This window comes from Numenius arquata, chromosome 8, assembly GCF_964106895.1.
Source record: "Numenius arquata chromosome 8, bNumArq3.hap1.1, whole genome shotgun sequence".
Lineage (NCBI taxonomy): Eukaryota > Metazoa > Chordata > Aves > Charadriiformes > Scolopacidae > Numenius > Numenius arquata.
The window spans coordinates 48,689,534-48,938,100 of record NC_133583.1 but is presented as its reverse complement, the minus strand read 5'-3'; the positions used below and the strand labels follow the sequence as shown (position 1 = coordinate 48,938,100).

The 248,567-nt window shown below is 37.9% G+C and overlaps 6 protein-coding genes across 28 annotated transcripts; 4 read left to right on the top strand and 2 right to left on the bottom strand.

Annotated features, from left to right (window-relative positions):
• Positions 1 to 26,770: 26,770 nt before the first annotated feature.
• Positions 26,771 to 64,529, bottom strand: USP33 (ubiquitin specific peptidase 33). 4 transcript variants are annotated; one of them, XM_074151936.1, is made up of 23 exons: positions 64,449 to 64,529; positions 63,333 to 63,386; positions 60,276 to 60,338; positions 57,582 to 57,734; positions 55,188 to 55,287; positions 52,593 to 52,662; positions 51,149 to 51,262; positions 50,293 to 50,371; positions 47,702 to 48,122; positions 47,158 to 47,298; positions 44,252 to 44,364; positions 42,739 to 42,911; positions 42,533 to 42,627; positions 41,924 to 41,957; positions 41,038 to 41,083; positions 40,137 to 40,317; positions 38,774 to 38,900; positions 36,582 to 36,751; positions 34,783 to 34,864; positions 32,961 to 33,069; positions 30,944 to 31,046; positions 30,108 to 30,176; positions 26,771 to 27,985 (listed from the first exon to the last, which is right to left on the bottom strand). In XM_074151936.1, the coding sequence occupies exons 1-23, from the start codon at positions 64,527 to 64,529 to the stop codon at positions 27,828 to 27,830; spliced, it is 2,736 nt and encodes a 911-aa protein (XP_074008037.1). In that variant the 3' UTR covers positions 26,771 to 27,827. The 4 variants fall into 4 exon arrangements, with proteins under 4 accessions (XP_074008037.1, XP_074008038.1, XP_074008040.1 ...); XM_074151937.1 differs by having other exon boundaries at positions 42,533 to 42,603; XM_074151939.1 differs by lacking the exons at positions 36,582 to 36,751; positions 38,774 to 38,900.
• Positions 64,530 to 71,993: 7,464 nt separating this feature from the next.
• On the top strand, positions 71,994 to 111,932 carry MIGA1 (mitoguardin 1). Of its 2 annotated transcripts, none has more exons than XM_074152643.1 (15): positions 71,994 to 72,008; positions 74,842 to 75,019; positions 75,541 to 75,677; positions 75,911 to 76,037; positions 76,501 to 76,637; positions 77,223 to 77,346; positions 95,238 to 95,338; positions 104,918 to 105,036; positions 105,220 to 105,292; positions 105,625 to 105,711; positions 105,835 to 105,933; positions 106,259 to 106,393; positions 107,837 to 107,890; positions 109,185 to 109,301; positions 109,623 to 111,932. In XM_074152643.1, the coding sequence occupies exons 1-15, from the start codon at positions 71,994 to 71,996 to the stop codon at positions 109,839 to 109,841; spliced, it is 1,722 nt and encodes a 573-aa protein (XP_074008744.1). In that variant the 3' UTR covers positions 109,842 to 111,932. The 2 variants fall into 2 exon arrangements, with proteins under 2 accessions (XP_074008744.1, XP_074008742.1); XM_074152641.1 differs by having other exon boundaries at positions 71,994 to 72,092.
• Positions 111,933 to 114,330: 2,398 nt separating this feature from the next.
• Positions 114,331 to 139,521, top strand: NEXN (nexilin F-actin binding protein). 12 transcript variants are annotated; one of them, XM_074152629.1, is made up of 14 exons: positions 114,331 to 114,392; positions 122,864 to 122,946; positions 124,115 to 124,306; positions 124,448 to 124,529; positions 124,621 to 124,769; positions 126,121 to 126,162; positions 127,300 to 127,494; positions 127,573 to 127,746; positions 130,075 to 130,260; positions 134,344 to 134,541; positions 135,885 to 136,106; positions 137,213 to 137,398; positions 137,851 to 138,211; positions 138,315 to 139,521. In XM_074152629.1, the coding sequence occupies exons 2-14, from the start codon at positions 122,920 to 122,922 to the stop codon at positions 138,326 to 138,328; spliced, it is 2,028 nt and encodes a 675-aa protein (XP_074008730.1). In that variant the 5' UTR covers positions 114,331 to 114,392; positions 122,864 to 122,919; the 3' UTR covers positions 138,329 to 139,521. The 12 variants fall into 12 exon arrangements, with proteins under 12 accessions (XP_074008730.1, XP_074008732.1, XP_074008739.1 ...); XM_074152628.1 differs by lacking the exon at positions 114,331 to 114,392 and adding an exon at positions 114,701 to 114,912; XM_074152633.1 differs by lacking the exons at positions 114,331 to 114,392; positions 127,300 to 127,494 and adding exons at positions 114,889 to 114,912; positions 120,549 to 120,610 and having other exon boundaries at positions 134,341 to 134,541.
• A 127-nt stretch (positions 139,522 to 139,648) lies between these two features.
• FUBP1 (far upstream element binding protein 1) lies at positions 139,649 to 164,836 on the bottom strand. Of its 8 annotated transcripts, none has more exons than XM_074152621.1 (22): positions 164,621 to 164,786; positions 163,423 to 163,513; positions 162,378 to 162,440; positions 161,510 to 161,548; positions 161,114 to 161,156; positions 160,251 to 160,300; positions 160,087 to 160,158; positions 159,750 to 159,807; positions 158,018 to 158,180; positions 157,838 to 157,936; positions 157,653 to 157,754; positions 156,915 to 157,017; positions 156,731 to 156,831; positions 155,982 to 156,123; positions 154,633 to 154,793; positions 153,858 to 154,012; positions 153,692 to 153,771; positions 150,679 to 150,807; positions 149,941 to 150,015; positions 144,788 to 144,933; positions 142,225 to 142,272; positions 139,655 to 141,290 (listed from the first exon to the last, which is right to left on the bottom strand). In XM_074152621.1, the coding sequence occupies exons 1-22, from the start codon at positions 164,732 to 164,734 to the stop codon at positions 141,285 to 141,287; spliced, it is 2,040 nt and encodes a 679-aa protein (XP_074008722.1). In that variant the 5' UTR covers positions 164,735 to 164,786; the 3' UTR covers positions 139,655 to 141,284. The 8 variants fall into 8 exon arrangements, with proteins under 8 accessions (XP_074008724.1, XP_074008722.1, XP_074008721.1 ...); XM_074152620.1 differs by having other exon boundaries at positions 141,260 to 141,298; positions 142,234 to 142,272; XM_074152623.1 differs by lacking the exon at positions 162,378 to 162,440 and having other exon boundaries at positions 139,649 to 141,290; positions 164,621 to 164,824.
• A 231-nt stretch (positions 164,837 to 165,067) lies between these two features.
• Positions 165,068 to 193,526, top strand: DNAJB4 (DnaJ heat shock protein family (Hsp40) member B4). The gene is made up of 4 exons (XM_074151433.1): positions 165,068 to 165,269; positions 184,234 to 184,519; positions 187,334 to 187,908; positions 189,556 to 193,526. Exons 2-4 carry the CDS (start codon positions 184,309 to 184,311, stop codon positions 189,787 to 189,789), a joined length of 1,020 nt encoding a protein of 339 aa, XP_074007534.1. The 5' UTR covers positions 165,068 to 165,269; positions 184,234 to 184,308; the 3' UTR covers positions 189,790 to 193,526.
• Positions 193,527 to 200,425: 6,899 nt separating this feature from the next.
• Positions 200,426 to 226,475, top strand: GIPC2 (GIPC PDZ domain containing family member 2). Its single transcript, XM_074152149.1, has 6 exons — positions 200,426 to 200,712; positions 208,659 to 208,844; positions 212,463 to 212,643; positions 215,935 to 216,044; positions 216,788 to 216,869; positions 225,196 to 226,475. Exons 1-6 carry the CDS (start codon positions 200,467 to 200,469, stop codon positions 225,348 to 225,350), a joined length of 960 nt encoding a protein of 319 aa, XP_074008250.1. The 5' UTR covers positions 200,426 to 200,466; the 3' UTR covers positions 225,351 to 226,475.
• The last annotated feature ends 22,092 nt before the right edge of the window (positions 226,476 to 248,567 follow it).

The following is a 248,567-nucleotide window of genomic DNA, read 5'->3' as shown; positions in this document are numbered from 1 at the left end:
CCATAAGCAAATGGCTAGGGAAGAGCTGCTGTACACAATACCTTTCCAGCTTCCAACGTATTTTTAGCTCAGGGTCCTCTGAAGTCATATGTGACTTCTGTCTATTTACTAAACTTCAACGGATTTCTCTTCCATTAATTTTCCCCGTCTTCCCTTGAGCTCCCATAAATTTTTAGCATAGAAGCTATCCCACTGATGTGTTTAAAAAAGAGAATTCTAAGTTTTTAATTTTACAAATGGGTATAAAGATCCATAACCTGGCAAAAAGGAAAGGCTTCGAGGTTAGATAGCCAATGCAACTCTCACAGCAACTTCAGTTTTAACTCTTTATCCTTACTGCTTTCAATTGTTGTTTTTTTTTCCGGCAGAATAAAATTTTTGTGTTTTACTCAGAGCTCCCCCTTCTGCTTCAGTTTTTATGACTTTGCCTATGTACATTTTTCTGGGAAAAGAAAAAAAAAAAATCCATGGTACTATCAATGATGGAAACCTATTGCATAAACAAAGTATGCCTATTCAACTATAATGTCAAATGTTTCAAAGGGATACAGTCAGTACTAGTAATCTACGTATATGATTGCAGTTTTATCTACCCTAATACAACATATGAGACTTCAAGGTTTTAAATAGCATCTTGCCTTTTCTCATTTTAATTTTCTGAAACTGAAGTAATTTCTGACAATTTTGAATTTCACCCTTTGTCTCAAGACAATAGGCCTTACTACAGTAATATTTCACTGATTTTATATCAGTTATTAATTCAATAATAGCGTAAACTATGACCACATTTTAATAAAATAAACATTAGAGCATTTAACCTTTTATATAAAAATATGTCTGTCTACGGTATCTAAAATTCTTAATAATAATTATTTCCAAAAATAAACCGAGATGCTCATTCTATCACTCCTTGCAATTACCCTGTAACAGCAGGTAAAAGGACTGAAGAAACATAAAAAGGCTATTCAAGTTCCAGGTTCAGCCACTAGAGAATTTCTCAAAGCACAAGAACAAAGGAAAAGAGAGCTACTGTCTACCTTCAGCACATTTTATCACAGATTCAGGCAACAGGAAGGAGCTGCCAGAAGCTGGGTCAGAGAGTGTGAATTATATAATTTCCATACCTATCCTAAGCAAGTATGAGCAGATTGCCAGAGTTCAGACAGTCTCCTCAGTGGCTAACCCACCGCAGCAGTACAAAATCTACACTTGCAGTTAAACTCTCGCTCTCCACAGGCACGGGCTTTGCCTCTGAAATGCACACCAATTGCCCACACACTGTATCAAGTGACAACACATTTAAAAACTTCTAATTTGAAGAAATTACATAAAGCTTAGACTATACGGCTAAGTTATTTATTATGGACTTACATACTGACTTACATAAATATAATGTAAAATGGATTATTTTTTTTCTGATTTTTATCTCTCGTTTGGTTATACATATACAAACATTCACTTATAGAGATCTGATTACTCCAAATGCTTATTTCGTAAAAGTTCAAAAACAATTTGACCCGCAGCTTTCTGAGTTTGCCACAGATACAGTTTGGAATATTTATATTTCTCTTGAATTTGAAAATAATCAATAAAAGCAGTTACAAAGTTAGAAATCACATTCATTCACTTTGACAGTCATAAGCACATTTGCATTTATAAAGACATCAAGCAGAAGACCCTACATAGCTTTTTAAAATAATAAATCATTTAGAGTTTGCTAGTGATGTCCTAAAAAGCCTTACTGACCCTAAGGTGCAGGTTTTTTCAAACTATTCTAAGGAATTTAACAGTGCTGTGTCAAACCAAGTGCTATGCTTATTCCTTTAGACCACTGAAGAGCTGACATCAAGTATTAAGTAAGGATTAACTTGACAAATGTAATTTACATGCCATCTATAAAACTGCTTAACCTTTTTTTAAAATATTATAAAAAAAATAACCAATTGTTAGTTCTCTTGGAGAACATCAAAGATTTCTGTATAAAAATATGAAATTATTCAGCTACGAACAACTCTATTACCCACAGCATAATGCTGTACCTATAAAAGAAAAAAAAAAATACAATAAGAATATAGAACCTAAACAGCCTTCACTCTATCTTGGATATACAAAGCCCTCATAACTCAATGATATATTCTCTCTCCTAGAGCAATAAGCAATTAAGCACATTCCTTTCTATCAAGAAAAAAGGAGTAAACAAATACATAAACCCCCCGTATCTTCCAAAATTAGTTTCACTGTATCTAGAAACACAGAAAGCACTGAAATACACTGACCATGTATGGCATGGCAGACCTGAGGACATACCTTTGCCGTACAATCCCAGAATTAATGGATATTTTATTTCCCTTATCTCCTTGGTGTTACGCACAGAGAAGCTATACCAAACCTTTGATTATTCTTGCCTGTTTCTGTACGAAGTCTAGCAGAAAGATCAGTGTTGGATAATCAAATTCCAAGCATGGCCTATGTATGTCATGGATTTTTACCATAGAATAGTAATGTTTTATGTTATGACCCCTTTCTAATAATACTCAACACTATTTACTTTTTTTGACAGCTAGTGAAAACCGAATTGATGTTTTTACAGAAATGTCTGTCAGAACACTTTCCTGAGCTGTAACAGCTGATTTGAAGTCAAGGTTGGTTTTTTTCTGCATAAAGTTATTTTATTCTCATGAGTTACTTCACATTTCTGACAATGAGTTTCTGCTTCTATTTTATCACCCATTCATTCAGTTTTGTGAGATCCTTCTACAACTCCGACACAAGACAGTGGTGAAATCAAGAGTCATCAATTTGTATCACCTCTAGACTATTATCAGAGTAGAGGGGTATTTTTTTCTGCAATCACTGAAATATTTTTATTAAAATATCACTACTCTGTAAGTATTTGACCGAAATTAACAACTCTGACCATGTTCTAACGTTTAAAATACCTGCTAATTTCACCTGAAAATCCCCCTCTTAAATCATGTGCCAGCTAAGGTGCGCACTACTTCCTTTCTGGAATTCTGTGTGCATACAGTTTGGATTATCCTTGCTCAGTTGAGGAAAACATTAAAAACAATTTTTTTTGTTCACTCCTAGTGGTGAGGAAGAACAACTCTACAATGTCTGTGTATTTAAACAGCCACTAAGGAAATAAAACTGTAAAACCATGTGTGAGCAGAATCTTAATTAAAAGTATGTTGTGCCATTCCAGGAGCCCACGTTAAAAGTTACACATTCACGGACAATGACAGTTATGAAGATCCAATGGCAAACACCTTTTTCAGTGACTGAACCCTCTTTCAGCAGCTGGCTTGATTTAGAAAGGTTTCCACTGTTACCCCAAGTGGGTAAATCTCAGGAGGATCTTGTCATTTTGTGTCCTAATTACTGCAATGCTGTTTTCTCTACGCCTACACCACTCATAGCCATTTAGATCATTCTCCAAAGAGCACTTCCTTAGTCTATTGCTTTGTCCAAGGCACCACTTTCCCTATATCTGACACAGGAAACAGCCACACCCATCTATCATCTCACTCCTTATCAACAGGGTTGATTCCCACTCTGGTGAGCCTTCAATCATTCTCTCTTTAATTTTGCAACAGGACTTCCCAGGTGAGGTTTCATTTTACCCTTAAGTGATTTAATCGACAAAAAGGAGCAATCCCACTCCCTTGTAACTCTCAGGCACATGCACCATCCTGATTTTTCCCATGCATTTCCTTTAGTATTCAATCCGATCTCACAATGAGCTGATTTAGAAAACACAAACCCCTACAAAAGAGCCATTATTTTCCTGCTGGTTTAGCTCCCTAACCAGGCTTACTGTAGTGATCAAATGAGCACAGGTGCATATTTTGGTGACAGATAGCCATTGGATCAGGTTAGCTGGAATGAGAAGCTTTTCTCAGGCTCTCCCTTATGTTTTGTATATTACTTCTTTTAACTTGGGACTCTAATCTTCCATGATGAGTATAAAAATATTTATTAACTGATGCACAGGAAATAATTCAACCATCTGACTGTTTCCATCTATCTGTATATTCTACTGGAATTGTGAACTTCTTGCAGGCAACGTTCCTCATGTCTGCTTCTGCAAAGCAGGGGTCATAGCATCATCTGTTTTACTTTATTTTCATTCTGGTTTACTTCTACTTTTTTATATTTTCACTCAAATAGAAAACTGTTAAAATTCTATTGAAAATTTAACTGAAACCCAGTTGATGCAAGTCTTCACTGACAGAATCTGAGGCAGAAAAAGAGGCATCAGAGATAAAAAAACCTATATTCTGATTTGTTAGTGATTCAAACCCTTGGGCTCTTTTTGACATCTTCTCATTATGGAAAATATAGTCAGTGAAGGTCAAAAAGAAACAGTCGTCCAGACTTCAACCAAAACTAATTTCTAAGAAAAGCAAACTTTTGTTTCAAAGCAGTAGGATAACCAACTCGGGAACCTGTAACTTACAGCCCATGTGTAGTAAAGGACACAGTTAAGGGAAAACAAGCAAACAACTTAAATTCTAGCTCATGTCACTTCTGCAAATCAGGACTACTGACAACAGATAGGATGAGAAGAAATATCCACGATTATCTGGTACAAGTCATGTAACAAAGCTGTAGTGACACATGAATCAAAACTGAAAATGGTACCAAGAATATTACACAGTGAGCCTCTCCAAAGGTCTCCTGTTTCTCATGGAGAATCTCCTGACCTTTGGAGATGGCTTCTTGAGGAGAATTTCTTGGGCTAAGTAAATACAGACAGAAAACAATCTAACAAGGGGTTTTTTAAAAGGCAGTTGATCTAACTGCAGCTAAATTCAATTACGAGCTATACCCTAAAAGCATGACACAAAGGTCTGATCACCAGCTACCTCTCAAGTGGAAAATCAATGAGACATGAGTCGCACTGGATGAAATGACATCAACTCACCCGTCTTTACCTCTATATCCCTGCAAAAGATTTCCTCTCTACATTCAGAATTTCAGTAGGAGAAAAATAATAACCCTTCATGCAACATAGGAAGTTTCAATAAAATAATTTCTGGGCTGTAATTAACCAGGGATATTTTCAGATCATGAGTGACATAACTGAAATTCACAAATATTAACAAGAAATGAGTTACCTATGTTGTTGTTGTGGGGTTTTTTTGAGGGGTAGTCAGAAAACAACAACAGAAAAAGACTGTCTAGATCTTAACATCAAGAAATCCGTTCCTTCACACTTAGACACTCGGATAATTTGAATGGTCGTGACAGCAAACCGTACTCCATAAAGCAATCCATTTATCAGAATAAAATATAGAGGATTCTTGAGGATTTGCAGAATTCTCTTTGGTTCAACAACTAAGACCTTCAAGCTACATATCAAGAACCAAACTGAAATAGGACTTAGCATCTAAAGAGTCTTGAAATGAAGTGTAAAGTAGCAAAAGAAATCTGAAAGAGACAGATTTCACTTTGGGGCTGAGGGGTGAGGAGGGGAAGCTTTATTTGCACTAGGACATCACACAAAGAATAAATGTTTCTCATTGTCCTTTTCAGCACTGGCTGTGAGGTGGCAGTTATGTGAAGAACCTTTTCCATCTGAAGTATCTTAGGAATCCTCTTAACAAAGGATCAGTGGATTCCCAATTATATGATCCAGAGAAATTCTCAGCTGACCTCCCTGAAGAGAAATGAGATAACTACACTTTGTTCTGTTAGAAACCACTTCTTTACAGACAGATTTAAAACCACGCAAGCATATATGAAAAGTAATTGCATTACTGCAGCCTCTGCAATGATACTGTGAATAATGATTTTTTTCAGCCTCTCTGCATTTTTTGCAATGTACTGAATATAGCAGAAATTCTAGAAAACTGACGCAATAAACACCATGATTCTGATAAAAATAGAAAACTAGTTTAAAAAGAAATAAAACATAATCTGCGGTGGCTTTCTATTTTGCCTAGTTTTCCAGAGCAGAATAAATTTATAAAACAAAACAAAATAAACCAAACCCCAAAGTTGCAGACTGAGAACTTCTGGTTAGCTTCCTTCTTCCTGAAGCCTAGCTTTTGAGGAAATACCCAAAGAACAGTGCTGGCAGGATAGCAAACCACAGAAATGTTATCAAATCTTTAAAAGTGACAATTTAGACAGAGCAGTTACTAACAAATGCAATACAATCCTGTATACCTAACCAGTAAAAGTCACTGCTAGTTATACTCTGAGTTTCAGACATGTACAGAGAAAGTGCAAGTAAATTAAGAGAAGGTAGTGGGTGGAAGAAAAAGCATGTACCAATATATTCTAACTTTAGAACAATTAATAAAATACAATTTTTAAAGTTGCTAAAGAAATTTTATACGCTTGGAAACAGAAAAAAAACAAGCAAACAAATCCCAGCATCTGTTGCAATGTTATTACATTCCCACTCCAAGTCTTTTAGTCAGTCACTGTCTATATACTCCCCCAGTCCACTCTGCAGGAAATACCTTTCGAAACGCCAGGTTAAAAGAGCCTTTTTCAGGCAGTTCTGTCTGACAGTTTCTTCTCAGTTACAGCTCTTCAGGTGGAGCTTAGGAAATAGGTGCATCTGTCTCTGCCTAAGACTTAAGCCTTTGTGCTCTTGCTGCACGAGATACTGTGACCCCTTTATAATACTCTACAAAAAAGCCTCTGTGCTGCAGTGATACACATAAGGGAAATCCCTGAAGACTTAAAACACTTGAGGAAAGGAACAAATTTCTTTTCTGACATTATTCTACAAACAGTGTATGCTTTCTTCCTTTATTGATTTTTAGAAAAAAGATTTTCATTAACAGCTTTGAGATCACATTTATTTAACCGAAATGATGTATAAGAAACCTTTAGAAGTAACTTTCACCACATCCTACTGCATTTGCACCTACATGCAAGCAAACATTGCATCAGGATCTAAAACCAGTACCATGTCAGTTACGAACACTTTGTTTCTCAATGGTTTACTGACCAATTTCCCATCAATTACAACAAAAGAAGTGATGATACCCTGTGAAGTTAAAAGTTTAATCCATATCATTGGTCAGATGGAAAAATACTCTAAAAGCCAAATTACAATTAGGCAGTAATAGACTGAAAGCATTATTTTAACCTGAGTCCTCTACACTCCTTTTAAATGTCGAGAATGTGATAGAATTTGTTTCACTTTAACCCTTTTCCTAATTACAGAGCACATACATACGTGACACAGAGCCTATCCTTCATTCATCATTAAGCCCAAGGCAGCTGGGTCAAATTTCAAAAATCAAAAATGTGAACAAGGTCACATGGAATGTAGGCAGTTGATTTTGAATAGAAAAAGTGCAGAATAATTCATTAAACTGAATTTGGTTCTTAACGCAGTTTTATCAAATTGCCCGGTACTTCTAATCCTAAAAAGCTTCAACAACTCATTTGTGTCAAGGTTAGTTCTTCCAATTTAATCACATATTTTTACATCACCTAAAATAATCTCAAAGGAGAAACTTGGTTTAAAACTAGCATATGTAGCAGAACACATACATTTCTCTTCAGGCTTTTCCATCTTGTGACTACTACACAGCAATGGGCATGGAAGACTGAAATCTCTAACTCACAGAACACAAAGCAACTTTAAATAACATCATATTTATATAACAAACTCTTCAGGAACCTGAAGATACTTTATAAGTGATGATTTTCCTTCAAAATACATCTCAGATAATAACTGTTATCTCTATTTTACAGAAAGAAGGTGAAGTTTCATGATTTGCTGTGTTTCAAAGCCTGGGATGCACCCAATTCCCTGGCTCCCTAGACTTAATCTTTTGAACTTTGCTTCTCTTCAATGAAGTCCTCTGAAAGACTTTGACTCTAGCTCAGTTTATTTCTACTGGATCATAAAAAATACACAAAGGTAAGTCAAAGATATTAAATCTACATGGAAGACTCTAATTAAGTTATTTTCAATACTACATTATGGAAGGCTTTAATAAATGCTTCATTAAAAAACATTTCATGAATATGTTTGATGATTTTTTTTTTTTAAATTAAACCTTGAAAACTGTCATATCACTATTTTTTTTTGCTCCACCATGAAGTTTTGTTGTTTTTTTTTAAATCATGGCCAGCAAAATTACAAAAATCATAAAAAGGTGGTAGAGCTCATGCTAACAAGTCATCCTACCTCCTGTGCCAAGGACAGATCAACTATACCAAAATCAATTCTGAAAGGAGGTTATTTAACCTTTTCTAGAGAACTTTCAGCAATAGATATCCCATTACCTCCCTCAGATATTTAACCCTGTAATTATCTATGCATAGAACTGAAAACTTTTTCGTGACATCAAAATCTCCTTTTCTACTCTTTAGGACCGTTATTTCTTATCCTACCAAGAGAGAACAATTTATTACATTCTTCTCTGTAGAAATCTTTATCATATTTGAAGCCTATTATTATGTCTCCCCATCTCTGCTATGGACTAAACAAATGCAATTCTTTCAGTCCTTTCGCAAAGGTCATTATTGCAACTCTTCTCTAAATATTCTTCAATCAGTCCAAATCTGTTTGAAGGAGAGTAACAAAAAAATGGAGACAGACATCATCTGACCCCTTACACTGAGTACTGCAGAAGAATTTCATATCTTACATGCAACAACAATCCTGTTCATATATCACAGTGACTCTTGTTTTTTTATAGAACTGTCATGATTCCTTTGTGTTCATTTTGTGATACAGCTGCTTATTTGCAGAACTGTCACCTAGCCAGTTGTTTCTCATATTTAAGTTTATTGCTGCTACCCAAATATATTACTTTGTGTTTCTCTTTACTGAACTGCATCCCATACAGTTCAGATCATTCATCCACTTTGTCAAGACCATTTCACACTCTAATGCTTGTATTACCTCCAAGATTTGTACGGTCCAGGCAGTTAGTAAATCTGCTTTGTTCTATCATCCAGGTCACAAACTGAAAGACTAAACAGGATTAAATTCGGAAAATACACCTCCACAATTCCACTCGATGCATGCCTTCAATTTGAAACTGTCCTTAGAGCATTTAATTAGTAAGTAACTATCCAGCATGGCAAATCTTCTCTGACAGTATCTATTTTTGGTCTAAGATTATTTAGCTGTGGAGATAAAATCCCTAACTTTAACAGTACTGTACAAGCAGAGTATCTTTCAAACAGAAATATACAGGGGAGGCCCTACCACGCTCCACCCCCACTAATATATTTCTATGCGGCACAGTAACCCAGTTGCATAGCTCTTCCGATTTTGCATTTGGGCTGTATCCCTGGTTTTCTTTTCTATACTAGAGATACTACAGAGACACTTCAATTCACAAAAAAACCCCAAACCTAGCTCTGAAAAATTCAGATCTTATGTACATACATATGCACCAATAAAACAAAAACAACAACAAAAAGTAGGATGTTACCATTTATGTACCAACAGGCAAATCCTCAAGAACACTCATTTCCCTTTTGACTTTCAAATTTTCTAACTAAAATAAGTGTTTTAAACAAAGGTCAAAACACTATATTTTAGGGACACGATTCAGGTATTTCTCATGACAAAACTATAAAAGACTGACAAAATCCTACTGTGTTACTACTGACGTATTCCCTAAAAGGTAAGCTTTTACCCTTCTTACCACTAGTTTGTCTGGCACTGGTGTACCCACTAATCAAAACAAGTATTTGTGTTTAAATACTCTATTTATATCTGAACTAGTAAAAACATCTTTAAAATCTTGGACAATCAAATTGTCTATCTTGCCAACATTCGTTCCTATGTCCTATGATGAAGTTCAGCAGACGAGAAAAAATGGAGACCAGCTAACGGCCATCTAATACATAAACCATCACTACAAGGAGAATCAGCTGTTTTCCTAAGCAACAAGACACAAAGCAATCAGCTTAATGCAAAGCAAAACTATTTAAATTGCGTATCAGGTAAAACTTTAACCATGGGGTGATGAGCTGCTGAAACAAGCAACACAAAGAGGAACTTGGTCATCAGAGGGCATGATCTCGGTACACTGCCAAAGGGCAGAGGATTGGACTAGCTGATCTTTCTGCATTTCTACATTTAAGTGAATTAATTATAATCCTCAAAACATTACAGTATCTTTAAAGAACATTTTTTGTAAGTTAAACTACTAAGCTTTTTGACTGAAGATATAAAAAACTCTTGTACAACAAACTGTCTGTATAAGGGAAAGTAGTTAAATGCAAACTTCTAACAAATACACAAATTTTGAACACAAACTGTAAAAAAGTATCAACCTATTATGCTACAAAATCAAAACTGAGTATTTTGATTACAAAGCTGCACCTTTTTAGAAGTCTTTTTGTTTGAAAAACAGTGTTCAATAAGAACGAGAACACACTATTTAATGTCCAGCTCTGCATTTCTTAAGTGTTTTATGAGTTACTCAAACAGAAAGGTGGTCTTCACAAAACTAAAATAAACTCTCATGACGGTTCTTCTCCAACCAAGGCAGTTTTCAAAGCAGAAACCATATTTACAATGTTCTTACAACTAGAACAGTATACCCTTAAGTGTTAAAGTTTACCAGAAGCAAGTTCCTATAATAAGCAGCTTGATTTCCAGCAAAGAACACTTAATTTGGAAACCAAAAAAAAAAAAAACAACAAAAAAACCCAAAACCAAAACCCAAACTTCCTCACTACAGAAGTGACAAAGTTTCTCACTTTCTGCAACTTCACTCCCACCTACACAGGCGGCAGAATTTTTCTTGTTCAAGGTTTTTAAGGACAAGTTCTACAAATATCTGTCTGGAATAATTTAAGCACGTTTAAACCAAACCTAAAGAAAGGGAAAAATAGGTCCTACAGTACTGCAGTCCTAGAACTGTAAGTGCAATGTAAATCTATGGATATAAGCAAGTGCTGCATACTTGAAAAATAAGTTATCTCTTACAAATCTGGTTCTTTATGACCGGAGAAACCTGTATCATCAGTTCCAATACAATGCATTCCCATTTTTGGGAAAAACAAAACAAAGCAAACCCCAACAGATTAGCCCTAAAGACTTTAAAGAAAGCTTTTCAAATGTGAAAGACTAATTTAAAAAACAAAAAAACCCAACCACCACAACTGGAAGTAGGACAGACTGCAACGGCTTCTGTATCAACTTTCCGAGCACTTTTAGAAACATTAAGAAAACATTTCTTATTTCCCTTATCCAACAAAGTGGTAAAAGAGCAGAGTAGAAGTCTTTTCACCTTGTAACTAACAGACGACTCTTACTGACCAGAAGTCAACCTACTCAAAGAATCTAGAATGATCTGGAAGAACCAGAAACAAAAAAAATCTTTAAGTCTCTTGAAAATATTGGGAGAGTAAAGCCTTCATCCTGTATGAGACTCTGGACAGCAGACTGGAATCTCACTATACAAGTACGTTAGAAACACGGATAAATATCTGAGCAGTCACATGCTGTTCAGCTGTAGAACAGAAGCTCATACTAGGACATATTCCCAAATTTTGTGAAATAGACACCTAGTTATTTTTCCACATTAGAAGTGTAATAACACTGAGCTCAAAAATTCTATTCTCTATTTCTCTTTTTCCAGAAATGTTAAAAATTATGAGGCAAAATATATGACTGAACAGCTTAGTAACTTATCTATTTAATATAGCCTATCTCTTAGTAATTATACACTTGGAGTATGCAATGCAAAGGAAAAATCGTTTCAGTTAATAGTGGTACAACTGAGATTTGCAACAATTACCTATACTGGACTAAATAACTACACACATAAATTATCAACAGTATTGTAATTTAAGGTCATAACTGCTGCTGCTTACTGACACACACAGCTGTACGATGTAAGAGCCCTTCACAAAAACCCTTACTGTAAATTCAAGACATAGAATGTTTTTACGAAATAAGTACGACAGTGCTGGAGAAACCCTGTGACCATGGGAGTTTCATGAGTGATTTCAATTGGGTGAAAATTTCACCTTAAAGCTATGGCTTGAACATTTTACCACATACTCTTTACTATAAAAGGACTGCATTTTTCTCCCCTGCTATTTAACACACACCATCTTTTTCCCTTAAATAAAATTTTTTCCTACTTCTTAATAAGCAAATACTATTATTAATCCAAAAGGCAGTACAGTAAGATTAAAAGATACTTGAAAACAAACTGCAACAGTAACTCGTCAACTTCTTTTCTGAAAAGTTATACTTGCTTATGAAAACAACCAAATTTTGCTAACCCAAATCTACCAAGGACTGGGTCACCACCAGTCCTTGGAAGCAGCGAGGATGCGAGGGAAAGCATCATATGTAACAATATATTATGCATATACCCAAAAAGCATATTTTCAAAAGGTTGCACAAATTAGTATTTAATATGAGATAGAGGACACTTAGGGCTTCACTTGAAAAGCCTCAGTAACTGACCACTGTGCTATGTGTACAGAAATAACGACAGTATCAATGGAAAACACGGAAATGTATGTTCAGCAACTAATGAGCTACTAAAATTTGTTTGATAACTGAAAGCATATTTCCAAAATAAAGCTTGGAACTTCAAAGCCTGAAGAACATATTCCTTTACAAAAAATTAGTATCAGTTATGTGCCAGCCTAAAACTAGATTAGTAAAATGAAGAGTTATACTCCAATACTACAAAAACTGCCAGCGTTCCTGGGTAATCAGGGACAGAACACAAGACACCATAAGGAAGAAACAGAACCATATGCTCTCCTTTAAGGGAGATCAGGACTAGGAGACAAAAGGGGATATTGCTGAGCTGGGATACTTAGGTACTACTGGAATTATTTTTCCAAATACAAGAGAAAATAGAAATATAGTTTACAAGTTTGGGATGTAATGGGACATATAGCCTCAAGAGATCGGATTTGTTATGTTAAGTATCTCTCTTTTTGGACCCCTGCATCCTTAAACAGCATTCACACAGGGTAGGAGCAGTGTGGGTTCAGCAGCAGAAACCAGAGCGAGTACAGAAGCAAGAACATGGGACAGGTGTGAAAAGCGCGCTGAGACAGCAAAAACACTATGAAGTGCTTGTGGGGACCAAAGGCATGGCCCAAGGCTGCACCTCGGTCGAGGAAGGGCCAAAGGACCTCTGGCTCCTAACACAGACTGGAAGCTGCGAGAGCTCGTCAGAGGCAAGGCAAGTCAGCTCTGTGAAGTTGGGCACCTTGTCCAGCAGGTGACACGGCAGGACAGCGGCGGACGATCAGGGGACACACCTGGTGTGGCCCTCCCCGGGACGGCGCCAGCGGCACTGCCCCCAAGCCCGGCACCCCTGGCTGGAGGGCCCCGGGGGGAACGGCAGCGACGGTGGGGGGAGAAACGGGGAGCAAGCGATGGGACGCGGTCCGGGCCACGACGCTGCAGCCTGCGCTCCTCCGGAGAGCCTGAGGCGGCGGGGGCGGGGGGGAGGCACTGCGTGAGGTGAGGTGAGCTGAGGTGAGGTGAGGCGGGGCAGGGCCGGGGCGGGGGGAGGAGGGCGCGGAGCGGGGCCAGTCGCGCTTCCCCGGGGCGCCCAACCCCGCCTCGCTCTCCGTGTGGCCCGGGGCACGATGGCGGGGAGGAGGCTGGTCCCAGGGTCCCCGCCCCCCGGGCCCCCGTTACCATTACCCAGCACGCCCAGCGCTGCGCCGCCATCCCGCAGCCGGCTCCGCTCCCGTGGGGACCGCGACAACTCGCGAGATTTCCTTCCCCCTCTCTCGCCTCCCCCCCCCCCCGCTCTCGCCTCGGCCCCGGGCCACACGCACGCGCACCGCCCGCCCTCCGCTCAGATCCAACATGGCGGCCGCGGCGCCGCGCACGTGTCCCCCCCGGCCCCCGCCGCGTCGGGCCGGGCGCGCGCGCGCGTGCCCACACGCACGCGCACACGTAACGCTCGTGGACGAGAGGGAGGCGGGGCCGCCGCGCAGGCGCGCGAGGCGCCGCTGCGGGCCAGCTGATTCGAACCGGGCGGGCGCGCGCGAGAGCCGCCACCTCCTCCCCGCACGCGCTGGTCACGTGGGGGCTTCCCCCCTTCTCGTTCCCTCCTCCTCCTCCTCCTTCCCCCTCCCCTCGCGGGTTCCGAACTCGGCACCATCCGGGTCCCCCCTTCCCCCGGGGCCGGGCCCGCGCCCGAGCCCTCACCTGGCGCCCGCTCCTCGGCGCGGCCGGCCCGCGCAGCCCCCGGCGCCGCTCGCTCCCTCCGTCCTGCCCGCACCAGGCGGCGGCGGCGGCGGCTCCGCACAGCGCCTGCTCCCCTCAGCGCGGCGGCGGCTCCTTCCGCTTCCTTCCCCTCCCCCTCCAGCCGCTGCGGCGGGGACCCGCTCCCTGCAGCTCCGCCTGCTGGCAGAGGGCGGAGGAGGCGGCCGGCCCGGCATGCCCGCCGCCAACGGGCGGCCCTCCGCCCCCGGGCGGGGGTGGGTGGGGGGTGAGGCGACGCCGCGCTCCGGCATCCCCCTAGGGGAGGGAGGGTTGGCTGGGGGGAACGAGAGGTGCCGCCGGGACGGGTGTCTGGCGGCGCGCCCTGAGGGACGGGGCTCTGCGTCCCCGGCCAGGGCTAAGGAGGAGGGCGAGGCGGCCCGGAGCGGTGTGGGTGCTCCCGCCGCGGCCGTGCCGCCTGCTGCCCCCTCCGGCGGGCCGCCCTGGCGCCGGGCCGCGCCGGCAGCGGGAGCAGGCGGCCAGCGGCGGGTGACTTGCAGGTTTGCTGCGGTCGGGAGGGGGAACGGGGCGGCGTGCGGCTGAGGGGAACCGCCGCTTCCCGGGACGCGCCGGGCCCTTCCTGCCCCGGGAAAGCCCCGCGCCCGCCGCCGCAGCAGGGCTGTGACCCCAGGGCGGCTCCCGAAGGATTTCCAGCGCGCTCGCCCGGCTTCCTCGCCTCAGGAGCGGGCACGTGGGGTGCTCCAACCCTCTAGATTATGGCTGAAAATTAACCGATCGTGCTTTCAAATATTTTATTTTTGGTAGCCGCCTCGTTCTCTGCTATGGTGTATGTGATCACCCAGAGTTACTATTTAACACACGCGATCTGCTCGAATAGATTATTTACCTCTGTACAGAGGGAGGAGGAACTACTGTGTATCTTTTTCCTATCCTTGTCATCTCTGGTTTTTTTTCTGATGTACTATGGTTATAATGCATCTGGAAGAGCTTCGTGTAGCCAAGAAACACAAAAGACTCGATTTTTCTGTTAAATGGTTACGAAATTCAAGACCCTTTACATTAAGACCAATTTACAGATTACCAAATTGCTAGAAAATCCTAAAACAGTTTTCTGTAACAGAAGACTAAGTACTGAAGAGTATTTTCAGTTGCTTTTAAAAGTAGCTACTGAGTGGATGGTGATTAAACTGACTGATACTTTTTGTAAAGAAAGCAGATTTAATAAATTCCTAATTGCCCAAACTGCAAGTGTGGTCATAAGGACTCATTCTGCAATGCCAGGGTCTGCAGAAAAACCTCAGGAGCTTTTCCACTTTCCCAAGCAGTTCTCACTTTCTCCTGCTTCTTGCTGACTTGGATCTCTGCTGTGATCGGACTCAAGAGAGCTGAAATCCCACAAGAGAGGGAAGGAAATTTTTTTCTTGAACCTCTGCCACTGTTCTCACGCAGTCTCCTGTCTGCGTGCCCGGATCCGAGAGAGGAGCGGAGCTTTCTGCGTTGCTGCAGGAGCACCTGTGAGCTCTGAAATGTGGCAAATTGCAATCCGGTTAGAAATACGTTCTCTTGGCGAAACAGCTGCTGCGGCTGAAGGTATTACTGCATTTCAGATAAGTGCTGGTGCTAGAACTGAGCTTTCTCAGCTGCTTCAGTACAAGATCAATTGGGGTTTTTTTATATTTTTTTTTCCAAATTCCCTGGTGGTTTCAGGGTGCAGTTGAGTAACAGAGCTGACCTAACCCGATGGCCTGCTGGCACATGGGGCAGCACCCTTCCCCCCCCATCTTCCCTGCCCCCCACTCTGGCGCTCATCTGCACACACGCTAAACCCGTCGGACTTCCTAAACCACCAAGAAGCTGCTCCTGTTTCTGGTAGGGTGGTGTTTAGTTAGAAAATACGCCGCCTTGGCTCACCGCGGAGCCTGACATAAGAGCCAGGGGTGAGAGTTGCCAGTAGAGAGGAGGACCAAGGCAATCCTCTTTTGGCAGCAGTAACTTTTGGCAACAAGATTAAACCAGTCAAACAATGTTGTCCAACCACACCTTACACCAGGATTTGCCTTGAATTCACAGAGGAGGACTTAAATATTATGTTCTGCCATCTTGCCTAAGAAGCAATAATGTCTAGTGATGGGATGATAACAAAGAGCAACTGTTGTTAATGGTGTGATGTTTCAGGTAATGGTTCCTGCTTATGAAAGGGATCCTCCCGAGGCTCTCGCCCCACCTCTGCATGCCCCCAGCTTTTCCCTGGACCGAATCCAGCCATTGTGTATCTAGAGGGCAGTTTGGCTGAGCTAATCTTCCAGAGCAATATTTACAATATGCAAAGAAGAAAAAAGCACTCCATGGGTAGTAAGGACTGAGATCAAGCAAGTTTACTAACACCTCCGCCTGAGAGAATTTACATTTAAACCTGGAGAAACCGGCTTCGTTCGAAGCTGGCTGGGGCTCTACATCCACTTTGTTGTCCCCACAGTTCAAAATCTTTTTTTCATCCACTCATGCTATGCTGCAGCCCCTTTCCCACAGTGTCCTACAGCACCTCTTAAGGAATTCCTACGTATCAAGGAATATGCTCCCGCCTAGCAGCACCACGGTGCTTTCTCCAATGCATGTTCACTTCCAGTCAGTCCCCCTTGCTCCCCGTACACCCTGCCCAAACTACATCACATCCCCGAATCTTGCGGTGGCAGTTTCCTCTGTGCTACAGCATCCATCTTGTACCAATAACTGGTAGCTGTATTTATTATGGGCAGTCTTGCAGTAACAATTTCTCTGGCCTCATCAATGTAGGTAGTAAAAAAAAAACCAACAACCAACCAACCAAATGATCCCACAAGTCTGATCAAGGGAAGATGGTGTTAATGACAGCTTTTCAGCATCTTACAGTGGGACAAGCTAAAAAATACTAGATCAGCTCCTCCTCCCCCAATTCAATACCTTCTACAAATTCAGGAGCTGAGATGTTTTCTATCTTTCCGCATCTCTGAAACCTCAGCTCATGTTTGTGCTTTCAGAACTTCCCGAGACCACGAGGTCCAGCTTTGATGAAGCTGTGACATGGCTCATGCTCTCAGGTAGAAACAGCAATGCTGCTGCTATCTCAATCCATGAAATAGCTTAATTGCTTCTCCTATTACTAGAGCAAATTAAATGTGATTGTCTTCTGATTAACAAAGAGGAGTTAAAAGACTAACAAAGTTCACTCTTCACAATTCAGCACAATGGAGAAGCTGAGGCTAAGGACATCTAGGTTAGTTTTGTGACAGCTGCTCTGGTATTTTCACACCCTGCCCCAAGATCAGCGTTAGCAGCTATTACTGCTTCCTACCCAGTCCTGAGCTTCAAACAGGGCTGATGTTCTTGGCTACAGATCTCACAGATCTTGGTTCTTAAAAAGGACATGCAGGGAGGAGGATTATAGCTGAATTTATCTCCAGAGTTCAGCTCCGGCTTATTTGTTCTGACTCAAGGGCAGCCGTGTTGGCCGGGCTGGTTGTGTGGAATTACCTGGGTGCTGCACGGGAAGCCCTGGACGAGAGCAGAGAGACTTTGCCTAAAGCCAGCTTAGGTTCAGTGGGGTCAGCTTCCACAGCGTGGCCCAAACCTAATAAACCCTCCTGGGCTGGATGGGAGTTGGGTCAGCACACCACTCAGAAATCTCTGCACGAATTACTTTTTACCATCTCAATAATTTTTTTTGTAGGTACTTCATAGATGGCCTTTTGGATTTTGTATTTACACATTTCTGAAAGAAAAAAAGCATTTGCATTCTCGAGAAGAAAATTCCAACAACAGTTGCAGAAAATAACCTGAAGTTATAAAAGGGAAGTGTTTGTTGAGCTAAAAGAAAAAAAAAAAATTAACAGCATTAAGACAATATTCTGCTTAAATATGTATCCTTACACAGAATTACTTCATGTTTCCTTTGCTATAGGTCGTCTGTTTCGCTGCTCAGTTCTGCCTGCTGTATTCCCTGGAGAGCCCATTTTTTCCATTCACGTTTCCATATGTAAAGAACAAATCTGAAAAAGGCTAGATTTCCCTTAGTATCAGCAACAACAAGAAACCATTTTCAGTGTTTTTACCTGAAGCAAAATGTTTTAGATAAACAAAATTGTTTGGTGTCTAAACTTCAAAAAAACCCAAATTTTGCCTGAAGACATACCCTCCTGACTCATTTAGGTGTGGCTTCAGTAGTTTACATCAGCGTTCACAGGCTTTTTGCCACAACTTTTATTAAATTTATGATATTATCAATTCAGTAATATAGTAACAGAATGAATGGGTTTAATATTTCCATTACTTCAAATACTACTTGGACAAGGACTACAGTAGTTACGGAAGTCAGCATGTCAAAAATAATAATTAAAAAAATGCAATTGTGGAAATTGCACAGGATTATAAGTGGTCATCTGGTCTAGTATCTCCTCAAAATAAATTCACTCCAGCCATAAATTTAGAATGCCTGGGTTTATGACACTTTTTTTTTTTTTTTGGTGGGAACAAGGCAGAGGGAAATCAAAGTTTTAGCTCTTCATTAAACAGAACAACCTCCAGTCACTGATAAAGGATATGTACATTAGACAATTTAGGAGTCTTACAACCTGCACAGACTCTTGCAGAGTTGACTCTGGTTATGGAAAGAAGTCGTATTCCATGTTGAAAAAGCAAGTTGCCGATTACAAAAGCTAAACGCATTTAGGAAGTTATTAGATTATTTCCATTTTATGCCCATATATATAAAGTAGGAGCAATCTGAGCCAAATTGGTCTAAAAAGTTGCAGTTAAGTAAGCAGAACTGATACTTATTTTTAATAATTAAATTCATTAAACTATATTCAGTACAATGTATAACCACTTCTTGCTCATGACGTATTCCCATTCAAATGGCTATTTCTCATTTCAGTAGAGGCTTCAAAGTCAGGCAGATATGAAATGATAGCTAGACTGTAGTACATTATTAGAAAAAATATTCCAGATTGGAATTCATTAAACATAAAAGCAGCATACCAAGAAGGAAGCTCCCTGTTTTTCAAAATGTATTCTACTTCTTAGTTTTTTTAATGCTGAAGAGTGACTTTTTACATTTCAAAACTGAAATACTGGTGTCTAAAATATTTCTCTTTTTTTTTTTTTTTTCTTTCTTTCAGTTTCTTTGAGCATGTTATTATTCTAGTGTCTAAACTTTGACTCAGGCTTCAATAAAACAACAGTCCAGAGACTTCCAGTTTCTGGAAGATTTCATGTATGTGAGAGAGGGAAGTTTTGACTAAGTGGGATTAGAATGGGAGCTGGACCTATATGGGCACAGGTGTTTTTGCCTAAGGCTCCTGAAAAACTGAAGTCCATATTAATAGTTACCTTACTGGAGCATTCACATCAGCACTAAGAGTTCATTAGCTTACTCTAGGAGTCTTACCCCTTACAGATGTTAGGAACTCCTATCCAAGCCATCACTTTTATGTTTCCCCTCTCCTTTAGGAGCTTCCCTTTGTTACATGTACGGAGCACTCTCAGGTATTAGTAGTTTTGCGTTAATACTTTGAATTATGTACAACCTACATAAGGATGTGTCAGGTCATGGAATATCCCTGTTACTGTTTCAACTTCCTTACACATTCCTTCAGGTCCTAGACCACAATAAAGGGCTCTGTTGTTACTTAAACTCAACAGCATGTAGTATGTTCAATGTAAAACCAGATTATAAGTTTTCAAGTAAGATGTAGATGCCTAAATCTCCAAAGAATCGGACCTGGCACACTTCTGCCTAGCCTTTGGGCACTTTTTTTTTTCCAAACAAAAGTTTTTTTAAAGACAATCACAGCTTGTGATTAGGGCCCTCTTATACAGGATGTGAAAGATTGAATTTTTATTTAAACCTAATTGCCATCATAAAGGAGTGGACACCAGCACCACTGACAGTTTAAAAATGAGAGATCCCTGCTCAGGGCTCAAATCCAGAGAGGAGGGAGGGTAGGTACTTTCAAATTTAAGTTAACAGTGTGATCAGGAAACTTAACATCTTCTGGAGGAGACATGCAGAGCTGAAGCCTAGAAAGTGCCTTCATAACCTGTATCTTCTTTAGTATCTACAGAAAGATCCCAGGAAGACTCGCCTCTGCACTGGAGCGTGTAACTACTGATCCAGTTTAAGAGACAAATTACCCCCACTACCTTGCTTGATTGGAAAACAAATTAATTTTACTACAAACAAACAAGGTAAAAGAGAATATATTTTTCTTACTAAAATTATTCAGAAGATGGGACACCAAAGAAGAGCTCATAGCTAAATAAATGTCTTCTTGTTTCTACAGCTAAATTGTAAAGGCAGGCTACATATAAAAGCCTCAGTACTAGACTAGAAATTTAATTGAAAATATTGTCTAACTGAATTAATAGCTGCCAATGAATTAGCATTTTGGCATGTATGAGTGCATTTCTTTTGTTACAGCTGAGACTCTCAAAGTAATCTTCCTTAGGGTCCTAACGAGAAGGTGCGTGCACTGGTGGAAACAAACACATATTCCCAGCATGAGCAAGTGCTGCATCTCTGTTCGTTTGGGTTTGGCATTTTAACAGACACCCGGGGGAAAGGGGAGGTGGAGGGAGAAAGCAATGGATCACCATGGTAACCAGGACATCTTGTTTTAGTGTGTACGTTAAAAAACACACAGGACAGAACAAAATTAGTCACCTAGAAAATACTCATTTCTGGGCAAAACTATTCACAAACAATGAAAACAAAAAGGTCTTGGCACTGTCCTGTGAGATAAGAGATGAAAATTGCTATTTTTCATTTTTGACAGCCGACAATTTATTTTAAGCTAAGCTTTTTCTTACTTGTAAGAATCAAATGCCTTCTCTCCTCTGCCCTCTTTATTCTTTAAGATTTACTTTCCCATGTGGGAAGTTATTCCAAAATTGAATCTTGCTAAAGTTGTTAATGTATAATAAGTTCTTTGTGAGTTCCAAGTGAGAAAGGAGGAACATATCTGGAAATGAAACTTTCTCAACTTCATTTATATTATGAAAACATTTTGTGGATGGTGACTGCTTTATTTTTGCACTTCTCATGCTGCTGAACAAATGACTAGTAAGAAAAATAAGTTAATTGAGATTCAGTAGCATTGCATATCAAAACTGCATAAAAAACCAGTGTGTTCCTATTACTCAAACTTTTTTACTGACAATTCATTTCATAATGGTATATAATCAGTAAGTCAAGTGTCAACTATATTTCCTCATGTCCGCTCATTTCAACAACCAGAACTTGTATTTTATGCTTTTAGCTAATCAACTCAATATTGAACAAGTCAGAAAATGGAATTTCTTGCTTATCCATCTTATAAACATCCTATTTGAGTGATCGGGTTCCTATTGCATTTTCGTAAGGCCACATAGAATCGTCTAGGTTGGAAGGGACCTCTCATATCATCTAGTACTCTTACAACATATACCCAGTTATGACCCCTATAAGGAACCTTGTTACCTAGTGACTTGGCGTGTCACTAACAATCCATAAAAACTATCAGACACATCAGTGATAATGTTTCTCACAAATGGACCTTCTTTTTCTAGTCACGTGTCTCAGCCGACACACTTTTAGAAGAAAGAAAAATTTTGTGATAAATAATACCAGCTTTCTATGAAAAACACAACTCTGCTATTGTGAGCAAACATCTGTAATATTAAATGTATTATAAACAGATGACAGTTTATCTTACCGTGTGGCAGCGTTCACACTGGTTTTTATGGAGAAGCAGCCTTGTTGAATGACTGAAAGATAGTCTGAAGCTATTCTTAATTTCAAGTCACGTTTTAAACAGCTATATATAAATATTATAGAATATATTCAAGAAAACAAGTTGTACTTTTCACTGTGAGAACAGCCCTTTTAAAAATTTGTACTGAACAAGGCTATTTTCTATTCTGCTAAGATTTTAAAGGCTAATACAAACCAAGTTTGTTTGCAGCCAGATAATTTCTGTGAAATAATGCTGAAAGTAATTTGTCTTTCTTTGTAACACTTCAGAAATCTAGAACTCTTATTTTGCTTCCTGCTACTAATTGTTAGCGCTGGATGGCTTAAGTATAGCGGGAAGCCAGAAAAGCCATCTGTTTGGAAGAATGAAAAAGCCTAGTTGTTTTACTCATTTCCTGGGCAAAATGAAGAGCTGAAAGGTTTTCAGTGAGAAAACTGCTTAGACTGCACTAAGCCAGATGTATATAGGGAATTCAAAAGGAATAAATGGAACAGAATTTTCTTAGTTCAGTATAAAATAGTTGTATGGCAAATACAAAGAAAGCACTTGCTCTTTAAGCAGATAATCTGTAAGTTTTCCTGCAAATTTTCCACATCTCAGGTTTGCATTTCCAAATAAGCTTGTATGATTAATAACAGGATAATCTATCAATCAAAAAAAAAAAACCTATCAAACATTAGCAGTATCATTATAAATAAATGTCTATAATACTAATTAGGGAGTAACTCCTTGGCTTTAGCCCTTTTAATAAAACCTAGGATATCTTATGTTAGAAAAAGCCAATCGCTATTTAAGTTTTGAATCTGAGAAGCAGGATTCTTACATAATGCATTAGCATAGCACATCAAATTATACCAGATTTCATAAGAAAATTTCAGGCCTAGATGGGCATATTTAACTTTTGCTCCACAAATGACAACTGCTTCACTCACATAATATGTTTTATAGCCAAACATATTTCTAACACTTTATGCTGGTATCCCACTGTCAGCGGGACATACCGCTATCTCAGCAGATATTTATATGAAATTACCCTGCTCTGGGGCTCTCTTTACCAAAATATGGGACCATATGAATTTACAAAAAACTCTAAACGTAATTTTTTTCACCAAGCGTTGCACTCTGCTGGGAGGACAGATTTTTAAGAGTACATTTTCATCTAGCCTCCAGAGTAGGGACTAACATGCTACAACTTGTTGGTTCCAATCTTTTGAAATCTCCACTTTGACAGCTTGGTCAGAAGTTAATTCCTATCAGCATAGCTGTGTCAACAGAACGGTTAGCATTCCCACATGACTATGTGACTCCCAAGCAAAGCTAAACAGACTAGAACTTCCACATCAAATATGCTATCGTCGAGGAGAAGAAATAGATTATTTAAATAAAAACCCCCTAAATAAATTAGCTTCCATTGACCCAGCTGCATACAGTAGGTTTTCAAGTCATAGTAAGGTATCTAGACAGAGCAGTAAAATGCAAATGCAAGATCACTCTACCACTGTCAGGGACATGTGGCCACAGCGGGTGTGGCTGTTCTTCCTTAAATTCACATCTGGCAAGCTTGTAGTGTCTCACCACAGAGACCTTACCCTACAGCAGTTTTTGTCAAATAGATATTAGAAGATACCTTAAAAAAAAAAATGTTTTACCTGCATTCAGGCAGCTCAACAGCTGACAATGACAATAGCATTCAAATAAAATATGCAGAGTTATCACAATGGTTCTGAGTTTGTCTGGTAACAATTAATAAAAATAGCTTTTGCCCTTTTTCATCTTATCTTGATACAGCTTTTGCACAATGTATGACGTCTCTAACTTACCTAGAAAACTTTCAGACTGATGGGAAGGCTGACACCCATTACAGCAGTCAATTGAGTGTCATTTATCTATTTGAAAACAAAACCCAACCTTTATTGGACATATCTTCTCAAGATCACTATTCCAACATAGAACCAAAAATAATTACTATAGTGCCTCCAGCCACAGTTCAATTAAGAGAGTGGAGAAATAGATTATGTGCATTTATATATATCTATATATATCTATCCCTAGACACAGCACTAATTTAGATTATACCTGCAGAAACAGCTTTCTGGACTACCCAAGTTAAACAAGGAATTTGGATCACAGAATTGTCTTCAGAACTTCCTTAATTTCCTAATGTTCCAGTCACGGAAAGGAAGAGACTGGCCTTTAAGTCAGTAAAAGTACAACATGGGATAATTTACAGCTAACAAACAGGTAATTTTTATTTGCTTTATTAAGCAGATAGGCTACTTAGCTCTCACTTCTGAAGCATATTATAAAAGTGCCTTATTTTACTACTAAGTAATTCAATAGCTCTTCTGCTAATCTTTTTTCCTCCAATTATACTGTTCAGCTGTATGACACAGTATCTGAAGCACTCTCCTCGATGTTGGAGGTTCGGATGAACAATTAGCTACACTACTTGCAAAAAAGCTTCAAAAAATTAGAGAAATCAAGCTTTGAGCTGGTAATTCCCCCACACCCTTTCCCATGCAGTTTTCTTCAGAAGAGAAGTATTAAAGTTCCCAGACTGAACAGCAGGCTTTTAACAACTGAAATCTAGATTCCCAGGCCTAAAACAAGGACTCCACTGGATTTTTCCCTTCTTGAAATGACAGCTTCCCTGGCACCCGAACACATTGCTGTGTTTCCTCAACTGGAAACAAATGAACAAAGAATCCAAATAGTCTGGTGAAAGGCTTATGGAAAAAAAATAATTTCCACAGCCCCTTCCTAAGATGCATTCTTTCTTTGCTGCAAATCAGACAGCTTTTCACAGTAAAGGCTTCTCCTTTACCTATACTCTCAAGTGTTGCCTTCTCTCCAGCACGCACAAGCCATCCATCTGGAGTTCTCCCACAATGTCTTGGTTTAAAAGGCTACTTCCATTTCTGTGGCATAAAATCCTTTGTAGAGCTCTCAAAGGACTAAAAGCTAGACAGTCATCCTTTTGGAACTGTCTGTCTGGAGCACAAACACATACATTTCGTTTCTGCCAACTCTGGAATTTCTTTTTTTTTTTCAAGCATGACAAACAGTTGTGTGAAGATGCCTTTTACTGTGGTGACAGAGGCATTTCACAAACTCTGCTAGTTCAAAGTATCTCGTTACTGATCTATGTGCATCACAATTTAAGATTATGCTTGACTACGGATTCCCAGACACCCAGTGGAAAAGACTGACAAAACCGCTGGAAGATTTCTAGATTTCTAACAGGCTACCTAAACCCAGCACAAGTCATCATTGCTAAAACTGGAGGCAAATACTCCTACTCATCTAGGAAAAATTGTTCACTATTAGCAGGCAATTATTTCCACATTGGCAGCCTTGCATCTTCAGCATTCTTTTAAGCAAGAGAACAACTTGATTTTCAACACTGAGTCTTGTTGCTCTTCTCTAAAATAACCTCTCCTCAACCCGTATTTATTATCATATAACATCCAAAATTGGGAACGCTACAGATGAGATCTCACAAGCAGCACAGCACCAAGTAGAGCAGAATAATTACCTCCTGTGCCTCACATCTGATGCTTTTGTTACTATTACCCAGAACAGGTTTTGTTTTCATATCACTGGATTTTAACTCTTAGTCTGATCTGCTATAATATTCACAACACTTAGCACAGAACTGCTTCATTCCCCCGACAACCTGATGCCCCTAACACTCAATCCATTTTTCTCTTGCAAGTTTTACACGGGCAGTCTGTTCCACCATCCAGATTATTAATGAAAATATTGAATAAATTGGTAAACCTGTTACTGTAGAGTGATTTAACTAAGAAAATATTTCCCAAGTTTCCAACTAAGAACTTCATGTAGGAAAAATTCTTCCTGAAGTACGTGGACCTATTAATTGTTATTTAGCAGTAGTATGTTAGAGAACCTTAAGAACAGCTTAAATGAGATAAAACCCTAAGGGGAAAAAAAGGAGTTAAAAAGACACTATAAATCCCATGTTTAATTTAGTCACCCTAATATGAAAAAAGGACCAAAAAATGGAGGTGAGAAGTTAGAGCAGCCTTCCACAGGCCAAGGTCAGCAAGTTACTATTGACTGTTCATAAGCAAGTTAATGTTACTTTAATCAGTAAGACAAGGCCATAGTAGTAACTTTACCTTGTACAGGCAGGAGTAATTTGATATTAACTTCAAGTTGCCTTACCCACTAATATAAAACTGTCCAAATGCACTGTCAGACAGTCTCTGCTCAGTGTTTACATTTACACCTATGTATACGCAAGGCTTTTCAGCTGCTGGATGTCCCATTACCTTGTCTGGAATTTAAAGAACATTTACATACAAGTTCAGAAACTTAACAGGCCAAGAGTTACCTGCGATACAGTTTAGAACTGAAAAAAATGTTTTCCTTATGTACCAGCCATATAATCATTGGCTTCATACTGCTGTCCATTTGCCCCTCTCACTTGCACTGCTGTGTTTTTAGCTCTAGTTCTTCTCAGGTAGGCTGAGGAAAATACTGGGATTTACACTCAGACAGAACTGACAACTCCTACACACCACATTAGCAAGTACTTAACGATAGAGGGCACTTTCTCTAGGACTCATAGGTAGCTTTTTAACCAGAATGGCTGTAAATGCTTTACAAAGTTCAAAACCAGTTTGATTTTATACTAGATATAAAATTTTCCAGAAGAATGTTATGTCAGCATTTTCTTACTTTCGAGTTACAACTGTCAACATCATTCTCTAAACAAAAGTGGTCAAGGAATATAGTTATATGGGTGTGAGAGCAGTACCATGGCATTACTTCAAAATTTTTTGTATTGATGTAATAAATGAAAAACGTTTAAGAAAGCTTTCCCCCCCTCTTCTTCCATAGTTTATTTTTTTTTAATTGGTCCAGCCTTGAATAATGCTGCTTATTTGGTAACAGTATCAGGCAAAAACAAGAGCAAGTGCCATTCTGCATTCCAATATGAATCATTCAGTAAAGTTTTGCAATATATACATTTTATCCAGCTTCTGACATTATAGGTCATCATGCCAATGAAAATTTTTAACAATACAATAAAATCCTTCAAATGGAACTGTTTATCAATGTAATTCAAGAGACCAGACAATTTAATTTCTGAAATTTATATCACTCATGTCCATAATCATTTTACATTTCACACTTCATGCTCTCAAACATTACCCTAGAGAAGACTAAATCTTTTTGACACGTATACTATTAAAGACACTAGCCAGGTTTATAGAGTTACAGAAGACTATAATAAGATGTAAAATTTAGTAGGTAATAAGTTATGACATTTGCTGACTAAAACAATATTCAATCTACACTAATGTTTGAGCCATTCAAATACAGTAAGTATTTGGATGTTATCTACTACCCATTTCATATACTTACAGTGCAAAATAAGTGAGATTTTTTTTTTCCTGAGCCATTTAGGAAATTGAAATCCTTTTTCTTTATCATTGATTGCAGTCCATTTAAAATATACTCCGCATATACCTAGGCTTGTCAAGACTGTACAATTAAGACAGGCAAAAGTTTGTAGATACCAGAAGCCCAATCAGGAATCAGAAGGGTTATTGAACATCTCTAAAATTTGTTCCCATTTTTCAAGTCTAAGGATTTAACAGGATTTTGACTTATACCAAAAAGTTCAGAAATTACGGTTTGTTTTCCATTGACCAAACACTCCAAACTGTACAAACCACATGCCTTCCAAAACAGAGAATCAGCCTCTATTTAAACAAATTGTAATACCTATTTCAACTTACTATTCTGTAGTTAATGTCATGCCCAGTGAGCTGTGCCTACAACAGACATAAGAGAGTAAAACTTATAGGAATGTATTTTGGGCATTTTGTAAGGAAGCTGGATTCCTTACAAATTCATCTTTTTCTCAATAGCTACAGACCATGAGTTTCTAATTCAATCTTCTCCTCTGCTTGCAAGATATCAGGTTCTACTGGAGGAACAGGTGGTCTGAGTATAATCTCTGGACCTCCACCATAGATTGACTGAAGAAAATTCCATGTTTCTTCAGATATTTGTCCAGAATCTGCACCTGAAAACATTTTTAAAATTTTAATTACTATTTAGAATAATTCTTTCATGATTTCTTTGAAGTCCATAACAGATACAAAAAGAAAAAAAGAATATAGATTCAAATTTAAAACACTAAGCTGAATTTGTGCTTCATCTTGCACCAACTGCCAAACCAAATGACATATTTTGTGTTAACTTTGTACTTTTTGATTCTTACAACTACCTGCTCTAAGCTATCCAGTACTTAACATACTTCAAACATAAAACATGAAAGTTCTATGATAAACATCTTATCTGATAATTATCAATCAAGTTGACAACTGGTAGCTCTTGGTACACAGGAAACAATGATCCATACTACTAATGCAAGGACATACAGTCCCATCAATTACACAGTAAAGTTCAAGGACTCAAGATTCTTGTTTCAAAGAAATTAGTATCGATAGTAAAGAATAAAAGTGTGAGAACCACAGTGAAATTCTCAGAACTCCAGGGAGAAACCGCTATTAGGACATTAATAGCCCCCACTAATTCTCCTTGTACTTAGCACTGATGGGTCAGCCTGATTTTTTTTCATTCACTGATTAAAGTCTTTGCTTGTGATTCCATTCCTCTGGCTAAAGGTCCCTCTCCTGTCTCAGGTCAGCATCCAACAATAATTTCTGATTTTCTGTAATCTTTTATGGTGGCAAAGGGCAAGGGAGCATCAGCACTTTTCTGTCCTCACCACCTGCTCCAGTGAGCCTACTACTGTACTTTATCTATAAAAAGTTTCCAAAGAGGAAGGGTACAAAAAGCTGCACATTTGTTTACCTACACTAACTCAACCACGCAAAGCTTCATCTGGAAGTCATGGTGCAGATCCTGTAACAGTACCAATGACGTTATGCCTCAGTTTTACTCATTTAGGTTCAGGTACTCAGAAAACAACTCCATCTCTGTAGGCACAGGAGTAGATCTCCACTCCCATATCCAGATTCCAACTCTTCTCAGGTTTAACAGAACAGGCACAGTGAGCTAATTCACTGGGATCAGGACCATTGGACCACAGAACTATGTAATACTGTACAGTATTTAGTGGCGCTCCCACCTTTTCTCTCATGACAGATTTTCCACAGCCTATTCATCTTCATTTCTACCCAAGTTCTAATTTGAATTAATGTAGCTGAAGTTAAGTCAGCAAATTGGCCAATTTGCTATCAATTATTGATTCTAAAATGATTTTATTTCTTTTTGCTACAAGTCAGTCAGGTGCTTTATACCTTGTACTTGAATTCTACAGTACAGCTTAAATCAATAAGATGTACTACAAAACTCATGAGTGCAAGAACTCATTCTTTTTTAAGTACGCTCTTGACATTTTACAGTTGGTGAGGTTAATGCAGGGCCTAGTGGTATCCAGTGAACTGTGATTGGGAAGTCCACTGAATACTGCAGCATTAAGTTAAACTGGGAAAAAATCCAGTTAAATAAAGGTTAATCTTAATACTGGATTTTTTTTTTTTAAGCTGACCTACAATGAATTTAAATATTCATAGGAAGTCTAAAGTCTTCACAAAGCAGGCCACATTATTTTTTTCTGTACCCACAAATTTTAGATAAAAGGTATTAAGCATCTGACTCTGAAGAACAACAAAGAAATCTGTTTCTTTGCATGCTAGAAAAATCTAGATAAATTTTTGCAATGTACAGTGGTAAATAACTTGCAGGAAAATGAGCAACAGCATTTACTTACTGTGGTTTATTTCCCTCTGCCAGAACTAGCTCTCAATTCAAATTAGGTTTCAAGATTCAAATAACTACATACAGATACATGACACAGTCTAAAAGCCAAGCATCTCCCAATTCACGTTAAGACAACCAAAATCAAACTAAGTGATACAAAGCCAAAGGACATTTTCACCATTTTAAAGTTACTCTGCACCTCCTGTTACAGTCATCTGTACTTGCATCAGTCTATTACAGATACTAATTCTTTACTTTAAGAATAAGCTGGTCGCCCCCAAAATGGGCACAACACAGATGCACTAGGAATTGCCATTTTATGGTAACAGTTAAAAAAAGAATTCACCATAAATTTTTCCAAACTTCAGCAAATACATCATAAGGAACCCGAAGTTGCAGCAATATTGGACACCTACCTTGTTTTAGCACAGCATTTCCACATTTTGTTACTGCAATCTTAGCATTATCAATAGGACCAGGAGGATCTAGTGTGACAGAAAGAAAATTGGAAGAGCTGAAAACAAACGGCAGGTTGGAGGTTCTGTTTTCAAATGGAAGGAGAAATAGCTTTTTTGTTTGCTGCTTGTTCTTGTACTGCTTAACAGTATATTCTAAGTTGTTAAAAACTAACCAGAATTTTAATTAAGAGCAAGTTTTTCAAAGCACTCACGATTACACCAAGCCTTCAAGCAATATAAAACACAAATTAATCCTAATTCTTACCCCTAGCAAAGTTGTCCTAGAGCAGACTCAGACCCGTTTGTAGCACATTTTATCAGTGTTTCCATTTTAAAAAATTTAGAAGCGCCTGAAGTAGGCTAAAGTAACATTATTATAGTTGTTACTCAGTTATCTATGAGTTTAGGTTGTGACAGTGAGGTCACCTTTCCTCCAGCAGCTGTAGCATTATCCATCAGTTTGCACAGCAAAATCCATCCCCCCTTGTATGTAGATCCAATTTTCCTGCTGCTGGTAACAGCAACTCCCCTGCAAACAAGCACCAATCTCTCCACAACTATCCCATTATCTATTCTTGTGAATTATTTGATTATAGTCTGTATTTGGTTCCTGGATATATTTGTAACCGGTAAAACCCATGTCTTAGATGTTCATTTTAAGAGCTTTTGTTGCCTTCTCTATCTGTTCTTCCTACAGCCTTCTATCAAAGCAGAAACAATTTACTTAAACACTACCACACCATGACAACATAAAAGAAATGATTACCCATATTTTGAAATGGAGCACAACTTACCACTGTCTTTACCCTTTACAAATCCTTCCCATTCTCTAAACCATTGCATACTGATGCAGTAAAATGTTGATGGAGATTCTTCTTCTTGGAATGCTCTATTAAGCTGAAAAGAAAAAGAATCTGTGTTTTTCTGCTTTTTTTTCTCCTTTAAACTACTGAATTTTTTTAACCACTGTAATTATTAAGAGCATAATATTACACTGCTACAGAACATTTTAAAGATCTACTGACCACCAGAACAGTAAACACTTGGCAAATTCCCGAGGTGGGATTTTGATGTAGCGGTAGCCTTCATATTAGAAGATGAGTTATTCTTTACTTCAGAATTTATTTGTTTATTTTTTTTCCCCTGAAGACAGCAACAAGTTCTTTTTAAGCACAAGTGCTTGGCCATCAAACACTACTGGATAATTACTGCAAATGCTGAACTTTCAAGCAGCAGAAGAAAGCAGAAAACTTATTTTTGTAAAATAAAACAAAACCAAAACCAGCATTTTGAAAGATTTGCTCCATAATTTCATGGGAGGTTCTTTGCGTGATGAACTATATCTTCATCTAGGTTTGTTTTTTCCCCTAATACTTTGACCAGATGCCAGTACCATTCCAAGCAAGGCACAGTGAACTAATGCACAAGGACTTTTCAAGACTTTTCTTTGCTTCAGTTTAAAAAAAACATGAAATATTTTTCTTTCCTACAATTTTGAAATAAATAAAAAAATAAAAAACCCCACATCCTTGTTTTCTGAGTTTCTGCTGCAAGGCAATGTAAGTGAATGTATAAATTACAAAAAACCAGCTGACTAAAGTGTCTCAGTTGCATTTAACTAGATTTGTTTCTACCATTGTAAAAAATTTTTTTTTATAATTAAGTTTTTAGGAAGTTTTAACATTTTATTCTTTTTCAGACACTAAAGATCTTTTCACAATGTTAGTAAGAAATATGCAAAAAGTCACTTAAACCTTTACAACCGTTATCTTTTAGCTCTGTAATAATATAGCTATATTTCCCTCTTGAAGCCATGAACCTAAAGCATCAACACAACTTCTTACGGTTTCATATAGAGTAAGTTTTGCAATCATTCTCTAAAGCAGCCTTTCCAGATGATAACAGAATTTTCTGTTTGCTAACCAGTAACAATACTTGCGCAACAGTGCACATATAATCATTATTTATACTGGAAAAATACTGATCGCTAAAGCAAATGAGGTTGACTCAATAATAATTACTATCTGGTGGTAACCCAGACTAAGGAAAAATCAGTTACTAAAGAGTTCAAGTAGCAGTTACAATATGGAAAAGCTGACACAATCTCTGAATTAAAGCACAGACAGAACTGATAGAACAGCTGCAATTCTGTTTTTCTCCCTCTCAGGAATTAAGATAGCAGAAATGGGACTCCACTGTCTCTGCATTTATTTTCACTGAAAACTTCAAAACACATTTTTGGTTTAAGAATTACAAAATCATTACTACTAGTCATTTTACCATTCAGACTCATGCCCATAATCTCTAACTCATGGAAAATACAGTAGCTGCTTGATATTAATTTTACGGACCCATTACAATACTAAGTTATTTACTACATACTGAATTGTTTATGTTTATGTCTCTAATGATATTTTTAAATTAGAGCCAAAGATAAAGATTATGATTAACTTTTTGCTGGCACAGTATTATTGCACTTAAGTCTATCAGATTGCCCAGAACAGATCACCAGCAGGGTATAAAGAACAACTGCTCATGTGACTGCACTCTGTTTCCATACTATAAAAAAGCAATTTAAGAAACACATTAAATATTTACTCTAAGTACATTTACATATAAATAGTTATCTGGGATAGCACAAGAACATTACTGCTGCCAACAAGAAAGAAGGGATTCTGGATAGGTATACAGATATTTAATACAGTCCATTTGTTCCAGGAATCACCTATGCACTTCTGGTAACCCCTTGGGTCAAGTCATGAATACCAGGTGACGTCAAAAAGCAGAATGAATAAGTGTTTACTTTTTTACCCGAATAAACATTTCCAATTCGTTTTTCCTTCTTTTTTCAATTCTTTCAGACTCTATTTGGCAGGTGTGACACACATACAGATGGTTAACAGCTGGTCCTCCTCCATACCTGCAGTAAAAGCAAAGCACCATCAACCTTGTGGAAAATACCATGTAAGGAGGTGATGCACCTGTAGACATCGCAAGTGTCAGCTTCTTATAATATGCAACAGAAGTCTGATACCTTTGCCAGTCACGCTGATCCACAAATGCCATCATTTATTTTCATAGTAATATTTTGTACACCATCCTAAGACACAACCATCTTCCAAGTTCTGACTGCCTAAAGCCAGTACAAACCATCTTAAACTCTGCTGTATCACATACTGAAAATTAAAGCATTATTTCAGTACAACAGCACTTGTACATATAAGTTTGTTTGGTATATACTCAATCATCCCAACTTAACGAATATAGAAGTTTCAAAAAATGGTCACCTACCACTTAAATTGTACCTCTGAAGCTGACACTTTGTCTTTAGACTGCATGGATCAGTTCACAAGTTTTTAACTGAAAGAGGTCAAGTCTGGATTATACTGTATCATCTTGAAGCAACTCTGACCCCAGCACATGTGGAATTGAATAGTAGTGTCAGATGGCCAGCAAAATAAATGGGTTTGGAACTTAACATGGACTGGCAACTGGCATCCTAGATGAATATCTCCTTTTCCTTAATAATATCTCAGTAGAAGTCAGCTGCCACCATATTTGGCTTCCTCATCCTAAGTTCTTAGCCACAGTACTCTCCCATAATTCCCAGATAACAGCAAGACAAAAAGCAAAACACGGTTGCTTCAGAGCTACTCTGTGTTGAAGGGTGCACATGCCAGTCAAGAAGCCAGACAGAACAGACAGATGTTTAGCACTAACAATTCATCCCCCTTCTCCACCTAGTAGAGGACCCTCAAAATCTGGAGGACCCTATCATCTCTGGGACTTCTACCTTTCTATCAAATGAATGAAGTTTGATTCCTTGTTAAAAAGTTTTATAGAGGAAGGGAAATTAATTAGAAGTTTAAAAACTTTTTCCTCCAGATTTAAGGAATATTTCTGCATACAGAAAATGGATAATGCCTTTGTCAGCTGGTTGGAAGAAAAATTCAGAACATCTAGGAAACTGGAAATAAGCTGGAAAAAGTATTGTTTCTATTTCAGCCCTTTAGCTATATTGCTTAAGTAGCAGACAATTAACAGCTAAAAATATTTATAAAAATACAGAGTCCTTAAGGTCATCAGCGAAGCTCTTCTACAGCTTTTTTTAACTTTAAAAGGAGACACATCTTCTAACAATCCCTCCTTTATAAACAAGCACTTAAAGCTGACCTACATTAAAAAGTGTGGAGTAGTTATACAGAACCCTTCGATATAAGTTATTTTGAAGCAGCACCGGCAGCTGAGGCTATGGATTCAAAGCCAACATAAAAGAAAAGCTGTCTCCAGCCAACAAGAGAACAGGAAGCTGATACAGAGAGCTCTTTCAAAATATCTCTTGCAAAGTGTACTTTTGCTGACCTACTTTGTGTCATTTTGTACATACCATACATGTTTATTGGTTTAATACTCAAGTATTATCCCAGTAACATACTACTTTATGTAGGCTTTTAGCATTACTTTGCACAAACAAATTATATAAATCGTCCATTTGCAATCCCTTCACTTAAGCCTAGAGTGGATATATATTTTTTTCTGAGCCACTAATTCTAAAGTCTGATGTTGCTGCTTGGCACATACTTGCTCTCAAACTGTATCACTGGATTTTTTCCAGTTACAGTACAAAACTTACCTGCTATATAGATTATCCCATATATTTTGAGGTAGCATTACAACTAGGTCCTCTATGAAGTTTGCTTTGTGTGGAGGAACACCTGCAGAAGCAACAAAAAATAAATTAAAAAAAGAGAGAGAGACTTAGAGATTTTATTTAGGGGATCGGAGGTAGGGGGGGAGAAGACTATGCTAGAGGTCTCTAAATAAAACAAAAATACAACCTTTCAATGAATTCAGAGAAATCACGTGAAACAAGTTTTACTACAGTAAATTTTTAATTAAAATAATATTACTGTATTTAAAGAGACCACTCAAATTTTATTCTGAGACTGAAAAGTTTATAAAAAGCAGAAGCAAGCTACACGAAATACTAAAATTAAAGGGCTAGAATCCCTTTTTAGATACTGATTGCAAAATGCTTAAGGTATACAATTAAAACCTTAAACAGTGATTAAATATTTTGTTTATGCATATAAACACATTAGCAAGCCGTTGGTTCAAAATTCACTTATTTGCTGTAGACCTTTTTGAATTACTTCAAACAACATGAATGCTTGGAAGCAGCGAAATTTTGAAGGAGGCAGAAATAGAGGGCCTTGCAGAGTTAGAAGGCTGAGTTGAAGCACACGGTAAGCAGCCACGTGCTATGCAGGAATTCTTTTGATGAGGGAAAAATCTCTTGGTTCAGGCGCTCATTCAACAAGACTCATCTGCTGTAACCCCACAAAAAGGAAGTCACAGCCACAGGGGCTCACACAAACACACTCTGCGAATTGCTACAGGGGCACAATATTTTTGTGTTAAGTTTAGTTCAGCAACAGGAGCAGCACCTTTAACTGCTATCTAACACAGCTGTATTTTTTATTAGAAAATAGGTATAAGAACACTACATAGTAATGATTTCTTGGAATGCTGACACTGAAATATGGCTATTTCCCCAAACATGTTTTGCTTAATGTAATTCTCTCATTTTTATTAACATTTAGCACAAAGTAAAATTTTTATGCTCCTATACAAAATATACAGAATTACTCTTCTATTTTCACACTGCTATGCACTCAATACTCTGGATCACACCAATTTCTTGTTCTGCAGCTTTCAAAACTTCTTGTTGCTTCTAGCACTTAGTTGAGAAAAAGATTTAGATTGGTAGACCAAAGTATTAAGGATGATTATAAAGTGACAGGATTTTTAAAAATGGGAATATACATGTTTAGTAAGCAAGCAGATAAGCCAAACTATTCCTCTTTAAAAATCAAGAAACCTTATAAACAAAATCAAATGTACTAAGAACAAAAAATTAGAATCAAAGAATTGTAGGGGTTGGAAGGGACCTTCAGAGATCATCTAGTCCAACCCCCCTGCCAAAGCAGGTCACCTAGAGCGGGCTGGACAGGAACGCATCCAGGCAGGTTTTGAATATCTCCAGAGAAGGAGATTCCACAACCTCTCTGGGCAGCCTGGTCCAGGACTCTGTCACCCTTGAAGTAAGGAAGCTTTTCCACATGTTCAGACAGAACTTCCTGTCTTCCAGCTTGTGTCCGTTGCCCCTTGTCCCGTCACCAGGCTCCACTGAGAAGAGCCTGACCCCATCCTCTTGACACCCACCCTTATAACTTCACAGAGTATAACTTCCAACTAGTCAGCTACTAAAATAAGAGAAATAATTTACTTAGAAGTTATAGTTCCAATTTACCTAAGAAGTTATAGTATGAACTTACTATATTCAAATTCCTTTAATTAAAACAAGTGTACACCCCTGTATAGCTGCAAATCGACAAATTCTTCTTAAACGATACTCAGTTACAGTCTCACCTCCATGCATACAGAGAAAGTCATTATTTGAAATTGGTCCTGGCTCTGCAAAAGTCTTGAATTTATTTAACCACTGTCTGGAAACATAGAACTGCAGAAGACTTGGTTCCATCATATTCAGTAGACTTGATATCCTCCGTCTCTCCCTCTGTGCTTCTTCACTGCTCTTTCTATTACCAAAACAGAAATCATTATACAAATATATATCCTTGTGTACAGTGCAAATAATTTACTTTGTGAAAAGAAAGCTGTACTTTCACATAATTTACATGGGCCATATCTATACTTCAAAGCTCTACTAGCATGAAGCAGTCGACTTAGCGTGTGAAAACTTGCGCTTTTTATGCACAGCCAAAGCCACCATCTAAATGTGTGGCAGGAACGTAGGCTGTCACGTTACAGAACCATGTGTCACAAGAGTCACTACAGTTAGTAGAGAGCGGGAAGGGCAGGAAAGACCATTTGCCCTGTTAAATCTATGCTTGTCCTTTGTTCTGACAAGCCATGGCACAGCTGTTATCATACCTACAAGAAAGCTTTTGCCTGCTTAGATTAACAACTCAAAGACCCCCGGCAGCTCCCATTCAACGTACCAGCCTGAGAAAGCAAATAGCTGGACTGCAACAGAGACAGCAGACTGTACTGCAGAGATGATTACTACCACCAGAGAAGGAGATAAGGCTCTGCCCATTTTCTCTATGGATCTTTTGAGCTAAAGCTTTGGCAAGCTGTACTCTTTGGGCAGAAGTTCCCTTCTTATCCCCAGAAGTAGGGTTCAACAGTAAGTAGATGCTACAATTTCCCTACTTTTCCTGTATCCCCCTACTTTTCTCATTGAGGCTGCTCCTGCTGTCCAACTGGAAGTACCTCTGCTCTCCTGTTTTTAGATTGAATAGAACCTCTCTTCAAAAGCAAGTTTGAACCATTCATTCCATCCTCCAAAACACTGACCTGAAACTTGACTCCGCATCACACAAAAGCTGGGCCCCCTCAGTTAATTTACAGAGTCAAAGCTGAGTCAAAGTTGACTCAAAGAGCTGATAGAAAAGCTTTAAGTAGACCTAATGGCTAGAGCAGCTAGGCTATTTATAGCGTAGCAAAACAAGACTAAAAGAGTACAACCTCCCCCCCCCCGCTATGAACCCAATTAAAACATATTACCTGCTTAAATTCAGATTAAAACTATTTAACAAAAATCTTGAAAGTCTGAAAATGAAATTCAAGCAGATAAGTTTACTTTCTAGCTGTAACTTAAAAATGCATACACATCTCCACTAAGCTTTCTAAAATGTGCTGAAAGAACATCTTATTTGTGTGCGTGGTAGTGTTTTGTGGGTATATTCCTTTTTTAAAACCAATTTTTATGAAGGCTATTCTTTTATTATTTCTTTTAATATGCTTGCCCACAATCAGGTACAGCATGACTTCCACATTCCTTTTAAAAAAGACCTACTGAATCACACTCACGGGCTTAGCTCGAGCAATGGCAGGTACGAGTGTTCCTAAAGAGAGTTAAAACATTCGCCAAACACATCTTATTTCTTGTGCAACTCCGACACAATCTATTTTGCCATCAACTTTTAGTGGAAATTTGATCTTAGTACCAAAATTTAGAATTTGAAAACTGAGTTAATTTGCTTTTGTTATTTCAAGTAGAAAAATTTCTTAGACTGAAGATGATAACAACATGATTTCTCGCCTTTCATTTCAACTTTCAGGAAAAGACCAGCCTATAAATTCCCTAAAATTAAATACAACACAGTAAAACCTCCATTGCTCCACATCCCATCTGCTAAAGACTTTGCACAATTCTCTTTAGAGCTCTAACAGTTAAGAGTCTGTGTGCAAAACCTCCCCTTGTGCAGAATCCCTTTCCTCCAATTGACAACGAGGTAATTGGTGGCTAGTTCTAACAGCTGCTTAAAGTTCTCTTTCTAGTCATCTTAATATGCTTTATTTATGCAGATTTAATTTCCATTTCAAGTTCCATACATGTTTTAGCAGTGACAGAGCAAGTGTTAAGGACACAACTGAAGGATTAAGTCTCTCTCCAGCGTTGGCTTTTCCGGTTGGTCAAATTCTTCCATTATAATTCTTGTGGGGCAGCTAATTTCTGAAAGCTGCCCAATTGCTTAAAAGTTATTTACACACCTGACTTATATATGAGTATAATCGTACTTTCAATTTCTTACCTGTAGAAGAGAACATAGGCTTCTGCATTTTGCACTGTGGATTCCGACACTTCTGTGACACTCTGGTCATCAAATTCATACCACAAATTATTTAAATTGTTGCGACAATAAGCTATATAATGTCCACCTAGAGTGTTAGAAGCAAGAATTATTAAAAAGTGTCCACAGCTGCCCATTTTACTCTGCAATACGTGAAAAGGAAGAAAATCGCCTAAAAACCCAAATCTTAAATGGAAGAAACATTAAATCATTAGTAGACACAACCTGTGTTGGAATTTTCTCAAATTCAGGATCAGCTAGTGGGAAGTCGGGCACTGCTTTCAGCATGTTCTTGTTGTCTAATGCAGTCCTGAACCACACTATCCAAATCACAGTAAGACTGTCTGAAAAGTTTACCCTGATCAGTTTCCACAATGCACTTGTTTCAAATCTTTGTATGCTTTATAGCAGAAATTAGCATAGATGTGTAATGGCTACATGATATCAAGACCATACTTAACTGTGTTTTGAAGACTATTCATAACATTTTAAATTATTACTATTTTAAAATACATATTCAACTGCCAATAATTAAGTACTCAAATATCTACTAAACTGATTACGAGAAGCATCAATGCAGCAAGCACTAAATGGAAAATGAAAAAGCATCCAGAAAAAACAGAAACAACTTTATCTAAACAATGGATACCTCAAGTTTGAGGAGTATGAGGGGGTGGGTAACTTCTGTAAAAATCTATGAAGTTTTTGACTTCAAACTTTTCTCTCTTATTTTCCAAATCTTATAGATACTGAAAGCACCCGGGCAGAAACAAGTTTGATGTATAGCAGTAAGAATTTTATTCAGCTACTCATCACTACCCGCAAACAGCAGTTACTGCCTGTTTTGGGGTTAATTGGTAGCAATCACCCAAGAGAGTATCTTTTAAAAAAATTACTGGCATCTTTGTGGTGCTTTGTGAAGTTTTTCCAAAAAAGTAAGGCATACAAAGCATCAAAACTCTAGACAAACAGCAGCTGTGTAGAAAAGCTGATCAACTGGTCATCTGCTGGCATGCAACATTATTTGTACATTGATACTGTTCACTTTCAATATCACATATGGGATTTTTACTTAATATTCCAGGATCTGTTAATTTTTTTCCACCTGCAATTTTATTTAGATATGCCATACAATTTCAAAGATGTGTCAGCTCTTTAAGAGCAAGCCATCTTATGGTTCAAAGTGAAAATCACAGCATTTATCTTCCACATTGTAATTACCAATGCTCATCTATTTACCCTTCAGTATACAGATATAATTCTTAAACAGAAGTGCTGATGTGAACAATAAATGCAAAGACAAAACAATCAACCACAGACTTACTGCTGGCAGTTCCATGATGGCAGATGACAGATAGGAGATCATAAGTCACTATTTGAGCTGGACTATCTTTCGCAAGGAAAGGCTGAAGATCAAGGCCTTCCAAAGGAAAGGACACATGGGTCCCAATTTTTGTGGAAAACATAAGTTCATGTCTAAATCTTTTGAGATGAATGCACAATATCTGGAAGAAGGATCAACAGATTCGCTCAAGAACTATACATGCTACTATCTGATATTTAATAACTACACCGTGCATGCCATCTCTTCCTTTGATCATTCCAAAAGGATTACTTTCTCTATGGCCTGAGGCAACTATCACAAGCTCTGTGTTCCACAGATTATTTTTTTTAAATCAATTGTGGCTCAAGGCAATAGAAATGAATTCATAATTATCAAAGACTTATCTTACTGAAATACAAAAAAATAGTCCTGAACAGTTACTAACACTGATGCAGTGATGAACAACATACCTTTTCTCTTCCTCAGTGCACCTATTGCACAATCTTGTCACGAGGGACATTATTCCGATTATTGCAGCCATCAGCTCATGTTTTGAAGTGTAAGATTGGATTACTTTTAAAACATAAGCTTACAAGCATTACTTCTATAAAAGATTTCCAGTCTGGCTGTGGTATGTAATTCTATGATCTACAGTATAAGTAAGTTCTGCAGGCTGACAGTAACAACACAGAAAAACTCCATTCTTCTAACTTTACTTTTCATCTACAAGCTTCACTTTCTTACAGGCTGAATAATCAAACATTGCTCACGTTCTTAAAACAAATGCCAGTATGAAGATACGCTTTCATCATATGAACAGTTTGCTCCGTGCAACTCATTAGTCTTACCACATTCCTAATCATGCAGAAAAAGAGCTTTAAAGTGCATGTATTAACAGTACCTCAGGAAATTTTTGAACTTTGCAGAATTTCACTCCATTTCTTAACCTAAGCAAAGGGAAAAAAAAAAAACAACAACAAAAAAACCAAACCAACAACCAGTACTTAGTTCTGAAAAGGTTTTATTCTATAGTGCTAGATCAGCAAAAGTCTAAGCTGAACGCTACATTTAGTAAACCCAAAATATTTCTGGAATGTAGACTAGACATGGGGTAGCCAAAATGATATAAACAATGATGCTTCAGAAGGAAAGACAATCTGTACTGCTAAAAAATTCAAAGCAGCAAGTACAGATAATCAAGTTCCATCTAGCTAACAGTTTCTCTTAACATAAAGAAAAGAGCTTTAAGCTTCATGAAGGCTGATTATTCAACAAAGGAGAGAAGAGAAACGAACTAAGTTTATTTTTAAGAAGTTACCTAGAGCAGATCCCCAGTTATATAGCAAGGACTAACACTCCTTTACCATTTAAAGGGCTTCGAGCAGTCTTCAGACCACTTCTGGTTTTGGCTCTTTAGTATTTAAAGCTGTAGTATATTTATTTATTTTTAACACACGGAAGTGATCTCCTGCGTATCAATGAAAATCTTCTCGTAATATAAAAGCTGTTATTTATCAACCAAGAACAATTTAGAAAGGTCTGAAATTGTAAGGAACATGAAAAAGAAGTAAGCACATTTGGTCTGCAATACGGTACGGTGAGTCAGTGCTTCCTGACTCCTGCACCTTTGTAACACTAAATTTCTGATAGCCAGAACACAAGGTAGTATCAAATGATTAATAGTGCTGCGACATATTCAACAGAAACAAATGCCTCTTGACTAACCAAAGCCTTAAAGCACTCGAATTAAGACAAGTAAAAACAAACAAAGGTAAAAGCCAGCTTACTTTTTACACCTTCCACAGCTGTACATGTTATCACCTGCAAATATCAGGGAGAAGAAAAACAGGCATTATTCTCTAAATCCCAATAGTTATCCTTCAAGTGTATACATTTCATAGATAAAAGTTTCAAGGGAATTTATCTTTAGGTCGCATACAATATTTAACAGTTGCAGGAGTGTTGACATAGCAACTAAATAGAAAGATTCTTCAGTTTTATGCTTTCAATTATGAAGCAGTACAACATAATCTCAAGAAACAATGCTATATAATTTAAAAGGGAAATAATTTACTAAGTCCAAATTACGGTTATGAGAATGAGTATTAATATAGTGTTTTTTTAAATTTTTAATGAACCTTCAGCTGCTACCATTTTATTAAACCAAATTCAGATTTACTTAATGTTTCTAAAGCATCTTTCATGGGCATTTCTTGCCTCAAATATTCAGCTGAGACGCTTACCTTTTTGAAATGAATGATCCCTTAAGAGCAAGGTATTACAGTCTAACAGGTGGCGTTTGCTTAATTGCGTGAAGCTAAGAAGATAATAATCATCTTATTGGGACAGGAGGAAAAAAGCCCAGAAGAAACATGTTCATGTAATTAACCTCTTACCCTTGAGCTCATCTCTGGCGAAAAAGGCAGCAAGACAATCTTGTAAGGTTACAACTGGACCCCAAAACCAGCTAGGAACACATGAGACAACAAACCTGAAACATCATTGACAGAAAAGAAAGAAAACCAACAAATGTTCTGCCGGAAGAGCAGAAACTGGAATTTCAAAATAGATAAATAAATAAAGCAAGGTAGATATTACTTACCTTTTGAAATATTCCATAAAAAAAGCTATCCATCCCTGGGGGGCATACGCTTCTCCACATGACCCTGCCTTGACTAGAGATGTCTGATGACTTGCAGAATGGAGTTTAGCAAGATCTTCCTTACCTGGAATAGGCAAGGACAGATCCTGAAAGGTCTCCAGGGTTACAGACAGCTAAAGAAGAAAACAAATGAAACAAAATAGAGTTAAGTGTGAAGTGAAACAGCAATTAAACTGAACTATGTAAAGTTCGCCAGTAACTACTAAGTTACTGTATAGTTGAAATTTCCACTAGGTAGCAAATTCATTACATATAAGGAGATGTAAGAATTCATTTTCTAAATGAGAGGAAGAAAAAAAAAACATTTTAGAGTGAGCTTCCACATTGTTATCACTGAAAAAAAATTTTTAAGTCATTATTAATCATTTGTCTTCCTACTAGTCATAAAAATACCTATCATTTTCGCCTCAGGCTCCTTGCTACACAAGCTAGTTTCAGAAAGCTTCAGCCCGTTGTTTTGACGGTATTTTCCTTTGACATTATCTTGACCTGATGTAACTGGACCCACTGCAAAAGCGACCCAGCTGTGCATTTTCTTTCTCTCATGCTGGATTTAGTGATCACATAGTCACAGAGCAAAACATCATGCAAACTTTAAAAATTATTATTTGTTTTTTGAACTTGCTCACCAGATTACCCTGAGGTCTCAGTATTCCCAAATCTAAAGCAAGGGAAGCAGTAAGGGCACACAACTGCATCAGGGTTAGGTTTAAACTTTCTGTTGAGGAAGTTGTCCCCAATGCAAAGATTTGGATATCAAATATTTGATACCATTGCTTTGAAACTGAAGTGGTCCACTAGACATGTTTAGATAATTGACTTTTTTTAAATGATCACGTGTGCTGTTATAAGTAACTCTAGGAAAAAATAGTACAGAAAAAAATATCAGCTGTTCCTATATCGCACCACATCTTGCAGTAGAGGACAACTTCAGAAAACAGTTAATGTTTCATATAACCTGTAAAAGTAAGTGCCTTTACCTGGATTTTTTTAAAGACATGAATTTTCTTAGCCTCAATCTACCTGATAAGACTGTTATAGCAGTATGGTTGGTCTTTTACTTTTCTTTGTAACATTATGTACCTGACAACTTACAATAGCAGCAGGTATACATTAGGATATTCAGAACATTACTAGAAACTAATCATACCCAAGGGAAGTTGAAGAGCAAGCCTCTTTCTCCATCCTTGCTGTAAACCAATTCTCAAAATGTTATTTTTCAGCTCTGAGTAAATACCCAGCTCAATGACAGCAAAGTAGTCTAAATATGAAGTGCTGGTAGCAGCTGCTATTATTATTTGAGTGAACAAGTATAAAACAATCTAACCTTCTGAGGAAATCTGCCACAAAAGAATAAAATTACCGGAGAATGACTGTATTCATAAAACTGTAGGTATTTGTATTGGGGAAAAAAAAGACGTATTAAAAGCTAGAACTTCCCCTCCTTACTCACCCGATCACAAGTCAAGCATTGTACTGAGCTTATTATAGTCCCATCAAATATATCGGAGATAACACTCCTGTACTTCTTGCGCTTCTTCCTTTTTGGTGATGATACAGTTGAAACTATAAAATGACAAAAATAAAATGCTGAAAGTAAATCAAGATGCAGTGGATTCTGATTTCCTTCAAGTTTGCGTAATATAATTAGAGATCACACATATTTAGGATTAAATTATGAGCTAAGCCCTGCTTTCTATTTACTAAAGTTTTCTTGGAAATTACACAATCAGATTACTGCTAGTACCAGGCAATTCATGTAGGTTTCTCAAGCAGCTTATAGGGGACAAACACCAGAAAATTTTGCCTCTGTTTCAGTAAAACTCAAACAGCCAGTCTTGAAATGTACACCCCACTGCTACAAGATTTGTCTTGGCAGGAATCCCCCAAGGTATAAACTTAAGGCACATTCTATCTGACATTTAATTTGATCACATCTTTCCAGGAAGCTTAATCATGTTGGGCTGAAAAGCTCATATACAAGCTTGTTGTATCACAACACTGATGACAATGGGTCGAAATAGCCTAAGTTTACCACTAGAGCCCAGCCTAACAGCAACTTATTAAAAAAAATAAAGTAAAACTCCAAGCCAATAATGTGCTCCCCACCCAAATCCACTACTAACTAGGTAAACACACAGTCCCTTGGGCTTTACAGACTACTGGAATGGTAGGCTAAAATGAAGACCACAAGACAGACCACTCAAAAGTCTTGCAGGAGTCGAAGGTAAACTCTGCCAAAATGCTGACAGCCAGTAACAAGATAGGCAGTGAAACGTCGAAATAATTACAGTGAGGAGGAAACTGAATTACTCCAATAAATCTTTCACATAGAACACAACCTCCCAAGGCTCCTTTGTTCATAAAGAGTTTGCCCATAAGCAAGTACTTTTGTGTCTTTACAGTCCAGCGGTATTATTTGTTGTCCCTGTATCATCCCGTACCTAGAAAGATGTCTAAGATAATAGAGAAGTCTGAATTCAAAAGTATCTCCAGCAGAAAGAACAGCCATTAGAAGTAATCTGAAAAACCCTCTTTTCCACAACACATCAGATACATTTTATTTATTGCGGACACGAACTGTCTCATACAGCCTTTTGCCCAGAATTCTCTAAGGTTCCTTTCAATCACTTATTTGGACACTAAACTACTTTAAGACAGTTCTAAGGTATTAATTTATCAGTGATGTGGAGAATGTGCTGTACTTATCCACAATAACAAACATGAGGAAGACATGGAATACACTGATAAGCAGGGGCATGTTAGAACTGTGGCACCCAACAGACACCACGTGCTTTTGGCAAGGGGGAAACAGAAGAGAAGAAAGGAACAGGTGTGTTGTAATTAGGCATCAGCCACCCAGACAAGTCCTAGCACACTAGGGAATTCAAAAAAAAAAAAAAAAAAAACAACAAACCACCTTGTGAGCTTGCAAGTGACTACCACACTCCTCCCCCTGTCAGTTCTACTGCATACATATCTGCTCCCTCTATACACAATAAAGATGACCAAGAGTTAAATTATTATGAAGTTTAAAAAAAAAAAATCTGTAGTCTAGAAGAGACCTTTGGATATCATCTGATAGTCTCTGTTCAAAGCAGTTCTAGTTGAACTTTGGAGTATCTATCTCCAAGATCCTCGGGGTACCTCTGGGCTCCTGCCTCTGTTCCAGTATTCAACCACACAGTGGTAAGATTTTTTTTTTTTTCCCTTCCATCTAATAGAAATGTTCCTTTCTGTAACTTGCTTCCATTTCTGTTTGTTGCATGGCTTCAAGAACAGCCTGGCTCTACTTTCTCTATAACCACTCATAATGCTGATGACAGCAACAGTTCCCCTCTAGCCTTTCCTTCTCCAGGCTGAACAAACCCAGCTCTCTCAGTCTCTCCTTGTACATGACCGGGCTCCAGCCATAGAGTACCTCTTCTCATAGACTCACTTCAGTTTGTCTAAAACCCTCCTGTAGTGGTGAAGCCAAAACTGGAGACAGCAGTAAAAATACAGTGTCAAAACTGCTGAACAAATCAACCAAGGAGGTCAAAGATTTAAGTCCATCAAATCATGGTCATTCAACACCAATGCTGAAGCATTAGAAGGATAACATGAACATTTTCAGAACTTATCCTGGGCAGTCTGCTGAAGGAAAGAATATCACGATATTAAAGTTGTGGGAGTTTTTTGGTTTGGTTTAATACTAGCCTTAGAAGCATGTTCCAAAAGACGAGCTTTTATTAAAACAGTCTCCTGTTAGATAAATAAGGGCAAAAAAAAATCATATACTGTTCCTTGTGCCCTAAAGCTGCACTGTCTTGTATCTAAATGCAATAGAAGTCTAAACACTCTGGATGCTGATAAACACATCATACTGTGGAAAGTGCCAAAAGAAAAACTCCACACCACAAAGACAATAACCAGAAAGCAGATAGCATTTACAAGTCTATCTGCAGTACAGATACATACAGCTCCTTAAATCTTAATAAACTAAAATGCTGACTTACTGGTTCTTCAGGAGAAGTTCAATGTACGTGTTCTCTGAAAAGCATTATCTTTTTGTGGGTAATGTTTTCTCTCTCTCCAAACCAGTGCAATTGAGGAAGTTGTCTAAAAATATTATTCCACTTCTAAAGCAGAGGCAAACACTATTTATGCTTCAAAAGAATCAGAATGTTACAGAGGTAAAGGGAGTTGTCTTTTATGACCAGTTTATATAATGCTCCCTCTCCCCAATGGGCACAGGAGATAAAAAAAACAACCCTAAGAACAACACTGCGCTGCTACGCAAGACACAAGAAACAAGAAAATTAAAACCATAATACAGAGCAATTCAGTACCGGGAGGAAGAAGATAAAGGGCCTATACCTTTTTTGTGGACTGGTGCAAGCGAAGAGCACGATGAGAATGATTTTGGAGGACTGTTTGATAGGCGTGTGTTCATCCCTTCATTTGATAATGGGGTTTGGGCTGCAGATATGTCATTCATGTGGACATCACTGATGTACTCTGAAATTAATATTTACATTATTTCATAAATTCTATCAAAAATTACTGCAGAATGAACAGACACAATAGTTTTGTAATCTATTTAACCACAGTGTCAGGTTACAGGACATTTAGGAATGAAGCACCATTTCAATTCACATACCTTTAAGTTAAGAACAAAACCAAAAAACCCCACTCCTTCTGGGCTATCTGAAACCTTACTCAGTACAAATCTTTAGCTTTTCAAGGAAATTCAAATTGAATTCAAAACACCTAAACTAAAAAAAAAAAAATTAAGAAGGTGCATTGTTTACAACCGTATTTGACCTATACCTCTCTATGGTATTCTGCAACTCATTTCCACTCACAGAGATATTCTGGCTAAGAATTTGACTATTTCAATTGCACATTAGTAATGTATTACCTGAGAATCTGCTGTGTATCTGTACCTTGACAGTTCCTTGATTATTTAAAAATTCAGTAGTCTCCGAAGCAGTGTTTGTGTCTTTTTCCAAGTCTTCCATAGAATTTGCTCGTTTAAGCTTGTTGCTTGATGTTTTTTCTTTCTGCCAGTCTTTGGATGTGATTGAGTTGTTGTCATCATCCTGAATTAACATGGCTGTCTCTGCAGGATCCTCCAAGACAGGTTTGAAAATAGCATCATTTTCTGTTTTATCACAGGTACTGCAGGATTCACAGGGCTGAAAGCCTACATCTGACTGGCTCTTTTCTTCTTCCATACTCTCTTCAGCACTCATAGGCTGGGCATCTTCCAGTTCTACAACTGGCTCTTTAAGCTCTTCATGAAGCAAATCCATTAGACAACGCAAAAATTCTTGTGCATCCTAGGATTTTAAACAAGTTTTACAACATTATTCCACTGTATTTGGAAGATATTACAATCACATCAGGAAAAGATAGAGATAACTAAAATGAAAGCTACAGCTGGCTGTTAAAGAAGAATAAGGTAAATTCCTCTGTTCTAGGTCTAACATTCACAAGATGTTTCATTTCCAGACCATATATTTGTTTCCTGCATCCATTTCTTGCATGTCACAAGTAATCTTATACAAGTTTCCTCCAAAATACTTCAATCCCCAAAAGGCTTACGTCAAGAACTAAGAAAAATAGTTCCACAGCCTACACGAATGATAAATGTAACAAGCAACTACCAACAGTGTGGTCAGACTCCAGTTTTGCTGGTAATAGAATGTGTTCGGGACAGTTTTTTAAAACCTTATGCAGCACCTTCAGCAAAGCAACCAGAGCCTTGCTTTCTCTGGGCACGGAAGTACTTTATTAAATAAAGTATGATGATGTACTTAGCCCATCTTTCCAATTGCATCATACTGTCAAAAAGATTTTAATTCTTCTGTTCAAGCCTGGACAAGATTCCTCAACTATCAGTGTTTCCACAAAGAGCTGTCAAGTATTACTACAAGTCTAATCTGTGTTTGGAAGTATCTTAAAAGCCACCAAATTTCAACAATCGGCGCAGAAGCTTGGTTCCTGGCAATAGAGAATATCTAACAAAGCAAGCATGGGAGAAAGCAATAACCTCTTCTTGGCAACTACTACTGCTTCTATTTTCTTCTATTTTCCTTTTTTATTTTGGTGGTTTATAATAATAATTTTTGCTGCTCAACATTCCCATCTATCGTAGTGATTACTTATTAAGGTTACAACTGCTGACTAGAAAACATTCTTTTTCTTAAAAACTACAACTACCAGACCTGAGTTTTGGGTTTGGGTAATGAAAAGAAACCTAATATGCCTATTTGCTGGTAATCCTTTTACAAAACCAAACAAACGAACAAAAAAACCTACTCAAACCTTGAGACCCAAATTAACTAATAAACATTCTTCATTGAGCAAAAGAATTCCTTTTTCTCCCTGAATATTGGAGATGGCTGCCCAACTGGCTGCCCCATTGGCGATGCTGGGCAATAGGAGAGTGTTGGTCATGAAAGATCTGCTTTGTTTTAATTGTTGCCATGAAACCTACTGAACACACAACTGAATGATCCAGGCGGAACCTAAAAGGGTTCTCATTAAGTGTTGCTCTGCATGGAAAAAGACATTCTCATCAGTGTTCAAGGCTGTGAGAACCAAGTTTCCATACAGTTTCTTTTTGGTTATCAAGATTGATTTTTTACTTTTCCAGAAATTCATGTGGCTCTTAAGAAATTCATGAGTAAATTAAAAAACACTGAGATTACTATTTAAACATTTACTTTACAGCTACACGCAGCATTAGAACATTAAAACATATGTTCTAATCCTGCACTCCACAAATATGGAACATGCTGACTGAAACAGCAAATTCCTTTGCAGCAGATTCCTGGAAGATAATAGTAAGCTTTTCTAATTACAGGGTTTAAAATTTTCCTCTAGCTCAAAAGCTTTTAATAAAGTACTGCTAACTGTATGAATGCAGCAAGATACCGCAGGAAGGATCATCTGAAGAATGCCTTTACTATATAATAATCTATGACTACTTAACAAGTGACCAACTTACAGTTCCCGCAATACTGCTTACAAAACACACAGCGATGGGTTTTTCTTTCAAAGATACTAAATGACAATTGGATACTGTGTATTTAACTTTTTTAAAAACATAAGTGGTAGATGAATATAAAAAAATCTATTATAGTCTTTTTTATTTTTGAACACCTTTGTTTTCTGGGACTGCTCAAATATTAGCAGCATTACTTTACATACAGGAATTTTTTAGACACGTAATATTTTTATTTTTCTGAAAAAAGGGAAAAGGAGTTATTCTCAGAAATTCAAGGCCTTTCAAGAATTTGATATAAATAAACATAAAACGTGACTTAATTGTTGATAGTTCGGTTTCAGATGATCTACGTTTGAAGCAAATATTCTAAAGTTTATGTTGCATTTGCTTTTAACAAATATAAGAAGCACGGTGTCGTAAGCGTTAAATTTAAATTTAAGAGATAACTTCATGGGCTTAGTCAGATTTAAAAGACTTCAGAAATCGTATAGTTTTACCTGTTGGGAATAGCCTCGAAATGTTGGATTAACAGTTTTAATTCCTTGAAATAAACCAGTAGGAACAACAGAACCAGGCCTAAGGTTAAAAAAAAAAAAAAAAAAAAAAAGAGAAGTTTTACATATATAAATACACACCCAAAAAAAGCAAGCATTTAAGTGGAATTTTCTGTCTTTACCAGGATCATAATTTTACCTGCAACTGAACCATAACACATCTAACACCAATAATGTTACTCTTAACCAAACAAAATATTGGTACTGAATTAGTAACTATACAATTTTTTAAAAAATCTGTCATCCAACAGAAATAGAGACTGTATCAGGACTTTTACGGCACATTTCTTGTCAAAGAATCAGATGATAAATCAGACATATTCTTGGCACTATGCACAATGACAATTTCTTTCACCTTTGTTCTTATATTTTGAAGTATTTTCTTAGACAGAGCTAATGGAAATTCCATATAAGGAAATAAGAGGAATTGATAAAACGTTGATACAGAATGAAGGACACAGAGAGAATAAACTAGTTAAACGTTTTAGATGCATTTCTGGCAGACATAAACTTTTTTTTTAAAAGCTTAATGCTACTTTGTATAGTGTTTATCATCTGTTTCTTGTCAGATCTTCCTTACTACAATTTACATCATTTATTTGTCCTATTTTTGGTAGATATTGAAAAGAGCATGTTATAAGGAGTGTTTAAATCCTGTAAATTAATCTTTCCTTCCTTAATTTTTAAAAGTAATTCTGCGATAGACAAAATAAAAATTAGAAACCTAGGACAGATTAATGCATCCTTCATGGCTCTGTAGTTTATTTACAATCATTTCATCACCAAAATGACAAAATACCTGCTTTTGTGCCAGAGTTCTGTCATCAGCTTGAGGTAACTTTTACAAATTGCTGGTTTCTTATCCGTTCGGGCTAAGCCTCCACAGTCAAGAAAAAAGTGCGTCAAAGGTGGGCTGATTAAAAGGAAGAAAACAGTACTTTTTTCAGGTTATTAAAATACAAGAGGAAATCTGCATTTCAACAAGATTATATATTAAAAAAAAAAAGGCCATACTATTATGGAATTGAACAATTCCATTTCCTACATCCTTAAATGCTGCAACCAAACACTTCCTAGTAGGACAACTTCAGCAGTACAGCAACACTGCTCCTCCGACATATTCTGACATTTGTTAAAGCACCAGAATTGTCTACTGGGATTCAAATTCAAGGCAATTCCTACTGGCTCTCACGGAAGTACTCATGTACCACTACAGCAACAATCACCATAAGCCTAGTCCAGAAATAGCACCTTAAACAAATCTTCTTTTCTCTAGAATCCAATAGTGGCACATGATGTTTTTAGGCAAATAATTTATACTTAAATGATTATTTGTTTACTTCAAGCAGTGTCGCCAACTCACATACTTTATCAGTTCTCTCCCTTCAACCCCCCTTTTGAAGTCACAATACTTCATAGAGATTGGACCTGTTTTGATCCAAGAAAGGAGATATCCCAGCATACTTGCAAAATTTGGCATTTCTCAACAGACTCATTTCCTCATAACTAAATGCCTTGTCCAGTTCTTTGCCTTCTAGAGAGATTTGCCTCAGTTCTCCTCTCCCTCAACAAAGGATGTTAGTGAGGTCTACTTAGCCCTGTATCCTATCTTGGGCTGCTGCGAAAAGCAGATGGATATAGTAAGCACATATGATATATGCTTGACTGCTGTCCCTGCCTAACCATTTCTAGTGCAGGGAACTTTAGAGTTGGATAGTGGTTTTATCTCTTCAGCTTTTGTAGATTTCTCCTTCAAGAACTTATCTGTGGTATCTGCATGGGGTGAGAAGATTTTCTATTCTAGCCATTCCTAGGATGATTTAGCATAGTGTCCCACATTGTTTGTAAGGACTGAATTTGGACCTTTCAAACTTAACATGTCTCTTCTTTTTATTAGGGTTTATTCTGATGCATTTCCTTTTGATTTATTATGCAGCAGAAGAAAAACCCATCCCACAAATTTAACAGCTTTTATCAGGTTTTCTTCTAGTTTCTAGAACTGCATATATTCTTACTTAAGACAGTAAGGAATTAGAATGAAGCAGGGAAAAAGCTGAGTAATCCACGTATCATGATACTTTTTTCCTATCAGTGACACAATTGTTTGTAGTATATAAAGACTGAGATTTAACAGATACATGTCTTCTTCCATGGTAGTGCAACCCTTCAAAATCCTTAACTATATCTTGAGAAAATGAACGTATAAGCAAATATAAAATTATATTTACAACCATTTTCCTTACCAGTTGGAAAGAGCTTGTAAAGCTGCATTCATGTAACAAGTGTTTCCAATATTTTTTAATCCTGTTAGACCTGGAAAACAGAATGAATATTCAGCAAGCCTGTTAATCCAATACAAGACATACTAAGGAAAATACTTCCTAGAAAATATGTACTAATTAAAAGACCTGTGTTACATTTCTGATGCCAATTATAATGTCAAGTTGTAAATGAAAAGAAACACAGGACTCCTAAAGGAATACTACTCTAACTAGAAGAAGTAATTAAGTGTTTTGATTTTGGCTAAAACACTTCAGACAAGTAGATAGTATTTCATCTTACTAACTTTTGATGTTTTACGTCAGCTGCAGATTGTAATTTAAAATATTTCTATCAATATTTAAGTTTTACTTGAACTTAATGATTTACCTGTTCAGTTAAATTGTTGCTATCCTGCATTCATAACCATTAATCATATTACTAAAAGCTTCTCAAGGAAGGTTTCATTCTTCTGTCTCAAGTTCATGCTAGTAGTCAGATTATGCTAAACAGTCAAAACCTACTCAGCATGTGATTATCCCAGAATCAGAATTATAATTACCTATGATCAGGCTTTTTCTATGCCAATTATACACCCATTATACAAACAGACTGATCAGTTTAGACTTCCCCACAGAATTTATTTTCAAGCTCAGACTGTTTACTTTCTTTATTGGTATCCACATAGTTTTTCCTTACACATAAAAGTTACAATTAACATATATTCTTTCAGTGATTATAGAGTCATGAAAAACGCTCTCTAAATATTTGGAGAGGCTATTTAAAAAACTCATAATTATAATATGATCTCAATTTAAAAAAAATAATCTGAAACACTTGCTATTCATAGCTACTAGTTTTAAATTAATGAAGTAATTTATTTCAAAACAAAACTGCTTTTGTGTAAGAAAACAGTAACATTTATAAGTTTTCCAGTCTTACTGATTCTTTGCTTAAAATTATTCAGCAATCAACACTGTTGGCTTCATGCAATTCTTGAAGTATAGGAACTACCCTGATCATTTTAGTCTGGGGCAGAAAAATAAAACTTACTAAGAAAATCCTTTTATAGCTAAAAAACCAGTTTGGTTGCTTCAGTTGAATTTTGTAATACACAGAACTTAATTTTTAGGTTTTAAAAGCTTCTTCTATGTGTCTGAATGGAAATAGCATCCTGCTTCCCACATTTGAACCTGCATTCTGCACTTCCAATTTGTGCCTAAAAAAGGATGGTCATTTTTACTGAAATTGTAAACGGGCATAAGATTTTTAAAAAAATTTTTAACAGCAGAAGATGTATCAGGAAGATACTCTCACTGCAGTTTTCCAGACTGTAGTGTTGCAAGTAAAGTTTTTAAATAGATTTCTTTTCCTCTAAAGACATATCCTAATGTTTGTTTCATCAAAAACATTTCAAAAGAAATTTTAAGACTAAAGTTAAAATGGAGCTAAAGAAGTTTTTCCCTTTAAATTTGAGAAATGTATTAACACAGTCACATCAATGTTACTGGGAACTTTAATGCAATTCTACTTTTATATTACTTCTATTCAAATTTACGTTCTCAAAAACATCAGTAGGACAAGAAGATACAGAAATACACATTGGTAGGAGAAACTAACTGGGAATAAAATAGATGGTTTAATGATTTAAAGGCAGATGGCAAATTAGTGGGGTGGTGACATATCTCAAAAGACCGTGCCAGACAACAGAAGGGGCAAAGTAGGTTTTTTGGCCAATGCTAGCAGACTTAGGAGAGGGAAAGCTGGTAGTAGATGAGTAAAGGAGAAACGAGATCCATAAATTAGAATAACTCTTTTATCACTGATGGAAAACAAACTGCCTTGACATATGCATTGGCATCTCAAAAACAACAGCTTAACAATCTGCTGGTCAGATTTTCCTAAGAAATGGCAGTTAGAAATACTTTCTTTACTAACACATACCCTTTTTAAAATTATCAATACCAATTTGAGACTTGTAAGAAATAATAATAATGTTCTCCTATGAAATAAGAAAGGCAGGCTTCACTGTTTGGGGTTTCATCCACTGTCATTTTCATCTTTACAACAGTTCAACATTAGGGTGGGGTATACCAAAAAGCTTAGCAGTGCATGAAATCCATTACTGAAATGGAGAAAACAAAAACAAAAAAAAAAAAACAAAACACCACCAAAAACCCATACTGGGATACTACAGGCTCAGAGAAGGGTTACCCAAAATGCAGGAAAGCATTCAAATCAGGAACATTTTAGCACAGGAGAAAACATTAGAACAGATTTTATTACAAACTACTTTTACCAGAGTGGCTAGAACACCAGCTGCACTAAACGCTACTCCAACATGCTTTCTTATTTTTATTGCTGCTTGCACAGCTGCACTATATTTATCACTGCAGCCTCTGCTCTGAAGGTAAGTAAAGACTGATGCAATAAAGGTGAAACTAAAAATAAAGATCTCAGTTGGAGCAGATTAGGAAACAGTTCGACTTAGAAGAGAACTAATATATAGCGGCAGAACAGACTTGGAGACATACACATGTAATAAAGGGCAATAAAGCACTGGATTTTGCTTTTATTACCTCTAGTCTTTAACTCATCTTCTTCGACTTCTATATCTAAGTCATCAAATACAGCTGCTAGCGGAATCTTCAGCGTGGGATTACTAGGTATTTTAAAATCCTTATAATGAGAAAAAGAAAAAAGTATATTTACTAGTATTTATCAATTTTCCTCTTAATTAAGCTTATGTATAATTTCACAAATGAATCTAGGAACTGAAAATTATGTGAACGCATTTCAAAATGTCACTGCATATAAAGTGAGAATAATAGTATTCCACAGCTACCCTGATAAAAGCTTACTAAGAAAAACCCCACGCTTTTGTTTTCAGAGTGGCAGTGATAACATTGCATGATTTTATGACAACAGCTGAAGAATCAAAACAAAGCAATTTGTAGTATTTTTTTCCCTTGGATAACAAACAGTAAGCTAGCACTGAAAAGCTAACACAGTAGTCATCACATAAAAGTTAGTGTATATGTTTTTGATATGCCACCAGATGGCTCACTACATTTAAAGAAGACAAACTAAACTGTTGGAAGCAAAATGTACAAATAGAGAAACAAAGTATAAGGCAGGCTGACAACTATTGCATGACAAGCTCTTTTTGTGAGTATATAAATAAAAATTCTAAACAAAACGTTTGACAGACTTTGTAAGTTCTACTGTTTTTTCTGTATATTAAACACATTTCCTTGGAAGATTAAAACAGGTTAAGTATAATAGAACAGAAGTTCAGAAGTCTGAATCCAGCTTTATATAAGGACAACAGAAATTTTTAAAAAATATTCCAATGGTACTATTCTAATTGAACTGCTGGCATTTTATGAGAAAATGATCAGACTATGCTCATATTAAATACTGTGAAATGAAAAATATTAAAGGATATTGCCTCTCTACATAGATTGAAAAACTTGCCATCTTTCTGTCCAACCTGTGCGTCATGGTATCTCTTCCACAGCTCTATGCCTCAAGCAAAACAATTTTAGAAATACCATATTTGTACTTTTCAGTTTTAACTGAGTTACCTGTCATTTTTATAGAAGTACATAAAATATGCAATAAAGAAATAACACTTTTTTCCAGATATATGCATTATGCCAAACAATAATACTTAAGAAATTGCAGCATAACTTTCTCTAAGACAACACTCATCTAGAAAAGATATTATCAGAGCGAACAATACTGGTGCCAGTGAAGACTAATGTAACCAGGAAAAGATAACAAAACAACAAAACAAACCTAAACAAACCTTCAACCTTGTTGAAATTGCAGAAGAACAAGACAAGCAAATAGCATATTTCAAAATTCTCTATATAACAACATTTGCTCATCTTTTCCCTCTAACTTGTCTGCAATACTAGCTAATGCTTTATTCATTATCTTACTCTTTATCTACTGTGTTAATTGATAATAAATGTGGAGTTAGGAACAGCTAAGCACTTTATAAAAAGTCTTGTCTTTAATGCCATGATCATATAAAACACTACCATCTCAAGCCTGTCTTTTACTCTACTAATACCAACTTCCCAGATACTGGCCATATTTCTCTCTGTGGCATATTTACACTCCTCAGCAATCCCAGCTGCCACAGAACACTAATAGCATTCTCCTGATTTCTAGTTTGATACATATTTTTCCACACGAATCTAATACAATATATTTGTCTTTCTACACCAAAATTACAGACATATATAGAATATGCATAGGTTACTACTGCTTTCTTGGTAAGTTCTAGTATAGTAGTTAAATTCTTAACTATTCAGGAGTGTTTGTGTGTATACCACTCCACTGGAAAAAAAACGCGCCACACACGTATACTCAAAAATCAAGATCTTTTCAGTCATTTATCAAAGTTGAAAACTAGACATGTTTAAACCTCAGAAACTAAGTTATAGGAACCGTTTTAAGTGTCTTATATTACTAGGCGAATGAGGTTAACAGCACATATTTCTCTAAAAGTACTGTGGTTGTATGAATGAATTTGTATCAGAGGCAAGTATCCATAACCACATACTAAGGCATTCAGTCACTCCATGTAAGTTAGCCAGCAATTACTGTAATGAGTTTTGTAAGTAACATTTTGAAGAGCTGACAGAATGGGGAAGCACAGGTGAACTATTCTTGTAAACCTTAAATTTAACTCTGTATTTTTTCTGTACCTTACAGTTTACTGTAGATTACAAACAATTAGACAATACAATGAAAAAAGCACTCTTGGGAAGCATGCAGTACAGGGAGACAGTATATAGAAGCTGGGTAATGTCTTTATAAAGAAATTTTATAAAAATAGAGAGAAATTAATAGAAAGTTCAGCCACAAGAAAGGAGGAAAAGTCAGTCTCTCATTGGAGAGAAGACACAATGTTTACTGCAAAGCTACAGCTCCCTTTGTTCCACCGGATTAAAAAATACCTGCACACTATTTTCTTGTGCTTGATGAGACAGTCTTGCATTTGGTAGTGGAGAATGAGATCCTAATTTTCTATCCAGGAATACTTCTTTACTACAGGCATAACACCAAACACGGAGTGTAGTAAGGTTGACAGTCAGACAGTGTTTTGTCTCCTAAAACAGAATAAAAACCAAAACTGTGGTTCAGAAGTTGTGAACAATTAAATACTGCAATACGCAAGCTACAACAGAAGTATTAAAATTCTAGATCTTTCAACAATTAAACAAGTATGTATGTTAGAATATTTAAAAATAGCAATTCAATTACCGAAATTTTAGCACAAACTACCCAAAACTCATTTTTAGTACAAGTCACTCAAATTAGCAACAAGGTATAAACAGAACCTAACCCACTGTCATATCTGACATGCTTCTGTGTAATTACAAAAATAAGAAGAAAGCCTGTTGTCAGAAGTGTTAACAATTCACAGCAAACACATTTTCCAGGAACGGAAATGGTCATAATGGCAGCCACCTCTTCTACAGCAAGGGCAGTGTTTATTTCTACTAGTTTGCTATAGGAAATTCACGCTATTTAACAATCAGAAGAGCAAGATAAGACTTTTAGTTCAGTTAGAGTAAGTGGTGCTCATATCAAAACAAATATTCTAGAATTCTGTGATTCTGTGACTCAGTTATCTTGACAGCTTCATACTGTGAAGCAATATAAAAATTTGACAGATGGAGAGTATTTTTACTGTTCTAATCCCCATCTTTCCTTTTTTAACCTCTTTGCTTACTGTAAGATTGTGTACACAGTTGATATCATGCTCCAAATATTTCCACCAATCCTTCCTGCATTTCTTCCTTTTATGTCAGCAGCAGCCACGTTTATAGGCAATGAAAGATTTACTAGAAGTTAGGAAAATACTACACCTGCTACAGGATGCCAAAGTTCCTCCTCCCCTCATTTAATAAAGCCTTGTACAAGAACAACGTTTCTCATATAAGATGTGGGCTACAATTTCATTAAGTAGCCCTCCCCATACTAAAAAACATCAGAAACAGATTACGTAAATATCTCAGACAATTTTAAGCATAAGAATATCCTTGGCTGCATAAATAATTACAATTCTCCACAGCAACAGATTATTAATTTTCTTGAAGTGGACACAATGAATATGATTATTTGCAGTACAGGGAGCCTTGCTTGTGGAAACTGGAATAAGCAGAAATCAACTTATTCATGTCAGCTTTTTTTCTCTCATTGTAGTGAGATTTTTACTGAAAAAAAAATCCAGAAGAGGGCTTACTATCCAGAAATTAAAATTAAGTAACAAGAAAATCAAGACAAGGATGTCACTGACAGCAAGCAAATTATCCATTCCCTTTCTCTTACCTGGCAAGTACATAACATTGCTAGAACAGCATGTAAATCAGGAATAAACTACTGTAGAAAGCCAAGAGGTATAAAATTGTAGAGAAGAAATTCAGGGACCATCTGTTCCCCAGATGCACTACAAGCAGCTCATTTATATCTATATATATATACACATATATATATACACACACATATATATATAAAAATAATATATATATAAAGATAAGTAAAGGCTTTAGAACTGTGAGTCAGCTTAAATAGCTGGCAAAAAATGTATTTATATAGACTTATATTAATGCACTATCGATTTGTATAAATATGCACTCTTCAAGGCCCTGCTTCAAAAAAAAAAAAAATCAGGAGTGGTGGTAAAATACAGTCATAAAGTGTACTTCGTAAAAAAAACTCTGGTATATACTATTTGGTCATTTTAATATTCACCAGGGTTCGGGGTTTTTTTTTTAGTATTTTTAAGGAATACAAATTGCTCAGTGTGGAACCTTAGATGTATTTTCTGACAGAAGAACTGTAAATTTGTGGCAAGAATTTAATTTAATCAGAAAATCAGCAATTCTGAAATGACATGATAACAAAACTGCCATCCCTCTGTCCCCAGTATATTTGCTGCGAGACAATGATAGATCTCATTTGCTTCACTTTGGCAAGTGTGCACAGAACAGACAGTGAGTTTAAGACCCAAACAGATGCACTCAAGCTGTCCAACCTTGCCATAACTTGGCATGCTGGGGGACACAGTACACACACTCCATTGCTCCTACCAAGCTGGATCCAAAATCAGGACACAGCGGGAAAGGAGATGTTCATATAAGTCTACAGGTTCTTATTCTGTAGCCTCTGGAGCAGGGAGCGCCTGTTTCTGGTAATTTATACTTCCTTTCTTACACCTGTTCAGCTCTCAACTTCATTAACCAAACTTCCTCCCCTTACCCATCAGGCAGCCACAATCCTTAAATAGTTAGACAGAAGTAGTGAAGTACTGCATACAAGTTGAAGTACTCAAGAAGTCTTTTGTCCACACAGCTTGAAAATCTTCAGTAATTGTTGTTCTTTTTTTCCAATTTTCACCGTGTTCTTTTAAGGAGCATAATAATGTCAGAGCTACATAAAGAATTATGCAGCTGCACAAAGACTATACACTCACATACTCCTAAATTAGTAAGACCTGCTTATATAGATGAAAAAAAATCACAGCTAATCAAACTTCCAAACAGTTATGCTAACACAGGTTACTGACTTCAGTAAAATGAGTAAGAAAAGCTCTCTAATTCTATCTCATTGCTTCAAGTAACTGTATTATTAGCAAATACACATACCTGGGAATGGGTGGTACTGTGATCAACATGGGATTCACCACAGCCAACATACGTACATCTGTTCTGTTGAGCAAGATATAAAGAAGTATACAGAATTAAAAAGCAGTGTCAAACAGGTTTACAGAACAGGAACATACTGCCAGTCCCATTAAAATTCACTCAGATTTCAAACTTGCAGAGTCCTACACAAACCAAGAGACATGCACAATAAGTGTTAAAAAAACACCACCTAAAGCAAATAAGAATGCTGCAAGATTTAACTCAGGTCCTCTCACTGGGAGGCAGTGCTAGACATTTAATGTGTTTGGAATATCATTTTTTGGCTATTTTGATATATTTATTCAGATTAAGGTCAACATGGATTTTTTACAATTCATGATTTGGAAGAGATTGTTATATAAAATATGAAGTTAGCCCAATGTCTAAAATACTGAATTGCAACAGCTTTGGAACATGACAGATTTATTTAAAAATGCCTGTATGCCCCCATCTGCAGTGCCTATTTATCAGAGTATTACTTCACAGTTAATTAGTGTTTTTCACCTTTAAATAGGAGATTTCAGCACTATATGGTTAAGCATTTACTACATTCTAGTTATAACATGCAAAATAATTGTTGATTTTAATTGTGCTAATTGCAAAACATATTTGGCCGAGTGTGGAATCTTGCAGCTGTCAATCTTCAAGCAATTTTCATTAATTCCTCATTTGCATGAGTCAAGACAATCACATCAGAGGGTACAGCATGTTATCTGTGTAACTCTCTAAGCATGTTAATTTACACAATCAAATAGCAGCTGAACATGGTCAATTTTCTACATTATATAATGACAGATATTGGTTAAGTTACAGATAGTTAACATGCTGGGATCTCACCATGGTTTTCTACTGAAAAAGGTGAAGGCAAGATGTCAATTCATCCAAGAGGAGATATATCACAGCAGATCATTGCAGATGACACCAAGTTGGGTGGGAGTGTTGATGTGCTTGAGTGTAGGATGGCTCTACAGAGGGACCTGGACAGGCTGGATCGATGGGCTGAGGCCAATTGTATGAGATTCAACAAGGCCAAGTGCCAGGTCCTGCACTTGGGTCACAACCCCATGAAACACTACAGGCTTCTGCACTTGGGTCACAACAACCCCATGAAACACTACAGGCTTGGGGAAGAGTGGTTGGAAAGCTGCCCAGTGGAAAATAACCTGGAGGTGTTGGTCGACAGCCAGCTGAATGAGAGCCAGCAGTGTGCCCAGGTGGCCAAGAAGGCCAACAGCATCCTGGCCTGTATCAGGAATAGTGCAGCAAGCAGGACTAAGGAAGTGATTGTCCCCCTGTACTCAGCACTGGTGAGACGGCACCTCAAATACTGTGTTTTCAGTTTTGGGCCTCTCGCTACAAGAAGGACATTAAGGTGCTGGAGGTTGTCCAGAGAAAGGCAATAAAGCTGGTGAAGGGCCTGGAGAACAAGTCTTATGAGGAGCAACTGAGGGAACGGGGGTTGTTTAGTCTGGAGAAATGGAGGCTGAGGGGAGACCTTACTGCTCTCCACAACTACCTGAAAGGAGGTTGTAGCAAGGCGGGCGTCAGTCTTTTCTCCCAAGTGGTAAGAGGAAACAGCCTCAAGTTGTGCCAGGGAAGGTTTAGATTGGATATTAGGAAAAATTTCTTCATTGAGAAGGTTGTCAAGCATTGGAACAGCCTGCCCAGGGAAGCGGTTGAGGTCTTAAATACCTCCCTGGAGGTATTTAAAAGACGTGTAGATCTGGTGCTTAGGGACATGGTTTAGTGGTGGACTTGGCGGTACTAGGTTAATGGTTAGACTATACGGTCTTAAAGGTCTTTTCTAACAATTGTATGACATTAAGTATCCTACTGCAATTAGAAAACGCTCCTATGGAAATGCTGGTATGAAATTAAGTTTTTCAGTAACAGTTTAAAAGCTCTAAGTGAGAAATAAAAAACATGTTTCAAGCTTCACAGCATTTCCCCACCTACCAGGCTGATGCACCCCTGAACACCTCTTCCTACTTTCAAGAGGGTTTTTATATTTAATTAAGTGTCAAGCCATCTAACAAAAAGACATTGAACACTTTCTTTTCCCCTTCATTTCTATCTCTTATTGATAGAAGGAGCAAAATAATTTGATCTCTTAACTGTTACCATAATCCACTTAAGAGGAAACTAATGAAGTAGATTTTTAAAAATACTCATACATAAACCTAAAGGTTGGCATCTCAGCCTAGGTATCTTTCTGACTTACACAAATGTTGCAAAGAAATGAAGTCAAGCCTATAGAGCAAAATTTCAATCTCTGGAAACAGCTGTATGAAGAACCCAAAAGACATTTTAAAAACTAAATTAGCTACAAGCTTTTCTGTTGGTATCATAGATCAATCAGAAGCAAGATTTTCATACCCTTTTATTCTTTAAAATACACTAAAAATTATGGCGTTTGTAGACAGCAAGAAGAATAAGGCAAAAGCATATTTAAGAAAAAACTATATACGAGGTTAAGACTACAAAATTCATACAAGGTTTGAAGAATGTTTGTATAAGCTTCTACAAATTTCAAAATAAGCTTTTTATTATTAAGCAAAACAAAGAAAAAAGAGTATGTATTTTTTATGCTGCAAAAAGTCAACATTTATTGCTAGGCGTTATTGCTACAAATGCTGAGGGGCTTATAAAAAGTAACTTAATTCAGGAATAAAATATTATTATTATTATTCAGATCTACAGACCCAGGGAAAAGATTTAAAAAAAAATAAATCTTAAGAGCTAAAAAATGTAACTCAAAAAGAAACCTTCACCTGCTTATAAAAAAAAAAATATCTCATTTTAAACACAGTATTCTTAAACTACAAGAAATATGTACCTGATAGAGGGTAAATAACTTTAAAAATAAAAAACTCTTTATAAGAGGTTTTGGTTTTAAATAACTTAAAGAAACTAGTTTAAAGAACTTTGTTATAGTTGTGCCTTAAAAAAAAAATACTACCAACTTTATCTACAGATTACTAGAAAAGGATCCTACTACGGAACAACAGAACAACTTACCTCTAAGCATGCCCAAAGGTTGGGCCCTCTGACTTTACAGTCTTGACAAGTGCCCTATTAACATTAACAAACAAGCAAATATTATTTCATTTACTTTCATCAGTAAACCACAACTTCAAGACAAAACAAGAGAAAATACTGTAAAGCTCAGTATCAGCCAAGTAATTTTAAGACAAAAAAAGAAAAAAGGATGTGTTGATAACCAACCTAATTTTTGTTTTGCTTCATATAATCTTAAGATCAGTATATTCTTCTAGTAAAACCTTGGATCTCTCTCTGAGTTTTCATCTTAAACCAAAACTTGTTCTTGTAAGTAAAGCATAAACTCATACCATATCACATTATCATAAAAATCCTCAAAATTGGTCTTTCCTATCAATTTAACAGAAAAAAATATGAAAGTGATAGAACCTGTAATAACTGCATATTCCTATTTGCAAATAGTCAACACTACCTGCAAAAGTTTACAAAAAAAAGATGCAACACTCAAGCAATGCTCTGCCCCTCAGCAGCACATTAACTGTTCCACTTTTCAGACAGAAGTTTAGCACCATGGACCGAAAAGGTTTGGCTTTTCACCACCTCCCAGCGAATACAGTGGGTTACAAGATCTTTCTTGGTTCCATTTATTAATAGTAGCTGGAAAGCAAGAGTTCACATAGGGGCAGTTTCTCAAACTGTGGTTCCTCCATCAAAATGTGAACTGTTAGACACTGTGAGCATATATTTCTTTGTTACAGTTTCTACTTGAAGTCGCCAGTTATGCTATATTACATTAACATTCCAAATAACTGCTACAATGGCAGCATCTGAAAATAAAGTTCATCTTGGTGTTACGCTAACTCTTTTAACTAATGCTTCCATTAAAACATCACTTGCTTTGGAAGACACTGTTGGGAAAGGTACTCTTTAAGTACCAAAAAATAGTTTTCCAGTTTTACCAAGTCCATAATTCTTCCGTTCTTTGTTTAAACCTTACTATCCCAGTACAGAAGATTTTACCCATGCTTAACACTTAAAAGCATCTTAGAACTATTAATACATGACAAGATGTGTAGTTAAAATAAGTGATCAGAGTTAACTGAGATAGGAAGAAAGTAAGCTGCTACAACTCACATGAGATTTCTGTATCAATTCTTCTTTTGTTATCTCACCAACTGATTCCAAGTGCGGGCAATTGCTGCCAGGCGATGACATTTTAGAAGCTGTATTTTCTGAGATCCTGTAGCTGGGATTTTAAAGACCAGGGAATCACTTGTCAACAGAAGAAAGAACGAGTAAAACCCAATCCCTTACAGTAGGTAACAATATTAGAGATCTAATATACAACATATACATAATTTTTAAACGAATGTGCCTTTTTAAAGTAAGTTAGTATAAATAACTTTATTAACAGTAAGAGAATCCAATAGTCCAAATTAAACACAGCTGACTCCTAAAATGAAATCCTCTGACTTTTAGGGCATAAACTAACAAAATCCTGAGTGGAACAGAGCTGGTTTGGATGAATTCTTTAACTTCCTGGCCTCTACCATGGCACCCCAATGACATAAAAATTACAGTTTTCAAGCCTACCCAGAACTGATGGTGGCTTTGACTGTATATTCTGAGAAGGGATCTTACGCAACACTACTGAAGTGTGCTGAAACTGTGAAGGCTAAAACGCAAGAGCATATGACTTGTCTGTCAAAGGAGATGGAAACTTTATCTTGGTTTTATTTATTTACAAAGACACATTCTAGATTCAGGCATATTACATATCAAAAGCAAACTGAAACTTGTAACTCACCTGTAGTACTGAACACTCGGCGAGCTTTTCTCTTGTTCAAGTTCTCTCTGTCCATCCAAGGTCTCTGATGCAGACACAGAAACTTATCAGAAATAAAGAATGCTAAATACAATCACTTTGTTATTATTATTTTGATGGTTGCATGGAAAGCTACGATGTTTTACAGAAGGAAAATTTAAAAGTGAACTCAGTAACCTTTTTTTGATATAAATACTCCAATTGACTCATGCAGGTAAGAACCACACAAGAACTTGGTTCCAGTTTTGTCACCTTAACAATTACTATTGATGCCTCAATCTCCCTAAAGCCCAAGAAATCTTAAACTTTCTTTGCCCAATTACTATCTGTCCGATCTAGCATTCCTTTATCAAGACTTGCAAGTAAAATTCCATTCTAATCAGCGATACACACTCCTTGAATGATAGTGGCAGCCTTTATCACTGTTATCAACATCCCTTTCCACTTTGACCGTTTGCTTTGGCAGCTTTAGGTCTGTTCCTTCCACTTGTACAACCAATCACTCCTTTGAATATTAAGTAACCTCAAGCTTTAACAGCATAGGGGAAAATAAACCTTGCCTAGTAGGCATCTCCACACTTCCTAGTAAACTTTCAGTTTGTTATCTTTGACTTGGTCTTCACTTCCATTGCCTTGCAATAACATCCCTTTGAAGTCATTTCAGTTCCTTTTAGTTATCAAAGGGTTTTTAAATAAATATATGTGTGTATAAATAGTCTATATTATTTCTACAAACATTCCTTTACAAATAATATTATTAAAGTGTTATATATTATTTGTACAGAAATAATATATAATATTTTATATAATTTATTATATGCATGCAAGTATATACCTGCATATATGTACTTACATATATTTTACTTATATATTAAAATTATTTATACACAAATAATATAGAAGATATTTATTATATCTATAACATATCCTCAAGTGTGTGTACCTTTCAGTCTTTTTGAATGTCACGTTAACAGCTGTTCAATAAAATATTTAAGAACTTATCTCACAAGACTGGAAATACTACAGTAAATTAATAATTCAGGATTTTCTTCAAGATGAGGGCTAAATTCTCTTCCTTGACCAATGGTATGACATTTGAAAAGTTCTACCCCCAAATACAAGCTGCAGCTGGAGAATTATTTCCTCAGTTCAGTCTCTATTTGTAATCTACTTCCAGTATTACTGAAAGACATTTTAAATATGAAAACATTACTTTTTCAGGCCAAACCTCCTCACTTCAGTTATATTAGCAATTCTCTTTTGAACTGTAAATTTCCTTTTCAGAACAGAAATGGAAACATGAATGTATGTTTCATCTTGCACATTTTGCAAGGTCTCTTAAAACATTAAAAATGGGTGATTCAGTTTCAAATAAAGCCCTAACAACCTTAAAAAAAATTCAGCGTGAATTAATGCTGATTTAACAGGTGCTTTAGAAAGACTGGTATAATGGACTAGTAAAGCTCTAGGCTTAATTTTTTTATGAAGAACCTTTCTAAATGCATTATTACAAGTAATACAAGGCAATGAATGAAGCAGAGACTTCACCTCACGCTACCAGATTTGTATTTAATAGCTACTTTTCACACATGGAACCGCACAAATCCAAACCTGGAGTCCTGAACAAACCCAAACCCAGGAGTTCTGCTTATGCCAGATTCTCTTCCTTGATGCAATCTGCATCTCTCTTCTCGTAATAATCATCAGAAAGACCAAAGCATGTTGAAACTCACGTCCCTATGGATGTGGTCCCTATTCCTGTCCATATGGAGAGCATTCCTTGTAGAAGTCTAGTTAGTGTTATAGGTTCTTTACATGCTGTTATATGGGCAGAACTGAATGGCCTTTCTTTCACCTTTTGTTAACAAAATTCTTACACACTTCCCTCCATCCTGTAGCAACCGTGATAACTCACTGTACTGCCATAACCTTGGTAGCTTAATATACCTAGTTGCAGTAACACATTCTGTAAAATTTTATGTTAAAGTCTAAAACTGTAAAATTAATTTCAAAACCATGATTCATCTCTCCAAGTCCTAGCAAGCCCAGGGTAGCCCCTCCCTCGCTCACTGCCTTTCTTCCACTTCGCCACTTCCTACTCCATCTGAAAAAATTGCTTATCTTCCTCTACTGATGTAACTCATTAGCACATCTGCTTTTTCACAAGCTTCTGCATTGTGTTGACTTCATCCAAATGTCACTTCTTCTCATTTCCAGTAATTAAAAAAAAAAATTAAAAATCTACTTTTGTAGTTTCTCTTGCATTCCATTTTATAGTCCTGTTCTGAAGCTGGAGTATATCTCCACGCCATGCCTGCAGTGATATGTGATAGTTCGTACTGGGAAGGTGCCTAGGTATCTTATATGAACAGCTCTACTGGGTCAGATGAATGGTCCATTTAGCCCAGCATCCCGTTTCCTCTACTGACCAAAGAAGACATCCACAGAAGAATAAAAATATTACAAGAGTATATAGCTTCCCTTAAACCTTTCCAGAACTGCAGCTTCCTAAACCAAAAGCTTATATATTAGAAAGAGAGAGAAAGGCTCTGGAAAGGATCTGTACCAGTAAAGTCTGCCTTCCTCAGGTTGAAGAACTCTAAAAAATTGTTATCAAGATGTGAATTCTTAGACAGCAATCATGTGTCCAGTGGTAACAAGACTGTTCCTGTCACCTTTCACGGACCCTTCAGAAGTATTCCATGGTCTCACAGGAACCTTAGAAAAATCACAAGCTGAAAACCGTGGAGCTACATGTACGGGATACAAGAAGCATCTTTGTTTCACTATGAGGTTAAGAATGAAGTAAAACTTAACTGGGAATAGAATTTAAGTTTTCACACTAACCGTTCATGATCATATTCATGCAATAAGCTTCTCATCAAATGTTTCTCGTATATCTGGGAGAGAACTCAGCAGTCTCTCCCTTCTTCTCCATTGTTTCCACTGGAAGGTTTGTTTCAAGCCACCTGTCTCAATGCATCATACTACATCATTCAACTAATTGAATAATTTAACCTTCAAAAGAAGGACTTGTTAACAAATTTTTTACAGCATGCATAGCAAGTCATACTTCAAAGAAAAAACAAAAGCCAGTAACACTTATCTTGAACTCCAGTCTTTTCTTTTTTGTGCTTGTTTATTCTTTGCATTTACTAAGAAAAAAAAGCTCCTGCTCATGTAAGCCGTCAGAGAAACGTGAACCATAATTTAAAGCATCATGACCAGCAACCTATTTATTATTCAGCAGAATTCCATGGCATCACAGACTCGTGTAGTGCCTACCATGGAAGAACTACCACACACCCAGAAACATCCCATCAAACACTACAAAAATTCAATTTATCTTGAAAATTATCTTGGGCTTATGCAGGGAGACTAATATCTCCTGAAGAAACATAACAGATCTTAAATTTTCTCAAAAAAATTTGAATTAAAGTTAATGTTTTCATCTGCCTAGTTATATTAGTAAACACTTCAACGGATGTTGAAATAAACAAATATATATCTTTACTCCATTGATGTCCCTAAACATGGAGCCATTTTATCAGATCACTTTACAGGGTTCAATTAGGGAATGCTGGTAGAAGATTTTAAGAATAAAGGGATTATTCTGAAAACAGCAATTACCTGAAGCAACAATTGTATCTTTATTACAGGCTTCTAGTATTTTGCCTGTACAGCTCTGAATAACAGCATATCAAACCAGTAAACTCTAAGTTCAGGCTTCTTATTTGCACTCACAGTTATTTTACTAGTGATGCACTAGAACAATTGCATTTAACATTTATTTTCATTTTATGGCAACAAAATAAGAGTGACACATGGATGCAATTCATATCTGAACATTTAATTACTTAGAATACTAAAGAGATCTGGAACTTCAGCAATTACTTGTCATATAAATATTCTTCCCACTGCAGAAAAAAAACACCAGCATTCACTCCAAACTATACATGCCCATTGAAGCTACAGTCTTAGACATACATATTCAGATTTTTAAGATGAACATTTTCCTATCAATTTTCTAAAGAAGTGTGTTGTTCTTTAAAAACTTCACTGGATTATTTGACAATTATTAGAGAAATTTCTTCAGCATAACACCGTATGTGAATAATATTGTTACCAAACTTGAGAATAGTCTTCTCAGTTTAAGAAATAGGGAAGATCAATCTTAATTTCACACACTAAGATCCTTTATATTTTGTTAATCAGCAGGTGGTTTTGATTTTAATCTTCCATCTCTCCCTATTTCTACCTTTTTAAATCTATCAACTCTAAACACGAGCATCCCATTTTCTTGAAAAAATGACAACACCAGTACTAACTTTGGTAGAAAACTTGCTTTATCTATTTAGAATAAAACCTGTTATTTTCCCAGTAAATGACAAAAGTATACTCAGTATGGTGATGAAAGATACCTGATCCTCCTCTTCAGGCACCAAGAACTATCCATTCAAGGGAAATACAATATTTTAAGTCGCTTCCATTAGATTTTTTTTCCCTGTCATGAAGCATTGTTTCTAAAGAGAAATGACATTTAAAAAAAATGCTTGAGGGTATATCCTCTTACAGGGTTAGCCATTTTTCATCTTTATATTGCCTTTTAAGGTATGTAGCCTCTCCATTCATTTCTTTCTTCCACCGCCCTAAATCCTAACTCTGAAACCCATTAGCTGACCTTTATGTTTCTTAAGAGGATTTTCCCAACTCAGGCTTTGCCTGAGTTCACAGTGATTTTCCACTAGGTGTTACACCAGGCTTTTTTCCTCCACTCGTAAGCGGCGATCTACGCGTGTAGATACCTCAGGGAACGAACGGTAATTTATAGCTAAATTACTAGGTTTTAGGAATCTCATCGTACCCACAACACCGTCTCCGCATGGCTCCGGCTTTGGCGGATATTTGTAGCGGTCAACACGTTTGTGCTCGACGTTTGTGGCGGCTCTCCGGCCGCCCCCAGCAGGCGGGGAGGCGGGCGGACCCTCCCTGCCCGCCGGCCGCCCTGACCCGGGGCGGGCGGCCCGGCCACCCCAGCCCATCGCCCCGCACCTCGACGGAGGCGGCAGGCCACACACCGCCCCCGGGCCCCCACCCAGCCCTCCGGGACCGCGGCTCCCCGCCTGCCCAGACGGCTCCCGCCGGCGGCGGCCATCACCGTGCCAACACGCCCGGCGGGCCGAGCCGCCCTGGACTTTGAGACCGGCCGGGGACACCGCCCGCCGCGCTCCTCTCCTGCCCTCACGGGCACCGGACCGGACCCGACCCGACCCGCCTTCCCCACCACCGGCGGGACTCTCCCCCTCTTACCGGAGCAGCCGGGAGGGTGCAGGGTGTGCGGAATCCGGAGCTAAACCTGGTCACGGCTTACACCGATGGCGAATCCCAGCCTCCAGGGACAGCGGCCCTGCCGGGCGAGCGGGCAGCGCTCCACCGCCCGAGATGCGGCGGTGCAGAAGGCTGCCGTGGCGGAGAAGGCGGCGGAGAAGACTCCGCCGCTACCTCACACGGACAGGCAGACGCCCACCGGCCGCGGCTGCGGCGACAGCGGCCTGCGGTACGCGCCCCGCACAAAGATGGCGGCGCGGAGCGTCTCCGCTGCTCACGTGAGCGCTGCCCCGCACAAAGATGGCGGCGCCAGGCTCTCACCCCACCTCGCCCGGCTGCCCGCTGAGGAAGGTTGCCCTGTGCAAAGATGGCCGACCCGGACTCCTAACGGAGCGGGTCACCCTCACGTGGCGGCGGCAGGGGCTGCCTCCTGGCGGACCTCAGTGGCTTCTCGCTGGCCCGGAAGCAGATTCCCCCACCGGTTTCCTAGCAGCTGCCGGTGCGGGGAGGGAGCCGCCCGTGGCTCGGCAGGTAATTGAGGGTGGCCAAACGTAGGGCCACCGCGCAGCGGGACCCGGCCCAGGCTCAGCGAGCGGCGCGGCTGCAGGAATGGGGGCCTGAGGGGCGCGCGGAGCTGGGACCCCGCCTCTGTCCGTCACCCGTCCGAGGCGCCACAAAGGCTCCGACCGCCGCGGCGGGGATGCATGGTCCGGGGAGGGCTCAGCAGGGCTGGGGGGAGGTGGGTTCTGCCCCCGAGGGGGACAGGGTTCACTGCCCCGCCGAGGCCGGCCGGGCCCCGCTCGGTGCCCCGCGGTGGGGGAGGCTCCTGCCCCGGGGAAACGCCTGTGTCCGGCGGGGAATGAGCCGGTGGTTAAAGCTGAGCGCTGCCTCGGCCTGCGGGACCGCCCTTTTCTTGCACCTCTCGCGGCCCTGGATGTCACGCGTGAGGGGCTTCGCCTGGTGCTCGGCATCAGGGAGTAAGGGGGACGTGCCGTCTCGCCGGGGAGATTACCTCAGGCGATTGTATTTATCCCTCATCGTGTGTCAGCAGCAAAATTGGAGCTCTGAATGAGCTAAACCTTTTCCCCTCCAATTTTTTAACTCTTTTTGCCTGGCGAATATGTTCTTCCAACAGTAGCGATCTTAGAAACAGGATTGTTGCCCTGTCTGATGTAGAGGATGCAATGGGCGAACTGCCAGCTGACAGGAGCAGACCGAGTCCCCTGTAGGTCCTGGTTACACAGACCCCACTCTCTGTGTGGAGCAGCTGGAAGGAACGAGGCCTAAGCTGAGCCAGCAAATTTGCTCTCTGCTCGTTAAGCACGAGTCTTATCTCTGTTCAGAAATATCAATCAAACAAGTCATGTACCTGTTATGTAAGGGATTTGAGCTCGCAGAAGGAAGCTGTCCCGGGCTCCTATTGCATAATTTAGTATGTACCCTTCGTTTGACAGAGTATTCCAGAGACTATCTGTGACTGTTTTCAAGATAGTTCCACTTAATGAGGTTATGGGAGAGAAGGAGCCATGTCAGAAGAAGCTGTTACTGAGACACGACTTTCTCTGAAGACGGTAGCTTTACGGGTATTTCATCTTCCCCTTTCTTGGTATTATTCTCTTAACCAGGTAATATATACATTATCTAAATATTGTCACTCAGTATGTCTTTAAAAGTTTAATTGCAATGTTGTACTCTCTCTTCTGAGCTTAATGTGAGTTACATTTGTACAGAATACCTTGATTTTTAGTTTATTTAGAACACTGAGCTAAAATAAGTGGGGTTTTTTGCCTTTTTCTGCTAATAAACACTTAGTGCATCATCGTATGTCTGACTGAAGAGATTGCTTTGTCTGCAATGTCTGTATGTCTTCATTTTGCAACAGCACAATAATACTCATCAAATCAAATATCAAAATCTTCACAATTTTTTTTGTAGATTTTTTTGTAGGTATTTAAAATAAACACAACTGTCATTAAATTTTGAATAATAGTAGTCAGTGTAGTCTGAAGTACTTCCTAGATTGCCAGTACCACTCACCAAATTAATCTGAATAGTAATTCACTAATGTAAATCAAAAATCCTTACTCTAGTAAGTAGTCGCATCACTTCTGTTCGATTAAATAAGTGGCACATGACTAAAACAAGACAGTGATTCTTTAAAAGCAGGCTGTTTCTTAAACCCATTCAATTCTTTTTGCTGGTTTCATTTGTTTGTTTGTTTTACTTAGAGAAAGACTTTTAAAGAAAATCCAAGGCTCTATTAATCACAGTATTTGCTTTTACAGATGGCCCTGGAGTGATTTATTTTTATTTTCTTTCACTGATATTATAGGCGTTTTTTTTCACTAGCAGCATGGATAGCAGTCACTCAAATCTGGGCAAAGAGTACATTATGATCTTAGTTTTCAGGCTTACAAAAGCTGGAAGTATTGTGAAGTTGATACTCCTTGTCTGCAGGGGATCATAAGATTTGTCCTTAGATCACCTTCATGTCAAAGACAGGGGAGGAGCTGTAATTGGGTTGTAGAGATTCAGAGAAGAGAGGTGTTAGTTGCCTATAACTACATATGTGATAAATGGTAGAGTGGAATAAGTCAGAATGGCTTGACAATATATTAAGGCTTCAGTTGTATCCTTCAGAGGATAAATTTCTTGAAGAGGGAGCCATATTCTGGTGCCATAACACACAGGAGGAAAAAAAAAAAAGAATTTCTAGTTGACTGTACAAAATATGTCCAGTAGATTTTGTCCATTCTGCATATGCTGAATCATTGTTAACTAAAAGAAAAAAAAAAGTATAAACTTTTATTAGGAACACCAGTAATATTCATTTTAAATAGACGTTAGCAGGTCCTAATAAAGTTCTGCTTTTAAAACCCATGTCTTGAATATGACTGTATTTTATTTTTATTGAATTAAATGCTTGTAAGCAAAAGCTATGTAACTTTTCATATTTGCATGTAAATGCTTTTCAAAGTTTTGTTGTGTATATAACCAGAATGGGATATTCTCAGTCATGACTGCATCTGATTATTTTCACAGTTTTTCTGTATTTAGAATACTTTAAAATTCTCACTGCAAGATTACAGATTTCTTTTTTACATTGCAGTGTTTTCGTATCCTTTTTAAATACCTCCACTGCAACTCTGTTATGTGCAACTATTAGCTTTCCTCTCCTTAGAAGCTTTAATTTCACTGTTAATTTATTTATAATGATGTTTGTAGGCACAGACAAATTTATTTTATAGGCTTAGGATTCTTTGAAACTTAAGTTCTAGCATTTGATTCTGTGAGCTTTGAGGTTTTAATCTCAGTTATTTGGTTATTTACTCTTTTCTGTAAAATACAGTAGTATTTTGTAAGTAAGTGTTTGTGCTGTGTTTCGGGGATTTCCTTTTCCTCACGGAGTACAGCGTTAGGTTTTCGGCCTTGGGCAAGACACAGTACCACTAAGGACAGGATTCTCAAGTCAAAGGTGTTTGACTTGTTGATTGCAAACTCAACGCAGAGCAAAGCTTTTAATGCTGCTTTAGATTACACAACTCTGATGGCAGTAACCTAGTGCACAGCAACCAGGGACTTCCAGAGTGAGTGGTACCCTGTGTGGCCGGCTCTGCCTTGTATGAGGAAACATGTTACAGAAACACCATATTAGCCCCAAGGACTGCAGAACTGGTTTTCTCCCAGCAGTCTGTTTCTCAAGCAGCATAGATTTCCTTAAGATTTTGTGAATGTGGACTCTAGTTTCCAGTTAAATGGCTCTTTTCTTCTATGTATATCTTGTCACTTTGAATTTTATAAACTCTGTTAATGGCTTTTAATTTCAGTTGCTTGTATATGTGGTTCTCATTCATCTCAACGTCTGCAAACCTATGGCTGATCTATAGCCAAAATAAAACATAACAGTTAAAAAAAAAGATGGTTTATTTAGAGAAATACGTTTAAATAGATGTTCTTCGCAAATTGAAGCACCATGCAAATGTTAGCTTTTGGATCTTCTGCTCTTTCACAGTGCAAGAAGATAGTCTAGTTGTGAAGGGTGAGTTTCTTCTCAGTATTTTGCTGTTAGAGAATTAATTGAAGCCCTACATTGTCCTGGCATTAAAAATAAATAAATAAAAAGAAGTTTGAAAGTTCTTCACTTGGATCCCCACAGTTTGTGGATTTGCAATATACCTTATAGTTCCATCACAAATTTTTGGAAGTGGTTAGTCTATGTCCTTACTCAGAGTTGGTTGTTTCTCAGGCTGTGTGAGAGCCGTGTCTCTTATCTCCCTCAGATGAGCTATAGCCTGGGTTGAACTCACCAAAAGGAGGGTAGGAGGAAAGGTGGGATCATATATTTCCAGTGAAGTCACACTCTCTTATTTTCAGATAAAGCTTTCACCTGGGTTAAAGAAGCTTTTCACGGTAACAGCAGTGAGTGCAATATCTGTGATTTTTTTGGCCCATCACTTCAAAAGAAGACGTGGAAAGAAAAACAAGAAAGTGCCACCATGGGAACCAAGTCATCTAGTATTAGAGTGTACCAAAGCAGCTGCATCAGAAAAAGGTACGTGAAGGAATCCCCAGGGTTTTCTTGTTTTGTTTTCTTGGAGGGGAGGAAAAGGGGTGTGAGAGGATGGGTGTGCATAACAGTGTGTAGTAGTAAAACAAACTAATGCTGAGTATTGAATTCTTAAAGTAGAAATTGTGCAAATTAGGAACAAAATTACAATGTCTTATAAATAAAGTGGCCTTCTTGAAGGTGAATTTTTAATCATTAATGTAGATTAAAACTTCTTTTATCAATAGAGAGTTTGCAGATCTTGTGGACATCTCAATGCTGAGAAAAGCAGATTTAATTTTTTATAGGATGGGAATATAATTATGCTCAATGCGTGGTTATTATTATAGATATTGACTATTCTAATTTGTAGTTTCTTGTGTAGAACTGTAAATGAAAGAATAATTGTTGTTTGCTTCTAAACTGGATTTTATTGAAAAAAGTAAACGCAATTCTTGATAGATCATGCTGATGAAAGATACACTGATTTTAAAGCTGCTGCAAACTCAAAACACTGTATCTCTTAGGTTCTAGTTGTTCCAGTAGTCGGCAAAACTTGACTCTTTCTCTGAGCTCTGCTAAGGAAAAAGGGTCTCAGTCTTGTATCTATGCAAATGGAGGACTTTTCAGTAAATACTCTGGTTCAGTTCAAAGCCTGGCCTCGGTAAGTAAAAGTGTTTTAACTTGCACTGAATATACACCTAATGGTTTCACTGAGATGAAACAGCTTTCCTGAACAAGCTGCACAGAAGGCTAGAGATGCTGAGAAGGCCATTTTACTTACTACATAGCAAAAAGTTTCTAGGCAGATAGCATGGATGTAATGTACTCTGCCAGGAATGTGTTTTAAGGATACTTTGTATAGGAACACTTCAGAATTTGTTTATTTTTTTTAAGGTTCAGAGTGCCACCTCTTGTCACAGTTGTGCTTGTGCCAATTCTAATTCCTGGGATAAAGCAGATGAAGATGATATTAAACTTGTCAATATTCCGGTGACCACACCTGAAAACTTATATTTGATGGGTAAGTTATAATAAGAATATTCAGCATCTACCAACAATGAATGTAAATAATTTCTTGTTTTCATGGCAAAGTGACACTTAGACAATATTATTGTGGTGTTCTTTCGCAGCATCCAGTTGGCATGTGTCTAAGAATGTTTCCATAAAATAATGAAATCTTACTTGATCTAGCATTAGTTTTTCAAAATACTTTTTTTTTATTCCTACATTTGTACTAGTAATCTGTAAAATTATTTTTAAAAGTAAATAGGAAAAAGTACATTGAACATTGTGATGATTTTGTGAACTTCTTTATTTTACTAAAAAAACAACTATCTCTTTAGACTGGGAATTGCTGTTGTTTTAAAAACTTGTATCTCTACTGTAATCAGGCTCATTAGCTAAATAGTTTCCTATGACTAAACTGTGAATACATATGGCAGCTGTGTGTTTGATGGAATGGAGGTAATCCTGATCTCCCCTAGGTATGGAGCTTTTCGAAGAAGCACTGCGTCGATGGGAGCAGGCACTAACTTTCCGTAACAGGCAAGTTGAAGATGAAGCAAGCTGTGGCTCCATTAAGCTGGGAGCAGGAGATGCGATTGCAGAAGAAAGCGTAGAAGTGAGTATATTCAATTTATGATCTACTGTCTGGAGGGGGAGGGGGGGAAGGAATTAGCCTTATTTATTTTTTGGCAATTGCTGTTGCATCAGTGTCTGCTTCTGGATGGTATTATCAAGCTACCAAGCATACTAATTCTCTGCCCAAAATCCCTTGGGTCATCCCTTTCTTTTATGACTATGTGAGAGGATATCTGCTTAGCAAAGATAAAGGTCTTGGGAAAGATGATCAATTTATGAATATTCACAAATAGTGTGCCTAAACTTTATTTCTATTCCTTTGTTCTTATGAACTAAATGCTAAAAATATTTTGAAATAAAAACACACCTGTATGGCTTTATTTCTAGTGCAGTAAATATTACAAATAAAGTATTTTAGAATTTAGATTTTATTTTTATTACACTAAATAAAATATGTGTATATTTTGGATGTTAAAGTACTAGTCTGACAGTGTCCTTGTGTGGTTTGTAGGAAATGAATGTGGCATGGTTTGCTCTTTGAAGGCTTAATATTCTTAGATTTTTACAAAGGAATCTTACAGACTGTTAACAAATAGAAAATCTTCTAATGTCTATCTTCTTACAGGATATCATAAGTGCTGAATTTATTCATAAGCTTGAATCCCTTCTTCAAAGAGCTTACCGTCTTCAGGAGGAGTTTGAAGCCACCCTCGGGGCCTCTGATCCTGCTTCTCTAGCTAATGATATTGGTGAGTACTCCTATTTTACGTTTTTATTGCTTGTAATAATGCCTTGGAGGCAGGGACAAGTCACTGATATAATTCTGCTCAGTGGATATTTGTATCAGTGAATAAACAAGAAAAAAATCATGTTCTTTACATTATTACGTACTATTTGATGTAGTGCTTGTATTTTAGATGAGAATGGACTGAGAGGAAGTTTTTTTCTTTGTGGCTTATCGGTATACTTGAGAATTTTCACAATATTTCTCGAGTTTCTAAAGTTTATGTTGACTTTGGTATTTAAATGCTTATGCAGTAAGAATATGTGACCCTTTTTATAGTGCAGGTGTATTATTAGAGTGTTTCAAAAGAAGTTTTATATATGTCTTTTGCACTGACAAACTGCGTATGCATGTACTTTGTTTTTTTTGGTTTGTCATAATTTTTTACAAAATCCAAAACCAAACAAGAAAGATTTAGTCTGAAACAGATATCCAATACCAAAGCTCTTAACCCTGGTGATAGAAATTTATGACAGTTATGAGTGACAAAACCCAGGATTTTAAAATAGCAAATATAATGAGTAGTTGCTGCCAGACATGCTGATTAAGTACAGATAGTCTGATTATTTTTGTTTAAATAATTGGTTTAAGATGTTCTTAAAGACTGATACTATTATACTCTTTCATAATTCATGATCAAGCATCTGAACTCAAATAACTGTCAGACTTTAAAGGCAGAACATGTTCTGGGATTAGTTGGAGTCAGTAGTCTTGTTTGTTAGGTTTCAGCTTGACTGGCACGAGGTGGCAGTACTCTCGTCTCTTAACATCCTGCAACTACTAAATACAGCTCTGAGTAAGGGTGGGGATTAAATTTACGTCAGAGTTGGCTTTCTGACACGTCTGCGTACACCTTTTAATGTAATTCTTAAAGCAAAAAAATGTTTGAATGTTTTATTTTGGTGTTACATTGTGTATCCATTATTAAATTAGAAGTTTTCTTGTAATTTCTGTCTTCAGGCAAAAGTAACATAATAGTATTCAAAGGACTCGATTTGATGTTCAATGTGTTTAGCTATTGTTTTGCTTGGTTACCCTGGAAGTATTTTATATTGATATTTTATGTTTTTTTTAAATGTGATAACTGGATTCTTGTTTACCAAGAATGTTCTGAAAATTTAATTCCTTTCAAATGTTCTTTGTAGAAATAATTTGTGATCTCTTGAGTAGATGTCTGTTACTTTATTATGAATTTTATCTGTGCTGGCCCAGATGAGTGAGGAAAACAAGTAATGAAGTGGTTTAGTGAGTAGTGTTTTCACTGTTCAGGATTTGGGGCTTTTTCATCATTATCTTGAACTTGTGGCTTGAACAGCAGGTAATATATTAAAGAATGCATCATTTTTTGAGACTGTTTTAGAACACAAACAGAATAACATCATCTACTTCCAAGCACCACAGTGCTTGGAATATTTAATATAGAGGATGTTGTTGTTCAATATTCAATGTAAAAACATTTCATCAATCCACACTTCTTAGATAATTTACTTTCCTTTAGGATCTGACACTGAGTGTAGTATATGAACATTTGAAGTAGGATGTTTTTGAGATTGTCTCTCCTAGGAAAGTTACCAAAAAAACTGTCATAAAAGTGTGTTTGGGGAATCCTAGAGGCTCTCTTATTGGTTTATTTCCCCCTTTCCCCCCCTTTTTTTAAATTTATTTGGCAATCTAGTGAAAGAAAATGAATGCTGCTGTCAACAGACTTTCCTTTACTACCCCAAAATATACATGTTAACATGTAATACTTATTTTTTTTTTTCCACTTCTATTCACAGCTTTTTATTACTCTTTTAGGAAGTGTGCTGGAATGAACACTGATCACTTTTTTTTTTTCTTTTTGTGTGTGTGTGCACATGTGCATTTATTAACAACAGGAACAGGAGGGTTCAAGAGCCACAAGAATAAGCAAGTCCAAGAAAATCATGAAATTCCAATGGCATAAAGAAATAAAGATAGTACAGCATTCTTTGCTTTGCAGTAGGATTTTATTCTTAGTACAAATGACGGTTCTGAACAGAAATGGATATGTAGGAATCTGTAGAAAGTTATATCATTTGTGGCAAAAGAGGCAGCATCTACTGAATCAGAATCAGTAGTCCTAGACGATTTATACCCAAAACTTCTTAAAGAAGCTAGATGAAGAAAGCACCCTCATCCATTATTTACTATTCATTGATCTTGTAAAGTGGAAAACGTTCCAAATGATTGGGAAATCACCAATTTAGTTCCAAATCTTAAAAAAACAACCAACCCAAAAAACTACAGCATCCAAGTTAAGCATCATGCCTGTGAAAGAAGAGTTGCTAATTTGCAGTTCTGTTAGTGCAGACAACAGAATAAAAGGTGAAATTAGTGCCATTTGATACGGTTTCATGGTAGGTAATTTTTCTTGGACTGTAGGTTTTTGAGAGATCTGCAATTTGGGTGATTGATATAGCATGCATTAGATGATAATAATGAGCTTGCTGACATGAACATTTGTTTATGCTTCTGTCCACTGTTAAGGGAAAGGTTTGCTTTCTAGGGAAGATGTTTGGTCAAACTGTAATTTTTATCAACTATGTAGCTGATGATAAAATCATTTGTAGAATGGAAGTTGTTAAAAAAAAAAAAAACAGTCATTTAGGGCATTAAAAGCATTGAATTAATGTAAAGGAAAGGTTAGCAATACTGATCTGAATTATCTGTTTAAATGGTTACAATCTAACAAATTTCATTAGACTTGAGGCAAGTATGGATTGTACATATAGATGAGAGATTTTAAAAGAAAAGTAATAAAGAAACGCTCTTGGAATGCATTAGGAAAATTCTGCATAGCAGTCAGTGTAAGTTCTGAGCACAATGCTGTAGAAAAAAAGACGATTGCTAATCTTTGGCTATGTGAAAAGGACAGCGTCAGCATAGAGGCAAAGATAAAATCTTGGGTTTTGTATGGTTTTAGAATACTGTGTCCAGTTCTGTTGTTCATATTTCAGAAGATATGGAAATACTAGACAGCTCAAAACAAGCCATAAAAATGATCCATGTTTTGGAAAAACAAGCTCATACGTGGTTTAAGTTGAGTAAGTCCAGCTCCTTACTGAAGAAAATACTGAGAGGTGACTGACTTGTTCTGAATAGCTACTTACACATGGAGAAGGTATGTGGTGCTCGGGGATTTGTAGACCTTGTTGTCGAAGTCGTAACTAGATCCAGTTTCTGGCTGTTCGAGTGAAACAAGTTAAGTTCTGAAACGAGTTGCCTCTGAAGCTTGTCAAGGATATTTCAGTGTTTTAGACACAGATCTTTTTTTTTTTTTAATGCTGTTTTGAGGGATTTCTTTATGCCTCTCTGAGTGGAAGAGATGGACTTGGGGGTAAATGGATGTCATGGTCTTTCTGGCATTTAAGCGTTTCCCCTTACCACTACTAGTTTTTCTTCTTCTGTGGGCCTTGGAGTGAACAAGAAAAAGCCTTTGTTGTCCTTAATAGTTTCATAGCACTTGCAGCTTGTCGTTAGAATGCTTATAACCAGCTTTTATGCTTCAGGGTTTCAACTGTTGACCCACGATGTTAATCAGAAAACATTTCGCTTTGTTTTTTCTCTGATGCTCATGATCGTTAGATATAGGTTGTAGATTTTTCTTGTTTTCTCCATCTGAAGCACTTGTGATTAGCCACAGCTGGAGACAGGGCTCTGACAGCTGGACAAATGCTATCAAGTGTTATCAAAAGACTTGCTATGTAAATGTCTGACTAGCACTTCTTATTCAGAAACCCAGGGTTATAATGAGCTCCAAAATTGGTCAGGAAGGAAACTTACAAAGGTAGAAATTTCTATCAGTTTCTGGTTTTCAACTTTGTCTGTAAAATCTTCTGTTAAACTTCTGGGGCTCCTGAAACCACTCTCTCCCCTGCTTGTCTACTAGTTACAGGTGTTGCTCCTTCCCAAAACCTTTAAATGTTACTTTTCCCAGGTCATCGTATCCCCTTTACCTAACCAAATTAAGATCTCAGTGCTGCCATTGATCAATCGTACCACAGACTTGCTTTTCATTTTGTGATCCCACTTACTAGTTGAAGTCGGTTGGCATGATAAACAATTTGCCAACCAGTTTTGAGAAACAGCCTCTGGAGGAGGCTATGGTAGCATTCTAAATGGGAGAGCCAGGAATGAGTTCCCTGGGACCCTGCTAGAGTACGACAGCTTGTCACTGCAACCCCTGGCTTTCATGGTCTGGCCTGAAGTGTTTTTCTTCTGTCTGCTGTGGCAGGTAAAAGGTGACTTGTCAGAGCAGGCAATCATGCCTTGAAGGGGTTGCATACTGTAGTCTAATTGCCTTTCGTTTGATTCTTCTTGTGTAAATTAGCACCTCCAAATGCTGCTTTTTTTTTCCCTAGTTATATGAAAATTACATATTTTCTCTTCCAGATATTTTTAAATATTCAACTTTTAAAAGTGCAGAAGATACAGGTATAAATAAATATATTTTCTCCCTGTCCATAGAGTTCTATTAATAGTAAAAATAATAGTAATAATAACAGCAAAAACAAAAAGAACTGCAAATAATATTTTTAAACTCTGCAAGCTATGGTTGAGTTACAAACAACAAATACAGCCCTGAAAAAGACTTGCATTTTAAATAGATTAAATAACGGAATGCAATTTTGTGCATTGTTGTTGCATTCTCCACTTAGCTTTCAGAATTATCATATAAACTAGCAAGCTAAGATAGCACTTCTGTAGCAGAAATGTTTCTGGACATGAAATTAAAACAAAGATGTAGGGCTAAACTGCTGTTGTTCCTGTGCTGATCCTCTTAAGACTGTGGAACAGCACGAGAAGCCTAGAAAACAGGCTTTCCTGAGGCAGGCATAAGCTGCACTGACTCAGGAAGGAGGCAATGAACAGAAAACTGTGAAACAAAATATTCATCTTGTTATTTCTTAGTAGTGAATGTGAGGGGGTAGAGGGTTAAAAGCTTACAATACTTTGTGTAGTCTGTCCTTGAAGAAAGTTCTCTTTTTTTTTTTTTTCTTTTTAGATCTTTTCTAGCAAACTGAAATGTTAATCGAGCTAACTTGAGAGGAATGCAAAGAGTTAGGAGAGAAACAATAGCTTTACTTATGAGCAGAATTGCAGGTCAGAGGGGAAAATTCTCAAATTGTAGGGCTCCTTGTCAGTACTGAATTCCTAATAGTTCATATTATTATTTTGATTTCTACTGTAAAAAGGAATGCTGGCACTCAAACTAATGGTGACTTGTGTACACTGGCACTTAAACTTTTTAATAATAATATTAAAACCTATGCTTTAGTTACATTTTTATTTTTAAAATATTTACTTTTTATATTAAGTATACAATTTAAAACAAATAAATTGTTTTAACTACTCCAGTAAAAGATCTCTCACAAAGGTCTGTGGTGTTGGATGGTTTTGTTGGGAGGTTTGTCTGTTTCTTTTTTTAATTTTCTTCTCACACTCAAAGATATGCCTGGCATTTTGGAGAGAATAAGCACAGCCTTTAACCTAGTGACAACACTCTTTAGAGAATGTATTTACATATTAGAAACCTTTTCTCCAACTGCTCTTAAAACAAAAAAAAAAATCTTTGCATAATCATTGAAGCTGCTGGAAGCTCATTTTTATATATTTTATTAACCCAGACTTCTGTAATGTTTTACTGTCCATGAATGAGTATCTAGGGCCTGTATTTTCCTTCCTGCCTCTGAAACGTTAATGGAAAAATTTTAGATTCCAAGTATTATATTTTATTTGGTTATGGACAAGAAATGTTTCTGTTCGTAATTCTTACACTTCAATGAGGAGGTGAGCAATTTTTAGTAATTTATTTAGGTGTGCTCAAGTGGTACATGCTATAAAATAACTTCAAAGTACCATAGTTTTTTATGGTAGCTTGAAAACTTCTGCTTGCCTTGTCTTTGCTTTATCTCCTTGAAGATAAATTTACATTAAATGATTTCTTCATTTCTTGGAAAAGGACAAAAGCTTTTTCTAGTGGCTGAAACAGAATTTAAATCGAAAAAAAGGAAAAACTACTGCATTCTTCTGTTAAGTGTGGAAGTATTTTCATCCCAAGAAATGCTCTTATAAAGGAAGGAAAACAATATTACTAAGTCTGAGGAAAAGCCCAGAAAAGTTATTCCAGTACTGTTTTACAGAAATTATTGCTTATTTTGAACACAATTTAGCCATTAAAAGTTATGGAAGCTACTGCTGAAGCTTACTGTGTTTTACTGTGCGGTCTCTTGTATTGCAACTTACTGCTGCAGCTCCTTATTTCTGACTCACAACAGATACTCAAAGGGCAGATGTTTGAATTGGATGGTATGTCTTCTGCTACCAATAATATTTAAGCCTTTCCTCTGAAGGCGTATTTGTCCAATATTAATAACATTTCCTTTCTAAATCGCCTTCAGTAAAATTCTTTACCAGAAAGCAACTAAGCACGATGTTGAAAAGCAGAGTAAGACTGGTAGTTACAAGTTCAACTTAAAAGTGTAAACAGTAATATTTCTGTAAATGTTGTGTCTATGAAAAGGTTATGCTTGGCTTTCTCAGTGATACTCTTAATTTTGGCAATGCTATACTAAAAAGGTGAAATAGCTTTGCATGGACTTGCAGTGAAGTTACTGGTATTGAAAAAGATTAGTATTTGATAAATTGTGTCTTTATGTCGGTATTTGATAGCCTGGAGTGTATGTCTGTGTTTATCTTAAAAGCTGAAGTTTAGATGCCATTTCATTGCAGTGAAACAGATTAGCTGAAGCCTTTTCAGCAGTGGCTCAAGATAATTTATTTTACTGTACACTGAACCAGCATTGGGGGACTCAAGGTCACTTATTGTATGCTAGCTTGGGAGGTGAGATGGATAGACGCTTTCTGATCTTACTAGAAGTGTTTTCAGGAATTTCTGTTTCTGCTTTTTGAGGGCCCTTGTTACCATTTGCCTGACAGCATTGCTCTGAGATCCAGCCATGCAGGCTATTTATACACCTTGTTGCTTTTCCTTAAATGGCATCCCTGAAAACTGTCTTCTTTCTGTCCACACCAAAACTCCTGTTTAAGCTCTTCTCTCTCTCTCATTTCTTAACGCCTGCCATGTTCTCATGTCTTGCCTTGTCCATTTAAAACTTGCTTTTCTCACATGGACTTGACTGTTGTTTATAATAATCACCTTTGCTCATTTTTTTCTGACCAGATTATTTCTTTCCTTTAAGCTCACTCAGGAGCTTCTCTTAAAATGAAATACAAGCTATTCCTCCTTTTAGCTCTAAAGGCTGCTTATAATTGAGCTGCAATCCACCTACCTGATTTAATTTCCCAAACTTTGTTGGGTCTGTTGTTCCTGTGCTTCCATGCTCAGCCCTTCTCACAAAAAATCCATCTGCTAGTTCTCAAGTGTTTCTGCTCGTTCCTTACACCGTGTGAGCAGCTGCAGCCCTGTCTTTCCCCAGATCATCTTGTCTTAGCCTGAGCTTCCCGGTTCCACAGTTACCCCTGTAAACTCTAATTATTTTCTCCCTCTTTTTCATTTCTTCGCTGCCCATCAATTTTAAATCCCTGATAAAAAGGGGAAATATAATTAAGCTTTTCCAGTTCCTTACATGACTAAGGAATGGTTGTACAGCAGTTCATGCAGTTAGAGCCCCACAATAGTAGTAAAGTACGACTAACCCACACTGTATTTATCTGCGTGTTTATCACCCCACAACAGCAAACACACACGACTAACATTACTTTAAGGGCATATTTTTTAAGTGGTCCCTTTGCATCTTTTTTGTTGGCCATTCTAGTGTTTAGTTTTAGTCAATAGCTTCTCCATATTTTTTTTTAAACCTTTTATAAGAGTACACATATTTACCTTCTTTTTGTGTAAAGAAAAGTGATCATTTTCCCACACATCCTGGCTTGATTTAATAACCACTTGCCTTCATTTTGAACACTTGAAAAGTGAAGTATGGAATAAGTGGAAACAGCCTTCCAAAAACATGACGTTGATTTTTTTTTTTCTCCTCTTTCATGTTCTTGTGGTATATTCTTAACAAATTATAGTTTACAAATTCTTTTTCTTACTAAAACGGATGTATATACACTTAACTTCTACGTGTTTATATATCTTGTGAATATAAAGTTCCAGAGGCATGAAAAATCATACCAGACAGATGGCAAGTAGTGAGGGCGGAATAAGTGTTTATTTTTCTGGCTGGAGTATTGCACTGTGAGGTTATATAAACTGATGATCAAGAACATGTTTTGGTCCATAGGCTAATTCCTGTTTTAGAAGTTCTACTAAAACAATTTATTCTTGTATTAAAGTCTGTTTTTAAGAGAGGCTTGTCTGAAACATTCTTGGGCAAAATGAAGGCAGGAGAGCCAGAATAGGGTGGGGGAGATATAGACAGTGACTGTTTAGAGTTTGAGAAGGCTTCACAAGAAATCAGGTCTCTTTAGCTTGGTAGCTTAGTCTTGAAAGTGCAGAACTGAGCATAATATTAAAATGGAATATTGACAGAATTGTATAAAATCAGCAAATGTAGGTCTCTGCCCTATAGTTCCTTTATAAATTCAATAGTTCAGTTAGGACTAAAATAGATATAAACTTCTGTCTGCAACTTATTTTTCAAGGGCTTAAAATGAAAACAAACTAACGACTTTTCTTAACTGATGTGCCTACTGTGTTTAAACCTTGCTGCCGTTTAAGTCAAAGTCTCTGACCCATCAGTCTGCCAAAAATGATTGCAGTGTATCCGCATAGCACAGTCTTCAAAGACTTCTGTTTACTGGGCTTGTTATTTAGCACTAGCCATACCCCATGCTAAAGCAATACGCATTTATTTACCAGGAATATAGTTTGTGATTTTTTTTTTTTTTTTTTTAAAATGTTTGCCCAATCACTGCGAGGCTTAAGTAGCTTGTGTAAGCAAACTTTTGTTTCATCTTGAAATCTTTCAAAGTTGAACCTATATGTAGGAGTAAATCTATTTATAGCTAAAGGTTCTGTGAACAATAACAACAGAGGGAGTAAAATTTATTATTTACGTGTCACTTTTCTCTCATGCATGTATTTATGCAGTTAATTACTAAAACTGATGCAAAAAATTAACTGAGATGTGTTCTATTTCCCTTTTGTTCAAGCTAAACTTTTTTTTAAAAAAAATAAATTACTGTAAATTCTCTAATTCTTTATGGGATATCTGGTCTGTACACTATGTCCCACCTTACCTCATAATCCTGTTTGTAGCAAAGTGCTGTAGTGTAGCTGATTCAAGAGCACATGTCGATCACACCAGGCTTTATTCTCTCTACTGCTATTTAAAGCTGCCCTTGTTCCACATGCAGATATGCTGCAAGTATTTAAAAGTAAACATACACATATTTCCAGATAGCCTAAATTATGTACATTCTTTATTATTCAAGCTTTGGTTTATTTTACTTTTAATTTACCATAGATAACTAATATATTGACTGGAGAGCAGCTTTAACTACATGTGTTTGAGTAGCTGCTAATCGGTGTCAAGCTATCTTCCAGGCTTAGGTTGCACTAATCATTACTTAACATATTCATACTTGAATTATAATGTGTTACTTATGCATTTAGCAACCTTACAGTGCTATTAATTCATTTTTTAATTTAAGTTTGGTAACTGGTGTTATTTACTAAACTAAAGATCCAGAGGAAAGAACTCTTCATTCAGTACAACTTTATATGGATTCTTATCTCATTCTTTCCTACTCTCTGGGGCAAGAGCCATTCGAGCAGACCCCAATCAGTAGGGCACTTAAGATATTCTTCAGGTCTTACTGTTTAAAGTTAAGCATGTGTCCTGCTAATTTAGGTTCTTAAACTGCCTTCTGTTTGTGTGCAGCTGGGTTTGCAGAAGCTAGTCAAATTGTGAAGCACTGTCAGTGAAGCCTGCAAAATTCTGTAAGGCAGATCAGCCTGAAATTCGAATGAAGACTGGGATTATTATGCTGTACCTGCAGAGTTTGCCTATGTCAAATATGCTGGAGTCTCCATTCTGAATACCGAATCCAAATGTTAATCCAAATCAAATACATATACTTGCATCTTTTGATGTTTATTTCAATGAGGATCACCAGTTATATAGTTGGTTCTGTCTTTCTATCTTTCTTTCTATTAATTCTGGAAATAGTATCAGAAAAGAAAGATTGATACTTTTCTTTCTTCATACATGTAAGTGGAATTACCAACTGCTAGACAGTATATTTTTCTTTTAATGGAAGAACAAATGAATATGTGGGTTCCTTCTGTCAGTCTATCTCACTTGCTTTGAAATGTCAGCACCCCTGAAGCATAATGTACTGGCTAAAGAAAAACCTTTCTAGCAACCTTGTGTTTAAAATCTTACGTTGAAGAGAACATGTTGGATGGTCCCATACCCATGTACTGTGTCCAGCAAAATAGTCTATAGGCTAACATACTAAACTGTTTACTCTTCCCTTTTTTTTGTGTAACAAATAAGGAAACTTCATAAAACAACACGTTTCAGTGCTGAGCAACAGTTGCTGATTATTCTTGTCCTTTTTCACCACTGTGTGTGTGGCTATTAGCTCTTCTATGAAATGACGCATGGTGGGAAAGCCAAGAAGGTGGCAGTGGAAAAAAGCAAGGGATACTGCTAGTAATGCACTTGTGTAAACATCTTGCTTTAACTACCCACTGATTTCAATAGATTTACAGAGGTGAAGTAGAATTGAGGCCAAAGGGAGAAGTTCACTTACTTTTGCGACTCCTCTCTCAAGTCTGGTGAGAAGACTGTTCTACATAACCGCTTATGGAGGCCTCTAGCATTGGAAAGGTATTAAAGGAGCTAATTCTAGTTGCATAAGCTTCAAAGTTAACCTTGTACTTCCTTCTGTAAATATGACATTGCATTTTATATCTGCTCTGCATCACAATGAGTTAACGTACTATCACACTGAATGTGGATAAACAGACCATTCCATTGTCACTAGAAAGTGTCTGTGCAAAAATAGGGGGTAGGTTGTGCTTGTTTTTAGGGTTTGAAGAACTAAGAAAAGGCAGTGACGTCCAAATCTGATGACTAAGGTATCTGGCAGTCTTCATAGTGCTGTGCTATAAATCTGCAGTGAACAGCCTACGTTTTAAAATAAGCAGCACTGGAATTTGAACTAGACTTTGCTGTGGCCAAAATAGATGTGATGCTTTCCGAACTACAAGAGAATGAAGTACCCTTATGAAGAGGAAACAGTGACAACTTTGTGTTGCACATCTATCTAAATAGACCCTGTCCAGATTAGAAAGCTGAGCAAACTTGGTTGCCAGATCTTCTCTCTCAAATCAAATACAAGTACAGAAACTCTTATCTAAACTATTAGTCAGCTATTAGACTTGGAAACAGGAGGGTGGTCAGAAATTAAATTTTTGTCTAAAGGATAGGAGTTTGAACCTTAAAATCAGGGAAGATCCACTGATTTTTATATTAAGGGTAAATAAAAGAAGTTGCAGAAGATTGATTATTTGTAACTGCATATTGTAAGGTTCTACATTTACACAGTGTTACAAAGTTTACATTTTCAAAGAAGTGAAAAGCTATATGATAGGGAGAAGGCCTATGTGGCACGTAGTTCACACAGGATATACATCTCAAACGTGTTTCAGGATCATATGTCTGTGTCAAGCAGGCTCGGAGCATTAAACCAGAAAAGTGAACATACGCATATGTTTATTGTGTGTTTACTGAGCTGATTTCTCAGCTGTCAGCACATATGATGTGTTAGTTTAGGTTATGAAATAAACAATAGATGCTGCTTTATTTTCTTAAAATTCAGATTTCAGCAATCTAGCACTACGGTGTTTACTCTGCCTCTTCCTTGAGGTTTGAATTGCAGAATTCCTCATGGTCTTCCGATTTTGAGATTTTGATTTTATAATAAAGCATGCCACAATGATTCAGGGGCAGCTTCCACTTTTCACGTTCTCTGTAACAAAATGGTATTTCTAGCCTTTTGATAATTTCTTTGCTTAAAAAAAAAAAATTGCAACTCTCAGAAAATATTTCAGTTCACTTACCAAATTTATGGAAGAGTTGCTTAGCAGATTTAAATCTTGAAAGAATCATTTCATTTATCACCATTCAAGAATATCAAAGCTGTATAATATATCCTAATACTCTTGAGTTACTTAATTTACCTGTGGATTACAGGAAATAAATTATACTTTTTGAATTCCTTTATTAGGTATCTTTGATTTTTACTTGGAGAGACTAAAATGGTTACTTATGCACAAGCATTTTGCGTTGTCTTTACCTTTGCTAGATGAGAGCATCCACGGTGCTTGATTTTACTGTTTTAGAATATAAGAACAGTAGCCATGTTGTTTTGTTTTATACATCATTAAACATGTAGTGCTCAGCAGATAATATAATTCTATGGACAAAGTCAGTATCTTGAAGGTCTAAAAATAACCAAATTATTATAAACATCCCATAAATTGCTATTATTTCTTTCCAAAGTATGTGGAAATTCTCTTGACAATTATAAAGTTATTTTAGGCAAGTTGCATCTTTTTCTAGGTGGCAAATATTGCAAATAAGTACATTTCAGTTTTCAGGTGGATTTATTGCTTAAGTATGTAAGCTTAATGTATTGTACTAGTCAATTTTTTATGCATTCTCTACTTATTTATATTTTAGCATTAAGAATTTATTAGTCATCTAGACACATGCTTCTAATTCAGCTTTTAATCAACTGTAATCCTTTTGTCTTAAGAATAACACCAAAGTAATAAATACAGAACACAGTGTGAATTAAGAACATCTTGCATTTTGCATAATGATAATTAGGTGAGTATCTAGTGTTGTGGAAAATGGGCCTTTTTATACCTGTGTGAGAGTATTGTAGTGGAAGGCTTTTACGTGGACCTTGAAGATTATAGCTGTACTTGGAAACAATTAGGAAAGCTCTGTTGAGTCAGCTTTACTGAGGAAGTAAGATTTGGCCTTCTATTTGCACAAAAACAGGGGATTATTCTCTGCATGAAAACTACTAAGGTATTTGTTAGGGATGTAATTTGAAGGCTCAGCAGTTAGCTCAGCCAAAGCTTACCTTGAAAAAGGTCTGGGAGTACTCAGAGGAAGGTGTAATTGCAAATACTAAGTACTCGATGCTGTCTCATACTCAGTTTTCTCCACTTATTGCTTTCCATTACGCCACTACTTTGGTTGCTGAGTTCCCAGTCAAATACTGGTGAGCAGAAGCTGTGTGTTCACAACAGGGACCTACTGAAGGTGTGAGTACGTGGGAGGACTGTTGTTTTGGTTTTTTTCAAAGGAATCTGTCACTTTAGTTTGCATCAGAGCGGTCCCAACAAAGAACCATGAGATGTGTTTCACTCAGGATACGTACTGACGTACTGGTACAGTGCAAGACTTGGTTAGATATTTTTAAAAGACCCTGACCTGGAATATATTTTTATGCTGAAGTCAATAGCAGCTTTGCTTATATACAGTGAGATGAGATACTCTAGCTATAGGCACTTTGTTGAACCCAGGTATTTGCGTTACTGGTGAATGTGAGCACATAATTTAACAATAACTGTTAAATCCAGAATGGTGTGTGTGGGCACCCTGCTCCCTTCTTGGCTCGCCTTTTTTAACCCGTTGCTATACAACCCAGTCATCAGAAGGTGCCACCTGACAGTTGGAATTGTTTTCTTTTTATAAATACAGCGAAAAGTAAAATTCACTGCTTTCTAGGTGCATCCTGTAAGGCTTCATGTGATGCATTAGTAGCTACTTGGTAGGACTGATGATTTTTCTAATGAATGTTCAGTCAACACTCTCAGAGTTATGACTATTTATAAACGTAAATAAAGCTACTTTTGGATACTTGAGCAACAGTGGTGACAAGCCACTGTGCCGCTTGTGACTAGCTAGAAGACTGTGACACATTTTCTTGAAACTGAATTGTGTAGTAATTCGTGCTACTTTGTGCTCTGAACTTGATTATTGTCATCCCTTTGCCCAGGCCTGAAGCCACACAGCGCAGTGGCTGGCTCTGTGGTAGCCTGGCAGGATACTGGGACCCTGCCGCTCTTGGGGTACCCTGACTGCTCGTAAGGGGATTCCTTTGCAAAGTTTTCTCCTGTTTGGAGTCTCTCAAGGCTCTCCTTTCTCATCCTGCTTCGCTGCTCGTGATGTGTTAGTGCACTGATGTTCCTCTGAGGTGGGAGGGCTGGGGAGAATAGGAAACCATGGCTTTAACTGTGGCTTTAGCTCAGAACTAAATTTCTTAACTCCCAGTGAGTTCTTTGCCAATGGGTAAGTGCTTTCCTTTTTTAACTGCTGCACGTAAGCGCCAAACTCACTTGCAAACTCATGCCATGTTTCATTCAGGATTGGAGGGAAGATAACATATAAACAGTTGACAGAATTTTAAAACATCATCTGACGGCGAATACTTCCCAGTTGAATGCTAAAAAGTTAATTTGTGTGCGGTTCCATCTCCAAGGCCAGATGTTGCTGTGAGAGTTTAGAGGGTTGGTTTTGTGCTCTGTTTTACCACATGAACCTACCAGAACAAGGACAAATAAATATTCTAGATTAGTAATCTGTGAATAGATATGAAAGTATTGTTCTGGTTTGTTGGGGATTTTTTAGCCTGCTTACTTTTAGATAGGTAGTTGTTTGCAAAATCTCATAAAGTTAGGATTAATTTCACAAGCTTTAACAATACTCCATATTTTTAACACTTTTGAATACCCTTGATCTATCTTTAGAACCAGGTATGCATTTTAAGGCACTGAAACCACAAGTTTTGTGGCAATTACTGTTGTCAGTATCGTATCTGAAACTCTACTTTATCCTTTTTACAAATATAAATGAACCCAAAATAACTGCCAGGCTCCTCAAATAAGTAAAGTATATTTGAAGCTCACATACTGGCTTGTATGCCTTTCCTGAAGGTATTAGACTCCAGAAGAGCTGGGGATGGCTGTGTGAGCAGTTGGAGCCGCTGGTGGGTGGGTTCCTCTTGCAGCTGTTCATTCCAGGAGACTCGTTGTGCTGCTGTCTCTTTTTTTTCGTGTTCTTGTGTCTAAGAATGTTCTCCTGGTACTTGCATGGTATGTACTCCAGCTGTAACTTAATTTTCACCCTAACATTTTCATAATGGTGTGCTCTCTGCACAGTGTGGGTATTGATAAGCACCTGCTTGGCTAAGGGTATTTCAGGCTATTAGGGGGGTGGTGGCCAGAAAGTCAGAAATAGCTGACAAGGCTGTTTTATTTTCTTTGGGGAGGCTGTTCTTTTATTTGCGTATCACTTGCCAAAGGTATTATTTCACTCAGCATAGCCAACCTTTTTTTCATCTTTTTTTTTTTTTATTTTGCCATAACATTACAAATTTTGCCTTTTTTGTAGTAAGAATTTTCCTTGAGTGAAAACACAGAGATTCCATATTCAACTAACATGTTAAAAACATACTGGCTAGGTGGCAGTTTTAGGCCCATATTAGAACACTTGGAATTATGACTTCTTCAGCAAATACAGATGTATTCAAAATCTTATTATCTCCATGTGATCTGTAGCAGGCTGACTGCAAACTCTACAGAAGAACTTCTGATTCTCTGGTATTCTGGGCTAGAAACTCGATGGTTCCTTCATTTACATCAATTATTGTTTTACATAGATGTAAAATAAACTTTCATTAAATATAATTATGCCCATTTACATGTAATCAATCACATGGCCCAGTGTTAAATACTTCAGTGTCAGTTTAGGGATATATTGTTGTCATTGAGCTATAAACTCACATATAATAGCAACAGCACAGTAATTATAAGACAATATCCGAAGTCTTTGAGGCTTCAGTCCGTGGTGTAGTTGGGACTTTCCTATGAGGGTGGCAGAGACGTTCTTGGATTGTGAATAAATTGATATATGAGACTACTTGACAGCTGCACTCTGTGTACATAAGAGTTGGGTCTTTACCTTAACATCTTCATTAAAGCCATCAGTAAGATCTTTACCAGTATGGCCCATGCTTTACTGTCGCAGGTGTTTATAATTTGCATTGCTACTTATGAATGTAGCTGTTTATTTCTCATGAAGTAAGTGTTGCATATTGCCTACAGACTGGGATTATCAATGGAAAATAAGTATTTCTTTGGGTTGTACTTGACCCAGGTGCTAGAGGGTTTTTCTAACTGAGGTGTAGAAACTTTTGTTTTAATTGCAAATTTATTACGGAAAACAACTTACCCTAAAGGATTCTAAAGGAATCCTAAAGGTTCAGTGGTAAAATCTGCAACCAGGCTATACATCCCTGTGCTACCCTACGTTTAATGGTATTATTTCAGTTTCAGCAACTGCTTATGTGAAAAAGTGATATTAGAAAGGCATTTAATGTAATACTAGAGTGGGATTAATACAAATTATGAGCTAGAAATAAGAAGGAAACATCATGTTACCTGTCTGCTCTTACCAGACCTCAAGCGAATGCTTTACAAACCACAGTTTGGTTTTCTGCTCCAGCTCTTTAAATTCCAGTATGTGATTTTCTCAACCAACTTGGATGCTGCTGTACTTTTTTTTTCTCTTGGTTTTAAGAGCTCAGAAAAAAGAACAAACTATTAAGAATGATCTGAAAAAATTGGAGACTTTCATATGAATATTGGTGTAGTTGTGATTACAAGTTGGAATTTGCCTAACTCACTCTAGTAAAAGCTTTGTCCAAACTTTTAATAACTTTTTCCCTTGGTGAATAGTCTCAACGACAGATATTTATTGTTATGTGCAATTTTTAAGCTGTCGTTCCAAGTCCATAACTAATAAAACCATAACAACCACCTAAATAATAGTGAAGTTATATGGATTTGTAGCATTTCAATTGATGAGTAAACCATTCCAGTATATTGGCGTTTGGCCACTTTGCTCTGTAATAGTGTTTTTTATGAAGTATTGCTGTAGCAACAGATCTGGATGACATTGGGTAGCTGGTTGCTGCTGACTATTGGAAATAAAACAGATTTTAGCAATGCATGTGTAATGTCTGAAGGTAAAGTAACCCAAAATAAATGCATGTGCTCTACTGGGAATGTAGTATGGGGCTCATCAAGCTGAAGTCTGACTTACTGACTTATTAATTTAATCCTTCTGTGGAAGTGTTTCTGTACAGTGAAAACAAAAGCATATATGCTAGTAATATGTGCAACACTTGAAATCTGAGAATAAAATAAAGGAAAACTGAGAGAAACTGTATTGCATATGATTTTAAGCATAAAATATCAGTTATTTTTAAGGCATTATGGATTCTAGTACTATAGGAAATGCTTCTGCAAAAGCTTGTTGGGGAAAGAGGATACAGAGAAGATTAAAAACTTCACTTGCTCTTCTGAAGAACCAGCAAGTGAAAAAAGGCTTGAGAAGTAGAAAATGAAATGAATTCAAGTGAAGCTGAAACCTGTTTATTAATGGCTTTCATTTAGAGAGTATTTCTTGGTTACTAAAGCATTGAGTGTTTGTTATATAACACAGCCAAGTTAAAAATTTAACAGAGGATTTAGATCAATATAGCAAAGAAATATCTTTAGATAGAGAGATCTTCAGAAGTCAATCAAAGAAAAGGCAAAACCCCAGAGGAAATATATTTTTCTTCTTTCTTCATTGAAGATGTAAGTCCACTTTAAAGCTGGAAAAATACAGTCACCTTTATATATGTTAGCAGGTCATAAGAGAATTTACTGTCATCGTAGTACAATGTTATGCCTTCCAAATGAAGTACTGTATTATAGTATACATCAAACACACTTTCAAGACTTTAATGGAATTTTTTGATAGTCTAATACTATATTTTTTTATTTTAAAGATAAAAATACAGACATTACTGTAAAGGATAATGCGGATGATTTCTGCCTTCGAGATACAGTAAGCATTGCATCAACGGACTCCTTTGTTTCCACAGCTGAGGTAAGACTCTTAAAGATTGCTTCTTTAAAGATTCATTGATCTATTTGAACAGAGGAATCTTAATTTTTTGCTAATGGTTTTAAACAAAGTGTATTTGTCTTATGGGGGGGGAAAAACAAGCTTTCCTTGCTTATTTGTAAACAGTTTCCTAGCAGTTCAAGTAATGAAGTTGGGATCAATTTATGCTTTTTTTTTTTTTGGTGCACTGGCAGAATGTTTCCCCAACTCCTTCTAAAAAAAAGTTGCTTTTGAAACATTTTCATAAGTGAAGAAGCACAATCAATTAAGGCTCTAGTAGTTCCTTTCACCGTGAATTGCATTTTTCTATTCTCTTCCTCCCCATTCCCTTACCACAATATAAAGATGTATGGAGAAGGCTTTGTCTTTTTTGGAGTTGGGTTGTTTTGGAGACAAAATTATTAGAAATTGACAGCTACGTATTCAAGTATATTCCATGCACAATAGTGTGTACTTCATCTAACTTTCCTTAATCTTCTTGGATAAGACTACAAAGGGTACAAATGGAAATAACCTTTGGATAACAGGACATTGTCTGTTAGCTGAAATCTGCTACTGCTCCCTTGAAGTATTTGAAAGAATTTTATATACAACGACACACTTATCTGAATGAGGAATATCTCCTTTCATAGTCTCTCAGGAGCTAAAGTGATCTTGAATAGCACTCATCTCCAAATTACAGGAAAGGTAATTGGTCTCAATAGATACATGATAGCAATATCCAACACAGAATGTACGCACTACAACTGAGCTACTAAACTCTAAGAGTTGTAAAAAGAGAGAGAATTGCATACACATTCTTTGAAATTGTCTTTTGACTGTCTATTGTATGGTTTGTTTTTCCATGATACAATTACCTTGATTTAGTAATTCCCATTAAACTGTGATTATATTGATTTAGTAATTCAGATGAAGTTGTGATGTTATGCCTAGCATTCATTCCTAACTAAGAGTGTGTCTACAGAGACTTGTTGCTCTTTCCTGTGATTTGGACAAGACCGCAATTCAAGCTTCCTTCAACTCCATCAGCTCTTGAGAGGAGCTGTAAAACATTATAGTTTGTACACTTTGTATCTCTCTTTTTTTTTTTTTTTTTTTTTTAAATGTACTTTCCTAGTATGTTTGCAAGTATGTGGAGGTGGGGAACAAACATTATGCTCATTTGTGTTTCTTGGCTTAAAAACACACAAAAAAACCCCAAACAACCAAAGCCAAAACAAAAAAAGCCCCAGGATGTATCACCTCGGTGGAATAATCATCCTATCCTGAAGCTAAATTGTCTCAGTATTTGCTAAAAAAATGTTTGAGTCAAAACTGGCAATGGAATTGTCTTTAAATCTCCTGCAAATATTCTCCACATTCTGATACCTCAAAGCCACTTCTGTCAACTCTTTCTTCCAGAACAAAGTTATGAAGATTTTTCCTTTCCTGCTATTCTAGCCTTTGCCAATAGAACAAGCTCTCTGATCTCCTTTCTCAGATTTTATTGAAGACTCTATTAACATTCTCAGCTGATAGGAGTCCTGAAGGTTAACAAAGCCATAAACAACTTGAAGTTTGGTCTTCAAACCAGAACACCATCAAAATTCTGGATTAAATATAAGCCACCAGGCTTAAACTACATGGCCAGTTATCTCTCTAGTAGTAGTTACTGGGGCATCATTGTGTAGTGCAGGTAAAATAAAGCTGTGAATTGGTCTGTTCTTATGAATGTAGTGTTACCTTGATGTAAGGTTTTGTCCATCCTATGGAGGCAAAATTGCTTTAAATTAGTACTGCAAATAAGTAGGAGTAATAGCTACTTCTCAGTGTATTTAGCTTTAGTAGAGAACAGTGATCACTTTGATGTAACTGGATTAGAAATGACATAACAGATTTTTATTTTATTTATTATTCTAGACATGATGATGTCAGGTAGCTTCTTCTTGCTTATCTACTTCTTTCATTTTGTTATTCTTGCACTTGCAAAAAAGCAAATTGTTTCAGGGTAAGAGATTTGAGGCTTTTCAAACGCTTTGGATTTGTCTGAGCTAATGTGCAAACAGGCAGGTTTTCTTTCGTCGGACGCTCCCTGGTTGCAGTTATGATTTTAATAACTACCTTAAACTCTGTGCGCTGATAGAAATGTTTAGCAAAGCTTTTAAATCTGAAATTCGTGTAACTGTGTGTTACAATTGTGTGATTTTTGCCCTACTGGAATTATTAGTAATTTTACCTTCCCAGAAATTACAAAGTAGCAGTATTTTTTGTGGTCACATTGTGCTACAATCTGTATGTTGGCAGTTTCTCATCTTCCTTCTATATTCTGTCCTGTCCCAAGGAGCAGGATGAAGTATTTCGTGTGACTCTGGTTTTAGGGACTGGAATCTATTTCCATGTTTCAGTGCTGACACACAGTCAAGTCAAATTTAATTCACTGCCATCAGGGAAGATAACAACAAAGACAGAGGGAATCCTAAAGCAAGACATAGATAGATGTTTTGATGGAAATTGATAGGGATACTGCTTAGGAGGCAACAAGAATGTTGTTCTGTGTTACATTAGGGCAAAACATAGGAAGATGGCTTTCAAGAAAAGAACTGTACAAAACTGGGACAGTTGGCAGAGTTTAAATCACTTTTGATGAGCGCTCGAGGATAGTGGTAGGGTATGCCAAAACTTTGTCTTGGCTGTGGCTGATAATCAAGAGGATGCTGAGGATCATGCACTTGATGACTTCTCATGCAGAATTGTGCCAGCCTGGGCACCTACAATACACAGCTGCCCGAATCCTTATAAAGATGATTTAGACAGACAATTGCCATTCCCAAGCTCAGACAGACTTCCTTTCCTAAACACACTTAGGCTCTCAGAAGCACTGCAGAAGGGATGGTAGGCAAACCACCATTTGCCCCAATTAAGTTATTGATACTGTATTCTGTGATAAATAATGGTATTTTCTTCCCCATTTGAGACTGTCTGCCATTGATTTGTGTTCATGAGGGTTAGTCTCCTTTTCATACTCTTGCTAACTCACCTACTGTGTGATCAAAATAGCTACCACCTTCAGCAAGAATACAGCAGTGAGTGTGCCAGACAAAGGTCTGCACCCGCTCTTTCCTGGCTTCTTTTCCATATTTCCAGTAGAAGCTCTTTCCTGCTTTCCCTGACAGTGAGCTTTGTTGCTGCCTCTTCATTGTCTGTGCACATGCATTTATCTTGTCTTATTTTCATATCTTGACTAGAACAGAATCCGTAAATCTATTCTTAAATAAACTTTGTTTTCTTTATTAAAATGTTAACTCAATCCAAAGCTTAGGATATTTTTTTTTAAGACTTATGAATAAGGCCTTAGCTGCTTTATTTTATCAGTAATTCCTTCACTAAGGTTCTCTTTTTCTCAGTTCAAATTTATTAAAACAAAACAGTGCAGGAAGGAGCAGGCTTTGATAACAGGGAAAGAACACCAGTTTCTGTATGCCTGTAATTATTTGTATATGGCACTGAAGCCTTCAAAGTGGCTGAAATTGAGCACTTTCTGAGTCTAAAATTCAAAAAGAGCCCTGTCACTGAAAGATAGGGTTACCTTTTTCGTGGTTTCCAGATAAATCTTTTATTCCTTTTCTCAACCAGGGAATGCCAGAGGGAATAATGTTGGCAAGTAATAGTAAGGTGTGTTCCTGTAGGATTTATAAGTGAGATGCTTAGTTTGTTTCTTTCCTGTTTCATCTCAAAAATTGGAGACATGCCCTCCTATATTCTGACTGCCTTCAGAAGTGTGACTATAATTGCTAATCTGATCTTCTCATCCTTGTCACTCCCTCCATGTTCATGTCATCCGTCCAATTTGACATAGATTATTGTTTTACTTCGAAAATAAACATGGTACAGCAGTCCTGCAGTCTAGTAGGCCCTGGGTAGCAAATTATAAAGAGCTCCCTATTTTAACAACTTCAATGAGGTATGGAGTTGCCTCATTTTTATAGTCTTAAAACATGTGGAGAAAGAGAGGAAAGTATTACTCTTAGCAGATTGAAAGACTTCCAGGATTAATTCTATTTCTTTGAAGAACCTGTACCTGAAGTGCCACTAACCACTGCCTACTACTTGTGGGTAAACTTGAAGGATTTCATGGTATCCAGTGAAGCGTGATATCCAGTAATAAAGCTTGTATGTTCATATCATCATCATCAGAAGCTTTCCACCTCCCAATAAACATCATCGTAGTGTAGGCAACAGAAAAGTTCTGTTCCACTTTGAGAAACACCTCCTGTTTCTATGTTCTTTCTCACAAATTCCTCAAACTTCATGCTTCATTTGTGCTGGTTTGGGGTTTTTTTCCTCTCCATTATTTGTCTTCTGCATCCTAATAGATGTAGCCCTGGTTAAAAAGATTCCATTGAGGGAAAAGTTTTCCATGTGGCAATGAAGAGTGGTGAATGGGAACCAGATTCCTTTGATTCCCTCCAAGGACAACTGTGGTTGCTTGCTGTATGGGTATGAATAGGAAAGCTTAGGCCAACAAGTCATTAAATAGTGCCCTCAAAGCTTTAAAAATAATAATAAAATAAAAAAAAAAAAATCTGGAGCTGATCTTAGTCCTCTAACAGAAACGTTAGCTATGTATGGTATTTCCATAGTATATGAGATGTTTTCACTTCTAGGACAAAGAGGAGTTTCATCTAATAGCCAGTGTGTTCCTATATGTCCATACTATACAGTTTTTAATTCTTAGAAAATAGATGTAACATTTGTAACAAATCCATATAGTAGCACTGAACTAATTTTTGTCCCATAATACCTACATGGATGTATTATGTAGGCAAAAGCCTATGTACCAGCCACAGCACGTGGCCTAGGATTATTCCACTGGGCGAGTACCACTGATGCACTACTGCTGATGCACACAACATAGTGAATTCACATTCTTCATTATGCTAAAATTAATAAAGCTGCAGCAATAATTCAGATAAAATCATGTTCTGAATGTGTGTTTTCCTCAATGAAAATGTACTGGGTGTCTTGTAATATATACAAGTAAGCATAGGAGGAGTTCCTGAAAATACCTGAACTTCCTTCCTGTTTCCTTCCAGATATTAGGAAGAATGCACTACTTTATCATTTCACTTTATTAAAGTACCATCTCAAGTGTTTCAGTTAGTAATCACCATCCTGTCTTCATTTTCATACTCATCCTGTAGCTACTTATTTTAAAAAAAAAAAATAAAATCTTTTAAACGATAAAGATAACCAGAGAAAGATTAGCAGCAGCCTTTTTAATTTAGAATAAGCATAGTTTCTCAGAATGTGAGGAATGCTGAGTGTGCCAGTAAATCGACCTTTTTATTAGGGGAAGCAAGTAAGAATTCCTAAAAGGTCTAGCATTTTTTATTTTCGTTACATTCATGTAGGTGGTTATTTTGGTGGTCAACAAGGTCTTTGATGCACAGCTGAGAATTTCTTCTATTTATCAAGAAACAACTTGTGGGTGGTGAGTACTGAGCCTCTTCATTAGACCAGAGCAGTCAGGGAATCCCAGGCTTAGTTAAAAATTATTGTGAGTTCCAGAGGTTTGATGGTTTACAACAATGGTTTCAGCATCTCTTTACTAGAAGATGCAGCCTTAAAGCTGAACTGGCCAGAGAAAACTGATCAGCATCTGAACACGAACAATCCATGTTGTAGTCTTCAGAGGCTGCTTTGCAGCACTCTCTGTAGAGAAATAAGTTATCACTACAAGCTTTGGCGTTTTGAAGATGTACGTATTATTTCAACATAAGGAAGTTAAGTATCCACTGCAGATCATCATAAATGTCCTGCACAGTGGTCACCAACAACTACTATCTCTTTCTTGAGCCTTGAATGGATAGAAGTAAAGCATTACAAGATTAGGTTGCTGCTATAGGGTGATTCATCTTTTCATCTCTTCTTTGTCTGCGTTTTCATACCCTTCTTCATGTAACCCCACATGACACTGAAGAAATAGCAGACATTTAGAGGCTGGCACGTCAGGTCCCTCATCACAAACTCTGTGTTACTCACAACTTTTGGTAGCTGTGCATGGAGCACTTTTTCCTCCTTAGTGGTGTGTTAAGAGTTTCAAAATGGCAGTGGCTGGGCAAAGAAGTGTTCAGTACAGAATGGCAAGAAGGGACTCAAGGAACTTTCAAGAATCCAGCTTACCTGTGATGCCAAGCTGTGGGATGCTGGGGCTTTCTGATAAATACTGAACAGCTGCTGAGGAAAGTTACATGGTGCAAACGTAAAAATCGGGTGCCTGAATACATATCATGAATGCCAATTCATATAAGGTAGTCAGGGTGAACCATCTCATTTAAAACTAACCTTTCTCTTCACCTTTTTGCTCAAAGGTAACAAGTCCTTGGAGGCTTTTACGTGAAAGAGTTCATTTTCCTTTTGATGTCAGCTTGGGAAGTTCTTACCTAGAAAATTTTGTATGCTCTGCATGTTTTTAAACATTGTATATGATTTGTCTATTCTTCTAATAGCTGAACTCTGCTATCTTAGAAATGTGGATGCATGTTCGGAGCATCTTACACTAATTTTATTTTGAATCAGAATGTTTATATAGACAAGGTTTCACCTTATTTCATCTTTAAAAGAATGGCCATTATTGAATGCAAGACTTTAAAATATAATACTGTATGTTACATATATATATATTTATATGTACTTATAAAATATTTATCTATAAATATATTTTTAAATACCAGAAAGCATCAAAAGAAAATCCACACTGACTCCAGGAGCGTTACAATGCAGCTTGAGAGCTTGCCTGGAAATCACCTTTTCTAGTTGAACTTAGAGGTCATTTGAGTTTCTGGTTTACAGTTTGTTTTGGTTTTTTTTCTCCTCTGCTCTTTTTGCATGCTAAGAGAAGTCAGAATTTGCACTCCCTTTCCAAGTGCTATTGGTTGGGACTAACTTCAGTCTGTAATCAAAACCATCTTCATAGTTATACCCTTCTCTCCTGCTTAGTAGCCTGTTGATTTAACTGCTTTCTTCATTTGAGCTCAATAATATGCATTGCAATGGTGACACAGCTATTTTATTTCATCTGCTAGCATGAGAGGAAGTTGAAACAAATAAAATAGCTAAATATAATCAAGGGCCTCACCCAGCTCTCAGGTATCAGATTCTACACTAATCTGTAACCAGAAAGGCTATGATCGGACATCCTCATCTCAGGCTTGCTGGCAGCAGATGGAGATTACCTGCATCTCACTGTAGAAATCACGAGTCCTAATTCGGTCACAGTCAGTCAGTTTGCCTAAATACCTGAAGAAGGTCATTTGCCTGAAGTTCACTAGAGAAAACTAATATAATGCCTTTTACCACAGAAATGATTACCTCCAAGAGAGGGGCAGCTGTTTACACAGTGCATGTGTGTTCACAACCTATTTCTTCTCATGCTTTGCAAATGAAATAAAGTAAATGGAAAGTTTTATGGCTTCAGTAGTAGCTGGATCAGGTAAGAAATAAATCACTATACTTATTTGTGTTCTGTTTTGCTCTTTATTTTGGAAAATATGTATATATTGTTCCGCAGTTGATGCTTTCTTAATCATAATGCAGAAAAACAAATTCTGGAGTAAAGATTTTTCACTTGTTCTTCTTTATACCTGTTCTGACTATTACACTATATACACGTGTGTGTATATATATGTGTGTGTCTGTATGTATTTTGATTTCTTACATCTCAAAGAAATCAATATATTCCTGTTTCTTACGGTTGTTTATTCCTTCCCATGTATTTTCACATATATTTTTCAATTAAAAGCTATGTGGGCTTCCTTTGTTTAATAAGAACATAAATTTTCAGGTGGACTTTTTTAATCAGCAAATCAAAAACATGATTTGGAGCTATAATTAATATTGTTAAATTGGAATAAAATCTTTGGTCTTAATAGCTGTAAATCTTTTTTAGGAAGTCAGCTTATTCTACTCTGTTCTTACAAGCAAAACAACTGATGTATTTTTTTAAAATTGGAATACTTTCAAGCTAGATGAATTCTGAAAGTGTACATTACTCATTTAAGTATAACATTTTGTTGACCTTAAAACTTCTATTCCTTCACTTATTCCCTAGCTATTGTCTCTTCACTTGAGTCTCAATTTGAGAACTCTATAGAAATCTGTGTAGGAATACAGATACTTTTTTTTTTTTTTTTTTTTTTTTAACCCAAAGAGATCAATTTAAAATGAAACCTGACAATTTTATGAAAGGAATTGTATGTATTTGCTTACAGGAAAAGGATACTTGTATGAGTGATTCAAAACGTCAGTGGAAGTTCCTGCAAATATGTACCACCTATCGATGCGTGACACTTGTCAGAATACCAGCTCTCCACTGAAATCTCTGTAACTTACTCATGTGCTTAAATATTTACATGGACAAAAATAGGTATTGGCACGTGCTTGTATTCTTCCCTTTAGCAGCCAGGCCTACCTGGCCAAACTCTTGTTGCTGCAATTGGCTCAACTAAGGTCTGTGGAGAAGACACACTGGAAGCAAACTTCTTCATGGTTTCCTGAAGTCCTGGACATCATTCCTCAGTGACAGGAAAAACTTTTCAGCATATATTTCTTTGAAAATTTTAATGGAAGTTTAACATAAAGTTATATTTTAATATGATTTTTTTTTTAGTCTTTCTAAGATACAGGGTAACTATTTTTATATAGTTCCATTACTGTGACAGTTATTTTTTAAGCATGTTTCTAGGCTCTCTTTTTGTAGACTGGAAGCACAGGTTTCTTTTCCCAACGTAGAATTATTAAAAAAAAAAAAAAAAAAAAAAAAAAAAAAAGATTAAAAACCAAAAGTTAGAATTCATTTTCTGGTCATTAACTAAACTGAAGGATGTGTTAGCCTCTGATTTTATTTTATTTTTAATCATTAATAATATGTAAGTTTAGTGGCAATTGTAGCTAGCCATTGTTTTGTGGATTAAATATGAGATCCTGTAAACAGGAGTCCTCTGTTTTATTTACGTGCTTCAATTTCTTAATGTGTTTTGTTTTTTCTTGCTCTAAGAATGTCTATGAGTTCACGTTCATTTATATCATAACCACAGAATTAAAACTGCCGATAATGAAAACCTTACTGGGAGCCTGTAGTAAAGTGCTGGATGCTGGTGCTTCATAGGATGTGCTTTGGTAACTCGCAGACATATTTACCAGCGAAACAAAAACAGGGGTGGGAGGATGTTGCTATTTCCAGATTTGCATGATGCAATCGCTCTGCACCTTGTGTCCTGATAATTTTATTTTTTTTTTAACAGCTTTGAGACCCATTAGGTTTAACCAGGCAAATGAAAAACAAAACTAAACTGCGTCCATTTTATTAATTTAAGTTTTAAAAGTTACAAAGTAACAGTGTTCTTAATAGTGTGGTGTTTCTCTTCTGTTTACTAGTTGAGTGTTGACCTTTTGTTTTAAGCAGATGCAGAGAAGGATACATCTTTCAGTAGAATCTCAGGAAAACTTCCTTAATTTGTTTTATCATTACAAAAATTACGTTAGCAAGCTCTTTAATGAACTCAAAAAAAATTTTTTTTTCAGCTTACAGACCACAGAGAGATTCGTAATACGTATGGTCTAGATTCCCTTTGCCATTGCCCATTGTATGAAGAAGCTATGCACTTAGCAGAAGAAGGCAAAATTTATTCACGAGTCTTAAGGTATTGATCTATGTCTAATTAATTATTTCCAAGAAAAACAAGAATTAATGTTAAATATTCTAGATAGAATTCGGTTTTTAGAAGTTGCTTCTACTAGGTATTTTTTTCTAGGAATTAGACTTGGTTGAATTTTCTTGTGCTTCTTTTTTTATTGGTCTTTGAAAACTTTTCTATTTTCTGTAGGACTGAAATGTTTGAATGTCTAGGAGACAGTGATTTCCTTGCTAAGCTTCATTGTATTCGACAAGCTTTTCAGGTAAATAGTACGGAGGGTACTTTGTCTGTCTGATTAAGCCTAAAGTACCTGGCGTTGAAACTATTAATGCACTACCTGTGCGAGCATTTTTATAACATATTCTGTAATTAAATATTTTCTTGTTGCTTTTACATTTCTGTAATTCTAAAATGGGACGTATTTGCAGAGGAGTCCCAGTTTTGTGATTAGCTTGGAACCTTTGCACCAAAGGCTTATTAGGAACTTACCTACTATATTAGTGGTATAATTATATTAAATTTGATAGAAGTGTTTAAGGTCACTTAGTATAACCTGTGAATGAATATATTTATATTTTCTGAAACCTTTTCTAGATAATTCTTTCAGAAACAGCAAACAGAATATTTCTTGCTGAAAGTGGAAGAAAAATTTTGTCTGCTTTAATTGTGAGAGCACGAAAGGTAAAAGCCTTTTTTAACTAATCTTTTATTGTTAATGTAACTTCTACCAGAAGTCACTTTCCAGTGTAAATAAACCATCTCTCTTGTTAAGTTTGCTTGATACTCATTGCTTTTACTTTACAGAATCCAAAGAAATTTGAAGACGTCTTTGATGAAATGATATATTTTTTGGAACAAACGGATCACTGGGACAATACTGAAATGGAACTTGCTGCTAGAGGAGTGAGTCTGAATTTCTGAAAAGTGCTTTTACCCTTAATTATGCAAGCCATAACATCTAAAAATAAATTTTTACAGTTCAGAATGGTGGGAAAAGCAAATCTTTTTTGTTTACATTGCTGATTTAGAGAAATGGCGTCCACCACTGCAGTTTAGTATCAGAAAGCATGTATTATTTAACTTCTCCTTTCCTGAAAAAGTATCTTTAATAGTCATTTAAAACAATTATAAATCTGCATGTTAATACGGAGTTAGAATATGGTGTGTGCTGAATTCCACTGCTGAAAGAAAAACTAGGTTACTTGGATCATGTTCTGATTTAATATAGGTGAAAAACTTGAATTTTTATGATGTTGTTCTGGACTTCATATTAATGGATTCATTCGAAGATTTGGAAAATCCACCAATATCTATACAGAATGTAGTAAATAACCGCTGGCTAAATTCCTCTTTTAAAGAAACAGTAAGTATTTATGTGTAATTTTCATAATAATTTTTCTGTAGTACTTTTCAATAAGTAGGTGGTATGATCAGTATAACATTGGTGTGAGCATTCTGATACAAAATTTCTGTATGTGCCAAAACTGTTCTTCCGGCAATCTGTGCTTTATATTCTTGAAGCACAATGTAAAAATGAGAATAAATCCAACAACTGCAGGATAAAGACTGCATATATTGTCTTGATAATAGCATTTATTTTGAAGCAAAGAAACTACACTGTCCTTCATCTAAAGTCAGCTTCCAATATAATTGAAAATACACCTGAAATATTCCACAGAAAAAAAATAAACATTATATTATCAGGTTTTTTATAGTAGCAATTTAAAAGCTACCAGTCTGGGCCCAAAATGTATAGAATGATTGTATATATTGTAGAAAATACTTTAACTTGTCCTGCAAAAATGAGTTTTCTCCAAGGAAGAGTTCCTTTTAGAAGGGAACTTTCTGTTAGTCACATCTTAGATATTAGATATAGTAGATACGGGTTTTGGTTCACATACCAGAGATTTAGCAATAAGGCACAAAGTTACAAGCAAACAAAAGTAAATTAATGCAATACGGGCATTTGAATGTTGATAACATTTCATGCTTTTTCAGTTGTGCCTGTTTACTTGTCAAATAGGTCTCATCCCTCTGTTATACACAGGCGACTGCCACGGTCAGCTGGTAGAGATACTGCTGTCATTTCATCCATTTATGTCTATAAATGGCTAGTTTTCCTTTTATTTTTATCTTTCAACTGGAATGGGGGGAGGGGAAAGGTAACATGCATATATTTATTTTTGTAGGTATGTGATAACGTGTTTTGTGAGTAGTAAATTATCCTGCAGTGCTGAAGGAGAATCAGATGAGGATAGTTACCAGCTACGAGGGGAGAAAACCCAGTAGTGATACTGGGTATATTGTATTTCACAGGTCCATATTTGGACAAAACTCTTTAGCTGAATCTGAAGCTATTGCAAGAATGTTTTTGCTAAAATGCAAAAGGGCATTTCAAAGTGTTCACATGCTGCTTAATATCCAAAATAGTTGCTTATGTCTGAGCACACACTTTGGTATATGAGAGCGGTTCTCGGTTAAACCCAGTGAATGTTGCGAACTGTTGCAACTGCAAAATCCGTCAAGGATGCCAAACTACCCTTGAATTAAACGAAAGAAAATGTTGCAAAGTAGGATCTGCAAATAAAAAATATGAACTACATGTAAAATTAGTTTTTTATATCAGCTGATATTTTATAGTTTTAAACTTTGTGTTATCACAAGATTGAAACTGCAGAAAATGCAAATCCCCGAAATATAGAAATACAGTATTCTGCAGATCACTTCTTTTGGGATGAAAGATGATTTCTCTTATAATCAAGTTACACAGAGTTTGGGGCTTTTCTTTTTTTTTTTTTACATTTAGGCTGTGGCTTCAAGCTGTTGGTCAGTACTGAAGCAGAAAAGACAGCAAATGAAGGTAAGTTGCCTTAGACCTAGGAGGCAGACGCCCCATCTCTGTAGTAGCCAAGCCAGTCCACAAGCAGAGCTGAGGCTTGCTGTGGGACGTCCCTAGCCTTTAGAAGGGGTTTTGCATGGCACAGGTGAGGAATCTCTGCTCAGGTGATTGGCGCTGACACCTTTCTCTGGTTCTAAGAATAGCTACTTACGTCACTCCTGACTGCTAAAAGATGACATTTAATTTAAAAAAAAAAAAAAAAAGTTGCTTCCAATGGCAGTTGGTATTTTGTAAAAGGTCTTCAGCTGCCATTACGTCTTAAGACTTGAGATGGTACATCCCTGTGTCAATATGGTTGGGAATTTTATATAACTAGATATTTTCTACAGTAGTTTTATATAAAGGGATTATATCTCCAAAATAGATGTTATAGTAACCTGTTATTTTCATCTCTATTTCAATGCACAACTACCTTACTCTGTAGTTCTTTTATATACTGAACTTTTATTATATATGTTTGTAAATGTCTGAGTAACTTTGCTCCTTGGGACTAGTTTCATCAGTGCTGCTGGAGTCACTCCAAAGTGGATAAAGTTAAGCACCATGGAAGGCTTTGGAACAGAGAGACTAACTGTACCACAAGCAGTTTGATGAACTTAAATTTACTTACGGACAGTTTTACGTGGGATTTCATGTTTTAATTTGTGATTAAATTCTTTTTTAATTATTTTATAAATTAACTGCTGTTGTAAAATTATAATTATGTGTTTATGAGTATATAAAATAAACTGTACATTCATACATGATATATAAATTTATACTATATTATATTTTATGAGTACCTGTAGGTTATAAAGATAACAACAGGATGGACATTCACAGATATTTTACATTTTTCTTTAGACTTAAGATGGTTTCTTGTAAGGTGTAATGTTTTTCTATTAAAAACTGCAGTTTGCTTACTTTTTTGCCAGTTTCAGCTATACATAGGGTATAGGGGCTCAAACAGGAGTCACTGAATAAAGTCTTCTGATCTGTCATATGGAAGTCAGAGTAGCTTGTTCATGATCTTTTTGGGCTTATGCCTATTAATCTTAAAATATTTAACGTACAAAGTCCCACTGAAGTAAAAGACCTCTTCTAAAAAAATCCTGGCACTTGTTTGGTACAGGTGTCCTAGAACTTAAAGGAGTTCAAGTTACTGCAGCCCTGAAGCAGTAGGTGGTTTAGGCTTTTCTGAAGACTTATTTTCGTATAATACAGTTTTATACTAAATTTACTGTGTAACTTTTGTCTACGATTTTCACATCACTAGGTACCTGATGGATTTTTTGCACATTTCTATGCCATATGTGAACATATCAGCCCTGTTTTGGCGTGGGGCTTTTTGGGCCCCAGAAATTCCCTTTATGACCTATGCTGCTTCTTCAAGGTTTGCAACTTGTTTTTAATTACCATTTATCTTAATTTTTAAAAAACAGTAATCTTCCAGATTAAAAGAAATTAGGCTTTTATTTATAGGCATACATTTGTATTTTCTTAAGATTAACATCAAGAAACCATGAAAATAAATATTTTCATATTAAATTTTTTTAAGCCTAGAACCCTTTTGCGAAGTTTATTTTAGTGCGCTTCTGTTGTAGCACTTAAGAATACATAAATGGATGTTTTTAGGAAATGTATGAAATAAAAAGCTTTGCATACTTTTTTTCTTCTTGTAAGTGAATACAAGTTTTTCCTTCCCCCCCTCCAGGATCAAGTGCTTTTCTTCCTCAAAGACATTTTTGATTTTGAGAAGGTGAGATACTCAACTATGGAGAGTTTGGCTGAAGATCTCATGCAATTATTAATCCGTCACACGGAACTTTTAATGGCTTATCTTGGAGCAGATTCGCTGAGACATGTCAGTTCTTGCGTGAGCGGCCACGAGCGTGTTGTCACCAGTGGGCTCTTAGAAGCAAAAGTACAGTAAGCTTAAAACCCATGGCAAATGAAATGGAGTGCACTTTGGCGTGCTTCTTCCCACCCTTCTCTCTAACCCCGACGCTATCGTTGCTGTTACTGAGCAAGCATCTGAAAACGTGTCATGTCGCTAAGTGTGGAAAAGGACTCAGGGAGGTTAAATGTGCATCTGCGAAAAGAACTGGTGAGCATATTATTGTATATACCTAAATTAAATTTGCAGCGCTGCTGTCACTGTATTTATACATAATGTATCCCAAAGCTTTTTTTCTGTAGTATTTGGGTAAAGTTTATTTATAAAATACTGTACTTTTGCACAGATAATTTGTAAGTGAAGCTGATGGAGTTGTTTCCTTTAAAGGCTTACAGTACGAAATGTTCATTACAGAGTCTCCAAATCATTGTGTGTCTAGATCTAGAAGGTGTTCTGCCTGGGGTATATGCAGTCTCTGATTCATGTGACATGTGCAATAAAGTAATCACACTTACAAAATCAATCATGTTGCTACTGCCCTGAAATTACATGTGTGTGGGTGTAAGCAGTCATTTTGTACTACGGTGTTACAGTGATGCAGGAAATGCAGGCACCGTTTGGGCTGGAATGACTTCTAGTATGCTTTTTTTACTTTTCTTTTCTTTTCTTTTTTTTTTTTTTAAATCTAAACGTCATGAAGATGTTTGAGAGCACTTATTTATATGCAAAAAGCTGTGCTAGCTTTGCTGTCCCAAAGCGGGGTCATTTACCCGGTGTGCAGCCGCCGATATACACACGGGGTAGAGGTATTATCTGTTTATTTCATCTCTGCAGAGATGGGTGCTAGGTGGCAATGCACAAAGCCAGCACACTGGCCTAAAAACTCTAAGGAATATTTATAGGGTTCAAAACACAGAAAGGCACACCCTTAATTACAATTATTTGTTGGTACCTTATCTTAGCAACTGCTATTGGTTAGTACAGTCTCTCGCTTTCATTTGAAGTGACAAGGTCCTTTAATTGATGTGCACATGCTCCAGCACCGTGGGGGGTGAGTCCAATTCAGCCTCCACTTGAGTTGGTGGTGGGGATCTCCCACTGCCACCTTTACCTTTCCCCCAGTTACTGCAGATTTTTTGTCGACTCTATGCCTTATCCAGCAGCTGTCTGGTTTTCAGCCGGTTTCAGCGCCTCCTGTTGTGGGATGTTCCTTTTTATCACTTTTCTGTTCTTCGAGAGTATATTCATTAGTGAGGTTTTTATTGTTTATAGCAAGTGTCTGGTTTCCCAGGGCCTTGTGACACTTTTACAGCTCTTTATTCTTACCTAGTGAGAAATTCTACCTTCTAAAATATATTTTACCTTTTTAAAAGTACATTCCACCATCTTAAGATACATCAGCTTTGTCAATTAATTTAAGACTTTTCCTTTTTGCTAAAACTGATACTAATTTATATTGTGGTGGTAAATAATACCATTCTCAGTTCATATGTAGCATTTCAAAATATATTTTTAAATAAGAATGTATGATAAGATTTGTTAATCATGAAACAGAATCAAAGGCAGTGTTTTGTAATTAAAAGCATTTTTGTCTTCCTCCCTTCCTTGTAGGAAGTCAGGTGTCTATTTAAGAGGAAATTTAAGCAATTGTGGCCATGTATGTGCAACGCAAAACCGTAGCTCAGATGTGGAACCCTGAAGTTTAGACAGGAGCACAGCGCAGTAACCAGGCACGAGGGAACTTGCAGTAACGTTTTTTTCCTATGCTAAAGGTAATAAATAATGATGATCTATAATCTTTGAATTTCTGTAAACTGAAACAATGTTTCATAGTTATCTTAGGCTTTTAAACTACAACTTACATATGCTTTGCCACACAAAGCCAGCCCACAGGGATCTATCCTGTGTCGAGTAATAGAGTGTAAGTAATTACAGAGTAATTCTAAATATTCAGATACTTAAGAAGCATGTTGTTAAAATCTAGCATATTGAAACAAACTTTGATTAGAAATATTTCAACTTTTGTTGCAAACAGAACCCAAACCAATGATGCCTGAAAAGGAGGGCCTCTGTAATTTCATAGGTTTTACTGATGCTGACATTTCGCTCCTTTGTTGTACTCATTTGAATAAAAACAAAAATGAAGAAACGTGTCATATGACTTGTGTGAAATGCCAACTGATTGTAGTTTATATATATAAAAAAAAGTATACTTCTATGTGTACTAAAACAGAAATTCCAAATGCTGCTGTCCCCCTTTTCCACCATTCAAGTTGCTGAGTGTGGCACCGTGTTCTGTGCTGTACTTGTCTCTGCAAAGTGTCTTCACTACCAGAATGGGAAGGTTTTTTTCACCCATCTCACTTATCGTAAGCGTACTTATCTCCCCCCCCGTCTTAATGCTCAAAAGTATCTATTTTGGCAGCTTTTTGCAAGTAAGTCTGTGAATGAAATTATATGGAGCGGTAAGGTGTCTCATTGGGAATAGCTGGAAATAGAAATAACAGAGTCAAGGGCACGTTCCACAGCAAATGGACTACCTGGAGGTTGCAGCGTGTCGAAGGCAACCGTCTGCTGTGGCTTGTCTGGTCTAATAAAATGGTATTAAGAAAATGACACCTCAACATTTATCACAGAAAACCAGAAATGTGCTTTTTCCCAGAAGTAAATGTATATTTAAGTGATCAATTTTCATATTATTTATAAAAAGCTCTTGAAGAAGGTGCAACAGTGTTCCATATGAGATTATAAATGTTTCCAGATAGTTTAAAAGTCACTCTTCTTTTGAAACTGAAAGGATTTTTTTTGAACAGAAGAATGATGGTGGTCTAATGAAACACCAAAGTATTTGGAAAATGGGGAAGAACCTGATAATATCTGGCTTAAACAAATGTATCCCTTTAAATCAGGAGCACTTCCATGCGCTCATAGAGCTCTCAAAAGTCCTTAGAATCGGGTTGGAAATTGGACATACCTATTTCCCATCCAAAATAAGAATGACAGTATCTGGTTGCTGTAAGATACCACCAACAAATACTTCATCCAGAAACAGTTAAGAAATTAAGAGAGAAGTAGAGAGAGAGGGGATAAGAAGAGAGAGGAAGAGGGAAATCTGCAGGTACATGTGGGGAGGCTTTGCCATCTGCTCTTTGGACATGGGATCTCCTCTTTGGACCTTTCCCCAAAAAGAATTCACATATTCAGTCCTTCCAAACTCCGGAGAGAGCTGTACATTTAAATGGGAGACAGCTGTCTCCTTGTAACAGGGAACTGGAATCAGTTCTCTTACAACCTAAGGTTCAGACACCTTGCTAGAAGCCCCGTAAAGATTATCTGTTGATAACGAGCCACATGGCTTGAGAATTTCGAAAGTCCTCCATCTTTCAAAACACAAGTGCCAGAGCCACACAAAAGCAATGATGGTATGATAAAATTCCACCTTAGTGAATTCATAATCAAAATCCCAATTTAGTTTATAATCTTTAAGTTTTTAAATAGTTTTGACTGCCACTTTCCACACTAAGAACAAGCTAAATTTAAAAGCCATCCTCTTCTGTCATAACTGCACTCCTAAGGTCAGAAATGTTGAATGTGTAGGGATTATACAAGAATCAAATATTTATATCATTTGTAATTTAGTTGTTATAATAATCTCAGTTTTAATGCGTTCTTAATGATTATTATACTTCACTTTTGTAGTCTTTGGTTTCTGTCAAAGCAAACATGTCAAATCATGTCAGAGTAAGCGTATTTGTGAACTTTCTACTGCCTACGTGAAATGCAGTTGTGTATATTAAATAAAATAATTCAGTGAAACGGCTGTTGCTCATATCTAAAACTTGAATTTGTTCCCTGAAATACAACAAAACCCAATTATTACAAAAATTTATTGTATACACGAAAACTAAACTGAATGGGAACAGCTTTTGAGCTGTTCAGTTTAAACTGAATTTGTCGACCTGTTTAATTTTGCTTCTATTAAACGCTCCGCAGCATTGATCAATTTTCAACACATAGGCCAGTGATCCACTAAAAAGCCAAACAGCGGGGAAAGCTCCTGCGCTGTCCTTCAAAAGACAAACACGTTTTGTGTTTTAACTTTGATGCCTGTTTGTCAGATTGGCAAAGCCTGAAGTCACGTGGTTATCGTCCTCATATTTCTAAATCCAGCTGAAAATTAGGCTCTAGTGTGGCAGACACAAGTGAGATAGGAAGAAGAAAGTTCTGCGCTGGAGACCTTGCAGTTGAACGTGTAGGAAACAAGTCATCTTTAAGCAGGAAAAGGAACGTATTCAGATGTAATAAAATCACGTTCCTGCCTCTGCTCCGTGAAGTTTCCAGAGAAAGGCGCTGCTTTAAACCGAAGCCTCTCTCTGTCCCGCGGGCCTGGCACTAGCTCGACTCCTCTCCGCTCCATCAGCTAACTGTCACATTACTATTATTAGTTGATTGCTCTCCCTCTGCCATAAAACGACCTGGGGCCTGACCACCGTGGCTATAAAGCCTCCCCCCCGGCCGGGCAGGCACCAGCGGCGGTGGAGCGCTCGCTGCCAGCCCGGCGCGTCCCGGTGAGAGGCTGCGGTCGGTGTAAGTACGTGGTGACCGCCAGCAGCTGCTGGGGTGACGGAACCCTGCCATCACCTGGGGCGGGAGAGAGCCGCGGGGTGCCGCCGCCTCAGCCGCGGGCGACTCGGCAGCGGGTCCCCGTCCCCTCCGCCCGCGGGGCCCTCTCAGCCAGCCGAGGAGCGGCCTCCCTCCCCCGGTTATTTATAGCTCCATGGTGCTTCCAGCCCAAAATAAGCCCTCTCGGCCGGGGCGGCTGTCCGCGCCGCGGGCGGGTGGGGGTGGGGAGCCGGGCTGCGCCCCCCGCCGCGGCGAGGGGCCGGGCATGGCGTGCCGAGCCGCGCCGCAGGGCCGGGGCCGAGGCGGGCCGGGCCGGGCCGGGACAGCTGCCGCGGCGCTGGGCTCGCCTGGAATGCGGGCGCCGGCGGCGCGCCGCGACTTTTATGGAAAGTTGCAGCGCCGGAGCGGCGGCCGCAGCCAAGGGGCGCTCGGCAGCCGCCAGCCGGGACCGCGCCGAGCCGCAGCGGCGGGGCAGCGCTCGCAGGTAAGAGCGGCTCCGCCGGCCGCGGGAGGGAGAAGAGGGCTCGGGCCGCCTCCCCCGCCCCGCTCAGCCCGGCGCTCCCCCGCGGCTGCCCGGCCCGCTGCTCCCCGCAGCCCCCTCCGCCGGACCCGCCGCCTCAGGGCCCCGCCGCCGGGGAGCCCCCTCAGAGCCGCGGGGGTGGCCGGGCCGAGCGGCTGCCCGGAGGTCCGTCGGGAGGGCGAGGGCCGCCGCCGAGGCCCCCCTCAGTTGTGGTAGCAGCCGGCGGGGGCGGGCAGGGAAGGGATAACGGGACGTGCCGAGCGGTGAGGGCTCCCCCGGGGGCGGCGGGGCGGGGGTCCCCTGGCGGTCCGGGAGGGGGCCGGGGATCGGCCGGGGCCGGGCGAGGGCACGGCGCTGCCCCCGCCACCGGTGCGAGGGACTTTAAATGAGGTTAGCGCCGGTCGGGGAATCCCACCCGCGTTCGCGCTTCTACTCGCCGGGGAGCCGGGGCGGCGGCGGGGCAGGTGTCGGCGCTCCGCGGGGGGACCTCCCGTGCGCGTCCGGCTGCGGGCGGCGTGCCTTTAATAAATGTTACTTGAAAATCCCCCGCGTTCGTAAGCGGCGTGTCTCTGCGTGGAGGGGAGCTCCGCCGGCCGGTGCGACTGCAGCAGCCCCGCCGGAGCCCCCGGGGGTTCTGCTGCCGCCTCAGGTGAGAGGCACCGTGGCTTGGAAGGAAATACTGGGCTTCTGTGACAGCTTACGAACGATCTGTTATCAAGTGTGGTTTAGGTAAATAAGAGCATCTGCTACCACAATAAACATCCGGAAAAAAAAAAAAAAAAAGCCTGTTTAGTGAAACGTATTAGTATTTTGAAAATTAATCAGCAAGTAGCTGCGTGCTAGAAAATATAGTACTCTTAGCCTTACATCCCAGGTCTTGAGAGACCTTAGATCTCTTAGGAAAATGTCCAATGAAATTAAACTGTGAAATAATAATTAGTCTTTTAAGAGGGCCAAGCGTATTAAGGAACATACCGGGGCATGGCAGTAGGTCTAGTATATGCAGAGAGCACGTTCTGGTGAAACACAAGAACTGGGCAGACGGTTTAAGACATGCCTAGGAAATATTTTCTCTACAATACTGCATTTGGAATATTTTAAGTGAATAGTTCCCTCCGTGAAAGAAGTCGGGCAATCTGTCATTTACCATACTTGGATATTCAGCTTTGAAATTCCCGTAACAAGGAACGGTGCCGTGGCCGAGCCCTCTGGACGCTCGCAGTGGGAAAACGGAGGTGAAGGTTAACGGCGGTGGAAGAGCAGTTCAGGAAGCAATAGGAGTGACCCCTCGCTGCGCGCTGAAGGCGGCCGTGCCCTCTCAGATTGAAGGTGTTACATGCAATCTGGTTTTTACGGGCATCGGCGCTACCAGCAGAGTAGGGTTGGTCAAGTGGAAGCAGCAGCCTGTCTCCGAGAAGCCCGGAGACCCCTCCTTTGCAGTGAAGGCATGGCACAGGCACAGAGGCCACCACTGTGTTCCGTCTGAGTTGACCATGAGGATTTCAGAGAGGAGGCAGATGGGCTGTGTCCTGTCATCGGAAAAGGGAAGAAGCAAATTGCAATAGTGCTACGTCTCCAGTATTTTATCCCACATTTCAGTACCCTCTTCTCTAAAGTCCTGTCAGTGAAGTCAACAAGAGTTGAGCTCAAATCATACTGTTTCTTTTCAGCTGCTGTGACGCAAGAGGGGATGGAGGAACTATGGCATGGGGCAGAATATGCTGATTTTTCTCTCTGGAATCTCAGTTCACCCTTGATTAGAATCAGCACATATCCTGGGACATGAAATCATGGGCCAGAAGATCTCAGCAGGGCTTCCCACATAACAGACCAGCCTCTCAGCCCCTACTATGTTTGCTCTGGAGCCTATGTACCCCATAATAGTACCTGAAGAGAGTAAGGAATTAACAGGCAGACCTTTTCTACAGAGAAGGGGGATCTTATTTTTTAACACAGCAGTTGGACTGCGGGGCACTGTCACATTAAGTGTGTTTATAGTTATATAAACAGACATAGACAAATCCCTTTATAATAAATACACTTTTATAAATAAGATCATATCTGCAAGGACTGTTCTACCATCGTATGAGACTTAATAAATGTTGAACTGCAATAAATTCAAAGATTGAGGAAAGCATTTCATATGAAATAGGACTGTGTTAATTGTCAGTAAGCATTTAATTATAAAGAATGAATGAAGGAAATACAAGCGAGTGGAAGTAGTTTTGTGTTTTATATTTTGCAAAATGTGAAGTTTAGACAGCTGGTGTTAATTGTCATAACTCATTGGCTTTAGTGGAGCTGACAGTTTATGGCAGCTCAGGATCTTCCTCTGTGCAAGATAATTTTAGTATCTACTTTAGTATCTGTAATTTAGTACAACAACTGGTAGTGTCATTCCAGACAAGTTGCAGTAAGGACATAAATGATGACCACGGCTCTCTTTCTCCTCCTCTTTCCACTTCTATTTAATATTTTGTTCAATATTTTAACACTGCGGACTGTGTTTCCCTCTCCTAACTGCTTTGGCTGCAAGTGGTGACTTTCCAACTCTCACAATATGGTTTTCTTATATAATGGAGTCTTCCCTGCAAGTGGATCACAAAGAGGAGACAGATGGTAAACGTAACTTAGCCGGTGCCGTGAAGGGCTTATTTATAACTCACAGTAGCCGTAGGACAGCAGGGGCCTCCCGAAAGGAGAAATCACAGAGGAATAGACTTTGTTTAAAGTCCTGGCTTCATACTCCTGTTGTAAAGAGTAGCGTTCGGCTCAGGAAAATGCTGGTATTTTTCCGTGTCTCGTGTGAGGATGTTAATCACCCCACTGAAAATCAAGAACTTCTGTGTTTTCTAATGAAGGGGAATTTTATTATTTGTGGAAGGTTTTTGGTTTTTTAATTTGGTTGAAGCTGCACAATATTTTTTGATCAATTGAGGACTCTGACCTCCTTTCAGAAATGGAAATTAATTAAATTTAAGGAGATGAATTTTGGGACTTGTGAGCCATCAGACCTCCTGTGTGCCCTTAATGGTTTTCTTTGTTCACTTTGATTATTTTGCCTAAAGTAAGGTTTTAGGGAGTCTGCGTGAAAGGTTGAAAAAGTGCTGTGATCATAACAAATGAAGACACATTGGAGGCGACTGATAGCTTACCCATTTACAGCAAACAAATAAGAGGCTTGAAAACAGTAGTTTTGGGGGTTTTTTTACAGAGTATTTCCAATCTATTGCCTAGTTTCCTACACATTATTGGTTTTGTATTAAATTTTGACTTGTAACTTCTTAGAGATCGCTCTCTGCATGCCAGCCAGTCGAGCCATTCTAGTAATGGCATTTTCTCATCCATTCAGTTCCAGAGGTAGGACCATTGATCAAAGGATGGAGGTTAAATTTCTTTTCTAGGAAAAATCTGAATGTAGACCTCCTTTGGAAGTGGAACTGCAGTCTAGGACTTGCAGTATAAATGTTATAACACCAGACTGACATTTCCTGAAATATTTTGTTTAATCACAGGAAGGGTAAAACATGCGGGGGAAAAAAAATGAATTAGAGTAATGTCAGGTGGATGCTGGAGCGATGAGACCGGATAGGCAAAGAAAAGCCTAGTAACAAGCTGGATTCTTTTTTTGATCATGGTTGTGTTGAACATTATCATCTGGGATTTTTTCTGAGTGGGAAGCTTCAATGAGGAGCTCTTAGAGCTTTGCCTGAGATATGTTGATCTCAGGCAATAAAAGATTGGACAGCTTCATAATAGGAGGACAAATCTCTTCTGAAAAGTACATGTACAAGCAGACCTTTGTTGCCTCAAAGAATAACCATTACTTGTATTAGATGAGCTCTGTGGGAAAATTCTTATAACAAAACAAGGATGTATATACAACTTAAATATATAACTAGTTCATCTCAAAAGGGTAGGAAGATCTTATTTAAAAGTAGCTTTTGTTAGAAAATAAAACATGTCAAAGTTTCTTGGGTTGGAAAATTTATTACCACCTCCTTTGTGCAGAGCTGTCGGCAGATGATGAAGTCGCTGTTCTTCCACGATTTGTAGGTGTCAGGACTTCTTGACTTAGCCAGTTTGGTTTTCTCAGCAGCAATACATTGACTGCGGATCCTCTCCTAATGATAAGGCAGATACAAAGGAGCCTCAATCCACTGCTGCTGTTCCTGAAGCAGTGCTCGCAGCCTCACAGACCCAGGCCAAAACTTAAGGAGTGCTTTTTTTTTTTTTTTTTCTGGAAGGTACTAAATTGTCTTTATTGGAAATTCTGGAAGGTACTAAATTGTCTTTATTGGAAATTACTCATCTGCCTTGAGGGGTCCCTGAGGGAGGGTCCTGGTCCTGCTGCTGTCTCTGCTCAAGGTTTAACTGCCACAGAGAGGGAAGAAAGTGCAAACACGGGTGGTATCGTGTTTAGTAATGCCCTGCTGCTTTATAGCCATATCTTTTAGCATCAAAGGTGGAGGTAGGATGACTTGCAGATGCAAAATGCCTTAAAGCCAGCTGGCCAACCTTCAAGCATATTAAGAGTTAGCAATGCCAAGGAACTGGAAAGTAGCCTAAAGTAATAGCAGATATGGCAGTAATCCAAATGGCAGAAACATACCTGCCATCTTGAGAGCCCGCGACCTGTTGGACTGGCACATTTTTTGGAAGTTCAGACAGCAGGAATTTGCAAAGAAAATTTCTTCCAACAATTGCACTTTTAAAGAAAATTTTAGGTTTGTTATTTGAGGGTAGATCTCATTGCAGTCAGCAGTCGTAGTGACACTGTCAAGGGGTTCAGGTAATGAGCTATCAGAAAGGTTCAAGACAAAGGTTTAGCTCAAAAGCTAAATTGTGTTCTCAGACTCATAAACATAATCTTCTTCCTACAGTTAAGTGCACATAATAAGCAAATCAGACTTTAGAATAGCCAGTTTTCAAATGACTTGAAGATGAAGCCATATAGGCAGGGTATATTGCTGTAGTGGAGGTTAGCAGTAACCTTCACTTGAGATGTTTAGGTAAAATGGAATTCCTTGTGAAAGATTATCTTTGGGACTTACTGCTCCAGCCCTGTGTGAAGGTCTCTATGTCCCAGGCTACTTCAGTGCATGAATTGTACCAATGCGTGACATTCCTTTGTTTTCTGATGGGTTCATGCAGTAAACCTTTTATTCAGCTTCTGTATTTTAAGTATGCGGCTAAAGGCTATCGGCCACAAGTAAGGAAGAAGAAATTTAAAAAGCAGAGGAAAACAGAGAGGAGCTTCTCTAAGACCTGCTTAAAAAATGAGGAATCATAGAATCATAGAATGGTTAGAGTTGGAAGGGACTTTAAAGATCATCAAGTTCCGAACCCCTGCCACGGGCAGGGACACTTCCCACTAGAGCAGGTTGCTCAAAGCCCCATCCAGCCTGGTCTTGAACACCTCCAGGGACGGGGCATCCACAACTTCCCTGGGCAACCTGTTCCAGTGCCTCACCACCCTCACAGTAAAGAATTTCTTCCTAATATCTAATCTAAATCTCCCCTCTTCCAATTTAAAACCGTTACCCCTTGTCCTGTCACTACATCTCCTGACAAAGAGTCCCTCTCCGGCTCTCCTGTAGGCTCCCTTCAGATACTGGAAAGCTGCTAGAAGGTCTCCCCGAAGCCTTCTCTTCTCCAGGAGGTAAAAGGATTTTAACTAGTTTTGTTATACTGATCATAACAGGGATTTTACTTACATGCATGAAGTAAGCTAAAGCTTACGAAGAGGTGCAAACCCAACTGCATGATATACAAATGTATATTAAAGTGTATGGGGACCTTGAGACCACAGGAATGCTAGTGAAGTTATCTGCCTTTCTAGACACAACAGAACTTTATGTGCTATTGCTGAGCTGAAACATTCTAAATAGGAACTAACACTTGGTACTTTTATGTTCATGTGCTCACAAGTGACAAACTGAAAGCTGTTGGATTCCTGTCAGTCTAAAAATGAGGTATTTGTCAGCTCCGATTTGGGGGGGAATGACTTTCCATGCTCACCTGTTGAAAAGTAACACGCAAGTGTTCTCCAGAACACCTCTGTTGCAGCTGAATCTGAAGAGTTTGGAATTTGTAAATCAGGGCAGGGATTGGTAGCGAAAGGCTCGTTTCATACATTGTGACTGCTTTCATTTGGAAAACCATCCCAGGATATCTAAGAATCTTATCCGATCCGTACAGCAGCACCAGCGAGCATTGATGACGTTGGTGTATTTTTTAAGAGCTTATATGACAAAACCTCTTAATGTTCATTATTTTCAACACCATGTAAAAATTCCCATGTTTATAATCTGTTTGTAATTACGAATTAGAGAATTTAAAGGCTAAGAACTACTAAGAACTTCTTAACTTTTCATACCATGAAATGCCCTGGCTTTAGTTTCTCTAAACCACCAGTGAGAAGTCCCCTCCAGTAGTAAGCTCCTTTTCTATCCTTTTTCCTTTGCGCCTTTGAGCCCGTTTCTTTGCGCCATGTTTGGCACACGGAGTTTTTAAGGCTTGCCTGGGACTCAGGGCATCAGTACAGTCCAGACAGCAATGGCACTGGAGTCATGTCAGGATTTCCTTCCTCGCACGAGCTCCTAGAATCATAGAATCATAGGTTGGGTTGGAAGGGACCTTAAAGATCATCGAGTTCCAACTCCCTGCCATGAGCAGGGACACCTCCCACTAGAGCAGGTTGCTCAAAGCCCCATCCAGCCTGGTCTTGAACACTTCCAGGGATGGGGCATCTGCAGCTTCTCTGGACAACCTGTTCCAGTGTCTCACGACCCTCACAGTGAAAAATTTCTTCCTAATATCTAACCTAAATCTCCCCTCTTTCAATTTCAAACCATTACCTCTCGTCCTAATGTTCCAGTCCCTCATAAAGAGTCCTTCCCCATCTCTCCTGTAGGTCCCCTTCAGGTGCTGGAAGGCTGCTATAAGGTGTCCCCTGATGATTTTAAAAAAAAAAAAAAAAAGGGGGGGGGGGGGAAAGGGAAAAGTCTTGCCTTGAACTGGAAGTGCCTTTCTGTTAGGTTTCTAATAAATATGGTGCAATTTAAAATTTGTAACGCTTTTCTTTTAAAAAAATGCAGTGCGATTTCCAGCCCACAATTAAATGATATAAATTCTTTCTCCAAGGTATGGAGAAACCTTGGAGTTTCTAACTCCAAGAAACTAACGGTTTACCTAACTCATTTCATAGTTTTTAGCACTAGTTTTCCCTAGAATAGCTCTAGGAGAAAGGAAAGCATTATTTTGTATTTCCGTACTGGGTGAGGAGCTGAGAGTTGCCAGCCTGGCTGAGACTCAAGCAAGAGCGTTCCCCCAGGCAGGAGATCCAGCTGCATCTCTGAAAGGCAGGTAGGTCCCCCCGGCCACCGGGCCATCTTTCCTCCTCTCAGCCATATAAAAGCGTATAAAGGCAAAGTAGCATCTCCAGGAGGCCGCGGGGATTTGGCCTGAGCACTCTCCAAACTTGGTGGAACCTGAGCTGGCTGGCTCGTACCTCAGACTGAAGCGGGGCGGCGGAGGTGCAGAGCACATTCCTTTCTGCTCGCATGAGCAGTGAGAAAACCAGTTTCGTAACACACCAACCAGGGCAGCCAGAGCTTGGCTCCAAGCTTTTCTTTTTTCTTTTTTTTTTCTTTTTTTTTTTTTTTTAAATGGAAATTAAAACCCAATGTCTAGCGCTATATAGAGGGGTTATGAGCGTGAATAGTGAATCATAAGCTTATTCTTTTATTCACTGTCGCATACTTAGAACCTATTCATGTCTTCAAAAGCCTCAGAGGACCATAAGAAATGGTGATACATTGATTTCAGCCTATGCAAACTTATTTACAGGAAGATGGGTAAAGCATCATTTAAAAGGAAAAGAAAGGAATATAACTACAACTGTTTCTTTCAGGTAGAAATTGAAAGCAATCTTAAAGGTAACCAGGTGCAGAGCACAGTACAGTAGCCATGAATGACATTGCACAGAAAACTGAGGTATGTACCGATTTTACAGTAATCAAAGTAACGTAGTAATTTACAACTGATGCTTGCAAAAAGAGTAATTACAAACAATTGTAAAAGACAAACAATTATACTGTAAGTTTGCTGGTATTGCTGTTATTTTAAGGCAATGGAAGGGCACTTGAAAGTAGCTTAATCTGATCGGATGGAATCTGTGAAATACATTCTTACTGTTAGTAAAAAAAACGTGGAGGAGGAAGGCAAAATAACGATAACAAAATGTGAAGAAATGTTAAATGTTAGGGGGAAATTCAGAGCAACGTTCACATCTAATTCTAAAATGTAAATATTAGGCTACTTCAAATATTTCTTCTTCGTAGACTCACTGAGCAACAGTAACAAAAGCAGGAACAAATACTATTGGTTTAGGTGGAAAATATGAAACATGGAATGTTTTCAGCCAGTTTTCTCAGCACTACTGTATTGAGAGCATTCCTGTAGTCATTACAGTAAAAAGAGAGAAAGCTTCACAGCAGTTCTGAAAAGTGGGAACTTCTCGTACTGTTTGGACACCCAGAGAGTAAGCATTGGCAAAGAAGCGTCCGGTATCAGTGTATCAATATCAGAGTCCTGCAAGTCCAGTGATCTTGACGCTTAAAACATAAAATTACTGGACTTCTGAATTTCTCTAAGTATTAAAAAAGTAAGTGTATAATGTATTGGAAATTTTAAATGAACAAATACTACTATTTATTTAAAAACCAAATATGGCTGTTGAAGTGTTGCAGAAGACAACTCAGATATTGTATTCTATGTCTGTGTCTGTTTTAAATGCTAGGGGTAGAGCTTATGATTGAAAGCAACAATACAGATCTGTATCTCATTTTAAAAGCCATAGTAATTGAAAATGTACATTCACATAGTTCATGTAATTAGTTATGTACCTATTTATTACAATTACTTATAGCCTAAGTTTAATACAATGCTAAACGTTGTTTTGGATATTTTTGTATGTATCACTGTTTATGAACTAATACAATGATGCTTAATTGATGATGGCTAGTGGCACAAAGCTCCTAACCCCAAATGCGCTTCTGTTTTACGTTCTTACATTCTTTCTGATCCAATCTATCAGAATATTTCTGTCCATCTGTTTCACCTTTCTTTTTCTTATCTTCATTTCTTCTATATCTTCACCAAGATTCTGCTTTCTTCATCTAAACCCGTCCAAAAATCCTATGTGCCCAAGCTTCACAAGGGTGATGTAAAGGATAAATTTGAAGCTATGCAGAAAGCAAGGGAAGAAAGAAATCAAAGGAGATCTAGAGATGAAAAACAAAGAAGAAAAGAACAATATGTTAGAGAGAGAGAATGGAACAGGAGAAAGCAGGAGGTTATTTTCTTTGCAAATATTTTGTGTTATTTTAATATTCAATACTATATGTGAAAATCTTTTCACATTATTTTACGACATTAATACTGGAATTTTATTTAAGGTATAAAGACAGTTTACTTTCTGTGTTTCATCAACTAGATGAAGGAACTGCTTGGATCTGATGAAGACGATGATGCAAAATCATCTAAAATAGAAAAAGGTTATGTTCCAAAGCTAATAGGTAAGAGAGAGGCCTGATTTTAAAGCCCACATAATTCACTAGATAAGTATTAGATGTAGCTACTGAACTGTGTATTTTTTCATATTCACAGGCACCGTTAAAGGCAAGTTTGCAGAAATGGAAAAGCAAAGGCAAGAAGAAGAAAGGAAAAGAACTGAAGAAGAAAGAAAGCGCAGAATTGAACAAGATATGATTGAGAAAAGAAAAATTCAAAGAGAATTAGCAAAAAAAGCACAGGAGGTATGTTCATCTGATCACAATAGTCAGGGTATAATTGTAAACAATCAACATGAGAAAAAGGTTTTATATTGATCAGAAAGATGTGATCTTAAGATTTCTGATAGTGGTGATTTACATGGAAGGTGCTCGATGGGATGGAAGGGGGAAATAACATTCAGAGAATCTTCATCTTCACTTCTTTACAGTAACTATTTGTTAAGCACTAAACTTGAGCTACACATGAAACCAGGCAAGCATAAACCTGGTAGGAATGTGAACCAGGCACAAATTTTGGTGTCATATGCATACAAGAGTTTATAGAATTCACTGAACTAATTTAAAAGTGTTTCTTATATTTTACTGACCCTTACTTTAGACCATTTTTGCTTATACATCCATGAATACAGTTCTGTGATAGATGAACTAAAGCAAGCAAGAAGAACTAGGAAAATGCCATCAACAGGCAAAAATGAGGATACCAATTCAGTAAAAATAATAAATTATGAAGATTCAGATCACGTTTTATTCCTTTGCCACTTTGTGAATCTTTATTGCGTATACACATGAACAGACTCCACCTTTTGTTGATGCCAATAAGGCTAATTTTGTCTTTTGTAGAATTTTGCATTTTAATGCCCTTTGTAAGTTTTCTTCAGTGCTGCAAATACTGCAGTGAGAATGAACATTTAAATGATAGATTAGAACCATAAGCGGATTTTTATTTTACCAAAAGATAGTAGTACTTAATTTAGGTTTGTTTTTCTGTAAGAAGAGAAAAACAGTGCTACAGGAGGAGTCAGTTTTCAACAAGGACTTAGAGAGTATTTTCTACTAAGACTTTTAACATTGTTATGACTGGACTTTTAACTGGAAATGTGCCTAACATATTTAATCTACTCTGAAAGGCAGAAGTACATACCATACGGAATATTAGAAAGTATGTCAGTTTTAGACAGTAACACACAAAGACACCAGATGAAGCAAATACAGCAACAGGCTTTTTTGCAAGAGTTGAGGGGAAGACAATGTCACTTGAATCAGAAATAATCAATGAGTTTGCTTTAGCTTTTCTTCTTTTTACACAATTCTGGAATGCTTACATGAAGAATGGACATCCAAAGTACTCAGTTCATCACTGAAGTTGTTAAGAATGCGTTAGCATACTTTCTGTATGATGTCTTATGTCATGTTCCCTCTTTCTCCACAAGCTAACCTATCTGAAGTATTCCAACAAAGGTTCAATAGTTACCATCTCTGTGAATTTAAGTGCTACATACGTATCACTGCTACCATAAGAATTTCCAGTTCTATGTTTGCAAATCTAAGGCAAAGAGCCAAAGTAATGTAATCATATGAAATTCTCATTTAATAGATTGATGACTTTAACAATACGGGAACTGAATCAGCAGCAGAGGTAATCAGATTTTTTTAAAGAAATGTTCACCTACATTTTTATTCACTTTGTTTTATTATTGTAATTTGGGCTGGGAAAAGGGCACATGAATACCTAATTAAAATTCAGCCAAGAAGCTAACACATTTTTGAAGTATACGGAACTGTATGTCTGTACTTGAAGTGAATTTATTTAAGTCTCCACTGTGAATAGTTGTGGTTAAAAACATATAAAATGCAAATATTCAAAGCCACCGGAATGATTTGATATATACTGGCACTGACACTCTCGCTTTGGAAAGTTATCATCTTAAAAGCTCTTTGCCTTAAACTTGAAATTAAAAGGGGATTCTGTCAATATACAGATGTTTGAACACCTTACTCAGTTAACTTTTTTTTAATTGACTAATTTACTATATGGGTTTGGATTGTTTGAACACCTTAGTTAACTTTTCTAATTGACTAATTTACCATATGGGTTTGGATTTTAAGTCTCGCAAATAAATGTTTAATTACAAAAAACTAGGCCCAAAGGCCCTATTGTCTTTCACTAACACAAGAAAAATCACATTCCTGTTACAGCTTTGGAAAGACAAACAAACGTTAGTTTTAAGGTATTTGACAGTATCCCCGTTAGTCATGGTATTTTGTGAAAAAATCTTGAGTAAAATGCATTTTGGCAAGTAAGTTGTGAAAATAGTTTTGAAGCAGCAACATCCTTCAAAAAAATTACTCTGCCTGACAAATTACTTATTGCTCTCTAGAACTACCAGCTTTGTTCCAACCACAGTGTATCCTTTGCTTAGTAAATACAAGACTGGAACTAGAGTGTGGCTACAATTGCTATGTATTCAAAATTTCACCTCTTCCTCTCCAAACCGTGAATATTTATAACTAGCAGATAATGTAAATATGTAAAGAAATTAAGGAGTTTGTGAGCAGTTATATTTAAAATATAATTGAGCCTTGATGCTCTTCAGATATTACAAGAAAACTAGTGACTGCCTTAGGCAGACAGGTGTATTCTTCTTGTTAATAATCAATACAAGTAATTCTCTTAGAAGCTTTGGTGCACAAAGGTAAAAACACACTCATTTCTTAATGACACTTATCTAGAAGTCAAGCTTTATGAAAATATAATAAATATCTTTTTGGACAGGAAGGGGATGATTCACTGCTAGTTACAGTAGTGCCCGTAAAACCCACCAAAACACCTGGGAAGATGAAAATAAACTTTGAGAATACAGGAAAGGAGAGAACAGACCAAAGAGAGAGACAGGATGAAGAAATGAAGCTAAAATATGAGGAACAAAATCAATTCCTTAAGGAAACCAAGTGCCTTTCATTTGTCATGGTAAACCAATCATCTAAAAATACCTAAGAAATAAATACCTATTATTTAAGATATAACTATTTCGTTTTTCTTACACAGAGTGAAAATAAAGAAAATGAAACACAAGAGTCTCTGTCTCCGAGTAAGCTGAAAGTAACATTTGAGGAACTTGAAAGACAAAGACAGGAAAATCAAAGGCGACAAGCAGAGGAAGAAGCAAGACAGCGTTTAGAAGAGGAAAAACGTGCCTTTGAAGAAGCTAGACAGCAAATGGTAAATACATTTTACTCATCTTGTTACAGACTTTTCACATAGGATATGCTTTTACATTCTTTCCTGTATTTGATTCTTCTTTTTTTCCTATTTCTTAACTATATTTCAGGCCGTTAAGAGTCTGAAAATTGCATCAGCATTAATTTTTGAAAGATGTATTTTTGACCTTTGTTCTAACTCAGTAACTGCACTGGCCTAATGCTTTAGATATTCTTTTAGTAAAACTGGGACATTTGTGTGTTTTAAATTTGCCAGCAATCTTAGCAGGCTTTATATCTACACTTTGTAGTACCTTAAACTGTAAGTCCTCAAGAAGACAATTAGTTATTTTGTTCTTAGAGAGCGCTTCAGATGTTTCAAAAACCATTTTTTGATGAAAACATTCTGTAGTAATTGAATGTGATTTCTTATTCCTATATTGATTTATAAGTACAATAGATAAATACATTAATTATAACTTTCCTCTTATGAAGAAAGGGAAGAGAGATGTCAGCTCTCTTGTATGTATTGACATAAACAATGTAGTAGACACTACTAGATGAAGCCCCAAATTGTCAGACATGTAGCTCACGATTCCTGTTTTACATTACTTGCAAGACTGCCTCCATGTGTGTTCTTTATCATAGTCAGACTTATTCTAGATCAACTATAAACAGACCTCACTATAGTTTGTCCTTTGATCATACTAAAGGAATCATACACTTAGCATTAACATAAACTTTACCAGATAGTTTAGTTCTATATTTCCTCACTTTACTCCATTTCCAAAAGCATTTTTTAAGTTCTGTATTTAAATATCTTTCCCGTGTACAATCATGATCATTATGACTTTGTTAATGAGAAGTGAGATTTTAATCTTCCATGAAATCTTCAAAAGTACTATTTCTAGCAATTTGCTAACTTTAAAGAGTATAATTATGAATGGACATTCTTGGACAAACAGCTCAAGATCACTGTATTGACTGTATCTCAAAAACATTCAAGAAACCGATATTCTCCAAGAAAACAAAAAGCAAGCCACAGGCCTTCCAGAAAACTGAAACACTTAAATTCCCAACTGGTCCAGACTGAGAGGGTTCTAGGTTTAGGCAGATCCCCAAATTGTAGTTAACTCCTCAACCCCCACCTTCAATAAATCACTTAACCTTTCTTGCACCAATAACCTTGACATTCTGTCAATAATGCACTTTTTTTCTTGTTATTTGGGGGTGGCAGGGGATACTACTGAAGGAGATAAAGGAATAAAATGAAGGAGAGAGAACTTCATGAAGTCAGTAGCCATTCTAACCAAAGTTTTGTTCACATTTCCCACCCTTATGTGTATGCATTTATTAACCAAGTGACGTATAGGATTTTACAAATTTGTTATTTCTAAAGAAATTTTCTAACATGCAGTTTAATCTGCTATCAGTGATTGTCAAAATTTGAAGTCAAAAGTTGTCTTAGAGGAAGAATTCAGAATTGAATTTCCTTCAATTCTTTCTTTTTTTTTTCTCCATGAATTCCAAATGAAAGATTTCTGTAATTCCCTTAACTGGCTACCCCACATACCAGTCTCAGGGCTGCTTGCAGTATACAGAAATCTGGGATATCGATAATCTTGACAGTTCCCAGTCAATTTCCTCCATAAACAAAGAAAGTACTCTGAGATATCTTCTGAAGATGGCTTGTTCTTTTACTCTTGATTGCAGTTTGCGAAGCCCAGGCTTCTCTTAGCAGGTAAGTGTTAACTGGAGACAAGCAACAGTGAAGAGATCAGAGTATCTCAGTTCCCTTTCTTCAGTGATGATTAAATGTCTAAAAAGAACAGAAATAAAAATCTCAGTTTGGAGTAATAGCAAAATGTTAATTGGTTTAGCTTTGCTATAAAACTCTACAGCATTTTTTTTTAACTGGTAAGTGCATTGGTGAAAACAATTTGTATGCAAACAAAAAGACTTGATGGTATAAAGATCTATGAGAGGGATGTAAAGGAAGTGAATAGGGAGTGATTTACACTGAAGGATCCAACTCTGAGACCATAAAATATATACTTAATTGTTCAGCCTTTTCCTGATTACACATTGTTCTTTGAATTACTCAACAGATCTTCAAAAATTCTAGAAGCTACATATAGGATACTGAAATACGTTTCTTTTCTCCCTCCCTTGGTTAAAACCAAGACTAAAATGTTTCTTATAGGAGCTAAACTCTTGATACAATTTTCCCCCAAGAGAAAAAAAATTATAAAATATCAGAAAGGAATTAATGGAGTATTTATTTACTAGAAAGAATATTTTCATGTTTGGATAAGTCCTTTCTATTTTTTCCTCTCCCTCTTCTCTGAAGATCAATGAAGGTGGTGATGAAGAATCTGAAAATTCTGTTAAAGAATTCCGTCCTGGTAAACTCAGACTCAGTTTTGAGGAGATAGAAAGACAGAGGAGAGAAGAGGAAAAGAGGAAAGCAGAAGAAGATGCAAGACGACGCATGGAAGAGGAGAAAAGAGCATTTGCTGAAGCAAGGAAGAACATGGTATGGCGTTTTTGTTTAGTATATAGTTTTAATTTTTACCTAAGTCTCTGATGAACTAGAGAGCAGCTCCGGGATAAAGCTTTAAATACAGCTAGGAATGCATGCTTCAACTCCTTCATTAATTAGCTCACCTCAATACTTATTAGAAGGTGGTGGTGGTGGGTACACTAATCAAGTTCATTTACCAAAAACCATCACAGAACAATATCCCCTCACAGCAAGCCTAGAAAGGATTTCAAATAATTTGGGCCAAACCAGTTATTGTTTCCAGTGGGTATCGTTACGCTACATGTAACAAACTCGGGAAGCAAAATGTTTTCACAAGGGGGATTTGTTGGGTTTTTTTTAGAGGAAAGAGCAATAGCTTTTGCTTCTCCAGGTTTCTCTCCCCACCTTTACAGGGTGTCCACCAAGCAGCTCTTACTAGCTAAAGCATCATTAACAGCATACTGCAACATTGCTCACTGCAAGTACAAACTTTATAGTCATCTGTAGCCCCTTAGGAAGGAAAAATTAAGAAGGCTGAACTCTGATAATTGATGGCTTTATTGTATTTCATTGCTTGTTCAGAGAAACTGAAAAAGTAAATTGTGGCATTTACCATTAGAACAATTCATAATACGGAACTACCTTCGACAAATACAGATCTCTGTGACACGCAACGACTTCTAAAATTTGAGTTAAGATTATATCGAAGACCAATTTTCAGGGACCTAGGACTGACATAGTGACACTACCTGAAAGCAGAGAAAGATGTCTGATTTCAGCGGGTGGCAACAATATTTTTTATATAAAATAACTAGCATGGAGTTTTTCACTGTATTCTTCATGCTTATTCCAACAGCTTCAAGTTTCAGCAGGATTTTGGGTATGAGCCAGTTACTTATTGGTGGATGTTAGGAAATACAGTATTAAATTACACAGCTACCAACCAAGTATTTTTTGTTTGAAAAGGAAGGGCAAGACATGCCACACTGAACTGTGGGATAACCTGCCCCTCTGGCAGTGTCTTCCTACGTTCCCCTCAGTGGTTTTATCGGGAAAGACCAACTGCATGCCTAATAAAGTTTTCTTCATCATTCAAAGCAATGCTTTTGAGACATATTGAGGCTTTGGATGACTACTAATATTGCTCGCAGTGCTCCCTCTGCCTGAAAACTGGGCCAAAGACAAGACCTCTACACTGAAAGACTACCCAGAAAAACTACAATGTAAACTTATATTTGATATTGTACTCGTAAGCAATTATGGAAAACAGTGTCTGTTCATACCTCCGAAGACAGAAAATAGAAGCTAAAGCCATTATAAAAAAAGAGGAAAGAGTGCTGCTGGATTTCTGCCATTACAATTTTTATGAAGAACCAGCAGACAACTAAAGGAAAGCAAAGAAATTGCGTGCTGTCTTCCAGGGTTTTTTTTCCTGCTTTCTTGAGAAGCTTTTTTCTCTGCCTCAGTGTAGCAAGAACCTAAGCTCAAGTGTCCAGGCAAGAAAAATCTCACTGATTAAACAGGGTTTAATCCATTAGATGCAGCACAGAGTCTATGATTGCACTCTTAACAGCAGACAGTGAAGACATTCAGTAATTTAAAAAAAAAAATCACTGAAAATCTATCTTTAACATATACATGTTTGAAAATTTTCTGTTAATTAGCATCCTGAATATGAACAACACATTTTCTATTACTTGTAACAAAATACAAGCCTGTGCTTTCCCTATTTTCCACAGCTCACAATGTAGCAGCAATGTGGATGTGCTTGCAAACGTTTTAAGAACACATTAGTCATCCCTTTCAGAAGCAGTAAAACCTCACATTCAATTTGTATTTAAGCATTTAAATTAAGTAGTTATCTTAGAACCTTTTTCATGTTTATTCATTTTAATTTAGTTTTGAAAGCATACACGTGCAGAAGTAGTAATATTGTTGCTGGAAAACACAAACACCACCTCCTTCTGGAACGATTTCTCCATTTCACATTTGTTTGTGCTACACTTCCACTTCCACGCTTCCCCCCATCAAGGTGATCACTTTCAGACAGAACCATTCGTCTTTCATCCGTCAGTCTCTTTCCATTAGAGACTACATAAAGAACCTGCCTTAGCCAGAACAGAAAAAAAGTTCTACTTCGTATCAGTCACTGCCCACTGAAAACTGGTTGACTGTGCTGCAACTGTTCTCTCTACCATCTGTTCCCACTTTGCAGAAGAAACAGTACGGTCTCACTTTGCAAAAGATGGCTAAAATATATACTGAACTAACCGCAAGGGTTTTGTGCATCAGACAATTCAGCTGATTTTTTTCCTGTGTTTTTTAACCAGGAATAAGCTGGCTTACTCTCTTTTCATCTTTTCCTAACTTACTGCTTCAAAAATACGGAGCAGACAGCTGCTAGTGCTTGCGTATATGCACAGCTTTGGAAAGTTTATACATACACGCCTTGGTACGTTTTGAATTAATGCTTCTCCTATTCACTTAGCTCTATATCTTCTTGAAGTGATGAGTGTATGAACTGATGCATCACAAGCAAGAGACTCTCACATTTCTGCACTGATTTAGCTGTGGTTACCCTCTGCAAACTATGTGGCTATGCATTGTTTTCATTAAAGGAAATAGTTTACAGCTTTGTTTTTTGACACCACTTCTCCGTAACACAGTTTCAACAAATATCCTCATATTATGCAAAACGAATGAAGAATGGAAGGAATGGTGGGGCTGAAGTCCAAATGTAAGCTTACTCAGAGAAAAAAGCTGAAGGAAATCTATAGTGAACAGTAAGTAGTATTTGAGGGGGACCGATCCAAAAAACCTATTGGAAGAGCTGTGACAAATCAAAAGGATATGGGCAAAGTAGGTCAAGATAGCAATATGAACTACGATGGCACAGACAGCAGTGAAATGTTTAAGTTGCAGTGGCAGTAAGCAGCGATAAAGAGAAAAGGGAGTGCCAAAGAATCCTGTTAAAAATATGTTTATTTTCTGTTTCTTTATAAAGCCAGCCAAAACCACCTTCTCAAATGAAAATTTTGCTCCTTAAGCATGTGACTGATTACTGCTGCTGGGAATGCCTACAGCTGAAGGCCCACTGGGCTCTCAGTGTTTGCCACGAGGCTTTTCAAACACGTGCTGATGAAATAGTGCCCAAAGCCACATCACCAGACCAGCACCCGACCTCACCTCACACATTTATCTACAGAACGTTCCCGTTGAGACACTATTACTGTTTACATAGTTACATGCTCAAACATACTTTTATATAGGTTTTATCAGGAAGTTATTTTAAGATCTGCCTGTATAACTCATGTCATGCTACCTGGCCGTTTTTGTAGCACATGGCTTTGTATTTTAGTAATGCTTTGCTTTAACAAATTCAGTCTGATAAAATATTTGTTCTTACACTTTTTGGAATTTATGAAAATTGCTTTTCCTAGGCCCTGCCATCTTCTTACAGATGAGTCTACAAAATAAGCAAACTGCTCAAGAATGACCACCAAAGCCTGCCCCTACTCTGAGGGTTGAGAAAAGACCAGGGAAAGGAGGAAACCCTTGCTGTTGGGTTGTACAAGGCAATGAACTGGCAACCTAACCGAGTGTGATCAATTTGTATGCAAGAAGAGTTTCTTGTAGAAAATTCTGTTCAGTTATCCTTTCTAAGAATACTAATTTTGCTTAAGAACAGGAATATAATTGCTTAGAAAAAGATTACAGATGTATTTACTTCGGCAATGTCATTTATACACAAGTGATTTGTCTAATGATAAACAGGAATGAATTGTTTCAGGTCCCACAGCTACGTTTAGAGGATGTCCTCTCCATCATCTTGCAAAAAAGGCCACGTATTAATAAATCCCTTCATCTTCATTATAAAAGTTTATCATTGTAATAAGAAAGAGCTAAAGGCAAATACAACGCCCCCAAACACACTCCCTCCCAAAAGATTAGAGGAATACCCACATTGTCATGTTGCATCTTACTGTTCTGGGGCAGATGTGGCAAAAATACTTGGTTATATTTATGTCTGAGCAACACTGATTTCATCCCAGGTACCTTCAGGATGTTACCACTAACGCTCTGAATTTCCAGCAGGTGCTGGATGATGAATCACCAGAAATGTTTAAAACGTTTTCTCAAGAATCTCTTGTACCTGGTAAACTGGAAATTAATTTTGAGGAGTTACTGAGACAAAAAATGGAAGAAGAAAAGAGACGTACAGAAGAAGAGCGTAGGCAAAAGTTGGAAATGGAAAAGCAAGAATTTCAGCAGTTGAGACAAGAAATGGGAGAGGTTTGTACATCAAAGGATATGTTAAGCATGCTCTGAATAAGGTTAGACCAGATGATCCTTGAGGCCCCTTCCAACCTGGTATTCTATGATTCTATTCTATGATTCTAGGAATAAAAATATAATAGATCATTTCAGTTAATTGCTAAAATCTGTAACACTGTATATAATATGATAAGTTTTTTTATCACTAATCTACCAGAAAAATGCTTTTATCCCTTGCCATCTGTGTAAAGTACAAATACAATTTCAAATTTGTAATTTTATTTTACAGTCACTTCTGAAAATTCTACAGTATTACTAAAACAATTATGTAATTTTTACAATGTCGGGGGAACAGAAACATCTAGTTCCCAAATTAATATACAACAGTGAAAGTAGGAAAGAGCAAAATGCTTTCTTTTCCTCAAGGGAATCCCGTGTTAACTAATTAGGAAAGAATTACAGTGGCCTCAACCTATTTCTAATCAGCGTATCAAGGGTTTGAAGATGGTCGTGGTTGATTTTAAAAATCACACACAAAATTTGCTTTGCATACCAAATGTCTAAAACATCGTGTTCATGAACTTTATACTTCAACTTCATTCGGTTGTGGGTGGCAGTTCTTTATTATTCCCTTCTGAATGTTACAGGGCTACATTTATTTATTTATTTATTTTTGTTAAGCTGGAGCGAGTAACAACGGCCCTGGCTTGCAAACTTTTCAAGTGAATTTTATATTACATCCTGGGGAAGAAGGGAGAGACAGGGACACCCAACTAAAATGCTTCTACATCTTCACTGTCAGTCAGAGATCATAAAAAGAGGGAATAAAATACCAACAATTAGAACTTCAGATGTGGTTCGACTACAGGATCCAGAACTGGCATTGCTCTTCCAAGCCCTGACATCCTGAAATCTCTTTTTTTTTTTTTAGTTTAATAAAAAGCAAATAAGTAATAACTTTCTGTTTATCAAAGTAGTTTTTAGAAAGTTCTTTCCTATCATACTGCAAGTAAGTCAGGGAGGTAAATTATGGGTCCAGGATAACTAAGTTTTTTGTATTGCTACGTGTCTGGTTTTCTGAGCCTGTGAAGGATGGTTTGTTGACAGCAATCCTTGAACAAAAGGTACATTCAAGCAAGATGTTTTAAAATCTGTCTAGTTCAGATGTGATGCAGACGCAGTAATCCTGAGAACAGTGAGGTAAAAAAAAAAGAAATTAGAGGGAAAAGGTCTCTGTGCTGATTTCAAATAACCAAGAGACCTTAATGCCCCTAAGTGTATTAAGTTACACTTCTCGGGGGGGAACAGGTAGTAAAAATCAGGGCGTTATCCATCTTACACATTCTGTAATTTTTGAACAGCTGGAAGAAGAGTCTGAAACCTTTGAGCTAAGCAAAGAATATGAAGAATTAATAAAGCTAAAAAGAAGTGGTTCTATTCAGGCAAAGAACTTAAAAAGCAAATTTGAAAAAATAGGACAATTGTCTCAAGAAGAAATTCAGAAAAAGATTGAAGAAGAGCGAGCAAAGCGAAGAGCAATGGATGAAGAAATAAGAGAAAGGGAAGCTGAAAAATTTCAAGAGGTAAGTTGCATTCTGTACACATTAATGATAGACTTAACTAGCACACTAATGATCCAGCAGGGGACAACGATGCTGCTTTCACCAGTTTGCTCTATTTCCAAAATGATTTATTTTCTCCCTTTTCTGTTCCCTCCTTTGGATGTATGAAGTCTCAACTCAGCATCCCTAAAGGAAACAGCACCAGTTTATTATCAATCATCTGGTCAAGCAGAGATCTGTTTTTCTGCTCAAAGCCCTCAATTCAGCATCTTAACAAGATAAAACCTGTCATCCTGAGGGTTTGAAAGATTCAGATTTGAGAATTAATCTTTTGATCATCACATGAATTGCATCTCCTTCTGAACTCTTTCTCCACTGTATGAATTAAAAAAAAACCCTCACCAGTACCATCTGAAGAAGTCATCTTGTCATCTGTACTCATTTCTTGGGGTATAGCAGAAAAGGATGCCTACTTATCTACGGTTCAGACTAGAACCTGTCACATTTTTTCACACATTTCTTGTTTCTACAAGAAATGAAGCTATCGGTCCAACCAATAAATCAACACTGCGCTCTGTGACCCAAAACACCAACATGAGCTTTCATCACCTCATCATGTGTCAGTGCAGGAAACTCAACAGTAGGAAGCCTGCTCTCAGCCTCATCCTGAGGTTCCCTTCCACAGCAGTCAGTCACGTCAGCATCAGCTCAAAGCCTGTCTTTTAGTTTTGAGCTTTTAAATTTAATGACTGACACTGTAATTGTGTTTGCGTAAGGTCAACCTGTGTTAGGTGTTGAAGTTACCATAACATTGTGGCACGGAAGTCAAGTCACAAAGGATTTACTATTGCCGCAAGACAGTATTCAACTTCTATATGAAAAGAGATCTTTAGGAGTATTTTTCTGCCTAACAGTTTTGAAATTGTTTTTTGCAAGTATTTTGCCCTGTCCCTGGGATAAGCTGTTATTAGACTTAATCTTAAAGACAACATTAAAAAAAGCTCTGACAAAAGGAGGACTCTGGGTGGCTTTGCTCAGTAAGGAACCGCTGCTCGACAAAACTAGTTTTATTATCATGTATTTAAAACGTAATAAATGAATTAAATCCTTTCCCCCTCTCCCCCAAGGATGACGATGTAGATGTGAAACCAGCCAAGAAATCTGAGGCTCCATTTACTCATAAAGTAAACATGAAGGCCCGCTTTGAGCAAATGGCAAGAGCCAGGGAAGAAGAGGAACAGAGGAGAATTGAAGAACAGAAATTACTACGCATGCAGTTTGAACAAAAAGAAATTGATGCGGCATTACAGAAGGTATAAATTACAAAGCACCTTCTCTTCAGTCCTAAGTGTCGTTTAACTTAGCATCTGATTACCACTGATGGCAATGCTGCCAGAGGTATAAAAGGACCATTAAACTTGTTTTAACAGCTGCTGTGAATTGCTGCAAGAATGTAAAATTGCTTTGGGTTTTTTCACGTGTTCTTGAAGAGTAGGAGAGAGATGCTGCAAAGAAAGTTCATTGTATCCTTTGAATAGTCTGAAAATGGAATCTACATTCATGCCCCAAGATTCCAGCCTCATTAAAATCCATTTTACTGCCCGTTCCATATGCAGATTCAGTGCATTACGTTATCTAGTGAGGACAGGGGTGGCATTTCCCCTTCTCAGAAACATGGTAACTTCTCTGTAATCAAACACACATCACTAGTACTCGTACTGCTATCGTCACTTTAAATGTTCTAAATTGACTTATTTTAAAACAGAAAAGAGAAGAGGAAGAAGAGGAGGAGGGAAGCATTATTAATGGCTCTACTTGTGAAGATGAGGAGGATCAAGCTCGATCTGGAGCTCCCTGGTTCAAGAAGTCACTGAAAAACACATCGGTTGTTGATGGCGAGCCAGTGAGATTTACAGTTAAAATTACTGGAGAACCGAAACCCGAAGTTACATGGTGGTTTGAGGGGGAAATGTTGCAGGACTCTGAGGACTATCAGTATATTGAAAGAGGAGAAACCTATTGCCTTTACTTGCCAGAAACCTTCCCAGAAGATGAAGGGGAATATATGTGTAAAGCAGTCAACAACAGAGGCACATCTGCTAGCACCTGCATTCTCACCATTGAAAGTAAGAGTTAGCGTTTTAATTTGCTCAATTCTCAAATACTCCTCTTGCATCTTTCCTGTTATAAAAATCTAATTATCTGTTTCTCTTCACTCTTATTTTCTAGCTGATGACTACTAATACTCTACTTTAGCTGGAATCTTTCTTCCCCTCAAAACTTTCTTACTGCATCATCTCTTTCTGTGATGGGGCCAACTAAAGAGAGCAAGGACATGCATTGATTTGTCATTCCTGCATCAGATAGTAACAGCCTTCAAATTGCGAGTGTCCAGGTTCCTTGCTCAATACAAAAAATAGTATTGAAGGCTAAAAAGAAGGAATCCGTGTATGAAAGATCAACTAAAGGAAAAAGCTGAGTTATAATAGTGCTCCCACATTTGAAGACCAACTGTTGCGTAATAGTATAAAGCTAAAATACACAGTCTGGAAGCTTGTGCAGTAGCGTAAATCTATTGGTATATTCTGCATGAACACTGAATATTTAAGCTGTTTTACTTTAACCCAGAGGCACTGAACTGGCAAAAGGAAATACTTATTGATGATTTTCAAAAACCCCAGTGTACTATTTTTAAAGAATAAAAGATGATGTAACTGCTCACTTTTGTTGTTTTGTTTTAAAGAGCATTAGTTCTTCTGTTTCAAAATGAGCTTGCATTTAAACTTACGCTCTTATCAACCTGTGCAGTTGATAATCCAAAAGCACAACAATCTCAGAAAGGCTTGGATTGGTCTTTATAGTACCAACATTTGCTTGTAAAATTTCTTATTTTTCATTGCTCAAATGATACAGGAACAGTTGGTGACAAATATGAGCCCATCATAGCTAATGTTGGTAGGAAGCAAGCCTTAAGAAAAGTATTTTCAGGAAGTGCCTAGCTTCTCGAGCTTTGTTCTCTCAATGCAATGCATTTATTGCTGCATCTCTTAACATTGTCTTCTTAAGGCTACTGTACTCTTTTTCTCTAAGACCTCTTGATATCCACACTAATGTCATTGTGCTAACATCATCTGATTGCTCAGTTTAAGCTTCTGTAGGAATAATTTTACAAACAATAGTCACATTTTAAACTAAAGAACAAGTGTATAAGCCTTACACAAAGACAAGGTAAGCTGCAGCAAATTGTGATTTTTTTCAAAAAGAAATTTTCCTGTGTTTTAATCTGCTGCTTTTTGTACAGTTATGTATTGCAAGTCACTCTTTTGCCTTAATAAAATAGTTACAAATTCAGAAACATCTTGAAAAAAATGGTAGTGAGCTGCATGATGCTTTGAATGATAATTATCCTAACAGCCATATAAATACATTTTACTTCATTTCATGTGGGTGATGTTCATTCACAGAAGTACTAGTTGCTGCAATATCTTTCCTCTGAAGCTGTTATTTCAAACTAACGAAGGCAGAGATAGGAGCATAAAAAAGACAAATACATTGCTATTATTATCCATCAGTTTACATTTATTGAGGAAAAACCATACAAAAAACATTATACAGTTAACGTGTACCCATATTACATACAATGTCAATGCAAGCTCAAAACCACATTTTTGTAAAGCATTCAATTTACCTCAAGTCCAAGCTGCATCTCCCTAAGACACTGTTCCCATCACAGTTGCCTTTTAAAGCCAATCTTCTTTTTACACACGGGTAGTTTCTGCAGAGAACACTTTTCTCAGGACGAAAAGGCATTTCACATGCACGCAAGAGAAATATTTGTGCATACATACGAGTTTTATAAGCTATTACTAGGGAAGAGGGAATCCTGTCAACTGTATGCTTTCTGAAAAGCCCAGGCCTCCCTTCCTCCCCCCACTTCCAGAAAAAAGCAAAATAAAAAGCTTTTAGCATGCAATGGAAAACTTAAAAATTACTTTGGAAGAAAAACAGGGGAGAAACAATTTCTATCATCCAATAAAATACCACTAGTAAGAAGAGGAAATATTTCAAGATAGGCTGTGCAAGTGAATAATGAACCTGTCTGCCTGGACAACTTAAATACATGACTTATGATCATGCTAGACTGAAGATTATCCACCTGACATTTCATTTCATGTCCTATTAAAGTACAGGCTGCAGAAAGTAATATGAAAATGCTTTTCCTACTTGGAACATTATGCTTCCTTTTTAAACTTCTTGTACTCTTCACGTTCTACTTAACTTGTGGGACTCTAATGGGGGGAAGGCGGGGAAAGCAGGAAACATTTAAAGACACCTTGTGGACACTTCCCTTACATTTCTAAGGAAGTCCAGTTATGTTCCTGGATGAGGAGAACCCCAATAATCTATTTTCTGTTCTCCTAAGAACTATAAGTTTGGAGACAGAGTTGAAAAATAAACACTATGCTTAGCACAAAATAGCATGTCTGTAGGCCCAGCAGTGAGAAAGCTGGAAGTCAATACACCTCAAACGCTACACACAAGAACATTTCATCTTCCACACACTAACAACATTCCAATAAACTGGCTCCTTCTCCATCTCCTCCCACTGGCTAAATTTACAATTGAAAGACTTTTAAGGTATTTTAGCAACAACAGTTATCATGTAAAAGGAAGTGAACAAATGACTCACCCCAACACTAAATTCACAGTATCAAAAATCCAAATGGTACACTCCTAACCTTTTCTCACATCAAAAATGAAGTTACATATTAAACTACATATTAAACTAAGATGAAATATTAAGTGGCTTGAAAAACTGAAGCACAACTATTAATTTAGTTCAAAAAAAATCAATATATCTAAGCTTGGCTGTTTAGAATAATATAAATTAAAATAGATGGTTTATGTTATTAAATCACAGTTTAAAAAACTTAACAGATTATGGAACATTTATGGTCAAACAAATAATACTTTAAAGAATGAAAAGTGATCAAAACAAAAATTATACCCTACACCATTATGTATGGGATACATTTCAAATCTGTTACGTTTTTGCCAATTTTACCTTCTACATGGAGCCCTTCTATGGTCCATGCTCATCGGCTCACCAATGGCATACACTCAAAGGATTCCTCTTTACTGGTAGTAACTATCTCAGGACCTGATTCTATGAGCTATGATTTGGTGCTTGCAGCATCTTCAGCACTGTGTGTGAAAATGAAGGCAGCATTTTTGAATATTTTTCTTTGATGTACAGATAAGCAGGACTTTTGAAAGAGGAGCAGCATGTTTCAGAAACAGAATAATCAACAAAAAACCAAATAGATGCTGCTTTACTTTAAGCTAAAAAAAAAAAAAAAAAAAAAAAAACAAACAACAAAATCCAGAAACAAAAAACCTGTACCAGACCATCTATAAAACATACAAACATTTTAAACTATCAAAATATACAGCAATTCAGTTAAAGTATCAAGAAACAGGATACACTGACTGCTATATAGATAAAAATATTATTTGCTATACTGTTAACATTTAATTGGTGCACATGCTTTTTCAGTTAAAATATACTAATCTCTGAAACTCCAGAATCTGCTTCCCTACCATGTCAAGTATGAATAAGCAAACTAAGTTATCTAAAAATACCACTAACACACTATAACTTTAAGACAAGTTATCAAGTTCAGTGATAACAACAGGAAGTCATATTCTTTATATTTAGCTCTTACGGGTTTCACCTGGGAATAGTGCCCTATTATAAAAAAAGCATTTGTGAAGGCTGTTGACATTTCTAACCACAGTAATTCCTGTATATTTTTAAAGGTTTTGATTCTTTAATTGCAACAATTAGCTATTTGAGGAAAAATAACAAAAATTACTTATTCTGATCAAGTTTAATTACTGCAATCTACTCATCTTTTCTAAAAAAAGAAAAAAAAAAAAAAGAGATACATATTTACCTAGAAATATAAACAGTTGTTTAAAAACTTAAAAGACTTTCCACTAGAAATGGAACCGTGAGTAACAATGCATTTGGGGAAGCAGCAGATTGCTTTTCAATACACAACCACAAAGATCTCACAGGGACAACATTAATGTACTGAAATATATTAATTTATATACTTCCTTAGGTTGTGCTTACCTGTTGCTTTTTTGCAGCAGAACCTAAGGTGGAAGGTCTGGGAAGGCACTGTGAAGTATAAATAATTGCACTGTTTGCAATTAATAAAGATTTTATACCTTAAATGAATCAAAATCAACAGCCTCCATTTTGTGAATGATAAAGAATCCAGTGAATTTAAATTTGCTCAGTTTAGTACATAATAAATGCACCATTCTATAAGGTTATCTACAAAATACCATGCAAAATATCTGAACTATTAAACTTCATACCCTACACTGAAAAGAGCAAATACTTTCCTAGCCTTTTTTAAGCTACCAGAATAACTCTTCCTTTTAAAAGGGATAAAAATAATTCCTTCTATTTCTACAGCACAATACATACATTGCTAATTACCTGAATAAACTACTTCAATTTTCAAGCCTTAACTTTTACTTCTCTGTGCAGCCACCCTAAAAAAATTTAGTCTCAAAGCAACAATATGGTGTTCCAAAAGATAAAGCAAGTAACAGTTATAGAATTATTTAAAAACATACCTACATCACTACATATCTGCAAACTCTCTGAAGATAAAGACAACTTCTGTCTAACAAGTGGTTCCAAAGACTTCAATGTTACGATATGCATACTTTTAAAACACTGAACAATACAGCTGTCTCAGGAGTACTGATGAAAAAAAACTATTACTCGGATAAACAGAAACATGATTTTCTTTAGCTATTGCTAAACGTTTCTGGAATACTTACCCACAAAGCTCATATTATGTGTATGTATATATATACGCAAACCTATGTTTCTGAATTAAGAAGCAATTATGATTTCCTAAGATATCAGCACTGTATTCCAACATAATAGTCACACAAGTATGGCATTTTCATTATGTGGAACATTGACAAAAAGATACTGTTGCAGTTCATCAATTTGTCATTCTGATGTACTTACAGTGCAATGCTCCTTGAAGGAACAATCAAGGATGATACACAGCCCAGTCCTCCTCACCCCTATAGAGCTAGTTCTATACTGGCTGGATCAAACCTGCACTTCAACAGACAATGGCAAGACAGACTGTATTGCATGTAGTCTAATATATGCAAAGAGCCAATAAATATGCAAAGAGCAAACATAGGATTTCAAGAGAATCAGATTTTTAGTATGAGCATTAGAGCAACAAGAAGTTTCAAGTATATATAAAAAAAATAATCAATTGTTTCAAATACTTGAGTATTTACAAAAAACAGGAGTTATCTGCTCTGCAGGAAGTTTTCAACCACTCCCCACCACTCAAACAAAACAGCGTTTTAAGGACAGATGCAATTTTTGTAACTACTATGCATACCACATTGACTTTTCTACACTGAATTTTGAACTGGACTACTTTAAACTGAAGGCTTAAGCACATTACACTTAAAATAAATTTTATAACTAGTCTGAAAAAATCCATAAAATAGTTATGCAGGAACAGTTTTGAAGTATTCAATTAAGAACAAAAGTTATCTGTTATAGCAGCTGCACAGGTCTGAAACAGTGGTCATGTATAAAAGGAAATTTCACTGTTAATGCAATGGAAGTATGCCAAAAGATCACCTTCTTAAACACATGCAGTTTTAATCAAATAGAAAGAAAATTAAGGTATCAAGATTACTGGTGCTAGGCAGCAAAATACAATGAATGAAAGAGATCCTCCATCTACAACTATTCTGCAAGAGGGGAAAAACATGCTAATGACAAGTTTTAAACTCAACAAGATTTCATGGGGGGGGAAAAAAAAAAAAATCTCATTTGTGTACAGGTACCTTGATTCAGCGTTGCAAATCAATCCTACAATTCTTTATATACCCACATATCCAACTTACCGACACAGGAGGTTTCATATTATTTATTGTAAAGCACAAAACAGGCATTTTAAAAGTGATAAAGTATACATTGAAAAAGTACATTTATATCACAAAGCATTGACCACATAATTGCAAATACATTTGCTGGAATGTGTACATCTACACTAATACTAAAAACAAACCATTTTTCATTTCTACACAGAAATATTACCTCCTATCAGTAGTGATAGATATTTTGTACATTTTCAAAAACACTATTTTTTTAACCAAACAAAATTAAGATCTTCATCAAGGCGTCTGCATCCATACATTTAACAAAGGTTTTTTCCCCCACACAATGAAGCAAATACTGTATTGTCCACTTCTTATTATTGGCCCTGTGCAGAAGAGATACATAAGAGATACACAAAAAGTTAAAGAAAATCCTTTAAATCGAGCTAACTCAGGAGTGAAGCCTTTAAGAAAGAAAAATTGGTTAATGTAAATGGTGGCGGCTTCTTGCATGGTTTTCAAAACCCTGGGAGGAGAAAGTTTTTCTTTTTTTAAAAAAAACAAAACATAATCACCAGACATATAGATAGATACAGAACTCAAGTTAACAGGTAAACACAGTCATCTATTAATTATTGATAGTTATTTTGCTAGAAAAAAAGATGCATACTCCAAAGGTAACAAAGCAGGAGACATGCAAGAAAATATCTACAACCACTGAAACGGAAGCCAGCCAAAAAACACTTAAAAGTTTATACCTGTGGTGCTGGAGGATGTTGTGGCATTCCCTGTGGACTTGTCTGGGCATAATACGCTGCCTGTTGCCTGTAGTACTCAGCCCACGCCGCACTGTAGTCTGGCTGACCGCCTGGCGGGGCCCCAGCAGGGGCAGGAACTGCTTGACCTACAAGTAATTCAAATTATAGAGCTTTGTTCTTGCAATAGAAATCAAAAAATTCCAAAACTTTGCTGCGTAACAGACATCATCTAGCTTCTTGCAATTTTCCTTCAAGGCTTTTGAATAATGGTGTGGCTGCTTTTGGTTTTTTTCACCTAACCACTCATCCTATTATTTTAATATAATGATTCCCATGTAAAGCAAAATTGAAAAACTGTAAGGATGTTTTTTTCACCTCTTGAATCATGTTCCGGAGCAAAAGTCTTTAAAGCCTGATGACCTAAACAACCAGTAGCATCTAAACTAAAACAGAGGTCAACAGGCAAGATTATTTTTTGTAATCCACCTAGACTGACTTTATCTTATTGTACAGACTGCCTTAATTAATTCACCAGATGCCAGTTCATTCATTCCCCCAGTTTTGGCCTCCTTAATGTCAATTGCTAGGTTATTGCAGATTATATTTTTCAAAGAGGGCATTAACCTTTGTAAACATTTATTCCACCACAAGAATATAGTTCTGAATCTTCTCCTTCCAACCTTTGCTTAAGTTTTGTTCCTCTAGAAGTAACAGCACGTATACACTCATACACACACACTCTCCCAGACTTACAGCTGAGAACTACTGGTCCTTCCAACAAAACCAACTGACAACTTAAAACTCTGTAAAGGCAATAGACTAATATACAAGGACTCTGTAGTGTCAACTTTTTAGGACCTCAGTCCAAGGAAGGTTTGTCAGACATCTTTACTTCATTTTCCCCTTACTTCAGAAACATCAAGCGCACTCCACTTATTGCCACCTTCTTCACTATTTTTTATCTGAAAGGTGTTCTTGCAATTACCGCTACAGAATGTACTTGACTATAGGCAGACCACCACTCTGTCCTCTATCCAATCATCTTGCACGCATCCAGACAGACGGGTTTTATATGGAGTGCTTCATTTTAAGTTTCTTGAACTTCCAAAACAGAAGAACTATTACTACTGTGACATGACATTTTTGTGATCTATATTCTTAAAGGGTTATTTCTTCAAATCAAAGTTTTACAGTCAGAAGAATTAGGATACTACGAGAAAACCTCCCCAGGTTTTTTTCTAGGATATAAGAAAAAAAAAAACCTGAACCACCACAACAAAACACGACACTCAATTACACTACATCAAATAAATCCAAGCAAAATGCAAGCTTGCACCCCATACAATTCCATGTGCACCTCATCTTCTGCTATCAAGAAAAAGGGGCAGCTTCCACACGACAAGGGCTGAAAGTTTTCAATCCTACCTTAAGCCACCTCATGTTTTATTTGGATACAAGACCACTCAGCAACCTTGTGGGGAACATGAGTATCAAAGATTCTAGCCGTTTTCTAGGGTGTCAGACAGAAGGTCGGGACTGTCGAAAAACTTACCTAAATTTCTTCAGATCTTAAAGGCAGAAACCACAGTTTACAATTTACCGTGACTCACAATTTACACTTCTGATCAATTACTTTAACCAAAATTATTTTTAATATGGTTACAAATTATCCCAGGATACACTTTTTGCAAGTTCACTGAGATAATAATTCTATTTACAAATTATTTTAGTTACATCATAGCTGTCAGCACAGCTGAATGGCAAAGCTAAGGCATTTTTTGTGCATTATGACCCAAGAATCTTCTGACATTCAGCCAGCTGTCCCAAGGCAGTGCTGAAATTCAAATAATAAAATTCAAATAATAAATCAAATATAGAAAGTTTAACATCTACTGAAACATGTCAAACTGGACTTCTGTCCTGAAATGGGTTAGTAAAAATTCGAAGTATTTTAGCTGCAGCATTTCCCTAACAAGTACTGCAAGTAATTCTGAACCTACACACGGAATTCAGGAGCTTAGTCAAAACTTCCTTTCAGAACTGCACTGAAACAGTACATGCCCATGTACGTACAGATTCAAATGGAGCACTAACAAACAAGGTTGAAAAACTACATACAAAGGAAATAGAAGAAACGCAAATACCTCCCCATTAAGGAAGATTAAGAAAGAAAATGCCAGCTGATTCTACAGTTCCACTACTCAAATCATGAAGGCTGATTCTAGTAAGAGAAAAACTTTCTTTGTCCTCTTTGCCATTACAACGCTGAGGAATCATTAAAGAACAGTTCTACTGTTTTATTATGGAACCCCTTAGTTATAAATCGAGCTCACAATATAGTGGAATTATTTTAAATAACAAACTTACAAAGTCCTGTGGTGATATACAGATAATTTACTAAAATATGACTTCATGTTTAGAGGGAACTGCTACCCTTGGGAAATTTTTGAGGCCCAGTTAATGCATATAATTATTTTAGCTCTTTTTCTCTATTTCTTTCATCTATAGGTCTTCAAAAAGCTAAACTGTTGTCTTGTTACCTGGCAAGACTCGAGGGAAATTTAAAACAAGTGTTCTGAATTTATTAAGTAGGGTACCAAGAAAATACATTTCTGTGTCACCTACAAGATCCATGTACAGTAGCTTTCCAGAGTGTATGAGTAATTTTACTATTGCATTTGATACTCATAGCTATAGCCCCTGACCAAATCAGGAATCTGAAGAAGGAGATGGACTTTGCCACTATATTTGCAAGCTGGAAAACAAAGTTATTTTCAAGTACACTGAAAATAATAGGAAAGAGTTCTCTGTGATTAGCCAAGTTGTACCACACCAGTAGGAAGTCACTTTGGAAAACAGCATTATGGTTTTGATAGGAATATTCAGGAGTGCTTTGGAGTTTTCAGATCACTCATACTTAAAGTATGGGAAAATCCAGAGCACCAGTTACAGTATCGCATCCAACTTGCTCAGCTCAGTACTGTCACCCTCAGAAGCTTGCCACAGGGGTTACCCAAGTAGCTCTCTTCAGCAGGAAAAATAAAACTGCTTGGGCTTAGCAAGCCCCAAGTTTCAGTTCAGTTCTTCAAAAGAGCTCTTTGTGTAATTATCTGTGCTGTGAAAAATCTGAAAGAAGAGTTAAAGAGTGCCTTGTAACTCCTAACATCCCCCTTTTTACAAGTTAATGGGGACCACAGCATTACAGTACTATAGGAAGCACAAACAGTAGTAGCTGTATTTGAGAGCCCAGAGACTACAAGAACTTGCTGATGGAGAGCCTTCCTGTTTGTCACGTCTTTTACTAGGTCTTAACATTGTTGTTAAGGAGATGGGGAAAAACACCTCCGTTTAGCACTAAATCAAGTCTAAGTGAATGCTCTGCCCTTCAATGTCATTTGGTCAGTTGTTCCTCTTTCTTAAGTGGATCTTAAGAGAAATGGCATCTTCCATATCAAGATTTTCAGCATCAAGATTTTCAACATGCTGAAGAAGCAAAAGTTCTCATTATTTACACAGTAAAGTTATACATGTCCAGACATCAAGAGTTCTCCTCCAACCAACTAACTCAATTTGAACCAAAAAGAAATGAAGACCAGAACTGGTCATCTGTTTTTCCCCTTCTTTGACTGTTGTCTTGGGATTTTTTTAAATTTTGCATTTTAAGAGCAATTCCTTACATCTCCCAGTGTCTATCTTTTTTGGATTCACAATCTTCTTTGGACTCGTTCCCAAAAATCTCTTATCACAACACCTTTTAACTTGCTACTATTTAATTACAGCAAATGCAAGACTAGTGCAACCCACACCTTGCTTTCCAGAGACAGGAAATCAGAAAGATGGCAGAGCCCCGGCCAACAAATTGTTCTTAAAAAGGCAGTGAAAAAAACCCCACAACTTTGCATTGAAGAACGCAAGCTGAACAAACAGACAGTAAATTGGAAAAAAAAATTAGTTAAACAAAACAGGAAAACGGAAAGGCCCATCACATCTTTAAAATCATGTGTTTGGGAGTTCTGTTGCGATTTTCTTAAGTCTGATACACAATTCTTGAAGTAAATCATCATATATTTTCTGTTTCATTTCATCACTTATGCTGTGCCAAAATAGAGAAGAATAAAGGTAGTTATGTCTTAGCAAATAATTTGAGATCAACCTGGTAGAAGGTTGGTAAGAGGAATTAAACATGCTATTAACCTTGACTCCAAATGCTTCTTAATATTCCATGAGAAAATGGGGTACAGTTGGCAGAGGGCAAAAAACTCACAAAACCCTCCTACTCACTGAAACAAAAAATCCAAACTTGATGCTGCTCTATGGTCAAACAGAGATACCAGGGAAAGCACTGGCATTCAAAAGCCCACTAGTCTTCAAGACACAAATCTGTATCAACTACAATATCTGTGGGAGGACACTGTGGACAAAATACTGACCTGTAAGACATTCTCATGATTTAAAAGATAAGAGCACCTTCTGCCAACACATCGAGACTCCATATTCTTTCCTTACTCAGTAATTGATGGAATTATCAACTTAACAAGCAAATACATTTCAGTTTTGTAAGTCAGCTCAAGCAAAATATTTCAAAAAAGCTAGCAACAACATATAATCTGCAGTTTAAACACAGCTCTTTAGTGCTGCAAAGAAAATACTATTTAAAAAAAGGGCATGATATAAATGAAAGCCAGTTATGATGCTTCAATAACCTGTAACACAGAAAGCAAGCTATAAGAGAAAAAAACATCTGTAATCTTGAAAGCAGTAGAGAACAACTACCAAACAAGACAAACAGAAGCTTCATGAAGTAGATCAAGGTTGAACTCCAAAACTTATGAAGTATACTTCAAGAATACTCAGACTGAAGTACTTAAAATATGTTGTTTCCCAATGATCAAATATAGACATCTCAATAGGTATGAAGTATTTTTGCAAACCTAATGACTAGCATGAGTACAAGTAAACGCCTTTAATGTAACACAAACTTTTAAGTCTGTTTTTCTGCAGGGTTCAGGGCCTCTAGCAGTAAACGGTTCAGAAGACACATGGACTATGCATTTTTTTTGGGGGGGGGGTAAAAACCCATCTCAAACAAGACTCTCAAGTCTCCTAAAACATTCTACTATGCAAGAACAGAAAAAAAACACCTGCATACATACCCATTTTTTTGTAGTACTCCTCCCAGGCCTTGGTATAGTCAACCTGCCCTGCTGGTGCTGGATTTGGTTGATCTCCTGAATTAGATTAGTCAAAATAAAACACTGGGTTTTGTTTCATACACAGAACGATTTACAAAGCATCTGCTGAATTCAGTAACAATCCCGAATAACATCACTCAAATCTGACACTATAAACCTATGCGGTACAAGCTATAACAAATATAAACAATTAGAGAAGATACTACAAAGAGACAAGAAACTGTTTCGTGTTCAGCATGTTTTCAAGATTTGGGAAGGGCACAACACTCCCAGTACAAAATACTACCTACAATTAAAGTGGTAAGCCTCATCCAGGCACAACAATTACACTAATACAACCAAGTACTACAATTTTAATTGTCTTAAAACCACTGGAAGTGATGTAACTGTTTAAAGCAGATGACAATCAACAGGTTGGCTCATTCCATTGTTACTTATGACTGACCGCATTATGTAGACGTAATTAAAGTCAGCCCAAGTTGCTGCAAAATTCTCTTTGAGGTATGTTACAAGATAAATACATTACCCTTATTACTGCTGAAAATAAGAAAAGCAATATTGAAGGTTGTAAGCAGTTTTCCAGCAAAACTGGCTGTCTTGCAATAAGTTTACCCAATATATGAAGACAACAATAAAAAATAATGGGACATCTACATCCCCAGCAATGAGAAATTTATCCATTTTAGTTTTAACAGCTACCTTGTCCATTAGTTTGCGTTGTAGCTGGTCCACCTGGAGGGGCTGCAGGTGGTGGCTGTGCTTGCTGCTGATAGTAGTGAGCATAATAAGCTGCCCACGCTGCTGAATTGGGATCTGTTCCTGGCTTACCTATGAAAGCAAAACATAAGGATTTATAAAAGTAGCATGAACAGAATGCTGTCCTCAACTAACCCTGTCCTGAGTACTTATATTTTTCCTCCAAGAAAAAAATCCATCTCCACCAAATGACCATATACATCCTGTAAGTGTCTTTTCTTTCCAACACAAACTTATGATCAGGTTTCAGACAAGCGTATTGTAGGAAGTATACTTTCATAGGACTGACAAAATCATTCTAGAACCCTTACTACTACAATGTCACTTAGTCATTTTTAAATACGAAAAAGAGAAACAGATTTTCAACTTTAAACAAACGGCCATATTACTAAATGGTAGAAACATTGAATCATTCTACCACCAAACAATTTCAGTGGTTTCACTCTTGTTATAACCTCACACTAATGACACTGGCACAGGCGGAGGAGGCATGCCAAACACATATTTCTGAAACGAAGAATACAAATCTCACTAGGTATTTGCAATGCTTGTCAGCTGACCTTTAAGGTAACAGTAAAATACAAAAACAGATAGTATTTTAAGAACCTGAATCCCCATACAGGGCTATAAAGCATCACTGTTTACTTACAGCTTTTTAGAATAATAAATATCAGCAACATTGCATCTTCTGCAGCTATGTCCATGCTTTCCTTATTTTTAACTACATCTAGGTAGGCCAACGATGCTGCATCCTAGAGTCTTATTTCTCTGTTTTTCACACACAGCCTTTAGGAATGGCTTATTCTTGCTGAATCAGAGATTGATTACATTACCAGATTAGCAATCCAGAAAAACCGCAAATCTACTATTAGAGAACATAATTTTCTATAACACAACCAGCATCCTTTAACATTATTTGCATCCTTAAAGAATAAAAATATCCACAAATAAATGCAGCCAGGTGAGGGGAGAACTTCATGTAAGGACAGACACAACTGATACTTTAGAGTAACTACACATGGAAATTGAATTATATTCCTCCTGAAACGCAAAATAGGTAAGGGAGCGACTAATGGAAGAGAAAGAAGAAATACCCTGAAAAACACATTCAGGGAGAAGAAATCCACTACACATTTCTTGCAGTATTTCATTTAGCACTTAAGTCAGATGTAACCACTTTAAATGCACACAGTAATATCAGCATATAGAAAACCATGTTAACACGCCATTTCCTTTTAAAATTACACTGCTTCCATCAACAATAGTGCATTTAAACTAACATGTACTATATTCTAAGGTTACCTGCAAATATCAAACAAGCCATTGGTTGGTTGCCCCCCCTCTTTCCCCTTAGTAGCTACTTCTCTAGAATAGAAGAACACAGAGCAGGACTCAAATTTCCAAAGAAATCTGACTGTAGTAACTAGCTCCACTTTCACATGACAGGAGGTAACCACGGTTCTGGAGAAAGATTTTTTTTTTTCTCTGAAAAAAATACTAAAATAATCCATTTATTACACTGAAATGAGCAACTAAGTGGACGACTGTACAAAATTAATCCAAAGAAATGCTAGTCAAAAAAACCACCAACTGCAATTGCGTATAGGAAAACTTACTAGATTGAAAGGAGTATTCACCCAAAAAATTGTTATAAAATCATCAAGATGACATCAAGGTGAGTATTCACCATTTTTCTTACAGGTCTTTATAAACTATAAAAAATGAAAAGGCAGCATGAAAAAGGCTGTAACATTTTGGCAGTGGATTTGGAGTAAATGACACTTTTGGTATGCTGAGACTTCGAGTCAAGGCACTGCGAATCATTCATTTTAAATAATGACAATAGGCATTTTTAAATACTAAACTGAATGCATGCAGAGCTACCTTTTATAAAAGTTAAGGAAATTAAACCAGAGATGGTTCTTTGCCAAGAAAGGATATATAAAAGACTTGAACATAATAGAACTCTCCATAGATTGTAACATCCTCCGAAGCCATCTCCTTTTTCACTAACGAAACTTGTGTCAGGACCAGTGGCTATCAGAAAATATTCCATTTATAACAAGAACAAACTTGAGATCTTTTGGCTGAAGTTCTGAAGAAGGTCTACCTCAAACAAATGAGGTACAAGTGACTCAAGCATCTAGCCTTACCATGCCTTCTGTGACTGCAGTTCCGTTTCCCCATATGCTCTAGTCCAACCAAAGGATGTAACTTAAAGAAAAGCAGGATACTAGACCTTCGGGAAGTTGTAATTAAGTAAAAACTCCCAGTCTTCACAAAGACAAACAGATATAGAAGAAACAGATTCTACAAATATGGATTTCAGAAGAAAATGCAAAACTATCATAAGCAAAAGCTCAACACATATTCCTAACTAGTTTTACTGTATCAACAGCAGTTCAACAGAAGCTTAACCACTCAAAAATGGCTGAACAAAATACATTTGTATCAGACTCTGAGAAGCAATCCTCATAAAGATCACCAAAAGCTGGAAATACCTAATATAGCAGAAACTGTGCAAAGTCAGGATCAGTGAGATTGTATTTTATTTTAAACAGCGCCCCTTACAAAGTAATTGACTATTAGGGAAAGAAAACACATCCTCAAACAACTTTATGTAAAAACATCCACTGTAAGAAAGATTAACTGTTTTGCAAAAAATCAGTTAACTAGGAGTCTTGCAAAAAGTATCATAAACTGGGATGTAGTATCAATAATGTTTAGTAAAGAAACACATTCCAACTGTAACAACTGAATTTCAACATCTCACAAGCAACACATAGGAAGTTTAAAACATACATAAACTGACAATCGTAAAGAAAAGTCCAAAGAATAGCTTTTTCACATTTACCAGTGTTAACACAAATGAATTGCGAAACATACACACTTGTAAGGAGAAAACTGATGTACTTAAAGTATATCCTCACTACGGCATTACCGTCATGCTTCTTACCTGGATCTGGTGGATTTGGTGGCTGCCAGTGCGGGTAAGCATTTCCCCATCCTTGTGGAGCATACGGAGCTGGAGGACCACTATAAAAGATCAAATCATACACACACAGTGAAAGCCAGCCCCAGGTCACCCTCCAAAGAAGGAAGCCAGCTGAAGCAATACTTACTGAGGTGCTGGGCCAGGAGGCCCTGGATTATAAGGAGCTGGGTTATATGGTCCCATGGGAGCACCAGGACCTGGTGGCCCAGGAGGTCCATGTGGGCCAGGAACAACACCATGGGGTCCATGGGGAACAGGTGGACCCAATGGATTTACTGGACCCTGTAACAAGAGTGGCACACAGGTGAAAATAAACCTTGAAGTTCTTAATTTTCCAGCAGTTTAGAAGCGTAAATCCTAACACCTAAAATAATATAATCTAAAAGGTTTGATTGTTTCTAAATAAAGACATTTCCTTGGAGAAAATAAATGTCTTTCTGAAGATTAATTAAGCTTATGGCTAGTTAAAGAAGTTTTTACCTGTAAAAAAACAGGTAATAAATTTGATTACATGCATACACATGCAAACAGAAGTGCAGTAAATTTACAGCATGTAAACTTGGATTAAAACTCAACCTAAACATGCCGAGACTGAAAAACTAAACACAGTTTAGTAGCTTTACCTATATCAAGGATAACTTTGAAGTCAAAATTTTCATTATGCACAAAGTGTGCATCTTCAAGAACACAATATTAAAAAACACACTGTATTACACTAAAGAAATCAACTGTTTATTTCCATTTCAAGTTTTTGCTGCTTTTATATTACTTTAAACCCAGATTACCATTCATTATTGTCAATATATTATCTGATTAAGCAATTTGGAAGTGAAATGGAAGTCTCCACAAAGGAGACACTTCTTATTCTGTTTAGTTATAATAGTAAACCAAAATACACTCACTCCAATCTTTTCTTCAATAAGTTGTCGTGCATAATCTATTTGCTGGGGTGTTCCACGGATAGTAAACATCTTCATGTTTGGATCCGCGTTAGGTGGAGGATTTCTTTGAAGTTCTATTCTAGCACCAGACTGCTGGCTTATGCTTTTAATAGTTTCACCACCTACAATGCAACAGAGAGCTTTTATGATGTGCATTAAAGCAAAAATACTAAGATTCAAATCAGAGAAAGTCAACTGCATGGAAGCTGAAGACAGAGAAGCAAGACGACACCTATTCTTATGAGCCATAAAAAAACATTCTAACAATAATTTTAAAAAGCCTCTTCAGTGTAGTATAGAGCTTTGATTGCAGTAAACCAGTAAAAATAAATAATTTTTTAAATTAAAAGACCACAATACTGTTGCTCAGAAAGAACAGCAAAGAACTCCTACAATGTTGCCTGGATTTTTTCCATTCATGTACAGATATAAGATTAGACACGAATAACAACCGATACCCACAGTTATCAGTAAATACAACCTTAAAGCCTAACCTCCCTATAAAGCAGTAAGCAAGCACGCATTACAAAAAAACCCCCGAAAGTTGACCAGATGGTAAAGTCCACAGGTTTTGTAGTGCACTAAAACCAGAAAGTTAAGCTCCCTAAACTAGTTCTTCCTCTTACAGGATCCCGAGAAGTTAACTGTAACATTAACAGGCACAAAGTTTTCAAAACAGGGTCATTTGCCATTTAAATCAAAACAAAAAAGTCAATCAACCTTCGAGGTGAAGAACCGAACTATGTCAACCTATTTGTTGTGTCTGGAAAACACATTACAAACAAGAGATAAGGATAACCCAACTGTTTCATTCAGAAGCATACAGTAAATTATTTTTAAAAGAAAACTGTTTGAGAATTATTTTAATAAACACACACCTAAAAATTGTTACAGGATTCCACTGTAAAAGATCTTCACTGGAATACGTGAAATTTATTTTTAAGAGTTACAGATGCAGTAATACTAGGCTAATCAAGCAGCATCAAATGCAACTTAATTATAAGATACGTCATTTAATAATCTACCAAACACTACCCATGTAACTCAGTACTTACTACTTAAAAAAAAAAGCGGTTAAATAGATTGGTTCTTGACTTTTAAACTACTGGGATAGGTGGCTTTGATGAGGAAAATCTGATAAGAGTATTACAAGTGCTATGATTTAGCAGCATTATGTTGCTCTACTGTACGTGAAACTATTTGCAAAGGCTTCTCTTGAAACATCTCTCCAGTATGGCTATTTGTACAAATAGAAAAGCTGAGAGTATTTTTAACTACATACAGACACACATATATATAAGATATATTGCCTTTGCCAATGATTAATCCAGTTTTGCCAGTGGGAACAATAAAATTGAATTCCTGTAATCCACCAGGAGGCCCCATGTTCCAGTTGCCTTGGCCTCTACCCCTTCCTCGACCACCAGGTCCTGGTCCACCAGGGTTACCAGCCTGAAAAGAAAAAGCAACAAATCAGCACGTTCTATAAAAATAACTGCAAACAAATTATTAATGTCAGTTGGTTACATCACATCATTTGTCAAGAAAAACCTGATTTAATACTCAGATAGTTTCTCTAGTTAAAATATTATCTTTTCCAGAAGATCTACACTAAATTTTAAAAGATGTTCTGTACAGCTCTGTGTACAAAAGATGGAGGAAACAATATAGAAGAAAGCAGGTTTCACATGTACAAAGATACAATTTCTGTCTGCCTTCTGTAAACGAAGCAGTGGGCCTCATCTCAAAATAAGCACTTAAACTTTCAAACACCAATTACAACCAAAAGTAACAGCATACTGGTTATTAATACATCAGAAGAAGCAACTCTATAACCAGCCACATCAAGAACTGCCATGACTGCAAATCAGTATTATCGTTCTGACTCTTGCAAAACTGCAGCTGTAAAAGCAAACATTCATATTCCAGACTGAACTTTGAAGGAGATTCAAGTAACTCCATCAAATTATTTTCTTTAGTTACACACTAATTTTTAATATTTAAGTCTTTCCTAAAGTCTGGCAGGAGATTTTGAACAGTAAACAACATATTATCCAACCTGAACACTTCGAAGGAGATCTGTAATAATTTCTGCAGCATGCTGACATCTGTCAGGAGGCCCTGTGATCTGGGCTATTCTATCTGGAGTTGTTCCATCATCTGGAATGAAAATGAACTATTCGAGTATATGTAATCAGTAAATTTACATTAAGTTCACAAAAACTTACAGACATATTACCAACCTGGTTTAAATTGGATCCTAACACCAGCATCATTCTGTATCTTTTTTATCATCTCTCCATTTCTTCCAATTACAATACCTACAGCAAATCGTGGTATTGGAACCTTAAAGAGAAAAAAATATGTCAATTAAAGGGTCACATATTAGAATGGTAAACTAGGGCCAGCCCTACGCCACTTAAGGCATTTTGAAGCGTGAAACTTTTAAGATCAAGTAATAAGCCTAGCAAATATTGGAGAAAAGGATCAAAAAGAAGGAGATCCTATGCACCACAAGTTCTCACAATTCCAGCAGCTCCAGTGGACATTATGCTTCTCACAAAGAACAAAAGTTCTAATGGGCCTAAAATGCAGATTCTAGCAAGTGAAGTTTCAGCCTCACCTCTGACAAACAGTTAGAAGTTCATGACTTGCATAATAGGCAAATATTCTTCTGCAAAGGCCAAACTCCAATTTCTATAATGACATTATATACTTAGCCATAAAAATTATTTGCTTATTTGATAAAAACTCCAGCTAGCTGAAATAGTTCAGAACTGCTGGTAATGAAAAGTGAATGCTGTACACCATTCCAAGTCATAATTTCAGCAACGACTAAGTAATACTTACATGCCACAAGTACTTTTGGAATCTCGTTAATAGCTTTCAGCGACATTACCACGTATTACCAGCAGTGTTATCATTACATTTTAATGTTAACATCTCAAAATACAGGGAACAAGTTTTTCAACCATGCTTACGTCTATCCCTTCATTTCCTCCTATTCTTGACCCATATTCGTTGCGCACCTCTCTAAAGCCACCTTGATCACGAATTAACTCCAGCACCATTTCCTTGGCTTGCTAAAAAAAGAATGAAAGTTCATTTAGGTAATGCAACATCAGAATGGATTTTAAAATGCTCTGAAGTGTGAAGGGCTCCTTACTTGAACTTTATAAGGGTCTCCAGTTATCCTAAGCGGCTTGTCAGCACCAGTGTTCTGTGGACCATCTTGAATCATGACCATTTTCACACCTGCTCGCTCCTATTTGACAAAACACAGGTCAATAATCACTCAAATCCAAATTGGATATTACCACATGTTTGAAGGAAGATACATACATACCTGTAATTGTTTAATTGTCTCTCCACCTTTTCCAATAACTAATCCTGCTTTACTTGCTGGAATCATAATTTCTTGCACGGCATTTCCAGGTCCATCACCATGATGAAAGCCAGGTGCAGGTCTTCCCTTTTCAACTATCTGATCAAGTAATCTTTTTGCTGATCTGTTAAGAAAAAAATATACATTTATAAATACATTTGTTCCTACAAGTATCACTTGCCCACACCTATTCTGCTTGGAAATTTCTCATTTTTTCCGTCTGAAAAGTTTCTGCAGAAGAAATATAATTACTCTCACTAAGAAACATGAGGCAAACTCAGCAAGTCTGTAACAGTAACTTAAGAAACTAATTGCAAGATAATGTGGTAGACCTGAAACCACCCCAAATGTCAGAATACAAAAGGTGGTTCTTTATCAAACACAAGAAAAAGTTACCTCCTCAAACATGATCATTATCCCTGAATAGTTACACTGATCAAACCACAGTACAGAACAAAATATGGAAACCTTGTCCTTTAAAACATTTGTAAAAAATCTGTGTGAATTAGGGTAAATTGTAACAGTTTCAAATCTTCTTTCTAGTGCATTAAATTTTTTTTTTTAAAAATCACCAAATCTTTTTCTAACTTTGCTTAATTTCAGTAGTAATTGAGGTAACACCTTATTTAGCAGTAATTTTTCTTTAAACTTTTAACAGCCAATCTTAAGGCAAATCTATTTTATGATAGCTGCTGCTTGATTCAGCATGCAAAGTTATAACATTTGCACTTGTAACCATTACCAGCATAGCGGACAAAAGCAAGTACATGTTCACCACACACGTAAGTCAGCTGCCATCAGAGTTAAACCATGATTACAGTACTGACATTAGTTAAAAACTCTTCCCTCTAATGTGTGAGTAGAATAAACTGTAATTAGAAAGAAAATTCCCATAAAGAAATTACTTCATTAACAGCAGTGGCTTGGCTGCAACATAAGAGGAGAATGCCATCCTACTTTCCCAGAGGAAAACACGTAGCTACAGGCCTTACCCGCAAACATGAAATGGAAGCAGCTAACATGAGTGAGGTAATACCAAATATACTACCACATTTATGATGTTTCCCAGCAAAGCCCGCCTAAGTCAGTCTTCAAGAGGTTATATGACCTCTGTGACAGTAAAAACCCCCAGCATTTTCATTGCTATCATCCTCTTCCCTGAACGCAGGACAATAAAAGTTAACTTTGCTGACAGGTATTACACAGATGTTGCTTCTGTAACTTTTGGTATACATTGATTTATACCACAGACATTTAAGAACTCTGATGAGCTGGGCTTTGAGGAACTCTTCCTCTTACACATTACTGATCTTCCACATTTTCCCTGTGATCTTCCAATTTATGGTTAATAAAGTTTCTTTTTAGCACACATTAGTTACAGTTAGTATCCATTTACACATTTCATTCTCAAGCTGAAATCAGTGCATGCTTAGGTAAGTATTATTTACAACAAGATTTGGACTTGAAAAAGTTAAAGTTCCGTATTTTTGTCTTAACATTCCAAGTATGTTGAGGGACCTGACTGCAAGTTCAGGGCCTTTTTTCTTATGTATACATTTAATTGTCACCAGACTGCCTCTTCAATAGAGGAAAAACAGTACTATAAACATACTATCTAAATATTATATTTAGATCTAAAAAATGAAATGTATTGCACAATTAAATATGAACACATGGAATTTGTTTTACTTACTGAACAGACTCTGGTGTTCCAGTTAGCATACAAGATCTTTCAGGCAGGCCTCCACTATCTACGGTCACAAAATAAAACTGAGTTAGTGGTACTGTTAAGCCAGAGATTATGAAATTAAACATAATATACAAATTACTGAAACTTCACTGAAGTAGAATAATCAGTGTATCACAATATTCTGCATTTGTTTAGATCACGATAATCGTAATTAGCACAAAACATTAAAATATACCTTAAATGAAGGTTCAGGCAATTAGAAGCAGTGATCAGCCTTCTGAACTTTCTACCAAAAAACCCCACCAAAATAAACAAAGAAAAAACAAACACAAATAGTTACCAGGTGCAATCTGTATTTTACAGCCAGACTCTTGCTGTATACGCGAGATCTGCTCTCCACCTCTGCCAATTACTTGGAGAAAGAAAATACAGAAATATTGTTTGTATTAACAGCAATTGCTACCATCCCTCACTATACTACACCACCACATCCATACTACTTACTGAATCCAACCATCCCATCCGGAACTTTGTACTCCTCTGTCATCACAGACCTACAGAGAACATTAGATCAAACAAAAGACAATGCCTATTCACAGACCAATCTGGCATTAAATTTTTATATATCCTCCCATTAAACTAAAGAAAGCTACTTGCCTCCCATTCACTTTAAAAGTCATTATGCAAGCACAGTACTAGATAAACGAACAATATATAAAAGCGACCACAAAAAATCCAAGAATAATATGAACTGATCTAAGATATCCTTCATCCTCTCCACTATTAACAGATGTGTGGTACAGAAAAGGCTAGTGTAGCATTTTAAGTTTCATCTGTATATTTGTCAAAGTATTTTGAAAATACACAAATTCCAGCATCCCATCTACCAAAACCAACCAAAGCACAAGAATAATAGTTGCATGTGGTTGCTTAGGAAAGAAACAAGTAGAGAAAACCACTATGTTGTAGAAAATGAAGCTGACTCAGCAATACACTGTGTTAAATCCAAACTTTTTTATTATTTTTGTTAATCCATTAACTTTCATTTTTGTTTACAAGATAGTGTCAACCTTTTCCCCTTCAGATCTGCTTCCAACTTCTGGTTATGCTACCTATGCTCAAGTAGTAGAAACCAGCAATGCATTTTCCTTTTACTAAGCTTGATACACAGGCTAGGCTGCGACGAGAGAGAGCGCAATGTAGCTGCATTTTAAGTGTTTGGCTTGGGACTTCCTGAAGCTAAATTTCAACTGATCACACAGAGTAATTGCTTTATACACAGATAACACTTTTTCAGAAAAATTTCTTGAAACTGCTTTCTTTCAGTAAAGAGGAAAACTCTTCATAAGATGTAGTGTAACTCTTACCTTTGTTGCTGCTGATGCATCGGTGGTAGCTGGTTTCCAAAAGCTATAAACAAATATCATTAAAATTAAATTCAAACAAGTAGTATAATTTAAAATAAAGCTTCTCCTTTGATAATAAAATGTAATCATATCAACTTTTGTCCAAGTTTACTTTTTAACAAGTGTTATCAAGAGATTTTAAAACAGCTAAAAAGATTTTCAGCTGTTGCTAACAACATTGTCAGTTTTACAAAGACGACTGGTACTGCTTCAAGAAAGTAAGACATAAACCCCCAGCCATTCTTTTCATCTTACTGATTCAAGGATCACCTACCAGAACACTGTTTCAAATTCTTGTTCTGACAATGTTACACTTGTTTAGGGGTTTTTTTTGGCAACAAAATAAAAATTACTTACAGTCGTTCTGAGGAGCAACTTTCTTAGCATCTGGTTGATCTGCAAAATTAAGATTTTTAAAATTTTTTTTGCCAAGAAATTCAAGAAGTGTTTACACCTTTTAGTGTGAACTGTAATTTTCCAGTGTATTTTAGTCTCCCTTTCCTTTCTTTTTTTTTTTTCCTCCAATTTCAGGGAGTTGATCATCTGAATAAAAGAAAGAATCTCACGAACACTTAGCACTTGGTTAGTATAGCTGAAAAGATGTTAGGTTTTTCCATATTAGCTATTCAGTAGTTTAACAAAAGGCAGTTTTCAGAACACACTGTAGATTGATCATAGATACCCAGTCACTGAAACTTAACTAAGACAAGGAACAAAGTTTAGCTCTGTTGGTTGCTAAAGCTAATGATGCTTCTATGGTAAAAAAGAAAAAAAAATAGAAAATCAAATCCATACAAAAATCAACAATGATTTAAAGAAAAAAAAAAATCTGACAAGGACCACAAATCTAGATCAAACATCTGAAAATACAACAGTATCACATGGCAATGCAATCTCAATCTGAATGCTGATATGAAATTCCTACCCAAAGCATTTCATAGCATAAAACTTCAAAAAAAAGCAGATTCAAAGCAACTACATTACTACCATCCAAATCCTTTCTGTACAGTAAAGGAATAAAAGGCATAATTAACCTGTATCTGAAAAGATAAGACTTCAGATGCTTTCTTCCCACCCCAAAATAAAGGTTATATGAACCACCATAATTTATGTGCAGCAAAAACTCAGACACATATTCCAAGAAATATTTGTGTCAATCCAGAAAGATCCACTAGTTTATGTCATGTTTACATACTAAACACAGGTAATAAATAAAAATTCCTGCCTTTAAAAGGAGAGGGCATTCCCTCCCAGTGTGTTGTACTGCTCGGACTTGTCCAAGAGCCATCTACACATAAAATAAAAAGAATACATTACATATATCATCTGAAGCATCATTAGCTCATTTTTGTATATTAAAAACCTCACCCTTAATAGAAAAAAAAAAACCAACTTTATTACAGGACACAAGAACTCCTGATATAAAGCCTTAGTTACACTCTGTAGACTGAGTTTCAATCCTCCTTAAAGGAAAAAAGGCATTGCTCTTTTGTGAGACCTATGAGAACATTTCAACAAGCTCAGAGATTTCTTTCCACAATTTAGCCAGGATTTTGTGTGTATATTAAACATATCAAACCCTGTTAAGTTCAAACGGGCTGCTTAGTCAGAGACAAAAGAAGAAACACACATTTCAGGAGAAAACTTTACTGCAATACAAGACATTAAAAAAGCTGCAACAAGTTAGACATCTTAAGTATGATCTCATCAGGGTTCACACATGCTATAGGCTTAAATATTAGACTAAGCAAAAGTGTATACAAGGTAGAAAATTTACTTTTCTGTCTTTTTTTAAAGTCCTATGCTTTTACAATGAAATGCATTAATACTTTTATTTGAAGCTGTGCAGTAATAAAGTATACGAAACAATCGAATTTAAGGAGTGAGCTCTTCCTACTCTAATTGCAATTTACAAACTGTAATCAGTCCTACACAACAAAAGACTTAAATGACATACCTGTGTAAGCGTTTCTCAACCATGAATTTATGTGCCCCCCTCCCCAGCATCCATTTTCCTTTTTACAGTGTTTAAACCACATTTAAAATATTTTAAAACAGGCTTACATTCACTTCAGGTTAGAGCATGATGGTTTAAACCAAATTTCCCCATTAAACTGAAAATGAAAAAGCATGTCATGAACTATAAAGGGAACAAAATGTTTTTATGCTGTACTATGGGAAAAAAAAAACACAAACAAAAAAACCACCTGCAATCGTTCTGGTACCGTAGCCATACAACAAAAACAAATGCAGCAGTAACGAGTGCATACCTCCATCCTCAAGAGGTCTTTTTTGTCCTCCATAACCGTAGTCGTTTGAATTCATTGATGTGCCAGCATCTCCTCCGATTTTTGCTGCAATCTAAACAAAAGGCAGATGTTGTAAGTAAAAGATATAAATATATATATATATAAAAAAATCAGTCGGAACTCATTGATTCCAGATCTTATAAATGATTTTAAGCGATTTAGATAACGCATATTAAAATGACTCCAAATTAGTAAAGTGAAGGCTGCTGATAGAAACACTTTTGCTCACAGAAATTTTGTTAATGTCTTAAGGAAACCTGTGCTCATCATTCAACAGCAAAGCTTCCTGTATTTTCTTCATCAGTCGAAACCCCCCCCCCCCCAAACCCAGCCCTTTACAAACCAGAAACTTTTATCTTAAAGGTGCTTTTCCTTTTCTACCTATTCTTCACGAAACACTGCAGTATCTCAGAGGGCCTGACCGCTAAAACTAATTCAAACCTTAGCAGTCCCGACTACAACGGGTCTTCAACTATTGCCAAAACCGCGACGGTTGACTACTAGACGAGGCGAAAATTTTTTGCCCCAGAAATAACGAAAACATCGCCCGTGGTGCAAGAGCTACAAATAAAACTTCAGGATACAGAACTTCCGAAGCGGCCGCCCTCGCTCCGCAGGCCGCAGCGCTTCCCAACCGGTCTGAGCAGGTTAGCGGGCACCGAGGCCGCCTCGGGCAACACAATACGGGCGCCGCGGCGGAGCCGCCTTCCCTCCAGCCCCTCCGCCGCCTCAGCGGCCCGCCAACCCGCCGGGCTACCGATAAGGCGCCGCTAGTCGCCGGCCGAGATTTCGCCTCCCCGCCGGCCGACTACAGGGACCCGGCCGCGCCGCTCCCCTCACCGCGCCGTGGCGCGAATCCCTTCGGGCCGGGGCACTGCGGGCAATGGCGGAGCGGAGGGAGCCGGGGACTGACTGGAAAAACCTTTCCCAGCCCGAGGAGGGCTGGCGGAGGGGGGCGAGGGGACGGGACAAAGCTCCCCCCCACCCGCCCCGCAGAAACATATCGGGGGACGGGCCCCCTTCCTCAGGTCTCCCCAGAGCCCAGCGTCGCCAGGGCGCAGCCCGTGAACTCCTCCCGCGGCCTGGCCAGCGGCCGCCTGCAGGCCTCGGTACCCGAGGGCCCATTGATTTGGCAGGGCCACCTCACACACGGACACACCTGCCTAGCCCTCTGCAGCGCGTCTTTAAAGGCATCGTTCACTCCTCCACCTCCACCGCCGCCTCCCCCGGGCGCGCCCGAAGCAGGAGGGGGCACCGTGGAATAGTCCGCCATGCCCGCTCAGCCGCCGCTTCCTGCCCCGCTCGCTGCCTGCCAAGAAAGAAAGAAAATGGCGGCGGGCGGGCGCCTTTCACATTCCTGCGCGGCATCGTGCTCGGGGAGGGGGGGGGAGCGGGGGGGGGGGGGGGAGAGCAGAGCGTAACCTCGCGAGACCTCGGGCCGAGATTTCATAGGGTTGCCAGAGAACAGCGGAGAACCCTCGCGGCGTTTCGCCCAGCCCCACCCCTCCCGCCCGACTGCGGCGGGGGGCGGAGCTCGCGATGTTTCCATAGCAGCACGAGCGGTTAGAGTCATACGCTGATAGGGCTGGGAGCGTCACGTGGTGCGGGGGGGGGAAGGAGGGGGGGAAAGGAGGGAGGAGCGCGACGCTGCGCTTGAGGGGCCTCGCGGACGGGTTGTGGGACAGATCTCGCGTGGTTTGGTTGCGAGCCGTGGGTGCGCGAGTGGGAGCCGCGCCTGAAGCGCGGGGGCTGCTGGGAGGGAGCACGGTTGGCTGTCGGGGGCGGCTCAGGCGACGTCGGTCGGTCGGGTGAGTGCTATGAGGGGGATGACGGGGAGGGGGCTCGGGGGTTAGCGGCAGCGCTGTGGCTTGGCTGCCTGCCTGCTCTTAACTGCGCCTGGGGAGGTGTCGGGCGCTCCGGTGTCTCTGTTCCTTCCCGACTGTGTTCCCGGGCTGGTTGAGGAGCGGGCGGTGGGGGTGGCCGCGATGCTGTCCTTAGGCCCGAGCGGAGCCGGGGGAGCCGGGCCTTTTCCCCGCCTTAGCTCGGCGGTGCCCTGTGGAGGGGCTCCTCGTAACGTCTTGCCGCGGTGCCTGGTGCTGCGCGACCGCCCGGCGCTGTCGGTGGTGCCCACCGTGTGACAGCTGGGGAAAACTCTAATACAAGCTCCTTTCTCGGGGAGAAACCTTGGCGTCTGGCGGTGCGGGCTTTACGGTAGCCGGCGAGGCGAGAGGCACCTCTCCGGGCTTGTTCCCGAGCCCCGCGGTGAGGCAGCGGCGTTGAACCGAGGGGGCAGAGGCGGGGCCCGGCCCGGCCCCTCCGCCCCGCTCCTCCCGGCGCTCTGTCCGGCCTGTCCCTTCGGGTGCGGCCCGGCCCTTGTTCTGAACGGCTTCTCGGCGGTTCCACCGCGCCAGGAACGGGACAGGCTTCTTCCTTTCACCTTTCAGGCAGCTTCACTTGCCCCCTCCTGCAGTGGACACGGTTATCTCTTAGTTGGAAACGATCACTGCTATCGTTTTGTATTTTGTAGTACGTAGTTGTTACAGTTGTTCTGTGGTTTTGGTTTTGGTTTTTGTGTTTGTGGTTTTTTGGGTTGTTTTTTTTTTTTTTTTTTTTTTTTCCTGGCTGCGCAAGCACAAGCTTTAATGAAAAATTGGAGCTAGTAATGCTTTAATCTGGGCCCTTGTTAGGTCCTATGACCTGGTGGGGATGAACTGTCATGCTGAGTATGGGTGACAGTGTTGCAAAGCGTTCACATCTAGATAAGGTCATAGAATATCTACTTAGCTATCATAGCAATAGAGGCTAGATAATACTGAAGGGGAACTAAGCTGTATAACTGCTTTCTGTACTATTCTGAGGGGATGCTTTGCAATTTTTAAAAATTTATATGTATCAAACTGTAGCTTCTTCCTGGGCCTCTCGATTACATAAATATCAAACTGTTTTTTTGAACATGAACTTTTAAACTGAAGTGTGGGAGTTCTCTTTCAACCTAAATAAGTCTGTGTTCCTCTGTTGTCATTACTTCTAATTAAGGAAGTGTTGTTTTGGACTTTGCGTGGTTTTGGGCTATATGCAGGGAGGGAGCAACTCTGTTGAAGTCATATGAGAAAATGAGTCTTGCTGTCTTCTCTTTTGGCTGCTCTTGTAGTTCCCTGCTGCCTTAAGACGTTCCTGGTTTCTCATTGTTCCCTTTGCTTCTGGCTGTTTATAAATGGGATCATTTTAATAGACCTTAAGACGCAGTGCTGCTGCTGAGATCAGATTATCCTGCATCTCCAGTCCAGATAACTCCACCAAAGGTGAAAACACGTGCTAGATTGTTTTCCTACTATGAAACTTTTGAAGTAGTATAGCTCAAAAGGGTTTTAAGATTAATGTATTTCACAAAATTAAAATTCCTACATGCTTTTAGGCAGATTACAGTGTATAATTAGAGCTAGGTGAAACTTGCTGCTGAGATACTTCTGCTGAAAAGCCTGTTCAGAAGAATTAGCATGTACTTTCCATTAATGTAGCTGTGCTAACTGGGAGAGGGGGGAAGCAAAAATAGATTTGGAAAGTGTGAACTTGATTTTCATGCTTGTCTCTTTGGTATTTCTAAATGATAATTTGACCCTGAAAGATTTTTTTTCATTTCCTTTGTTATTGAGAATTTGGCTATGTATACTAGTCATGCTATATGCAAATAAGTAAGTTGAGCAATAATAGTTGACTATGATGCATTGAAGCTAATACTGGCTACTGGCTATGTCTTTTATGGCTGTTTGCTTATTAGAAGATGTGGAGTGTCTATGTACTTAAGTTGTCATTGTTATGAAATGGGATAATGATTCTTTGCTAAGTTCTGTGAGACAAACCAGTAGCTATATAACACTGATGATATTTTTAACTAGCTATAATGCCTTGGGCTAATGATAACACTGCTGTCTGGTACTGTAAGTGTTCTAGTTGCATTCATAAATGACTAATGATAAGTGAATGTTAATTTTGGAATTTTTATCAGCTTTTTACTACTGTTTGAGGTGACCTTTCATTTGAAAGATGAGATATTTAGTATATGTATGATTCCTCGGTCTTCCAAATTCCTGAAGTCACTGTATTTCTTAGGTCTTTAAGATAGTTAGAACATGAAACTTAACAAACTACAGAGGAGTAAGGTCTTTAATATTATATACTATATAAATACGTCCTTATTTTCACTGTTCTTAAGTAGATGTAATGACCTTTATAAGCAGTTAAAGAGTTGCTTCTATCTGTATTTCCCATGATGGCACTTAGATTAGAACCTATCTGCTGGAAGGCTATGTCACTTAAGCACTCTATATCCTTTTCCCTTTATTAAATGATACTTCTGTTGAGAAAATTATCTCTGTGGGATTAATTCCTTTTCCTTAATCTCTTAATGGAGCAGGGTGAGGATGCAGCCCCTTAACAGCACTAACGGCAATATTCTTTCAGATGCTTTTCTGACTTGTTACAGCAGCATATGCCAGGTTATTCTGCTTTCTCACTTACAAAAATTGCTCATTGCCTGTTTTTTCAAATCTGCCTTCTAAGAAATTAAATGTAGTAGATTGGGAAGCAAGTATTTGCACTGCGTTGCTAAAGCAAGAGAACTTCTGTTTTGCTGTGTAAAATAAGCCTCAGTTCTACAGTAATACATTCTTACTAAAGGATATATAGTAGAGAAAGCTACCACTTACTTTCAGAATTCTAATAATTAGATAGTAGACAATATAATAGGTAACAAAGAATATGGAGTTTTAAAATGTCTTTCAGTATTTCTTTTGGAGATTGGAAAAAAGTGTCTCCCTTAGCTAAATTTATTAGATAATGACATCTCTCATGGTTTTCAAGCCATAGTGTGGTGATTACTGAAAACAACAACTAGAACATTCTGGTAGATGTAATTACTGAGAAATAGCTAGTTCAAATGAAAACTGACAAGTCAGAAAACTCTTTTTGTATAGTGTGGGTTGTCACAGACTTAAGTAATGGAGAGTTCTCAGGGAAAAAAAAAACCACAAACAAACCACTTCTTTTGTGTTTTGGTTTGTTTTTTTTTTTTAAAATCAAGTATTATGTGTATAAAGGAATCCTTACTTCTACCAAAAGGTACTCAGGGTATTTCTGAATTAACTAATTCAGGTGTTGCAAAAGCATGGAACTTGCCAAAATGCTCTGCATAAGCTAAGACGCTTCAGTGCATGCTTGCACTCAGTTCTGTTCTGTTGGTGGGTTGTTTGGAGTTTTTTTTCCCCTTTAACAATTTACTTCAATTTTGATCTGTGGTGACCAGACCAAAGGGTAAAGCAGTCCTGAAAGAAGTGGTTTGCTAGTACAGGTAAGGGGACCTTTCACAGGGTCATAAACTAAAGGAGTACATTTCTTTCTTATAAAGTTGCCTCTGCTGCAACTCTCTGGGTATTGTGTTTCGTTTAGCTTTGCCTCAGTATGCTAAACCCCTATGTCAGAAGAGTGATTACAGTCACTTAACTATCAGAGAAGGATAACCATTGTGATAGCTTTACATCTACCTGCTGTGCTTTCTGCAAGTCATTGCTGGTGTGTGGAAATTTGCAATTGATTTCTGATGCTTTCATCACTTCCAGAGATTAACTGATTCAGATCCTGTCAGCTGATGCTCCTGCACAGGCAAAGGAGCTGATGCTCCTGCACACTGCAAAATTATCACTAGAAAACTGCCTTAAGTAATTACTGAGAAAAGATTCACCATGTGCTCTATATCCAGACAACTGTTGATCTGTCATGAGCTATCATATTTACTACACATGCACCAAAGTAGTAATCACAAATTTCAGAGCAACAATTTGGATCTGAAAGAGAATGTATGGGTGGGAAAATGGTAATATTAAAGCATAACTTAAACTATCTGCAAAGTCTATACAATGCTCATAATTAGATTCTTCTTTGAGAGAGATGAGGGTCAAGGTGAACAGTTTTTAGGACTGAAATAGTAAGATTAGTGTGCAGAATTCACCTACCCGGGATGATACAAGTGATGGCCAGCTGTGTCGTCTTAGTCAGCAAATATTCCTATATTATTCATTCCAGACAAATGCAGAGGCATGGGTTGTTACTGAGGAATTGGAAGGGGTAGGAAAAAGTATTTGTGGAGGGGATGGGAGTGTTGAAGAGGAAGGGCAGCCTGCTCTGCAGCTTCTGTCACATCTGCCTTCACTCAGTGATGATAACCCAGCTTTCCCCCTTGCTTTCTGGGGGAAGGGCAAGAGTGAATTTGCTCCCTAAGCCCCTATCTGATCCCCTGTGTACTAACTTTTATATAAGCTTCAAAAAACCCCAAATCTTTGGGGTTTCTGGCTTACATTTAGTCATGCTACCTTTTTTTTTTTTTTTTTTTAGCAGAAATGTTTTACTGTATGAAGTATTTGGAGAAAAGCTGTGTAAATATTGTAGATCCATTAGAGCACTTGTCTTGCATGTTTTACTCTTGTGAATCTTACTTCACTTCATATGTATTTGATTTCAAGCCAGAAGTGGGTTGAAGCTGCTGAAAGGAAAAACTTAAAAGGGAAGAGAGGGTCTTTGCACCGAGGTTTCTGTTGAGGTCTACCAGCAAATTTGATTTTGGGCTTGAGGACAGTTGAGCAGTAAAAGATTAACATAACTAGCCTCTGAAATTTTGACTAGCTTATAGAAGGCTATCAGATTGCATTAGGTGTGTCACAAATACAGAAGGCTAAATCAGAGAACCTGCACTTCTTCCTTAAATACAACTGAAGTATGCAGTGAGACAGTGGATCACCATATAGAATGAATGTAGGGCAAAGAGGCAGCTGGATAATATTAGTCAGCATAACGTAGTCATCACTCTTGAACACCCGACTTATCAAGAGGGTTAGATGTTTTTGTGTGGATGTCATGGGAAGGAAAATTTGGAGAGCCCAGAGAATTTGTTTGCTGTTAGCATCTGCAATGCTCCTCCCAGATGGTGGAAAAAGTGTGAAATGCCTTGTTTGAAATAAGTTGGTTGATGGTGCTTAACATGGAAGTTGCATAGGAATGGGGGTTAAGAAGAGCAGAGATGGGAACTGAGGAACTTTAAAGGGAGAACGAATAATAATTGCAATAGTAGCTGTAGGGGATAGAAATGTATATTGTATTTCTGTCGGGAGAGCACTGGAGAATGGGCATTCAAGTCCTCTTAATAAGTGTGTAAATACATATTTTATTGAACTATGGCAGTAGTGTTCAGAATTCTCATGTCAAAATGGAAAGGCTTGATTACTCTAAAGGGATTTGTGTACTGCCCTATTGCATAGGCCTTTCTGATGCTGTTTCATTACAACTAGCATCTTTGTTAACTTGTGAGTCACAGCACCTTATTTTTAAACAAATTGTGCATATACCGCAGTCAATTAAAAAAACCAACAACCTGGCACAGAAAGGTAAATCTCTTCTGAGGGTGAGGAAGGAAAAATGGAAGAGGTGCTTTAGAAGCTCTAAATGACTAATCCTTTCAGTCCATAAAATTATGATTGTGACAAGTTTATCTTAATTTAAAATCTTCTTAAACTTTATTGTAAGGGTTACATGCATGTTTTGGGAAAAGTAAATGTTTACAGGAGAGTTTGTGAACGTGTAAGGATATTTTTTCTTTAATCAATATCCAGAGGCACCTTAGAGAAAGCTGTAGTCCAACTGCCACTTTAGTATCTGGTGGTGGTTAAAAGTATCTTGGTGTAATCATCAAAAGCCCAGTTGTATTTAAAAATGAGCCCTCAATAACAGCGCTGCATAGACTTGGAAATGGATGAATGGTGCTGGGCTAATCTTAGATATCACTCAAAAAAATCAGTGATGTGGATGTCATGATATGACTTCATCCAAAGAGCAAGAAAACAGGAAATTCCATAAGCTTAGCTTAAACAAAAAAACCATACATCCGTAAACCTTTTGGCTATGGATTGGTATTTTATGCAAAGAGTATAAAGAGGAGGTCTTTTACTTCCTTTGTACAGGTTGTTGTCTGTTAGGGTTATGTCCTGTGAGTGAACTGATTCTGTGTAACGTTTTCATTAAATATTCATGGAAATGATATTTTTTTTATTTGCAGCTGTCTTCTAATTGATCACTATTCTTTGTACTGCATTTTTTCATTATGGACAGGGAAACGGTTAAAAAGCAAATATGTCGCTTTCTACAGCGAAATGCCTTTCTAGTACTTGCTACCATGCAAAGTTTGAACTTCTGAGTCTGAAGGAAAAAAATCCATAAAACTGCAGAATTTCTACAGTTTGTTAGTAGAATAGATGCTGAATTTTTTGCTGTTGCTTTAGAACATGTAGACATTTTTCTGATTAATTGTTCGTCTTTCCATGTTGTACCTTCTTTACCCAGCACCATTTAATCTAGAGGAATAAAGTCATTTAAGAGAGAAACTGCAATGTAGAACTATCAAACTTGCCCCTCCCGTCTTCTTGCCCTAAAACTCTTCTAGGCTGACTTAAGGGTGGGGTGAACACAACTAAGAAACCTGATTTGAGCTGTGGCATGTGGTTGAAACATTTGAAAGACTAAATGAGCAGCTATTTTGACTTCTGTTTCACCTGATTCTGATAAATAAAACAAGGGCTGCCTGTATTTCTGTCTTCTGTAGGTGAGCAGAAGTACATTCTTATTTTTTCTACTTAAATCAAGTGAGTTTAGGTATGCTGGCATATGTTCTCCTTTCAGGTTAAACGGAGTTATTCTGACCTCTCCTTATCAAATGCCTGTCTTTATACAACAGTTCAGTGCGTGTGTTTTCAGCCTTGTGTGCAAAACTAGCTGTGTGAATCAGAGCAGCGGGGTGGGATTTTGACGAGCACGTTCTGGAAAAAGCATCTAGTGTGACCATCTCCTTTGGCTTATGTAAGAACAGTGTGATCACATGTCCCCAGCAAAAATGTGTGCAGTTCCTTATTTGGTAACGCGTTAATAACCTTCGTCTTGTTTGAGTATAATAGCAATTAAAAACAATACAGTGTAGCCAATGCTTTTCCAAGTGGATTTATTTGGAGTTCCTCTCTTCATCAGGAGTGAGAAAATAGTTTATTTTCTGCTAGAAACTATTAATTTCTGTCATTATTACAGGAAAAAAATAACCAAGTAGAGTGTGGATAGGGATTGTGCAGGCATCTTCCACCTACCCTTCCCCCTCTTACATGTGACCCATAACTATGATCAGTGTCATGTTTAGCCAGTGTTTTTCTCTCAGCTGTTCTATTTACTGACAGCTTTTTAACTGTGCCAGAAAAAAATCTAATTCTTTTGCAAGAAGAAGCAAGGACTTGCAGACATGACTTCTGTCTGTTCCTTAATTATGGAACATGACTGAAGTAGTGGTACAGCTCTAGATGAGCCTATCACTCTTCAGTATAAAGCTGTAGAGTATCTTCACTGTTAGAAAAATGTTTCTGTAATGTGTTGTGTTCCACTAATGAATCTTCCAAATTGGCAGTGTGTTGGGGCTGTTTTTTGTTGGTTTGTTGGGGTTTTTTGTTTGTTTGTTTGTTTTTGTTTTTTTTTTTTTAATAGAAGATTCCAGATACTTAAATGATAGGCTGAGAACCGTTTGAAAGAAAGACTTCAGGTTCAGATCAGGTCACGTCTGAGTCATGCCAGTGCAAACTTACCAGAGATTTTTAGCAAAACCTAACTTATAAGGACTATCTTTATTCTACAGGTTCTCTGAATTTTGTGGTGCTGCCTCTTTGCTGAGACAACAGGTTGTTAATTACATTGTTTGGTGGAAGAAACCCCTTAGGATTCCTTTGCTGTGAATGAAGGAATTGCTATCATAGTTAAGGTAAACACCAATAAATTATTATAGGTGGCAGATACCCTCCCTCTTCTACAGGTGAAAGGCTAAAAGAGGAGCTGTTGTATGTGACTTCAATATCTATTGAAATAGATATTAAATGAAACAGTCTGCCCATCCTAATGTTTCCTGGGTGATAAGGTGGTTGTGATAACTTACTTTAGGCAGGATATTGAGATAAATACATTTTAAATGTCTTTTAAATAATCTTTTTCCATTCCAGTTTCTTGAAGGAAAGTCACTGAGGGTTATTGTGGAAACTAGCACTATTTTTCCATTGTCCTTTTCCTGTTAATCAGTACATAGCACTACTGTTAGGTCACAGGAGTTCTGCATCAGGATTCATTTGGTGGAAGAACTGGTAGGGAGCCAGTCGCAGTTCCCAGGGTCTGAGCTGGCTGGCCTTGTGTCCAGTCTCAGCTAGCCCAGAGCAAATGTGACTTTGGTTTTTGCCAGCTGGCCCTGGTCCATGGGGTGGAGAATGCTGGACTGCAGAAAGAGTAGCATATGAGCTGGTTATTCTTTCTCTGTACTTGTAGGGAGATCACTGCCCCTTCTGTGCTGCGAGAGTGGGGCTGAATCCATTGAGTGTTAATGTCAAATTAAGCCTCACATTTACTGAAAACAGGAATATTAGAAACACCCTTACAACTGTTACTAAATACCTGTTTTAAGAAGTCTGCTTATTGTAAGCAACACTCCTCTTTATTTCACTTATATTGAAAACAGTACAGATGTGCTTAATATTCATTGCTTATTTTCCAAGGCTTGTATAATAAACAGATCTGCAGGTAGGAAAATGACGGTTTGGGGTTTTTTTGCATTTGTGAATTGTCGGTTGCCTATGGGCTCTCAGATACTTTTTTTTCATAGGAACAAATGGAGAGGCGTCAGGAGAGAAGGAGGCAGCATGGTTGCAAGTGGTACCGTGGATTGTAATTTTAAAGTCAGTTTTAAGTAACATGCCTCTAGTGTGTGTACCTTTTAAAAGAAAACCAAAACAACAACAAAACACCAACCCCCCCCCAAAAAAAACCCAAAACAAAAAAGCTCCCACCAACCCTCTTTGGCAGTACTGATAAATGAGTTGAATTGTTTTTTGAAAAAATATACAAAGCAATGCTCCAGTTGCATGACAAGGAAGCATGCTAGAATAAAGAGTACTCAAACACTTTTCTTCTAATATGTTAGATAAAGCAGATTTCTAGCGCTTGGCTGAACCCATACATTTGGAAAGCATTTTTCTGTCACTGAGGTTGATTACATAGTGCCAGTGCTCAACGTTTTAAGCTATGTTAGCAAGTGTTCATTCTTTAGAACATGGAAGTGGCTGAATTGCAATATATTGAGATTTTCATGAATCTAATGAGGGTGCTCATCTAGAGAATGTTGAACTGGTTGTCCATTAAGTGGTCTGTTTAGCCCAGTAATTTGCATTCGAAAGTGGCCATAAGTAGATGCTTCAGGGATAGTTGGAATAAAGTAAAGGCTTGGTCCTCTTTTCCACCTTCCTAGCTTCCAAATATTTGGAGCTCAAGGAATTGCTGCTCTGAGTTCTTTGTTGAGAAACTTGCAGTGTATCTCTTCTATGGTATTTTTTTCAGTGTCCCACTGAAACCATTTTTGAGTTTCCAGTGTCCTTTGACAGACAGTTCTATCACTTGTAGAACTTACTAATTTTATTGTTGAAACTGGCTTCTGCTAGTTTCACATGGTGGCTCTGGCTTAGATGGGAGAAAACCACGAAAAGTTCATGTCTCCTCCTTTCTACATTATTTGTAGACCTTTTCTGTCTTTTTTTTTTTCCAGACTGAAGAACTCAAAGCCTCCTCATGTGGAAGCACTTTCATGTCTTTGATAAGCTTTTATGGCCCTTCTCTGAACATTTTCAAAAAATATTATACTTGTGTTTGGGGAGTTGAGGGGAACAGACCTGCAATGTTATGGTGTAGATGTACTATTGGTACTGTACTGCTCATATGATACTACAATAATGTTTTCTGTTTTGTTCTCTATTCCTTTTCTAGTAACTCCTGAACTTCATTTGCCTTTTTTTTTTTTTTTCCTGGCTAGCAAGCAATCTTGTATTCTTTTTGACACTAATCAGAATTAATCAGTACTTCTTTTACCTTTTTGAAGCAATATCTATTCTGTTATGTGATATACTATTCATCCTGAGAAAAGTGTAACATGGAAGCCGGTGGCATATGTATAAAGCATATGTATACGCAATAAAATACTCCTATGTGACTATTGAAAACATACTCAGGGTCTGAGCATGTTAGCACTTGAGAATCTGAAAGGCTTGTATTGCAGCAGTATGCTGTTTCTTAAAACAATTACCAGAAGGGCTATGAAACTTAAACATTCATACAATCAAATAAGAAGCAACTAGCGTTGGAGGGAAACAGCGAACGATTATGGAGCCCTAAACTGTTCAACATGTTTAACATCTTGTTATACAACCAACATGGGAAGTTTGATGGCATGGGGGAAACCTCACTGGTACAGTATGATAAATGTGTGATTAAGTCTAAGTCTTCATTTGCATATGGGCTCTTTCAGGACAGAATTCCTTGAGTCTTGGATAAATTCCTGAGTGATAGTGGTCAGAGCCAAAAGTAGTTAGGACAAAAATCAAGGCTTCTTATATGTAAAATTGAACGGAAGAGCTTTGACTACTATAGTTTTCTGCTTTCTTTGCCCCAAATTGATCACTTAATAGTAAATTGTGCAGGTCTTGTCAAAACAGAACATTTTCTTGGAGATAGCAGAAGTTCAGCTTCCTTATGAATTTGATTTGTTTTGGTAACAACAGAAGATATTTCTCCTTACCAACACAGTACACTTTTCTATACAGATGTTTACAAAAGTATGTATGGCAACAATCTCGTTAACTACTTGAAGTTTGTAAATAGTGAGTGTGGTAAATAGGCATAGTCAGTAATGCGAGAGAACCTGTGAAATGTTTTGCGTGATTTGGCATTTTTCCTGGTTGACCAATCAACTTGTCTTGAAGAGTCCTTTTACAGAAATTTATGTGGGTGGATATTGAATAGGACACTGAATCTAAGTAAAGAATTGAAAAGCACTTGTGGAATCTCTATTCTTTCAGAAGAGGGAAGCCTTAATCTGTAGATGAAAATACTTTGTGTGTTTGTTGCTTTGTGTGACCGTGCCTTGGATGTTTCCTTTCGTTTTTCGAAGTGCAGCCTGGTACTTGACTGAAGTAGTTAATCACACCGTTGTGAAGTAAGGGGGTGGGGGTGGTTAGTTGCTTTTTCATCAATGCAGTTACCTTATAGCCGAGTCTGAGAACTTTGCGTACACACAAGATGTTCGTTTTCTCTCCGAGGTGGAAAGTTAAATTTGGAACATTCTTCCAAGTGTATTTTTGTTCTTCAGCCATAGTAGAGATTGTGACTTGGTAGACAGGAATCAGGTATGAGAAAGCAATTCTATTTGTTAGTGACATGTAAGTTTGCTATGTTGTGATGAAGGATCAGTGTGCATGTGTGGCTAGTGTCCTAGTCGTGTTTTTGAAGGTAGTTGCAATCTTGTATAATACAAAATCTACCGGAGGTTTAGATCAGTTCATTTTCTTTCCTCTTTTTCTAGTATTGTATGTACTTTTACATAGGTCACTATATATATATATATATATATATATATATATATATATAGTGGAAATAATGATTTTCTGAAGAAAAGAACCCAACCCTAGGACTTAATATAAAATAAACAACAGTAAGTTTTAATGTGAAAATATGGACATCTGCAGTTGTGCATAGCATTTCTAGCTTTTGGTCTATTGTTACAAAAGTAATAAGAAAAATAAAAGTAATTAAAAAAAATTGCTAACAGTGCCTGCTGTCTTGCGTGGATTTTCCAAATAAAATTGGAGGCTGCATGAATCACAGGCTTACAAATTCATTTTGAAAGTTCAGGAGTGGTAACAGTATATCTCTGGGTCATAGCAGTATGTGTTTTGAGATTTAACATTTGAACTTGAGCTGTAAATTCATGGCGACTCTGGAATGTATATTTAAAGTAAGCTTCCTCACAGAAGACCTTAAAAACATGTCCTTTGGCCTGTTTGCCACTCCTGTTGGCAGGAGCGTAACTTCACCTATATGCCAGTAATATTATAAACGTTATTTTTAAAAAGATACTGCTAATATAAAATAGAAAATATTTTTCTTGATGCTTGGGCTGATATAACTTAAATATAATGAATTTCATTCTCTTGGATGACTTTGTATCCTGCAATTTAGCTTATTATCTCTTCTTGAACCAAAAATAATCAGACCAGATCTTTCTGGACAGCACTATCAACTTTTAAATATAGAAAGTATAGTAGGTATGTGTCCTGTGAAGTAGTATTTCACGGTGACTTAGCTATATCTCTCATGGAAGCCAGATATTTTTGTAGAGGATGACTATACCTATCCTACTACATTTCTTCCTTTTTAATCAGTGAGAAATTAAAAGTCGACAAATCTTGCTAATTTAAGCTTCAGTTGCTAGTGAATTACATTAAATTGCACTGTTGCATGTGCCTCAGGAAAGAAATTATGGTGTATGTAGTAGGCAAGCTGGTAAATACTTCAGGGTGTGTTTCAATTTTAATTTTTTATGAGTGTCTCAAAGACACAATGTATGCAATATGAAAATATAAGTGTGCCTAATTACTTAAGTATGCTGCTTAGCAAAGTTAATGTCACTGTCTATTGTAACTTTGTAATTCTATTAATTGCTTTAAGTTTTTGTGTGGTATTTCACTTTCTTGTGAAATCAGCCCCAGAATCCTTATGTGCTATGAGCTTTTTACATCCATCACAGTAGCAGCATGTTTCTGCAGAGAATGGAAATAAACATTTGATAAATTTGGGTAGTTACTTCAGTATGAAGTGCATGACTAAATGAAGCTTTTGTTGTAGAGCCATTAACTGATTAGAAAGAACTATTATGCTCTGCAGGTTTCACTTTGCGTTTTCTTTTAGATAGATGATTTTTATATCTCTCTCTCTATTTGTTGCTTCTGTTGTAAACTCGAAAATTTATTTCTATATCTGAGACCAGCTACTGAATATTTCTGTAGTTAAACTTAATTCTGTAGTTCTCTGTAGTTAAACCCCATTCATGAATGGGGTTTACATAGAATCATAGAATCATAGAATCGTCCAGGTTGGAAGAGACCCTTGGGATCATCGAGTCCAACATGTACAAAGTCATATTCACAGTCCAAAAGTATAAATGTAGCTCAGGCAACAACTACCTACAGTTAAAGATGGTGAGGAGAAAAGCCTGTCAGGTTTTTTTCTCTGGGAAAATAATGAATGATCTTATAGGAAATTTTACTATTGTATATGGGCGTGCTTTCTTCAAGCCACTGTAGACAAATGTCAATTTATTCCATTCATTAAAGTGTTGTTACAAATATTACGATACTTAATTGTGAAAGCTTTTTCTGGGGAGGAATTTGGCTCCTCTGCCTTGACATTTACATGCACATGTATATTTATAGTTGTGATCTGTCTGGAATTTGCCTTTGTGGTTTTGTTTGCTCTTTAACTTGTTCTGTGATCTAGTTCTGTCACTTTCAGTTTTGTTTCTGAGGTTTGAGAGGTGAGGAATGCAGAAGAAATGGCTTAATTTAAAGGAAATAATAAGCATTTTTATTCAACCAGATATTTCGGGGAATAATGACACAGTTCTGCTTAGAAGCTTTTCCTTGAAATACCCTTATGTTGGTGCTAATTTATGATTAATCTAGAACTTGAGTTCAGTCTATTATTGTGAATGTTTTCTTGGCTTTATCTTAATTTTAGTTATTCTTATGAAGGCTTCTTTACAGAAAGCAATTAATTAAAAGTTAATATTATCAATGCAACTATTCTAAGAGTTGGAAGTGGTATGATGTTGCTCCCACTGTTCTGCTGAAGTTATGATGTGTAGCACTTGTCCATATGTATGTGAGTTGAACTCTGGTTGTTCAGAGAGACTAAGGGGAAAGATACTTAAAAGCAGCAATTATTTTACTGAAATACTAACTCACGTGGAATCCTGGATATGAGTAATCAAACTCAGTCTCGGAAGTGAAGGTGAACTGTTGAAGGAACAATTTTCAGCTTTCTAATGTATATTTCATAAACATTTTTAGATTAAAAAAACTGAAGCCTTATATTACAAAAGTGAATGTCGCTTTCTTGTTTTTGATCAAAGAACATAGAAAATTCTCTGTAGATAAGAGTGAGTTTATACTAGGCATCTGTAGATAAGAGTGAGTTTATACTAGGCAAGTTCTGTATGGTTTCAAAATTTTACTTGGTCTTCCTGAGAATTAATAAAATATTTTAAGAAATTGTGTATTTGGCTTTTTAGTAATTCTATACAGTTGAAGATGTGTGGATTTTTTTTTCCCCAGTCAACTTTAAAAAGCTTAAACTGGAATTCTCAATACTTGGTTGGCAGCTAGCAAGTCTTGAGGAATATGACACTAAAAGATCTGTATTCTAGTAGAATTCAGAAAATAACAGAAAAACATACAGAATTTATTTGAAAATTAAACATAACATTTGGATCGATATATTGTACCAAAGATCTGGTCTTTATTAGGTATGTCTTGTAGATAAATAGCTGGATAAAAGTTTTGCTCTGCTGGACATTTTAGTTCTTTAGCATGATAGCCAGCTTCTGATGCTGTGTCTTAAGTGGTTTGCAGATCTCATTATGTATCTTAGAACATCTCCACTGTTTTATCAGTCAATGCTTGTAGAATGAGAGGGTCATACAACACTAATATCTGGTCTCTACACATACTTCAGAATAAAGGTTGAGACTATTTGGATAGAGAATGGCTGAAGAAGCAGCATATGTGTGTGTATATATATATGAATGCTTAAAAACTTGTTATGCATGCTTGAAGCAAGCTTGTTTTCACTGGTGCCTACAAAGTGACAGCCCCCCTGAAAGTTTATGGATGTGAAGTGGACTGAATCAGACTAATATGTTCAAACAACTGGGATTATTCCATCATATAAGTCTTATATTTCAGATGCCTCTGTAATATGTGAAATTTCATGTACTGCACAGATGGCTGAAATTCTCTCCTATTTATATCTGCCCCCACTCTTGAATGAGGTATTTGGGAGGAAGGGCGGGTTCTACCAATGCCTGAATTATGCAATTAGATTTTATTTTTCTTGTAGTATTGCGAATATTGGACATAGTTTGGCAGAAAATTGCTTTACAGAAATGAATATAAGCTGAAGCTTCATAGATAACATTTGATAATACAGTGATGATAAAACATTTTTTCTCTGTATGCCTGAAATTGAATACGGTTGTTATACTTGAAGGCTGTAGACAAAGAGCTGATGGTTCATCATATAGATACATATGGTTCATTGATTCATAATGTGATATATTAGTCAGAGAAATGTTAATGTAGTAGTATGAGGAAGAAAGGTAGCTAATTGATGGTGGGGTTTATCTATTATGTGTTTGAGGTGGCATCACAGCCAAGTGCATTACTAGATTTGTATTTCTGAGAAGTTGCTTGGCACTCATTCAGGGCTACTCTTAATCAAAGTCCTACTAATTTTATAGATACCTAGTTTAATGGCTTGCCTCTAGGAGGCTTGAATAAGTTGCAGGATGCACTTGTGCTTCTGGCTTGTCACAGCTGAGGCTGCCCTTGGGTACATAGGTTGTATTGGGTTGTGTGCTGTTAATGCTCCCTAAACAAATCAAATCACAGCAAACAGCCCTCCTTTAAGTAAAAGGTAAAAGTCCAAATAGAGGGTGAGTACACATCCCAGCATGCTGCAATTAGAACTGTGCATGAGCAGATGTACATACAGTACAGGTGCCTTGTGGTACTTGGACACAGGGTGTCAATCTCTGAAGTAAGGGGTGACTGAAATGCAAGACTCCTGTGCATGCTAGTCTTTTAATATAAAAAAAAAAAAAAAAAAAAGTAGTCACTAATTCTATCAATCATATCTTTCAATCTATTACAAATTGTTTAAAGAACTGGATAAGCATCTAAGAGGAACTGCAGCCAAAAAGATCTTTCCAAAAGATCTCTGATTATATGATGAAAGGAACATGGAAGAAAAAGAAGGAACGTGCTTTCTAGAAGGAGGTGCTCCAGTTATCCCACCTAATCTTAGAAGATATGAGATTCCAGACTGTAAATTCATTCTGACATGAAGAACTCATGCAGGGCAGGATCTAGAAGCAGTGTATTCATTGCTGTACATCTTGCTCAGAATCTTAAGTAATTTTTAGGGAATAATTTACCTAATTAGGTTATAACTTGGCACTTATGCCAGAATAGCACGTTCCCCTCTCTAGGGAGAGAAAGGATGCCTGAACACTTACTCTTTGTGATTGTCAGCAAAAATGCCCAGTGTGACTTTTTTGTTGTTACCAGAGTTTGTTCTGTAATTTTTGACATTTGAAAGGAAGAAACTCTTGATTTAAGAAGAAATCCTGACTATTGCTTTTTTTAATGAAACCTGGGAAATTAATGACCATGTTTTACAAAATGGGGAGGGAGGAACACTAAGCCTTGCTAATTGCAACTCCTTGAGTATTATTTTGATATTTAAAAGAAGAGGTGTTTAATATAATATTCTCAAAGGGGAAAATTTCTTATACCTTGTTTTTGAAACTAGCATATATACCCTCTGCCCCTTCAATTGACCAGAGGTTTTGAAAAACGTAATGAAAAATACAGTCCTGAAACTAGTCTGAGCTATTGCTGTTGTGATAATTCCATTATATGACAACACAGCAACACAAATATCATGGGGTCCTTCTTAGACACTCACTGGTGGGAATACTTCAAGTGATGTAAGTTATGACCCTACCAGAGGCTGCTCAGACTGTACCATGGGAGCACAGCTGAGTGTAGTAACTCCTTGTGCTGCTAGTTTTGCAAGAGAATTTAATGCTGCTCTAAATCTTACTCTGCCAATAGTGATGAAGTTTGTTTGCTGTTGTAGTTCAGAGTTATAGTAACTTCTGTGTTTGGATGGCAACTTGTCATATCTGCAACCATTTCTTGAGTGTGGTAAAGTTAAAACTCCCCATTAAAATGTGTATGTAAAATAGCTTCTTAGGGAGTGGTATTATATTTTGCATGAAATTAATTACAGCAGGACTTCAGTTGAAGCTATCGTACCTACTGCTTTCAAAATTCTGTTGTGGAGAAAATGTTGACTTTAGGACATGGGTCTACAAGAATTTGTCTGAAATACTACTAGTAAATTAACAAAAGCAGCACTCTCTAAAGAGAGATTAAAAGGTTGATGAGTGAAAGACTAACTTTATACCATATGGAGTTCAGCTACAACTTCCTCCTTCAACTGTAAAGATAATTGATTCTGTAACCTTGTGGCTCCCAATGTTCCAAAAATGCAAGTAAATCCTGAGAGGCTTGGTGGAAAGGGTAGCTGATTCCTTCTTTCAGTACCCTTTGGCCTCGGTTACATTTGAAATAATAACTACAGATATGCAAAAATTCTTGCTTTCTCAAAAATTGTGGTGAAATGTTATCTTTGTACTGTTCTGTCTTCATCTTTCCCACCCCTATTCCAAGAGGAATTTTAAAAGAAAATAATTAAGCAAATCCTGGATACATTGAGGGAATCTGGTCAATTCAGGTGCAGAAATAGGAAAATAATAGATATGATGTGAGGAACAGAGGGACGATGTGTTTGATTTGGTTTGGTTTTTTGTTTGTTTCTTTTGGGGTTTTGTGTTTTTTTATTTGTGGTGGTTTTTGTTTTTTAAATACTAAGTCCCAAGTCTTTTTCTAGTACTCTCTGGCTAAGGAGAAATTTTCTGTCTCTTCTGATCAACTCCCTTATAAGTTTGAGCAGGTTCTGGAAAACACCTTCAGATATAATGTTCCCTGAATCAGAATGTTAGTGTTCTTCACTTCAGTTCGATGGTCCCTTGGCTGCTATGTGCCGCTTTGCTTAAATTTTTTTTTTGTTAGAAAGAAGGCAATTGAGCCTAAATTGTTTTCATACAGGTACCTACAGGTTTTCATATACGTAACTTCTAGGTCTGACCATAACTGGCATATTTTAATACTTTGTTCCAGGGAGGAGTATTTTTCAAGCTTGATATTGCCTCTTGTGTAGAAGGGGGGAGGGAACACAGTTTTGATCTGTTTTAGTTCAGTGGCTTGAGTTGTGGTAAATTAAGTGGTATTTGTTGCTTCTTAATACTACATGTCTGCAGTCAATTCTGGTTGAGGGTGGGTTAATTTTAAAGAAATGACCTTAGGCTTTCTGAAACTTTGTAGCTGACTTGGGTGTAAAATGCTTCATAGTCTTTGCTGGAAAGGGTACAAATCCATGTTGATATATTTGGAAAATGGTTACATGTGCAGCTGTCTCTATAGAAACTGTGAAGTAAAACGCTACAATTACTTTAGATAGTCTACTGCATTTCTATTGGGGCAGTTATGCCTTTCGAGCTGACTGGATTCAGCCCTGCTGGTGAAAGGCACTGTATCACCCTCTTAAACCTTTGAACTTTCTAGTTGCTTGAGAAGGGAGGAAATAGAAGTTCAGCATTTTCTGTGTGTGTGTGTGTGTTGTGCGCATGCGTGTGTGTGTGCGAGAGAAAGCTGTGCAGGCTGTTCAGCTGGGGCAGTCGGGGAAGTGACGTCCTGTATTATTTGTCGTTCTAGAAAGAGCGGAGACACGTACTGTAGGTGGGAGGACTCTAAAGAGGGCTGTGTTCTGTCCACTGTGTATAATTATTTATAAATGAGCAACGGGGGAAGGAATGAAATACGGAGAAGCTGTCTAGTGTTTCTTGAATGTATCGGAGAGTTCGTTGATTTGTAACAGTCCTGTTTGTTTCAATTCCAAATTTGATTTTTATTTTTCCTCCTCTAGCATCTCTACGTTGCTAAGACACTGGACACTGCTTTCTTTGTAGCAAGGAAAATCTGAATTCCTCCAACACTCAGGATGGGAAAAGATTATTATTCTATCCTGGGAATTGAAAAAGGGGCTTCTGATGAGGATATCAAAAAGGCTTACAGAAAACAAGCGCTTAAATGGCATCCAGATAAGAACAAATCTCCCCACGCAGAGGAAAAATTCAAAGAGATTGCAGAAGCTTATGAAGTGCTGAGTGATCCCAAAAAGAGAGACATTTATGATCAGTTTGGGGAGGAAGGTATGTACGTCTCTGTTATGCTCTGATCAGTCACTTCCATTATCGAATGAAGCAAAATAAACGTAGATGATGCATGAAAACATGGTATGTGTTGATTTTTAGGTAATGTGTTTGTACTGCTTGGAAGTTTGACTCATCAGCTTTTCTAATATAAAACGTATTGCACAGTTTTAATGCTGATCTAGTTTTAATTTCTTTTTTAATGTATTTTTATGTTTGTTGTTTTTTTTAATCCCAAATACTCGACAGGCAAAAAGTTATTGAAAAAGTTTGTATGACCCATAAAGAGCTTTCTGGGATCTCTTGCTGCTGTCTTCCCTTACCCTAGCACTTTTTGAGGTGCAGTTGAAAAGAGATTTTTTTTTTTTCTTATTTTGCTAAAGGACAGCCTGCTTGATCTAGGCAGGACAGTACTTCTGAGCAGAAGCCCAGGTGTCCAGTCTGTAGTTGTCCTTGGCTTCTTGCCTGGAGAGGAAAGAATTTGGCTGATGTCATGAAATACCAGAACAATTTTTTAGCTTTAATTGTAAACAGTGATAACATGCCAAGAGAATGAGGCCTCAGAAATGTCATATTTATCCTAAAATGGTTATCTGGAGAGGATGAGGGTTTTTTTTCTTTTTTAGCACCGTGACTTTCAGTCTTATGATTGAGCAACAGAGGAAGTCACTAATATCCCTCCCCTTACATGTATGGTATCGGAAATGAAATCCACATGAAATGATTACTTTTGTTGTGACAAGTGGGTCCACTCATTGCCATTCACTCGGGGACAGGTTTTTTACAAATATAAAGGAGGACGTGTAAATAGCACTACTTAGGGGAAAATTGTGGGCACTTATGAATGCATAATAAAATTTGGTCCTCTGTAATCCATAAGACTTAACACAATTGTTAACATCCATAAATTCATGTAGAAGACCTTCAGCTTCTACAGAGGATGCAGGTTTTTCCGTCTTTTGTTCCATTGCCTGTATTCAAACTTTAGTGCTGTTACTGAGACATTCTAGGAAAAAAGTGTTTATGTAGATACCACAGCAGACCTTTGTTGCCTCTTGGGTCTTTTGCCTTCTTGCAATTCTTCTTTATCACCCCCTGCCTCCTTTCTGTGGATTCATTTGCATTTTAGATTCCTGTGCAGCAGCTTTCCCAAAACACCATTTTAGTCACTTTTACCAAAGAGCTTGAATTTAAGCATATAAAACAATACAGCCTTTGGAGTCCTGATATTGCATACTTGAAGACAGAGGTTCAAAATGTAGATTTCTATTTATTTGGGGTATAAATATTAAACCAGGGTGTGAACTTTTAGAATGGTGAATCTGGAAATAACCTCTTGATGTCTCAGTTGCTCTCAAAGCTCTTCAATTACATCTGAGTGTATGTAACTAGTAGTTGTGAGTAGTTGGTTAGCTATTGCAGGAGGTGTCCTTCTACTATCACAGATCGAATCCACTGATCTGCTTTTTTGACATTAACAGTACTGTAAGAGAAGGGTGTGCTACATGTTGCTAAGTATTTTTAATATGGTCTAGTACTGAGATGGGGAAGGCATTCTCATTTTAATGTCTTATTTGGTTACTGTTGATAACCAATATTAAGCTTATGCATAGAAGTTCTAAAACACTGAGCGAAAGAAACCCAAACCAACCTCTTCCAAATTTAGGGAATGCATGCTTCATTAATGTAAGCATTCACGCTTTTATGGCTATGGGAGTAGGACAGCAGCTGTAGAGCCGAGCTGCTGTAAGATTGAAAAAAAATAAAAATAACCAAACATTGTAAGTTTAGAAATAAAAGTCTCCTAAGAAGACTTTCAGCCTTTCATCTTAAAGGTTTGAGAAGGTATCCTGAAATGGTCAGTGCAGAAGGGCACCAACTACTACCAAGAAATACTTAGACATCATCTATTGGGAAAGAGGCATTTAAGAAATTTGATTTTACCTGGGTTTGGAATTTGAGAGCATGAAGTACAAGCGACTGTCCAGTGCAAATTGTAAGGGAAAGCTTATCAGGAGGAAATGAGATGTAGGTATCTCCTTGTGGAAGACAGAAGAGAAAAGAACAAAGCTATTTGAGAACATTCTGATTTTTTTTGCACAAAGGCGGTGACAATATATACAAGATTTTTGCACCCAAATGGGCCTTAGGAACTTCCAAGTTATTTTTATTTGTGGCTGGACTGAGAGGAGTTCCCAGATTTCTTACCTATTTTATTTCTTAGAAAGACAAGCTGTCGTAAGTTTGGGGTTCTGAATTGAACATTAAGGAAGCATATGGCTGCTTGACTATTGGCATGTTACCGTTCCCTCAAACTGAATTGCAGGAAAACATAGGTAAAGATACTTAGCACTGGGTTAAAGCTGAGGTATGGAGACTGTGGAAAATGTTGCATGTGATACTGCATAATTTTCCCCAGAGTTGATCTTGAAGAGGGATGCAACTCCCAACAAGTCTGCAGCACAAGAAAAGATCAAGTCAAGCAGATGTGTCTTCTGTTTTAAGATGCTAATTCTTTGAATAGTTGGTTTCAATCGTATGAAATAAAATTGGCAGCGTCAGAATACTTGTTCTTCTGAAGTAGAAGTCATTCTAGAGCTTGAGAAATATTGTTGCTATTCAAGCTATTGAATTACTGGTTGGTGCTCTAGTAGGAGGTCTGGAGGTCTGAGAGTGTCCTCATTGAAGAGGAGACCTTTCACTCTACTGCAAACATGTTTTTAACTCATCAGTTCGATATTATTACACTCTACAATAGGAAAGCTTATACTAATATTCCATTTGTTTTTCACTTTGCTTATTTGTCTTATTTAGGTCTCAAAGGAGGAGCTGGAGGACCTGATGGACAGGGTGGTACCTTCCGGTACTCCTTCCATGGCGACCCACATGCTACATTTGCAGCTTTCTTTGGTGGCACAAATCCTTTTGAGATCTTCTTTGGAAGGAGGATGCCTGGTGGCAGAGACACTGAAGACATGGAGGTGGATGGTGATCCATTTGGATCCTTCTCTAGTTTTAGTATGAATGGTTTTCCAAGGGAAAGGAATACAGTTGGTAGCCAGTTACGTCGTAAACAAGATCCCCCCGTAATCCACGAACTGAAAGTGTCATTGGAAGAGATCTATCATGGCTGCACAAAAAGGATGAGGATTTCACGTAAAAGGCTTAACCCAGATGGTAGAAGTGTCCGAACAGAGGACAAAATTCTTACTATTGAGATAAAAAGAGGATGGAAAGAAGGCACCAAAATTACTTTTCCAAAAGAAGGTGATGAAACACCCAACACAATTCCAGCTGATATTGTGTTTATCATTAAAGATAAACCTCACTCTCACTTCAAGAGAGATGGATCAAATATTATCTATCCTGTTAAGATCAGCTTAAGGGAGGTAAGTTTCTGTTTTGGTAGAACCCTAAATGTATAAACCTGTTACAACATGATACAGTGGCTACACTGCATAAGCTGTATGGTAGCAGTAAAGTTTTGGTTGGTGGGTTTGGTTTTTTGTTTTTGTTTGGTTTTGTTTTGTTTTTTTTTAAATAGTGTTTCGTTCTTGTAAGGTCAGTGTGTGGCTGCAGAGCACAGTTATTTATTGTGGAAGCATTAGCTGTTTTGATAAAAATGGAGTATTGTTTCAAGTTCTTTACTATCGATGTGGAAGAGAACAAGGGTGGGAGAATAAGAGTAAAGGTTGATATGTCTTTGATCTTCATACTTTACCTTTCTAGTTAAATATGTATTAGGCTGAAGTAACAGACACAGATACAATTAACAAATACATCATACATCCAATGTAGCATGATCCCTACTGCTGTGTTATGATTGTTACTTCTGTAGGACAAAGTAGAAATGTATTAATATTTTTCACTGCCAGCAAATTCTAAGTCTGCCTTTTTATGTCGTAAGTTATTTCAGTGTTATTTCAAAGTACATAGAGATTGATTTCATGAGGATAAATGATTGTGAACAGGTGTTACAGGAGCTATAAATAATAACAAAAATGGTATAGCTTTTAAAAATTCTATTCTAAGTCAAAACACATTGGCTTTCAAAAGGAAAAATCAGAAAAACAACTGAGCAGAGTTCTTAAGGGTCTGAAGCTTTGACACGATCACTACTTAAAAGATAATGTAGCTCTGTTTTTTCTTCTTAATTAGCATTAGGTGGAGAAATAAACTCTTGCTTGTGTTATAAACTTTTTGTGTACATTATAAGCTCACTTCTTAAAGGATTCTTAACTAAAAATAAGTCTGAAGTGAGATGAAGCACCTAAAATAGTAGGATGAAGGAGAGAGAAAAGACAATATTTAATGCTGATGTGGATAATATAGTTCCTTCATAGAGAAAAGTCTATTTAGAATCATCGCACTGTTACGTAAATTGGACATTATCAGTATAGACATAGCGTACGGAATCAGGTGAAGTTGGAGGAATCAAAATTTTATTATCAGAGATCCTAGTAATCAAACCCCAAACTATTGGATAAAGCAGGAGAAAGTCTATGGTGTTTTAGTTTTTGGTGCACTGAAATAGTTGTTTGTTTTTCTCTGAGCATCACAAATGCTCACCTAAGACAGCTGTGAAATTTGGTGTGCCTCTGCTTATAGATACTTAACTGTTACTCTGCTATCTGATATAATATGGGTTGATGATATATTAGAGTAAAACCATGTGCAATGTAAACAAACAAAAAAATGGAACAGGACTCTAAATTTCCAAGGGAAACTGAGAAGCTGGACATCTCTGGAGAAGTGTGAGTGAAGAGTTCACTATTTGATAAAGTTTCTGAAAGATAGATCTTAATTACTCTCCAGTGGCCATTGTGTAAGATTGGTAAATTCTGTGATACTCAATGGCAAATTGAAGCCTTCCCCTTTTAAGAAAGGAACACTCTGTTTGAATTTTGACATGTCAGTAGTGCACAGTGGAAATACTGTTTAGAATGCTAGTTTTTTCTAAATAATCCAAATTTGGTTGTAGGTACAAGTGAAGTTCTGACCAATTTCTTTTTTCTCATGATAAAATCTTCCTTTAGGCTTTGTGTGGCAGCTCTATCAACGTGCCGACGATAGAAGGAAGAACCATACCCATGACAGTAAATGAAGTTGTCAAGCCTGGGATGCGAAGAAGAATTATAGGATATGGTTTGCCGTTTCCCAAAAATCCTGACCAACGTGGAGACTTAATTATAGAGTTTGAAGTCATTTTCCCAGATAACATTTCTCCAGCATCCAAAGAAGTACTTAGGCGAAATCTTCCAGTTTCATAAAGCAAAGACTGTGTATGTCAACTGTTTAAATAGGACACTGGAAATGCAGAAGACTGGCAAGTCTGTGCTTAAAAGTGCAATCTGTAACAACTAGTGGAATATTTGTTTTTTGTTTTGTGGGATGGGTGGGGGGGAAATACTGTAATGCTGCATGAGAAGAAAAGGTTTCAGTACAAGTCATACAGATGACTTCTGCAGTAAAATTTACAGGGAAAACCACTCATTTTATTTTACATCTTCCTAATCAGAAAAGTTTATTCATTATTTTGCCTAATGTAAAATGTAGTTGTTTTTTACAGAGTCAGTGCATATTTCTGATAAAGCACTTGAAGGCTCAAGTACTTTATTTCTTATATCTCTACCATATCTATAATATTACACATTTATACAGAAATTGGAGATAGGAGTAGAAATGCACAAATGTATAGATATTTTAAAGAGCAAAACATGAAAGATAGCATTTTGGTATGTTGTCTTCCACTGCACAAAGCATAGGCTGGAAAAGTCAGCTTGGACTCACGAACTACTCCCCAGTGGAATGAAAGCATTTTCTGTATTGCCCCAGAATCTGTGAGGACTGCGTTGCGAGGGAGTCAAGCAAAGGGCTTGAGGAGGAAGAGTAGCCATTTACTGTGGGATGGTTCCTCAGCTTTCAGGAAGAACAGCAAGAAGGGATTCTACAAGTACATAAACAGAAAATGGTGGACCTGCTCTCAAATGAAATGGGGCAGGGAAACCAGTGACAAATGACATGGAGGAGGCTGAGGTACTGAATGCCCTGTTTGCATCAGTCTCTAGCAGTAAAATAAGCCTTCAGGAAATCCAGGCCCCTGAGATCAGAGGGGAAGTCTGGAACCTTGGTGGTGGAGGACCAGATTAGGGTGCACTTAAACTGGAAGTCCTTGAGCCTGGAAGGTTGCACCTCTAGTGCTGAGGGAGCTGGCTAATGCCATTGTAAGACCACTCTTAATTGTCTTTGAATGGGATTGAGAGGTGTTCTGGTAGACTGTAAGAGAGCAAATTACACTCCTATCTTTAAGAAAAACAAGAAGGGAGATTTGGGGAGCTGCAGGCTAGTGACCTTCACCTCACCTTGGGAAGGTGATGGAGAAAATCCCCCTGGATTGCATGTCCAAACAGATGAGGGACAAGAAGGTGATCAGAAGTAGTCAGCATAGATTACAAAGGGGAAATTGTGCTTGACCAACCTCATTGCCTTCTACAGTGAGGTTACCAGCTTTGCAGATGACTGGAGAACAGTCCATGTTGTCTACCTTGACTTTAGTAGCCAGATTGACCAAGGACAGATTAGGTAAGTGGTAAATGAGGTGGATTAAAAACTGGCCAAATGAGTGGGCTCGAGGTGTAATCGTTGCCACAAAGTCCAGTTGGAGGCAAGTCAGTAGAGGTGTACCCTAGGGCTCAATACTGGGGCCAATACTATTAAACATCTTCATTAATGACCAGGGTTACAGGATGGAGTGCATCCTCAGCAAGCTTGCAAATCATATAAAACTGGGAAGAGTGGCTGGTAACACCGGATGATGTACCACCGTTCAAAGGGACCTCAACAGGCTTGAGAACTCGACAGAAGATTCTCATGAAGTTCAACAAGGGGGAATGCAAAGTCTTGCTCCCTGAGGAACAACCCAAGGCACTAGTACACCCTGGGAGCTGACTGACTGGAAAGCAGCTTTGTTGAGAAAGATCTCGGGGTCCTTGTGGACAACAAACTGACTGTAAGCCAGCAATGCACCTTTGTGGCAAAAAAGGCCAAAGCTTTGCTAGCAGGCTGAGAGATGACCCTTCCTCTCCATTCTCAGCACTGATGAGGATGCATCTGGAATACTATGTCCAGTTCTGGGCTCCCCAGTACAAGAAAGACATAAACTTGCTGAGAACTTCACAGGGCCATGCATGAGAGGCTGGGAGAGCTGGAGCTTTTCAGCCTGGGGAGGAAAAGGCTTGAGGGGATCTTATCACTGTGTATAAATACCTGATGGGAGGGAATAAAGATGGGGGAGCCAGGCTCTTCTCAGTAGCTCTGAGGCATGGTCCTGGGCAGCCTGCTGTAGCTGACCATGCTTGAGCAGGGGTGTTAGACTACATAATCCTGAGAGGTTTCTTCCAACCTAAATGATGCTCTGAACTTGGACTTAACACTTCTCATTAGCCAGTGCTATGGGCCATGTCCTGCAAATGAGGCTTAGCCCAAAGGTGGGTGGTACTGATGGGACAGCTTGAATCCCTAGGGAGTAGGTCTATGCTTGAGTGGAAAGATGCACAAAGAACACTGTAAAAGCATTTGGCTAGTGCAGATATTTAAAGATCATGCTGATCTCAATTATTCAGTATTTTCAAAGGCTGAGCTTTGCTCCCACAAAGAAGGAAAAACCCAGGTCCTAGCTAAAGGAAAGTTTGCTTAAGACACAGAATGGGATAGGGGTGGCCCGTAAGCTTTCACATGCTTGAATTGAGTCTTTTTTTTGAATACAAATATGAGGTAGTTGTCTTTAGAATTAAAAGGTGTATAGGGAAATTGAAAGCCCTCTGTAATAGTCTAGTTTTATAATACAGTAATAGGGCTGGTTCCCTTGATTGCAGCATGATTTTGGTGAAAGAAATGCCTTGCAGGCGTGCTTTATTACTTGAGTTTAAAATCATAATACAGTGCTTTAACAACATTTTCAAAGTTTTTTTGTTTTTTTTTCTTCATAAGAAAATATGTAAGATTTGCTGTCAGCCTTTTGTCTGTGGAAATTTAGTAGTTACCTGCTCTGTAAGGTAGCTTAAGAAAAAACAGTATTTATCTTCATATATGTGATTTTCTGCAGGAAAGTAAATCATATGGAAGTTGGGATTTAACTTACAATAACTTTTTAATGAGCACAAGAAGAATCCCATTTCTGTTACTCAAAGGAATAGAACTTCTGGGAGACACTGTTTGAGTCAATTTTTCAACTGCAGATCTCTTCATGCAGTGTCAGTTAGTTGTAGTCCTAAATCTACAAGGAGCTAAACAATTGCTGGAGCAGTATCACAAAAAGAAAAAAAAATTGCTGCTTAGTGCTTATGCATATAGTTACCACATATATATTGTTTGTTCAAAAAAAATCCCATTTCAGTATGTTCCATATTGCATTTCTTATGTGGTTTTTAAGTAAAAAATATAAAGTTGGTTTTTAACTTTCTCTTATCTTTTGTTATGATGGCAGATGCTATGGGCTACACAACTTTAAAAGCATATCATCCTAAAATACCTGTTTGTCAGTTTAAAAGCTAATGGAATCAAGCATTTTGTAATCCAAGATATTGTAACCATAGTCCAACTTGTTAAAAAACTTGTTAAAAAAAAAAGTTACAGCAACTAGAACTATTTTTTGTAACCATCTTCAAGTAAGAGGAGTAGTGTTAAATTGAGGAATTGCAGTATCTTGTATTAGAGGTATATATGTATGTATAGCAAACTAAACTCCAACTGTTTTCATGCTCAAAATACAGAACTATAGGACTGGTATGAAATGTCTGTATTTCTTTTCTTATGGAGAAGTAACAAAGTATATGTTGTAGAAAATAGCGTGTGGAATTACTTCAAAATATGAGAGGGAGTATTAATATCTAATCCAGAATTCACAAAAATTAATATTTTTCTAATCAAAAAATGTGCTTAAAAGCTATGTTTTAAAAATCACTTGATTATTTAATAAAGGCTATTTGGGAGGAGGCGGCAAATACTCAGTCACCTACTGTATCTCTAACTACTGAAATACATGGAAATAAAATGGGCATTCATTAAGCTGGGATGAAAAGGATATTTTGATCTCCAGAAGGTTGCTTAGGTGTCATAAAAGGTAAAAGTCATTTGGTTACTTTGGAGGAGTTCATTCAACAAGTCTATGGAAACCTGTACTTCTAAATAGCCTTTTTTAACTTCCCCAACATCAAGCTTTAGGATGACCTTGACCTGTTGGAAGAGCAGGCCAAGCTACGTTGCAACCGTTTCTTCTTTCTGCAGTGCAGTGTTACTCTCTGACTGCTCCAGAGCTGTCTTTCTGATGTCATGGGGGTTATCAGTATTCCAGTCTTCCACTGAGCCTTTTTTTGTTATTATCTATGCTGAAAACTTGTCGAAGCCTATTTGTGGTGTGTTGAATAAATGTTGTGGTTTTGGGGTGGTTTTCAGTCCTGACCTATTTACTTTATGGAAGTAACAGACTCTAACTGGGGTTGGGTCTCCAATGTTATTCTTGCCGCTTTCATCTTGTAACTCACTTCCATTTGCCTTTCACAGGGTAGAAGCTTTCTCTTCATTTGTATGTCCTCTCCTAGTATTCACTCCTATTTTCAATATTACCTTCAGTCCAAACCTCAAACAGTGCTGAAGATTGGCAAAGTGTATTATGATGATCAGTCAAATGAGATGATCAGTCAAATGAGATGATCGGTGTTCTGATTCCCAGATGTGATAGTTCTAGTATTTTTAGTATAATGCTCAAAACAGTAACCGCATCTGATTCTCAGAAATCCAAGCATAGGGAGGAGGCATCCATCAGATTAATGCACAGTAGTGCATTAATATAGCAGTAAATAATTCAAGCTCTTGGACCAGTTGTACCTTCAATGCTGAAGAGTCAAAGCATGGGTGAAGGAAAAGGTCTACAGCTGGCTTGGTTTTAAAGACCCTGGTTGAGCTGTGCATGGGTATCGATGTGCCACGAAATTCTTGACCTTGCTTACTTTTGCTTAGAGACTGGAGGGAGAGCATTGTCTTGACTGGATAATCTGTTGTTATGGATTTTTTTTTTTTGGATGGCTTGTTCCAAACTAAATCAGCAGCCTGGAAAGGACGTTGTATTTGGCCAAGAATCTGTTCTACTGCTTGGTAAGTGCCACTAGCCCTGTGCTTGCATAAACTAAACTTCCCATATTAATGAGTCGCACTTTATGTTCGGGTGTTTTTCTCTTTTTTTTTTTTTTTTTTGAGACATACTGGGTGCAACTGGCTGGCATTTAGTTTTCATTGAGAGACAAAAACAATAGTGGTTTCCAAACCTTATTTTCCTTGGCCTTTAGTTAAGGCTATATGATCCTTGACCTACTTATGTCTTCTTTTTTTTTTTTTTTTTTTTTGTCTTAGCCTATAACCCTTGAGTTTTTGAAAATATTTTAGTCCTATAATCCCTCCCCCCGCCCTTGCATCTTTAAGCCCTTTAAGTGCTTTTGCCACTCCCCAATGACTTGGTCTCACTAATGTGATGATGCAGTCTTAAAATGTGATTCTAGAAACTATATCTGGGATGCTACCGAGCTGAAGGAGTGAAGTCTGTAGCCTTTGTAAGGGGTTTGCTCTCCTGATGGACAACTGGCTGATTTCAAGAAGTGCTAGACTGGTTAATCATGATGTCTCATGCTGTCATGACAGACTTATTTCACTGCTTTAGGCCCTTGCATACTTAATGACAATCTGTGTGTCTGGCTGACAGGATTATCCAGTAGCATGTTCTTCAGAGATAGACAGAATGATGTGTGTGACCGAATGGTATGTCTAGTATTACATGGCAGAAAGAGCGGAATGCGCAATGGAGGGGAGAGGCACTAAACTTGGATGATTGTGGAGAAGAATAGAGGTATGTTTGTGAAGATCTGGTCAGTCTTGTGTTTGAAAAGCATTCCCTGCCAGATCCGGAGTCGATTCCCCTGACTTCAACAGTGTCATTCCCATAGGAATCCACCTACAGAGTTCCAAGTTGTAGTGGTTATGGCAGCTTATGTGCTGACAGGTTCTCCTGGCCCTCTTTATTAGTTTATATATTTGATGAAGCTTCTAAGAAGGTCTGGAGGTGACTAGACAACTGACAGCTCCTGAATTGAAGTCAGTAAAATTCTTAAATGCGCTCCATTCCTTCCTAGCATGCTCATCTGATGTGCTAGCCTGACTCACTGGTAACATTCTTTGGGGGTAGGAGAGGTTTTGCCGCACCAGTGAAGTTTGTTGTGATTCAGGGTGAAATTCTGTACACTTGAATTCATATGCTAGACCTAGAAAATATGGGCATGGACATGCTACCAGAAGTATCATTAAGAGGCAATTTTCCTTTTCCAGTCAGTACATGCCAGTCCTCCTTTACAGATGACATTAATAGTTCTTACTGTGTTGCATACTTGAACAAATCCTGTAGTACCAGGGTATGCATACATGCACTTACTGTTTGGCATGAAAAATGAGCAAATGGCAGTATGAATCTCCTCATGAAGTACAGAACCTCAGCTCTTCATTTGTCAAATTGCTCAGCAGTGGACTATTGGGTGGCATGATTTGTTTCCTTCAGACTCCTCCAATTAATTGTCCTATTATTTAAAGAGCCAAAGTAGAGGTTTGCTGTTGCTCCCCTTGGGCCTAGGAGGTGTAACCGTCCTGTGCTTGTTTTGTTCCCCTGGAATTACTGGTTTACCCAATGGAGGGAGGAGCCCTACAACAGTCTTGTTAGTCAAGCCTGATTGCTTTATCAAGGACAAATTATCATCTGCACACTCCTGCTGCCCTGTGTAATTATAAAAAAAAAACCAAAAACAAACAAAAAAACCCCAAACAAAAAACAACCAAACCAACCAAATTTCCACCCAGCCAGCTCCTGAAAGACCATATAGCATTTCCCTCAATAGGTACTTTCTGGCATGCTCAAAAAAAATGTCTACTGCTTGTATTTTATGCCCCCAAAAAAAGCTAAGCTGGATTCAGTAAGAAGCAGCCCTTGCCAGAAAAGCTGTAACCAAGTGTAATAAGGACCTAGGGCCACTTCTGAGAGCAATCCAGGAAAACCACATATTTTTATTTTCCTCATATGCCAAAAAACTGATTTTAAAAGTAATAGGAAACAGGATAAAAATCCCTGGGATCCCTTTCTGCTCCCTATGAAGTCACAATTCCAAAATTGAAGTCAATGTGCAAAGTGTGTTTATTGCTGGTTCATGGGCTTTTAGAGGATAGCTTTACTAGTTGATGGTTTCTATGTGCCAAAGCCAAAATATGAATACTTAATGTAGGATGGGCAAAGACTCAAAAGATCAGTAAGTTGTGGTAATGGAGTTTAGTCCCCTCCTGTCCCAGGCAGTCCTATTCGAACTCCAGTCTTAAAATAGAGGAGGAAATATAATCTTACTAAAAGGCTTTGTTTTGCAGTATCCTCTGATAGTTTAAAAACAGTTTTTAACATAATTTATGAGTAGGAAATGTCAGTTTTATTTTTATCAACATTCTTTTGTTTAGATAGTTTATATCTAGTTTAATGCTATCATAGATACTTATAAACACCAACTGTGTTTCCTCTCAGTCTCATTTTGATTAGACTAAACAAGGTAAGAAGCTCTTCGTTCTCTGCTCATACCAGCAATTCTTTTAAGCAGTTGGTTCATTTGCAACGTGGATGACCAGAAAGATACATGCTGCAGGTAAGAACTGCCCAAGTCACATATATATATATAATGTGTAGTGAAACAATTTTGTATGCTGATAGTTTGCAGTATAGCACTGTGGCATTTCATATCCAGTAACATGACTGCTCTATTCCACATACTTTCTCCACAAACTTACGGCTGTTGCATGGCACGATTCGCATATCCAAAGTGCTATGGCTGAGAAACTGAAGGATGTGGAAAACTGCACTGTGCAATCTACTCGTAGGATGAAAGGACCGAAACCCGTTTTTCCTTTTTTTTTTTTTGTACATGGTTTATCTTTCTGTCTAAACCCGAGGCTAATAATGGATTATTAACATTTTTATTTAAACGGTTAACTCTCCGACTCTCTGACAATGACACTTACTGAAAGTGAAATTTAAATAATTTTTGGATCCTAACTATCCTGAATTGCTGGAGGCTTATTTGGATCTATTTTTGATGTGTGTTAACTAATGTCGGCAGATATTTTCCTAGTGGGTCCACGTTCAAGGAAGGCTGAGAGCAGGACTGGTTGGAGTTGCAGAAAGTGCCTTGTGTCCACTTCAGGCTTTTATTCTTTGAGGTTCTCCACAGTCTGGCTCATTTCTAGCTCCACACGTCACTCAGTCAACGCTACATTACGCTGGTTAAATCTAAATGGTTGAAACTGCTAATCCATGATTGGTGCAATATTAGTAAATAGCATGTGCAGCTTATCAAAAAGTAAATATATTTAGCAGTAACGGCAGGTGAAGCTGAGTGTTGGAACACTGGCCAGAGGTGGGGGCTGCTAATGACAATTTCATGTAGATGCTCTTCTAGGTTTGGCTTTCAAGAATAATTTGGCAAATGTGCAAGGTTATCTTCCTCTGATTTATAACAACAAAAAGGTTTCATTTGACCCGTTACATCATGTAAATAATGATAGCATATCCCTGCTCCATGCTGTTTGTGATAAACAGTATGGTGTGATCACGATGTGATCTTCAGTTTATTTGGTCAGGTGTGTTGGTCTCATCATTTTTTCCTTCTGTGGCTAAAAGCTGATGCTGTTCCCCCACGCTGTAAGGAGGGTCAGCATAGTTCTGGTACAACTTCAGCTGCCTTTTTCCATCCATCTCCATAGGAAACATAGAAACACTAACACTTGCACCAAAGAAGGTTTTGCAACAAGTATCTAAATTAGGGCTAAGACAATGTCCATGAGTTTTTAAAATAAAACAAATCTGCATAACCTCTCTATGTCACTATATGGAAACTTGACTGTTTGCATTTACATTAACTAAATTCTTAACATCAATAGTGACAGCAAACAGTATTTACTGTTCTTTAACATTGATTCAATTATCTTTTCAGAAGATAAGGAATGAGTTGGTAGACATCAAGTTTGGTAGAGACAAGACATAAATCCTTGTCAATGTCACCAATTCCTTTGAAATACATTTTAGTATTGGAAAAAGGCATGTATTAAACAAAATGGCTCATTTACAATTGCAAAACAGCAAAAAACCCGAAATATCAGAATGAACGTGAACAGTTTGGCACTATTATATAATCAATCTAATTTCATCTCACTGCAATCTCATCCAATTTCTGCCAACATGCTGTCTGAATTGCATTCCAGTAATGGGGAAAAGTACACACAGTTCTGCAAGTTCAGAGAAATCTTCAATTTGAGGTTTCTGGTTTCAAACTGGACTGGAAAGTCAACTATTAAAGTGTGATGGTAGGATTATTTTGTGGGTTTTTTTTTTTTTATTGGTGGAGACAACAAGAAAATTATTAACAATCTTGTGTTAGATTAGAATTGGATGAAAGTTAGAGAGTTCTGAGTATTCAGTTAAATCTACCGCATGCTATCTGGAAAGACTGGAATCCAACTGCCTTCAAACCTTTTTTTTTTTTTTTTTTTCCCACAACACGAACAGTTTAAAAGTTGTATGTATTTTCCGAGATGGTGTAGGCACTCTCTCATTAAACTTTTGACTCTAGGCTGCCTCCTCATAATTCACATCTCTGTGCCTACCTGGGCTGACTCCATGGCGGCAGAATCCTCTTTGGTTTATTTCTCCTCCGTGGTTTGTCTTTTTTATTCTGAGAGCCAGAAGATGTGGTAAGGCAATGCTGCTTCTCCTCTGCAGCTTGATAACACATTCCTTTAGAAGTGCTGGATGCTGCTTCATGAAATTCCCACTCTTCACATCTTGAGTGGATTCAGTACATCACTGAAAACGGAGCAATTCCACTGAGGTGAATGTAGTCGTATTGGAGCACGAAAGATGTCTTCTGTAACGCGTGAACATCTAATGTTCTATAGAATACATTTCTCTGTTCCATGGTGGAGAAGGAAACATTTTAAACCTACTAAATGTTAGAAAATACATTTTTCAAATACCTATATGTTAAGTCTCAGTATTTCAAAGCTGTTGTCCTGTTCAATAGGAAGCCTCTTCAACTTTGCTAATGTGGCTATTGCTTTATTAATCCTTAGAGGATGTACACGATGTACAGTTGTGGTAAATAACCAAGAGTTGTCTGAACTGCTTGTGTACTCCATGTTTTCTTTTATATCCTGGACATAAACCCTATTCTGATCAATATTTAGTGTGTCATTATTAGTAAAAATTCCTAGAGTAGTGATAAACTTTTTACGATCTGGCTTTGTGTACAATTTAGCGAAAGACTTTAAAGGTATATAAATACTTTACAGTATATGCTTTATATAATAGACAATTAGAAAAAAGTGCAAGAGATGTCTTTGCATTGGCCGAAACATGGACACACCAGTCCCGGCTGAACTTGGCGTTCCTGCCCCAGTCTAGTTCCCAGTGCCCTCGGCTTCCATCTGGGGGGAAAAAAAACCTGCAAACCAGTATCATGGCCAGGAAGGATTATTTATTTATATGAAGAGCTTCTCTCCCACGTCCGTGTCCCTCCGCTTTAGGCTTTTGTGGCTTCTGGGGAGGGGGTGGCGGCGTTCTTCGGTCCGCGACCCCGCTGTGCGGCAGGGGCAGGGCAGAGCTCCGGGGGACAGAGCGGGGCAGGGGCTGAGGTGCGGCCGGGCGCCTTCCGCCGCCTCTCGCCGGCTGCGGGGGAGCGGGCCGGGGGCGGGGGCGGGGCGGCCGCCGGGCCCGGGCCTCACCTGGCGGCGGCATGGCCGGGCCGGGCCGGGGCGGCGCCGGGGGCAGAGTCCGGCGCGGGGAGCCGGCGGTGAGGGGGAGCCCGTTACAGGCGCTGAAGATGCCGCTGGGTCTGAGGAGCAAGAAGAAGGACAAGTCCAAGGAGACCTCTAAGCTGGTGGAGAGCGAGGCGGCGGCCCCGGTCCCCCCGGCGGCGGCGGCGGCCCCGGCGCCGGCGAGCGCGTCGCGGCTGCAGTTCCACACGCAGCTGGCGCACGGCAGCCCCACGGGCCGCGTCGGGGGCTTCAGCAGCGCCCGGGAGCTCTACGCCAAGATCGCCGAGGCTTTCGACATCGACCCCGCCGAGGTAGGGCCCGCCGGGCCGGCAATGCCCGGGGGCGGCGGGGGCTCGGCGGGTGGCAGCGGGGGAGCTGGGGGCGGTTCTGCGCTAACGGCCTTTGGCAAACCTTTGCGGACGTGGGAATCTTCTGTCTGTGAGGGGAAAACACTCCTTTTGCTAGTTCCAAGTGAGCATCGCCGTACGGGGAAGGATGTAAGTGCAAGTGTATTTAACTTTTACACGGAAAAACCGGTCCTTTTAACCAAAATATCTCTAGCGTCTTGGTTCGCTTGCTGCCAGCCTGCTGTTCAACACAGCCCTTACGCACGGGGTCAAACCGCTTGCGTTACAGTTCTCAAACCATTTGTATTACAGTTGAGTGCAATAATTATTTCCAGTGCAGGAATTACTGACTGTAACAATTTGTTTCAGTTAAAAAAAAAAAAAAAAAAAAAAAATCAATGGATCCATGAGTGTAAATACCCAGCATGGAGGCAATAGGGGTTATAAATGCTTTAAATCTGACTACATTTTAAAATTCCAACTGAATGTGATGTTTGGAAAGTTTTCTGCTTTGCCAGGTAATTACTTTTAGAAGGCCCACTGTTTAATTGAGGCTATTTAAATCTGTAACAGAATTTTTTTTAAGTGCTGCCTTTTTGATCTTTTTTTTTTTTTCTGAGCCAAGTTTTAAACATTGTTTGGATAATGATTCATTTGTGTTTGTAAATGCATTGTTTTCTCTTAGTTAAAAGGTAGTGGCCATATCAAGTTCTTCCTACGTTTTTCTATGAACCTTAACCTCTGAGTGACAAACTGAAACAAGCGCTAACATTTCATCGTGCCTGCCTGTGGCTGTACGGCTTTACTTGTTTTCTTATTTGTAGCTGGCTCTTTGAAGGTAATGAAGACTACTACTACAGACTTTGTTCTGAGAGTCTGCTGTGGCCTGACCTAGCAGCATTTCAAACAGTAAATTGTAAAGGAAAAGTGGCTGCTAACTGTGAACACAGTTTAACCAGTCACTGTTGCATTAAGTAATTAAGAAGCACCAGTACCATTACCAGCCAATGCATCTATTTTCCAGACCTTCCCAGCTGCTGTCTGACCTTCTACTTCTCTGTTTTCTTTCCATACTGAGCAGCTGTTCCCCTTTTGTTCTGTTCCATCTCCAGGTACACCTTTTACTCGCAAATTCTCATAATTGCCAGATTATCTTCTATTTTAATTTTCTTCCCTTCACTGTTGAACTTTTGTTACTGATCTTTTGCTTCCACCGACACGACAAAGAACAGTGTTCACCAGGAAATTCAATTTTGTATGAATGGGGCGCTCCTGTTTCTCCTGATACATCTATAATCCTGATACCCCCAAGGTTTTAGAGGATTTTTCATGGGCGTCTATTACCAGCTTCTGCTAAACTAGAGAAGTTTATTTTGTTCTCTTTTTCTCTCCCATTCATATTTGGGTTTTTTGGTCTGTTGTTTTTGTTTGTTTGTTTGTTTGTTTTTTTAATGTGGCTTATTGGTAAAAATGGATGGAGAATTATTGCTCAATTGTAGGCACTGGACTTAAAATCGTTTACTCAAGAAATTCAGTTGGCTTCAAGAAATTTAGTTGTATGAAACGAAACTAGTGATCAAAAATATTTCCTGGTGTAAAGGTGGCACAGCAGAGTGAAGAACCTGGACCAGAGAGTCTTGAAACAAAATTTTGGATAGACGTGATAAAGTAGGATAGATCGATGAATAGCAAGGAGTGCCATGAAACATGAATTTATTAGCAACTGCTGAGCTTGCTGGAAGGAAAGAGTAGACATTTTAAATGGTATTATTTATTAATTAAAGCTGCTTTCGGGCAGTCTGGTGTAAAGAATAACGCCAGAAGCTACACCTCATCAAACTGAAAGACACTGAGGTACTCAAATGCCATTTGTAGGTGCTACCTGTCTAGGAAAGTTTTGGTGACCTAGCTATGCTGCAGCCTGCGGGCAGCGTGACACCTGAACGCCTTCGGAAACAGGTACTATCACAGAGATCTCTGCCCTGTAGTGACTGAGGTGGAAAATAGCTGGAGGGGGGGGAATAGCTCAGTGCAGAGAGCATTTGGATAACTGTTGCAGAAGTGAATACATTTAATATGATATGTGAGTTTACTGCAGTGTAGGCAAGGGTATGGATTCTTGGATAAGCTCCTACTTTAAGTGTTTTGGTACAGTTCAGGATGAGCTGTAGTTGCAATCTGTCACTTCTCCTTTTGACTCCGCATGGTTACAGCACCTCGTTTCCTCTTTGTGTCACATCTTGCAGGACCAGCTGAGTTTAGCTTCTGCTGGAGAATCCTTTCCAGGATCTGTGATTGACTGCCAACAGCGACAGAGCAAAGCTTGTGTAAAACACAGCATTTGTTGGACAGACACTGACAAAAACTTCTGTGCAGACCTGGATCATGAGTAGGGTCTGATGGGGGCAGAACAAGACCAGGTCTAGCTTCATAGAGGACACTCCTTCACTCCTATGATGCTTGCTGGGCAGCTACGGAGTGAGCCTCAACAGCAGCTTTGAGAGGTTTTTCCTGTACTCACCTTTTCTTGTCTAGGTATTTTATTCCTCGTCCATCTTCCTAGGTGAATATATATCTCAGTTATCCCTTTTGAAACTGACATTCAGCTTGCGTTTCGGCCCACCTCTTTTTTACCATGACCAGCATTTCTTCTTTTCCTGGTCTAACGTGAATGTCCTTTCCACAGGGACGAGGAGTGAAGATGGCTTCTAGCAATGGATTGTCTGTATCATTAATACGAGTGCTGGTCGAGGTAGATCGCGCTGCTTTTGACTTTTAACTTGATTTCTTCAACAGGCTTTCAACAAGGAAGTGTAGAGCTAAAAAAAAAAATTATAAATAGGTACAATTCTTAACTAACAATACAAGCCATCCACAGTTATGTGTATGTTTCTACTTGCATAAATAATACAAATATCTCCACTGTTTTTTCTATAGAGGATGAAGTAGAAAAAGTAGTTGGAAAAGTTTGTGGTCTTGGCCATTTAGGATTACTACTGCACTGTGACTATCAGGAAATGCAGCAGGGAATGTTATGTTCCCTGTAAGGGTGAAAGTGCTAAGTGCAGCCTGTATGATAAATAAATGAGCACTGACCAAAGGACAATGTAGGTCTGTTAAAGCATTTGGTGGTGGTGTGCTCCTGGGAGAGCACATGGTAGGGCTTTAAAGTATTCAAAGTAGCTAATCGGGCACTGGGAATGTGGATATTAAAGTCCAGCTGCAGCGGGGCTATTTCTCCATCAGATGAGAAGGGAATGGTAAGCCACAGATGCTGTATGGACTTTCGGTTTGTGTATTCATAATTTGCACTTTCGATCATTTTGTTTGCTTTGGAAGGTGAGGTACGGTGGGGCTGGTGAGGTAAGTCAAATGCTCAGTGGGTGTGTCTGTCAAGAGCCCATGGAGATTGTGGTTTCGTTCACAGTGGAAGGAATTTTGCTTCATAAGGGGAATACAGGAAAAAGGAGACCTTCCCAGTAGCACTAGGGGCAGAAATGCAGCTCCCTCTCCCTCTTCCAGTAACCAGAGTTCAGCTGCTGAGCTTGTGTCTGGGCTGTTGTTCCATAAGCCTTGCCTCCTCATGCTAAACAGTTAAGTATACTGTGAGGCTGTGCCGCATTAAACCTTCATAGAAGTATTTGATTTAAACCTGTTCGATTTAAACTTTTATGAAAGAATACTGAAATATAAACTGCTGCTGAAACTTAGGTTTCTGAATAAAAGTGACCTCATAACCAGAAAAAATCATAAGTGTATTTTAGGAGGGTAGAGCAAAGGGTCAGTTTGTGAAATCCTCATCACCAAAATGTTCAGAGTTTTAGAGTATATGCTTATCTGTTGAAACAAGTTGTTCGCAATCTCGCCTACAGATTTAAGACTTTAAATGAACAAACTTAACACTCCCTACAAACCACCTCCTCCCAGCCCTATGGCAACAAATTGTTTGCTTGCTGTTCCCCTAGGCAGTGCTTAAATTTCACACCCCTATTACGTGTGATGCTTGCTGTGTTAATGCTCTGTTTGTCAAATACTTTTAAGCTCCATGGAAGAACTTACACTGTGATTCTTGTGTGCTCTGGGTTTAAAAAAAGAACAATAAAACACTGAAAGCTTATTTTATAGTACTTTGAATGTATTTGGGGAGGCAAAGTTGCATACCTGATAGAGTAACAAAAGCACTCTAGATCTTGGAGGACTTGGTTACTCTTCCTGTTGCTGCAGGTAGTCAAGGCTCCCACTTTCTCCTCGGAGAGGATAAAGTGAGTGAGGTACCTAGAAAGTGCGTCGGTGATTTCTTGATATAATGACGCCTACGTATGTAGGGAAATATGTCAGTGGGTGTTACATCTTGTTCAGAAGTAGAATTCCCATTTCTCCACCTCTTAATGGAGAAAGCGATTATGATCTCCTTTGTAAAGTTATCTGAGATCTACTGATTTTTAAAAGCACTTTTAATAGCTTCTGAGTATGTCATCTATCAGTCAACTTATTTTTGAGTTCTTCTCAAGGTGTAGGCTTAATATGGAAGATAAGAATGTAATTAATATATAAAATATGCAGTATGGTACTGCGTATACTCTTTATATAACACATAATGTAACCCTCTTCTTCTTAGCTAATATTGTTTCTTTATATAACACACAGTATAACCCTTTTTTTATTGGCTAATAAAAAGTCTCTTCCTATTGAAAATACTGATGCAGGGAATAGTCTGTTAGCAATCTTATCTGACAAATCTATTTTATAAGGTTGTACATAAGCCCCCAGTCCCTGCCAGCCGAATAGAATTTCCTTCTTGTGTGTGCTGTACAAGATAACTCTCTCAGTGAAGGAGGTATCCTAGATAATTCATGACTGGTGTAACAGTTTTGATTTATAATATCTTGCTAAAGTTGGCATCAAATGTCACAGCACTGGTATGTGGAGTTAAAGATCAAATGCATATGAAGGTTGAGGGTAAGAAGAGAGAGAAAAGACTTAACAATGAAAATTGCACCTTGAATTTTTTCTTGCTTCATCTCTGGGTGAGAAAATTACTGTCAAAAATATACCAAATTTAAGAGTAAGTGAAAGTTGTACTGTAGTAGCTGTTGTTTAGTTATTTCAGTATATAAGCTGTTATTATGTACCTATATAAAAATTATGTAAAATCTAAAAAAAAAATATAATTTTTAAATTGACAGGTCTCAATCACAAATAAAGCTGTGGTGTAACTGTATATTATCCTGGGTAGGTACATCTTTAGTACATTACTCTCTGCATATATCTGTTCTGAGAAAAAGCAGTTGTTCACAAAAGAGGATAAAGAATGATTTAAGTTTTATTTTTGACTGGCTGATGCTCTCTCAGTCTTGTGGTTAGCACAGAACTGACTCAGAGAAAATTCTACAGACTTACAGGCTGTAGTAGGAATGCCATCCAGATGAAGGTCTAAAAAGAGAAACTCTGGATCGAGTTTCTAAATATCACATTTCTGTTCTGTTGCCAATTTTATCTATTCAAAGGTGTGACAGTGGTTACTAGATGATTGTTTGTTTGACAAGGTCAGATGAAGGATGCTAATGTCTAAAATGTAAAGACATAGTCCTTGTTCATTGTAAGAATAAGAACTGAGTTGCAGTTGTAAACTGGCCAACTAATTATGTAGCTTGAGAAAGAACTGAAAATGTACACTTGAACTTTATATAGTCTGTTTGAATTGAACCTTCTTGGTGAAAAAAAAATGCTGATGATTAGAGATTATTATTTATAAAATTAAATTTAATTTTCTATTTAAAACCAGCTGAATTTCTCTAGGTGATGTTACTGCTTGAATATGGATTAACTGAAAAATCTTTGCATTACCTGAGAGAATAAAACTAAAGTCTGTTAAGGGTGTGCTATTAGGATTGTCACTGTTAAAGCATTAGATTGCAGTGGATATTTGATGGATTATGAGATGAGCAGTTAGCATTTGAAGTAAGACTGTTTGTTTGTTTGTTTAAATAACAACTAAACAAGACCCCTGTCATCAAGAAATGCCATCTCATTATTGAGCTTTCATTTTTTACAACCAAACTCCCCATACTTACTGAATCTAAGCTCTAAAAAGCTTCAGAAACTTAAATACTCTCTGTGAAATACATTGGTAAAAGTATTGACCCCTCATTTGACCTGGAATAGATTTGAATAGATTGGTGACGTTTGTTTCAATTTTTCTGCTGTCGTCCAGTGATGCCAGAAGGAAAGAAAAGACATTTGAAATGTTCTGGTGCAGAAACCCCCATAACTTTTATAAGCGTAGTGAGGGAAGCCGGGAAGGCAGAAGGAGACCCTGCATTTCCAGTGAAGCACTGCGGGGGTTTGGCAGGCTGGGGACACAGGCATGTCACAGGGTTTTGGGGCAGCTACTCCCCAGGGACTGCCACTAGAGTGGGAGCAAAGAGGAAGGACACTAAGCGACACCCTGCTGCTGTTTTTCCTCAAATGCTAGTCCGGCTTCCCACCGGGTACTCCTCCTCGTGTCTCAGCACTGCTTTTTCTACTTCCTAATTGGGAGCTGGTGTGTGGAGTGGGCTGCAAGGGGGTCCAAGGTGCATTCTGAAGGAAAATACTGTCCAGCAGATACAGGCAGGGGGTAGAAAGGTATCTAATTCTATCTCTTGTCCTGTCAGAGCCATGTGTGTCCTGCTGGCAGCAGAGCCTGTGCCTGATGGTTTGCAGCTGTGGCTTTGCTGCCTCTGCTGGAGGGCCAAATGGGATGGCAAGTCTTTTCCTCTTCCCCTGCTTCCAGTTGCACATGAAAAATGGTCTTTAGGGCAGCTCTTTGTCTTAGTGAAGCAAATTTTAGGGGTTCCCCAAGTTTCTCTTGGAGCATAGAGTTCCTCTATTTTGGCTGCTGCCCAGGAGAAGACTCTGCAGGGTGTCCCTCCCTCTGCTCCGGCTGCAGCTCGGGAAGGAGTTGGGCAGGTGTAGTTACTCTAGCTGTGGAGGAGGAGCATTGGGTTTGGGGTTTTTTTCTTTTTTTTTTTTTTTTGGCTAGGCTGTTCAGTACAGCCTGTAATCAAGAAGCAGAGAGCCCAAAGCCTGCCCGGACTGGCCAAATTCCTCCACGCAGCACTGTGGCAGGCAAAAGCACTGTCTCTGCCCCCAGCAGTACAGCTGGGTTAGGCTCATCCTGCCTACACCCAGGACAATAAAACTCCCTGTTAAAAGAACCACTAGTATAAGTGTAGGGAGAAAAAGGAGTGCCTAACACCCAGGGCTGAGGGGAAATGCCTCAGAAAGGCTGATTTATGAAGGAAGAATTTGCTGGAACAGAGATGACCCCCTGTTATGCTGGAGGAAGGGTAGGAAACAAAGCAAGCTTGTCGGGGAGAATGTGTTCTGAGATAATGGTGGAACATGTGGAGCAATATAAAACATTTCATGCTCTCTCCTGACATTTTTGTTTTGATGAGCTCACTTTTTTCCCCACGAAACTGCTTTCAAGCAGTTATATTTTGAAGCAGTCCCTAGTGATGCTTGAATCCTGTGGAATTTGAGGTGGGTGAACGATGAAGCAAAAGATGGTGGTGGCTCTTTGGTTTTCTCACTCTAACCTCTGGAACAAGCTGTTCAGCTCCAGCTTGCGATGCCTGTGTGAGAGCTGGTGTGCGGGGACAGGCTGTGAGGGGCAGCTCGTCTCTCTCCTTTGCTCCCTGCCAGCTCTTACCTGCGGAGTTTGAGCTATTGATGCTTCCTGTCATGTACGCGGGTGGAGACCATCACCTCTCCTGGGGCAGCTGGAGAAGGAGAATAATCATCGTTTCAGCTCTGGATCTGTCAGAGAGGCCAGAACTATGCTCTCCTCCTATCTTCTATCAAGCTCACTAAAACTAATATACCATTAAACTTGAAGGTAATGTGTTTGCTTTCCTCCTGCACAGATCATGTTTTGCACTTTGAACACTTATAAAGCTGATATGGACAAGCTCTTAGGTGCACAAATTGGCCTTGAAGACTTCATATTTGCTCACATAAAAGGACAACGAAAAGAAGTGGAAGTTCTTAAAACTGATGATGTGCTCGGGCTTACCATTACAGACAACGGAACTGGCTGTGCATTTATAAAGGTAAATTTAATTACCAGTGAAATGCTTTGTTCTAGAGAGGCTTCTGTTACTATAACAGTTTAATTATTGTTTTAATGATCCTTTAGATCTAAAATCTTTTATTATCATCTATATGATAAGTTAAAAATAAAGTTGCTTTTCTTTAGATACATCATTCAAAATTAGTTCAGCTATTTCTGTGCTGCATGTCATTCAAAATTAGTTCATTTGTTCATTGCTTCTGTAATGTGTATCAGCTTTACAATGTGACCATTGTATTTTCCGACCTACCCTGAGGTGGTAGGTGTTAGATACTGCTTGCGTTGCCCCCTCTATTTTTATTTTTTTTAAAGTGATTTTCTGATGTCATTCATTAGGTGCTTATAGAACATCTGTCACTCATGTGATAATGAGATCAAGTTCTTTCAGTCTTTAGGACTGTTCTCAGGGCAGAAGCCTTTGTGTTATAAGAATAGGTGCAAGTATGGTGCTCTTTCAGCTTTCCAGTATTGTTGCCTTAGATAGGTAGGGTGAATTAAAAGGTGTTAAGGATATGGATTAACATAATTTACCGCAATTAACTTGAGTAGCAACTATGGGCAGTAACATGTACAATATATTAATCATAGTTGCTTTCCTCCTCCTATTCTGTATGACCTCCAGATAGTAAGTTTTGGAACAAGTAGAGGCTGAGGAAATGATGCTACCCTTCTTGCTAGACTAGGTATTAGGAACCTTAATCACGTATTCCACCTTTTTTTAGATGCTTTGCTCTAATCTACTCCAATTATCCATTATTAGTGAGGCATTGGCAATTACCTTCGATTACTGCTGTTTCAATCGCTGTTCTCATTGCTAGTGTAAACAGAACTGCTTGTATGGAGAGGTTATATTCTCTATTCATTCCTTAGCTACCATAGATATAAACAAAGATGTGGTTTAGAAATAGGTTTTGCTTGTCTTTGTTGTGGAAAAAACGTGATTGAGGTCATGCTTGAGAAAGTCAAGATGCAGAGGAGGTTTCAGTAAGCAGTTTGGCAAAATCATAGCCTCATTTTTATAGACACAGAGCTCTGAATTGCTAGTGGTGGCATCCATGCAGCCCGTAACATTCAGTCACGCTGCTGCTTATGTGGTATTTCAACAGAAGGCATTGAAAGAGCAGCGCTTCAGCGATTAAAGTTCACGTGTGCGGCACTGTACAGAGCGTTACTCTCTGTGCTTGGCTGGTAATATGGAGAGAGAGAACAACCATCACACAGACTGCTGCATCATTGGAGCAGACTGGAAAACCCTCCCCACATGAGCAAGACAAGCTGTAATTTCCAGTAAATTGTATAAAACTTGTCTGAACAAATACATCATTGTCCTTGTACTGGTCTAATAAGCAGTATAATGAAAATCGTGCGGTCTTTGTGGGAATGCATCAGTTTAAAGGGCTTTCTAGGAGCTTACTTTGTTGCTGTTGCATGTTTAGCTAATGGATTTTTTAAAACGGCATAGAAAATACATATGCAAAAGTAAAAGCTGCATCTTTTCTATGCTTGGTGGTCTAAGGAAATGACTAAACAAAGACTGGCTCTACTTTGAAGTTTGATAGAGTTCTTTTTGTTTATATGTTTTTATATGTTTATATGACTATGTTCAATTTTTAATTAAGAATTAATATTAAATTTACCTATCTGTGGGTTGTTGAAAGCTGTAATGGGCTGTAATAATTTTATTGCGTTTTGAATAACAGGGCCATTTCTAGATTTGGTATATAAACCACCCAGTTTTTAAACCTGACACTCTGAACTGCAGGTGCTTTTCCTGTGAAATCTAATGTTGTTTTGCCTTACTAAGAACAAAACTTGGTGTTGTTCTACTTTTACAAATTTGTTTTCTGGATATGTAGCCAACTGGGGCATGTGGCCAACTGGGAAGATGTATTAAGGAATCAAATTAACCATTCAAAGAAGAACACTAGAACTAGAAGCATGATTGACTGGTGTATAAGGAGACATTATAAAATGGGGTGGTGCAATTAATTTTAGGCATTGCATGGAAAATATAGATCCTAGCTTCTAAATGGACTGTAGAGCACTTGAAATGCAGGCATATCAATTGCATCTTAATTACTGTGACAACGTAGCTTGACTTCCTATTGTCAGTTAATTTGGAGTGATGATAAAAACTAAATCATATTAAAAAAAATAATCTTTGATATGACACAAGTAACATAGCCAGTGAATGTTACTTTAATGCTTTTGGTGTTAGGATCCAAGTGAAGAAGAAAAGCTAAATGAGAATGCATTTAACACATAGACTGAAGATTAATTGAAGTCTGGTGAGCACGCTTTTGAATCCTGACATCTGGTAAAGGGAATGCATTTGGGACCTGGTTTGTGGCATTTGTACAATACCCCCCTCCTCACCATGAGGCTTCTCTTTGGTTTTAATCTAGGTAAAAGAAAAAAGTGCTAGAAAGAGTTAAACTCAGCCTGAAGCTAGAAATTGTTGGAGTGTATTATAGGACGCTGAGCACTGTCACACTTCCCACTGACTCTCTCAGATGGAGGCACGTATGTGGGCTCAGATGTGCGCACATAAACTAGAAGCAGGTTTCTGAGAGAGAGTTCTGCAGCTAGGCTAGGTGTTACAGTAGTAGGTGGTAATATGTTTATCTCCCTTGTCTCATTGTTATCTTGCTCAAAGTTAGCCTGAACAACATCAGTCTTTATTGAAAAGGACACTGTTCAGGAAGATACTGGAATGAAATTCATATCTCTACAAAATATAGGATATTCTACTATGCCATAGCTTTTCTGTTAGATAGCCATGGGATAACGGCTTACACGATTTAGGCACGTGATAAACAAACGTGACAGCATGTAGCAACAATAAACAGAATCACGAATATTTTAAATGTACTTTAATTGACTTGATAAGTCATAGAGATATTTAAAGATTGGGTTTTTTTCCTCACTTTTTAAATTCCACTTCACAAAAACTACCAACACTAACTTCTGTTACATTTTATGATCTTTAGACCGTTTGTATTCCATGGGATGACATTCAGAAGAATTTATTATTCTTTATTATTATTTCAGAGGAAATACTTTAATATGCATCTGTATAGCTTAATAAGGAAAACGATAGAAGTTTTATCACCATCGATGGGTCTTATTAGGACTAGCCCTTTATAGTACGTCATTTTTTAGTATATTACACACATGTCCCTGGACCATACTTGACAAGACAAAAGTTCTGTTCCTCTGCTTGTCAAGCTGTTAAATCAAAATAACCCCCCAAAATTCAATTACACACTCACATTACTGACATGTTTTGGTTGAGTTTTAAAGTACAAAAATTTAGCTTATTCAGAAGCCTTGATTTCTTAAGTATGATTACACTCTTTTTATTTTTTCCTGTTGATTTTATATTCAATGCTTATTAAAATACTTTGTTTGAAAAATAATGCTTTCCAAAATGCATTTTATGAAAATCTTACAGACAAAACACACTGCTGGTATAATAAGCTCAATGCTGTTGATGTTGTTAACTAACATTCTTGCAACTCTATGGGGTCCCCTCTTTATCTTTTAAAGAAATGTTCAGAATTTATTTATTTATTTATTTATTTATTTATTTTAAAAGCGAATCAAAGAAGGTAGCCTTATGGACCAAACCAAAATCATCTGCGTGGGTGATCACATAGAGACTATAAATGGAAAAAATGTGTCAGACTGTCGGCATTATGAAGTTGCCAAAATGCTAAAAGACCTGGAGAAAGGTCAGATGTTTAAGCTGGAGTTGATAGAGCCTATGAAAGCATTTGGTGAGTGACCTGACTGTCCACGTTGTTCACTGCGTATGAAAATCCCAACATTACATTGCATTGTAAATTTGTTTTCATATTGCAGCCAGGTGTTCACCCAAGGTAGCATAACTGATACAAAAAAAATGTTTGTTTGTTTGTTTGTTTGTTTGTTTTTCTGGATTTTTTTTTCCAGATTTTTTTTTTTTTCTTTTGGAGAGGGAAATTTATAAATGGATTTTCTTCCATCTTGCTTTCTCCAGCAGTCGTCCTGATATGGTCTGCCTCAGCCTGAGTCTCAGTTGCTCAATTCCTCTGCCACCACATGATGATGCAAAATAAGTACAGGAATTGTCTCACAGACACAGTCTTAATGCACTGATCCTTGAACCTCCTCTTCTCTTTTTGTTTATTGATACATATCCCCTGTTCATCTGTGTGTTGGATTTTTGTGTTTCTGAGCCCTTTACTGGGGACTGCACTCTCCGAGGCAGAAGGATGCTGTGGAAAACACCATCTGGGATTCCCTAGAGCATCTCCTTTGCTGCATGCCTGCCTTCTCTTCCCAACTTTTTTGTGGATCTCTAATCATGCATGGGGTGTACTTGAAAGAAAGCAATATGGCAGAGCTCTATCTCTACCTACCACCTGCATGCCATGAGAAAGCGATACTTACATAGGAGGAACCCATACTTACTCATAATCCTTATGTATATTAATTTTATCGATGTGGTAAACAAAAAAAAAAAAGAGACTTGAATTTTAATTTTTATTCTTCCAATTTGTTATATTGCTTCCCAACCCATGTAGCATTTTTCTGTAATAAAAACTTCAAAATACTGCTAAATTATAAGTGTTTATGAGTCCTTGTGCATGCCTGCACTAGCAGCAAGTTAAAAATCACTGTCTTCACAGCAGCAAAAGTTTGAAATTTTTATTTTTCAAATCTTTTTTTGTCTGTTAGTAGTTTACAACTGCTGTCATACACCAGTCTTGACACTTGGTGTCAGAATAGCAGCAGAAATTGAAAATGAGAGAAATTTGAAGGTTCCTTTTTGCTTTCCGTGTTTCTGTGAAGAATAAAGGTTATGAGCTAATCTCTAATGGATATAAATTGATTCTCCTGTTAAGTAAATGTGTGTATTATACGTTACGCTGAAGTTATATTACATATGTATAGTATTGCAATTAGTAATATAGGAATACCTTTTTAATACGGCTCAATAATTTGCATTCAGTGCTAAATGTGTTACACAGTCTATTTGTAAAAACCAGGGTAAATCAGTATTTGATTGATGACTTCAGCCATTATTTAATAGTAATTACTTTAGTCAGGTGATTAAGATAAGGTATCTTTTAGTCTGCCTATGATGTAGAGAAGGAAACCTGCGAATTCCATGGCAATACCTTTTATCTGACATTGAATTAAGGGTCAATCAGAGCTTTTTAGACACGTTTTTAGAAGATGCATGTTATTTTTTACCCTACAGAAATTAATTTACAAGTTTCAGTGCCCTATTCAGGTTAGAATATCCTGCCTCTAGCCTTAGGTGCAGTTAGACTTTAAGCACAAATTTATTCAAGGTAGTCTTTAAGCTGCAGCACGCCAAGAATAGCCTCAGAAGAGATGACAAATAAGATCCAGATCCTGCTGGACAAGTAGGTGCTGAATTCCTGTTAGTTTCAACACAAGTTTGTTATGGTATAGAAATAAGAGACAAGTCTGTGTGTGAAATTACTTTTATTTTTCCTCCTTTCAGCAGAATGTGAAATAAATATGACTTACTGCTTGGATATCTTTCTACCATGTGCACACAGACTGCCTCAGCTACTCTAGGCAAGACTTGTAGCACAGAATTAAAGACTTGTTCGAATAAAATTGGTCCTTACCAGTCACAACTTAGCCCTCTACAAATTGGTGAAAAATTAATAGAAACTGAGTAAAGGCAGCATAACACAAACTCTAAATTTAAATTATGTTACTATGAAAAATAATTTCTATGATGGCCAGAGAGTTTTGATCTAAAGCATTGCAATTAAAGGTTATGTCAAATCATGAGTTTTAAGGTGCTAATGGTGACAAAGCTAGAAAAAGATGTATGTTGTGTCAGGAATGACTTTTTGAAACAAGTCTAGCAGAGATGGTGAAAATCTTAAGGATGATTTAAACTGTCCTTGAAGCAATAAAAGCATTAAGGAAAAGTGTTTATCATAAGTGTATATGTAATAGACTGTGCCATATCTATTTGTTAAAAGAAAAGCAATTAAAATTTACTTTTCAACACTTTTCAGCAGAATTATCTGGATTTTTGACTGCTTATGCAAGAGTGATGAGTTGCAATCTACCTGGGCAAAATGAAAATAACATGTTAAAGCGTTGCCTTTAAGGAGAGTTTATTAGAAAGGCCAACTGTTAAGGGGAGGAATAATCTGGTAGACAAAACAGCACAGTTAAAAACAGTTCTGCAAAATTATGTCCTCTTGCAGCACTTTCCAGATTAACTATGTAACTCTCATGTCAGTAAGTTAATTAAAGCCTTGCCCACTCTTGAATGTTAAGATTATGTCCTACAACAAGAAAGCCAAATCTTAAATGATTCCGTACTCCATTTACTAACTGAGGTGCCATTTTCCAAGATTAAATAAGGAAAGCTGAATTCAGGTAAAGGAAACTTTGGGCGAACTTTTCTTGGTAGAGATTTATCAGATGTGAAATCATGACCTCAGTGAAACCAGTGGAAAAACTGCAGATCTACTTATGGACATTTCACCTATGTGCCTGCCAGGAATGGAATTGTTAGCTCCACTCAGTGTGGCTCATCACGAGCTGTTTAGCAGTGGTGTTTGCACCAATGCATCGGTGAAAGACGGAAATGTTGCAATGCTAAACCTGCTACATAGTCTGCCTGTAAAGACCAGGTAAATCAGCGTTTGGCTGATGACTTCAACCATTATCTAATATTAAGTAATAAATATTTCTGCTTTTCTGTAGGATAAGGAAATGAAATTATACAGAGTGCATATGTGAAGTTGAGTCCAATAGGCCTGCAAAGATATATTGGTTAATGGAAGTCCAAGTTTCAGTGCAGTCAAGCAGATACCAAAGTCTGAAGACAGGAAATTGTCAACGAAGCTATACTTACAATACAGTTAATTTATAATAAATTTTTTACATACATCTAGGTCTTGATTAGAGTAAAAAGTGAAGGTAATGTAATAGCCAAAGCAGATATATCATATTGTGACGTACCATACACTTAACTTTGTTTGGTATATTTTTGTATTTGTTGTTCTTGTTTGTTTTGTCTTTAGAAAAGCTAGAACCAAGGTCCAAAGGTGGAAGTCTGCCAGAAGCTAAAATCTCCAGAGGGAGAGAAACACTTCGGCTGAGAACCAAAGGCCCTGCTACTGTGGAAGAAATGGTATAGCTATCTTGGGGCCTTTCAATAGTTTAATCATCTAGCACCTGATTTATTCTTTCCCAAGGCTGATAAGATAAAGTAGGAAGGAAAAATCAGGATGTTGCAAAGCTTGCGGGACTGAAGTAGACAACTGTCTTCAGCAGGGACAAGTGCTTATATAAAGTTGAAGACTAGCAGGGATGGGATGGGGCTGAGGAATCTGGAGACAGAGGGCCTATATTTAGATGTCATGGATTACATGGATGAATTTAAGGTAGATTAAACCACGGAGTGTTGAAAAGAGGGAAGGAGGGAAAAAAAGGGGGAGGGATAGTGAAGAGTTGGTTCTGTTTCTGACATTGCGAAGTGTACTGGGCTGGTGTGAGGGTTGTTGTTAGGAGAGGCTAATAACGTATGTTGACATGAATATGTGTAAAACCAGGATTAGGGTTTGGAAGAAGAAATGGGATTTATTCTGGGTTCTTCTAAAGATGATGAGGATTTGATGAACATCTGTATTGTCAGGAGATGTAAAACCCCTGTTTAGTTTGAATATGAGAGCTGTGTGTCTTGACGTTAGTAGGAAGGCTCAGGTTTGTGAGAAGAGGGAAAGAGTGTTGAATAATGTGTTTTACTTGGAGATTTTGTAGGTCTAGGTGGCTAGGATGGGAGTAAGGATAACCAGTGGAGAGTTGCTGGTTATTTTGAAATCTGCATGGATGTAATCATACTTTTCCTCTTTTTCTCCCTTTATTTCAACAAAGCCAACTGAAGTTGAAGAAAAAGCTATTAAAAAAGTGGACGAGCTTCTTGAAACATACATGGGGATAAGAGATATTGAATTAGGTGAGTTTTTAACAGATACTTTACTACAAGATTAAATAATTTCTCCTTTTCTGTAGTCTGAACTTTGAGTACTTTAGTCTCTTGATGTAAGCGAAGCAAAATTTGTCCAGCATGCAGTCTCAAAAATTTGCCTGTATTTCTGCAAATGTGTGTCTCTGATAAAAGAATGTCTCACTCCAAGCCTTATGATGTAATTAATTAATCCTCTATTGTTCCTGCACATTATCTATACGCTATTGCATGAGTTATTTAGTTGTTGGCCATTAACTGTCATCGCGGTATTCTTTCTGGCATATTTTTTCTAGTGGAGCTTGTGTATACCGCGTTTAAGGATTGTTAAGGATAAGTATGTCTATTTGTTTTTTTGCTCTTTTGTCCCTTGGCTTAGACACATCAAAGTTGATCACTGAAGTTTGAATCTGAGATCTTCATCAGTGAAAGGGCAACTATTTAGCAAGGGAACTGACAGAGTAATTGCACAAATTTATCAAATTCTCTAAAGCCTCTGTTCTGAAGAACATGGGAAATTTTCCAGAATATTTGCTAGCTAGGACAATCATCAATTTATAATGAAAGAAGCTATCCAACCCCAGTGCCATAAGTTCCTTAAAACTGCACCAAACTTGTCCTTGAAGCTGTTGCTTCTCTCTGTTAATCTGACAGCAACTAAATACAAACTTCTGTTTGTATGGGAAGAAGCTGCAGTCCAGCTGAGTAAGACGTTCTGCTGTAGCCGCCCATGGCTGGGTGTAGTCCTCATACAATCTTGTGGAACTGCTAATACTGAGACAAAAAGGAAGGTATTTATTGTTATGGTAATATCTAAAAAAAATCAGCCAGGAATTAGGAAAGGATAGGCTAAATGGAAAGCGATCTGGAGAAGAAAGCTGTTATGAGAGAGAAGTGGAGGAGGCAAAGCAGAAGACAAAATAAGTCTGGCACAAAGCAAAGGGCAAAGCATGGGGGTTGGACAGGCAGCAGTTCGCATGGAGGAATGAGAACAATCGGAGATTATCTGAATAGCCAAAAGTCCTTTGTTGGCTGCTCCTACCAGAAAGCATCTGATTGGCAGCTCCAGCTAGTTTTCTCACAGGAAAAACTGTAGGTCATTTTGCCCCTAACTGAAGGTAGAGGTGTGCTTCCTGGCATAGAAGAGAGAGTGGAGCTGCCCAAAACTTGTGAATTCTGTTTTGTTGGTAATATCTAAACTTCCAATTCCTAGAAAACTAAAATTCTGGTCTCGGAGACTCTAATATATGATGCCTCTGCCATGCTCCTGGGAGCCCTGTGTGGTGCTGTCCCTCTCTGTTAGGGAAGATCCCGTGTCCTGTCGCTCTCCTGCAGCCTCAGCTGCTCGGTCCATCTCTGGCTCAGGCTTCAAAGCTCCCAAGTCTCATGCCAGCTGTCCCTCTGGGAGCTGTTTTTGTCCTGCAGCTGTTGCAATTCCGGCTTGAGCTGGGCTTCTAGAGGCTCCTGTCCTTGCAGGTTACCTCCAGGGTCCCCAGGCTCCTGGGCCTGCAGGAGCAAGCAGCTATAGGTGTTCTGGTTTTGGTGTTGATAGCCTAGAACCCTGAGATCCTAGGCTAGAGCATGGTTTCTTGGAATGTTGAGATGTGCTATACTCTGCTCTGGGACAGGGAAACAAGTTCCTGTGGGAACTGGTGTTCCCTGTGTATTTGGCTCTCAGTGCCATAACAGGATGGCTCTTGTACAGTAGACTGAGGAGTTCAGCTTTCAGCACATATGGCTGAGCCGGTTGCCAAGCTCCTGGTAGAGTTTTCCCATGAAATCCTTCATTAGTGGTTTTTTTTTTTTTTTTTTCCAAAAGATCTAATGTCCTTCATCTTTCAGTATGTAGTTTGGAAGGTTTCAAAGAATGCCTTAAAAGAACACTCAAAGAAGGAAGAGGTCTTTGTCCTCAAAGATACTCTCTTATTCCGAACTGGGTTGTTGTTTTACCCTTCACCACCTCCTTTTCTTCCTCCCCAAAAGGCAGTGAAACAAAGAGAAACTGTCAGGAATCAAAGACTACAGGGTTCATGTAGCTTTAGTTTGCACCTTTGAAGCCACTTCCTAAAGTTCAAATCTTAGAGTCGAGGGCTAACAGTGATGACAAAAAAAAAAAAAAAAAAGTTTTATCAATTTTAAACAATTAAACAGCTCTAGGACTCTTTAGGAAAGGAGAGCTAATCACCTGTCACAAATCTGTTCAATTAACATATGTCAGTTTTTCATATACTGGATGTGATCAGTCACCCATGAAAATGAAATATGAGGAAAGGATTCATTCAGAGAATGCCAATCACCACTCAGCTAGAAATTTCGCTCATTACTCAAGCCAGATTAGTTGAAAATGCAAGTCATCACAATGCGACAGCCGACAAGTGATTAAGATCTCAATCATTGCTCACTCCCATGCAGTTCTGTTTGTCAGAAGCTTTGGATGTCAGTTAATATTGCTCTTTCATCTCCATTAAAATGACACTTCCATGGTGTGATTGAATTCTAAAACAGTGCCCCAGTTTTAAGCCAGAAGTTAGAAAGAAAGGAAAGAAAAAATAATGTAAAATTACAGACAGAATTAAAGATGAGATAAAGCCCTTAATTTTTGCATAGTTAAGTATCTTGACAGTTTCAAGAATGCCTGACTGAATCTACACACAAATCCCTAAGTTGGAGCAAAATGCTTGGAAATTGTTTAATGGAAATGCATACACTTACTTTTTTTTTTTGGCACAGTTTTTTATTTTCAGAGATCTAAATGCTGCTGCCTTTTGAATGCACTTTTACCTTTTTACCTCTTTATTTTACTGAAAATTTGACTTAATCTGCAGAAGGGACGCTTGGCTCTGGAAATGTATTCCTCAGCCGTTTTATGGGCACATTAGAAATTGGGCCAAGGCTTGACTTCAGCCTTCTTTAAGACCTAATTGCGCCATTGAGAGATAATTCAGGTTATTTTAAAACCTGTCAGTGCTTTCTGGTAAAGGAACGTGAACAGTTGATTAATAGGAGGGACTCAGGAAGCAGTGCTAGTGAAAAATACTGGTGGCATTTATTTCTTAAATCGATGAGGCTTGGATTGTTATGGAATCTCTTTGATCCCAAAGATTCTGAGTGGGAGGAAGCCTGGATATATGGGATCCAACCCCAGAATGCTACTGATGGGAAAAATGATGGCAAAAAGGGCTTCCCATCCAACTTTTTTTTCAGCATCTTTTGGCTAGCTCTTTACCCACTGATATTTTCTTCTATTTTTATGCTTTTGGATGTTTATTTCTGTTCTGTTGTTCCCTATAATATTGTCAGACATTACATGTCTTGCATATTCTCCATCTCTCTTTAGAAGAACTTCAAATCTTTTCTCCACTCTTGACTTCATTTTTCAAACTTACCATCTAGTCAAAATATCCTAAGGGGTTTAAACGTTTTTTCACTCAGCCTTCTTTTTTTGGCTCATTAAGCCAATCCAGCAATATTGGATGGATGTTTTTATCTTGAAATGCTTTGACTAAGGTGATATTCACCCTGAATCTGTTGTTTTCTGCTGCTCCTGTCACCTGACTTCTTTTTCCCAAAGGATTTTATTGTATATGCTCTGGGGTACATTGTTTATGTTCATTTACTCTGAGAGAATAAGGGGAGTTTTGTGAAAAAGGGAAAGGTGGAAAGTCTGGTTAAACAAGAAAACTTCTCCATTTCAAGAAGAATTAATACTTAATAAAAGGAAACAAGAAGAAAGGATATTTCTTATGGTTCTTTGGGTGCCGGTTCTGACAGTGTTCAACATGAAACTAAAACTAATTGGTGTTAAACACTGGAAACTGCAATGACACAGTTCATTTTCTGTCATGTTTTAGGGAAGCTTGAGTGTAAATTTTGTCTCGTTTAAAGTGTCAGGCCAGAATAATATTATTTGTTACCTTTTGATGAAGGCAAAGCTTCTGATAGCATTACAGCTAAATAAATATTGAAGTTTCTGTTAAGACTTCTGAAAAAGTTTTTTAGAAGTTACAGGCTAGGATATAGGTAGAAAACCCACTATCTAAGGTAGATAACAATGTCATAGATAACAAAGGTAGATCATAGATTTCGTGGCTTGTGCTGCATGTGTCTATCAAAAGTGAAAATAATGGTTTTGTGAAAGATCTTTGAAGTTATTTTAAAGTGACTAGGTTTAAAAACCCAACATACTACTTTGTTCATATTCTGGGAAACCTGATATTGAGCTTCTCATTTAAAGTTGAGAAGACTTCTAATTCCTTTCATCACTTTTAAGTTTGCTGAACTTTTCACATTTTATGTAAAAATTTCTCAGGTATGAGCGCTGCCTGAAGTGAGATTAAAAAAAAACCCACAATAAAATCTGAAAACAATTGGGGTTATCTGGAGTGTGGAAAAATATTCTATTGGAATAAAATTCCTGTAATCAGCTATTGTGCAGCTGTTACAAGAAGGAGTGGGGGAAAGGGAGGGGAGCAAAGGCAATTTGGCACAGAGCTGTCACCCTCTGAGAACCAGTAAAGTTTTCTTCAAGTTGGCAAGTTATCTGCTAAATGGCTTGGCAATCAGTAGTTTTTGATTTGCCTTGGGAATTATGCATTGCAAATGTCATTGTGTAAACATGGATGTTCTGCACAGCTGTGGCCAGGAGGGAATGCCATCCCGTGTCTGTGGGAAATAGGAATATGTGCACTGGGTGATAGAGAAGACTGGTCAGCTGTAGCGTTCCTGTATGTATGAAAGTAGTGAAGTAGGGTTCAGATTTACACCTTCGTGTACATCAGTGGTACAACTTTTGTGTGAAAATGAGGAAGGATGGCTCGCATCTTGCGTTAGCGTTTGCCGGGCGGTAATACAAGGCGGCTGACACTGGAGGTCAGCACCAAGCTGTCGAAAACCTACACCCAGCAGTGACGATCCTGCAATCTCCCCACCGATGCGTATTTCGCTGCATCAGGTGAATCTGGGAAGGGGAATGTGCTTTAATAAATTTAGTACATTAAATGTACCCTGGTAGTGCTGATTACAGTTGCTCAATACAGCTAAAAATGCTTTTATTTGAGGTTGCTGCTTCTTTCGCATGGAGGTGATGTTCTGACTCCTGCTTGACTGGATTGAAAGTTGTCTTGATTGTTTAAGTTTAGTGGATTTTGTTTTCAAGTTTGGTAAATCTCTAATAAACTATTTTTAAAGTTCTGTTTCATAATTTGGGAAGCTCAATCTTTAAAAAAAGTTGTGTTTGAGTAACTTTTTCTGTTAATGACAGATTATTACTCTGTCATTCTGAGGTTTCAACTAAGGCAGTTGGACTGTAATATAATGCTGTGTTATCTTGTTTTATCGCTGCTGTCTGTGTCATCGTATGGCTGTTTCATGTATCCTAATCAATTTATCTTAAACCTGTCTAGGTTCCTTGCACCCACTCTTTCTGCTGGAACACTTGTCTAGATCCTCACTCTGTTGATGGCAACTTTTTTTAATATCTTGAATATCTATATCTAGATATGTCAGCTCCTGTGTGACCTTGTATAGCTCTTCTCCTTCCACCCCTCTCCCAGTGTCTATACAGAGTAACTTCACATCCTGGTTCGTATCCAGAAATCTGTAAAGCTTGAATTACACCCTTCACTTCATTACCTCCAGGATTGCTTCTCTGCAAGTACCTTCTTATACCAGGGTGTCAGGGGATGTAGGGTGGCGCTGATAGGACAAATATTCGTCCCCTGTTTAATGCCTGTTTCCCATCCAGACTCCTCTGAGTCAGTGTCCTGGGGACTTCACAGGGGACACAGAAAGAATCAACGCAACAGGGATAGGGTTTCTTCTGGCAGGGAAACGGGTCTTGAGAGTCCTTGAGAACTAGTGGTGCCCAAGAAGCTGGGTTACACTTGAACTGTTTCCATCGCAGCGGTTTGTTTGTCAAGATTTACATAAATTTTCCTTGAACTGCTTTGTGTACTTTGGCACACTGCCGTTCAGTTTGAAGCCTCATGTCTGAACATAGTTAAAACCAAAACGTCAAATTTCTTCAGCATTACTGTTGCTGACATCTACAGTGTGGAACATGGCTCAAGTTTGCTCACGGCTTGTTACAAGTTTGCATAACAGCAAGTACTGTTTCCCAGAAGTTCATAACCGTCAATAAACTCTGAGTTTCAGGTCAATAAAATAATATTGAGTACATCTAAGAAAACTTCAGAGCTGGGAAAGTTTCTTTTCCTTTTTATCAGAGAGTTTTTTCCATGTTGGTACAGCATGGTGCATGCAGTAGACAGTAGACTGTCCCAGTGAAGATAGTCTTCTGTAGCTTCAGAACTTCCTTCGCTTTCTCAGGCACTGTAATACATGTTTTCCACTCGGATATCCCTCTGCGAAAAGGCTAGAAGCTCTCAAATCCTTCAGTGTGACACTTGAGTTTGATACGCTCCTGAAGAAAGTGGTGGTTACGTGATGTGTAACAAAGGATGGAGGACATCTTGCAGTTTAAGACAGATGTGTAAGGTAATAATGAAATGAAGCAGACTTTGAGGGTTTCATCTGTGCTATAATACCATCATTTCTTCTGAATATGAACAGAGGCTGTGGAGCAGAGATACAGCTCAGAAAATAAACTACATTCAGCAGTGCTGTTTGTGCTGAGTCCGTTTTACAGAGCCTTCTGCATCCCTCAAACCATGGTAGCCTGCTGCCAGTAGTTCTCCTGGCCTAGCTTAACCAGAGAGACTCCTGTCCTGACACTTTTCATCCTTTAGGGAGGTTTGAGCCCTCACAGCTTTCATTTGCTCTAATATCCCTGGCTTGCCAGCATCCAGTGCTGTTTGGCATAGACTGTGCAGTGGCTGAAGCTGAGGGATGAGAACAGCAGCTGAGGACTGAATTCTCTGCAGTGACCCCAGTGTAGCCATTTCCAAACTAAAGTCTAAAACTTGATAAATTCTAATACTTGGGTGTTAAATAAGAGAAAATGCCAGACAGTGTAGGTATACAAGATATCACAGTCTACATCTGTTGTATTGGGCTTCTGTGCTTTAACGTTCCTGGGTACCAAGATGTTCCTAGTCTTTGGTGGCTCCAGTTTATTGTGCACAGCAGCAAGGTCTTTCCCTTGCTTTTGCACAATTCAAACCACCTGGCTGAGACTTCCAGAAGTAACTTTGATCTTTTTCACTTCCTAGTGGCATAAGCACAAACTTTCCCAACCTTGCGGGTGGTATAAATTAAGGATTTACTTTTCAGAGCTGGAGGTAATAATAACTGAAGCAAACTCATGCACTAAAATTAGTTACTCTCGAGTTTGGATGGTATGGAAAAAAACATAGATTCAAGCAGAAGAATAATGTGACTCACAATAAATGCCTCAGTCTCTTTACTACCTGGAGGAGGCTTTTTTTGGGTTAAAAAAATTAAGCTAAATTTAATTAAAATTAAATTAAGCTGAAAAATTAAGCAAATCTGTTTGAGGTCATATGGTAGTTTCCTGAGAGCATGACTTCTTTCAGGCAGTTGCAAACATACTGTGTCCAATACCTAACAAACCAGATGTTGATTTTCTCTGTATTTTACACGATACATTAGTTGAGCCTAGTCTTCTAATTCTTGTTTCACAAAATAGGGTATTCAAGTGTTTTCTCCAGGCCTATTTATCATTACTCTTTTCTAAATGCAGGTCATGCTCAACATTTAAACCTTTAAACTCCTAAAACATGGGTTGTTGCTAGCAAACCCATACTACCTTGGTTGCATGTATCTATTCTGCAGGCTGTATGTTGTTTTCCACATTCAAACCCTGTACTTTTTGGCTTTCTGTGAAAAACCTGGCCACTTTAAACTCTGACTTAACTGAGATCTTTACTTCATTGTTTAGAGGAGAAAAACATTCAGGTTTGCCTTTTGATCTTCTGCTTTAGATCAGCAAGACTCATATCAGACTCACTGAGGTTGGCAATGAACTGGCATGGGTCTTGTTACCGCAGAAGAGTTGTGCTTAACCTTGTTTTTAGACCCATGCTTCATGTGCCTTCAGTAACGAATACAGAATATAATTTAATAAGATTAAAAACGAAGGTTCATTGAATTAAAAATCAAACCTCTGCCAAACAGACAGAAGAATATATAATGAGCACTCCAAAGAAGCTCTCCTGTTTATCAGAGCAGAATGTAGCTAGTAAGGGGGGGATTTAAGTACATAATTCCTACTGAATCCTGAATTCAGTAGGTAAGCTTTACATCTCCTTAAGCTGACCTTACCCGGTATTGAAAAACTAACTGTATGTGTTAGCTATCACTTTAATAATAATTACTTTTTTTTGTTGTTGCTTTTTAGCTGCAACAATGGTGGAAGCTGGAAGAGACAAGAAAAACCCAGATGAATTTGCAGTAGCATTGGATGAAACTCTGGGTGACTTTGCATTTCCAGATGAGTTTGTCTTTGATGTATGGGGAGCAATAGGTGATGCTAAGCAAGGACGACTGGAATGAGAACTGTACAGTTTATCAATCCCCATTTGAAAATATGGAATGATTTTCAAATATGTACATCAGAATTTTATACTTTTATTGGTGTGAATCCAGGGTGCTCTGTATAAGTATTCTTACCTGAAACTTTCTTTTGCAAAGGAGGGTTTCTAATAGAAATATGAAGATAAACCCAAAGTTCTGACAACTGCACATTTAAAACATTTAATTTACAGGCAGAAATCACTGTGAGGAGTGCGTCAAGGAGATGTACTTATACAGACATTTTATGAAAATTAGGTATTTTTTATTGTACATACACTTTGATATCAATATGCTGAAGAGTGTTAATCATATGCAACAAAGAGTTTCGATTATTTTATCTCTTCTTTAGAAAGGTTTATAGACTTGTTGAAAAACTACCTAGCTACACGCTGCAGTTCCAGCAGGTCTTCTGTCGTCCTTATGTATTCGCATACGCAAAGAGCTGTGGAAAACCTAAAGCCTTAGATTTTTTTGCAGTTTGGCCTGGCTATAGTCTTTTCTGTAAGCAGAAGTGGGAAGAAGGTACCCTTTTTTCCTGAGTCCAGGAAAAAAAAATTTCCTCTGAAATGTGAGAACTAAGATCTTTGAATGAAAAAGACTTGCTTTCATTTGAGTCATAATACAAACTCTCTGGGTATTACTGAGTTGAGTAAGTAAAGTGGAAGTGCTTAAACCAGGAAGCTGCTGTTTTGTTCAGATGCCCTATTATTGCAATAGCAACTGCATAGGAAGAAACAAATGTTAATTTTGATTACTGTTCATATATTTGAATAATATCTGTGATTTGGCACTGGAGTCTATAGTGTACGACGAAGTGCTTAATTGATCTTTGCATACGCTAAGTGATCTGCTGAGATCCTGTGGAGTTCCACTTTTGTCTGGTGGTTGTTTTTTTTTCATCATGGCAACATAGGAGAGACATAGAAGGTGTTCAGACCTGGAAGAATATATTGTAAAGTCACAAGCAATCACAGTTTGGATGAAAATGCATGCCTAAACCCTGAAAAATACATTAAACTAATTTTAGATGTATATTTTTCAATTATATTTTACATAAACATTTATTTTAACTGATAATATTTTACTAATAAATCTCAGATTGTGAAAAATGAACTGTCTCTTTTAACACATCTGCTATGCCTGTGTTTATCCTCTTGTTCACTCTGTATTTAATGAAGAACAATGCAGTAAGTTTTGGTTTTACTCATAACGAGATTATTTTTTTCAGTTTTTGCTGTGCTTGGTTTTAATTAAGACAGATATTTGCTCATTTCTTTAGAAAAAGCTATTTTCAAGTGATTATTATAGCCAAATGACACGTCATGAGTGTCCTTGAAAACAAAAGTGAACAAGAATGTGGGGCCTGACCTGGGAAGGTGTCATAGCTTTTTAGTATTTTTATATTTGCATAAGCATGTAAAATAAGAGGTATTACAAACGCTTTTTCTAAATCACTGTCTAGTTACTTTTCTTTTGAGGAAAGTATCTTTCACTCTTTTGCAGAGTTATCTTTAAAATGAAGACTATGCCAATGATTTTACATGTTTTATGTCAATGATTTTTTTTGGTCCAATACCATGACACTTTGAAATCCTCAGCAGGTCCTCATTCTCTTTACTATGTTATTTAGGAAGGCTCTTAAACTCCACATCAGTCTTTTGCACATGTTACGATAAGTGAATATTTTTTTCTAGTATGAAACATTGCACGAAATCTTATTAGTACTGTTCAGTGGTTTTTTAATGGGGATAATCTCCAGTTTTATAAATGTTGTTGTGAATATTTTGCTCTTGTATCTCTGATTTAAGATAAAGCTTTCACATAATATAGAAATTCCTTTTTATGAAATGAGTAGTACAGAGCAGTATGCAGGTCATATATTTTATTGATCTAAGAAGTTCAAAGGTGTCAAAATTTTGTTTCATTGTACTAGTACCTCGTATCACCAGGGTGGGATACCATGTATATGTATCTTCAAACAGGTATGATAATTATAAATTTCTATATGTAGAAAATTTGAGTTTTAAAAAAAAAAAATATAAAAATAAAGAAACTTTGTAAGAAGGTGGTTAAATTTTGTACATTGCTCAGTTGGGGCCATGAGGATATATTAATCTGAGGAAAGTGTAATTTTAGGACAAAGAGCAGAAGGTGGATAGCATTTCTCTGTATTTAATAATTGGAAGTCTGAGCCCACAATGTTCTGTTGCAATTGAGCACTCTCTGTCTTGCATAGGGCTACTTAACTAATGTGCTCTTGGTAGTGAAGAGTTAAAGTATTGTGGGCCATATAATTTATTCTTTAAACTTATTTTAGATGGAAAGAAAAAATGAAATGTCAAGAATTCCCTGTTGGTTTTAAATTGGTTTATATAAAACTCAAATGTCAAATTTTGTGGAAATGTTTATATACACTAATGTTAGTAACCAACATGCCACTGAGTACAAAATCAATTAAAGTTAAGAATTCCTTCTTAAGCAGCAAAAAAAATGTTCTATGGAAGAATCATATTCTGAAATAATACATAGACTGTTACCTGTAGCAGACAGGTAACAGTGCAACCCTATGTGTTTTGGCTGTTCATTTTATTTTGAGAAATTAATGTTCAATAAATTTATACTCAGAGAATAATTTGTCACATTACACTGATAAAATAGCAAGATAAAAATAATTTCTGAAACTCTAATTCTGCACAGAGCTGTCTTTTGTCATAGTGGCCTATCTTTGTGGAGTTTATTTCAGAACTAAGATTTAAATAGTGATTGCAATTTTACTAGCAGTTACTGCAATAAAATACATTTCCAGTGCATAAGACATGATGGTACCAGTACCCAATTTGGTAGATTATTTGCATTTTCCAGCTGTGCATAAATAAGTTGTCACATGAAAATCACACTAACTTAGAAAGTATAATAAATACTTCTCGCTCTTTTTAATGATTTGTGTAGTAAATGAATGTTGGCTTACTTATGAAATACAGCCTGCAGACCCTTTAAAACCTGGTCAATAACAACACTAAAGCATTTGCATGCCTTGTAGGGTGAAAATGTCATTAAAGGTCACTACGAAAATCTCCCAAATTAATTTGAAGTAGTACTACTAGTTAATGTAAGTGCTGATCAGAGTAGGACTATAAATATCTTGTTATTACCGTGTGTTGAAAGTGGAGGTGAATGTTGGTGAATAGTCCTCTCAAAATTGGAGGTGAAATGAGACAAGGTAGTAACTCAGCCTGAATGCTGTTCAAAAAGTAGCTGATCTCTTCTTCTTATAATTTGATGCACAGTTTGCAGGGAGCTGGCAGATGTATGCAATTGTTTGTGCCTTCACTTCCAGACTAACTGCTGTATTCGAGATAATGGAAAATACATCAGTATTTTTCTCTGTAAGCAATAGTCTTTAGATGCAACAAGGGGATTTAATGAAATCTGGTGTTCATAAAGTTCTGAGCTCGTAATCTTAAAAATATGATGAGCAATGGGTATTTCACACTTTTAAAGGAACTAATTTTGCAAATTACAGATACATCTTTTGCAACACCTTTAGTATACCAGATGTTCCTTCAGTTAGATTTGATTTTGTGGAACCCTATTCATAGTACGGTTGGTATTCAAATAGCTATTAATATAATCAGTGTATTTGGGATAATCTCATCTGCTATTCAGATTTGCACCTTGATGTGAATAATGCAAATATTCTTATTCCTGTATATGATTTTCTTCACAATTTCTTTCCTCTTTTTTTTTTTTTTTAAGATAAATGAAATATAAATCTTTGAAAATCTTGTTCTTTGTATTTGGGAGTGAGACATTGAACTCAAGATAAGCTAATTTATAATATTTTGTTAAGAAAAAGCTATCAGCCAAGTTGTAAAGCAAGGTATTTTAAAATGCTGTGATGACAAAAAAGCAAATTGTAAATTTTTTTTTAGTTCTGCTTTTTCATGTGAACTTCTGCTACTTTTCAAATTGCATATTGTTTTTCATGAAAACCACTCTTGAGAATTTCTATTCCAAAGACTGAATATGGTAGTAAATGATATATTATTCTTTCTTTTTGCCAGGAGATATTTCAGAACAATTAGAAGTCAGGGTGTTGACTATTTGCCCTTTTGAAATCAAATGCATATTTGCACGAACTTCAGAACTCAATTCTAGCACTAAGAACTTAATTTGAAATTTATACTCAGTATTGTTTTCTTTTCCAGTTCTCTGACTCCCTATGTTTGTAAGGTATTTTGCCTTTAGATGTTGTTATGCTTTGGAGGATCTGTGATTTAGTTTATGAAAATATAACAAATTTACAGGGTTGGAAGTCAAAGATAGGGAAAATGGCCAGCATTTCTTCAAGATACTTGTAAATAGTAACAGTCGTTGATTAAAAAATACACAGCCTGCTGTACAGATTTTGTCCTCGGAAAAGGTAAATTCAGTGTGAGAGATTCAGGAAATGACAACTAAAAAGAAGAAAAAAATTGAGCCAGCATAAACGTAAAGAAAATATCTCTTTTTTGATTGAAACACATGCACTGGCTTTAAATAGAACTGCACGAGGTCTGTAGATTGAACAGATGCAATGTCCTGATGTGTTTAGGCTGCCCTATCTCTCAACTCTTGTTGCCTGTAAACAGAGAGGTTGTGAACAGCTTTTTCTGTTTTCCTTGAATAATCGCAGTCCTTACCTAAAAGTCTATCGGTATGTCAGAGATCTTTCAGAAAAATGTAGCTGTTGCTGTTGTAGCTGAATCATTAGTCTGTGGGGTCCTTCCAGTTTCCTGAGAACTAATGCAGGTTTTCAAGTTGTCATAAACTTAATTTTGCTACATAGTATTTGAAAGAAGAAAAAGTCAGGGAGAAATAAATTTCTACTTTTCTTTGAAATGAAAGGGTATCTGGCAGTTCCACTTCTTGGAGTCATTGCTGCAGTGACCTGTCTGTAGGATGCTGAAGAGTAACAGAGAAGATGGTATCTGCTAAAATCTTTTGTCTGAAAATCATGCCAAAACAATCACCAGCTCGTAAGAATGGCTTGTTAATTATTAGGAAATCACTGTGGAAAAGAGAGTAAGTGCTATTCAGAAGCTCAATAGGTTACCCCAGCTTGTGGCATAAGGTATAAGTTTTCCAAGAGCTTAGGTGAAGAACATGACTAAACACGGGAACAAATCCAGACCTTTCTTCCCAAATCTTCATCTCACTTCCTTTAATCTTGCTGTCCCGGTCATCTTTGCTGAGTGTGGTCTCAGGAAATTGATGCATAAAACTATGTTGACAGCACAGGAACTCGCAGCAGGGACAGACAAGGTAGTGAATCAGAAAAGGGAAGTGACCTTCTTCGCATAGGACGAAGTGTTAAGCCGTTGCAGTTATGAGGATAATAATTTGTTGGTACATGTGAAGAACTGGTCCTTTCTTACTTCTCCCCAGTTTCCTGACATACCCACCAGACTGGCTGGGGTATAAATGAATAAGTAAAGATGGGAGAGCACTGGCTGGATACTTCAGTTTTGAACCTTTCCCGCTGCTAAGGGGGGTTGAGTCTATGGGTCAGACTGGAGCTAGTTCAGTGTAAATCCCTGACACAGGATTAGTGTGGATGTTGGACACTCGGTCCCAATGGTTTTGGTCAGCAGACCTGCTTCTGTGGTTCCTTGACTGCTTGCCAAGGTGCCCTATTAAGGTTTACTAGAAATATGGGCTCATGAATGTAGCGTATAATTATTGCCTAATGAGTTTTGTAAGCCTAGGTGTTTGATCTTGGAAATTAACTGTAATGTTTTTCTCTTTGGAAGGAGATAGGCTTGTCTGAACCTGAAGGTTACAAACAACGGTCCCCAAAGCTTTTCTGTTGTGTTTCTCTAGCCTTTGCACGTCTGAACTTTTCATGGAGGCAGAGAGAATGAAAACAAGATTCACTATAATATTCAAATTTTTTATTACTAAATATGTTTTATATTGTCTTGTTTTTCCTGACCTCTTTTGGGATGAATAGTTAAATATTTTATTATTAATGTTTCTTTTTGGAGCATGAACTGCATTAATTAACTACGTAAAAGAAATTAGGTATTTGAATTTCAGATGAGCTCTAATTGGAGAAACATATTGCACGACAATACTTGGCAATATCTAAGAATGCAAGTTGACTGCTTACTAAAATGGTTGTTTTATTAAGTATCCTCAAATCTTTTTCTTTGTCCTTTTAATAAGGAAATAAGTTTACAGAATGGTGAACAGCCAAGGAGGAAAACTTTTAGTTTAGCGGAAAAAGTCTTTCATGACAGACTTGTGGTTGCAAGTTGTGCTTGTAACACAAATGATCTAACAACAGTTTGTCTAATCCTTTCACTTGACAACTCTTCCAGTAAAGGCACCAATTTTTACTTCATACATATGAACTCTCTTTGGCTTGAAATGGGAATGAAAGCATGGTAAATCCATCATATTTTCCAGGCATTCATAACATTGAAATCTCTATCAAAACTCTTCACGCATCCTTCCAAACATCCTTATTTTCACAATGAGGATTTTGTTTCCAATGAGTATTTTTACATATTATTTTAATTGCTGAGCTTAAGTTTTGAAACCAGTGAGCCTTTTCTGAAGTGTCTCTAGGCAAGCTAAATTTTTGATTATCAGATACAGAAACAGATCAACAGAATGACATACATTTCATCTCTGTTGGCAAGAATAACCTGAAATGCCCAAGGGATGTTTGTCATTAGCATGAACAAACTTGGTAGTGAACAAATTCTAATTGTAGGACTACAGAAGTAGAGGTTGACCGTACACCTCTGTATGTTAACAAAACAAAATAGCGTGTTGTTTCATGGTGGTTATGTTTTCATTATCTATAAAGTGAACCAGGAAAGAAAGGGACCAACTATGATCAAAACAAATGTTATAAAGTTACAAGTATGACCTCTTTCTAGAACCAGAAATGTTACGAATTGAGGTGAAGTTCTAGATAAACATGATACCAGTACAAATGCTTTCTTGTTTGGTAAAGAATAAGGTACTACCTTTCAATATCACAGAGAAGTGAATATAACTTTAATGTTGCCTATCTGTTCAAATATATTGAACTGTGTAGTATCTACAGGTTGGGTGGAGAATGGCTGAAGAGCATCCCTGAGGAGAAGGGCTTGAGAGTGTTGATGGATGAGAAGCTTGATGTGAGCCGCCAATGTGCGCTGGCAGCCCAGAAAGCCAACCACATCCTGGGCTGCATCAGAAGAAGCATGGCCAGCAGGTCAAGGGAGGTGACTCTGCCCCTCTGCTCCACTCTCATGAGACCCCACCCTGGGGTACTGCATCCAGCTCTGGAGTCCTCAACACAGGAAGGACATGGACATGTTGGAACGGGTCCAGCGGAGGGCCACAAAAATTATCAGAGGGCTGGAGCACCTCTCCTATGAAGACAGGCTGAGAGAGTTGGGATTGTTCAGCCTGGAGAGGAGAAGGCTCCGGGATGACCTTATAATGGCCTTCCAGTATCTCAAGGGGGCCTACAGGAGAGATGGGAAGGGACTCTTTATCAGGGAGTGTAGCGAAAGGATGAGGGGTTACAGTTTTAAATTGAAAGAGGGGAGATTTACATTATATATTAGGAAGGAATTCTTTAATGTGGGAGTGGTGAGGCACTTGCACAGGTTGCCCAGAGAAGTTGTGGAAGCCCCATCCCTGGAAGTGTTCAGGACCAGGCTGGATGGGGCTTTGAGCAACCTGCTCTAGTGGAGGTGTCCCTGCCCATGGCAGGGGGGTTGGAACTTGATGATCTTTAAGGTCCCTTCCAACTCCAACCATTCTATGATTCTATTGAACATGCAACTTTCTTGGCAAGGTTCTTGGCTGGAGTGAATTGAGACTAAGGAAAGATCCATGAAACTCAGCTCAGATTGATGGTTTGGTCCATAAGGTCCAAGGTGGCTAAAGCATTGCCTGAGAGGGAAACAACTCTTCTCTTGAGTTGTGCTAATGGTCAAACTTTAGAGCTAGAGAGTTTGCCAGAAGACTTTCTCAAGAATTGATCTTGGGACTGATCTCTTTTATTAAAAAGAAAAAAAAAATAAATACATTGACACAAAGAATAGGCTTAGGTTAATGAGATTGCTGATGACACAGACTGGGAAAGACGACATGACTAAAAAGAATAGTGGAATATTATCCAAGAAGATGGCCTTTAAGACTTGACTAACAGATTTTTAGTAGTTTAAAATGAAAGGTCATAACTTCAGGGACTAATAACTGAGGGAAGTTCTTCATTTGAGATGACAGATGAAAAATACCTTGATGCACTAGTCATTCATAGAATGACTGCAAACCACCAGAGGGCTGCATCTGGGGAAAAAATGACTGTGCATCACAGGGAGGAAATCCAGGAGAAACTGGGAGGTAATGTTATTATCCAGGGCAATGGTGAGATTTTTATCCACAACAATGTGCTCAGTGCAGGCTTCCCCTGTTTGTTTAAACATTGGACAGATTTAGAAAAAAGGTCTAATAATATGATCAACAGAATCCTGGAAGATTAAACTGGAGAACCTGCATTCTTTGGCACAGTAAAAAACAACAACAAAGTGTGCTAGGATGGCAAAAATCTTAAAGAGAGAAGAGTTCTTCAAGCTAACTGACTGCACTGCCAAAAATGTAAGTGCGTACTATGTGTCCATGGACTGCCTTCGGTCTGGAAACACTAAGGAGGATTTCTAACCACAAATGAAACAGAGCAGTGGAAGAGCAGGGGGACAAAAACCAGGCTGGTTTTAGGGCAGAACTTTAACCTTTAAGAAGAGAGACTATATGGTATAGTTGCTGGAGTACCAGCAAACAAGATGTGATCCCCCAGTAGGTTCCTTCCAGTCCCAAGAATTGTTTTGGCTGTCTTTTGAATTACCAGGTGTTTCAAACTTTCCCAGGCTCATTTAAAAATGGACAGATTTGGAAAAAAGCAGGTAGGATTATAGAGAGTCTTTTAAAACTGGAGTGAAAGAACTTGCCTTTTTGACTGAAGTGGAATGTCAAAGTCCACTTGAGGTCTCTCAGCAGGGTTAAGCGATTTTGGATTTTGCTGCTCCAAAGGTATGGAGGGAGATGGCTAAGCCAAGGCTTTCTTACTGCATGCCAAACGAAGGGGAGCAGCGTCAAGGAAGGGAAGAAGATGTCTCTGGAGTGTTGAACTTGCTACTCCAGCTTGGCTTGGAATTAAACACTTCCACCAATAATTTTCTTCGGTGTTAGCAGCTGGATCCTTATTTTTGTATGGATTTGGTGCACTACAGTCATTTTGCTGACCTAGACCTATGCTTAAAGCCAGCACTACAACTTTTGAGTGCAGAGAATGAGTCTGCCAAGGTTTCATCCTATCCCTGGGAACAGATAAGATAAGTTCTGGTCTTCAGCAATATTCAGGTGTAGGCACTGAATTGCCCAGGACATATGAGGGGGAAGAGCTAAGTTCTGCTTAGCTTCTAGCTATGATTGAATGAAGAAAGGGTGCAGACAACATAGTGTCCGTTGGCTACGCTGCAGGCTGTTGCTCAGGACGATATTTTCTCCACTGCCTAGATTTCTAGCCTCTAGTAAACACAAAAATGTCTGAGATTTGTAACCTGCTAAAGTTGCTACAATACGCTTTCCCCCTGTATTTCTGACCTTTCAAATTTGTGGTTAGTCTCTTGAATGATCAGGGAAAAGGAATTAGTAAACAGCTTTGGCTGTAATCTGTATTCAGCACTGTTGAACATCCATTATTTTTATGGCTATAATAAAATGAATAGCAGCAGAACAGCTGCCTTGGGTTTTCAATTAAATGTATTAATACATATGCAAGAAAATAGCCTGTCTCAATAGTATTTATAGGGAAGAGAATATTTTTCAAGATTTGTTGCAAATCATTATTATGTCTTATTTATATGGCATTTGGAAATGTGAGAGTGGAGTTGCAGGCATGCTGCTTTATTACTTGCAGGTGGAATGTGTGATAATCAGCCTGACCAATTTGCAATATTTCTTAATGATGACAATTTTCAGTGCGTAAAAATATGGCTTTATAAGCTTGATGAACAAGCCTGTATGTAGACAGTGCTGGTTTTAGTAAGAAGGTGGTTAACGTTCACAGAAGGGCCTGATTGCGTATTTACAGCTTTGCTGCATTATTTGTAAAAGAAATGTTGATGGCATGAGTGCGGTGTGTAAATTCCTGGTTTATTTCGATGGTTTGAGGGCAGGGGGTGGTTGCTTTACTCATTGTTTCCAAACTGCTTTCTCCAGCATGTGTTATTTTCTGCATCTTCGCTCCATGTCAGAATCGTGCCTTTTGACAGTTTTATTCGCTTACAGCTTTCATTCTTCTCCTTTGTGCCGCTAAGCTTGCCAAACAGCACTGAACAATGAGGGACTCACTTTGTCCACCCAGCGTAGCTTTTGTCAGACTTTGCACTATGGCTCATTTTTCTATTCTTTCCAGCCGTCTCTTGTATTTGGGGCCTTACTGTTCCTGCCAATGACTCTGAAAGAGTGGCCTTATCACAATATTTTTACAGATGCTATTCCTTGTATGTGAATGATAGGCTCCCTAGTATCTATTAATATTTCCACCGTAACAAATGCAACGGCAAAAGTTGTCTGGAAATTTGTTGATTAAAAAATTAATAATTACCATCCTGCTATATTTTCTGCTTCAGCTATAAGGCAAGTAGGAGTTTGGGAAGTGTTTTATTAAATCTTCATTCTCATATCCAGAGTAAGTAATAAGGCCTAATAGTTAGCAAAAAAGCAAGCTAGGATTAGGATGAGACAAGTAGTCTTATGTGCGTAATTCAGTCATTTTACTCTTAGCACTAAACTGATTTTATTGAATTGTTTTACTGCAGAAATAATTGAATTTTCTGTTATTGAGAGTACTTTGGATAAATGAATGAATAAAATAATGAATAATCTTGAACCATTTGGACTGTGAACTTGATAGCAGGATTGCGATTTTCTTTCTTCCCAGTGCCACTCCATCTCCCATGATCTCACATCCAAGATTCCTTGGCTTTCCCGCTTACCAGACTGGTGTTTGCTAGCTTACAAAGAAACAGAGGTGGGTAACAGAAATATGTTTATTTTAATTAATTGGGGTTTCATGATGTTTCTTTATGCATCTTCTGAAATTGTTATCTTCTTATATCTCACCATGCATAAGATTGCCAAAGAATTAAGCTAGACTGGAGTGTAGAATTGTTGCAACAGATCCTTATCTGTCATAAATAGTTCTCAAAACATTACACTCAAAAATCCTCACAGAAAGTACTTTAGAAACCTTGGCAACTGGCTCAAAAGCATTTAAAAACACACTGAAATTATTTATACCTGATGCTGTCACTGTGCAGATAGAAAATAGGTCTTGTGATACATCTAAGTGGACAGACTGCAATTTTTATGAATTTGAGGAGTTTATTTTATACAGCCCATCACCATGAATTATTTATAAGGGGGTGATGACTGATGACAGGGTTAAGTAAGCAGAACAAAATATTTCAATTGAAACACTTCAGTTTATGGAACAGGAATGTATTTACTTTATCTGGAAAAAGAATTCTTCTGTATTGTTTGTAGTGCAGTAAACCTGGATTTTCATATCAGGTTTCCACTGTCTGAGGAAGTACATAAATTTATTCTCAAGCATCTGTCCTGAAAAGCATATAATCTAAGCCAAGACTAGCTATGTATAGACAAAAGCAAAATGACTAGGGAACTGAAAACTAGAGGTTAACAGCAGATTTTTTTTCCGAATGCCTCAGGGAATGAGGATTTTCAACAGTTTGCCCATGTCTCACAGAACGCGTTGGACAGAGTGAGCTGCACGACTCAGATCTGCCTTCACCCTGACTGGTTTTCCCTCTAGACTCTGTTTCCCCTCAGTTCTGTATGATCAACTCTTAGTCACTATGATTTAGAAAAATAAAAGCCTTATATTTACTTACAAACATATAGGAACAAAGAAATGAGCTTTGCTTTGTCAGAGTTCATGGAGATGTAGGTAACATAATTTCTCCTGGAAAATGTGGAATGATGCTTCCTTCTCTGTCAAGATTCAAACAACCTTTTCAGCAGTTTCTGCTTCGTGCCTCTTCCCTCAGATTACTTCCAGCCAGCTTCTTGTAATTGCCTCCTCATTATGTTCATGTGGGATGGGAGTTTAAAAGATGACATCACTCAGCCACATATTGTGATATGTATGAGTAATCAGTAGTTAACAATGCAACAATTAATTCGTCTGTGGCATTTTATTTGTCACTTAAAGATATTTCGTTGACTCACAGAGTAACTCATACCCTGCAGGAAAAAATCTCAGCTCATTAGAGCTGATCTGCAGTTATCATTTGGCTAATATCTCCACTGATGTCACTGGACCTCATTTATTTTAACCTTGATCTGGTATCTCACCTCTTTTTGGTGTTTTCTTTTTAATGTCTTTTTTTTTTTTTTTCCCACAGTGGAATATCTGCCTTGCTTCCAGGCAGAGCAAAGAAGTGAAACAACACTATTAAAAGCAAATAATAATAATAATAATAAAGTAGGGCTTTCTTTTCTCAACAAGCTGTCTGACAAAGTACAAAAATGGCTAAAATAAGGTATGCCACTGTATGAATATTTCTTCTGAGCTTTAGTCTCAGTGCAAAGAGGCATCAGTGTCTTCCACAGTGTCCTGATTTGTACTTACTTGCCTTTCCTAGACATCAGTCCTACTTCTAGTCTCTCTGTGGATCTACTTATTTCTTTAAGAGTTCATGCTTACAAGAGTAAAACTTTTTCACCTCTTTGCCTGAATCTATTTTGCATATGGCTGGTGAAACTGAAAAGCCAATGACATCTGTTTTTCTGCAGGAAAAAAAGATCTTGGGTCTTCTATACCAGGTTGATCTGCACAGTAGAGGTCTTTTGGAGCACTTCTTTCTTTTTTTTTTTTTTTCACAAGGAAGCTCCCAAGTGACATGGTTTCAGGTCTCATGTGGCCTGAAAAGCATGAGGTAACATTGTAAGGCCTTGTCCAGAGTGCCTGAGGAAAGGTGCTGTTGTGCAGGTGAGGTGTATGTACAGCAGCACTCTGAAGTTTCTCAGTGACTTGGTCAATTCAAGCAGTCTGCCTTGCAAGGATCTTAGAAGAGTGGAAAGGAGGACCAGCTTCTGATAAAAATATTTTATATATTTGATTCTCCTTCATGTTTTTGAGTGAAAATGTGAATGTGGTAAAACCAGGGTGAATGTTGGGCTTCTGCATCTGTGTGGAGCTTCTGCCTAGGTTTCCTGCTTGGAGCATGGCACTGGACAAAGGATCGTGCAGCCAAATCACTGTTCATAGAATCATAGAATGATTTAGGTTGGAAGGTTGGATCTTATAGTTCCAATCCCCATGGCAGGGACACCTCCCACTAGACCAGGTTGCTCAAAGCCCCATCCAGCCTGGTCCTGAACACCTCCAGGGAAGGGGCATCCACAACTTCTCTGGGCAACCTGTTCCAATGTCTCACCACCCTCACAGTAAAGAATTTCTTCCTAATATCTAGTCTGAATCTTCCCTCTTTCAGTTTGAAGCCATTACCCCTCATCCCATCACTATATGCCTTTGTAAAAAGCCCCTCTCCAGCTTTCTTACATGCCCCCTTCAGATACTGGAAGGCCACTATAAGGTCTCGCCAGAGCCTTTGCTTCTCCATGCTGAACAGCCCCAACTCTCTCAGCCTTTCTTCATAGGAGAGGTGCTCCACTTCTCTGATCTTCGGGGCCCTCCTAAGGACCCCCTCCAACTGGTCCATGTCCGTCTTGTGCTGAGGACTCCAAAGCTGAATGCAGTACTCCAGGTGGGGTCTCGTGAGAGTGGAGTATAGGGACAGAATCACCTCCCTTGACCTGCTGGCCATGCTTCTTTTGATGCAGCCGAGGACATGGTTGACTTCCTGGACTGTGAGCACACATTGCCAGCTCATGTTGAGCTTCTCATCAACCAACACCTGTAAGTCCTCCTCAGGGCTGTTCTTAATCCCTGTGCTTGGGATTGCTCTGACCCATGTGCAGGACCTTGCACTTGGCCTTGATGTACTTCATGAGTTTGGCATGGGCCCACCTCTCAAGCCTGTCAGGGTCTCTCTGGATGGCAGTGAGTCTATTGCATCTGGGAACCAAAAGCTAGCTGGGAAGGCAATTGGGGTGGAGGACTGGTAGAGAGAAGGCTTGTGTCCTGCTTACTGTTCACCATCACGAGACCTGTGTACAGGGTGTGCAAACAGGGACTAGGCAGCTGATGTTGCAGTTGATATGAAAAAGGCAGTGGTGGTGACGGTGAACTCCAGAGGACAGTATCTTGTGCCACTGGAGTGACCAGCTTGCACACCTTGCACTTCTGTGGGAGGGCAGGGCTGTGGGGTGCGCCTGTTGATGGAGGATATGGGAAAGGCTGAGGTACTCCCTGTCTTCTTCGTGTCAGTTTTTTCTGGTGGAATCTGCTCCCTGGCAGTGCCTCATGGCAGCAGAGGAACAGGATTTTTCAGCTCCAGTTCAAAAAACCATTTCTTTGTGTGGTGGGGAATGCTTTCTCATCCACCTTTCTTATCACTGAACGAATGCACTATCAATCAAATATTTTACATGCCGTATACAAATGCATCATTTAACACTGGGTTATGTAAATTCATACCCCATACAATTTGTCCTCTAAAATGTTTTCTCTATTAGATTTTAAAGTCCTTTTCTATAGTAAACCTTGCTATACACTATCATTATTCTACACATCATGCAGCTGAGGCAGTGATGGAGTAAATGGCCTGCTAACGATCTCCCAGAGGCAATCAGAGAGAATCAGAGGCAAAGCCACTTTTTCTCTATGCAGGTAAATCATGAAGTTTTACTGCCAAATTGGTAATATCTTGCTAGAAATAGGAAAACAAAATGAGTTACAAATCGATTATAAAGGTGAAGACAGCAGAACGTTTAATATGCAAACAGATAACTACTGTGTACTGCAAGTGAAAATGCCCATATTCTTAAGTGGCAATGCCTATTTAGAAAGATATCTGAAACATGTTTAAGTGCTGCAATACACCCTATCTGAAATGACAATGGCTGAGATGGTTACGGGTAAGCTAGATTTATTCTTTTGATAAATCTGGAATGGTAGATTTTTTTTTTTTTTAAGCTGAAAAATCTGATTCATCAAAATCAAAGCTCTTCCTAAAACCATTTGATTCAGTTTGATAGCTGAAGATATTCTGTTTACACAGGGAGTTATGCACTCCTTCAGCCAGAGAACATCCAATCACTTCACTGCAAGGTGCACAGTCAAGCTGATGAAATAAATATTTTATTACTTGTAAAAAGCAGAATAGCTCAGTCTACCTAGAAGGCCTAATGACTTAAGTTGTGCACTTAACCAAAGTGGAAAAATGAGGTTCGGTTCCCTAATCATAGTTGTGGAAAAGAGGGTCTGGGGGCAGGTTGGTCATATCCCTGGCGAATACCCCCCAGCAAGTTGGTAGCACGTGATTGTCTCCCTTAGAAGATCTTGGGGTGTTTCAATTTAGTTTCAATTAGAGTAGAAATACTATTAAAATTTTTATTTTATTTCTCTTTTTTTTGGACACAGTTTCATACCCAGGTCTTGTTATAAAGCCATATGAGCAAGCGATGTGGGCAAAAGCCTGCGAGTATATCAGGACATCTTCCGAGAAACAGCTTTGGGAACATGCCGCAGCCAGAGGCTGGGACCCAAACCATTGACAAAGGGAAAGGAAAACAGGAAAAAGATTAGAAAGATATGAAGCATTAAAAGGACAAAGGACAATTAGAAAAATATGCTCTGGAAAAAGGACAATCTGCCAAATGTGTGAAAGTGAACCACATACAAATTTAATAACAGGGCTGGATAAGTTGAACAACTGCCATACAAAGTAATCTGTATTAGCCTCTGAGAGAGAAATGTTTGTAAAAAGGTATGTTTTTTATTAGAGCAGAGAGCATGCCAAAAGGTAAAGAAAAAATATATGGAAAAAACGTCCATTTTTCCAATTTGGTTTGTTGAATGTGCCAACTTAACAGAAATACTATCAAGGATCCAGTCAGAGCAATAAAATGACTTGCAGTCATTTTTCGAAGTTGGGTAATTCTAGCCTCTTGCATAACACTTCAGTACTCATCTGGTAATTCCTCGTCTCGTAACTTCTGCCTGAGGTCTTAGCATATCTCTGCAATGTGTGGATAGTGATATAAAGGCCTTCAGGAGATGAAGGATCTAGTGTGTTGCCAGGTAAGGTGCTCTAATAGGTCAGTTCTCTTCAGTTAAAAAAATCTGAACAACAGAAGTGCCACTTCTTGACCTAACCATCAGCTTTCTTGTGGCTCTTTCTGTTATGAGAAATGTCTTCCCCAGCCTGATCTTTCTATGTAGTCTGGTGGTAAGTCTTCTACTTTAAAGGTAATAGTGCCTCTATTTTGGTCCCTTACAGCAACAGGTATACATAATGTATCCCAGAAGTCTAATTACAACTGCTTTCGGTAGAACATGTGCACTGAACATTTCTGACTACATCTGTGGTAGTTTTATTATGCCTTTGTTCCTGGTCTTGTTTAAATAAAACAAGATCAGATATACTACTGAAACCAATCCAAATCTAAATAAAAAAAGCCCAAACAACAGAAGGGCAACAGCCAAGTGATTCTTAGAGGAGGCTCTTGGTTCTGATGTGGCTGCCAAACAAAAGTTTACCTTGAATATGTTCAGATCTTTGTTTACATTCATTAGCCAAGACATTTCTCTGGAAAAATGGGATTTATGTCTCTGGAGGGTTAAAGTGAAGGGTTCTCATCTTCTCTGGTGCTGGCTGTGAGGTTATGCTTGGGAAAAATGACTGATGCTCGTTCTGAATGTTCCCCATCATTTCGCCTGGCACTGAGGGATGCATAGAGGACCACAATGGTGCCCTGCATCTGAGGGATGTATACAGGGAGGAGCTGGAGAGCAGCATGCTTGAAGACAGTGCTGCTTAGCTATTATACAGCCTCCTTGCGATCTGGATACTCTTTAGCTGGAGGATGTATGTCCTGATGTACATTTTCATGTGATTATTTGAAGGCCACAGTGTTCTGTTTACTCTGGATATGAATGCCCCCACCCCCCCCTTCCTGTCCTCACAAGAAATACTCACAGATATGCGTATCCCCATAATTTTTCCCCAAGACTACATATGTAAAAGCTGGAAATTATATAAAAGACTGAAGATTTTTACTATTAGATATTTTTCACTCAGAATGAACACTTAAAGTATTTAAAGAACATTTAAAATATTAAAGCTGCATTTCTGTCCCACAGAATGATTTCCATTACTTATGAAGAGTGTTTTCTGTCTCAGTATTTGTCAGGCCTTAAAATTATGTTGTGGATATCTACAACACAATGCACGTATATAAAAGCTAATTTAATTGGTAGTGGAGTGAGGGTCTCCTCATGATCCCGGCATTTTAATCTGCAAAAATCTCCGATTACTTCTTAAGCCCTTTTTATATACGCCTCCTTTATGTTTAAAGACAATAAGTCTTGTGTTTTCTGTTTTCAGTCTTTTTTGTCTTCTTTTCAAAAGATATGTTAATGGCAAAACTGCATATAAATACATTAATATGCAGTGCAGCTTTACCTTTAACAGTGAGCATACTGACCATTAATTAAATGGAAAGAATGGGTATTTAGCTATTTCATAAATACATCAGGACTATGTTCTTTGTGCTAATTCATTAGTCAGAATACATTTGAAACTCTGAAATAATTAACTGAACTTGAGATTTAGTAACCGTTAACAAAAATGCCAGCCAGTATGTACTGCAGACACTTCTGATTCCTTCCAAATTCTTCCTTTCACTGCTCCATAAATTTTCCCATATTTGCAGAAATGTATTTCAGTTGACTACTACATTTCAAAGATTGTAATTTTGAAGACAAAACTTGGTGACCTCATGTTTTAGTTAATTATTTGTTTTGGCTTTATCTATAATAAATGTTTTGCAGCTGTTTCCAAATCGCCTTATATCAGCATAACATTGTCAGGACAATAACTTCTGCTTAGGAAGCATTGTATAAGATAAAAGAATTGTATAAGATACTGTTTCCAGTCATGAATTACACTTGACTTGCTCATTATAGTCATCAGAGAGGTTTCCAACCCTCTGAACTTTCTCTTCTGCTGGTGCATTGGGAAGGGAACTGGGAGAAGTGTGTTTTCCACAGCCACACCTTGTCGAAGCCTTCTGCCTTCCCTGCTCCCTCCTGTTCCCCTGCCCTGCTCACTGGGGCTCTCCGCTTCTCTTGGGCATGCTGTTGGGCCCCTGGGTGCAGAGTTATGAAGCTGCAGGTCTGACCTGGAGTGGGATCAGCAAACAGAAGACATGCTTCACAAGTAGGTTTTGGTGTATTCCTTGCTTTTCTTCTTCAGCAAATTCACATCTCTGAATCTGATCCAAGGAAACCTAATTGATGTAATAAAGTCACCCCTTCTGTGGGAACAAAGGGAGAAACCAGCACAGCATGGGCTGGGAGATGAGGAGCTGGCTGGTTGCTCTGAGTGTGGTCTTCCCAGTGCGTTACTGCCAGCGAGTGGCTGTGTGAGTCCAAAGGAGAGTCCTTAGTTCTCAGTCCTAACATTTCAGATGTGGACTGTTTGGTGACATGGTTGTAGCCTTGCATGGCTTCCCTGAGAAACTTCCCCATAGCGTGACGTGATGTGCGCTCCCAAACAGAGGGCAACGTGTATGTGGCTGTACAGCTGGGTCTATTGCTACCTCACAGCCACATTTTGCCCTGGATATAGCCAAACAATATGTGTTTTAGTATGGTTAGAGCTAAAACTGTGTTGCTGGAAAGAAACCAGGGATGTGTTATTTCTATGAGGGAAGGCTGCCTTGGGAAGCAATAACTCGGAAAAGGATTCTTGGGGAGAGGGAGCTCCCAGTGCAACATTATAAAGGTGGGGCTTTTTTTTTTTTTTTTTCTGTCTGAACAGAGGAATACAAAATTGCTCAACCTGTCATTACCCACGGTACAATGGTTACCAGAATATCACATGCAGGCCTGGAAGTTTATTAATCGGGGAGGTCTAAGAGAGGAACTCCGAGATTTGGAAACCTTTCTTTGCAGTGGGATCCAGTAAAGGTTATTAAGGAGAAGATAAAGGAGCAGCTTGACCATACGTGAAGCAGAGATTTGATAACAGCAGCTCTCCTGTCTGGCTGGCAGAGGTATAATGAGATCCGTGCAATTAAATTTAAGTCTAGGCGATTTAGATTCCAAGCAGGCACATCCACAACAGTGTGAGTGATTTGCTAGTGGAATGATTTAATAAAGACTGCAATAAATTCCCCCTTATTGGACATTTTAAAATCTGAACTGAATGCTTTTCTGAAGGAAATGCTCCAATTCAAACAAGCTGAATACGTAACAGTCTTATGGCCCAATTTATTCAGGAGGTCAGACTGGGAGATTATAACGATCCATTCTATCCTTCTATTGTGCAAAAAATTGCTCAGTGGTTGGTCTGTGCACTTTTGTCATGTGCACAGGATTATTTCTTTAGCAGACCCAAAGTATATCAATTTAACAGAGAGCTCTCAAGTTCTCTTTTATGATTCTAGCTTTTGTCCTAAAAGGAATGGTGGCCCAAACTCTTTTGTTTTTATTGCACTGAATTGGTTAATGAGGCTAAGAGCTGATAATGTGTTTAATGTTGCTCATATATCTTGAGCCAGTATGAGGTAATAATGAAAAAAGCAATTACTAGATTCATTTTGCAATTGTAAAAATCCACGTCGGGGGGATTATTGCACTTTTCACTCGAGGCAATAAAACGTGGCTTCCTACAGCTGATTTCTGACTAATGGAAACTGCTGGTTTGTGAGCTCTTCCTGCGCAAGCTACCTCCAGATACTGCTAAGTCATGGGGAAAGCACAGGTCGCTGCTGTGGGTTATCTAGCAGAATGCAAATGTACACAGTACCTCACCCTACATTAATGCGTTCCTGCTCCTCTCTGCTTGGTTTCTCTGCTCTATTGGAATATAAAATCCAGACTGCTACTAGAAAAAAGCTATGCTATTGCAGAGTTCAAATTAAGATGATATTAAGAGAAACTTCCTCAAAACTGGGAAAACCATGGCAAATCTGGAAAAGAGATGGTTATGCTAAATAAATGTTAAAACCAATTTAATTGGAGAAATGTAATTTAGAACAGCTTAATTATTGGTTAAAAATACACATAATTTAGTTACTTGAAATGTCTTCCATTTGGTACTCCAAGCACAGTATAGCGCGATTCTTAAAGATTATAATTATCCTGTGTTGCCTTGAGAGCTAATGTTTAATCTTAATGAGTCTCACTTGTTTGCATATTCCTAGACTTTCTGAATTAGACATTTTTCAGTGTGCAGGAGACATTGCTGCCAGGCATTTCACAACTAGCGGGAATTTCTCCCCAAGAAAACTGTGTCTTTCCTGCTCACTGTTTTGCACTTTTAGTTCCAGAAGACTCTTATCTTCTCTGCACCCCTGAATTCTTTCAGATGAAGATTACTTTTTTCTGCAGCTGCTGGAAATACTTCTGCTTTCTGTTTTATTGCAGCTAGGTGCCCTATTTCTTTATTCCTGATTACAGGCTCTGTCCTTGATTAGGTATGTTCCTTACCTGCCGCTTTCCTTTTGTAACATTAATTTAGACTTAAACGTAAACATCTTGTAAAGAATATAGGAATAATCTCACATGCGAATATGTAACAGTTCAGTTATTCCATACCTGCTCCTTATGGGGTCATTGGTTTGATTGTCCATCTGTACACACCAAAGCTCGGAGCCTGTACTCCCTAAGTAAAGAGGCAGAGTGCTAACCCTGGCATACATGAGCAGGTTTTGTGACTGTACTCTTCATTAATTTTTCATCCAGCATCTCTTAGCTTCGTTTTCTTGAACTGGGTTGAAAGATCAGTCCTGTGGTGTTCAGTGAAGTCAGATCCAGTCTAACACTGAAACTGCCTACTTCCTCTGGATGCCCTCTATCAGTGCTGGAGTACCCACCTGCCCCTTAAATTCTGTCTGTCCTAATTAAGCAGCAGAAGTAATTGCTGAGCATATTGGAATCACACAAAATATGACATTGATCTAGTTGTTTCCATTTTATCTGATATGAAATGCACACAGAAATCTTAGATCATCGTTATACCAGCTGCTTGTAAATCCATGACCTATAAAGGCTACAAAGTGTGAGTGCTTGAAGAGGTATGCTTTTCATGAGTTTAGTATAAAGCTGCCTGTTTTGATCCAGCTGTTCAGGTCACCATAAAATTACAGGTTTTCTGAGAATGAAATACATGTACATGATGATGTAGGTTTGCAATATTTGCAATTGCTGGCAAATAGAAGTTTTTCATTGAATAATTTATTTCTATTTAGATAATCTTTATCTCCTTTTGAAAAGAAATGTTAAATTGTTCAAAGCCTATATGTTTACTTTTCTCAATACTTTAGAGACTGGGAAATATCTGAGAAGTCTGTCTTCTATTACTGTGTTTAAAAGGTTTAGGAACTCCTACTCAGCAGATCAAAGAGGAAGTGAAGACCCTTTAGTTTAATCACAAAGAAAACAGATTTTTCTAGTCTAGTTTTGATAAAATATACCTAATTTTTTTTAATGAGAGAAGAATAAAATTAATCAAAGTCAATTCAGATTCAAAGAGAAATGTATCTTGGCAGTTTTGAGGTTAAGTAATCACTTATGACAATAAGAACATTGGTGGATTCTCCCTTCTACATTTTAGAATCAAGACTGGATTTTAAAACCAAAGTTTTAAAAGAAATATTCTGGGTCAAACAGAATAAGTGCAGAGACATCTTTCTTGTTCCTTTATAGAGATTGCTTTGCAACTGGTCTTTGGCAAGTCCCACACAGGAATTTATTTAGTAGACATAAGGCCTGTAAGTTTTAATATGGATCTTTTGAACCTTCTTCAATCTGTGACTCTTGTTTTCGTAATGAAAAGCAACAGGAATCCTAACTTAGATTTCTAGAAATACATTTAGTTTATTTTAATTGTGGTTTATGTGAATTAGTGAATAAATCCAATGGATAATAATGGTTTTTAATGTTGCATGTACATCTTAAGGTGATTATGTGGCAATAAGAAGGAAAAAGCAATTCCTGACCTCTCTTGGCAAGTTTATAGTCAATAAAAATGATTGTATGCCTCCTTAGGAAGCTGAGGCAGTCTGAAACCTGGATTGAACATCATTAATTTTAGAAAGCAAAATGTTCTCGAATTAGAGTGAATAAGCATGTCTGAGTCACTGTTTTAATGGCACCAGACTGTAGGATCTGCCACTTGGCCCTTTGCTTAGTAAGTGTGATTGTCATACACGTGGTTTGGTTAGAAATACTTAATAGTTGGTGATTCCATTTAAGCTAGCTCCAAGTGAAAAAAAATGCTGTCATGAAAAGCACAGCAGTTAGAGGTGAATTTAATAAAAGCTGTTAGACTTTAAAAGAAAACATGGGAAGATGAAACATTCAGTAAAATTGTTCCCAGTAATTTGTTTACACATTGTCAAGGAATGTTGGATTTCATTTATGTTTCTTACCGATTATAATTTTTCTTAATTGGAGTGGAGAATTAATTTGAGAAACTTGGGGCTTGCTTCTCTCTAGATGAAGCAGGCCAGACAGTGACAATATTTAAGTTCTCTATATTGATCCTTTTCAGACCACACCTCTGATAGAACAAAAATTTGAAGAAAACTGCATAGTATTCATTGCAGATTTATACAGTACTGAAAAATTATTTCAATCTACAATCAGATAGTGTCCGGAACGGAAAAGATCAGTTTTGAAATCTTTTGTTATTGCTGCTTGTGATGGGGCTGCAGTTATTCAGATTTGTATTTTTGGCTCACTAAGGGGGGTGGTATGGCCATGTATGCTCTGGCTTTCCCAGGGAAGTTTCTGGCATGACCACACTGGCAGAGACTCTGCTATGTGAATGTGTCCTGGGTGCATACTTTCTTTTGGGGGAGTGGAGCAGCAGTCAACACTTGACTGAAATTCTTGAAATGGTGTTCCCTAGAGGTTCCCCACCTCCCTTCCCCCTTAGAACTTTGCATTCTCCATCAACTAGATTTAAAGATGATCAATGGGAA

Coding starts and splice junctions, on each gene's coding strand:
- USP33 (XM_074151936.1), bottom strand. CDS start 64,529: ATGTCATCGCCTGGCAGCAATTGCCCGCACTTGGAATCAGTTGGTGAG. Junction 47,299..47,701: donor GATACACAGCAGATTCTCAG/GTAATACATTAC, acceptor TATTAATTTCAG/AGTACATCAGTGATGTCCAC. Junction 42,912..44,251: donor AATGCTTGACTTGTGATCGG/GTGAGTAAGGAG, acceptor TTTCTTCTTTAG/CTGTCTGTAACCCTGGAGAC.
- MIGA1 (XM_074152641.1), top strand. CDS start 71,994: ATGTCAGAAGAAGCTGTTACTGAGACACGACTTTCTCTGAAGACGGTA. Junction 75,020..75,540: donor AGCAGCTGCATCAGAAAAAG/GTACGTGAAGGA, acceptor TGTATCTCTTAG/GTTCTAGTTGTTCCAGTAGT. Junction 77,347..95,237: donor TTCTCTAGCTAATGATATTG/GTGAGTACTCCT, acceptor TTTATTTTAAAG/ATAAAAATACAGACATTACT.
- NEXN (XM_074152629.1), top strand. CDS start 122,920: ATGAATGACATTGCACAGAAAACTGAG. Junction 126,163..127,299: donor GAACTGAATCAGCAGCAGAG/GTAATCAGATTT, acceptor CTTTTTGGACAG/GAAGGGGATGATTCACTGCT. Junction 136,107..137,212: donor AAGCTGAAAAATTTCAAGAG/GTAAGTTGCATT, acceptor CTCTCCCCCAAG/GATGACGATGTAGATGTGAA.
- FUBP1 (XM_074152620.1), bottom strand. CDS start 164,734: ATGGCGGACTATTCCACGGTGCCCCCTCCTGCTTCGGGCGCGCCCGGG. Junction 163,514..164,620: donor CGCTGCAGAGGGCTAGGCAG/GTGTGTCCGTGT, acceptor CCTTTTGTTTAG/ATTGCAGCAAAAATCGGAGG. Junction 161,549..162,377: donor AATGCCCTCTCCTTTTAAAG/GCAGGAATTTTT, acceptor TTAATTTTGCAG/ATCAACCAGATGCTAAGAAA.
- DNAJB4 (XM_074151433.1), top strand. CDS start 184,309: ATGGGAAAAGATTATTATTCTATCCTGGGAATTGAAAAAGGGGCTTCT. Junction 184,520..187,333: donor TGATCAGTTTGGGGAGGAAG/GTATGTACGTCT, acceptor TGTCTTATTTAG/GTCTCAAAGGAGGAGCTGGA. Junction 187,909..189,555: donor TTAAGATCAGCTTAAGGGAG/GTAAGTTTCTGT, acceptor ATCTTCCTTTAG/GCTTTGTGTGGCAGCTCTAT.
- GIPC2 (XM_074152149.1), top strand. CDS start 200,467: ATGCCGCTGGGTCTGAGGAGCAAGAAGAAGGACAAGTCCAAGGAGACC. Junction 216,045..216,787: donor CTGCTACTGTGGAAGAAATG/GTATAGCTATCT, acceptor ATTTCAACAAAG/CCAACTGAAGTTGAAGAAAA. Junction 216,870..225,195: donor GATAAGAGATATTGAATTAG/GTGAGTTTTTAA, acceptor GTTGCTTTTTAG/CTGCAACAATGGTGGAAGCT.